The sequence below is a fragment of the Falco rusticolus genome, chromosome 14 (genome assembly GCF_015220075.1).
Source record: "Falco rusticolus isolate bFalRus1 chromosome 14, bFalRus1.pri, whole genome shotgun sequence".
In the NCBI taxonomy this organism is placed as follows: Eukaryota; Metazoa; Chordata; class Aves; order Falconiformes; family Falconidae; genus Falco; species Falco rusticolus.
Window position 1 is genome coordinate 3,386,811 of NC_051200.1, and position 233,941 is coordinate 3,620,751.

General features: G+C 40.7%; 5 protein-coding genes and 1 non-coding gene across 11 annotated transcripts; 3 read left to right on the top strand and 3 right to left on the bottom strand.

Moving 5' to 3' along the window:
* Positions 1-74,036: 74,036 nt before the first annotated feature.
* FGF16 (fibroblast growth factor 16) lies at positions 74,037-85,530 on the top strand. The gene is made up of 3 exons (XM_037408295.1): positions 74,037-74,378; positions 80,871-80,974; positions 85,105-85,530. The coding sequence occupies exons 1-3, from the start codon at positions 74,102-74,104 to the stop codon at positions 85,348-85,350; spliced, it is 627 nt and encodes a 208-aa protein (XP_037264192.1). The 5' UTR covers positions 74,037-74,101; the 3' UTR covers positions 85,351-85,530.
* A 6,748-nt stretch (positions 85,531-92,278) lies between these two features.
* On the bottom strand, positions 92,279-178,739 carry ATRX (ATRX chromatin remodeler). 5 transcript variants are annotated; one of them, XM_037408336.1, is made up of 35 exons: positions 178,565-178,739; positions 167,269-167,381; positions 164,257-164,312; positions 162,338-162,387; positions 160,683-160,807; positions 159,212-159,331; positions 155,404-155,513; positions 153,240-153,307; positions 149,408-152,316; positions 146,145-146,223; positions 139,408-139,538; positions 138,719-138,898; positions 136,946-137,039; positions 136,242-136,350; positions 135,478-135,657; positions 134,951-135,092; positions 133,668-133,777; positions 128,921-129,067; positions 128,537-128,714; positions 123,114-123,251; positions 121,997-122,172; positions 119,974-120,091; positions 116,155-116,285; positions 115,772-115,860; positions 115,339-115,511; positions 112,868-113,021; positions 112,472-112,575; positions 110,302-110,410; positions 109,007-109,184; positions 107,423-107,617; positions 98,997-99,146; positions 97,718-97,843; positions 96,690-96,785; positions 96,038-96,166; positions 92,279-95,219 (listed from the first exon to the last, which is right to left on the bottom strand). In XM_037408336.1, exons 1-35 carry the CDS (start codon positions 178,582-178,584, stop codon positions 94,941-94,943), a joined length of 7,266 nt encoding a protein of 2,421 aa, XP_037264233.1. In that variant the 5' UTR covers positions 178,585-178,739; the 3' UTR covers positions 92,279-94,940. The 5 variants fall into 5 exon arrangements, with proteins under 5 accessions (XP_037264233.1, XP_037264234.1, XP_037264236.1 ...); XM_037408337.1 differs by lacking the exon at positions 159,212-159,331; XM_037408339.1 differs by lacking the exons at positions 164,257-164,312; positions 178,565-178,739 and adding an exon at positions 166,681-166,683 and having other exon boundaries at positions 167,269-167,362.
* Positions 178,740-183,459: 4,720 nt separating this feature from the next.
* MAGT1 (magnesium transporter 1) lies at positions 183,460-195,501 on the bottom strand. The gene is made up of 10 exons (XM_037408279.1): positions 195,374-195,501; positions 194,106-194,275; positions 193,145-193,262; positions 191,700-191,840; positions 191,098-191,238; positions 190,671-190,760; positions 188,217-188,280; positions 186,126-186,200; positions 185,573-185,663; positions 183,460-184,882 (listed from the first exon to the last, which is right to left on the bottom strand). The coding sequence occupies exons 1-10, from the start codon at positions 195,470-195,472 to the stop codon at positions 184,867-184,869; spliced, it is 1,005 nt and encodes a 334-aa protein (XP_037264176.1). The 5' UTR covers positions 195,473-195,501; the 3' UTR covers positions 183,460-184,866.
* Positions 195,502-196,281: 780 nt separating this feature from the next.
* Positions 196,282-196,397, bottom strand: TRNAL-CAA. The gene is made up of 2 exons: positions 196,360-196,397; positions 196,282-196,327 (listed from the first exon to the last, which is right to left on the bottom strand). It is a non-coding gene; the product is annotated as a tRNA-Leu (tRNA).
* Positions 196,398-196,611: 214 nt separating this feature from the next.
* On the top strand, positions 196,612-199,022 carry LOC119157498 (cytochrome c oxidase subunit 7B, mitochondrial). The gene is made up of 3 exons (XM_037408496.1): positions 196,612-196,749; positions 198,164-198,288; positions 198,821-199,022. The coding sequence occupies exons 1-3, from the start codon at positions 196,713-196,715 to the stop codon at positions 198,893-198,895; spliced, it is 237 nt and encodes a 78-aa protein (XP_037264393.1). The 5' UTR covers positions 196,612-196,712; the 3' UTR covers positions 198,896-199,022.
* Positions 199,023-199,776: 754 nt separating this feature from the next.
* On the top strand, positions 199,777-230,629 carry ATP7A (ATPase copper transporting alpha). Of its 2 annotated transcripts, none has more exons than XM_037407980.1 (23): positions 199,777-199,881; positions 208,164-208,300; positions 211,313-211,802; positions 212,519-213,253; positions 214,644-214,850; positions 215,882-216,045; positions 216,586-216,747; positions 217,342-217,418; positions 217,590-217,815; positions 218,219-218,452; positions 218,700-218,791; positions 219,208-219,335; positions 219,508-219,662; positions 219,969-220,103; positions 221,037-221,231; positions 221,431-221,613; positions 222,540-222,753; positions 223,391-223,537; positions 223,979-224,121; positions 224,453-224,656; positions 225,233-225,350; positions 225,867-225,969; positions 226,777-230,629. In XM_037407980.1, the coding sequence occupies exons 2-23, from the start codon at positions 208,193-208,195 to the stop codon at positions 227,051-227,053; spliced, it is 4,497 nt and encodes a 1,498-aa protein (XP_037263877.1). In that variant the 5' UTR covers positions 199,777-199,881; positions 208,164-208,192; the 3' UTR covers positions 227,054-230,629. The 2 variants fall into 2 exon arrangements, with proteins under 2 accessions (XP_037263877.1, XP_037263878.1); XM_037407981.1 differs by having other exon boundaries at positions 211,607-211,802.
* Positions 230,630-233,941: the final 3,312 nt, after the last annotated feature.

Sequence of the window (233,941 nt, forward strand, 5' to 3'; positions counted from 1 at the left end):
ACAAAGGCAATTCATGTGTCATTGCCAAAACTCACACACAACTGTAAGGAGCTTATAGCTAGAGATCATTCTTAAGTTTCTAACTGTCAAAGTTATTTGAGCAGCAGAAAGGAAATTCAGTTGCTAAGCAATCGCAAACCCCCTTTAATCCAGAAAGACAGAACAAGCAGACCCGTGTTCTCTTTAACTAAAGGCTGAGCCATCCAGTGTGACCATCTGAGTGCCATGAAAGTGACAGGAGTCGAGGGATCAGAAGCAGAACCCAAATAGGGGTGTCCCCCCCTCAACAGTGACTTTGCTTATGGCATAATGGGCTTGCACAGGCAGCCATGGGGACATTACCTGGAGATTGCCACTTTGTTAGCAGCAATGGTGCATGAAGAGTGAGCTGCGTAGCCCTCAGGCCCTAGGGAAAAAAGTATCCTGGCAGCTAGGAAACAATTTTATTTCTTTTCACATTTGATGTGAGGTCACCAAGACAAAACACAAATAACTGTAGAAATTGGTATGTCTTTTGTTTCAAGTCCTCTGTAGAAAATCTAAACTGAAATCTTCATGATTTTTAAGTACTTGGCAATATTGCTTCTGTCTTTTTCTCCTTCACTGAGCAGAAATGAACATACCACTGTGTCAATTAAGGTCAGGCTTATCTGAACGCTCTCTGAACTACTAATTCTTCTCTCTCCCCAATGTGAAATCCAAACCTGTTGAAACTGGCCTCTCATTTCACAAAACAGGATGTGAAATGAAAGTAATGAGAAAACTCAAAAAAAGTTTGCTTTTGTAATGTTGTTAGCAGTCCAAATATCATGACAGATTTTTAATGTATCAAATAGTCATGGAATATTACAAGACAATAAAAATCAGGGACATAAAAATTAAGAAATTTATACTTGTGTCAAATGTTATACTTACATACAATTTATATATATACATGCATATACAAATCTAGTGTGTTTGTGTGTCTGTCAGGAACTAGTTATATCCACCCGTAGAATATCTAAGCTAAGTGTTTTCTTTGCTTAATAGCCTTTGTGTTCAAAAGCTGTAGGTCCTTAGAAGAAACTTCCACAAAAGGATAATATTTAACAAAAATATTCTTATCATAGAGGCCTCAACCTGTATCAGGGTCCTCCTATGCAAATAATTATTAGCTATGTGGTAGGCTTTTGAGCATTGCTTTTAGAATTTGATTGTAAAATTAATTTATGCTGAAACAGTTTGGTACGCCATATTTACCACTGCCATTAAAATGTGAAACAATCAACATATTCTACATACCTTATGTTTATATGAAAAGGCTAACAGAGTGTATATTTATAATTTTCTATGCCTGTATCCCTTTGTATATTCTTGTTTGTGTTGCTACTTAATCAACAAAACAAATGTTTATTAAGTCACCTTCAAAGAAGTACACGAGTATGCTCACAAATGCACTGCTCTGTATATCGCATGCATACAAACGTCTGCATGTATTTAGCATATATGTATGTGAAATATACAGTGCTGGTTTCAGACACACACATCACTCAAGTCACTTCATGCATACAGCTAAAAAAACTTAGAACAAACAGTTGCAGTACCAAGGCGCTGCCTGCTACCCAATAGCCCAGCCTTGATACATTTTGCAAATTTTCTGTGTGTTTCCAGGATGTTCCTATCAAAATTAATGAAAATAAACAAACATACATAGCCAACTGATCTTTAAAATGAGATAACCAATATTTTTAACTATTTAAATGTGCTACTCTGCACTTCAGACAACTCATCAGTAATCTTTTGCATACCATCACGGTAGTTTGTGATTCAACTGTGTAAATACTTTTAGTAATTTTTTCTGTTGTGGATTTCCAAGTTATGCAGACTGCTTACATCTCTACAATACTAGCTTGCCTTCAGAGGGACAGTCTGCCTGTCTCTTAAAGGGAATGCCTTTGCCTGTTGCTTATTCAAAATCAAACATCACAGACAAGCAAAGACACAATTGTTTTGGAGATAGAACATGAAGTGATGATTAATCTTTTCCCTGTGCATTCTTGTCAAAGGCTTACTTCACCTCTCACTTTATTCAGTTCTGAAAAAAACATCTGGACTACAGTTTAGGGGTTTTTTGCGGTTTTTGTATATGTTGCCTAATTTTTGTTAGTCATGAAGAAAAGCTGAAACCAATGATGATGTGACTATGCCAGGTGCCTGATATTACATCATGCTAGACATTGTCTTGCAAAACAGTCAGATACTTATTTTGGCTGAATATTTTTTTTCCAGGGTAGGACTGGATATTCTTACATGCACACACACATATTATTTTCTATTCTACTACACAGAGGGCCATGAAATGAGAGAGTATGTTTCTTAATGAACAAATAGACAAATGCATTCTCAAAAAAAATGTAAAATCATGTAAGGAACTCCCTAATTCTGTAACATAACATACATAATCCTTAGTCTATATAAAGTGCTCATTGACATAATCGGGTATCTCACATAATGACAGGCACAAGCATGGTTCAACAGAGAGGGATAAACAAGTAATACTATGTCCAAAAAAACCTAGCCCCTACAAAAAAGACTGACTTGAAGCTCTTAAGCACGCTAAGCCAATTGGCCAAAGATGAGAAGTGCTGCCTTTCACTTCAGAAAAAGCAACACTTTGCTTTGATATATGGACTTGTCCCACAGTTAAAATTTTATTCGTTACACAGATGTTGAGTTAAATCACTACAAATAAACAAGCCCATTTCCCTATCTGGGCATTCTTCTGCCAAATAAAAAATTGTTTTCTTTGTCTGAGGTGAAATGCCCTCCCAAAGCAACATTCCCAGATAACAATGTTTACTTGAATAAATTTACCATACAATTATGCTGTTCATATTCACAGTTTAGCTAAGACAAAGCGAGATCCAAGATCATTCTGTTGTTATTGGACTATGGTGTCGGACTGGCACTTGCAAAGGACACATCAGCTAACCAGGGCACCATATCTTGATTATCTCAGCAATCTCTCTCACAGTGTGATGGATCACCTCTGTCTTTCCCTTTTGGCTACACAGGGAACCTAGACAAACAGAAATCTAATTTTTGTCTGAAACTCAGGCTAAGTGCCTTATCTTTTTTCAAATGGGCTGCTGAGACTAGGAAAATCAGTCCTTCTCTGAAAAAAGGGTTAAAAAGGATCACCAGGAATTACAAAGTGCCAGGGTCCCTTTGTTTGCAAATAAAAGCTCTTGGCCCTTTTTTGTTTTTTGAGACCTGCAATATGCTTGTGTTGCACCATTTCGTTAAATTCTCAGCCAATGCTTCTGCTTCTAGGGCTATATAGAAACTGAGACACCCTCTTTGTTCTTTTGTTCTCCTTCATAACAAACAAACAACTAAGTGATTAAATTATGTCCAAGCCCACACATTTTTGTAAGCCAATTGTTTTTTAATATCAAACTGCCACAGTATGTACACTGCTTTTATAGCATTATTTTTATGTACTTTCTTGAAATTAAATGCCTCTCTGGTTCTAAATCATTAATTAAACTCTTAGCACTATTAAACACCTTTACTGAAGGCAGCTTTCAAAGGACTGTGCAGTGACAGTATAATGTTTCACTGTGAAATTTGGGACTGTGGAGCCATGACAGACACTGTTATATAGTAAGTTTGACCCTAAATGGCAATCCAGGACAGATAAAAATAAATCTTTCCTGTATCTTTCTTCACCTTTTTTCCCCCTTTTTCTTATTTTTCAGGTTTGTAATGTCCTACATCATATATATAACAGATATTCCACTTTCTCACAAATGTTACTGGATTTGAACTATACCACTACTAGAAGAGACACATTGATTTCAGGACTTTCCAAACACTGTGTAAAACGAGAAAATAGCCCAAACTCTGTGCACCTGATTCCTAAACAAAGAATAAATTAATAAAATAAAATGCATGTAGAAAAAAGTACTATTTTAAAAATTACACATTTACAGCAACAGTTTGTGATCAAAGGTTTCTAAGTTGCTATTGCATAAAAGCTTTACTCCACTGCTGAAGAACATTACAGCTCTTCTATTGTTCTCAAACACAGCACAGGTCAAAGTAGTAGCGTAACAAATCAATTAATGTTCTACCTGCCTCCTTCACTAATTAGAGACCCAGTCTCTCTCTCTCTCTCTGCTCTTGATATTTGAAACTTCTCAGAAGGTGAAGATTAAAGTAGCAGCTCTCCAACTTTTCCAGAGGGTTTCCTTTTTAAGCCTTACCTTCTCTGACAAGTATGGATTCAGTTGAGGTGAAAGAGCATTGGGAAATATTTCCATCTCTGCTGCTTTTTTTATTTTTATTTACCCCTATAAACACAATCTGTATAAACACCTCGCAATATCCTTATTATCTTTCCTCCAATTCCAGTTCTAAAAAGATACAGATAATCCAGAATATTAAACCTAATTATTCATGTTCCTCCACATTCCAGGAAATATGGCCACAGTACACATACAATAAATGTCCCATCAGCATCTTTGGTTTCATAATCATCTTTCACATAAAAAACAGAATTGCCTTTCTTTTTTTACATACAAGAAATTCTTCAGTACATGTGTCTGAATTCACACATGACCTTTTAGATATATGTTTTCTACTCTTCCTCCTGGTCATTCCAACTCTAACAGTTTGGACTATTACATCCTGTCGTTATTTAGCTTCCTAATACTTCCCCTACATGCAAATCTCACTCAGGAAACCAGGACAAATTAACCTTTACCATTGTGCTGGGGGCTGCATATCTGATCACAGGGACGGGAGCAGCTGTATGGTACACAGCCTTCTCCACCCTATGCAAGCCATGGCTGGACGCAGCCCAGGTAGCAGCTGCCTGTTTCAGTCCTGTGGACTGAGCTGCAACTTCTTTCTCCATGCTCCCTGCCCACTATGTAAGACAGCAGACCAAGCAGGATCTAAGATCTTGAAACCTGGACACATACCAAAACCAAATATGAGCTTCATATCTCACTCATAATCTGAATAAAACTCATAACAACCATTTCTATCTAACTTTCTCTAAGAGTAAGACCAAGAGTATGGTCTAGCAAAACTTTTAATGTTTCTCTTTCCTTTTACTGTCCCTTTGTTTCAGGCATGAGGATCATCCACAAGCAGTAGCCAAGCAATGAAATATCTCAGTGCCATCAACAAATTTTAGATGCAGTGCCCTGAGAATCATCAGTTTCTCCTCTGCCTGTGGAAATGCAACTGAGGAAGAAAGATAGCAAGCAGTAATGGTCAGGTCTGGACACCAAATATTAAAAATAATATCTATTTTGAGATATACCCACAGAATTGCCCGTCGCCATCTTCCCTTATGTTCTTGTGTCTATTTTATTGATTGGAAACGTGGACACTTGAGGAAAAAAATAAACTACACAAATAAATATGCTGGTCCTGAGCAAACTTTGCTACAAAAAGCCTTTTCATAGATTGTGCATAACACAGGCAAATCAACAATTTGCAAAAGTAGTTCAGATAAGTATAGAAAGATATAAGGGTTGTTGATTAATTGATACTTAAACAAAAATTAGAAGAAAAACAACAGCATTGACCCCCTTCTAAGAATGAATCGTTTCTAAAAAGATTCTGCTTTGGCCCAGAATGTAAAGAATGTACCTAAAATGGCTTCAGGCTTCATAAGAAATGAAGATGCTTTGGATATTAATCCAATGGCCAAATGAGAGGAAGCTCAGCTGCTCAGGGAACATTACAGAAGAGAAGGAAACAACTGTTATCCTTACAAGCCTGTGAACACTTCATATGTGCAGTTCTGTCTCTGTCTTTGCCTAGAGAAAGGAGTGTTTATGCACCTAATATAGTGGCTTCATTCCCTAGCCTGTGTCGATACAGGTTGCACACTGAAGCAAAAAGCATGCTTCAATATTACAGCAACATTTTAGGGACCAAAATGTGTAAGAAGAGAATATTGCAAGGCAGTCTTGTGTGACCCTCTATCTCCCCCCCGACCCCGCAACAGTTTTGCCCTCATACGTATACTCTGTTAACTATAGTGTTCCTTTTTCTAACAAAACAACAACATGGTTCCTCAAAATGTTCTACAATAAAAGAAGGTGTATGAAAACAAAATGTATTTGCTAAAATCTTAAGTTGCCACATGTCAGATGTCATCACATGGACCTGACCACTGCTTATCTCTTTCCAGGCTAGAATGTGAAAGGATGGGCACGCCCATTTCCCCTAAACACATCTTTCATGCCAAGAGAATCATCAGTACCAGCTGATCTCATAACCTTCATCAAAAGGTTACATGTCTTTTCTTAAAATCAAAACCCAGACTTTTTTTTTTTTTTTTTTTTAAATTTATGTTGCCAACATTAAAGCACAGGGATCTAATCCAATATAATTATCAACCGTGCAGGTTTTTTTTGTTTCCATCACACAACTTTTCCATATGTAATACAAAAAATTGTTCTTTGTTGATACAGCTTCTTGGACAAACACAGAATTTGCATATGTACACACAATCAAATGCAACACAGGACTGAACCCTGCACATGCATGTACGGCATACAAGTAGGGGCTTCTCTGCACATGACAACTGTTCTGGAGTGCAGAGAATGATTACACCCAAGTAAATGCCTGTATAACAATGCTGAGACAACAGATTAGGAGCGATTTTGCAGGAATTCTGGTTTTGGAAGGGTTAATCCAGAGCTTCACTATTCTTTGAACACAGCACTTATGAACCATATCCACAGAGGCTCTGTGCACTTGCAGCATTTACCGAAGCCAGTGGGAGTCATGGCTTCTTCCAGGAGTGAGCCATACACACATAAACTAAGTTAAAATATATTGTTTACATACTGCAAACCTAATAATTCACAGGATCCCTGGCATCATACCGCAGGATTTTCCTTCAGACACAGCCACTTCTCCAGAGCTAGTTTTTCATGTCTTGGTAGCTAGTTGACCCTAGAACCATTTTCAGACATAAGTCAGTGTTTTCTTAACCTGCCGGTGCCCTACTGTAAGCACGTTCATCATGCAGCTGCGCTCTTAGGCAAAGCCCCTTGGGAAGGAACCGCAATGACTGCAGTTTCACTAGTGGGATTTTTAGCCATGTTGGTGCAGTGCACCCTGCTGGGCTGCACACAGGCTCCTGCACGCCGTACCCACCGACCAGGGACCACAGACAGATGGCAGGATACGGTCCCCACCTGAAAAATGTACCCAGTACATCCCAGATAAGACCAGAGCTTGCCCTTTCACTATTCCACTCTGCTCAGAATTTTAATGTGTTTAACATGAAGCTAAGCAGACAAATGCAAGAATATAAAGAGCAAGCAGACCACAGCAGTGCTAGGATTATTTCTGACAAGTCTCAAATGAGTTATTTTTTCTTTTTTCTAAGTTCAAAGTTTTGTTTGTTTGGTTTTTTTTGCTATGGGTTTATTCATTCCTTCCTAATTTCAGACTATGATAGAAGTTGAAAATAGAAAAAGTATGTTACATAGATTTTAGGGGCGTTAACTCAATCTCAGCCTCAAATATCTTAACAGATACCAATTACAATATTAGTTGATTATTAGTTTAATTTTAACCAGACCCTTACTCATGGCAGCCTCTCACATAATAGTCCAAATTTATTTCTAATGTATCAGCTCCTGGCTAGAATAGTAGTTTTCAGAAACTAGTGGAGAGTTTATCTATTGAACCAGAGTTACGGAACAGTTAGCAAGGGCTTCTATTACTCAATATTTAAGGTGAATGATGTAATTCCATCAGAAGTCAATAAAAAATTGGTATCTAGAGAGAAATTCTGACATCATTCTCTAAAGAGCAAGTCTGTTTAGTTATCTTTTTCTGAGCAACTTTTGGACAGAAAGGTGACCTTTAATTCTAACTTTTCCTAAATCGTTCTTAGATGACACCTCTAACAGTACAAAATGTTTTAATAGAAAACAAGTAACTTGAGCAAGATGATTGTATAATTATAAAATATTCTGATTTTCCAAAAGCAGATGGAAAAAGCTTATGTTGAAAGACATTTTTCAGGAAAAGTTAGAAACATCTTTTCTATGGATTGTATGTTGAAGGAAACAGAAAATGATATAATGAGAAAGGACAGAATCCAACTATTCTAATATTTTATTTCTGTCAGAAGCCAATTTTAAGCATTCCAGTGAAAGGCAAAAAAACAATTCTGAACCATATAGAGACTCAATGGAAGAAGTTAAAAACCAGAGCAGTTGTTGGAAAATTGTATCTGCCCTTTTTTTCTGTTTGTTATCCAAAAATGCAAATTGCTTTTTACCAGACATCTTCCAGCTACATCTTAGCTTGAGAAAATTTAGCATCTATTCATGGTAGTGCTCAGAGAGAAAGCCATAAATGTCAGCACACAGCAGTCTGGATTTTACAGTCACGTCTCTCAACATCCTTCTATATAACGCATAGGACTAGGCAATTACAGAGCAATTTTTAAAAATCTTATAATTAAATAGAATTAGGATAGAAAAAACAGAGAAGCAAGGAAACATGAATAGAGGGTGCCAAATACTTATAATTGGTCCCATTTTCTTAAGTAACTGCAGTACGTAAACACCAAAAGTGTAAGAAAATATCAATTTACACTCACATATAAGATGCTTTAAAATTAAAAAGTATCTCTGCATTGTTAATGAGAAGTCAGAGCTACTATGTCTAGGAGCCTAATACGCAAAATTCGTATTTCCGCAGTCAGGAGCAGAATCCTTTCCATGTTATAGACAGCCCCACCCCAGTCCTCAAACTTAAACCAGCACAATTTTCTCAATTCCTAGGTCTAGCCAGTATCATTAAAGTGCAGTTTGTTTTTAAAGCCTGTTGTTAATGCGGGATGGGTCTATTTATTGAGAAGGGGAGCAAATGAGCCACTTACACTAAGCGGAGTTTGACCTGAGGTTTCATGCAGCATCCATCAAAGTCAGCACCATAGCTCCACTGACACCAGCAGCCCACGCCTGTGGTCCTGTGTCACGCATCCTTCTGGCAGGTAGCTGTGCTCCTGAGCCACATTCCCAGCCTGAAGTACATCCTCAAAGACCTGTACACGCTTCCACTAATTTCACAGTTCCCCTTGATGGGCTGGCAAGTAACACTACATAGACCCAAGCACTCATATCCTTCCACAAACACATTCCACTCCTGACCTCCAGTGCCTGCATGCCATTTCAATCACAGGTGGTCTTCCCACACATTGCAAGGCAGACCCACGGCATCCACTGCAATTTCAGTGCTGGGCCTCATTTAAAAGCAGCACTCTTTTTATTACTCAGATGAGTAAGAACTGAAGAATGAAACTACTGAACTCACATCCTTCAGTACCTTTCCAAAGGTCTTCATCCTACCCAGTCCCTTCACTGAATATTAACTGGCCTTTATTCTCTTTTGCTTTAGTGCATTTTAAATACCTAGCAGAGGGCTTGGAGGTATTCGTGTAAGCATCTGATGTAGCTTTGTATCTGAATAAGAAAGAGAAAGGAAACCAGGCCTATCAGAGGTGAAAGACTAGCATCAATCTCAGTGGACCACCAGCTACCTCTCTTTTTTTCTTTAGCTATTAAATAAGTGGTATTTCTATAATCTAGCATTAGCTTAAAATGCTTGGACATATTTTAATATGGCGTCTGGAGATCATTTCAAAGAGATTCAAAGTTTTCTGCCCTAGAGATTACCCATGTAGCTCAAAAGAAGGAAGCATATTCATTCTCCCATATATGATGGTGAGGTTTTTTTCTTGCAAGTCTGTTAAACATACATTTTCCATTCTGAGTGCTTTATTTTACCTCCAGAGCTGGACAGTCTTGGTTATCCACAACATCTTGCATCCGTTCGGGAATTGCTTGCACAAGATTCCTTTGATGACAGTTCTCATTAGCACACATTCATTTAAGCATACTTTTTTTTTTTTGCATCTGTGAAATTCCTTTCTTCAAGTGGTTATGAAAGATTATTCCTTTAATAGTCCCTTCCCCACAGGTAGATAAGTCTTATTCAGGGAAGCTGTCGCTCACCATGACCACTAGATCAAAGGGACTCCAGCAGAAAGACTATCTCTGAATCTGTGAAGTGTCACTTGTCCTCTAAGCCCTGGTTGGCTTTCACATCAAATGATGATACAATTCCATCCCACGTGTTTTAACATTACAGTGTGGCTGGAAGAATGGTATTTTCAGTAATGCTGCTTCAGGTCAGCTTACATACTAATCAGTTACTTCATAAAATAATGCAAAATTTATTTAATCAATGTATCTTCCTTCTTCTTCTGAGCACTAAAATACAAAGAAAACCTTGGTTAGTCACCACAGCTACGGTGAGATGATTTGCTGCATTCACCCAAAGTTCGCTCTATGGCCATCCAGCATATCTCAAAACAGAATTGGTTTCTGGACCCTCTGAAGATCAAGTGCTGACATGTAACTGAGGGCAGACCCTTCCTGGAAAGGCTGAGTTACAGGAGTTGTGGCAACCGAGGCATGGCCTTTGGGAGAAGGGCAGTTCTAGTTCCTAACTTCTGTGAGAAGGAACATCCCATAAAGGTGTTCACTTCAAACCTATGTGAATCTCATTGGATCATGAAAGTGGGAAAGCAAAGAGCTATCCTGAAATCTTTGTGCAACTTCACGAGGCATCTTCAATGGCTGGTGTCCTCACTCCATCCACATGAAAGCTTTCCTTTTTCTCCCAAGCTGAAGGAAGTGTGTGTCCAGAACATTATTTCAGACAGGATTAGATGGAAGGCTTGCATATAGTTCTGAGCTAATGCACTATCAAAGTGGATTACATCTTTCAAAGAGATCTTTTCTACCTATTACAGACTGCTTTTGCTCATTATATAGCACATTAATTTCAATAAGGCTGTCAGGTCTAATTATAGATCACCTTCTTCAGTGACTCCAAGTAGCCTCAGCATCTACTTTCAAACCCCAAATACATTCATGAGATGGATCAAATCTTGCTTTCTAACATCAGTCTCCTTTCTGAGGAAAAGCTCTTCAGCTACATAACTTATTAGCCTGAGTGGGACCCTACTACACCTTTCTGTAAAACGTGAAGGTACGTGAAGACATGGAGGTACTGAAGATACCAGATGACACTTCACATCTGCTTTTCTGATCTTATAATGTGAACACATCATAAGACAACAGTAATTTAAAATAAATGTTTATGCAAGGTTCATTGAGCACTGACCCGTGCAATGAGTGACCTGTTCTTTTGCGTAATAATGTTCCTTGGAAAAGAACACCAAGTTTCTAACAAACTTTGTCATTTTACCAATTTTAGTGAATTTTGACTGTAAAATTTATTACAAAAACATAGCAAGATGAATTTTTACTTTGAACCTGACAGATTTACAAGATTGAAGCAAAACAAATACTGGAAGGAAAACAAATACAGCAAAAATAATAAATGATGAGCCAGGATATGCCCTCTTGTTTGTCTGTTTCTCCACTTTTAAAATGTTCCATTCATTCCTCCATAGCCCTCTACAACAGGGAGAAAATGGAGGTTACAATCACTCAGCAGAATTGGAACTCAATGAGAACAAAAATGTTGCTCAGGAATATGCAGGGGACTTAGACACAGGTATGAAAAAAATTCAAATCTAATTTTCTGAACTTTTTGCAGATAAAAAAACCATGCAGAAAGGAAAGCTGGTTGAGCTGGGCCCTGCTTGCATAGGAAAAAATCCTGAAAAGGAAGCTCAGAAAGCAAGGTTGACAACAGTGACTAAAAGGTGTTTCTGTTCCCATGTGACAAGCAGGCTGAAAAAATCATGAGCATGTCCAAAATATCAATTTCTTAGCCCATGTAGAAGTCAAAATGATTAGCAGCTTCCAAGTTCTGAGAGAGGCAAAATGTTAAAATTTTAAATTTTAGACATTTTCACTAATGGCTTTACAGCTAATTTGCAAAATCAATAATCAATAAAATTAAAAATTTGAAAAATCCTCATCCTCAAATACAATAATAAGTAAAAAACAATTCTAGGTTAGCCCTCAAAATTTTGTATTTTTCCAGTGGAAAGTTTCCAAAGAGCAGAGGAATACACCAGACTTTGGTTCAATTGTAGACCCTTGCACAATTTTCAACTCAGTCCAGCAAACAGCTGTCCCACTAACTATCTTTAACAAAAGGAAAACTACTAAGAAGCAAGCTGAGAATAAGTTTAGAATAATATTGTTTAGCTCAAACAACCTTAGCAGTTACTCTTTCAAATCTTCAGTTTGGAAAATTTGGGGAATTCAAAAGAGCCAAGAGGTATTTTTTTAATCACAATGAAATTACTTTTTCTTCACCCTTTATATTAAAACTATATATTACGCTTCGATGATACTTTCATCCTGAAGGACTGCTAAGGTCTTCACAGATTTTCTAACTTTTGAATCTCCATCAGACATAGAAAAAGCTTTCTACCATTTTTACTGGGAGCAGAGCAGAACCTAGTCCCATCTACATTTACAGCAGCTAACACCTATTCATACACCTCTAGCAACCAGCTAAAACTAAAGGCATATTTTTAAAAAATATTTCTGTAACATAGCTGCACTTTAGTGAATGAGAGCTAAACCCACTGACATCCTTGGAGTTCTGCCTGAGCAAAAGACAACAGCTTTAGCCTTTTTCTGTATTATTTGTATTAATATGTAGTGAAAACCAGTGGCATCTAAAAGGTGGAAAAGGGACAAAAAGGTCTAGTAACTACTAGTTCGAAGACAAGGGTAAAGAATACACTGAATTCAATTTATAAACCCCTCCACTGTTAACAAATTTTGAATCCTTACCTGTACTAGAAGTGCACAACAGTTACAAAGCCAGAAAAAAGAGAGGACAAAAAAAAAAAAGCTTTAACAGTAGCAGTATTTACTACTCCCTTTCTGTTCCAAATTATCAGAGAGCTGAGTCCACTTATGAAATGCAAGACCCTGCCTCTGGAAAGAACAGTTTCTAAGACTGATGCCAGATGGATAACCCCAGACATTGTAGTCTTTTCTTGATCGCTAGACCCTGTCTCCCATTGACTTTAGACAGAGAAGATGATGCCTAGAAGGTCTTTAATAGTCCTTTAGCGTACAGCACGCCTAGGACCAGTGAGACATTGTTGCACACATTATAGTTATCCTGATTTTAGAAAAAGTCTATCAAGTAGTAGGCACCCAGAACAGACAATTCAATTGCCCAGCTTGCCTGTAGTTTTCTTTTTCTGTAGTTGAGATTGAGCTGGGAATTCAGCTGCAAGCATTTCAACATTGATGATTCACTGTTTGAAGGACCTCCAGGGAAGTCCTACAGTACCTCCAGACAAAGTTCTCACCTCTGGCTTTTCTTGGCTTGCAGGTTTATTAACCACTAGAGAGTTTAGAATTATAATGTATCCAAATACAACTTAAATTCCAGGCTCATACATGTGTTGATGGACCCTCGTGCTCCTAATTATAATTATATTCATATCAGCTGATTGAGATGCTAAATTACAGTCTTGATCCCACTCCAGTGCCTCTGCACAAAGCCACAGCTGATGTTGAACCTCAACTGGAAGAATGGGAGGGGGTACAGGAAGATCCAGCTGTTGTTCATTTGACTCAAGAAAGAAACCATTTACTTTCTGATGTGCAAAAATGATGACAATAAAATAATGTGAGCAAAATAACATTCCACACCCTGTCATTTACAAAAAAAATAGCTAATGTCTTCAAACCTAAGGCTGTAATGAAGGACAATGGCATATAATAATGGGAAATATTGCTTAAAAGTAAGCCTTTTTTCAGTTAATGCACATCTTTACACTTTGTTTCCTCCTTGATAAGTTTGGCCAAAACAAATCTTCCTAAAGTTAATTCCTCTCAGGAGAAACAGGGTCGATGCAGCATTACACATTCATGCTCTGGATTCCAATAAAAAAGTTGTTACCATAGCAAAAACTATTGTTGCAAAGACAACACACACAATGTAAGATTAAAGAAAAGAAACATTTCCAATGCTCAACAATAACACAGAATATTTTCTCCTAATTACACAAAAATGAGAGTATGCTACTGCTTTGATAGTCCCACTGTGATGAAACAGACTGGCTCCTCCAATTTCAAAATGCAAATTTCTAAATTATTGCTTTTTTTTCAAAGTCACATCAACTATTTTTAACATTATGTATATCGTGCTGCTGCCAAAGGCTAGTCAAGGATTGCAAAGAGATATCTTGTGCAAGGTACTGTACGTAAATTGCAAAAAAAGGCAGGTCATACCTTATAATCTAGGTTAATTTCAGGAAACAGAGAAATAAAGGGGGGGAAAGGGTGAGTTAGGGAAGTATGAATGGAAAGACAAAACAGCAGTAATCTGAATACAGATGCTCATATAGTTTGGCATGCCACTGCCTAGCCAGCACTGTTCAGTAAGCATTTTGATACAAGCTAGTTTTAATAAAAGTTTCAAATAATAATAAACTTTTAGCTTTGCACGCTTTCTTAGACACCTCACAACACGAGAGAAAGCATGGAAAGGACTGCAGAAGTAGACTATCATATGGGAAAAGCTTGCACTGCTGGTAAGTGAAGACAGCTGTAAATAATGATGCAGGACCATCTGAGACAACAAGATGAAAGTGGAGCAGAGATGAGCAAGACAGCAGAACGTGTGAAACAGGCTGAAGAGCCAAGAAAATGATCTAAGTAGCAGAGTCTGAATAGACTCTGCAAGGGCGAGGTTGCAGAAAGCAGGACCAGAGAGGACATTGTTTTAGTAAAATGCAAACTGAAAGGAGCCCAAAAAAGCCTTTGCATGTCAGTGTACATGTTTATGTAAGGGGCAGGTTCTCTGCATGCCAGGTTGGAAGAGGCAGAAGGATTTACCCACAGACAGCCTGTACAAGTGTAGAGAAGAGAAGGACAGGCTAAAAAAGAAACCAAGATACAGCCTTTGGTACTAGCAGAATGCTGTGTCTGTTCACAGTAGTAAAAGGAAAAGAGAATGCAAAAGAGAGTGCAAATGTAGTGACTAGGATTTGGGGGAGATGATCTAAAAAGAGAAATGAAAAAGTAACATGCAGAATAAGGGCATATGAGGGGAGTAGCAAAGAAGTTCACTGAAGAGGGCAGTGATGAGAAGGAAGAAAGGAGTATATGATGTAGGAGAGACACGGTGAAAGCTGCAGGTGAATGGCAAATGGACATCATAAATGAAGTTACACCCCACAAACTATTAAAATAATGTTTATTTTCTTAATTAACCACCATAAGACCTTTGACTTCACATTGTAAACGTTATTCTAATAGTTTGTAGAGGGAAGAGGAGTATTTATTGGCTTGACTAAATTTTTTAAAATGCTTACACTGGAACTCAAATGTCATCTGGTAGAATTCCACCACACCAGGTAGTCAACCTACCCAAGATACACAACATACTCTGCTTGACTTTGCCACTAGAAAGAGATGGAGAAACAAACCATGTCTTTGTGTTTCAGGTGGAGAGGTGTAGGTGTTAGGAAACACTTCTGTCCCTGTTTCTCTATGCTTTCTCCAGAACACCCTTTCCCATTTTTCACTACTATTTTTTTTCACTGTTTCTATACCCTTGTCTTCCCAGGTTCTGTTTCTTTCCTCTTACCTCTGTCCTATTGCCTTGCCATTCTTTCCCTCACTCACTACCCTTCACCTTTTGCAAAATGGTAAGGCAGACTCCTTCCCTTCTAATCCCCTCTAAGCAGATTTAAAAAAAAATAAATAAATTGGCCAAACTTTAAGTCCTCATTACAGACCATGGAAACACTAACATTCCTCAAAAAGACAGTTTCGTATTTATATGTACATCTGAGCATATATACATGCATACCTATACATACCCCTGTAAACATGGGTAAAACAATATCTTTTTTTTTCCCTAACCCCAGCTGGAGAAATGGCTGAGTATTTTAGAATAAACTTTCGAAAATATTTGCCCAAGGCAGACAGCACGGAAAATTTTGGCCCAAATGTTTTAAGTTTGGCAATGTTATAAGCAATAGAAAACAGGATCTTATAATAGAAACTGCTGGGCAGCCTTATGGCAGACATCACTATTTGTGCTGCTTCTAAGACTTCATTTTCTTTAATAGGAGCTGCATGGCAGGGCTGTAATACCCTGGGGCTTCCTGTCTTTAATTTCCTTTGAATATAATCTTGGTCTTAAGCCTTCCTTCCTAAATAACCTCTGTCTTTAATTATTTTTTTAAGCAAATTACAACTTAACAAGCACACATTCTCATAAGACAGAGCCTCTAATTATCAAAATGACAGTGCTTCTTAGAATCTGAATTTAACAGTAATTCAGTAACCAATTTGATAGGTCAGTAAATAATTACACACCATCACTGCCAAAAAAATAATTAAATAGGATATTAAAATAAGTCATTGTGTATACTTATACCTTGCATTACTCAGTCACCTGGATGATTCTTGCAGATGAGTATTCATAAAGCAAGCAGCACAGAGATATATATGTGCAGTCCAGGTGTTTCCACAATTAATGAATATTAGGAAGCTGTATTACGTTATTTTGGGATAAACTCTGAAGGTGTTTCTCAGTCCTTATTAAGGCAAGATTGTCACAAGTACATGTAAGAGACATCAGGATGTGGCTCCCCACCCTTGGATACATTAGATGAAAGTATTCTGCTAGACGTAATTTTATATTAATTATCTTGCTGGGAATAACTTTTAGATACTTAGAAAGGATAGTCGCATTTTGTAGGATTGGCTCCGCAGATGCTCTAGGCTCACAGTACTAATATGTTACTTCATCTTCTGATGTGACATAAAATAATCATTGTTAATGAAGCCAGGGTCTTTTAAATCTAAGCCAAGTTCGCTGCAGAATCCTTAACCTCAAAATTTTCTAGGGGTATACTTTTTAAGCTAGAATATAGCATTTTGAATGCCTGTCAGTTGCTTTGGGGCTCTACTGTAGCATTAGTGCTTAGAAATTACAGCAAAATTTCTTTATGCTGCTTAAAGAAATGTGCCCCGCTCTGACCCTAAATCACCATCATTATTAATACATGCATTTCAAACAATTATTACAGAAATCAGCCAATCATACCTGAGGCGATGAGACTGAAACAGTGAACCAAATAAAAGTGTGTACTATCTAAACTATTGGGTATTTAAGAAAGAAACTCACTCTGGTTAGTTCTGAGATCACTTATTCTCCATGATCTAAACACACACAACCTGCCCTCATTTCTCTCCTTGCTACTGCACACATTCAAATACATATTAGATTTAGTCTAAGATGAAAGATCCATTTTAGTGGCATGTGCCCTTTGCAGAGGTTGTCAAGAAGGTTTTAATTTGTTATTCGGGATGGATGGGGTGGATGCAAACTGTCTCATGAAACCTGCCTAACACACTTCTTAGTGGCTAGCAGCCTTCAGGAGTTATCAACTTCAGACCAATGTGACCAATTGAACTAGAACTGAAAACATCTTCATTCATATACCAAATTTGCCCAAGTTCAACCTACAACTCTCTACAATGTATTTTTAAAGGTATTCTTCATGTGATATTAGGGGCTTCTGTATGTTAAAAATAACATAGCTTTCCTTTAGTGGCAAAGAAAATTATACAGCAGTATCCTTAGAAAAACAATTGCCAATTGTTTCAAGTGAAACAATTTCAGAGTGAAAATTAGTCTAAAAATCTTAAATTTTTCTTTCAATTGATCAGCAAAATTATACAACAGTTCTTCCTCTTTTTTTATTTATACAAAAATCCTCAGTTTTAATATGAATGAAAATTCCTGAAATACTTAAGTCACCTTATTCAAGGTAAAGACCTGACTCAAGGAAAACTGATCCATCTTGAAAGCAAACTAGAAAATAAGGGCTACACACATCTTTATGTGTGTTATGCTAGTCTAAGTAAAAAGATGACTAACATCACCCTAGATTCAACTTTCCACAGCAATTAGCTAAAGTATCTCAATTTATCTTTCTCCGACAGTTTATGATTTTAAGGAAATTTGAGATGTTTGGGTTGTTGGGCTTTTTTCCTTTTAATGGACATTTTAGCACCATCTGCTGGTGTTAAAACTTGCTCTGGAAACTAAACACCAGCTACCTCCTTCATTTTAACTTCCTTAAGGCCTGCTTCTGGCTCTTATTAGGAAAGGTTAATTGCTTGCTTTTCTACTACAGATCCCAGGATTGGATAAGTAATTTATCTGAATGAATCATGCATCCAGATGGAATATACCTTCTGGAAGCCATATATCAGTAGCAATATACTATTAAAGAAATACCACATCTACAACTACATCCAAGAGTGGATACAATTTTTTTTTATAGTGTAAAAACAACAGAAAAGCCCCCTCATTCCTTAAGGGGTAATAGAGATTTTTTTCCTCATTTATTCTGAGTTAATAGTGGTATTTAGACCAAAGAATTATGCTGTGATATTGGAGATTTAATGTCTGGTGCACATAGTCAAAAACTGACCTCTGACTGTATGCAGTTATATAATTCTATGACTTATCCCATCTAATTCATCCAGTTGCTTTTTTATTTTCTTAGATCGGTCCTGGCTTAGCAGCAGTTCTTTCCTCTTTCAGAACCTCTTGGGGCATAGATAGTCTGAAAGCACTTTAGAAAATGGTGATGCTAGGTCTTGGCTGCCATCCTACAGCACCCGTCCTGAATACATGAGACATCTCCCACCTTCAGTACAAGTTTGATCTCTGCCTTGGTAAGCAGTGCTCACAGAGTTCCCTTTTACGTCAGGCTCTAAGAATTCCTCTTAACACTCACCAAATCATCGGGTTTGACTGACAACATCACAGAGCACTGAGAAACCTGCCATGGACTTCACGGACTCCCCAGGGGGAAGGGTTAGTATCAATCCATATGAATTCAGGTAGGTCTAAGCTAGTAAACATACCAGGGGAATTTCAAGTTGTTCTGCTGTGGCTGTTCCTCATATCAATGAGTCCTATGACAGAAAAAATGGGAAATGACCTGGGGATCATTTTTTTCAGTTTTCCCTTTCAATAGTTAGCATTAATCTTTGTGCCTCATTCTTCAGTCTTAGTTCCATCTTGATGATCTCCCAGCCACTATCATCACAGCCCTCTCTGCACACCTTTCATGTACCACTTACTCTAAGAAATACACTCCCTCCTCTCCCAGGTCCCTTCTACAGTCATTAGTGTCTCTTCTCAGTTGACCCTTCTTTGTGTTAGAAACTCCTCCATGTAGAATACCTATGGCTTAAAGCTGAAATTCAGTTGTCTAAACCTTAACATAGAGAAACAACCTCTCTAAAAACGTACATTCCAGACTCTTGTAAAAAGCTGATGTAGAAGCAGAAGACAGGATGAAATGTCAGTTTAACAGCATAGCGTGTCAAGTTGTTACAGGCTAGTAACAGGGCTGGGAAATTAATTCCTTGTACTGCAGCAAGGTTACATGCATCTCTTCTACTACAGGCATAAGCAGGCTCCAGCACAACAGTTCCCTGCCATAGTCAACTTAGGCAGCAGTTGCCCCAAGGAAGCTAAACAGCCATGAGACAATTAATTATCTTTTGCTTTCCTTCCAGCCACAGAGATAAGGTTAAGCAAAGCCCAAACCCTGCTTGTCCATAAATTCTCTGTCCTAGTGAGCGGTGGCTGAAGACTTTTCAGATAGATGTTCTCGGGTAAGTTTTCAAAGTTGTGCTCAAAAGGGTCAAGTCAAAAAATAAATCCTGTTATTTGTTAGAAAGATTTGTGTGTACACCTCCCACATTCACTGCTTTGAAATGGACCCCTTAATGTCTGGAGGGGATACAAAGCCTATGGGTCTTCTAAGGTTTCAGAAGGAGGAAGAAAGGCCATGACCTTTAATAAAGAATATTCTGCAGAAATAGGACTACCTGCCTTTGCATAATGTCTTACAAAATAAGCTTGACGAAAGGTGCAATGCAGTAATCTAAAACAATTCCTTAAGAACTGTAAAGAATCAAGGTGGATCTTGAACACATTATACGGAAAAACTACGATCAAGAAGTTTAAGCCAAAGATGGTGCCACTCACAGTACCCAGCCTCTTTGAATTGCAAAATAAAGAAGCATATTTAGTATAATTAGCCCAATTATGTCTGCCAACACTGGTGAGCGTCGATTCAAACTCATTTCTGAATTGCTTCTTTCCACATGAATATCATTCATATCTAATTTCCATCAATATCAGTCAGATTCAGAAAGAGGTTTATCAAGAAGAAATGAGTTGGGTGGAGAGTGGTGAGAAAACTCTTTGCTATTTCAGCAAAACAGAAACCGTGGAAGCAAATTAATTTGGGCAAGTTTCCCATCAAAACAAAGCCAAAACCTTTTGAAACTATCCAAATGTCCTTTCCAAAATATTTTGAACAAATGAGTTCCTTTGAATTGCAATCTACTTCTGCTTTTCAAATTTAAATGAATGTAATTCAAATAAAAGGTCAAAGTTGAAATGAAAACTTTCTAAATCTAATAAAATCAATTACCCTGATCTGATAGATAGCATTAGTGACATAAAGCCGCCCGGCACCTTGGGAACTCATTTTGCACTGACAGCCAGCCAGCAGGGATCTCCTGAGCTCCAACACACTTTCTTCCAGTGGCTGCAGGTACATGGGAAGCAAGAGTGCAATACACTGTTGGAGACATCACGTAAAGTCATACAGAAAGTTAAGTGAGACTGCTAATAACTGCATGAAAAGACTGCCAAGTGCATTCAGAAAACTGAAGTGGCTTTCAGTAAGAGCAGCATCTGAATTACATGCAGCAAATTTATCCAAAGAAAAATGTGTTCTCATTGTATTTGCCTACAAACAGACATTTACATTAGAAAATACACATAATTCAGCACAAATATTTAATATCTGAATGTAGTTTCTATGTAACCATTAAGAAAGCAGGTAACTGAAATACATATGGAATTCCCAGTTACTCATCTAGAGTTCTGATTCTACATTTCTGATGTCTTGAGACAGAGAATGGGATATTGCTAACAATGCATGGTAAAAGATATTATACATTATTCTGGTTGTTTCATTAAACTTCTTGACTAGTCAATTATGGAAAGCATTTTACATTTTAGTAGCAGCAACATTTTAATTATGTGAAAAGAACACATGTTAGATGAAACTAAAACAAAGATTTATTTTACGTGTGTTTCTCATTTCTCATCTCATCCCATAGGGAGAAGTAAGAAAATTCAGAATAAGAAACGTGCACTGAAAATCCCCAAACATCCCTCACCCTGATCCTCTATCTCAGAGAAAGGAACAAGACTCACTATTTGGGTTGTCAGCAGTTCCACGTCCTTTTAATGTTTGCTTTCGGGTGTGGTCACTGTGTGAAAAAGAAATGCTATAATTGGACATCTGAAGGGTTCTTTCACATTTTGGAAAAGAAGAAAGAAATATTGTCCATGCATAAGATATTTTAATGAAAAACTTCTGGCTTAATTGCATATTTTTTTTTTACCCCAAGAAGCGTAAACTTGCAAGGTGTTAGGATTTTCACAGGACACACAAAAGCACTTTAAATTGTGGTAAAGACTATTTCTGAGCCTGACAGATGCTCCTCCATCCATAGTTTCTCCTGCCCTGTCGTCTGGGGCTTTGTGCTACCTCGGCCCCTTATCTCTGCATTAGGCTACACAACGTACTTACAATAAATAGCGCTCAGTTTAGGTGGCTGAAGCATGAAGTTTTCAATCAGTCTTGCCAAGGATAGTTTCATTGGGTTGAATAGGGATAGTGTTGGATTAATTGACTAACACAAATACATCATTTTGGGGTTATTCACTTTCCACTCTTGATTATTATACATCAGCAAGTAATTACCCATCTTTTCCTCTAACCTAACTTGGGCACTCATCTTCCATCAGTATGTTTGCAGCTCCTGGAAAAACACAGGCTCCTGCTCAACTTTGATATGATAAACTATATGTTTCCTCTTGGAACTAATCCAGCTTCCACTGGAGGCAACACAAAAAAAGAGTATTAATAAATTATAAGGGCCTTTAACAAAGTATTGCCCTGGAACTTTTATTAGTTCAATTCCTAACCGATACTATTTGTTAGATAACTTCTGTTCCTCCAACCTGACACAGCAAAACTAAGAGTTCACTAAGTCTTTAGTTACACAGACAGACAGACATTTTGACTGAGATGAAGTCCAAATGTCCCGTTCACAGCTGGAGGTCTGTGTTCTTTACATGGAAACCCTGAGTTTGGTCCACAGTAGTTACCATGGCAGTCATATTCAAAGGTTACTGTGCATGGATAGAAGATGTTACATGAGAGCAATACATTGTCATTCTGGTTCATAACTTGCAGGCAAAGTGAGCTGGTATATGTTAACAGGTAATATTAGCATTTCAGATCAGTAAAACTGTATATACTATAACAAAATTGAATAGTAACAAACCCCTACTTCCAAATACGCCTTAATGTAAAAGTATTTCTTAAGCTGCATTTAAATCAAAATGTAGTTGCAAAACTGAAAACTCGATTTCAGACTCTTTAAGTTCATGGAGAATTTACATATGGCACTTCTCCTTCCAAAAAGTACCCTTTCACTGTGATCAGAAGAGAAAAAGCAAGGCAAAGCTCAAGTATTAGGTATACGCATAAGTTAAAAAAAAGGAGCTACCAGTACATTGCAGTGAAGCCATGCTTAAGGTGACAATGAATTCAGCAGCAACAAAATACTACTTTCATAAGGGGTTTTATGAACACAATATAACCTGATAGCAGAAAAAGAGCCCCCACCCCACATCCCCACCCCCGGTCATCATTCACGTGAAAAAAATTTAAATCTTGAGCAGAAATCCCTTCAAACCATCATGAAAAAGTCTATGCATAGTATTGGTATAGTGCAACAAAATTAAAAAAGATGTCATGTAGCCATGTCAGCCACATCTGTGACCCATATGGTGCATGTAACAAGAGCATATGTCTATACCTAAAGAGAACATTATATGCTGTATAAGGCCAGGGCAAATGTAAAAGTGAAGTAGAACACCTTCACATTACAAACACAGTTTGTTATTTGTGTCACATCAAAGAAAGAGTCTCCAAGAATTATTGGCCTCTGAAGTCACTTAATTATGATTAAGTGAACTAAGAACTAATGTAAATGGTATTTTATACCCCAGTGAATTAAAGTATGAGATCTAGTCAAGGTGAATAAGATTTACAGCCAAAACTCATGCAACCTTACAGTAATTCCATGACACTTTTACTACTAGCCTGGACATTTCAGTTCTTGAAATAATTAAAAGTACACAAGCAGATTTTATTCTTTGGACGCTTATAATAAACCACGGACAGAAAAGAGAATAGGTTGCTTCTCAAGTGATTTATGCAATTCTCCTTTTATTATAAAAGAGACAAAGACAATGCAGGGCAAATACAACCTTCAGAGTTTACTAAAAAAAAGAAAGAGAAAAAGAAAAGTAAGCATAGTAGGATGCCCACAAGTCTCTTTCATTTAGACTAAATCTGACCCAGATTAAAGTCTCAAAATTCATCTTTGGCTAATCCCAAATACCTGTCTGCAAAAGAACACATTTGTTAAGTTAAGACCCTATGCATAATACAAGCAAGTAAAGTCAGCCAACTCATTTTAAAGATACTAAGGGTCTTCTCACAAATTTTTACCTCTAAGGAAAACTATTCCCAGGTATTTGCCTTCAAGTAGAATTAAGAGTGTCCAAGAAGAAATGCATAACATCTCAATGAATAGTTATATTTCACAGCTTTTCCAGCTGGAAGTAAACTCATTTTCCAGTGACAACTGTTAATCCACTCTCTTCTAGAGTCTCTGTTTGAAAGGCTCCAGGTAAAGAACAGAAACTTGGCTGACAGAAGAAAGTACCAGATGGCTGCTGGGATGGGAAAAAAATTGAAGAGAAGAAAACAGTGAAATGTGAGTTGTAGAAATAAGGATTGAATCACAATCAAAATGTAAGTAGAGAACCAGAGCCATCAGATTTTAGCAGAAGCCATGTTAGCAACATAGCATCTACCCAAGCGGTAAACTTGACAGCCTCAAGAGGCCCTTAAAAATGCAATGCAGCATTAACAAATTGCATAAATTATATCTATAAAGAGTGCTCTTTGAACAGTCTCTTTTGGCTGATGTGGATTTGCACAAACCTTTCTGCTCGTACCTAAGATGTGTAAACCTGAATATTGAGCCCACACCAGTATGTGTGTCTCTCACATAAACCATGCACTTACTCAGGGTTTTTTTGTTGTTGTTTGTTTTTGGGTTTTTTTAAATTTTAAAATTCCCAGTAATCTGTTCGGGAATCAAAGGGATGAGAATTCATATGCTAAAAAAGTACTAATATAAATGTTCATGCTGTGGTAGTAGACATTGTCTTTAGTAGAGAATGGTGTGGAAGAAAAAGAACTCTGGGACTAAAATTTAACTCTAAAGATAAAATATGTAACTCACTTAGGAATACAAATGAGAGAGTCTGGGTTACAGTATACATATCCTTGAACTGTTGGTCACTTTATTCTAGCTCTAGACACTAAAGCTAGTAACACCCTTTTTAAAAAAAAATCTGTCTCATTTTAGTTTGCCTTCAGAAATACTGTCCTAAAGAAAGCTACTAGTACTGTGTTAACATTCATGAGTATCCAGATTTGTATCATATTTTGCATATTTGTAGTGCACCCCCCAGTGGGGGAAAGCATGGTGATTGTGTGATTAGATCCACTTAAAGAATAGGGCCATCACTGGCAGCTGTGCTGGGTGACAGTAGCTCAGGCATCCATTTTATATCCAACCTGAAAAATTATGTTCCGGTGGGATTTTTTTCAACAGCTAATGCTGTTTATGAAATAACAAATGCTGCATGTTCTGTAGCAAAATCATTAACAAAATGGTTGCTCTTAGCTAGCTCAGACACCCAGTCATCATACCCATTCTTAGGCACACCCTTTTGCCACCTCTTCCTAGACACAGCACTGTAAAACAGCCTTCCAGAACATCCCCAATTTCCCTCGTCTTTCTTCATTTGCCTTTCCTTCCATTAGATGATCTTCAGCCCCACTGGTATGAGAGACTTCATTAAAAAATTCCAGTTGAACTGAACTAGCTGATTCTTACTGCCAATGAAATTGCTGTTGCTAAGAAGTCTGTGTAAAAGACTAGCACCTGGAGACACTAGATTGCTCAAGGGATTGGTAACAGGCTATGGAATATTTAATCTCTAGGGTATTGGCTTAAATCCAGAGTCAGGACCAAACTTGAAGCATCAGTCTCTTAGGCAGGCTGCCACACGACACCTTTAAAAATTATACTCCTTCACTCAGGAGACCCCTTACCAATCTTCTGTTGAGAAACTTTCTCCTCCCTCCAGTCTGAACCTTACAGCTGAGACCACTACAGGTTGGAAGGCTATAATTTAGAAATGTGCAAAATGTTATGCCAACACAAAATAAAAGTTTTAGTGCAACTGTATGAGCAACCCTATGAACTAAATCTAGTGGTCTTTCAGAGGACTGACATGTAGACTCATGGTTTTGCTGTCGATACATGCTATATCACAAGAGACAAATGACAGAACTTCTCTAAGACCAGAGCATAGAGACCACATGCAGCTATGACAACAGTCTTCTATTGCCTCCACACTGAATCTTTATGGACTAAAAATCCAACTAAAATTTCTTAACGATAATGAATAAACATATAACAAAGAAAATAATTTTAAATGGAAATTAAAAGGTAGTAAGGGTAGAAACCATCACAACTAAAAAACACTTCAAGCCAAACAATACAATGAAGTTTAGTCTGTTTTAAACAAAAGACATTCCCCAGCACCTTTTCCCATACACGGCAGCAGCAGCTGTCTGCTCCTTCTCTGTGATGGTGTTGGAAAGAAAATTCCTATGCCACTCCCTTCCCTCCTTCTGTGTTATCATTGTCCACAGCAGATATATTCACACCCTTCATTAAGCTTGATCCTCTTACTCTTTGAGCAAAGACAAAATTATTTCCATTTGATGTTTTGTATCACTGTTCATCTCAATGAAAATACAGTAACTCCCTCTATTAGTGACTCCCAACTTAGCAGGTCTGCGACTGTACAGTATCAGTGAAAGCGCAGCTGGGGAAATAAAACCCATGTAAATAGCTGAAAAGATAGGTAAAAGTCTGGGCAGTGATCCAAAAACACTAAACTACAGACTCCCAACATCTGGTTCAGGGTGGATTCCAAGAAAGACAGAAAGACAGAAAAAGAAAGACAGAAAGAAAGGATTGATTTCTCTGTATATTTTTTACAGAAGATTTTAATTTTTTTTTAAATTCATAAAAAATTCTACTTTATTATTGTGGTTTAATTTCTTCACCCTACTGCATCCTGTTGCTTTACTATTTTAGCCATATTAAGCAGAAGGAAGCAGTGCTTTGGACAGGAATTATAAGCAGCCCTCAGTTTCATACTTCCATATTTTATTGTGATAGAAGCAAATTACAGATAAAAAAGACTGAACTTTATTATCTGTCCTCTCTCTCTTTTTAGCTAGGACTAGGCTTATGACACATGCATGAGAGTCTTACACTGATTTCATCATTTTTCAGACAAATGGTTGCAATAGTGCTAACCCTGCAGTTACTCAGCTTGTCTAAGCACTACGGACTCCAGAGCAAAGCCCACACTGTTAAGCACCTACATGAGGCACCCAGGACTCCACCACTTTCACCACCGCTGTGTGAAGAGTAATTTTCTGCTTTGAACAGTTTTATGAGCTGAGAACTTCTGCTGAGTTCAGAGACAACGTAATTCTCAAAAGCTCATACATGGCTTAAGATCACAAAAGCCCCCTGGTTTTCAGGGTTTTCCCTTTCAGTGTTGTCCACCCTTAACACACCTGAGCTCTTTTCAAACTCCTGCCTCACCATGTTAAATGAACATATCATCTATTCTGCACATGACTGCCTTCTCTGGCCACACAGAATGCCCCAGGCTATCAACATGTAATGTCTACCACCGATACATTCAGATCACCTTGCTCTACACAGAGCTAAAGATGCTGTTCTTACAGACGGCTTGCCTCTCTGGGAAAGTCTTGCTGCCATGAAGACTGTCTCCCAAGCAGGGAGCACTCTGCCTTGTCTGGGTGTTTAATCAACAGTGGGTTTTGCTCTGCGTTAAGTGACAGGTAGCAGACACGCTGCTGGGCCTCCACACTGCTCACACACCAGCTCTGTCCCCACTGTTTAACAGGACTCCTCCTCTGGGGTGCCAAGCTGCCTGGCACCTGCGTGCCTGCATTGCAGGTAGGCCTCTCTGTCCCTCCAACTGCTGCCAGTGGCATTCAAACCTCAAAAACTCTTGATGTGTGAACTCACAATAATCATTAAACGTACAAATGAGATCATGAGAAACTCTGAAAAGTCTCCAAACAATCTCAAATTTGCCTGCTTTGTGCTTCAACGCCGCCTCACTCAGCTGAGCCATGCGTGCTTGTGTGCTTTGCAAGTGTTATACACATACAAACACAGAAAGAGAAAAAAAAAATTCACATAGGGTAATTGTGTGATTCTCCTGCTGAGATTAATCCCCCCTCCATCTAAGCAAGGTATGCATGTTCTTACTTTCTCCTGTCTCAAAACAGAAAGGAGGGTCAGGACAGTGTTCAGGACTTGACACCAAGCAAGTGCACAGGCAGGCTGGACACACCTGTCTTGCCTCTGCCAGTGCTGTGCCCTAGCCCAGGGCACCAAAGAATTTATTTCCATCAGAAGACCTTTAATGCAACAAGGTGGCTTCCAGTAGTGTATGCTGCCAGTAAAATGGCAATAGGCCACCACTCACGTCTCTTAATCCATGAGGAGCTTTCCACTTACGAAAGAAGCCAAAGACATTAATGAAATGGGAGTCCCATTAGGGCATTGACAGGTAATATAAGGAGATGAATTGTCCCTCAGAAACAAAGTCCCTGAGAAATAAGGAAGCTACTGTTCTTGAAGATCTGTGCAAATCATTCTTTAAGACTGGAGCCTCAGGGTAGCAATTACATATGCATATTATTCAAACCTGAATTCTTTTCTTGAAACTCTCTTTAAATTATGCCAGTTTACAAGACTATCTTTTCTACCTGTTCATAGCTTGCTACCACAGAAAGATCAGCTTTCTCCCCCAGCCTGCTGCCCTCCTGCCTGTGCCATCTCACTTCTCCCTTTGCATCGGTCCTGGCTTTGAACTGACCCTCAAGGGAGCACATTCGGCTCTCTAGACCACCAGAAAACAACTGACTTTCACTCTGGAAATACTTGACTGATGTTCCACTGCCCCAGGCAGAAGAAAGAGAATAAAGCAACTTGCTACACAGTTGACAAAGCATGAATGCTTTGAAAAATGACTGATAGGCTCTCCACCCCATACCTTTGTGCTACCCACATCAGTCTGAATGCATGTGTTCGTACCTGGGCACCTAGATCACACACCGAACTAAAGGAACAGTCACAAATGAGAGAGGTAATTTCAAATCAAACGGAATTTCCTTCTGAGTTACACTAACACCACTTTATATTGAAAGCGACAGGCAAGTTAAATGAAATGCCCTGATACAATCCAGTACCTTTCACCCAATCTCCTGCAGTTATTAGTTTCTTCTGCAATTAAGTAATCTAGCAGAAAGCTAACCCCAAAAGACAGGACAGGACAGAAAGTTTTCACCTCAATTTCTTTCAAATGAATTTGGAACTGTTGGGTTGGGTTGAAGATTGCAGGTACTAGCTGATATGCAGGTTGTGGGTTAAAAATGGGGGGAAGGAGGAGAGGGGAAATGTGTAAATACAACCACCATGACTCACCTTATCAGGCAGAATTAATTAAAGCACTTCACAAATAATTACATTAGGTAAAATTCTAGCATTACACAGAATGATTTTTTGCAGGCCATAAGCCACTTGAAAAGATGAATCATGACAGTCAAAAAGCACATCTATCCTTCCTTTACAAGGTTCTTACTTTACAGGCAGATTTATACACAAACAGGCCAAAAAGCTAGCCGAGACAGTACGGCTTCATCCTGTACAATGAAGGCAACACACCAAGTCAGTGAAGCTTAAAGGAAGTCACTTTTTTCTGTATCTCAGCCCTCTGGCTTTTCACCACCTGGACACCAGTTCTAAAACAATGACCTCATCATTTATCATTTTACCTTTCAGTGCTTTACTTAATACATGACCTGCTCAGTAAAATATTTGCAGACTTGGTACTCTGGTACTTTATCCCATTACAAAGGCACGCATAACATTTCACATCTCTTTCATGCAGGTGGTCCTCTGTTCTAACTCAAGGCCAAACAGAATATAAAGTTAGGCCAGTTCAGCAGTATAGGTGAAGGCATCTGAATTGAGAGGAGGGAGTACAGTAACTGCAGATGCCAATTGGGGCTATACATTTCAAAGATAGTGCTAATTTATTTATTTATTTGGCTTACAGTGACCAAATCCATCTGTCCAGTACAGATGATCAACCACATGACATCTAAGAATCACTACGAATATACATTTTTTTATTAAAATTGTTCACATATGTACCGAGGAGCCACAGAAAGGTGTATTAAAAATCGTCCCGTTCTTTCAGGCAATTTCACTCCATTAAATATTATGAGTACACGTGTCTGAGAGAAGGAGAAGAAGAGAAGAAAAAAAAAAATAGCATGCATCAGATACTTTTATGTGCCCAGTTTATTTTTATAATGTTTAACAGTGCAAAACATAATACCTTTTTAGTTCATTTCTCCATTTTTCCCCCCATTCCAATAAAATATTTCCTGTGTTAGATGATTTTTTTTTCTCTCTCAATAGTTCTACAGTGGATGATCTAGTTGCAGACACAGTGATTTAGATTTACAACCAGCAAATAGAATGTATCAATAGAAGTATCTAGACAGAGGAGTTACAGTACCCACAGGCAGGAGGCATTTCTTTTCAGCTTTCTTACAGAACGCATCTGCACAACTGGTTTTGATTTCTATTTATATTCCTCACTAAGGAGACAGATGTGAAATTTGGTGCTTATGGCATGCAGTGCTGATAGGTACTGGGAATGATGCCACCTCCAAAGATGACACTGTAAACTATGGGGACACATACAGGTCTCTCCCAAGGGAAGTTTGCCCTTTCAAAAAAGAAGCACAGCAAAGAAGAGTTGGGAAGATCTCTGCAGTCTAGCTTTCTGTAACAATTCCATTTGGGTACAGAGCTTGACTGTCACAAGAGCAAAAGGGCAGATCCAAAGACACACAGGTGACAGAATCTAAGAGTGAAAAGTACTTTACAGAGCCCTTTATTATGAAAGGTTGCTAAGGAAATTGCTGGGTATACAGTGACTGACTTACTATTCTTTCTCTCTTTTTCAAAGACTCAGTTATTGTGCTCTCAAATTAAGATTTGGCTTCAGCTTTTAGAAAGACATGAATAATAATAAAACCATATTGCCGCACATATGACTTATGATTAAGCAGATCTCTGGGTTATATACAGAGGAAATGTCTGAAAAGGCACTGGCTGACACTTATCAAAGAATTTGGAAATGGAAATTACAGCAAAAGAAAGTAAATTAGCCAAGAATTTTAAAAGAAACAGGATATAATGATCAAATAGATGACATCAAATTAAAACCCCAGACCAGGAACCAATGCAAAAAAACGCAGGAAGATATACTTTCAAGCTGGTGGCATCATATTTATGTATGTCCTATGTCATTCAGACATATTCTGGTGGTTTCAGTGAAGATACAAAGCATACAATTTTGAGCTCCCATGGTTTTGTGCCTTGTATATTGCCAGCATCCCCGGGCTTTGCAGATTACTGAAGTCAGTCCCCATTCATAATTCTGTTGCTAAAATTCTACTTAAAGTCAATATTGGAAGGTAGTGCTTTCCAGTAGTATAATTATTGTGAAGAAAGAGCACAGCATTTTTCAAGACATGAGTTAATGAGTCATACAGTTTGTGTTTCCCAAATAAATTAATAACAACAACTAACAATTCATTCCTAAAGTTCCTGCATGCCCACAATTCCAACTGACTGCAGCGGGAGCCAGAAATGCTCTGCAGCTTTGAAAATGAAAACCATCCTATGTGTTCCAGCAGAAGTTTCTACAGATTAATCTGATGATGGTTAAAGGTGACACTTAAAATCTTTGAAACCAAATCTTACAATTAAAAATCCTAACCCCATAAAACACAATAAATTTATTATAGAACACAGTCTTTTGACACTACTACTCCTTTTACCTGTGCAACCTGCCATTGAGTAGCAGATTCTGTATTTACTGTTACTGGCAGTGACAACATTGTCATTACAATTATTTATTACCAATTATTCCCAACAGATTATTGAGAACATCGGTAGAGCAATCCAAATAGAAAAATGTTCACTTTGATGAAAAACACCAACGCCTGACATGAAAAGCTGGAACCTGAACTCATGTCCTGAATGAATCTACTTTAATGACACTATTTTAAATGTGTGTAGGTACACTTTGTACCTAAAGCACACCTTTATGCAAGGACCTCAAAGGTTTGGTATTTGAGGGTTTGGTTGATTGGGGGTTTGGGGATTTTTTATAAGTTGGGTGTTAACATTCCTTCCGTATGGAAAGAGAAGAGATGGCTCAGGGTGGTACACAGGTTTGCCCAGCACAAGTCATTTCAACGAAAACAGCAGCAGCAGCCACACCCTGTGCTGGGCTCCAGCCTGCAACCTTCCATCATCCATATTGCTGAATGGACTGCTACGCCATTCTTCTGTGTGAACAGCTTTTAAGATTTCAATTCGGGAAAGTACAGTAACATACAAAGTCACTTTGGCTTCTGCAGCTGCCTTAACTCTGGCCCGAAAATAAATGTTCCAAGACTGGGACTCTTAGTGTTTAGCTATTAGAAACAAGAGAAATGGAATCAGAAAGGAAGATTGACTTGTGTATAGTAAGCCTGGATGGTGGGTGAGGATGGTGGTGCTGTTTAAGTGAGGGCAGCCAGCAGTTCACCTATGTGGGGAGAGGAAGGCAGCGCAGTGAGGGTTATATAAGCAAAGTCACTTGTGGAATGTGCAGAATGTACACAGAGGGTGTGCCCGGGGCGAGGGCAGCAGGGAGCTGGGGGAAGAGCCTCCCAGACCTGTGTAACGGGTTGCCTGACAAAAGGTGTTTCCAAAATGTAGCCCATGTTCTTTGCCCTTGCTGCTGTTTCTGCCCTTGGACTCAAAGTCACTAAAGCCATCAGATACTAGCATGGACAGTACAGTGCATTATTTAATGCTATTAAGATAATCATAAAATAGTCAACGTTTCTGCAGTGCCTTCATCATCCTTCCTGAAACAGGCAAGACTTCTGTAGTTGTTGGCATCAAAGTGCAGGCAAGATACATACAATCAAAGGTAAAGAAAAAACTTCATACCATTTCCAGAGCAGTCTGGGTTTTTTGCTCTTATTGCTTTGGATTTTCTTCCATGACTAATTAACACACACATCCCAAAACCTACCCAAACCCCCAAGCAAATAAAGAGAAAAAAGGGAATATTTTGATTTTCAATGAGTCTGCTCTAACCACTGTAATGCTCCTTTTGTTTTCCTTTTCCGGTGCCACTTGAAACAGTCAAATCCAACTGGCAAAAGTATTGAAAGTAAGTCCACTTTAAATTTACAGAGGTTTGTAAAGCAAGTGCTCTTGAAATCATGGACTAAAACCTCATCCAGCTGAGAGGTCGATTTATCTAACTAATGCACAACTCCAAGTATCTGTGGAAATTTGTGTTGAATAGTTTTGCTAAATACTTGACCACTGGCTTTGTGGACCCACTGTGGGCACACAGAAGTGTGCATGAGTATCCTCTGACTTCAGTACAAAATCAGTTAGGGGCAGAATTCCACTCCTTCCCACTCAGCTACAGGACTGCATCCTGTAAGTGTTTTGTGACTGCCAACAAGAAAACTAAGTTAAACTATCTACAGTGGTACTTGCACTAGCTCTACTGATCAGAACTAATTATAAGAAAAGTTCACACATTGAATGTCAAAGATGAATCCCCAGAGGAAATATAACACATGAAACACATGTTCCAGACACACTGATCAAAACAAATCTGAAAAAAATAAGGTCAAGGAACCTGGAATATTTCTCACAGAGATTCTGCAAGCTAAGTAGCAAAATGGCATTAAATAAATCAGGTGGTTTCAGATTACTCACTATACAACTACAAACTACAGAAGAATATGGCTTTTCAGGAGTACCCTGCCTACAGCAGGACAAACTTGTCTGCAGAAATACACAAAGAAGAGCAGAAACTATCAGATACCCTTTAACTGTTGGCCATGACTTACTTTCTGTTCCATAAACACCAATCAATCTGTTCTTCAGGAGCCGAATTCTGAATGGACTCACTGAGCAGTTCTGTACTGGGAAATTGTGAAGACAACCATTAGCAGGCAGTGAGAACACCGCATACACATCACCTCATTGTACTTAGGCTCCCAGCAGCAAACTGACACAGACCCACAGGCATCTCTGAAGCCCTATCACACCGGCTCTGGGCAGATCTCAATACAAGATTGGGGCAGTAAGATAAATTTAATTTAGAATCAGATGTAGTTCACAGCATTTAGTTAATTTTGCAGGTCTGGAGCGTTACATAGGAACACCATTTCCAGAGATAGCATCATTTCTTTCAAAAAGGATTGTTGACTGCACATTCTGTTAGAAAAGGGATCCCTGCTCCTTCTGGAAATTTCATATTCTCAAGTGTCATTTTTCATAGGAATGGCCTCATTTTTGAGTTCATAGAAAGCGGAAAAAGCAATAAAACCTTTAGATGTGAGGCGATTTTTCATCTTGCTAGAAACACTTCAGCAAAATTCTAATTCACCATCATCCCAGGAAAGGCTGTCTATAATACACTGAAAGACAGCTTGGGCTTTCAGCCAGCAAAGCACTTCAGCATGAATTCAGCCTTGTGCTCAGGCACTGTACCACTGATTTCAGTGAGATGACTTAAAAATCATTGCAATTAAGAAGTCTAAATGGCTTGCTAGTTTAGAGCCTTGGTGTGAACTTCCTATATGGAGTATCATAGCACACAGCTATATCATTTTGAGTTTATAATGCCCTACCACATGACCCAACCTGAGTAAGGCCCTGCAGATGAGCTCCAGGTGAAATTTGATGGGAATGGACAATACTTGCAAAAGGCCTTCAGCAGAGGCCTTTGTATTCAAGAGTCTCTTATCCCAGCACAGGTGAGAGTCTATTTTATACATCCCAGGAGAAAAATAACTTAGTCAGAGAGCTCTCAAAGATAAAGAGTACAGACAGGAAAGCTATTGTGCATAAATCCAGGTGGAATCATAAGTCTTTCTCAAAATGCTGAAAGAATAAATCCTCCTCCCACAAACTACATAAAAAGATGTGGTTCCCATACACAACTGAGTGGCAAAGCAACTTCCCACATAGTCACATCTGCCTCCTTTTTCCTCTGGTCCATCACTTAAATTCTGTCATGACAGTAAATGCAAAAGGGGGAAGGGGCTGTATATGCACACCGTCAGGGGAAAGAAAAAAGGAGGGAAGAGGGTCTGTACCTTAGATGTTTGCATATGAATTTGGCTTCAGCCTTCATCGCGTTTACATGCCTTTGAACACTTTCTGTTTCTTTCTGCATTCTTCGCTGCTCCATTTTATTTATTTTCACCTTCTGCTTCTCAGATCTTCTGCCAGACTGCTTATTTAATTCTACTTGTTGCACTGAAAACACCATTGTTGTCATCCAAATTAATCCCTGAACATAATAAAAACCTCAAAATAACTCAGACGACCAGTTTTCCATCCTTTGGTCTCACTTGAAGTATAGTATAAAAGCCAATACTTGGGAGCTCTGATAGTTTACACAGGAACAGTCCTAGGTAAATAGTATTTTAGTAGGCAGGGAAGTCTTTTCCTTCCCTACCTATCTTCTCCTTTCATCAGTTAAGACTGCTCAGTGTTCCCCCCACCATCTCCAGCCCAGTTAGCCCCTCTTCCAAGGTAATCCATTGCAAGACTTAATGTTTTTCAAATAGACTCAGCACTTTTCAAATACTGAGGTGGCCTTCTGTGACAGGTTAGCTAAGAAGCAAGATAAACTAAGGTCACCTTTACTTTTAGGGATGAAAGAAGAGAATCGTCTCCTAAGAGTCTGTGGTGAAGCATTAAAGCATGATGGCTGCAGATGTCCTATTAAGTCTCCTGTGTTCCTCTCCAAACTGCACAGGGGACAAAAAATAGGAAAAAAAAAAAAAAAGACAAGACAGAAATATGATAGGACCAATATTTTCCCCAAATCTGTATTGTCATTATCTGCCCTTATCCTCAACTTTTTTACCGTGAAGTCTTCCCAGAGATGAGAAGGGGTCTGAAAAGACTAAATATTCTTTTGCTGCAGATCAAATATCTATCCTTTTAACAGTCAATCAGGAGGTAAGGGAGCTAAAGTGAATGAACACAACAGTCCACACTACTAGCCCAGTCAAGTATTCATTTCATGCATCAGGGGAACAAAAAGGCAATGTTGTTCTGTTTGAGGAGCTGGACAAACTTTCTCAGTCTAAAGCTTCTGGTGCCAAGTGTGCATGGGGGTACTCTGCAGCATAATGAAGAATAAGAGCACAGGCAGATGAAGACATTTATCATATGACACAACATGATCAAAGAATAGGATCTGGTCAGCTGGTCAAATTTATAATTTTTAAATGCTATTTTTGTGTATTGTTTTACAGAGGAGAAGAAAGTGGCAGATGCTAAAAGAAGGAATCGCTAGAGTAAGGACTGACTTTCTCTAGTCTCTGAGTCTGCTAAAGCACTCAGAAAGCAATACAGACTACTTAGTTTTCTTACAAACAACAATAACAAAAATTCTGAAACTGCAAATAATCTTTTCTTGCTTGCATTGTTCAGTCTGTCAGTATTGTATTCTTTCGAGGGTAGCTCACTGATTACCCTTCAGTCTTTTTCATTACCTTGATTTGAACTAGATGGTAAATAAATATCATAAGGTGAATTTAAACAGCATATCAGTGAGAAAAATGCTTACTTGAAATATAAAGAAAACACTCAAACCAGGACTAAAATAATTTTTAAAGCTGTTCTAGTTTTTAAAGGACTAGTTTAGATGATTTCTTACAGTCTCAAGGACTCCTGTTTATTTTTTTCACATAGAATTGACAATTATTCCTACCATTTATGTCATCCAGTAGCACTTCTAAACCAGAAAGCCAGACTGGAACTTCAGCAGCTTGTCTGAGTATTAACCAGCCTCAGCTCCTCCACTCTGACAAAGCTTTGGCTGAGAGATAAAAAAGAAACACATACCTACTTGTTAAATGCTATTCATGACAACTCTTCCTTCCCCTTGCTACTACGCACTAATCACAAATTAGAAAGTATTTTCATATTGTCAACACAGAGAGCTTATGCAAAGCCAGATGAGAGAAATAAATCAGAAAAGTAACAAAATCTTTGAATTTATGCTTATGTTGCTTTAGCAAATAATTAATTGACTGGATTATACACAGGCTGCTTTCTAGTCTGTAGATACATTGGATGCTGTTGTAGCAAACAGTGTCGTTTTAAAAGTAAGTCCTTAAAAATAAAAGTTGTAATTAAGACCAAAACATTTTAAGCACTCACTTTTTACATTCAGGATCTCACTTGATTTTGCTGATTTGGGGAACCCAAATTGTAGTTTTCTGCTTCACTTTATGTTCATACCAGGTTTGCTCTGTAGCTGTAACACTAAACACAGTAGGACCGAGTTTAATAAAAATGTGCAGTTTCCAGTGGTCTGGTGGATCTATTTTCCGACTCACAGATATTTCCACTCATATCAGACTCTGTAAAAAGCAAAACAAAAAGCAAAGTCTAACCCACATTTTAGTCCTAAGATATCTTCCAGTAGTCTTTTAATCCTGAAAGATAAAACCACAATAAGATCACCACATTCATAAAGAGCAAAAAGCCTTCCTAAAATAAAGCCTTAAAAGAGGGGGGGGGGGGGAGGCGTCCTGAGAATTTTATCATGCACTGAAACAGTCAATTGCATCAGATCTGAGACACGAGCAAAAGCTGTTTCAACATTGACACTGCCAGCCTCAGCAGACAAAATTATCCTGTCATTTGAGAAAGTATTTACCACCTTGTAGCTGCTCTTTCCCATGCCAGTGTTTCTGTCCCCTCAGAACCACTTAGGAGGGATGCTCTTCCTTATTTTAACTTACCTGCCATCAATAAGGGGTAACCGACAGGGAAGAAGAAAGTAATGTACATAACTGCCTCTCCATATCTCTGAAATCCTTTGAACTAGAAGCACCTCAAAGCTTTCACTGAAAGGCAGGTTTTTGCACTTGGACTGGGGCCGATATCACTGAACCATAATATTTACATTCTTTCTCTTTTACATTGCTTTTCCCTAGCACTTCCATGAGACACTTAAAAATAGAAGGTGAGACACTATAACTAGGCAGAAGGCTATTTAGTGGCATAGTGCTCCCTGTGGATTGTCCATGCCTATTCCTTTTTGATGAGTGGGGGAAATACCTACTAGGTCAATTGGTGCACCTCTTCCTACTCCTGCCAGTGCGAGATTACTACACTGCACCTCTCCACACTGGCTCATGCCCAAGAGACTACAGTATCACTTGCATAGGTTATGTAATGAAGGCTGCCGAGAGCTTTATGTAGCTCACTGACTTAGAAAATTAAATTGGCTGTTCTCATGAAGGATCTGTTTGAGGTGCTTCCTCAGTTTATCAGACTCTCATGTCACTTCGTCTGCTGTCCATGACTGTTCTGGGAGGTTATCTGGCATTGCAGTACTTCAACAAAATTTTAGGAATTTGTTCTTTCCTAATTCACGTTGCCATAATTTTTCAAATTTAGTTGTCTTTTTGATGTCACTTTCTTAAGGTCTCCTCATAGTAACTAATCTCCCAAATACCTAAGTCTCATACAGAAATACTAAAAAGTTTTGTTCTATCTAAGGCTCTCCATACGAGAAAATTTCCTGCATATGTGATCTGCTCCGTATGGGGAATCTCCAGACTCTAACTAGTGTGGAAAGAGCGAGACATGCCAGCCTTCTTGCTGCCTTTTCAACTTTCTTCATAAGATGCTAATACTATGAAACAAATTATCTCTGTGCATTGTCAGAGTAAGGTCATATCTTAATACTCGTGTGAAGAATTACTCTTATTTGGTGCACAATGTATATATATGCCCATGGGTGTTTACTGTGCCAGTGCTGTATCACATGCATGCATTTCAGTTAGGGCAAAGTAATTCACACTCTGCACAGTTAACACACAAATCCATAATATAATTAGAACAAGAATGAAAAATATTAGTCTCCAGATGAAGGATAATACACAGAAGAAATGGTTCTTGAAATTACTAGTATCAATCATCATTTCGTCAGAAACCTGTGTTTACACAGCTTAGAAAGCAGCAATATTGAAATGTATCTCATGTTTTTCATTCCAAATGCATTTCTTTTCTATAATGTTTAAATCTGTTTAACTGTATTTCAGCTGTAAAAAGGTACAAGTGACTTAATGATTCAACTAATTTTACTAACTTGATTTTGAAAATCAAAATATTGGCCTAGTTTTTCACATTTTTAAAAATTATAGTAAAAGTTATTCTTCTAATAAGTTTTCCATTCAGCTACCAGTGAAGTTCATATTCTTTTTTGTTTGTTCATATTCTTTTTCTTACAGAAACCAACAAAGCCATCTCTACTTATACTTCAGAAGACCATTTGCATGTTTTTTGTAACATACAAACCAAACGGAACAGATATTGGAACAGAAAAAAGGATAATAAAATCTGTCATGAAAACAAAACTTCCACTTATTATTAATTACAGTTTACTGTCTGAAATATTTTACTTTAAAAAATGGTTTACCACCATGAAAAAATTCTATTCTAAGTAACATATTATACATAAGTATATGTTCACAACTGAGAGACATAAATTACAGTTTCTTACCTGAAAGAAGACTATGTAGTGTGCTAGAGTGATTAATTACGACAAGTAGGCTGTTTCCATTAAAGTTTCACTATAAATATATAAATGTATACATGCACGCACATACATATATATTTATTATTGCTGGTTGGTGATCATGGTTCTGGGTCAGTGAGACAAACACTGTTGCAGTTCACCCTCCCATCATGTTTACAATGGCTGCAGTTTTCCACTGCTTCCCATGCACATTTACTCCACAAAAGCAGACCATGCCTATACCCAGAAGCTTTTCCAAATGGTTTTGAGAGTATGGTATAAACAAGATTGAAATCAAATAGTACCACTGCAAAATATCTCAGGTACTCAGTGGACGTAGTACACTGACAGCTAAAACATTGCACGTATAGCTGTTGATTGTGCCCATGGGACCACTACAATTTCTGCAGAACCATATGAACCAGACCAGTGAGGGTTGCATAGTTTAAAATGCTGAAGACCCCATGCCATTTAAGCACCCTCTCACATTAACAAAATTAACAGGTCCCGCATTGGTGTTACACGTGGCTTACACCTTGAGCACTTAAGTCACTCTGCAACGATACCCTGCATCTGCAATACATTGCTAACAAATTCACACTATTAGCTATCAGTCTTTCTTACAAGGAAATCAGGTATCCTTGGTTTCATTTCCACTTTTATTTCTTATGGTCTTCCCATTTCTCCTTCCTTAAGTTTGCTTCTTTCTCTCCTTAATTTGTGACTGAGTTTTTGCTGCTCCTTATGCTTGATCCATCTTTCATTCTACCTGCCAAATACCCTCTCAATTCAGATTCCTCCTCAAAACCATTAATTTCTCCACCTTTACCCTTTCCTTTAAATGTAACCAATGGCTTGTCTCTTTTAGGCTGCAGATCTTTTCACTAGGGCCTACACTTTCAGTGTTTATTTGTACAATATCTGATTAATTTGTAAGCCTTTGAAAATTCTTACTAATATTTCAGTAGGGTTTTTTTCCCCTCACACATAGGAAGTGATACAGTGTTTGTCTTTTCTGAAGCCAGAGAGATAAAGTGGTCATCCATAACTAGATGTACAAAGCACAATGGAAAAATTAGGTGGTTTCAGCCAGAAAAACTAACAATCGAGAACCTTTTGGCAGGTCTGAATTTTAACTTAAAGCTGCAAAATACATCATTTGAGACAGTTTCAAGTCTTGACCAAATCTTTACTGGAAATTACAGTAGCAAAACAAAGCAGAGTCTCCTGAGACACCCTCACATCTCAGCTAACATTGTTAATCACCTGGCAGCTTACAAGCATTTATTTCACATAAGAGGGAATGTTCCAGATGATTCTGGAATTTGATGGAAAAGACTGTTGAATTCAATAATATTAAAAACTCTGGCAGTCAGTGTCAAACTTGCTGGGCCCAAAATACAATTTCTCTTAAAATGTTATTTCCTTCTCTTAGAGTTTAAATGATGTAAGGCTCCAACTTACACTTGTTCTTTGCAAGACCAACTGGCTAGAAATTTTAAAGACAAAACCCAAACAATTCACTGTGGGGCCCCACCATAAACAAAGTCATATATGAATGCTATTTTTATTACAAAAGCTGTAAAGGTTTCCTGGAAGCTCATCTGTGAAGTTGCTGAGTACTACATACCTAACCAAGGTTTCCGTGATACTGCCTCCAATTCCATGGACTTTCTAGGAGACAGGAAGATTTTTAATATCCTTCTCCTGTTCCAGTGGAAGCACTCAGGTTGAAGGAAAGTATCACTAGCCAGAGTCTTACAAATTTATGATTCTGATTAAGCATTATTTTTTTTCTTCTGGAGATGGCAGTAGCATCCATGTACAGATCACCTAATTGCCTTTCTGACTTTTCATTTGAGTGCTTGGAGAGAACAATTTTTTACTTAATAAGTGGAAGATGGAAGTAGAAGCCTTTAGTAAGTGGAAGATGTGACAGAGAGACATTTTTTGTACTATGCGACAAACTAGTTTCATTCTCTCTCCTTATCTTACATCCTCAGCATGAAGTGTTCCTTCATTTCTTCTCCAGTTTGTTTTGCAACTGCAACTGCTGTCAGTCAAGCTTTCACATATAGGTCACCAGCCCTGAAAAACAGTGGGGGCACACAATAATACAATTCTCATGAAGCTGACCTTTTCAAATAAGGTAATTTTATTTCTCCAGACCAACCTTGTATCAAAAATAACCCATGAAATAAATATAGGTGAGGAAATAAGGAGCCCAAACAGTTATATGGGCAAGCTGCAACAATGCTGTTAATCTGCTCACCTGCCTGTCCTGCCTCCTCCCACCCCAGCCCCACATCAACTCAAGATCTTTCAGATGTCTTTAGTGTTTAGTTAAACAAAGAAGGTCTTTTCCTCTGTTCCAAGTTTTATCTTTCAGTTACTTGCCTGAATAGTTATAAGTGGACAGTTTTTAGCATATAGCCTTTTTTCTCCTTTCTAGCGTTATGCAGACCACCCAACATTTCAGATCCTTCATCCTCCCTTCTCCTCCTACAGCTTGTTGCATCTTGGGTTGAAATTTCTCAGAGGATCAACACCACCACATGTTCAACTCGTAATAGATTCAGCATGTAGCTCAGATCCTGACTGGTCCTTGGATGCTATCAAAAAAAGTAGCACCATATATTTTTGGTTTTAAAATAAGCTTCTGATTCATGCTCCCCTGTTACTGGCAAGACCACAAGTGTGACAGAAATAAACTGTGTGACCTCCATATCAGCAGGGGATCTGTTTTAGGTTGTGCTCACAGAGCAGAAATGGGAGAAGGGGGAGCCGTAACAAGCAGCATCAGACTTCAGTCTTCCTCCCCAGCCCCAGCCTTAGTGTATACGTTAGCCTATTGCAGGGCTATGCTGCCATCCTTCAGGGATTCCTTGCTTAAATTTCTGTTTATATCACAGTGTCATCTCTCAACGCATTTCCAAATTCTACAAACCAAACAGCATTAGTCTATTATTTCTTACAATCTAAAGATGAGTGTCAGAGAGCAAGCTACTGTCAAGCAGGCGAGCTCTAAATGTCTTTCTAAAGAGATTACTTTGTTGAATAAAAAGCATTTCAGAGCCAAGGAATGATCGTGTTTATTTTCTTGTCTCCTTGATGAAATAGAACTAATTTTTTTTTACGTTCAAAGAGATTTTGCTCAGAGCGCTCAGTTTTTAGAACTGCAACTCTGAGCATTCCCATTAGGTTCTCCTTGCAGTTTAAGCTTTTGCCAGCAAAAGACAGACAAACCTGCTGGGTGTGGTCTAATGCACGTCCAGGAGGTCTCTCAAACCATATGTTTCTCATGGTTCTAATCTAGGATTAAATCAATCTAAAAGAACAAAAGCTGTGTGAAAGGAGAAAAGACCTTTATCTAGAAATGAAAGAAAATGCAACCAAGTGTCATTTTCTGAGATTTTTTAAAAGATGCTGCACCTACCAGCAGGTGCTAAACATGGCAAAGTCTTACTCAGTGATCAGTCCCTTCTCTCCAGTCTACAGATCAATAGGTTCTGATCCTCATCCACAAACCACAAGACTGGTGAGCAGCTTTTCTACCAGAAAACATAAAAGGATTTGCCTTTAACAAAAAAAAAAAAAGACCCTCCCACAAAAACATCTCTTGTCCTTCACAACCCTTTAGAAATCCACTTGTTAGTTTTTCCAGTTGTGAAATGTTGAGAATTACAGGGCACTAAGCATGTTTAAATTGTGTGTTTGTATGACATGACACACTCACTTGTACAGAGGTGCAGGTTAACTTAAACAGAGAGGTACAGAATTTGTAATGATGGTATCACAACATTTTAGTGGAATACAATAATATGCAACCACTGTACCTCAGGTATTTGAGATTAAACAGATTCAAACCAGTAAATATGTTTTTCAGAGTAACCATGTTTATAACATAAAAAATTACATAATTGATTGTTCCATACTGACACCAAATTACAGTGTCCCAATTTTGGGACCCCACATAAAATATCCTATGCCAGCAGCTCATAACAAGGCAGTAAATCCACAGCTGAGCCACCTAGCTGTAGTCCTCACCTGGACGTGGTCCCTCTGCACCAGTGTCCCATCCCTCTGCCAACACAACCTCCTCTGGCCCAGCCAGCTCTCTTCCATTACACCACACACCCTTGGCTGGCTCTGCATTGGGTCTACACCGCTCTGCTGTCCCTGTCAGGTACAGCAGTGTTTTGTGGCCCTTCCTCTTGGCTGTAGTGGACACCGGACACTGCTGTTCCATGTGCACCAGAACAAAAGGACAATGCCTGACCATTGCAGAGAGGCACCATTGAACACCTAGGGAGAAAAGCAGGTCCGCCAGTTTCCCTGTGCTGTTGGCCTCTCCCTCCCTTCAGCATCCCCTGAGAAGCCAGGCTCAGTCTAACTGGGGAGGTGGATGAAAAGGATCACTAGCTTATTTTGCTACATCACAGCACATTCCTAGGACCCCAGCCCTTAGGGGCTTTACTGAACTTGCTGTGTATTACACTCGTTTGGCTGTCTCATTAAACACTACATTTGGCAAATCTGACGTGCCTTAGGCGACGTCTACACTGTAAAGCTTTGCCAAAGTTTTGCACACCCAAGGTCAGCTCAGGGCATGGAAAACACGCATCCTGTAGCTGACACTGTTACAGTGGTGGGACTCCAGGGACTGACAGCATCTGCGCTAGCAACAGAGTCCATGTCATTGTACCTTCTGCTGTTTAGGAAGGTGATGTCCCTAAACCAGCATAAAACCTCCTGAAAGGATATACTGTGCCTCCACGAGGTAGTCTGTCTTGTAGCCACTGCAGAATAAATAGCTTTTGCTGGGTACACAAGACATACTAATTGCAAGTTCTACTTGTACGTTCCCATCTGGCTTTTCTTTGTTCACTTTCTTTTCCTTATACACCATATAGTTCCCTAGCCTTTACTTTGGAAAAGATTCACAGTTGCCTCAGGATGTAACAGAAATTCTCTGTGAATTTTTCATGTTGTGTTTACAAAATACACAGGTTAAAACATGCTTTTAGAGCTCAGTTTCTTGCAGATATCAATTATATGAAGGCTCTTTTTGTTAAAAATATTATCAACATTTCACTGGGGGAGACATGTTCAATACCAAGAATGCAAACTGATGGGAGCCGAGGGAGTTGGTGATATGCAAAGAGGGCAACACCAGGTCTTTCGGATTGTCATTGACACATCATGACAAACATTCCCAAACACGTTCTGTGCAAAATAAACTGTGCCCTTTCTCCTTAAAATAAACATCCTTGATATACTTACTGAAACCAGGAATGTGCCATTACTAATGATAATGTAGTGCAGGAGACAGCTTTTCTTAAGGTTACCCAAAATATTTTTGCTGCTTCATCAGATGTATTGTTAGAGCTCACCAAACCCAGAGCTGTGGTGCACCTGTTTTCTCTCAGACACATCTTATTTTTCTTCCTTGGAAGTCCCAGCTGGCGTCCAGGTTTTCTTAAAACGCTACCAGAGCTAATTGCTAAATTGCTACCAGAGCAATGCCCCAGAAGATGGGGAATTGCTTTCTGTGGTGAAAGGTAATCAAATAGGTGGACTCAGTTAACTAGAATGGCCAACAAGATGGAAAGAGCTGGTGCTAACATCAGCATGGGAGGGAAGAGGGAATACAGCAGCTGTAGCCAGGCAACCACAGTTTTGGGGTCTTTGACTTGGGGATGCTGGAAGCAGGAAAATTTTAGGGAGGCTCAGGGGAGAAAGGTGTTGCTTGGGGCTGGTAAAAAGCTGGCAAACAGGTGGTTCTGTTGGGAGTCACTCAGCTATGAAATCACAAACTTAGGGAAAATATTTACTGAATCCCAGATTTGCTCCACCTGAAAGCATGAAGGCAGTCTGTTTTCTTCATTTGTTTTTTATTTCTTTTGCTTGTTTGGATGCTCTATGATACTATTCCAATATTAGTTTTGAGAGATTTCTCATTTAAGTAGATACTGAATTCAGCCTAATGGAATGGCTTCTCAGCCTGTGACTGGACTCTCAAGCACTGCTTCACTAACAGAAAGGTCAGTCTCACACTAGTAGCTGCAATAAACCCAGCAGCAGAAATAGCAAATGGCAAAAGCTAAGAACAGGCAATGGTTTTGAACTTGCAACCAGTTTGGGAAGGGAAACAGTATTCAACTCACTCAGCAAACTCACAACTTGGTAACAGCTTTGTTGAAACATTTACAGAGAAATTATTGACAACACCATGCACCTTTTTAAAAACAACAACAACAACAACAACAAAGAATACCACCACTAAAACCCTGTTCTATGGGGCCTGTAATACTAAAATAGTAATGATAATTTAAAAATTTAAGTAAATCTGTGCAGTTCTATGCAAACACAACAGAAAAGACTGCTTCCCTGTGATAATCATCTCAAGAGGCTATATCAACATTTTCACACTCTGGCTTCAGGAACCACACCAGGATATCAAACAAATATTATCCCATATGTGCAGCAAACTTCTTTCTTCTTGCAACAAGCAAACAAGAATTATTTTCTTAACAAACATACAACAGACAAAAGTGCTACTAAGCAAGATCATAAGACTAAGTAAAAAAAATAGTGGTACTGATGAAACCAAAAGTTTGGGGTGATGTAAATGAACACTTTCTTCTTTCCAGTCACAAGTGGCTGGAATTTACACATGTTGATTACTTATGGCTGGTGTTGCACAGGGGCAGCTTTGCAAGGTGCTATGTGCCTGTGTGAATGGCATGCAGATCACCTCAATGGAAACTGAGATGAGCACTTCATGCTGCTGGGGGGACACAGAAAAATACCCAGAAGTAATAGAGAGGAACAAATAGATGATGCAACCAGACTTCTATAAGCTCAAAATGCCCAGTCAAGGTTAGATACGACTTCTCTTCAGGGATTTGATCTGAAGAAGAAAACAGCTCTGCATGAGAAAACTCCCAGACTGATAAATACCAAGACTTGGTATTTCTCAGCAAATGAACTACTTGAGGGATTTCAAGGAGTATCACTATAAAGCCTGTACTGCAGGGTACGCTCCCTGCATGCAAATTTGCAAACATGTTAAAATGTAGTGTGTATTGTAAGGGAAAAAACTTGATGAAAGCCTCAGTCCCACCACACCGAACATAGACTGTTACCTCTAAGAACATGAGCACAAAGTCATGTTAAACTTTGCATTCATCACATTCCCATTGGTTTTACACATGAAAGGGAGGTTGGGACATTGCTCTAGCAGGCAAGGAAAACAGCATTAGAGATGGGTTTAAGTTATTTGAGTGTGAGTTCTTTTCTTAAAAGTCTTCAATCCTAAGACAGTCAGTTGCTGCTGAAGTAAACCACACTGAAACCAGCACAGAGCATTAGTTGCATTTCTCTAAGCAGCTCAGCATCTCTAGATTTATATTTGCCAGTTTTCCTTCACTTATTCCTCCCTTGTGCTAGGGAATGGAGTCCTCAACAAGCAGGATTAGTCTCTTGTAAGAGCAGTAACATTACCAAGAGTAATAAACAAGCAGTAACTATTTTAAACTTAAGATTTAAAATGAGATTCAGTCAGTTAAATGCTCATTCCCTGCTTTCATTTTCAGGAAAAGAAAAAAAAAAAATCTTCAGGGGAATTAAGGGGGAGGGGGCAATTCTTCCCTAGAGGTTCAAATATATCTCCCAGGCAGCACAAAAAAAAATGTTGGTATTCTGTACCACCCAGTGCCTGCCCACTTCTATGCTTGATTACCCCGATAAATCAGAAAACCTGTTTGTTACAGGCTCTCCTTCCATTACAGCTGTTGCTCTGGTTAACATCTTCTGAATCATCCAATTCATCAGGATCACATACATGGGGTTTTAATCCTTTGATTTTTTAAGTTACTTTGTTCTGAATTTTTCGCTTCATCCCTTTACTGACAGAGGAACTGGATAAAGATAAATAAGTCAGAGTAGCATTGTTTTTCTCCCCTGCTTTTTATTTTGCAAGGGGAATAGGGAGGAGGGGGAACAGGGTAGCTCTCTATTTCACAGTTCTTTAGCGGTATCACTCAGTGTTGACAGTGCAGCCTGAAATCTGAAGAGTCTGAAAACCAGTGGTGAACTTCTGAAGTACAGTTAGTCCTATTGTGTTTTCCCAGCCGTTAAAATGCTATCTTTGAAAAATGTATATTACATAGACAAATAGCTTGGTGGTTATTCCAAGCCCTCCATCACTGCAATGCCTTTCAGTACTAATTTCTGTAAAAGGAACAAAATCAGGAATTGTGTTACAACTGAAGTGTAATTGCTACATAAATTATATGGAGTGTCAAAGCTGGAAAGGAAAATGGGGAACATACTAGGTCCAATGGTTGCTAATGGGCTATTGAATCATTCACCTGCCCAAATCAAAATCAGACATGAGTACACACGTTGGAAGGACGCAAGAGAACATACTCTGTAACACTGTTTCAACATGATTTTAGGGTTAATGCACACAAACACACCACACACCTCATATTCATACAAAGATAGGAGAAAAGAGGAATGATGACTAAACCTCAGATTGTTCCATGATTCTACTATTGATACGACACCCTTTGTTTTGAAAATCAGACTGCCTATTTCTTTGTAAAAATGAACTCAACATAGGAATCCAAGATTCCTAAGACTGTGTTGTTCCAAGTCTTAGCTACCTTCAGGACACAGGATTTCAAAACCAAATATAGACTATTTATAAGAGCAAAAATCACTTTTGACAGAGAAGGAACATCTCTAATATTTTACATACCTCATACTGCATAAGATTAGCACCAGTGTTTATAAATTCTTTAAGAAGAAAGTATCACAGCCTTCCTTTTCTGTCCTCCTCACCTGCTTCTTTCCATCTATTTCTTCCCCCTTTCAATAATGGCAAAACCTTATGTCATTACAAGAAAGTATTTTATTGACCAGCATAATGGATTCAAGATCTGAATCCAAGGTTACCAAATGAAAAAGTACCTGTCTAGCCGTAATATGTCAGAAGGAACAGTCTTTAATTACCAAGTTCCTGTAACTGTGATCAAGGATTTTGCTTCTGTTTAATTTCCCAAGAGCCATTAGGAATATATGGATCCAAAAAGATAAGTCAATGGCATCAACAAAAGTACAATTTCTGGCCTCTTATATTTGAGGTAGAGAAAGACAAAGAAAACATGAATAAAAGAAAAAGCCTTCCTTGAAAAATCTGTCTGGTATTTGCTACAGAAAGATTTAAATAGCTGCTTTTGATTGAATTTATCTGATTTGTTAAGCACTTATAGAAAATATTTTGTACTAAAGTCTTTGGGTTCTTGCACTGATTGGACACAGTTGCACAGTATAAATCACATTTATACTGGAAACCCATAAAATAATAAACTAAACTTGAACACAGAGAATTTTGTGAAGATCTTTAGAATCAAAGCAAGCAGTTTTCCCACAGAGTATCTCCTACAGGCAGAGGCTCAACAAGCAATACGTCTGGGTTATAATAATAAACTGTAGGCTCAGTCCTGCAAGAAGTTGAAGTTGGCAGAGCTGCTCAAGAAAGACATTCAAGACTTTTCAGGAATGCACCTGTATTCCACAAATGACAGAGAACAATCTCCTTGAACAAATCAAATCAGTCAGCTTCTGAGTTAAAAAAAACGTGTCATTAGGAAAATATGTGAAAGAGTTATGAATAAAAGCAGCAACATACACCATTTCCCCCATAATACTTTCATTTAATCTTGTAGTCTTTCAACAAAGGACTGACAAATACTGACAATATATTGCAAATGCACGTCCTTCTGTCTGATGACGCTGTTATTCACATAGCATTCTATCAATGTGTATAATGGATAAACTCAGGCACAAAACAGTTGATGTAAATGTTTTCAAATACAGCTTCGGGTTAGTAGCCTACATTCCAGCCGTGCTAAGGACCCAGAGCTTTCACTAAATTAAATAGATTGACAGTACAGATAGCTGCATTAAAATTATTAGAAATATGTAAGTAAAAAGTAACATTTCCACTTTCAAACTCCAAATGGCTGACTGAAAAGGGAATATTAGTATCAAGAGAAGAGAGAGTACCCTCCCTTTACCAGAAAATGCCACCTGCTTTTTACTGCAGAAAAATTCCCTCAGACAGAAAAGAAAAGTTCAGAAGTAGTAGTACGCTGCGACATCCACCTCCAGCTGGGGAAGACAAACATAGGCCAGGGCCAAATAGCATACTGTAAGAATAAAAAGACAGGACCCACATCAAGGGAGACAAAAATGTGGCACATAGAAAGGTAACATAAATAGTCCAGCAGGAACATTTATCAGACTGTGATGAAGCTTGGGCTTACAAACAGAAGTGGCATTGCTCAGAAAACAGGTTGGAAAAGATGACACTGTTTTTTAGAATCACTTGTTGAAAAGAAAGAACCAAACAAAAGCCAAATAGCAACACACCCCTGAATAGCCAACTTCAAAAATAGAGACTGGACTTGGTAAAGGTCACTATTATTCTTTATAAAACAGGAAAGACTTTTTACTTTTAAGTCTATAATTAGACTTCAATGGAAAGTTACATTGTAAGCTCAAGAAAATTGCCAAACTTTCAATATGATTTGAAGAATAGTACAATCTTTATTCATCTGGTCTGGACACGTGTTACATTTTAACAAGTACTTTGCATTGGAAAAGTTCTCAGTCACAGCAAATTTTTAGTACCATTGGAACCAGATACTTCAAAATTTGTAGAGAAACAGATCATTGTAAAAGAGACATCAAAAGTTTTACCTTGAAGCTCTCTCCAAGGCATCTAAGTATAGCAAGGATAAGAATAATAAAGGTCTACTGCCTACCTCCATGCCCGCCACCCTGTGGGACTGCTTATTTTGCAGTCCTCCATGAACATCATTGGCTCATGGAGGCCTCGGTGAACGATGGGTCCTCGTCACATCATCACCGTAACTTTGTACAGCTGGCAGTCTTTCTTCCAGGGAAGTCAGAACACACTTAGCTCAGATATTGAATTTCCTTTCACCTCTCCAGGGTATGGTCTTTCCAACTCAGGGTTAAGCTTGTTTGCAATTCATGGGGAAATGGATTGCTGCTATTGCTGTTGTCTGCACTGTGCATGGCTTATGAACAAAGAACTCTGGTTTCTAAGGCTCTTGCAACTCTTTAAACAGTCACTCCCTAAACGAAAATTTCCTGAAATCTGACCCTCAGATCTGAACCTCTTGAAAACTAGAGGATGAACAGTCTGGATTTAAATCCTCAAAACCAAGTATCATGCTTCTTTGTTTTTAATTTATCCAGACCTCGATTCAGAAGAAACCCAGATCTGATTCTAGCATGGCCAGACCAGAGTCTTGTCTTAACAATCTCATCACAAGCTGGCACAACTGTCTGTGAAGGAGAAAGTTACTCCTGCAAGATTTCTGTTGTCATCTACTCAGATCTTGCAAGACTGAAGGCAAGATTTCAGCAGTCAATAATCTCAGACTTAGCCAGATCAGCCTAAACATGCAGACCCAAGCTAAACACCACCTCTTCAGGAACTCTGCAGTCCCACAGCACAGGGAGCTGGACACTCCTGCAATCAACAAAGCCATAAGCACTTCATTAAAAATCGCAGTGTCTTCCCCCTTGCTTGAACACAGTCGTAATAATGTTAACATATACTTTAATACTATATACTATTACAGACATTTCATAAACACCTAACACTGTTCAAAAGACCTTTATTAAAGTTTAAATATAGCTGCCATTCTCTGCTACTTTCCAACAGGCAAAAAGACTCTCTCCAGAGGCACTTTTGATTTTCCAGACAGTCGGGGTCTACAGTGGTCTACAGTGGTCAGACAAGAGTCTGAACTTTGGCAGCTCTGCAGCAGTCCCTTCAGTCATCATAAAACAGCTTTGATGGGATCAAAAGGAAGTTGTATCAGATGGGACTCATGGGAAGTTACATCAGACCTTTATTTGCCCAAAGAAGGTCAGCAAGTCAGAGTGTTCAGAAACAGCATGCAAAACATGGCACACATTGCAGGGTGTGGATAAAGAGGAAGGATCTTTCATAAGAAAGAAAAATAATTGACATGGCATATTTCATCGGACTACAGTTTTTCCCTATTTCCTGGAGAAACCAAAGCACAGAGAGAGAGAACAATTTGCACACATTCACGCATAGCGAGTGTATCAGAACACATATCTCTTGGTTTGCAGGACACATCCTCTCTCTTTTGCCTAACACGCTGTTTCTCCATTGCCTGGAAATGAATGCACTGGAGAGACTACACTTCAAAAACTCCTGCTTTATGTACTACCATGTTTATGTTTGTTACCCTGTTGCTTGAAAACTGAAGCATTTCTAACTGCTTGTCATTTTATTCATGATTCTGTTTGGTTCCAACTAGATGTGAATGTATTTATACCCTGGAGTTTATTCATTGGTCAGAGATACACAGGAGATTGCAGTGCGAAAGCAGCAGGCCTCCTGGCTGACTTCCCTAGAAAGAGGAGGATCCTCCCTTCTGGCACACCCAACACCTGTTGAGGGACACTGACCTCATAGGGTAGGGGGTGCCGGCTCAGCTCCTCCTGACACTCCGGAAGGAGATGGCCTTGTTACAGATTTGAACACACTAGCAAGTCCAACATCTATTTCAAATTCTTTGCAGAAACCCAGTGCTAAAGAGTGCAAGGTCCTGCACCTGGGTCAGGGCAACGCCCAGTATTAATACAGGCTGGGGGATTAAGGGATTGAGAGCAGCCCTGCGGAAAAGGACTTGGGGCACCAGTGGATGAAAAGCCAGCAATAGGCACTTGCAGCCCAGAAGGCCAACTGTATCCTGGGCTGCATCACAAGCAGCGTAGACAGGAGGTTGAGGGAGCCAATTCTCCCCCGCTGCTCCGCTCTGGTGAGACCCTTTGCAGTGCTGCACCCAGCTCTGGGGTCCTCAGCACAGGAAAGACACGGACCTGTTGGAGCAGGTCCAGAGGAGGCCAGAAAAATTATTAGAGGGCTGGAACACCTCTCCTCTGAGGAAAGGCTGAGAGAGTTGGGGTTGTTCAGCCTGGAAAAGGCTCCAGGGAGACCTTATAGTTGCCTTTCACTACTTAAAGGGGGCCTTTAAGAAAGATGGGGACAAACTTTTTAACAGGGTCTGTTGCCATAGGACAAGGGGTAATGGTTTTAAACTAAAAGAGGGTAGATTTGGCAAGATCTAAGGAAGACATTTCTTAAGCTGAGAGCAGTGAAGCACTGGAGCTTGTTGCCCAGAGAGGGGGTAGATGTCCCATCCTTGGAAACATTCAAGACCAGGTTGGACGGGGCTCTGAGCAACCTGGTCTAGTTGAAGATGTCCCTGCTCATTGCAGGGGGGGTGGACTAGCTGGCCTTTTAAGGTCCCTTCCCACCCAAACCATTCTATGAAGAAAAAAAAAAAAAAAAGGAAAAAAGTCTGAACAATAGATGACAGTCTGCAGGGAACAGCATTAACTGTGTTTGATAATGGAAGTGAGAGTGAATTACCATTTATTGTTTGTGGCAAGGTATCATCTTTGTCAGTTTTTCTGCTTGCAAGATGAGATTTCTATACGCTGTCAACACACACCAGGGTTCTACTCTGCTTAAATACCTGATCAAGACTAATTGGCAACAATGAAAGAGCTAAGCATGTTTTGACAGTACAGCAGAAGCCATCCATTAGTCCTTTCTGACAGCAGTATGAAGCCCAAACTGCACACAACTGCCAGGAGTGAATTCTGGGGGCAAATACTCCCACAAGCCGTGAGAGAAGAGTGGGACCCATGAATCGCACTGGTCCTTTCAGCCTCAGATCAACACCCTCTGGTTGCTCTGGAGAAAGCAAGCTCAGCATCCCTGTTCTTTCAATTCTTTCACCTCCCCTCTGAGAATGCCAGTAAATGGGCTTATTGCAGTACTGCCTATAAATACGAACAACAACAAAATCACTCAAGAAACCCCTTCTATTTGTCTCCCAGAAAGTGTGTGTTCACCACCTCTTTTCATGTCAGTTACTTTAACACAGTAAGGTGTTTTCTTCATCCAAAAGGCTGGATGGAGGTTCACTAGGATGAAGATTCTTGCTGTTACTTAATAACCTCTCCACAGTTTAAAGGTCTTCCTTTGCTATCTCAATATCTTTAAAATCCTCTACAACATATATAATATTGAATTCTCATACCACTAGGAAAGCGTAGCTCGGGTTTAGAGAGACCTATTTAAAATGAGAGATGAATGCACCCGAAATTCTATTCTGCTGTTGAAAGGTACACTGACCTTGAGGCTTGAAATAATGTCCCGAATTAGCTTGTCAGCAGCCCAGAGATCCAATCTCAGTTTTCATGGAACTGTTCCCAGAGCAGGTAGATAATGCCCAATCTTCAAAGTAACTATGTCTCAAGTTTATCAAACAAGCAGAAAAAAAATGACACACCAAAGGGCCTATTCACTAAAGAGTGGCTTACATGAATCGGCCAAGCATGTGAAGATCTATTTTTCTTCCTTGGGTGACAGAAATCTTGCACTACAAAGGGCAAGAATACAACTTGCAAGTAGATTACATGGGTTCAGCATAGACAGAATGAATTATTTCAGCCCAATCACAAATCTCCTTTGAACATCAGAGTTTAGGATTTGATTCAAGTATTAAGTTCAGATTTGATCAGCAGAGACCAAGAAGAGAAAAACTAGAAAAAAAAAAAGAAAAAAGCTAATGAAAAATGTACACAGTCTCAGCAGCTCAAGAAAAGCAAATTCCCTTAAGCCAGTGTGACACATGCTGGACATTTCTAATCCATGAATGAAAAACTAGATGCTTCAGGATTTATTTAAACAAAATTCAAACTCCCTTGAAGAAACAAAAAACTACAGCATAGGCTTGACCTACATGAAACAGGCATAAAGCCCTGTACTTTGGGGAGTCTGTAAAAACAACACAACCCCCCCTAAAAGTTCTCCAGTGCAAAGAAGACTTTGTCTACACTTCAGCTGAAGCCTGGATGTATTTGGAGCACAGAATGAATAACAGCCATCATCTTGAGTAGGGGTGGCTAAACCATCCTTAGCACAACATTAGTATCTGTACTCCTGAACCAAGCTATGAGGACAAACCCTGACTTCTTGCAAAAATTTTCTTTTCACAGAGGAACAGATCTTCCAAATCTGTGCATGATTTTATGCAGATTGCTGATGTTTTGTCCATACACCAGATTCTGTTATTGCTAACTCTTTAGCAAAAGGTTCTGTACTTAAGTTCCAAGAAAGTTGAGTTTATGCCTCAGTCCTCATAGCTTTTGCTACATACATTTTATTCTCTGATATCACTGCAGATCACCACACAGGCTCGATACACCAGACACAGTTTTCATTTAACTTCTTCTAAAGTCTTTGTGATGAATATGTAATCCTCACATAATTTTGTTCATCTCAAAGCATCAGTCAAGATAGTTTTCAGCCCTTGGTCCCACTCCTACACTTAGCAGTCTGCCAGTCTTGGAGGGTCCTACCTCTTCTCTTCCTCTTCTTAGCCGTTCAGCATTTTCAGGGTCTCGGAGAAGATCAGCTTCTTGTCCTGTGGGTGAGGCAGCAGCAGCAGCTCTTTGCAAGCAGATGGAAATTCTGCAAAGCAATCCCCCTTCAGTTCGCAAAGGATGCAAGACCAAACTCACAACACAAGCACACAGGGCCAAAAAAAGGCCAGACCCTCCCCACCTTCCCAAGACCATAAAGAAAATGTTAGATAAATGCTTATGGCCTTGGCAACTTTTTTTTTTTTCTTTGAGACAGGCCCTGTACTTTTGACAGTGTCTGATCAAAATCCTTTTGCACTTTTAGGTTTACGGAACAGGGGAGATTATGAGGGGGTTACACTTTCTCTCTGCCAGGGATGACGGAGGGCATCTGTACTGAGAGGTAAAGCTTTGATGTTAAGCAACACACAAGCATTGCCATAGCCTCTGAGCCTGACACTAAGCTGACCAAAGTAATCCACTGAAATCAATTAAATGACATCAGTGTAAAATCAGAACAAGTGAAAAAATAAAGTCCAGAGGTTCTTCAGCCTTACTGAAGAGATGCGACAGTAGTGGAGAGGCATTTTTGGTTTAATGTCTTCTTTGCACATCTAACTCATTTTGGTGGCAAGTAGCTAGGAACAAACAAACAGTAAAAGAAAGCAAGGCACAATGGGAACATGTCATAACATTTTGGTTAACAAAGGTAAGGGGAAAGGTACTTAAAGTATCTGGTGTTCAAAGCCAGAGACTGAAGCCTTTAAACCTTCCTGGGCAATGCAGACAGAAATTTCAGTGCTGAGAGATGCACTTACAGGAAGCACATTCTTGCCTTTCATTCTTTCCTGAATTTTCCAAAACCCAATTGTTTCAAAATCAGAATTAAAAAGCCTTTATACACATACACATACACATACACACACACTTGACATTGTAAAGGGACTAAAAGTTCGGTTAGGCTGACAACAACCTGGAACAGTTCCATTAATCTCAAGTGGTGGAACAGTTGGCCAATCGCTGACCTCCCATTTCAGGGCTAAAATCTTGCTGGTGAGTGTACCTCTGTCCAGTCTCAAATATGGCTCCATTTCAGTCCTGAACCTTAAAACATTAATCTAGTTCAATCCAGATCTAGATACTGCATCCCTCAACGCATCTTGCTTTATAAACAGAAAGTAGTTTTTTCTAAGAATACCCATCCTTAAATAGAATTTACCACATGCAAAGTAATGAAGCACTGTGATAGACATCAGGTCAATGATGCTTGCCCTGGTATGTTGGCAGTTTGAAAACCAAGACAGAGAAGACAGACAAGAAAGGCAAGACGGAGAAGCTGACGGTTTTTTAACTCACCACATCTTACTGATTCTGCCAAAGATGTGAATTTAAAGAAGGTTTCTGAACAACAGAAGTGATGGTTTAGGAAAGTACAGTGAGAAAGGGGACTAGCATTCAGGTAGAGATGGGAGGACAACAGCCTATAATACAGAAGCTAGGCGAGAGGAGAATGTGGAAAATATCTGACAGGAGACAGCACAGGAAGAAAATCAAGAGCTTAATGAATGCTAACCACTTATTCAAAATACAGTTTAGTCCCCAGTCTCTCAATGACTTTTTTCCCCTAAATCTTAACAGAATTTCAATTCTAAAAGAAATAACACAATGAAATACATATGTTTTCATCAAAACTGAAACATCAAAGATCACAATTCAACGAAGGTACAGTAGAAAGAAAACCAATAACCTTGCAGTTACATTAACACTGGGTTATTTAGGGGAAAAAAAAACCCCAAACCTTTCATTTATAATTCAAAAACTCAGAAAACCGATTTGCTTGTAGACTTGGGTCATGCTATTTCCTGCTGTTCCCATATGGCATAATTAGAAATACTGTTACTGCAAGAAACAGAAAAAACACACAACACAATTCACACTAGCAAATACCAATGCAAAAAGGCAGAAAACCAGATTGGATCAAAACTGCAGCCTGAATGCATTTGTTTCTATGCATAATAATGATCAGTATTATGGCAACACCTTGTGTTGAGGACGTAAAAACAAAATCCTCTCCGAAGAAATGACTCATTGCCTTCACTCTCAACTATCTGTGAGATTCCTTGGAAATAATTTGAGATCCTCGATGCACAACTCTGTGAGGAAGCAGCTCTGCAAAGTCTGACAGCTTTTTGGGATGAAACAATCTCACACCTGTCACTGCACCTCCTGATAGCCACTGGAGCTTTGCAGCAGAAAAATCGCCTCTCAGATTCAGGTTAGGCTCTCAGTATTTCTAAGCATCTTCACATAGAATGACATAGACAGAAATTTCAGAACATTAAAAGACAAGTCAAAAGAACCACGGTTCTGAGCCAACACCTATTGCACTGCATTGGAAAGCTCTGCATTAACTTTCTTTTCTTCATGGTTCACCTTTTTGCACCCTTTTCCAGAATTATCTAGAAATACAGAGATACAGGACTAAGCGCTACCTTGTTTCATCACTCGCTCTTTTTTAACATTTTACGTAACTTTGGTTATATTAACCAGAGCTTTCTTCTTAAGCACATCTTACAAGAAAGAGTAGTTCAGAAAAGATTATAGCACCATCTTTTAGCTCAATTAACTGCCTATAAAACAGAAAGCCCATGACTCATTCCTTTTAAACAGAAGTTTTGCCCTTTACTGTCTTCGCAGTTCAGTCTTCAGATTAATTCAGATCTGCCACCAAGTCTTCAGGTAAGGAATCAGAGAGAAATACACAAATGCAGTAGAACCTGACCTCTGCTACACTGAGGCAGAGTCCCTTTCTGCCTAAGTAATTCTTCTGGGCTTTTGAAAAGATAGACAAAATGCTGCAAAATCCACAACAACAGTCATTCAGAGTAGTGTCTATGTTCCAGTCGCAGTTCCTGGGATATACCCCTAGAGATAAAACAGTTTTTCTTAGGCTTGGCAGGTCTATCAACATTTTATCCAACCCAAGGTTTAAACCATGGCTCCAATCATGCCCAAATGGCCTCCATCACTTGACATCTACTTCATTTAGCACATGGCCCCTACTAGTCCACTGGAGAAGTCAAAGTGAAAACTGTGTTTAAAAGAGAAAAAAAGAAAGTGTTTGGCTCTCAATTTGGGCATAAATTATAATGTCCAGGAGCCAAACAGATTACACTACATATGCACAGCATGAATAGCTGAAAGGCTTTCTAGCCTTAAAGTTTCCAGACAAGGTAGGCAGTTCAAAGGCATGTGCAGTAGCTATCAGACCTGCCCTATGCCCAGCCTGGATGCAAGTCCCAGCTTTGGCAGAAACCTGAAAGGAGATGGTGCTGGGCAGGGAGGGGGGAGACAGCACATGTGAGAGTTTTCCTTTGTAAAGGGCGCGTTTATTTTTTTTTAAATAAACAGCAGAAAACGCAGAAGGTGCACAAACTATATTTGAGAGCAGGATTACGCCTGCAAACATCACAGGAGGAAGGAGAGGACATCAAGTAGGAAAGTGAATTGGGGAAAGAAAGCGGAATTTAGGAAAAAAAAGGAGGGGATCAATGGGTAGACAGTGGAACCTGAGGAAAGAAGTAGCAACAGAAGAACTGGCAAACACTGACCAATGAGTATTAGGGGCTTTGCATACCCTCTTTCCATATGAATTGAGGGGTGTGTCTTTCTCCAAATGAGGCAGCTTCTGAAGAGAACGTGGCTGGAATCAGTGCATGAGAAAACCATAGCCCTAGTAGATTTTTGTAACTTTTCCCATCCTTACTTCTGGGCCAGGGCATTGGTCTAGTCTTTGTATATAAGGTCAGGAAAACAAGTAAATACATAACACATGTCAGTCATCCATGTGGTTTAGCAGAGAAATATTTTTCTGTTTTTCTTTATTTTAGGAAGCATTTTAGATGCTGATATAACACAAAAAACAAGTTAATAGACCTGAATTTGCCTCAGAAAGATCAGATTTGTCAGCTGAGTACTCAGCTGAAACTTACTTTCCAGTCAGCAAGACTGACAGTTCCAGCACCCAGAGGACCCTTTACTGTCTTGAGTAAATAAACAGTCTATAGCTTAATTTCAAGGTAGAAAGTTGAGTTAATTCCTTTCAAAATACCATCTTCAATGTGGAAACATACTTAAAGGGACACAAACTCAAAGCAAAATGGATTCCCCAAAACTACCGAAAAATAAGTTACACCTAATATTCATTTGCTCAAGAAAGATGCCATCTGGCTTCTAGACTTCAGAACACACATACAGTGTACCATGTGCCCCACAAACAACATTCCCATGTCCCTCTGACTATAGTAGCCAGAGCATCTACTGCTCAAAACTGTCTTACACACTTAGTCTTTTCAAGCATATCATTCCTTGAAGGTGGATAAAAATTCACATTTTAGCCTACATTGACTTTAGTGACTTTTCATCAGACAAGCAACTATTTTCCCAGGTTTGATATAAATTCTAACTAACCTGAAGTTAAGGGTGTTCAAGTTTTTCTTACTTTTAAAATTCTCAAAGGAAAAAAAGAAAAAAAAAAGTCAAAGAGAAAACATCACAGGCAGTCATGCTTTTATCCATTCCTGATTTTTTTTTTTACTTGAATACATAGGCCAAATTCTGCAAAACATCTTTATAGCCATCTCTTCAAATTACAGAACCCTATGTCAGCTGCAGCAACTGAAAATGAAACTGAGAATAGAGTTGTTTTAAGGCCAGCCAAGTTGATATTTCATGTAATCTTTCACAGTGATGAGATCATATTCTACTACCAAGCTAATACTATAATCAAGATAAGTCCCTGTTTTAGGAGGGCCATGACTGACACATTCCTTCCTTCTGCCTTAAAGGCACAATCCTGCTTCTACAGCAATCAAGTGGCCAATGTTTTTTCTATAATTTCTCCAGATTTTAGAAAAATAAATACTTACTTTGTCATTACATATAAAATAGAAGAACGAGCTCATTTAATTAATAAAATATCCTTGAAATCCCAGGTCATATTTTAACTTGTATAAATTTAGCTGATATCCACAATGGCCCACACTCTGCTTAACTGTGCACACTGCTGCCTCAATATACAGAGAAGGCTTTTTAAGTGCAGGCGGCCTTACTGCCTTCCAGATGAGGCTCTTCTCAGGCAACCTCCAAAGAACTTGCACTGCAAACCTTTGCACCTTATTTGTGAGTGCTCTAGCCAGGTTCACCTAAGTGTATTTAGTCGTCAATCTGCAAAAAGGCAAATGTGTTTGTAATTAATGAGTTCTTAGTTTACTGTATATAAATCAGAAAAAGGGAAAGATACCGTTAAACAAAGACAGCTATCAAAGGAATTATTTTGCTTCCAATTAGGTTCATAAGGAAAAAGGCTTTTCAATGACTGGTTTCTGTTGGATCTAACTTGATGCTCTCATTTGTTTTGCAGGGGTCCAGAGATTAGCCCTTCATTAGAGCAAAGAAGCGAAATGGCTAATTTAAAACTCATTCCAACACTCCACAGATTTTTGTCCTCCTTTTAACTGAGAAGATTTGCTGGGAGGTCATTTATCTTCTCTGACAGATGCTGCTGCTGTTTAGCTTCTGATCATTTTGTAAGTGCACACACACTCAAAACCGGAAGATTTCCAGGAATTTTTTTATATATAGAAATAAGAAAAAACCAGCAGTTTCATAACAGTGTTGATTTTTCTAAAACATTATCCTGACACAATAATTAACTAGCCATATTCTGATTGTTACAAACCCTTCATTCATTTTACTTTCTTTCTTATCTATCTTATATTCCAGATATAACACTTACAACTAAGCAATCACTCAGATCAAACAGACATGATCAGTATTTGACAACATAGACAGACTTCCAAAAAGCTCTTCAAAAGCACTCTGGAAACTTATACAGGTAGACTTGACACACAACAAACTTGCCTTTCAAAAAGTGTTAAATAAAAGCATTGCTAAAAGTACTCTTTTTAAGGACAAGTACAAAACAGTAACTCTCACCCTTTGTGGCCTTTAATATAATCTTTTCTTACTTGAGAGAGCATTTTTTGTGCAAACTGTGTTTTGAAGGCTTCAGTAAGGAAGAAAGCCACTACTTCCACAATCATATACAATAGAAGAGAAAAGCTACCCTGCCCTATTTAAATTCGACTAGAAGAATTACTTCCACCCTCCCAGACTTGTGCCATCTCATTGCAGTTTCTAATTCACTTCCTGGCTCAAATGGCTAAAGCCTAGGTAGGTGCTTTGGTAAACCACTCCTTCATTAACTCTGCACAGGCAATTATAAGATATTTCTTCAGGATGTAAAGTTCTTGGGCATCATTCTAGGTAAACCATGCTGTTATTCATCGCATTAACGAACACAGCCAGTGTTATTCACTTATCTCTCACTACACAATACGGCCCTTAATAGCATACAATCACACATTACCTCTCTTCTCTGAACTATGATACTGAGAGGATCTCCCTTACCCGAAGGAAAGCTGAGCAGAAACATGCTGATGTTGTTTTGCAGCCCTGTGCTATTTGATTAAATCCCCATTTGTTGTGTTCTTTTGCCACCCCTTTTCTCAAGGCTGTATCTATCACACAGCTGTTCCACATTGAGTTGGGGAATTCATTTGGAGACTCAGGAAAGCAATAGCTTGGCAATTCCAGCACTGCAAAGGCAAGGCTGAAATGCCTTTATGCAGCACCTGCTGAGGGGACCTTTTACTGCTTTCATAATATGGAACAGGAGTTTGGCCCCAAGGGGAGGATCTCACTATACACATGCAAAACCCCAGGTTCTGCCTCATTATAGTTATTGGCCTACCAATTAACTTGCTTCCTGTGAGAGCTGGGAGGAAGGTGTTTTGTTCATTGAGATATTCAGGCTCTACAGTTTGTGCAGTTCTCTACTTTAAGGACTGTGTATGTCCCTAATTGGCATTTGTCACTAGCCATTCAAAACACTTTTCCTAGGCCAGATGCTACATAAAGCATCGTACCCCACTTTTTTACAGATGGGTAAACTGAGGCATAGAACAGGATATCTTGCCGTGGTAATGCAGCATGTCCACAACCCAGCCTAGTTCTCAAGGCACTGTGTTCAATCTGCCTCCACACAGCTTCTCTGATTGCCCAGCTATCAGATAACTATTTGTACATGGTTTTAATAAGAAATGCCAGAAATACTAATTCCTGGAAGTGTTCTGTGTTTGAGAATGTATCTGGGATGCCTAGTCCTCTGTAAGTTTAATCTAGGTCATTTAAAATGTCTTTCTAGTACATCACTCAGTCATCCATTGGCAATGCCATCTGCAACAATAAGATATTCTATTTGTAATGACTGTAAGAGTGGAAAAAAACATTAATGTAAAAAAGGCCTGAAATAAAAGTTCTCTTCTAAATAAGTTGTGTAATGCTTGCAGACTATTTAATACAAGCAGCACGTATGATGTAGCACATACCTACCAAGTGTTAAACTGTGCTACTGTAGTAAAACTGTCAGCCTTGATTATTTAAAAGGTGTCTACCTGCAGGCTTCGTTTTCATTCACTGTTGTTATTAGTACATCCCACATGTCTGATCAGACTGGCCAATGCTCCGCTCCGTTCATATTACACTTGGCCCCTGCTCCTGATTTATCAACCACAGAGACAAAAGTTTGGCTTGCCCTTTCTGAACAACCAAGATTTATTCTTGATGGCATCCCTCTGCAGTCAAATAAAATTCATGTATGCATTTCTCAACAAATCCATGCTAATGCCAGAAACATACATCAGTGTTGCAGCCAAGACAATGACTACTTGTGATAAAAGATGGGTATCATGCAAGCATTGCAGTTGATTGTAACACATAATAGAGTTGACGCTGCCTGAGCCATAGTTTCCAAGCTCACTTGTTCCTTCCTGACCACCACTTTTCAAGTTTTTTCAGCTCTGTCTGCAGGCCCCATCTCATTCTCCACATCTGTAACTCCCATCTGAACTCAAGTCTAGCCTATATTCAATCCACGCATCACAGAAAACAGGAACACTATCTAGTCAATCTCTACACCAGAGTTAAAACAATTTACACTGCCTCCACACCATGACAGAAAGAAAGTTTATGCAATCTTTGTGTTTCTATTAAACATTAACATGCATGAATCAATATGGGCTAGATTCTAAGCTCATTGTCCCTGGTGGACATGGGGAGTAAAATACTTTTCTTTAATGGAATTACTCCAAAATCTGTCCTTTCAGAAGTGCCACAATAATTCTAAAGTTTAAAAGGAGCTTTGCTTGATTCAGCAGCTTTTAGCAAGAACTTCGTCAAACCAAAACATGCTTTAAAATAAATATGGTCTGGATCATCTTTGAAGTGAAACTATAGCTGAGATTTGTATTTCTTACCAGATTAATTAGACTAGCCAAAATTTTTAATACTATTTTGCATGCCTCAGAGAGACAGAAAGATAAAGATATAATTTTCTGTGAATGGGCCATTACTAACTGTGAAATTGCTTGCTGTTATCTACAGCAAAGCTCTTTGTGGTCTAGCTGTATTTGTTCTGCATAATGAACAGAATGCCCGTGGTTTCCATCTACATACAGCTCTGCACTCAGGGCACTTTACAGATACGGCTGACTACCTTTACTAGTTAAAAATGGAGTTACCAGAGGCAAAGAAAATTTAGCGGTCAAAACCCAAGTCTGTGGCAGAGTCAAGAATAGAACTTAGAGCTTCTAAGCTATTCCCAAAGGCCTGTTTTAACCACTACACAGCACTGTGCTAGCAGGGTGCAACCACAGGTCGAGTTCTGCGCCAAAGGGAGAAGCTGTCTCTAGTGGTGTCAGCTCCACTGTAGCTGTGTGCGTGCATGCGCTGTAGAGCATGTGTACTTGCACATTTCTTTCCCATCCCCCAAATCTTTACAGAGCTTTTATGTGTCACAAGAGAATAAATGCCTGAGACATTATCTGCCCATTCCAAGAGTTCAGAGAATGTGTATGACATCATGGGCATGACTCCCCCACTAATCACATTATATGCTGTTTAACTTAACACTGCTAAGCTTTGTCTGATAACATTGTAAATACCATTTTATTGTAAATTAGATTATACAAACCTCCTCGGAGTTTAGGTCAGTTCTTGTGTGAGGTCCTTGTTCCCCCTCCTCTCTAGGACCCTAAACTGAATCTTTTTGGTGCCTAAGCCAGGGCATTTCTACAGAAGGAAGCACAAGAAGAAAAGAAAGCTAAGCCATTATCTGTTTCTAAGTCAGCACTGCAGATTGCCGTAAGTGGACAGAAGACTCCACACATCTGTTCTTTTTCTCTTTCTTCCCTTGGAATAAAATCAATAGGTTTTGTTTTGCTCTTGAAGCTGGCTGGATTTCATTACAATCTTCCTGTGAGGTAGCATATACTCGAGACCTATCATTTCCTTCTATCAAGCCTAAACTGAGTTATTCCAGTTGGTAGCCACTGTGTGCTTATCCTGGCCTTAAGGTTTCCAATTTGTTTACCAAGAAAGCTGCAGAAGTATTACTTTATTTTAATTTTTGCATTTGATTCTGGTTTCATTAACAAAAGAGCCAGACTGATTACACTAAACCATAGCCCCAGCACCAGCAAGATTTTCAAAGCAATTGACACACTGATGCTTCCCACTTTTGAGAAGGTTATTTTAATTTTCACATTTTGACATATTTAGGGCTGAGGGAGATAGCCGAGAAGTTTCTAATTGTTTAGAAAACCTCAGCAACAGGATTTCCCAACTTTTTTAGACTACTGCATGAGAAGATGCTCCTCATCTATGTTCCCTAATTTTATCAAGGCCATAAATATCCCATGCTATTAAAGCAGAGGTTTGAGAATCCAGACTTCTGAGGTCTTGCCTCAGCTATGCTCCGCTCTACATTCCTGCCCTCACTACAGTCAACACCGGCTCCTTGTGTCAACCTGAATTTTGCTTCCCATCCCTAGGCAAAACTCTGAGGCTGGTGATGCTTCAGACAGAGTTATACCACCCAGGACCAGAACTACCAGCTCTGAACACCAAAACAAGGCTTTGATTTTTGAAGCTGGACCCACTTCTCAGCAAGGATGCAGACCAAGCCCTCATGCCTTCCCCACCTCCCATACTTAAGACAGATAAATACTATCACAACTAACTGAGAAAGAAAACGTAAGTGAGGCTCATCCTTCCTCAGCATGAAGAACCACATGATGCACTTGTCTTTCACTTACAGGATCCCTGGATAAAACAGGCTTTGCAGCCAGCTCAGAGCCTACACATCCTTAGGGTAACTGTCTTATAAGACATGGTATTAAGGAATGCTAGCAGCCCACAAGGGGAATGCAACACAATCCAGGTGACTACTCAGACCAAAGAACAGCAAATACAAGTGCTAGTAAGGCAGTAGTTAACTGCACTGAAGACAGATTCTCATGGCCTTGAGCAAACCACCTGCATTTTGCATTCCTGCCATGTTCCCATCTGGAGAAAGGCAACAGCAATGCTATACAAACACAGCAAAAGATGCTGTAAAATAAACATTTTGAGTTCTCACATGAAACTCAATCTAGCCAAATTGTGATTACTATATACTGCATTTGTATAAGGTTAATGCTATAGAAACTGGGTTCTGTTCATTCCTGATTTCTCAAGACAGATTTTAATGAAAGTCATATTACGAAACTTAAGTAGCTGTCCTGAAAAGAAACCTCTTATACTAAAACCAATGCACATTCCAGTGGGTGTCAGTCAGATGGAAGCAAGACTGTGCTCTCTTGAATATGTCCTCCCTATCCTTTGCCTGCTTGCAGAACTCATCAAAAATATGCCTTTATGGTGGTTTTCGTAACCAGGTAGTTCCTCTCTCCACAGAGATACAGTGATGAAGCAACATGATTTGTAGGGCTGTTGGTTGCTCGGGTTGCTTGATGGTGGAAATCTCATACAATTAACATTCATCAAGTCAAGTATGCAAAGTACCTGGCTGCATTTTTGACAACAGGAGGATAATGCTGTATTTTAATTAACTAATTCATTAGAGAAAAGAACAAACCTAGTAAGGTATAGAGGGATTTATATACAGAAAAGCGTAATTACAGGATAATTAGCAAATGGGGTTACCATTTTAGACATTTTTTACATGTTTCTTGATAAGCATACTATACAAATAACCTGGTACTAGGTAAATGAACTTGAGTAATGTTACTCATGTGAACCATTAGCAGTTAAGCTGAAAAGCTTCAGTTGTCAAAAATGCCAAAACTGTAGCCTTTTAGCATAATCAGGAAAAGGACGAGGTATTTATTTTATTTTTCCCTTTTCTGTTCTTTATTTTAGGGTCTGTCTTGTTTGGATGGATCCATCTAATCACTCACTTCTAGAATGAGCTCAGACTTCCTAACTCCACCTCACACACTGATATATTTCAGTTTTAGTTTTCCAGTGAGAGAATCAGTGCCATTGTCCTCAAAGAGAGACACAGAGAAGTTCAGCTACAGGGCCAAAAATCCCAGAGCAACTTAACCATAGAACTGCCCCAGTGTGTAAATCTGTGCTTCAGTTTGAACAGTTCACAGTACCAAGAGTTGACTGAGGTATTTAAAAAACGCTCCCAGGTGATAAGATGATAGCAAGAAAGCTCAATGAGTCTTTCTATCTATGTTTAATACAGAAACCTACAGCCTTTTGCAAGGAGAATTAATTTAAGGCAGCAGCACAGATGAAAATAATGAAATGATATGAGGATTAAATGACAATCCCCACAGGTACCACATGGGAAATTGCCAGACTATTAACTATGGTAAGAAATCTAGCTCATAAATGAGCCTTACTGCAAGAAGAATAAAAGAGAGAATAAATGACATAACTAGTGAAAAGATCATGACCAAGAGAAATAGGTATTCAATGTCAGTGATGTGGGGAGCTCCCCAATGGACTCTGAATCAGGTCTGTGATGTGACTACTGCTTTTTCATATTCCACAAATGATCTGGAAATGCTGTAGGCAGATGGCTGATGATACAAAGCCATTCCCAAAAATGAAAACTAAAATTTATTCAGTGAGTGGGTGTTAGAATAGTAAATTTAACTCAAAGTTCATACATGAAAAATAATGTATGAGGAAAACGACATTCTTGCTGTGCTTTACATCAGCTATTACCAGTCATTAAAGAAATCCCGGAGAAGTGGATAGTTCTCTGAAAAGATCAGTACAGTGTCAGCAGTTGGGAAAAACCATCCTGTTACAAATTTTTAGGAGAAGAATGAGAACAAAGCAGAAAATGGCATTATTCCTTTATATAAATCCATAGGATGCCCACCTCTTCAGTACCAAGCACAGTTCCAGTGGTTGTGGAAATACAAAGCTACAGAAAGGGCAAGAATAACAGTGTACCAAAGCTGCACAAGAGATGTTAGAAAGCCTTAGCACTGGGAAAACTTGAGCAAGCCAGAGCCTTTCAAGCTGGAAAACAAGGAGAATAACAATTTAAGTTCTAAACAAGCTGTTACAGCACGGAAAAGGTAAACAGCAATGATTATTTTAAAGTAGTCTTAACAGAAAAAATAGGGCACAAACTCAAACTGGCAGGCAGCAAGCGGGTTCAAAAGCAAACAAAAGGAAGTTCATTTTCACACAATACCTAATGATGTTGTGGAACTCATTGCCACGGGATGTTATGGCAGCCAAAAATACAAGTGGGTTTCGAAAAAACGATTAGACAATTTTATGGAAAAAGGTCCATCAAGGAATATCAAAAACAATGATACAGCTGCAGCCTCCAGCTCAGGAAGGTCTCTAAACCAGAAACCACTGGAAGCTGGGAGGGTTTACCAAAGGAAGTATCACTCTATACTCGTCCTGTTTTCCATACACAAGTTATTAGCCATTATCAAGAGGCAGGATATGGGGCTAGACAGAACTTTGCTGTGACTTTTTTTTATATTTGACCAATACTAACTGATGCAGATATAAAGACATACCCCTCCATGGTCACGGATAATTCTATGAAAGGCTGCTGTAGTTAAATGGCACACACTTAGAAGAGTAACATAATAAATATCAGCATTTTTTGAGTTGGACTAGAACAGCTTTTGTGTTTCCTTAGGTATGTTCTGAGTCTATGCTCTCCAGAGAGGAGTTAGGATGTTATCCTCCTTTGTATTACCTAACTACAGCAAAAGAGACAAATCCAGTATCTAATTATCTAGACAAATCTAAATTTCAGCTGTAAGCTACACAGTGACTTACATCCTGGTGACTGAGAGCTTCTCAACTTAAGAAACTCCAGAGAACTACTGAAGTAACTGCCTATCAAGTTTGCTGAATATGGCCATGCTGCACAGGTGCTTTAAAACACAGATTAAGACTTCCAGTGATGGTCTAGGACAGAATCTGCAGTCATGGTAAGCCTTCAACAGCGGAGTGTGAGTCCTTTGAGATCTTGTTCCTTACAGACTCCAGCATCCTGAACATGCTTCGACACTTGAATGGCCTCCTTATCTCCTCCATCAGTGAAAACAGAGAAGGAAGTGACTCCCTGTTACTTCAACACCCCACCACCTCTTAGCAGCTATGAGCCTATGCATCACATGACAAGCCTCAAGCCTGCTATAACAGATTACTTACCACCCTTTTATTAACTGTTTCTCAAACCATGGAAGTGAAGGCGGTGGGGGTGGGATGAGGAAAGATGATGACAATGAAGGGATTTTACCAGGATACCCTTATTCTAATTTCTATCATGCCCCTTGGTTCAACAGCTGGGAAGGAAATACTGCTGTCTTGGCACAAAATTACAGCATAAACTACAACACAAAAGGTACGTGCAAGATATAAACACTGTGGAGAGAAAAACCGTGCATCAGTCAGTAGCCACATGGCAAGTTGCATTGGTGTGTAATATACTGAGGGGTAGAATTACACAGGTACGTATTCTCTGGTACGCTTGGCCAAATACTAATACCAAGGCCTAATGACTCAGTGTTCCTGTACTTCTAGGCCAAATCCAAAGAAAAAAGGTTACAAACGGAGACAACTGTCTTATGCACCACTTTACCCCACTGAAGAAGCATTTCCCATTCCTTATTAAGCATTTAGTACTTGGTAATGTAATAGTATGAATAATTTGAGTCAGGACTCAAACCTGTGCTTAGCCATGCCAAGGAAAGAAAGGTGTAATTTTTCACGGACAAGAAGTACCTGCAATTTTCAAATGGGATAGAACCCAGGCAAAGCTGAATACGTGAGGGTCAACAAAGCTCTGATGTTCGTTTGCACATGCTTGTCCATTACTTGTTCCCCTAAGGACTACAGATCTTAGTTACAGCAGTTCTCTCCAGATGGGGGTTTCTTGTGAGTCAGAGGAGAGCCAGAACAATTCTGCTTCCTACTCGTTAATCCATACTGGGATTACTAAAAGCAGCAGATCCACATTTGACACCAAAATAAACAATAACTGGAAAAGGTGGGTACTTCCTCCTTTGAAAATTACATAATCTATTTAGGCACCTGATCCCAAGACCCAGGTAGGCAAATTCAGAGCTTTATCCTTAGTCCCTCACCTTCATTCTGCCACCAATTCTAAACTTGCCACAAAAATATATACATACTGCTATACATTGACTGAAATGCTGTTGCCTCATTCATGTTGCCTTCCATCAGAAATCCTTCCACAAGACAGAGCAGTGAGATTCCTCAGGTCAAGGACTCTGGTTTGTTACGCACTTCTTAACACAGTACCCAGCACAAACTGGGTCTGGGCCTGGAAGTGGTACTACAAAAGATAATAATAATACTAGCTTAAGTAAAAACAATCAAAGATAAAAACCAATAAACCATCCTCTGCTCCCCTTAAGAAAATTTGTTTATTCACCCCCTCACAAAGGAGGTTGTCCTATTTGTCTGCCAGGAAACCTCAGACATTCCTTGCATGTGCGGCACAGATGGTCGCCACACAACAAAAGGCAGAAGGGCTCCCCACACATGCACAGTGGACGTGTCTGGTTTCTGGATATACAGAAACTTGGTCAGAGCTACTGCTCCAGCAGGGCTGCTATGCATCCAAATCCCAAACAAATATAGAAAGCCATCAATATCCTTTGAACAGCATCTCTTAGTGGAAAAAGAGACTGTTTGGGAAAATGGAGATGCACAGTGACTTCAGTTGTGAATCTTAATTCATTAGTGTACATAAATTGTTTTGAGATCCCAAGCTGGGAAGTGCTAAGGAAGCAAAACTATTATTTGTTAAAGCTCAAGGCTCTGTTGTTTCTTTATCCTCAGATATTCTTCACATCTGATTTTTCATTCATGGCCATTGCTACTTCAAATTTTTTTCAGCTGTCTTAATCTTTTCTTTACCAAATGGAATTGCCCCAGGCAAAGGATATGCAGTATCTAGATTTGCTCAGTGCACTTATTTATCTTACTCTTTTCTAATTAATTTAGTGCTTTGACCCCAGTCCTGCTCTTCCTTTGATTTTATATTCAGATATCAAATGTGGCTGCTCTCCATGAATAGTAATTATCTTGCAAATAAATGCCATTAATATTTTCACTACCTTGCTAAATGTACATTTCTACAGTGTATGGGAAGGGGTCTGCAAGGTCCATTTTATCGAACTGGGTATAAATATTGCTGCTAATTCTTCTGTAAATGGAAAGGCAGAGCAGTTTGGCAGTAACCATTTCAGTTCCCAAGGTAGACAATACAAGCTTAATCAAAGAATAAACCTGGGGAAGCTGCATGAACTGAAACAAAGCAGAGCAGAAAATCAGTTCTGCAACGCATTATGTTCTGTGACACAAATTGTATGCAAGTTTCTGTCCTCCTTTAAGAAATTACTGAGTGCAGAACTGTATTCTATGTAACACATGAAAAAAAATGACTGTTTCTTCTTTTGAAGGAGTTATTCTAGCTTTCAGTATTTAAAATACACGCCTTTTTTTCTTGAAACAATACAGGATACAAATCTCTCTGCTTTTTCCTCAGCTTAGTGAAAACATAAATAAACCAGGAAATTAAAGATTAAAAAAAAAAAAAAAAGAGAGAGAGAGAGAAGAGAAAGCTAACTTTTCCGCATCCTGTTGTGCGTAAATAGAACATATTGTACCAGCCTGTACAACTTCTCAATAAAATGTATCGCGGGCACTTCAAAAGCTGACCATAATCATGAGAGTTAAGTGAGGAATGTCAGCTTGGATGGGGGATTTTGCTGCTTTTGATATACATTAGTTAAGCATGCAGGTTTGTGTTTTTTACTTTATCTTGGATTTTACTGTAATGTAATTGAACTCTATCTTGGATTTTACTGTAATGTAATTGAACTCTGTTACCTTTTTCAGTATCCTGTAGTGTTCCTCTAAGTGCTTGTGTGGATTTGGGTTTAAGGATATTGTAACAGTCAGCAGCAGAAGCCAGCAGCAGAAGCCTCTGTAGAGTTTGGGTAGTCCTTCGATGCGGAAACTGGTTTTTTCCTCTCTCTTCTTAATACCCCCAGGATCAACCTTCAGACATGTTCAGAAATAAGGTGACTGCTATGAATCCAGAGGCAAAACTCACACTTACTTCAGCAAAACCAGGCTTCACAGAAGAAAAGTGTATTTGGTTGTAGTGGGATCATTCACATTATATGAATTTCATGCATTAAAATCACAGCATTTACAGGATTATGTCCTTAACAGTAATTCTGGGTTTGGGGCATCCCATTGTTGTATCTCCACCCCATCTCCATCTTGGACCTCTGCCATTTTCACCAAGGCAGTTTATTTCCCTCAGTTACCTCATCACACCTGAGCCTTCATATAGATACTACAGAAGTAAAATATCTGCATAATCTCTGCAGTGGGATGCTTGAACTCCTCAGACAGTGGTATCTCCATGAAACCATACATGATAAACAAATGGTCAACAAACACACTTCTGTAGATTTTACTACCTCCAGAGCAGACTGTATTTCTATAAAAAACCCAGGTTTAGGCTTCATGTGTCAAGTTCTGCATCAAATACACCCCTTTTACAGCCACAGCTCTGACAGGAAAAAACACACCCACCCCCATTTAAAAACCAGATTCTTCACCCACTGCAGAGACACATGTAGGTGTTCCATGTCATAACATCACCATTTCCTTCGTATCTTCACAACAGCACTTCCCCGGGGCCTGCAGGGAAAGGAGGCTGCATGCCATGGTCTTTTTAACCCTCCCTCTGGGGTGGATGTGGGGAGAAGCACTTGCTGTGGGGCAAGACCTCCTGATGGCACAGACCCACTGTGGGGGAGAGACTCTGTGATGGGAGAGGCCTGCTGAGGGGATGCCCACCATGGGGTAGTCTTGCTGAGGGAAGAGACCTGCTGGTGGGGAGAGATCTGTCGAGGGGGAGGCTCTCTGAGGGGAGAGACCCACTGAGGGGATACCCACCATGGGGTAGACCTGCTGAGGGAAGAGGCTCTGAGGGGATACCCACCATGGCGTAGACTTGCTGAGGGGAGATCTGCTGAAGGAAGAGACCTGCTGTGGGGGACAGACTCTCTGAGGGGATGCCCACCATGAGGTAGTCTTGCTGAGGGAAGAGACCTGCTGTGGGGGACAGACTCTCTGAGGGGATGCCCACCATGAGGTAGTCTTGCTGAGGGAAGAGACCTGCTGTGGGGGACAGACTCTCTGAGGGGATGCCCACCATGAGGTAGTCTTGCTGAGGGAAGAGACCTGCTGGTGGGGAGAGACCTGCTGAGGGGATATCCACTATGGGGTAGACTTGCTGAGGGAAGAGACCGGCTGACGGGGAGAGATCTGCTGAGGAGGAGAGACTGTCTGAGGGGATAGCCACCATGGGGTAGACTTGCTGAGGGAAGAGACCCACTGAGTGGATACAGACCATGGGGTAGACCTGCTGAGGGGAGATCTGCTGAGAGAAGACTTGCTGAGGGGTAGACTCTGAGGGGAGAGACCTGCTGAGCAGGAGAGACTCCTTGAGGGAATGCCCGCCATGGGGTAGATTTGCTGAGGGGAGACCTGCTGAGGACATACCCACTATGAGGGGAGAGACCCTGCAGAGATGAGACCTACTATGGCGATACACCTTGCAGGAAACCTGCTGAGGGGGGCACGACCCATACCTCAGCTGCGGAGGCTGATGCCCCCGGAGGAGCCGCTCCGGCCAGAGGGCGTCTCCAGCAGCAGATCGGGCTGGTTGCTTGGGGTCAATTTTGGCGAATTGTCTGCGGTTGTCTCTAGCCCCCGGAGCGGCACGGAGAAGGACGTGGGCGACACCACACTTCAGGGACACGAAAGCCCAGTCGGACCGCGCAGTCCCCGGCGGCCAGCTCAGCCCCCCGCCGGCGGCAGAAGCGGCGGCCCCCCCAGCACCCCAGGCCGGCGGGGCAGGCGCGGCGGCAGTGGCGCGAGCAGCAGCGCCGCCTAGCGGGCAGGGCGGCCGCCGAGGGGGCGGTCGGGGCACCGGGGGCGGCGGCGCGGGCCCTTCCCTCCCTCCCGGGCCCGCCGGTGTCTGTGTCTGCGCCCCCCCCGCCCGTCTCCCCGGGCCCGGCTCCGTCTGGCTGCAGCGCGACCGGCAGCTGCCGTTACAGATACGGTGTCGGCGGGCCGGGAAGAACGCGGAAACACCTGTTTCCAACATGGGGAAGGTGGGGAGGGAGCCTGCGGCGGGGCCGGGCAGCGCAGCTCGCCCTCCCCTCACCTCCCGCCGCCTGTAAACCCGGCCGTAAAGCCCGCGGGATCGCTTTTCAAAAAGATCGCTTTCAGTTTTTACACATTAATCTGAAAAACGCGTCTCGAGCCCTCTCCTCACGTGTTATTTTTTCCACCGTGGCCCGGTTGGGGGGGGGGGGGGGGGGCCCTGACAAGACCCGCCGGCCCTGGCCGAGCCGGGCCGACCCGCCGCCTCCGGGCCGGCTGTGCGGGACGCGGCTGCGGGGGGACCGCCGCGGAGGGCCGGGAGGGGGCCGGAGGCTGCCGGCGGAGCCGGGGCGGGAGCGGCAAGGGCCGGCCGCGCTGCGCCGCATCCCCGGCTGCGTGCGGGGGCTCCATGATTTCATCGGCGGCTTCGCGGGGCCCTGCCAAGAGCTGTTATGCCTCACTGCGATGTGTAGCTTTTTCCTGCCATTTTTTTTTTTTTATAATAAAAGAGGGAGTGAAGCTGCCTTTTTTTTTTTTCCTTTCAAAAAAAAATAATAAAAAGAGCCAAATGGATCAGAGAAGAAGGGGGGGGGGGGGGGAAAGAAAAGCAATAGCCAAAGGGGATGCCAGTGAGGTGTGGCTTACATTTAAATATCCAATATGTCAATGTAAGGGGAGTGTGTACGTATATAAAGTGCAGTTTGCATCCGAGCGCGGGACACATCCAGCTATGGGAGGCGCGGGCAGCGCGGGGCCGCGCCGGGGCCGGCAGCGCGGGGCCGGGCGGCCGCAGCCCGCGCTCTGAGGGGCCGCTCCGCGCCGCGCCGCGCCCCCCGCACGCCCGCCGGCGGCCCCCGGCCCCATGGCCGAGGTGGGCGGCTTCCTGGGCGCGCTGGACCCCGACCTGCACGGCTTCCCCCCCGCGCTGGGCGCCGGGCTGCCCCTCGCCGATTCCCCCGGCTTCCTCAACGAGCGCCTGGGGCAGATCGAGGGGCGGCTGCAGCGGGGCTCCCCCACCGACTTCGCTCACCTCAAGGGCATCCTGCGGCGGCGGCAGCTCTACTGCCGCACCGGCTTCCACCTGGAGATCTTCCCCAACGGCACGGTGCAGGGCACCCGGCAGGACCACAGCCGCTTCGGTAAGGGGGCGGCGGGGGGGCCGGCAGCAGGTGCCCCGCGTACAGAACTAATTACCCCGCTAATATAAATCATCCCGGGACGGATATAATTAGACTCCTAAACAAATGTGCTCACTCCGTAGCAATGCGGGAGTTTTTATTTCCAATTTCCTACTCTCCCGGCGCTCAGCCCTTTGCAGGTGCACAAAAACGTGCCTTAGCAAGACGGGGGAAAAAAAAAATTAGAAAAAAGGGGGGGACACATGGCAGCTCTTGCTGTGCCTCTGAAGTTAGCGGTGAGGGAAGCAAAAGAGAGAGCAGCTGGAAAAAGAAATTCCCAGCTTTTTGGTTTTTTGGTTGGTTTGCTGTTTTTTTTTCTCCCCTCCTTTTCTTTTAGCCTTCACAGATATGTGTGAGCTGATTTCTTTTACTTGCCTGAATTTCATTAGAAGAGTGTCTTCCCCAAAGCGGGCAGGGATCGGTTGGCTGGATGGGTGTCAGCAGCTCGGGTTGGGGAGGCTGTTGGAAAGGAAAGGGGAAGCTGAAGGGAAACCTCCGAAAGAAAGGAGAAGAACAATAGGCAGAGCGCCGTGGATTTTACCTTGATGCCCGGTATACAGCTGGAAGACTGCAACGCCTGTATCAGAGTCACACAAGAGCAGGGATCTCTAATGAGACTATATGTAATCTTCAAAAAATGCATCCCAAGCCACAGGCGAAGAAGTACAGTAAGTTTGAGCACAGCTAAGAAAAATTCCCGCTACTTCAGCATCTAGTGCAGGTGTCTGTGTAAGCTATCAACAAGTCCCATGCCAGTGATCTCAGCTATGTTGTCAACAGGTTGCAAGAAGTGCTCGCAAGACTTTTTTTACAGTTTTCAAATGATTTAACTCCTCAGTGACAGGAATTTTTTTTTTTTTTTCCTTTACTTGTTTGCAGCCAGTCCTTTCTGATACGTAAGGAACGCCACCACTGCTGCTGGCGTTGGTAGTGTAAGGCAGGTTTTTAGAACAATTGGAGAAGCTTATCTCAGTGCAGCGCTTTCCATAAACACCAGGTGTGTGCATAGCATGTCCCTGCCTAAATCAACAAGAAAGTCATAACCCACAGGTCAGAGCCAGGTACTAATAGGCTTGTGGGGTACACGTTCGTTAATTACCTCCCGAAAGACACGCATCTCTTAACCTTTCATGCTGCAATATGTGATGGGTTTCCACATTAAAAGAAACTGAAAGCAAACCCCTTGCATCTGTTTGGTTTTAGTTCAATCTGCCACGTAGTATTTCTATCGGTTCTTTTTACTTATCTTTATGCAAGTAAACAGCCAGTTTCAAATGGCAGCATTTGTCTTATTTCCATTTTTATAAAGATTGAGTAAAATAAGTGTATTTCCACAAACTTTGGAAAAAGGCGTTAAAGGGGCTACAATTTTTCATGAATTTTGCACGCTTAAGCTTAAGTCGCACAGTGCATTCAATAAATCCAAGCATTGGCATTCCCTAAGTGTTTTAGCAGTCAGCATCCAGCTACGTAAACTAGACCAGACTTCAGATATAAAATATTACAGTTTTCTGCTTCAGGGTTTTCCCAGAGGCAGTGTAAAATAAATAGTTATTTGTTGTAATTGCAAGACAAAGCCCCAAAGGATTAGACTGGAATCCTTGTGTTCAGATAAAGTTGGACTAAACCTGGCTTCAGCAGAGACTCAAAGCAATAACATATTGGCACACAGTATTCACCATCTGCATTCAGTAGCCATGAATATTTAAATTCCAGTGTTACTGGTATGGTTCGTATTAGGATGTCATGTATCAATGCATTCCTAAATTTTGCATGCAGCAGTCAGGAAGAAGTAACTTATTACAGAAATAGGCAGCCTGAGCGATTCTGGGGGACTACAAAACTGTGGCGAGGGATACAGAGCTCAGCAAGAGTTTCAGGCTAGCGGTTTAAAGCTGCCTTAAATCTAGTGGCATCTGGGGAAATACTTAGAAATCCAGTATGGTGGTTTGGGGGATCAAGCCCACATGGCTGGAAGGTGCTCCCTGATACCATGAGCAGGTAATTAATGTGCTCCATGGATGGCTGCGACACCGCAGCAGGGTCACGCATCCAGCTGCAGATGGGATGTAGGGTAGAACCAGACTTTGCATCTGTATTTCTTAATACTAGAAGGGGTTCAGGGAAAGATGGACAGTATCTGCACCCTCCCATGCACAGCCATCCCAAAGGCTACCAGATGTGCAAGACATCCAAGTCCTCATGAGAGGATGATAAAGAGCCAAAGAGCCCACTGATGCAGAACACAGTACCAAGGTCCAAACGGCAAGGGTTAAAGGGAGGGATTCTTTTGTACCACAGCATTCAGTGGATGTGACCATAGGACACAGGGGACATAACAGCAGCATCTACCCATACTGCCTGTGCAATCACAGTTAACTATTCCCTCTCATCTGTTGAGGACTGGAGCGTTCCTAAATCCCACCTGTCTTCTGGAATGCGTTATTTTATACTTGTAAAAATACAGATTCATGTAAGAACAATGGGGCACAGCTTGTTTTTTCTGGAAGGAGGCTTAGTGCAAAATTTGGTGAAGCCCTCTGGGATCGTTGGAAGAAAGCTCATTCTCACAACAGAGAAGTGCCCAAATTCACTCTCTGAAACCGCAGCTCTGCCTAAGTTATCCCAGAAAGAATATCTAAGTGTTTTGAAGACTGTATCTGTTCTCACTGCATCCGCTGAGAACCTTCCCATACAAAGAAATAAAGGATGGTCAAAGTCTGGGGGGGGGGTTGGACTGACAATAGTGCCCCTGTGAGAATCCTTCTCAGAATGAAACCCAGACGAATCCACCACGAGAATATCTGCCAGGAGGAACTGCTCCTTTTCTGCCTCGTGTCTGTTTTACAGCAGCATTGAACAAGAGTAGCACCCCTGGTGTCACTTAACTGCAGTAGAGGAGAGAAAAAGGCCTTGAGTTTGTACTGCAGACTAATAAAGGCAGCGAATGCAGCTCTTCTCAGGTACGAATCTGCTAATGGATCTGTAACACAGTCTGCTAAGAAGCTGGTGAAACCTCAGAAAAAGTTTTGCTGTGGGTTTTGACTGTAGTGCACCTGTTGCTGAACAGTTGTTGAGGTTTTTAGCCGAAGCTTTAGATTTGTAGCCATTAATACAACATCTGATGTTTCTGTGCCCTGCTCCTGAATGTAGTCATGTAAGAAGAGACAGGTGCAAGGAGCTGAATTGTTCTTTGAGGGATGGTTTATAGTAAGGCGAGAGCGTGCGGGTCCAGCCACGGCAAAGCTGGGGAGATTATTCAGTGCTTTGGTGGTAAATGAATCCAGGCAGAGTCTTAATCAAACCTCTCCAAATATTATCGAGAAAGGCTCAAGGAGCAAAGAGAATGAAAAGTCAAAGCGAGAAAAAAAAAAAAAGGCAAGTCTGGGGTGGGGGGGGTGGGGGGGAGAAAAAGGAAAGAAAAGAAAAGAGAAAAGAAAAGAAGCATGTTCTACCACAAAAACACACCGCTACAATTGGAAAGAAAATTCTTGAGCTGGCCCCAGTGGCCACTCCCTGTGCTGCTGGAGATCACATGTACGAAGCTGCAATTTTGTCTAGCAATTGGAGTGAGTTAAGGACAGGATGGATATCCGCCCACATTTTTTCAGCCTTCACTCTGTCTCCTGACTTTTGTGGGTTTAAGTTACGTTCTTAATGCTGTTTCAACATAGTTGTCTTCCGTGCACAGCTCTAAGTGCCACTCAAGGATCAGAAAAGGGGAACATTGCAAGGGACACTGTCAGAAGGGACTGTTGTAGGCACACCTTGAAGAAATGTAATTTGCAAAACCAGCAAGCATTTCCCCAATCTGCACCAGCTGAGGGGTGTCTCACCCAGCCACTCAGAGAGGGAAGAGGCTAATGCTGTTCCTGGGTTGCTCCAGGTTTGGAGACCTGGGTTCACGTGCCACGTACAGAGCGTGCTTGTGGGCATACTCAAGAAAAGCTCTTGGTTTCCCTGCCTCAGATATCCCTTGGTTTTGAAGTGGGACGAGCAGTGGTTTTCTGCTTCCCAGGGGTGACAAAAGACAAATTTTTTAAAAAATCTCCGTTGCTGCGGACTGTGTTTGTACCTACAGGAAGGTCTCCTACTGTACCTACTGTTCTCCAGCTGTCAGATATTTTTTGCTTGAACATCCACTTGTCTCCAGTCTGGGAAAGATGACTCCGTTTCTGGGTATCCCTGTACTCTTTTCCCCCCTATTACTGTTTACACTCTCTCTAGTTGTTGACACTCTTCCTTCACTCTCTCCTTTTCAAACATTGGCTGTCATCGTTTCTGTCCCGCAGATGCGGAAACGGAAGCACACAGCAGTTCAGTAACTCCCTCCACATGTCAGAACCGGTGGGTAGCAGAGGCAGAAGACCACCCCTCATCCTGCACCTCTTCCCTCCCTCTTCGTTCTTCTTTTCATATAGGAAACCACGATAACTACCAGGGAGCGAGCAGAGCCAGGGTCCTGGTTTGCCTGCCTGGCTTGGGAAGGCTGCCTTCCCTGCTTGCTCCTGGCATTTCAGAAGGCAGTATGTGTCCCCAGGCCGGGGAGTGTAGCTGGGCATATTTCAGCCTGGAAAATGTCTGCACTGGTCCATAAAGCATGTTTTCTGTCATTTGCTTCCCTGTTTGTTTTGAGGAATTGCTGCTGCCAAACCCATATTTCATCTCCCTCCACCCCAGCACCTGCTCGCTGCAGGGAGGGCTGGATTCGATGCACAAGCCCCAGAGTAGGCAGGGAAAAAGGGGACAGAAAGTCTGATATAAGGCAGGAAGACTAATTCTTGCACCCAGTGTAGCTGCCTGCATCTGGGTGATGAGTCTGCGTTGAGCGAAGGGGGGCAGAGGTGTCCATCGCCGTCTGGTCTGTCCTATATTTAGGTGGTGATGCAGTTATCGTCTGAGATCACACCCGTGCCTGGCCAAGAAGACGATACATGCCCCAAGCTGAGGGGTGATGGGGAGCTGCGACTGCCGCTGAAGTCAGCTGGCTCAGGTGGCCGCTCGTCACGCGGGGATTTTAGACTCGAGGCATACTTTTAAGAGGAGCTCTGGGAGGTAACTTGATCAGAGCGGCAATTGCTCAGGACTGGACGTTTGGGGAGCTATATTAAGAGACCTGGAGCCACACTAAAGGTTAGAGCAACTTGGTCTGCCTGTCAATGGAGACATCTTGCCCAGTCACTAGATGGGATGGTGAAAACCATCCTTCCTCTGCTGCTACCTCCCAGTTAATTAATTCAGCACCGGACACAGGCAAAGACTGCCCATGACCTCTAGCTAGGGAGCGTGTGATATCTACAGTTTAACACGGTCCCACTAACGCCTTCAGGAGGTTTTCCTGTGAAGTTTGAAGGTCTCCATCACTTGCAACGTTGGCTTTGTTCAGACCAGTTAAAAATGCACCTACTTGGGGGCTGTTTGTTTTTAAGCGTTTCACCGAGGGTTCTCCTGTTACAAGTCTTTCCTCCACCAGAACAGCTGCCATCCCCCTTTACCGGCAGCGGAGTTGCGGCAGGCAGCACAGCAGACCCCGCTCATTTCTTTGCCAGAGGAAATGAGGCTGCCCCTCATTACTTAAAGCATCTGACACCATCGTTGTAGGCTGAAGCCCACGGGTACAATGGTTGCTCTCGCAGGGCTGGAGATGGCTAGGGCAGGTACTGCTGGGCCGGGAAGGGGCTGGCACGAGGCTGGGGCAGGCAGCAGGACACAAGGGGCAGGAGGGGGTTTCTGGCAGTAAGGAAGGAGCTCCTTCTGGAGGAAACACCAGCGGCTCCCTGGTTCCGAAGGCTGCAGAGGAGGATGCATTTCTACCTCCATGTATTTGAAGGTGGATTTTATCCCTGCAGCTTATGGGGGTGGCAAGTACCCCACTGGAGTGCCAGGGTGAAGATGGCCCTCACAGACGTCTCTTCTAGAGCTTTTTACTTATTTTTGAATAATATATTACTCAATAATGTATTTTTCAATAATATATTATTGAACTGATCACTTTAAAACATGTGGGACTATCACCTCAAACCAGAAGCCCCACGGTGACAAAAATCATTCTCCTTTTGGTGAAGAGTAAAACCCAGCATGGTAGCAGCGTTCTGAAATTTCTAGTGGGCTAGGCACAAGTTTCTACATCTGTCTTCTTGGTAATAACTAGGGAAAAAAAAAAAACAAAACAAAACCAAAATGAAAAGAAGAAAACCTAACAAACCTTTTCTCATTAGCAAAGGTAATTCCTCTTGGGCATGTCAAATTTGCAGTGCAGGGGAGAAGCCTAGAGTGAACCTGGAAGATTGCACGCATGTGGGTCTACAGATTCAAGAACTGTGTCATTACAAACTAGGAAAACGGGGTCTGTAGGAAGCTCTGCAAAGGTTGGGAAAGGCTGTTAGGCATTTGACACGGGAGCCTGGTGTTGATTTTATTCTCTGTATAATTTGGACTTCTTTTCTCTTTCAGGGATTTTGGAGTTTATTAGCCTGGCAGTGGGGCTGGTGAGCATCCGTGGGGTGGACTCAGGACTCTACCTCGGCATGAATGAGAGAGGCGAGCTGTATGGGTCGGTAAGTTGAAGGTTTTGTGCTGGTTACAACACCGTGTAACATACACAGCCGTACAGGCTGCGGGGCCTCATCGGTGCCACAAGCTGTGTCTGTCACAGGCCTCGGAAGCCCCTGGGTTCCACGTGCCCCCAGCCTACCCGTGATGCCACTGTTGTTCTAACACCAACGGTATATTTGAAATAGGGTTGTGGAGGGAAGATTCGCTCATGTGGCAAGATCCCACGGTGGTGCCCAGCCCCTGGGGCAGTGCCTGGGGAGCTGCAGGGGCTCAGCGAGGTTTTACCTTTCAGAAACCGTGAGGCTGCGTGGGAGAATTTAGCATAAACCTGGGGGCTGCTTGTATGTTTTCACTGCCTGAGTAATACACATCAGTTGTACTCTCTGCGTGGTCAGGATCTGCACCTACCTGCAGATGTTATATTTCTATTACAGCTCTTTAACTAACAGAAGCTGAAGTTGTGGTCTGAGTGTTATTTTATTATAACATTCTCTACAACTCCTTTTAGGAGTTTAGGGGAGCTGCTCATAATTTTCTAGAAGTGCCCTTTTCGGACTAAACTTTTCCATCTTTTGCCAAAAACAAATGTAAACTCCTTGTGAGTTTTTCACTCCACACAAACTCTTGAAAACCCATAAACTCTTCCTGACATCACCCATAGCAGATTCTGCCTTACCCTGTGCAGGTTGCACTGCCGCAGCCAAGGAGCAGCTCAGGTCCACCTCGCTGCTTTTCTGCCCAGCATTACTGAACCTGAGCACCCTGTAAACCACTTTGAACATGGGCAGGTGCTCTGATGAGCCAGACCCAAAATGAGAGCGTACATCAGGGTTTTGCTGGATGAAACACCCGCACGCATAGCGACCGCTTCTGCAAAGCTCAGCTGGGACTGCGGGGAAGGGGTGCTCTGAGGAGCCTTGGCATCACTGGAAAAGTCTCCATCAACCCGAACAGAGCTGAGCTCTCCTCTGCGTCTCTCTTATTTTATTAAGTGTTAAGACTTGCAGTCAAAATGTCAGGTCTTAACAACTCGGCAGAGGTGCTTTCCACAGGTTAATTTAACCCAATCCCTAATTATTTAACTCAGCTCCTTACAAAACAGTTATTTCTAGTTAGCTAGAAGAATCACTTCTATTTGGAAAAATTAATTGCATTTTAGATAGCCATGTTTAAGTTTCCTTTTCTGTAGCTGCTGCATGTCACTGGTGCTTTTTCTTCAGATGCCCTGTTGCCTTTAATTCAACCCATCACGTGTGGGTTTTGTTGTGGTTTTTTTAATGCCTCTTTCTAGATCACAGCACTACCCTACGTGAGGATCCTCATTTTTAAGGATGGATCACAGTAAATTTAAAATGCAATAAAATAAAGCAGTTTTAAACCAAAGTGGAAGGCACATACTCCCTCTAACCAAATCAGATCAATCTCATTGTGTAGAGGTTTAAACTTGTGTACTCTGCATATCCAGAAGCCTTCAGAAAACCTTTGCTTAGCAAACAGTAAAAGTAAACCACGAGTTTCCATCTTTTTTTCCTCCCATTCCCATCTGAGACTGCCACAGACCCTTTCACTATTTAAGATGCAGTTACTCATGTTTATATGAGATAATCAAACAGCAGCATGCAGCGAGATCTGCTCTTTTTCCACTTCATTTCTGTAATAACATCTACTATGGAGACAGCAGTTAAATTACAAATGTGCAAGGTATATAAAAAGTAAAATCACCAGGATTCCATAAAACACAAAAAACCTTAAAGCACACTTCAGAAGGCAGGGCTGGAGCCTCCGCGTGTGCAGCAGCATCTCCTCTGTCAAACCGTGGTGCTGCTCAGCAGCTCCTGGAGTGACAGCTTTTCCTTGTGCCTGCTGGAAAGGAGGACAGAAGCCTGCACATTCCCTTCTGTGCTTTCGAACCCTGCAGCTCTGATTATGAATCAACAGTTTCATGATGGGTTAATTAAATTCTAGGGCCTGTGTTCCCGTTACGATGCAGCAACAAAAATAGGCTAACATTTTGCAACACTTCATCTGGAAACAGAATTGGCCTGAAGACATAATCTAGAGAGTTTCCTCTCTGTCATTGTGTCTTGTTCACCAGACGATACGCTGATGGGACACTGTCAGACTGCTGATCCAAACTGTGCAGAAGTCACGAGCCAGGTCCCCAAATAACCCCGGAGGTTTAAAATCTGATGATTTTAAAATGATGGCTTTTCAAAATTGAAAGCCACTACAGTATTCTTAATTAAAGGTCCATAAAACAGTGCCTAACAACAGCATTAGCATTACAATGGTATTTTAGGAGATTACAGTGCAGCGGTATTTTTAAATTTTCGGCAAGTTTATTATTTCCCTCTGTACCAGTTTTGCCTGGACTGTGTGTTATATCTGCGTATAGCCCGAGCCAGCCATCCCCATGGCGACACGTGGAGTCCCCTCAGGACAGACAGCTTTTCTGCCTGCCCCTGTTAACCTTGTGCCAACGGTTCTGTGAAGTTTTCCACTGATTTCAGTAAACGCAACTAATACTTAGGGCAGCAAAAGTCGCAGGCAGCACCTTGCACGCTGCCTATACGGCATCAGGCTCAGTGGAGACATCCCGGGGCTTGGAAAGAAATCAAGCGCACCTTGCAGTCACCCCAAACTCACCAAAGGTTTTCCACAGACACTGGACCTCCAAACAGCGCAGTGAAGAGCGGGTAAACTGGGGCAAAGCAGCAGCGCACGAGTTCAGCCAGTCAGCAGTTTCTAACGTATTCAGAGCGGATGGCATCCTAGGGGAGGGGAAAGAAAACGGAGTCTGTGTTTATTGATGGATCTGGGAAGACAAACCCCCGGTTCCCTAGGCCTCAGATGGCAAGGGCTGTGGCGTAGGCTCACAACACACCTCAGGGTTGATTTAATTAGCAGCAAAATATTCAAAACAGGTTCTGAGCACAGGTGAGCTCCTGGGTCATATTACAAAACATCTACTGCAGGCGATAACATTTACTTCCCACTCTGTGTGCCGCAGATAAGACGCATTCCCTACCTGAGTAGTTTACAGTGTAGGTACGGTGTTTGTAATAGTATAGCATCCTACGTTTGCAGACTGCCTTTCACCTGAAAGCACTCCCACGTCCCCCTGGGATGGGGCGGGATGGTGGGTCCCTCTGTGACACAGCACGGCGGCTCTGGCAAAGCCACCCATGTCCCCGTGGGGTGGGGGGACAACCCCGCTCCTCGCTGTGGCTGGGCACGTCCCTGCAGCTGGCACGGGGCAGGTGGGAGGACAGGGAAGGGGCGATGGACGTGAACTGAAAAGCCATCATCAGGCGCTGGCTGTAAGGGCTGGAGGGAAAGGCTGGTTGTGGCCAGGTGACACCGGTGCCATCCATCTCCCCGGCCCGGCGCAGGATGCACTGGCCGTGGGCTGGCGCACACTCGCCACATCACCTATCGCCGCTGTAAATCTTCCCCGGGGTTAGACATCCCCATCCAGACCTCCCCGGGTCTTGTTATGGCCTCACATCACAGCTCTCTGGCGCTTCAGAAGATGAAAGGCCTGAGGAATGCTTTCATTCCCATTGCAGTGTGTACTGTTGCGCACCTTCAACTTTCAAAGCGGCGCTTGCTCCTGTTCAAACCCTTCAGATGCGCTGCCCGCTTCTCCCGGGGTGGCCTTTTACCCAGGGGAGCGTTTTTGGGGTGTGTGCGGTGCCGGGGGACACGGCCGTGGTGGGCAGCCCCTGCAGAGGACCGGCCCTGCCAGGCAGCACGGCCACCCCAGCAAGCTCAAAACTGGCTCCCTGGTCACAGAGACCTGGCTCTCAGGTTTGGAGTTCTGCTACGGCCCTGTTTTGTTTTTTTATGGAGCACCTTTGCAAAATGCACACCCACCTGCCCCTCCTCCTTTTGTCTCCCTCCTCCTCCAGCTGCAGAGGTCTTTGGGTCCTGGCTTGTTTGGCTTGTGCCCATTTCCAGCTCTCACCCAGGGGAAACATCGCCGGCAGCGCAGTCCTCAGGGGAGCCAGGAGAAAGTAGCTGGGAAAACGATAGGAAAATACATTGAAGGAAAGATGAAAAGATTATTATTATTATTTTCATTTTTGACACAAATGTCTTTTCCTTCCCCTCCCACGCCTGCCCCATGCAGAAGAAGCTCACGCGGGAGTGCGTTTTCCGAGAACAGTTTGAAGAGAACTGGTACAACACATACGCCTCGACCCTCTACAAGCATCCCGACTCGGAGAGGCATTACTACGTGGCTCTCAACAAGGACGGCTCCCCCCGCGAAGGGTACAGGACTAAGAGACATCAGAAATTCACTCATTTTTTACCCCGGCCTGTGGACCCTGCCAAAATACCTGCGATGTACAGAGACCTCTTCCACTACAGGTGATGTTTCCTGCAGCTGTCCCATCAGTGTACATACTTGGGCTCCCAAGCTTTTTCCCAGAGCACTATATTAATAGTCATTCCATCATTCCTGTAAGCGTAGATGACATAGGAAAGCACTTACATTGAATTCAGACACTGCTGTTCCTCCTTGTTTCAAGCGTATATCGAACCTGGGTTATTTATGGGGTGGGGGTAGGGGAAGGGAGGGAACCTTACATATAATCTTTCGTTTTCAATCACTTTCCTTACCTGGTTGCTACAAGAGAGGCTGAATGTTCGATGTTATGGTTGCTTAAGGAACAAGCAGGCGAGCAAACCTGATCACCGGGGAGGGGGGGGAGGGGAGGGGGAAATTAATCTAAAAATGAAGAGAAGGAAAGAAAACAAAAGACCACAGAACCGCTGCAGATGCTGCCGCTGAGCTCGGGATGGTTACTGGCTAAGAAAAAGCCTTTGGAATGGTACCCTGCTTCAGCAGCCTGGGAGTTTGCTACATGGATGATGCTACGTGGACTGGTCCTGATGCGTGGGGTTTTTCCTGCTGTTGGGGTGGGAATGGGACGAGGAACATTATTCAGATGTAAGCATGGATACTGTGCATAAGGACAAAACTATTTATAAAATGTATATGATATTTATTTTATATATTTATTTATTTCAAAATAATTTTATTTTTAATGAGAGATGCTATGACCGGATTTTCATCAGGAAGAATAAGGTCCTACTGAAACAGGAAAAAAAATGAGTTTTAAGAGCTTATCGGCAATAAAATTGTCTTTATATTGTAGATTTCTTGCTAGCCCTTTTTTTTGGCACTCTTAACAATTAACCCAGTATTTCCCCATCAGTATAAATATTAAGACCTCTAAAAAGTCTTTGTATGGTAAAGCTGAATTGCCTAAGCCTCAAACTCTTGTACAAGGTTGGCAACAAATTATACCTGGCACGGACCTTGGAAGCGTGACCCTACTGAGATGACCGGTTGGGTGTCCAATGAACCGTCATTTCCAGGAAGTGCAAATCCAGCTTCTCCTTTAGTCTGGTGTGGACAAAATAGGTCCTGGGGCCACACCAGCACCCAGCACGGCTCGGCTTTTGTAGCCATCAGATGGGTTCGCCCTGTGTGAGCGTCACCATCGCTGCGAAGGGAGGAACCGGGCAGGCAGCGCCGGCGTCCTCGGGCTCTCCCTCGCCTCTGTGGCCCTACCAGCCTGGGAAGCACCGGTGCAGCTCTTGTTGGGAGCTGGGTCGTTGGGAGCTGAGATGCTTCGGCACGTGATGCAGCCACTGTGGATTAACTGTGTGGTCAAAAATCAAGCGGAGAAACATTTGGAGCATCTGCTGAGTGTTTGGATGGCCCTGTTGTTCCTGCAATGAAACTGCCACACCTCACACAAGACTTACCTGAAGCATGATGGAAAATCAGTGAAGAAAAAGTGGAGCAAAAGCAATTTTAAACCCACCTCATTTTCAAGCAATTACTGTGGATGAAAATCATCCCTGTGGGCAGTGCTTGGATGTTCATGGCTGCGTGGCATTGTCCTCTGCAGAAGCTGCCTGGTCACACAGTCCCATCCCCTTTCCTCTGCAGGGTAGCTCCTGCCTCTTGCTGGGCCCAGCCAAACCCACCAGCGTTTCGGCAGCCCCGAGCCAGCCCCGCATGTCCACTTGCTGCCAGCGCTGTGCCGGGGAGCTGGGGCTGCTTGTGCTGGAGGTTTTGCTCTGCAGCTCACCCCAACACGGCTGCGGTGACGCTTGTGCTGCACATCTGCCCTCACTGCCTGCCCGGGGTGTCAGAACTGCAGGGGAAGCTTCCAGGAATGATCCCAGGTTATTTTTTGTCCCCTGTGATCAGCAGAGGGTTTTTCGCACATGATGGGAGCAGGAGCATGTAGTTGCTAGAGGCACTTTGCAGCACAGGAGAGGTTGGTGTGAAACATGGTTCTCCAGAGCATGCAAAAATACATACAGATACAGATGTAGTGGCTTTGAGTTGGGGTTTTCTGTATCACAACGGCATTTTTCACAGTGTTGTTCTCAGCCGCCTCCTTGCAAAGCAGTGGAGGTAAAATCTCAGCTTCTCCAGCTTCAGTCCGTGAATTCCCAGGATGATTTCACTGACCTGGGGATGATCCTCACCAACTTCTTCACGAGCTGTGCTGCTAACAGAGCAGCAGCCCTGGTGCCCAGCTCTGCTCCTGGCTATCTCTTGCCCTGTCTGCCACCTTCCACGTCCCTGCCGCAAGCCTTCGGTGCCCCAGCCGCTCCGTGCCGGGCGCAGTGGGTCCAGCAGCCACCAGCTGACAGGCTGCGGATCGCAACGGGGAGATTACAGGAGCTTTACCTTGAGCGATCCAGACATGATGGAATTTAATCCTGTGTTTGAAATAAAAACTTTATTTACCTTCTTCCTCTGAGTCACTGCTGAAACATCTCATCCTCAGCCACCATGTCGGGAGCACGATCACTCATGAAGTGTCCTAAAGAGTCCTTTTGACCTTCCCCCGTGCGAAGGGAAATCCCTCAGACCTCGAGCTTCACTCTGCCCCCAGGATGATCCTGCCTCCCTCTAGCCAGGGCTTTCCGTTGCACTTGAAGATAAATCCAGTGGTTAACATCTTGCTCCTCTTCTTCAAAATGAAGGTCAAAACCCGATCTCAGCAATGCCGAGTACATTTTTCACCAACTCAGAAGGGAGCTGATTTGGCCCGTGGGGGCAACACAATGGTCTCATTTATCCGCTACCCGAATTGAAGAGCTGCCCCAGCAGAGCCTTCTGCTGCAGAGGGATGCACAGGTGTGAGGGATGATGTAAAACACCTTCCCAGGATCTGAGTTCAAAAACCCGATACTTGCAAACAGCAAGATTCACAAAGAATTTACTGGAAACCCCTTGGTGAAGGTTGGTGTTATCTACGATGTGGGATGTTCTTTAAAGGGGGAATTCAGCATTGCTGAGTCTCACCCCAATGGTTGCTTTCAGCAGAAATTTACTGGGTTTGCTTCTCGTTCAACAAAATCCTTAAAAATACAAGGAATCTTACTGACCTGGGAGCTTAATAGCAGCAGAATTAACAGCCGCAGACTTTGGCTGCGTTTTGAGTGGCACAGGGAGCAGTCGGTGCCGCACAGCGGGTGTCCTCAGGTGGACACAGCCACCTCTCCGTCCCGTCCCTGCAGCAGAGCAGCCGGTCACCTCGTCTAGTCGCTGCCCCACCAGCTGCCACTCTGCTGGGCAAAAGTCACCTGAGGACACCAGCCACCCCTTGGGCCGGAGGCTCTGGCAGGATTGGGCAGGTGGACCCCGCAGCGGCGTACGGGGCTGGGTGCATCCGTGGCAGCGGCCCTGGGGGCTGCCCTGCTCTGGCTGGGAAAGTTTTAGAAGAAAACATGTTGGCGGTGCATCAACCTGAGAGACTCTCTCCTACATCAGCAAAAGGAAACGTCGATGTATGTTTGGGATCTCAGCTCATGGAGTTGCCATGTGCTTCAGTTACCATGGCCTGCTGAAAAAAGGAAAGGCAATGGCAGCTGGTGCAGGGGTGGCCACGGTCCCACAGAAACCCTGCTGTGCCCTTCACCCCCAGCGTTGTTTTACACACAAAAAGCCGTGGGTCTGAGAACACCACAGCAAACGGGACAAAAGGCATTGCTTTCAACCCCTCTCCTTCCATCCAAGAGGGGTGGGCACGCCGAAAGGGAAACCTTACCCCAGGAACAGCTGTGCAAAGCAGGAGGAAGTAGGTCGGTGGCAAAGGGTTGGGTAATTTCTCGAGTCTCACTGTGGAGGGGTGCGGAAACGGAGGGAGACCCCCTGCGTGAGGCCAACATGGTGCGAAGCAGAGCACAGCGCCAACCCAGGAAAAGCCCAGCTCCCCAGCTTTGGCACGTGGTCCGACACATGGGGATGGTCGCAGATGGGACCAAGGAGACAAGCCTACAAGTGGCAATGCACAGGTGGCCTCAAGGACATCCCTGCAGAGACCCCACTGCCTGCGGGGAGCCCTCCTGAGCGGGACGTGTGGCTCAGGGCTCCTTTCTCCATGGGGGGGAAGGAGCAGAGGCCTCAGAGACTTCCCTTCCCTGGAGAACATGATGGACAGCCCAGAACTATGGAGGGAATCCAGAAACTCGGCACTGAAAGGCAGAGAAGGTGCCTGTCTGGTGAGGTGCTGCCCCGCCTGGCAGTAGGTCCATCGCAGAGAGAGACATCGCAGCTGCCGGACAGTGGCTGAGACATTCCCGAAAGGGCACCCCAGGGGGGAGCATCCCCGAAGAAGGGCTGAAAGGCTTGCTGACGGTGAGACAAAGGCACCCGCGCCCAGTGGGACAGCGCTGGTGTTAGATGACGCTGGGTGCCTCATCTAAAGGGCGATGTCCTCTCCCACAACCCCACGTTGGAGTCACCTCATACTCGGGGGTTTGGCTGAACCACCGACTGTCCTGGCGCGGGGAGCAGGCTGCAGGGCAGGGTCCGGCTTCAGCTCAATCCCGAAAGCTTTGCAGTGCCTGAGGTGCTGTGAGGAAATACAGTGAGGTTACTGGGCGCTCCCTCTAAGCCACAGGATATACAACACACCGAGGGTGTTACTGGGGTTACCTGGTATCTCGGTGTCATTATTAACGAGCAGCTGCGAGTCAATTATTTCTCTGCTCTTCGGAGGACGAAGCAGCGCCAAGGCCTTGCGCTTGGATGGCAGACAACATAGCGAGCACCTGCGCTGAAAGTAATCCATGAGCAAGTGGGCAACACAGGTGCGATGCGCTGCCTCCCCTGGTGCTGTGGGCACCCCGGGCAGCTGGCGGAGGTGGAGGCACAGGACAGAGCTCAGCCCCCGGGACGGAGCAGGGACGCAGCCAGCAGCACTGCGGGGAAGGTGCTTTCTGGGGCTGATGCTGTACAAACACAGCTCCTGATGCTGCTTTTCAGGTAAAGACAGAACAGGCTGCAGGAGGGGAGAAGCAACACGCACCGCCCGCAGCCCCTGAGCCACCCGCTGCCAGCAGCCAAGTCGGCAGCATGACATGGAATCGCAAAAGATGATAAACCAAGAGGACCAAGTCATGCAATAGGGATCATAAGACTTCCCCCCCCCCCCCCCCGCCCAAAGCCATGTAACTGCTTTGGAGATGTTAAATTCTCCTACTGGAAATTACCAAGGATGGAATCTCACACCTGTGCTGGCCAAGTCTGAGAAAGGCATCTGCAAAGCCAACTCCACCAAGGCGGCTCAGGCTCTTCCTTCACCGCACCAGCAAGTGTTCAGCACTGGGATGCCCGTGCTGAGCTGGGCTGGTCACCGCGCGAGACGCAGCGTCCCCTGCGCTGCTGCTAACGGGCGTCAGCAAGAATGCGGGGAAATGAGAGAAATGGTTTGTGCAACTGAATTACAAATGTAGCTGTGTCACGGGATGCCGCTTTGGGTATCGCCCCAGCTATTGGTGATGCGTTCCACGCCGCCGATAGTTCTTGCACACACCAGTCGTTAAACATGAAGCCAAGGTGGCGTTGGAGACCAGACAGCGCAAGTGGCCGCGCACAGCCCCAAGGGGTGACCCCAGCCCCCCGCCCCCCCAGGGCAGCCTCTCCGTGCCAGGCCTCAGCCCCTCCCCAACACCCTCCTGCCGTCACCACCTCCCCGCCGGGCAGAGCAGCTGCCGGCGCTGGGGCCGGGTGAGAAATGGCAGGAGCAGGAGCAGGCGCAACTCCAGGCCCTTGGCGCAGCGCGCCCGGTCCGCGGCCACCAGGGCAATGGCTGCAGGCGGCTCCCGGCCCTGCAGCACCTCGGAGGCCGCAGCTCGCCCGGCCTCTTGCCGCAGCGTGGCTCTCCGAGGGCGTGCTCGGTGGTGTCCCGTGGGTGCTCAGCGCTAGGGGTGTCCGGGGCAGGTTCCACAGCACAGGGGTGCACTGGGATTGCTCCAGCACCTGAGCGGGTCTGGGAAGGGAAGTTATGTGGCCGATGCTGCAACACTGGCATTTTTCCAAACATCTCCAGCTGGGAATACTTGGGATATTCGTCTGCCCATAAATACTGAAAATTTATCGAACTCTCAAACGCTTTTTGCTTGAACTGATGGATTTACTCTTATTTACCCTGCTCAGAGGGGTTCTGCTTTAAGGCAGCCCCCCCCGGGTAAGCTCTCAGCACCCCCACACCAGAAGGTCGCTGCTCAGCACCAGAGCAGCCCCCAGCCGGTGCCACGCGGGGCACAGCCCGGGGCGCTCCCTGCTGCAACAGGCACAGCCAGCACGAGCCTCCGCCACCAGCCTCCCCTGCCCTCTGCCCAAGGTTTTAATCAAGTCAAAAGTCACACGGGTATTTAAAACCACGTCGCCCACGCTGCCCCTTGCAGCACAATGTGACAGTTCTCACACCAGACACAATTCCCACAAACCGGCCGGGGCAGCCGCCCGGCTGCAGCACTGGCCAGGAGCCCCCAGGAAAGCTCCAAGTCCAGGGAACGAGCATAGGGGGCAGACTGAAAACACAATTGTCTTTTTTTTTTTGGCGTAGGAAAGGAGGTTTTGCCCATCAGGTGGGATCTACTAACTAAGAAAGGGAGAAGAATAACTACGAGGCTGAACTATGCAAGTAGGTTATTCTAATTTGACCAAGTAGAACTCCACCTCACTCTAAACAACTTCTCACTGCCGGGCAGCAACTCACTCTCCATTTTAAACAATGTCTGAGTGCCGGGTGACAACTCGCCCTCCGTTTTTAGCAGGCAGGCTGGCTGCAGGAGCTACTACTCACTCACAGAACTCAAAAACCTGGACTGCAACTGTTTTCGCTAAATGGAATTAACGGCTACGTCCAGTAACGGGTAAAGAGCGCTTCAACTCACAGCGCAGCGCTCGAAAGACACGTTCTCAGCCCGTGTCCTGCGCGGTTAATGCTCTTTTGTCAATGTAGCACAAGGCACGTTGATGTATTTTGGTCACTTTATTAAATGAGATATTAAATAGTTTAAGTTTCAACTACTAAACAGCACTTTGAATGGTGAAAACACAGATAGTATATCGTCATACTTGAATGCTTCTTCTCTTTAAAAACACATTTCCAGTCCTAATATATATTACAAAACAGCCTTATAGGAAGAGGGAACACCTTTTCTATAGTACTTAAGATATTTAATACAGAACTGAAAAGCCATCTAATAGAAACAAAGGCAAGTCTTCACAGCTGTATGATTTCAGCAGCCAAAGCTGGTTGATGGACTGAAACATTACTATACAACTGGGACAAAACATATACAATATCACAATACTAAGCAAAAACGCTTTACATCAAAAGGAATAAACAGGTTACAAAATGTGGAGAATTTAGCAGGCAAAACTGTATTACAAGCAACATTTTTATTCGTCATCTTAAGCCATTTTATCTAGTTAAAACATCTAAAACAAATATAAAAATGAGCCTTTTATTATCTTACTGATTTATGTTCTGTCTTTAAATATTTGTTAAAGCTTGATGTTATACTCAAAGCACATTGTTATGCAGCTAAAATGTCAAGTGAGAAACATGTATGCAAAGTGGTCCAAGTTTTATTTCAATGCTTATCTCTGATTTCTTCTTCTGTGTTAGTCTTCTGTTATCCGTAGTTTGTCCAGAATGAAAAAAAATGTGCCTTTAAATGTTGCCTAAAACTTCCACATTTAAGTCTTTGAGTTACTGTAAAACTCCACTGAACATTCCCAGGTTTGGTAGAAAGTATTTTTCTTATTCATGACACGTAGGAATATTGGTGAGAGTTGCCCAGAGTACATTTGCCTTCAAAAGTTTGTCTCAAAGTCTCACATTTTGTTTCTTCTAGTGTGAATACCTCTCTCTTTGCTCCCCCCGGCCCCAAATTAAATTTAATTGCAGAGCTGGCAAAGCACTAGAACATACTGAGGTTCTTTTGTGGTATCTTGTAATAAAAGAGTCCAAGACAGCAACGTGTTAGCTGGTTTTGCAACAGATCAAACAAACTCTGTTCAGATCACAAACCAAGTTTCAGTCACAAAATGAAATGTCGCGCAAGATTTGCATGTTCATATGCAAAAACCACTTGTCCATTCAGGGCAAGAACTCAAACTCCTGCAAGAAACCTTCCAGAAACCAGAACAATTTTAGTTCGTGTCAGCAAGTCAGAAGAGTCCAGCAGTATCTGGAGCAAAAGCTTCCATCCGATCATTTCTCCAGAGCTCTCCGTAGTCCATACACCATTGCCTCTGATGTTCCTGTCGCTTACTTTTACCCCCAGGTTATAAACTTTTTTCAGGGGGAAGAATCAACCAAACTATATTCAAAGAAAGGCCCTATTTGTATTTAATTAGATCTTTACAAGCACAAAAAGTGTGGATGAAGAGTGCTAATGATATATAATAAACCAGAAATTCACCTCCAGTCTAGATTGAATAAAACCCCAAAACAGAACCAAAAAAAAAGAAAAAAAATAATGAAGCTCTTCATGTACTAAATTAAGTTTTCACACAAATGAAAGGGAACAGGGAGGAGTGCATAACCAAAACTCTTACCGAACAGAGGGAAAGTTATTTCACTGTTCTGGCAGCTCTGGAAGTTGCCACAGCACTTTCTTTGTATCGATTTTAAATGGGCAATGGTTCTGCCATTTTAAAGTTGTTCATATAACAGGGTTTGACCCTGGCCACCATCCCTATTTTAACCCCCAAAATACCAGGAATTTAGTTTTCTTGGCCCGTCTCCCATTGCCGGCAATGGGAAAAGACAGTAGCACCAGCATTAAGGAGTTAAAAGAAATGTGCTTTGTATTGGACTCCGCACAGAGTAAATCAGCGTGAAGGAAAAACGTCGCCAACTCTAAGATCACCATTTGTTATTCCATCACATAAAACTGAAAATAAAAAATGGCAGAAGACTAGGGAAAATCAATCACCTTCCCCAAGTCGCTATTTAAGGCTGTATACAGTTTCTATGTAACTGCACGACTCGAAAATTTCAGAGCAGTAGTATTTAAGAATATTGCACTCAATTCTGTTTCAAAGAGCATTTTCAGTTCCTGTTTCATTCAGCGTAGGTGATATAGTATGAGTCCAGACCTCAGTCAAAAGGAAACTAGACTACTCCTGTTATAATATTCACACTAATATAAAGAAATGGGTAAGCAGAAAACTATTCCATAATTTGAGGAATCAACTCTAATCAAGAACTCAGCTGTTTACAAGTGACATATGGTATACTGAAGCATACAGACCTGCAGTCCTTCCTAAGCTTCTCAAATCTGTTGACAGCTTCGCAGCTACTAAAAGCAAGCATAGGAGTTTAGACAGGAAACCTGTGGAGATGCTACTGTTACGGGAGGACTTGTTTTCACTGAAAACAACTTGTTATCTCCTGTACTCAACATATGTAAGAAGATTCTAGGCAACATCACTGACAACAGGGAAAACATTATGTCCTATTTAAACAAAGCTGAAACACTAATATGGAACATGGCATTTAAGGGGACCAACCAAACTTTTTTTTTTTTTTTTTTTTACAGTTGAGTTCTGTTAAGCCATTGATTCCTAAAAAAATAAAAGTTCTTTCTCTGATTTTAACAATCCTTTAGGCTTTTAGTGCAAAATCACATTGATTTCCCTTGGGAAGGCCCTGGACTTTTGCCTCTCATTGGGGGTGGTGCTCGTTGTAACGGTGGTGGCTGCATACCACCAGACACAGACTGATACATTCCTCTCATATCTACCTGTTGGTAGTTGGAAGGATTCATGATTAAATTTGGTGGCTTTGGCATCATGAGATGACTCATTGCTGCTTGCTGGTAAGACATCTGCTGCTGTTGTTGCTGATTGTACTGCTGCTGTAGTCTTCTGTTCATAAGTATCCTCTGAACACAACTGATTAACTGTGAAGGGAAAGTAAAGCTGTTGTAAGAGCGTGACCCGTGTATCAAGTTCAGAGTTAAAATCAATTTGTTAGGGATAGCATGGCTGAAGGAAAAGAGCACCATTGTTATCACCATCACTAATGTGCTGGTATTCACAAGCTGATTACTGTAGAAACCATTTAGTAACACCATTTAGGGCTAAGTTCTCTTAATGACTTGCCTACTGTATCGCATGCAGCGTTTACATAAGTTGCTACAGCAATACTACGAATGATTCCCAGGTATAAGTTACAACGCTATGTATCAGGTACCATTTACCTTCCCTTGGAAAGCCCTGCATGAGGACTGTCATTAAATGTTTGTTTGCCTTAGAGAAGGCTCTTCCCATTGACATCATCTGGGCAACTTTTGGATTTTGCGAAGTAATTCTAAGCTAAAAACCCATTACCGACGCTTTCTAAGATGAGTGCTCCCTAAGTTCCTTCCTGAGCTCTGGGAATCAGGTTTCTCTCGAAGGCCTCACGACCTTCAAGCAAACTGCTTCTACAGAAAAATCCGGTATTCTTCTTTTTTTAAATGAACTTCTGAAGGAGTCTCCTTCGATGAGGCTGAGCAACGCAACCCAACACGCTGCAGAGGTCACCACCTCCGGATGTGACACCACGTACACCACTGCGCAGTGCCAGCAACCCCCAACCCACTGCAGCACACGTTCTGTCAGCACCACCCCTGTACCCACACACATACTCCAGCTCCTGAACACACACAGGCACGTCCATACTCAGCATCCCAGTTCAAACATGGACAGTTGATCAAATAAACAGTAGCTATTTTACCATCTGTTGCTTGGTAAGGACGTCGTTATAGATGGCTTCTCGGCGCTTGACATCAAGCTCCTGGCTCGCCTGTCTGCTCAGTGCCAGGGCCTGCACTTGGCTCTCTGTGAGCGTCGCATTTTCTTTCCACTGAAAAGAAAAAACAAAACCAAAACCTTCCTGGCACTAGTCATTTTAACAAAAGCGTAATGGTAACAGAGGTGCACCTAGAGTTAAACACAGCCCAGTTTCTCAAAATGCAAAATTATACTTCACCAGAATCGGAACTATGAGTTACTAGTTCTTCTAACTGCTCGTTAAGGTGATATACCTCTAGATTATTGGGAGCAAGTGAGAAATGTGGCAGACCACGACAGACAGGTAAGGATAAGATACAGGAAATACGTTCTCATCTCTGTATAATTATTGTTATTTGTAGAAAAACTGGCATTTTCTAATTACAGATCTAAACTGCCAGTCCTCCAAGGTCCATAATATCTAGACACCATTAAGGGTAACTACAAGTGGCAGGAATAAACGTCAAACTGGAAATTATATTAGTTAATAAAGCAGTTAATTAGCTGAATGACCATACGTAACAGTAATTTCTTTGCCTGATACGTTTAACATTTTCCCATCTCCTGATCTAAACCTAGTCACCCATTTCACTCACTATGGTTGAAATAATGTCTTCAAGGGGCTGAATTCTTGCTGCATTTACACTATTGGTTGCTTCCACAACTTTCTCTCTTCCTTGATTAATGAGGTCCTGAGAAAACACCAAAAAAGTAATTGTAAAGAACAGATACAAAGAACACGTTTCTTTGCCAACCTTCTGTAAGTTTTCTTCATCTTTGCCTTGCGTACCTAGACCTTAATTACTCTTCTCTCTCTATTTGCACAAGTCAATGAGCCTAAGCTTTCACGCAACTGGATTTCAGCATACATTGACTGAACAGCAGGTATAAATCTGCCAATCTGTACAACGGACAGTATTTAAAACCCCTATTTTTGTAGCCAAAGGTTTTCAGATCATCACAGGAGTGCTACATTCCTACCTAGGCAAATTTTCTGCGATACTGACTTTGATGATGTCACGGTTTCAATTCATTCTGTGTGCTCAAAATATTATCTATTAGGCTACATTATCTATTTTAGCCTAGCACTAGCATTTATTGTGCATTATTCCTCAGGCACACTCAGCACAGGGCCCCCTGGCCTGCACACTTTACTGGAGGTGTTACATTCTTTAGCGCAGACTCCTCACCAGACACCGGCAGGTACCGTAAGACAACTGTGCGTCAGCTCCTGCAGTTTACAGCTGGCATCTCGTGAGGAAGAAACGCCCTCAGCAACTTCAGCCGAGGTGGCAAACCAGGACCCGAGGTAACTGAGGAACACAGCACGCGTTCCTCTCTCCCATTCCTTCTTGGACAGGAGGCAGAAAGCTAGGTATGGTAATTAATTTCTGCAAAGAATGCGCTTCACCCTCCAGGATCCCGAGCTACTACACAGGAATGGGTTTATATGCGTACAAGGCAGATGTCAATATAGCTACACACACCAAAAAATACCCTATTAGAAACAGGATACAATTACATATCAAGATATTTAAGAACAACACTACCCATTATTTGTGACGTAAAAAACCACACGCTTACGGCACACAGACATGTTACAATACCTGCGACTCCTACTCACCTCCAGCTGTTGGTTACTCATTGCTGACAGAGCACCCACATTGAAAGGAATATATGGTGTTTGAGAGTTGAAATTTGTGGGAAGCATATTGGTCCCAGCTGGCATGTTGAAACGCATAGTCAAGCCCTTAAAAACACAAAATGCGCTTGTATTTTAGTAACTCTGATAATTCATGGTCTTCTATAATAGCCCATGAAATACCACAGGCAGACAACCAGCCCTTGGAGGAGGCTACAAGCCCCATACGCTGTGCGAACCCCTCTCAGTGAAACAAAGGCCCTTTCCAGACCTCAATTCAGAAGGACATTCTAATCACAGAGGAACAAAAATTCTAGTCTTGAGTAATACAGGAATTTAGCTTAAAATTGTTGCACATACTAAGAAAAATGAATGACCAAGACTTACTAGTGTATCTTAGGTTGTTTAAGATGCATTTTTTTTTTAGCATTTCAAGCCCACTACTGAACATTGAGTCTGACCTGACTGTAATCAGATTTTGGAGAGGTGAAATGCGTAGTTTATTAGCAGGAATATAAAGCTCATCTCCCATACAGATTTCTCACAGGACAATTTTCAGGGTGTAGTGTACTCTATCTTCCAGTTTCTTTTCCCAATACTCCATACTTCGCTTGTCATTTGTTCACTCAAGATGGTCAGTGGCCATTTATACGTTCACTTTTTGTGCTTTCAGCTTACTGATCAGATCTTCGTCCTCCCCGGAATTTTCTGCTATTAGTCTCCAGTTACAAGTTATCATACTCCTTTTACAATAAAAATATTCCAAACCTGTACCCAATTTACAATTTTCTTCATTCCACCACCTGCTTAAATATCAAATAAACAAGACACAGGGAATAAGGGGGGGCGGGGGGGAAGCAAGCTCTCAGGTCCTTTCCAGCAGATGTTTATATGGGGGATCATGGCAAAAGATTCTGAAATCCAATGTATACCTTTAATGGAGCTAGAGATTTCCCTCCAATGGTAAAAGAGAAGTATTACAGAGGACACCAGTTGAGTTTTAATATGTAATAGAAAAAAATGTGTGTGTAAAGGGGAAAATAATTTTTAAATGGAAGTAAAAAAGAAAAGACACACAAAAGACCAGCACTGAAAGAGCGAACAAGACATGGTATCTCCATTTGTCCTATGTCAAAATTTACATATCAATTTCTTGGCCAATAAGAAAACCGATTTCCCCAAAACAAACTTAAAAAGGTGAGTGGCACCTAAATCTGGAAAGGTTTTTTTCGTATGTGTAAACCTGATCAGCTAGCTTTACCTTCTTTTCTGCTTCATACTCTGCCCATGCTGCCTTCCTTTCCTCTTCAGTGAGCTCCTCTTCCTCCTTATGGTCCAAGAGTGAATCATGTTCATGATACCCAACTATATACTCTTTATGGATTTGCAGCAATTCTGCCAGAATTGTATCCTGTTCAAATGAAGAGACAGTAAAATGAGAAGTCACTCTAGAGCTCTACTGTATTTCTTCCTTGTGCATGCCTAACTTACTGCTTTGACCCAATTTCACAAATCGCAGCTCAGAGCTCCTCACAGCAAAAGAAAATTAAAAAAAATAATGTAAAAGCACAATTTTCCTCAGAGGGAGGGTAATGGATTAACAATCTGTTACAGAGATGACAGTCCAATCACTTAATGAACCACAGGAATGCACTCAGATTCCACAATAATAAATGCAGTTTAAGAACCCAAAAAGAATGGAATGTGCTCAATGAGTTTTCCTTTGCTCAGGCTGGATACCTGAGAGGACCTATCAATAATCTGCACTTATAATACACAAAGAGCACCTCTACTGGATATAAACCACTAAGCAGTACTTTAGTCCATCAACTGTCCATCAGCATTCAACAGGAGAGGCTGCTTTCTTCAAACTGCTAAGATACAACGTCAAGATAAACAGTCCTGCACCCACCTGGAGTCCAGAAGGTGAAATCACTGCTACAAACCACACTGCATCAGCAGGCTGCAATTCAGACCTCTATATTCCACAATACCCCTAATACTTAATTGCTTTTGAAGGTGAACCAAAGTATTTACAATGTGCTTTATAACGGCAAATGATTGCGAAGGTTCTGTTCACGGGCACGCTAACATTTTATATACATAGATCTGTATTTTTTTTACATATATACACACATACATAAAAGAAAGCTCCAATGTAGCTCAGCGTTCAGTCCAAGATTTCTAATACAAAAAATTATACAGAAATCCTATTAGTGTTTTTTGAAATGCAGATTTACCAGCACATTGAACATTTACTAGATAAAGGAAAACCAAACTAGCTGCTAAGCAAAACATGAAGTTGCTACTGCCCTTTGTCTGGACTACAGATGCCACATCATGATAAATCATTATCTCCATTCAAAAGTGAAATAAAAAGAGAAAAATCAATGTGAAAAGCTGGCATTTCAAGGCAGGTAGCGATGGTTTTGCAGTCCTCATTCTTACTGAGTCAACACTCCAGCCTCCACGTTTTGCAAAGATGACGCCTCTGTGTTAACATAAAGGTGATGCTGCAAAGGATGAAGGAAAACATGCTCTGTAAGACTATTAAGAACTGCTCGTGCTGTGTGGCAGGAGTCCCCTTTAGGGGTAACTATTGAACGTGGGGTTTTATGAATGCACTGGCATCAGTAATGAGCTTGCCAGATTAAGAAAGCTCCAATATACCTCAGCATTCAACCTAACATTCATAATACATTATCCCACTGAACTTTTGGACCACTCCTGAAATGACTGACTGCGAATACACTGAATATACATTTTGCAGCAGGATTATGTAAGTACCTGCAGACCCATTCCACACCATGCCCTGACCCTGCCAGGCACTTGTACAGGCAGGGGTGACACTGTCCTACTCTGATGTTTTACGATCCAGACAGAACAATAACTGGCAAGAACGGCTCGGATCCACGAACAGATTTTTGCAACACCACTGGCAACCCTGTGGAAGTCCTGATGGGTGGTTTTGTCACAACAGCTGCAGAAAGTTGTTTGTTCCTCTGTGTGTTTAGAACTCAACTATGTTAACCAATTATATAAACTAGTCTTTGATTCATCCTTTGGCTATCTGGTCTCTCTAAATTCGAATCGAGGCTTTCTTCCCCAGCTCCTCAACCAAATCCTCAATGCACTATCTGCATGGCTAATGGGCACAAGGAAGAAATAATGGCAGTTTTGGGGCGATGGGCGAGAAAGCTGAGAGAGAAGAGGGATGCAGTAACAGGTATGACACAAACATCTAGAGGAAGTGGGTGAAGAAGAGGATACTACAGAAGTAAGCTAATGCAATTAAAGTGCTCTCAGCATACCGTAGCTGTATATCAGTGTGTGGAGGGTTCCGGGACATGCATATGCATCAATTTCCATGGTAACACTATTATTGAAAAACAATACTGGAATATAATCCACACTCACTCTGCCAGCAGAGTCTTCAAAATGTGGCTTAAATTACATCCAACTGTGTATTTGCTTTCCTTGTCTAAACTTCATTTTGTGTTAACTTTAATGATGGAGCTTGAAAACTGGGATATGGAAGGCACTGCCATTTAGTTTAATTTTACAATTAAAAGAATATTCATCTTACACAAAAAAAAATTATCAGAATAAGTATTCCTTTTCGTTGATTAGCTTGTTGATAGAAAAATGATTATCTATTGGTTTATAAGCTTTAAGGTAAGTCCTGGTGATGAATGAAGAAAATTAAGACACTGAAAAAAGGTTTTGAATTTTAAAAAAGGTTTGTCTTTTTAAAATCCTGATGGAAATTAAATGCTATGGAGAGATAAATGTATTGGAAAGGAAACCTTCCATGAAGGAATGTAAGCTACATTGTAAGTTACAAACAAGTTTTCCTCAACCAATTGAACATTTAAAACCAAGGTTAAAAATAAAAATAAATTTAAATAAGCAGCAAATTCTTCCAATTTTGAGATCAACAGCCTTCCCAAATTCACAAAATTGACCCCTAGTACGGAACTACAGTAAAACACATGCCCTGGCTATGTCCTGAGGTAGTATAAAATAATTATATACCGTATCCAACTGAATCTGAACTATTATTTTAATCTGCTTTTCCAATCTGCATGACATGACCTCAACTGAGCCAAGTTTTTATTTCACATAGAGAATGTGACTGTGACTCTAAGCCAGTGAACACGCCGATCTGGGGGAGAGTAAGCCAGGAACAGAGGGTGCGACAGTGCCAGCTCCGAGGGACGCGCAGAGCCCCCCCGTTCTGCCTTTGCCCAGCTCCCACCGCACACGTACCGCTCCGACAGGCGTACGCACTGGCCAAGGCGAGCACCGCGCTTACCGCTTAACTTACTAGCGGTACTTGTGGCTAATAAACGTTTTCTCTTTACCTACGTATCGGCCAAGTCTACCCAGTACACAACCCTCCGGGAGCCGACCGTTCAGAGTCTGGGAGAGCCTGTTTTAAAAAAAAAGAAAAATCCCAAAACAACAGCCCAGTCATAAACCACAATGATTTCAAAAAAGGACTCCAGGTCCGCTGTTCAATTCACAGCAAAGTAAAACGTAAAACCCAAAATACAATCACAATACATCACGCAGAGTTTTCTCACTTTACACCAGCTCTTCTTTTGAATTGCTACTCCTCTATGGAAATAGTAACAAAACCTGCTTACGCCTTTACTCTGTGTTAGATAATGAGTCATCACATTTGCATATAGCTCGTGGACTATATACAGTAATTATTTCTATACTTAAATACAGCAAATTTGACTGATTACTCAGCCTTAAGACATCTGTCACACCTTTTTTTTGGACCAAATTCCTGAAGTAGTCCTTTTCGACTCGACAAGGGTAGCGGATGAATGAAATCAAGCAGTGGAAGTTAAAACTAGTAATTCATGTGAACAACATTCATAATACAAATATTCTGTTAAACCCGAGTATTTACAATGTTCAAGACACAGAAGCCCTTTCAGAGGGGTAAGGGCAGACGGCACTACGAAGGGACGGCTGTCTGCGACGGGCATTTTCCCCCCGAGAACCACAGGCACTGGCTCCTCAGCACTTCTCGGCAGCCTGAAGGTCTCGTTCTAAACTGCTGCTAAAATTAAAACTTGACACGCAACTTTGATAAGCTTCCAGGAAAACTACGTACGGCACATTTGCTGTGTGACTTCTTATATAAAATAGCAACATTCAACATCTTCCCAAGGAAACTGGTCTTTGATTGAAACTTGGATTATTGCAGAAACAAAATTCTCAAGGCTATCTTTTAAAAAGCAAGTGGCACTTGTTTCTTCACTCACAGAATGGCTTTACTTCTCACTTTTAAAACAATATAGAATGAATTCTCCTAACCCATTAAAAGCAAAAGAATTTAAAACCTTTTTTTTCTTAGATCAAAGAAGTTGTAGCTCTTAGTTTTAATACACTTTCCAAAGAACGCTCAACTCTGAAACTATCCTACTCAACACAGGCGACTCCTGGCTCCGTACCCACTAATGCCTTGAACCTTCAAAGTCCGGCAGCTCTCAGCCTTAGCAGACATCCAGCAGGAAACCTATTATCCGTCCAGGTTCTTCCACATTCATGCTCAGATAGATGGTTGGAGAAAAGACGGAAAATATTTCACCTAATTCCTATTCAGAATTCCCTCTCGAACAGACGCTTGGAAGGGGTCAATTCGACCACGCGTATTTTCCAACGTCTTTCTACCCACGATCCCAGGCACCCGGTACCTGCAGAGCCTCGCTGTGTCTCCAGGTGACACGAAGTCTATTTACCTGTTTCTACTGTGCATTTCACAGCCAGGCTAAGGATTACAGAGGTAATCCCTCACCGTCCCATCCACACAACAAGGAAATGACACGGCGGTAACACCGTCCAACAGACTATGCTTTGAAGATGCAGAAGAGGCCTGAAGACACAGAGAGACAATTATACACAAAACCTGTAAAAGGCAGAACTAAAGCCTTCCGCTAGCCTCAACGCCTATTTGGCTTTGCCGGTGATTCTGAAGAGCCAGCTCAGCCTTCACAGCTCGGTGACGGAAGAGTAACACGATGACGTGTTGGGGGCCCTTGTGTCCCGCTGAGGGCTGCAGAGGTCGGGCAGGGGGTACCAGACCTTCCACCAACAAACCAGCCCAGCATCATTCAACGTGATCTTCAAGGACATTTTCATCTCCAAATGCCGCATAATTAATCGGCGTTACATTAAATAGTTTTCATAAGCATATCAGTAGTCTTTTTAACCAATGTTTTAGGAAAAATGCTGCGTTGTTAAATTCATTCAACTGTTAAGTAGTTTTAGAATTATAAAGCTAAATCACGCATCACTGCTCCAATCACACAGAAACAAGGAATATTAACTTTCTGAATGAATAACCTTGCACAATTTAGAGCATAACAACCACTATGGGATTTCCTACAGCTGATACTCGCGTGTGATTGCTTATGTAGGATTTTAGAGAACTGGCCAGATCAAAAAAAAGACAAAATAGGAAATAAAAGTTAAAACTCACAGTACTACAAATAAGGCATGAGCCACAATTCAATTAAATGGATGACAGGAATCTAGGAAGGAGTCACTGCAACTACCGGAACAGCTCAGTTAGGTGCAAAGCAAGAACCTTGTAGTGGATAAAATGAAAAGGAAATGTCCCAACCAGCTGAGCTTCCCAGGGAAGATAAATGGAGCCAAAAATCATTTTTGAGAAGCGGGATCACCAAAGTAGTGAGCATAAGTACCAAATGAAAAAGAGTTCTCCTGTACAAATTCCTTTGTGACAGTTCGCTCGCTGCCTCAGCGCCAAGCGCCGTTCGCCCAGACACGGTGGGTCGATGCCGAACGAGCAGAGACGCCCCCCTACGCGTAACTACTCGCTTGGTGCTCTTCCTTGGCTGAACCACCTTGGCTCGTTCACGGGAACTGGTCACTCAGGCACACTGGATGGCCCCACAGGACAGATGCACTCCTGCCCAAAGCCCAGATCGCAAGCACTACTTTACACGATGACAACTAGTCATTTTTATTAACATTTCTAGAAATACTACCCCACCCCCCCAACACGCTGAGGAAGTTTTCACCACAACCACACCAATGGCCCATGAAACCAGCAGCCACCCCACGTGGCCAGCCCAGGGCGAGCACTGGGAGCCATGGACCGCCGCCACACGGACTGCCGCTCCCCAACCCAGCGCTGCGAGCTGAGGGAACGCCGCAGCCAGCATGATTCCTCCCGGTACCGAGATTAATTTGGGGGACAGAGAAAGGGAAAAAGTGGTCGGAGGTTAGTGGCTACCATCCCATGTTCTGCGAGGCTATCCGGAACGCAAAGCCCTCCTTTCAGCAAATAAATCCAGGGATGGCTAAAATAAGATAAATCTACCTCACGATTTACAGTCTTTTTAACAAACAAATAATAATAATAAAAAAAAAAAAGGATTACAAAGTTGCACACAGTATGTACCAAGAGGCACATCTTCAAAAGGACAAAATTCCATTCAGTATCGCTTCCTAAAACCATGAGAAAAACCAGAGCACTGCAGTACACAGATTTGCTCTAGTTACAGCCAGGGACTTGGTTAAAAGCTTGTATTCAGAAAATAAATACAATTTATTATATTATAGTGATCTACAGATAGTCTAGAATGGAAAACATACCGCTTTTCCTTGGAAATTACTAGATTTACAAACTGGGAAACCTGACAGTGATGGTTGGAAGGGAATTAATATGGAGCTATTTAAAACTCCATGATAAAGTAAGTTTCGAGTTTGAACTTCCTCTTTTGCATGATACTTTATTCATTAACAGATTTATTATTGTAAAAGAAAACAAAGTAACTTTCAAAATGTAATTGTTGCATTGGATTGATCAACGCTTTGAGTAAACATACTGAATTGTTTCACAGGGTTTTGACCTATTTTAATTTTCTTAAAAATAAGCAGCAGCAAATGGTGATGCATTAGCTATGAGTTTGTGGAAGCATACACATATATATATACGCTATATAATGACTAAGAACATAAAAAGATAAAATCAATACTATTAATTACAACCTAAAGGAAAATGTTTTAGGAGGTAAAAAAAAAAATACGCCAAAATGTACAACACAGTAAAAAAGTAAATAAAATTTTCAGTTATCTACAATTTACTGCTTACAGTGAGAAACACTGTAATAAAATGAGCTTAGATACAGTCATTAAAGTTTGGTTCAAGGGTTTTAAAATGCATGTGTAACAGCAACTAACACTTACAGGGCTAACACTTCTTAAATCCCCCTGGCAGCTGCACCGACACTGTAGGTGGTCTAATAGACTGTTTCAGAGACTGGCTTAACTATTAAGAATGCCAGTGCGATGCCTGACCACAATTTATTATATTATAGTGGTCTACAGATAGTCTAGAATGGAAAACATACCATTTTTCCTTGGAAATTACTAGATTTACAAACTGGGAAACCTCCCTGCCCACACCCAGACACTGTACAATGACCTAAACACAGCAGTAACTCAAAAATTTAACTCGTTACCTACCTGTGAGTCATACATTTACCTGTTACGGTTTACTAGCTATTCACCTGGTAAGACGCAAAGATAATTGCACAACAGCTTAATGACAAATTAGTCTTTAGCAGACCACGTACACAAAGAATATAAAATACCTTACAAAACCTTAGCCCAATCTTAAATACAAACTGACTTGGAAAAAAAGAAATAACTGAACCAGTTTTCTTTCCCCTGAAGGCTCCTCCTGTCTGACCGTAAATGTTACGGGTTTTATTTTTAAATTCCGTTAGTAAATTTTCAGGTCCCTACTATTACTACGTAGAGCAGTGACAAAGAACCACTACTACACACAACACATCCCCTACAAATACACTTAGGCAGGCTTCAGTGAAAAAAAAAACATTGAGGTCTTAAATGTTCATTTAGCACCAAGTTGGGAAAAGGTCTGACATGGCTACTCCGTACTGGCTCAGAGTACAGAGTATCAGCATTTTCACTAAGTTGTGTAAATGCTTGTCAACAAAAATGTCTCTACTAGTACTGGCAACACTAAAAATAGATAATAAAATCTTAGCTTGTCCGATTTTCCTCACCTGAATGGTAAATTAGTACAACTTTTCCACTATTTCTACTGTTTCTCCATTAATGGTCCCTGCAAGAATTCTTATACAAGGAACTAAAACCCAAAAAGGCTTGGCAGTGGAGAGCATGGATGAATTTGGCTCTTACGAAGGCTCACCTAGGTAGATAAAAACCAGACCCTGAAGTACAGCGTCACCTCACAGATTTGTTATCACAAATCGAGGTAATGCTAAGGTTATCACCAGCAGCTGCTCAGCTGCTGATCTGAATCTTGGCTTCCACAGTTTCCTGCAGTAAAACTTCTATTCACTCAAATTGTGTGAAAAAGTATTTCTGTTTATTCAGATCTAAAACTTCTGTCTTTTAACTTAAGATCTTTTTCTTATTCTGTCGACTACATTAAAGGGAAAGCTGTTATCAGCTCATTACACAATCCGTTATTTTAATGACGTATTTTATTGTTGTTACCTGCTATTCACCTCCATCTGAAGTGAGAAAATACTGCTCTAAAGTGAAAACACAGCACTCTTCTCCTTCCAAGATCACATACCCTATGTTCTTAAACAGATGTACGTTATTTTTATAGCATGTAATTCCTAGTGATGTGCATCAACTTACTTTTGGCAACATTGGTGTATCTCTCTTCTTTTTCTTTTCTGAATTAGGATCATCCAGCAAATCTGGCTCGAAAGTGTACAGCTCTGTAAGTTCATTCATAGTAAAATGACGTTCAACTTGCTGTTGGTCGACAACCCGGAAAGACAAGGACTGCTTCGTTACCTGACGATCATAGATCTTATCTTCCATCGTTCCCTAGGAAACAAGACACTCACTGTCATACACATACTGGACCATCTTGTTATACAAGGAAATAAATTAATACATGTAAAAGAGCTAGAATAACAACGTAACAGTGCTCTATTTCCCTTGTTTCTTTGACCCCCCATCTACAAAGTCACCTGAAAACACTTTGTTTCCTAAGAAAAAAAACAAACCCAAGCCTCCTGGAAGCAAACACAAAGTAGTATGAATTGTGTGTGTGGCAGATGTCATCTAGCTATTGACTAGAGTAAGAAATGTATTATTTCAGTAGGGTTTCGAAGAGATCAGTTTCTACTTCAATTCCCCAAAGTGAGATTATGACCAAAAAAAAATGGCAATTTCCACAGCAGGTACTTTATTTTGCTGCTTTGAGCAGCCTGGAAAAAGGAAAACAGATACCCTATCACTGGGGTGGAGAGGAGAGGGAAAGGGAAGCAGTGAAGGCTAATTCATCGCAGCTGTGTAAGAAAAAATTAGACCCTTGATGAAAAAAGGAAAATTACTTAAAAAAAAAAAGATGATGACTATGAGAAGTATGAGAACAGCACAGCCTGTTCTGAACATCGTAATTTAAAAAGGATATCAACAGTTCAAAAGTGCACATAGAAAACGACAAAAATAGACCAAACCCTGCAGAAAAAAACCATGTCTGACAGTACCATGTTACAAAAAGTCATCTATTTAAGTTGGCAAGTAAATAGTGACTTGATCAAGAGTTAATCAGTTACTGGGAAAAGGTCTTCAGAATACTCTGTAACACCTGAAAGGACTAGATGAAGTAAGATACTTCCTAACAGAAATAATGGAATAAAGCATAATCAGTGACCATCAGAATTATTACACATCTTTAATATCTGTAGGTTGTGATACAAGTTTTCAAATCATGACTAGATGCCTTTTGATAAAAAATTCTCCAGCTGCCTGTATTTTCATTCCAGTTGGACTGTCAGGGGCCCACAGAGCAGGGGTCTGTAGAAGACAGCCACACCAAGCAAGCCTACTGCATAACAACCACCATGCTTATGCAGTCTACTCAATTACAAATTTTTAGTGGTGTGCAAATTAAAAAAAGCTGAGAACATTGTTCAGAGTCTGGATACATGAATCATTGCTAGAGTTCCAGAATTCACGTTACACAAAGTGCCAAACAAGGTAGGCTTAACAGCAAATTTCAGTTGTTATTTATTTTAACAATCCTTCCTTCAAGAGCTTTTTCAGTGGCCCAACACTGCTATCAGATGAGGGCTGGAAGATGACGGGATCAGTGTGGACCACAACAGACTCCACCACAAGGCCAAGCAGTTACAGTCCAAACAGCTGCAGTCCACAAATTTGATTGCAGGACCAGAGCATTCACAAAAATAACAGACAGAAACCTACCTGAGCCAAAAACCTGTACACAAACACAGGTTTGTTTTGCCCAAAGCGGTAAACCCTGAAAATACTCTGGATGTCATACGATGGGTTCCAAGAAGCATCAAAGATGATTACTCTATTAGCAGCCACGAGATTAATTCCAAGGGAACCTGCTTTAGTGGATATAATAAACAAGCGGCCTCTGGAACAGAGAAAAGTTGCAAAATTTTAGTATTTTGGAAAACAATTATTGTTCCCATGTTGCTGTGTTACTATGGAGTTGTTCTACACTGAAATAACTCAAAAACGTCATTAAAATATTGTATTAAGCATAAAACAGATGCAGGTTTCACAAGGACAACACTTGTAGCAAAACACACACTCCCAGAAATACAGATCAGGGCCTTCTGCAAACCAACTGTTAACAAAAACTGGCGGGTAAGAAAAAAATTTTGGGTTTGCATTTTCAAACTCTAATAAAATTAGTTATATCAAATTAAACCATAATTTTAAACAGGCATATTCCATGCTATTGAAACTGTTTCCTGGTTAGCAAGCTTCCAGGATAACTCCAGAATGACACTGTCTCTTTGATGTATCTGCTTACTTTTTTGAATACCATCTCACTCAGGTTCAACTTAAAATGAGCTCTTCACAGATACTCTTCAATAGTTTATTCTGTCAGGTATTAACACCAAATTAGTTTACTTTGTTCCATTTAATTATTTTTTTTCCTGTACATTACAAATGACTGCAACTATGTATTTTATTTTTTGAACAAATCTAGGAAGGTGAAGCTCCTTAACTTCATCAAACTTGTACAGGTTTGTATCTACCTACCTAGCCAAATCAGTCCAAATCAAGCCTTGGAAGTCCCATCCCATATGAACACTGGATGGCTGGGAGACAATTCTGGATAGCTGGGAGGGCTCTGAGCTTCTGCCTGGACAAGTGACTGCTGTCTCCTGGCCAGACCCCACAGGGCTCTGACATTCCTAGGTCCTTAAATCTTTTTAAGTAATTGTAATAAAAAGACTCTTTTCCGATCCAAATTGCTTTCAAGCTAAACAAGAGTGAAAACTGCAAGCAAGCACTGAACAAGTATGGATCAGTGCAAATGGAAGTAATCTCAGGAAACCAGAAACTGATTGTTGTAGCACATTTTCTGTGCAAGTTCTGCACCTGACAATACTGTGGTATTTATTTGCCTAGCCTTAAGAGGTCATTAAGCTAATACAAGTCACAAAAAAACAACAAACAGGGAACAACAGAAAGAGAAGGGGGAAAATTAGGCATATATATATTAGAACAGATCTCACCTCACATTAGTTTCATCATTAAATTCTTCAGCCCATTTCTTTCTTGACTGAGCTGTGGTTGAACCATCTAAGCGATAGTAATCAATGTTTCTGAACCACTTTCCTTCACCTGGAAATGTAAGTGTCAAATTATTAAAATGCTGATTGCGTAAGCAACCAGACTGGTAATACTGGATATACACAACTCTCTAAAGAGCAAAAGAACTAATACAGAACATAAAATCTACTATTCTCTAACATCTGAAAACACAGGAGAAGACTATAGGCTATTCAAGATAGAGAATGGTTTTGGAGGATACAGGTGCTTGCCACAGGCATGCCTTGAAAATGACGTAGTGAAGCTTGCAGAACAAAATATGAAGTATGTAACATGACAGAAAACAGCAGCAATTGCATTTGTGACAACAATGATCATCCACAAGCCTGCAATAGCTCCTACAAACTCTAAACAGATTTTGTCCAAAATGATTAAAAAAAAGAGTAAGTGTTGTCAATATAATTTTACCTTGCAAAAAGTATCCAGCACCTAATCCCTATCCACTTCTTCTTAAGATTTTACTATTTTTTACATAAAGACATTAAACAAAACTCTGCAAAGCAGTTTAATACAGATGGGAATTAAAGATACAAATCTGTAACTAAATTACATTCCAAGGTTAAATTGAAATTGGAAAAGACCTGAGCTTTTCTGGGGTTGTTCCTCTTATTTTTCACTATTTCTTGTTGTACATACACACTTTAGACATATGCCCTAACTCGGAGCCAAAGTTAATTTTAAAAAGTAACTACATCTAATCGTTAGGCATCACAGTACTTAACTGTATCTTTCTAATTGACGTAGTTTCATGTTACACAATTGGTGTACATCAGTCTCTCCCATATGAATTGCATTCATAAGTAAATGCTCAAAAAGAGATTTCAGAAGTCATGGTCTAATAATTTTGGAACTGAAATTCAGAAAAATTGCTTTGTATTACCCTTGAGTTATGGCTACTTCTTGCCAGATTTGGGGGAGGGGGGGGGAATAATTACAGCTGATAGAAGATAATTCTTCTCTCGCCAATTCACAAGCAACCTTTCATTTTCTTTGGCCATCAAAGTGTATGTACACAAAATGAGCCCCACTGTCCCATCAATTACAAAGAAAACAGCATTTTTAGGAGACGGCATTGCTTAGTACAATCAATTATGAGAAACAGATTGTTATGTCAGGAAGGTCTCTATATGGTGAATCTTGCTATGCTATATAATCTCATCGCTTACCAAAAGAACTAGCGTAAATAAAAAACAAACACCACCCCTTAAAACATCATCTCAGACTGAAGACACAAACTCCGTAAAACACAGACAGCTCGTAACACCTGAAGATGACAAATGTTCAGAAGCTAAGGAAGCAACAGCCAGAAACAATAAATCTGTGAGAGAGATACTGGAGATCTTCATCTAACTACGGTGTTGGCACCACTAAGCCACATTTCTCTTACGCAACTGGTCAACATATTTACACTGAGAAATAAAAGTTTGAAAGGAATGGCAGATTCAGAAGTAATCCTTCAATCAACACATACTGGGAATTGAAACTTCACATAAAGATGAACCGCATCACCAGGAGCTCCAGGAGGATCTCACAGAGTAAAAAGAAGAAACGTCCTACGCAAAGGACATGTCTGGCTAGCGAGAAACTCCTCGCCATTTCAGCATCGCTAGGATAATAATTAATTCACTACTTTGCTCCCTTATGAAATCCATAAAATAATCTGCTGCAGCGCGTATGAGCCCAGATTCACATTCTGCATGTTCTACACACTGTTTTAAAGTAGTCTAATTTTCTTTCATTATCTTTCTCCCAGCGGGAAGGGGATCAGAATTTGCCATGCATCAGCATTTAACATTGCTTTTCTACAGAGTTTAACAAAATGCCTTCTCTCCTTTCAGATGATGAACACTTAATCTGCTTAGGCTATATTAAGCACAGATGATACAGAATGAAATCAGAAGCAAGAGTCCGAGACCACCTGCAGAGGAGACCAATAATCCTGCCAACTTCAGGAAAGTACAGAGCACACAACACTTCTAACGCAAACAACTATTTCAAATCCGTTCACTTTGGACTGGATAGAGACTTGTAAAAAGAGTTAGCAGCTTTGTAACTGTTCAAGCTGACACTCACCTTTATAAATAGGAGGCTTCTCTTTGTCAGTTTTCTCCCTGTTGGCCAGCTCCAGAAAATCTTCTATCAAATCCAGAGATATTAGGGACTGGCTAAACACTAGGCTGAAAACAGAAATGGGAACACAAAATTCACCTCTGTGGTTATTTTAATCACTCCATTGCTTTATTTTACTTCCCTCCTCATTCTGGTAGTACCTTTGAAACAGCCCTTCTAGGCCAGAGGAAGACTCTTGTGGAGTGAATGCATGTATGGGAAAACTCACTGATAAAAATCAAAGTAGCATGGACATTTGCTGATAAGAACTGAGCTACAGCATTATGAAGACTGAATGAAGAACACTGTCAGACTAACATATTTATACGGTCATTAACAATACTTCTAGAACCAACTTACACTTTGTCTCCAAGCTCCTCTGCCATTCGAAGAATTTCAAAGAGAAGCACCATTTTCCCAGAATGTTCTAACACTTCAGCATCTGCATCAGTGACAAAATCTTTGTACCAATCTGGTGCTGGGCTACCAGGATTGGAAGAGGATGCAGCTTGGCCTATAAAAAAGAAAGTAAAAAAAAATGTTTAAAACAAAGGCAGTGGTCTCCATTTAAACGCTCTGAAATGTCTGAACTACAGAATTCTTTCCTCATTATTAGGCTTAACTGGTATGAAAAGAGTTAAATAGACAAAGAACAAATAGTGTTTGTTCTATTAGCAGTTACCAATAGCAGAAGTTATCAGTAAGTCACAAATCCCCTTTCTGTGCTGCAGGATATTTGGACAAATAGTTCCACCATCTCCATCGCTACCCCGAGAGTATTTATTGACAGGTCTGTTTCCAAGTATGCGTCTTTGAAAACTCACGCATAAATGTTACAGCCACTGAAAAGAAGCTTTCCATAAAGAGAATTACTGTGGATCTCAAACATCTGAAATTGTTGGAAAAAGAGAGTGGTCTTTTGGGTTACCTAGTTTATCTAGCAAGGTAAACTCTCTGGAAGAAAGTTTCCAATTACTATTGTACAGGTGTTTAAGACGAAACTTGTAAACCATCTCCTCTTACTTCTGTTAGGCTCAGATTTAGGATTTTTTTCCCCTAAGCTAATTTAGAAGACAACATTAGCATATAGGAAAAACACCCCACTCCCCTCCAGCTTCTACATTAATTCGCAACAGAGGGATAAAACAAATTCTACCATCACATTCTGCCTTCTAAAAAGTTCTTTAAGGAAGTTTCTTGTCTGCATATCTGCTAACACATTATTACACTAATAAAACCGGTAAAATACATACATGGGAAGAATCCTATTTTTAACATGTTACTATCTTACGAATTATTTTGATAATTTTATTTAACCCCTTAAAAATACAGAAGTACTAGAACAAATATCAAAATTCAGTTATGTATTAAAATAACCATGCATCTAGCAAAACAAGTCTGTTGGGGTCTGTGTCACCCACTCAAGTGTCAGATGCAGACCATGCTCATCTTTAATGATGCTCCCATTGTGTTTATTCTGAATTCACCCAGAAGAAAGCATGGATTAAGCATTATAATCAGAACCAGAAAGGCTGCCAAGAACCATGAATTATTTTGATTAATATCACTTAATTTCTTTTATGATATTGCCATGACCTTCAACTTAACCTCCTTTGCATTACAGTGATAAAAAGTAATGAATTTACAATTTTTCTTTTTTCACATAAAAACTTTGATCTACCCAAATATTTACTTACATAGTAGCAGAATTCTATCTTATGAACAATTCAAAACATCTATGTTTCAGACTATGCACCACAGATCAATCCTGACACGCCAGTAATTTTCATGTGCAGGATGGGATCTCCACAGAACTCATATCTGAGCCTTCATACAAGCTTTTAAAGAATGTATTTTTCAATACAAAGAAGGTAACCAAGTAAGAGACCTGGATGTGCTGTGGGAAAACCCTACACACAGCACTTAGCTATTTTCACCTTCACCCCTAAACTTCGCAGAAGGGCCTCCGACAGCTGCAGTCAGAGTCTGCCCACAAACCTCAGCTGGTGCAGCATCAAATGTTTGTTTAGAAATTCTGTACCTACATTAAATTAAACAAGGCTGCATGAAAGAGGTAAACATTTAAGCAACCCAGACAGAAACCCATCCTGCCTATAATGCAAGTAATTACCTTAATACATTTAATCTGTATGTGTATTTAACACACACACTCACACTCTTCCCCTTACCTGTTTACAATGTTTTGTCATTGGGATGGGGACCAAAAAAAATAATTCTCACCTTAACAGTTCCCCAAAAAATCATTTATTTAGGGAAAGTGATCAGACAGAATAAATGATGTAATCAGAAAACCAGCTCTATGATACTAGAGACAAGACAAAAGCTAGATTATTAAAGGAAAATCCAAAATTGAAATGCACAGATGTAAGTAGTCTGAGTAACAATCTTAAAAAAGGTCTCATATTCCTGCTACATTATATGCTTCCTCAACACCCATTTCAAATTCCAGGTGCAAGAATGAATGACATATATATTTCTTGATTTTTCCATTACTCTTTCACCAATACACTTAAAAACAGCAGGTGAAAAGCAGCATAGTTCCTCTATTAACTTTGTATTGTTCTGTACTTGCAAATTAAAAAAGTAGTTCACTGTGCAGCTTTCCTGCCACAAGCACCCGGAGCTCCAAATTGACGCCCCTTTTTTTCCCCAGGGTATTATTAGAAGTAGTGGGAGCTGTAAGCATAGAAGCAGTTCATGGAATTAAGGAATCTGCCATTTTGCAACAAAGCAGAATTCCTGACAGCCCTCTCAAATCACCTTCTGCCAAAGGAATTGCTTTATTTTATGTACTTGTGTATTATACTCACCTTCTTCTGATTTTGTAACAGATGAAGGGTTGTTTACAAGTTCTTCTGCGTTTCCTTCTCCACCTCCGCGAGATCTTGAATTCCAGACTTTAATTACTTCAACATCATTATCGCTGCCACTTCCGCTGGAGCTACACTCTTTCTTCACTTTTTTCCCCTTGGATTTTTTTTTCCTAGAAAGGTAACATTGTACACCCCATTATTTTTTAGAAATTCTACTGCTAGAGGATGTAAAAATTCTAAAAAATATGTAAAAATAGGAAGCATTTTTATGAAGGATATAAAAATATAAAAACGGTAAATATTCTACTGCTAGAGGACATATTTAACAGATACACAAAAATAAAAAAATAACGTTCACTTCTATAGAAATGGCTCAAGTTCTATGAGGGAAATGAATCCAACAATCAACAACAAATAAAAGCGCAATTACTTTGTATGATCATCAGAACTTAAGTTCATTGAAGTTTCATCAGAATCTGAAGCGATGAACTCATCCAGACTGTCTTCATCAAAATAGCCCTCAAAAGAGAAAAAACAGAAATTTTATTAAGTATTCTCATCCAGAAGCTTTTATTAAACCTTTAGCCATCTGCTCATTCTTCATTTAAACAATGGTAAGTCCTACAAAGGGTTGACCTTGCAAAATGTTTTAAGAATGACAACATACCCAGGAACAAAAATATGACAAAAACAGCAGCAAAATTACCCCACAGCAACAAAGATTTCCATTAATTTGACGAAACTTTACCTAGCATTTGGCATAGCTTCTTTGGAAAGTTCTCAATAGAGATTGTTTTGATATATCTAATTTACCTTATTTTCTTTGCTAATATAGTCCAGCTGCAAGCACCAAGGGTGAGTCCAGATTCTGCTCAACATCTGGAAATCCTGGAATAGTTTAGCTCCAGCTTTGCCTCTTCCACCTTCATTGCCACCACCTACACCTGACAATAAAGTTCAGGTTTTAGAATGAAACCTTGAAGTAGGTTTGCCACATACTGTTCCCCCTTTGAACAATCCGTTAGTACAGTACTGAGTGTTCTTTCCAGATGCACATCATATTGTAACATCTCTTGTAAAAGAGGTCAAATTACCGAGTCACAGGCATTTTTTTCCTAGTTAAAGTTGTCAAAATTAGATTTTCCCCTTTTTCTTGATAATGAAAAACACGATTACATTTTTACATAAAAGCACATTTCTCCCTGGCATAGGAATGAATCCAAATTCTCTTAAAAGGACAGTCATGTCTATTTAGGTTTTGTAAAAGCAGCCCTAGGTGGAAAACACAAAATACAATTCGCATTTAGGTCTCAATGAATTCAGCTTACTATTTTGAGCTGCCTTTATTTAATGACTTATAATGCTGCAGTATTCTGTTACAATAAACAATCTAAAAAAAGCCCAGGCTATTTTTTCATTGTCCAAGCACAAATTACTGCAAAGTAGTGCAACATTCAGAGAGTTAAATTTCTTTTTGTACTCTCAATTTCTCACTAAGCAGCACACTAACTTTAGGTTCTCGCAACACATTGTTTTCGTATTGATCATATGCATCATTTAAGGCATGTATACCTGCAAGAAAATAGTATTTACTGCGCCACAATTATGAAATGTCTACATCAAAACAGGCACAAAGCTTATCTAGTGCATTTCCTCAATGCACAAGACAATCCCAGCAAATGTCTACAAAGTGTAAGTATTTTAACAAATACTTAATCATACAACAGCTTCGAGTATCTTCCCATTGTGCTCCCATATGACTGGAAAATGGAATTGTAATGACAGAAATTCTTAGCTTCCACTTCCCCAAACCTAAGCTAAAAATCAGAGAAATTGGCTATTAACAAGTTTCAACTTAAAAAATCTCATAGATTTTTTTAATTTTCTGTATTACATTAGTGAAACAAAACATGTACCATTTTCATTAATTGAAGAAAAACCCTGGTAAAATTGCATCTAAAATGTGTACTTTAGTTTATGCCTGTTACAGTGCACAAAAAAATGTAATTTAAAAATTCAGAGAGAAGCAGCAATTCCCCTTCTATATTTATCTTCAGTAGCAAGACTCCCTTTTTTATTTAATGAAAATCAGAAAGCACGTAGTCTTCTTTTGAGATACAAAGGTCTTTCGCTCTAAAGACTTGAGCCATGCTTAGCTTAGAAAGCTTTTTCTCCTCTGAAAAGAGGCTGCCTGTCTTTCTCGCTTCCCCTCATCCTTCTCACACTGTCTCTGGCACTGACCCAAACTGGCAGGACACTAACCAAGACGAAGCCAGAGAATGTAGATGACGCTTCCCGCTAGGTTCAGAGAGTTTAAGCAGCCCACGAAGGGCCGGTAAGTTGTGCACCAGTGCGAGTCCTTTTGACAAAGGCAAACTTGGCTAAACTCAGGTCTGTTGAGCCCTTGAAATCTAGGCAGATTAAATAAACTCCCTGTTAGGCAGTGCATTTTCTTACAGTTAGTTACACATACAATGCTAATAAATTAATGGCTCCGACAACGTAGCAAATTTGAAGCTCACTGTAACAGGCTTTTTGCCAGAGCAAACCTTTTCCTTCACTTTAACAATGAACTAGGGGCACCCTCCTCTTATCTGCTGCCTGCTGTATGAAAAAAAGGTAGCACTGAAAGCCATTGTATGTAAAGACTTCCATAAAGAGTAAACCAGTGGTAAACATACAGCGCTAGCTCTTACGCCAATCAATGATCTGTGAAAGATTTACACTGCCATCTAAAAGCATGGCACACCAACAAAGCCAGCATCGGGAGAGAGAGAAATTACAAAACCAGCCCCACTCTGCATTGGAAATTGGCCAAAAATAACCTACCAACCTACCCTAAGCATTGTGATTAAAAAGTTCCTATGAAGAGCTTCCTATAAAGATTTAACCTAAATCATTTAGATGCATGCCTGTAAAGTAAATAGCTAACGCTTATCACTTTTAAGCTACTAGCTTTTGGAAGGCATTCAGCATGATGAAGAAATAAATAGAACACAAATAACCTGCTTTTCAGAACACTGATATAAAGTAAGATATAGATAAAAGATAAAAAGACCAGACTGCAGTACAGAACTGATTAGGAATCAGCGCTACACAAAGATTTGGGCTTGTTTACATACTGTTTTGAAGTACTATTAATGTAAGAAGGGTGTGTGCGTTTGTTTCAGTCGCTTTATATTTTTTTTAAATAAAACAGCAAGTTTCTACTCCTTTAGGATAAAAGGGCAAAGAGGGAAGCTGGCATTTAGGCATCCAGTTACTACTGAAGGTATCAGTAGAACTGAAATTACTTCACTGCTCCTTCAGAACTCCTTACTTCTGTAACTTAACCGAGGAAAGGGAACAGACAACAGAACTGTGGAAATGAAGTCTTGCTAGCAGTTATCTAGGAGATCACAAACTGCACTATCCAGAATCTGAAGTCACTAAGACAACACAGTGAATTTAATATTGCTATAAATGATAGGTTAATTTGAGATACAATCTTTCTTGTAATTAAAACTTGGGAGAGTAACCAGAATAGAAAAATATAGATTAAAAAAATATATATAATAACAATCCATCAGCAACAGACAGGCATTTTAAGACAGGTGGCTTAGCAAGTGCAAAAAAACCCCCACAAACCGGCACAGACTACGTAGTACATTTTGTAATCACTGCAAAAAGCAATTACACACTTCAAGATTTAGACAAAAACCTATCAGCAGTGCCTTAAACATTCTTGACTATGGAATTCAACCCCTGATCATTAGGTCAATTATTACAGATGGTATTTCAAAAAACAAAACCAAACAGAATTACTCTAGAACCCAAGAACTTCTGCTGAGCCATTTGGCTGTATGAAGCACAGTGGTACAGAAAACCTAGCTAAGAGTTCCTTGAGATTAACATTCTAATGGTCTAAATGGTACATATGTGTGTATCATTTAGAGGTGTTGATATTCCAGCACTTTGATACACTAAAATTACAAGTTACCGTAACAGCACACCAGCCCACAGTAACATATTCTGGGCTTGTGGTTTTTCCTTATACACCTTTTCAATTAAACAAATTTATATCTTGTTGGGAAGATGTAAATCCCCAAGACAGAAGAGTCAAAACCCCACTGAAAGCTAATGAAGCACGGCCATTATGAAAACCAGACTTTTGGGTTTAGAGAACAAAAGGAGAGAGTTCCACAAACGAGCCGATATTTGCAAATCACAGCTTCGGTTAGCATAATGACAAAAGGCTATTACAAGGCGGCAGCAATGCTTTCACCAGTACATCTCAATTTTGCATTCTCTCCCTCCAGTCTTACAGTCGTTATCTTGTTTCTTGGAAGAGGAAGACAGTAGATCAATTAGATTTTATGTTTAGAAAAGGAAGAAAAGAGAGATGAACCAAAACCTGAAGCTGTGTATAGTCAAGAGATGCAAATATTATTTCTCAAATAAGTATTTTTATGTGCAACCAAATGTTTTGCTATAATTCAAATTTCAGAGCTAAGGAAAATCTTACAGGAAGCAGAAAAATACATCTGTAGAGCAAATAATACATACAAAAAACCCCAGCCTACTGACTGTGGCAAGAAGCCCCTTATTAGATGACCATCAATCTTGTTACCCGAGAGAACTGCAGGCACATACCTGTCAAATGATCCAAGTAGTACTGGTAGAGTTTGCACTGAATAGGTGTCATTCGAACTTCTAGAACATACTCGTATTTTGGTGGGAGGAACTTTGTTAAAGCTGTGTAATCCTTCCTCTGTAATTTTACAAACAGTACTTCAGTCACATAAACATGAAAACAACTACTGAGAGCTTAAGAACTTCTGGCATCTTAAAGGAGGAAGCACCACGCATAAATTACAAAGATTCAGATACTTTCCAACCACAAAGGGGGAAAAAATAGCCCACTAAATACAATCCAACTACAGGCACTGTCTGCAGAAGCTGATGTACCTAGTAAATGCGGTTGTCTGGCCAAAACTCTATGACCTGTTAACCCCATGTCCCAGTTCCAAGTCCTTGCAAAGTCAACTGCAACTTCAGTAGCTGCTCTGGTAAATACTTCTGCGGTTTTTTAAAAAATATTAAACCATTTTTTTGTGAAAGTGTGGGTAAGTCAAGCAACTGCTATCAGTGTTTGTATCGCACACGAACTCACTCAGGTTAACTTTTCTGGTTTAGAGTACAGAGTACATGGTTTCTGAACACTTGCTTGGGGCAATGCAAAATTCTGTTTTCATTTTTTTGACTCTGAATGCTAGTCTGCTTTTCTCCACCTACTCCTTCGTTCAAACGCTGAACGGTTTATTGACTCTGACCGAGAGACCTTTGCACGTTTAGGAGTTAAGTGACCTTCATCAGAGCTAACCTGCCTGTGCTATGCTGCACAAACTCCTTAGCTGCGGGATAACCTCAGCCAGTCGCTGCAACAGAGGAGCCTGCAGGCAGCTCCCACTTGATACCGACGATTACACCACCTGCATGGCCTTGCTGTTATCTAGAAGTGCAAGAAGCTCTCATGAGAACATCCTTTAGGAACAGAGTTGTTTTCTTCTAAAGAAACTATGTAGTAGCTCGAATGAGCAAAAGAAAGAGCTGCTCCCTACGGACAGGATCTGATCTGCACAGAGTGCTGTGAGAAATTCCATCTGGGCTTTGTCAGGGTGGCCAGCACCTGAAGGCACGTAAGATGTACTTGCAATTTACATTCCTCTTCTCGTTCTGTCTTTTGGTTTGCATTCTTGTACTGCTGTATAGATGCACAGAATTAAGTATGCTATCCTCTCACTACAGGTCCTTTTCCAGCTTCATACACCGCCATAAACCTCTTTATTTCGCTGCTTGTGGGACTATCCCACTATGACCATTTCGGACATCTCGAGCCCACTTGGACTATTTAATCAACTACCAACAACTGCGCAGCCAGGAGGTGGCACTCAGTGCCTACAGTGTCACACCTTCCATCAGGCTGCCTGTGCCTGGGTTTATAAAGCAGAAGAGCAGTAGCATCATGCTGATAGTACACAAGTGCAATACCACAGCAGGTTAACTGGAGAGCAAGGAATCCAGCTCTCATTCCAGAAAGCTAGGGAGTTTTCATTTGGTTTTACATCCAAGGTCTTTAAGGTAACAAGTGCTTCACCCTTCTGAATTAATCTTGCTTCTCTCCTCTTCCCCATTGTTCTGATTCTCACAAATCAGAAAAAACAGGAATTCAGAAAGAACCAAGTGACAAACTACAGATCATCAACAACTTTCTGGGTGGCTTTTAAGGCAACTGAGGTTTTAAATGTGTATTCTTTGAACGTGTATATGGAATTAAAAGAGTATTTCAAAGCAGCTGCTGTCCTACTCTACCATGTAGTTTTCTAGTCTCCTAGCAGGAAAACAGCTGGATTCTCTAATACACACATATGTCCTGCTTAGCATACACTGACATTTGGGTAAAAGCTATGAAACTTTTCTGAGTTTTTCTAGTCACAACAAATAACATAAAGGTCTAGAAATTAGTGGAAATATTTAAGCAATAGCTGCATTCGATGGAGCTTTCAAACAGCAAGATAACAGGCCTTTGAATGCTTTTATCAGAATGAGGTGAAACAACTCCTCCCCCCGCCCCGCAGCTAATCCAAGTCATTAGTTATAGTAAAGCCGCTCTTACCTGAACACATCCAGCTAACATCTCATAGAGAATATGTGCACGCTTCTTCATTACTCTGACATCTACCAGAGTAGAGTCTGCACACTGACCGTTCTGAATTGGATTTATAAATCTATTTCGGAATTCCTTGATTGAACCGAGCAAATTCTCCTTAATAAAGTTAACCATGCAGTGATCTAAGACAAAAAGATCAGACTTGAGTAGTTCAAAATGGAAAGTACAGTACTGGGATTAATTCTAACAGAAAATAAATGCATCTTATTTAAGAACTTTCTGCTGAGAAAAAAAAACCCAAACCACCTCAAAATCTTCCAGAAAGGGCATCTTAAATTGACACATACTTCAGGCACAGAGGTAACTTCTAAATTTAATGTCTGATTTTAAACTACCTCATCATGTTTATTACACAAAGGTTGAAAGCTGCTGTACACCAAAGCAATATTACAAAAGAATTGTATTTCCAAGTATGACTTTAAATAGATTGAAAAGCATATTAATCAACAGGAAAAAAACCTATTACAGCATATTCACAAACTGGAGCTACTGTTAGAAGCTAGTTTAGAATCAAATTCCCAAGACAGTAACATAAATCACTGTTTAGTGAGTTCACTAAGAACACTGCTCTACAATGCTTTAAAAAAATTTAAATTGATGCTGCTGTAAGACCCGGTCCACCCATTTCCCCTCTGAACATTCCCTCCCTTCCCCTTTTGACATGCTGAGACTCATCTCATCCTTTGATTAGCCAGATCAAGGAACTAAACTGCCAGAAAGCTATTCACTCCTGCATTGCTGGTTTTCTGATACTCCTCATACAGGCTCCCTGAGGAATCAGATATATGTACGGCCACATCAAAGGAAAGATGGAGGAGAGGCCACCTTCCCAACAGCTTCATTTTAATTTGGCTTAAACCATCATGGAGCCACATCTTGACACAATGACTTAAAATGCAAAATACAAAACCAGATCGTTAGGGTTTTTTTAGACAGAGAAATGTAACAAACAGCTTCACTGTATCAAATTATTTTCTTCTAATCAAGCTAAATCCATCTATATATTGCTGAAAGGCAAAAGTATATTTAAGGAAATAAACACTTAAACCAGACAAGTACTCACATTCTATAAGATTATTTTGCAGTGGTGTTCCTGTAAGGATTATTCTTCTCCTAGATCGAATAGAATTCATTGCCTTAGAAACAGCAGATGCTTCGTTTTTTAGTATGTGCCCTTCATCACAAACAACAAAGTCAGGGCCTAGAAAGAAATAACATTAGATCTCTTCCATCTTTTACAACCACAAAGAATCTGGCAGCCTAAAGAATGAAAATTTGTTCTGTTAGTTTTATGAAGTGGGGTTTTTTAACTTTTGTGTGTGTGTTTTGTGGTGGGGTTTTTTTAGCTCAGTTAAGGTTCTCATTCAACATTTGCACAAGCATTCACAGTAGCCATTCTGGTAAACTACAGGCTGCTGCTTGTAAAGTCTTCATGGGAAGGATTATTTTTATATATATATATATATATATTTTCATATTCTTATAAAAATTATCTATCCATGCAGCTAGTGTGTGCATGTCTCCATTTCCATTCACCCTGTAAAAAACTCATAAAACTGTGCCTTAAATCCAGCTCAGGCTGCCATCTACTGGTGTTCGCTCAATTCTAAAGAAAACCAAAAATCAGATAACCAGTAATTTTTCATTAAGGCAAGAAGTCAGTATCAATAGGGGTAAACAGTGCAATCAGTCTTACCTAAGATAAGACACAAACAAATCTGATCTGAATTACAGACAAGTGAATACCAGCTTGCAGCTGAAAAGTCACCATAGAAATCTCCTCAGCTTCCTTCCGGAAGATAAACCCAAAGATTACAGACTGTTATTTTAGGTGAGTTGCACAAGGAATGTCAAAAACACAGCGCAATACATTTCCACAAAAGCAAACTCTTCTGTATTTTTAAGTGTTACAATTTGGGGTTTAAGATAAATAATAGCAAACTCGGCAGAACAGACTTACACATCCTAATGCTTTTCAGATTTAGGGCAATTTCTGGTACCTTTTTCCTTGAAAGGAGAAGTGTAAGATATTCTAGGATCCAACTAGTAACTCTGAATGAATGCTTTACCAGATCTAAACTCTATCTCAATTCTAGTACTATAAACCATGAACGAAGTCAGCTGAAGTCAAGTTTATGTACCTTTGAAAAACACTATACAAAGCCACCAGCTGGGTTCATCCATTCAGCTCTAAAAAGGCTGATACTTGAGGTGTCAAAGGAATATTTATCAGCATGGACAATCTCACCTTTTATAACTTAGAACAGTTTTCCTCAGACTAACTTTAAACTGCCTTGTAAAGAAGAAAGTTCACTCTAGGACAATGATCAACAGAGTATCAATTACACCTCTGACCACTTGCATGACCTAATGCCAGTGCTGGTCATCTTCATCGTGCCATGCTAAGTGTCAAAGTGATATGAATCTTATATGCTAACAGAAAAGGAATCAAGAATTCTCCCAAGCAGAAAACCAATGTCTTTAACCAAGTCTAGAAGACAATTATTCAAGTCCACATATGAATTCTAAACACACTTAGACTTATCCAAGCCTATGTATTTCTGAGTTTTCACACCTGCCAAAGAAACATTTCCCCACAGTATGTCACAGTTTTTGTACCTTCCCTAGTTTTGACAGCATGCAGAACACTGAGTGGCTATACACAAAGCCTTCCTTTAATTTTAGGTAAACACCTCTTAATAGTGACAGAGCCTTCTCTACTCCTTGTCCTAGTATCTCCTGAAGAGCAAGGATCTCACAAGTTCACCCAGCGCGCAGTACTACTGAGATGGTTTAGAGCAGTTTTCTAGAACTGCAGCACTGGCAAGGATTTGCAACATCTCCCCACCAGATGTGACAGTTTGCACATTAATACATCATTCTCAGAAATAGATTTGGTCTAGTACATTATGTTTACAACTGGAATCAAAGTACATTAGAGAAGGACAATGAAGTCTTAATAATAGACAGCAATCGAAATTGTGCAGATACCCCAGAAATCAGTTTCAGTAAAGACTGTGATTCATTAACATGAACTGGTTAGTTAAAAAAAAACAAACCAAAAATCCACCTGAAAAGCTGTTGTTTAGAGTAAGCGAATGATAGTAAAATATGAATAAACTACCTTTGTAAAATTATTCATGGTTTGTTTGGCAGGCATGTAGCATTGGTATCTTGAACTAACATCTTGGCTACAATTCAGTGGCAGGGATTTTCATAAATTTTTGTGTTTTTTCCTTGTTCTTAAAAAACATAAATGCAATTCATTATGGACAGAACATTTATCATATTCGAAAGGAATGTAAAGCTTAAAGGGACCTCAAGGGATCATTTAGTCTACTTCACCTGAGATCAGAGTTATGAGAAAGGGACCTATCCTCCTGGACAGAAATAGGAAACTCCATGACCTCTCTCTCTTGCTAAAACACAGTGCAATACCTAATTTAAAAGATCTCTGCTGCAAATCAGAGTAAGTTCTGCCCTTTCCTTTCTCCAACTGATGTAAAAACCAACTGATAACAGTCCTTTCAGTAACCAGCCCTTACATGGTGGAAAATGTCAGCTTAGTTGTCTGACTTCTAGGCTGAAAAACTTCAGTCTTTCAATCTGTCCTCAAAGATCACAGTCTTCATCTTCTTATCCTTCTTACTGTACTTACACTTGTTAATATATTGATATACATTAAAAATACTCAGTGATAGATAGATAGATATACACACGGTTCTCCTCCTCCTCTGAAGTCTACAAGAACTTGTCTGCTTTGTACAACTGCCAATTAAAGAGTAGTTTCCAAGTTAAACAGTAATGGAATTTTTATTAGTAGCAGCAAGCAAAAAAAAATATAGTTATTAAAATGCTGCGAGCAAAGCACAACAGCTATCAATAAACCCAACAGCATTTCATCAGCTGCACAAGGCATTATGGGAAACCATTTGTTGCTCTGCATGCATATATAATCCTGCTATTATTTCACATAGCAGAGCTAGTTAATTAATGAAATCACTCCTCCACCCATAAACTTTGGCTAAACCTTCCCTCTCTGGTCCCCTCTTCCGTAGAGTATACAGTGCAATACAAGCTTCTACTATAGAATACATCTACCCTAGCAGTATTCATTTTAACCAGACACATATCATTAAATTATCGCTCAAATACCGAATTTGCAACTTTTTAAATTAAAAATGCTCCCAGAGGAACCGGGTTTCCTATTTACAGTCACAGCAGTAAGCCAGCCTACAGCTTCATAACTCTTACTGTCAGCCTGTTATACTGTCAGTGCTGTGATTCACTAAGATAGCAAGAAACAAACGATGGTCGCTGCAAAATACTTCTCATCAATTTAGCAAATCCAAATGTCTCCAAAAACTAATGGGTAACAACAGATGAACATGTCTGTCTTTTTGTAATTAGTTAAAATAAGGAAAGATGGGAAGCAACACGAAAATAATTACAGAGTTATCTCAAGGTTAGTTTTCCTAATGGTCTGATACCATCCTACCAACCAACTAGTCCAAGAAGAGAGTAGAAGAGAGTAACAGGTTCACAGGGAATTATCCAATTCAACGTTCAATGTGCTGCAGTTTCTGAACCTGATTAAATCTACAAAAGTCAATAACCTAATGACAAACACTGCTCTATCCTGAGTCCTAAGCTGTCTGAAGAGGTCTGGAAGTATAGCAGAACCACACCTCTAAGGAGGATGTAAAAACCAAGAGGTTGACAAGAGATGGGACAGGGAAGGTTACACACATCACTGTCTCCTCCATAAAATCACGTGCTCAACAGGCCACCTCACTCCACAGCCCAGTATTTCTGAAGTTACATAAAAAACAATCCACAAAGAAAGGGACAATACTACTAAAAAGACATGTGGTAACAACCCCTATGTTTAGCTTCCCTTACACTTTTCACAAGGAATAATCACCATAAAAATCCATCACTGTAAAAGCGTATAACATTTTATTTCATCGTTGCACCAGAACATGACCTGCTGAATACAAAGCTACTCCCCTGTCACTGCTACTTCAAGACAGCAGTTCACACCTTTTCTTCTCTAGTTTTAACTTACTCAGCAATTTTCTCAACAACTGCAACATCCTGAGCAAACCAGGTACAAAATAAGACGGACAGCAGTGTTCTCCCCACCCCGCTCTTTAATTTTTTTTTATTATTTTTAGTAACTGCCACATTAATAGAAGGAGTCAGAAAACCCACTGGCAAGAAGCGTGTTTTCTTAATTGCTTAAATAATGTATGCAGGTTCAACATGATCACAAAAATAGTTTATCAGCTACTGTACTGACTACTGTACAGCTACTGACTCCACAGCAATTATACGATTTAGTCAAACTGGCAGAAAAATTAATGTTTTAGCTGCTCAGACAGGCTTTCTGCAGAGCTGGAGATGCCAATTCCAACTGGACAATGCCAACAACCACAAAGTTATTTTTCCCATTAGAAGAATCCCTTTTGTCTAACAGAACAAAATCCACAGCCCTATTATTTGAGACTTCACAAAATCAAGCTCACCAAGTACAATTACAAACCAGACCAATGCTGCATTTCAATCAGATTAAAAAAAGAAGAAAAAACCAAAGAAAAGCGTATCAGCCACACACTTGTCAAGAAACCTGAAGCCCAGCCAAGTAAATAAAACCCAAGAAAACCTATCTCCAGAATCAAAGAAGCCATTTACCCTACCTACTGTATCAGCATTCCTAATTTAAAGAGAAATACCAAGTTACAGCAAAGGTGCCTTCTAAAAACAGTTTTTGAGGTTTACTGCACGCTGTAAAAACATAACTTGTTTTCAGAGATCAATTGCCAATTCAGAATTTGTAGGAAAATTTTGCTATTTTGGTGAAACTTGCTAATCCTAGTATTTTTAGTTCTTTTTAGTGACCACCTGACAGACTGGTTTTATCAGCTTGGAATATTTTCAAGTGCTTTCTTTTCACGTTCACTCAGTTCAGCTGCCCTTAAACCAGACATCCGTTTCTTTAAGACTGAAAAATTAATCAAGTGTTTTATCTGCAATCGATTCAATTAGCACTTAATTAACACTTGTTCATTCACACTTCTAAAGTACATTCTCAACTGTTTTCCATGCGTAGTTGCTTCCTCAACAATACATTTCTATCAAGGATAAAGCAGCTTGTGGCTGCAACAAATCAGCAGATTAAAATAATGTTAGGTTCCAGAGTCACTTCAAATCACCTCGCAAAGAAAGCAATGCTAGCTGTCATTTCTGTCTTTGATCTAATAGAAAAGACTGTTACAGAAGTCTGTTTACAAAAGCAGATGGGGTAGTTTCTGAAGAACCATTCCTGTATCTCAACAAAAGCCAACAAAGAAAATGTGATAAATCTTACCAACGTTATTGTTTAAAATCATTTGCCCAACAGATTTCCATTTGCAAGATTACTCAGCTCATATACATAAACTAGGAAGTACAATATATATAATGCATACCTTAATTTTCACTTACCTGGATCAACTAAAGCTTTATTAAATATTTCTTTAAGTTTTCGGCTCTTCACGTTCCTGCCTTGTGCAAGGTTACGATACATCTCATAGCCTATTATCATCACACCTCCTTCATCTTGCCAACGCTGGAGCATATAGCCTCTCTCTTGAGGGCGTTTCACAGTTGCTAGTTCACAAACCTTTCAAAGGGGGAAAAATATGCTTGAACTTCTCTTAAAATACTGAAGTACTGGGGTAACTTTCAAATGCCTAAGGCTTATTAATGCAAGTAGATTTTTCACAGACTTAAAGTACATTCCTTAGCCTGTATTTTGAGTGGTGGAGCTTCCTAATTATGTAAACCGTTCAGTTATTTTGTTTTCAAATACTTGTTTAAGTCTTATACCTCCAGTTTTTTGTCATCTTCTAAATCTTCTTGCCATTTTTCAAACTCATTCAACCAGTTCAAGGCAGTGTTTAGTGGGCACACTACCAGAGCTGTCCGAAAATCCAGCTTGTCACACAGCAAGACCGTGTGAAGAAAGCTTACTACCTGTGAGAGAAAAAACAGACAAAATGCCAAATAAAACACTGAGTATTAAACGCTAGCAAAGAAACAGACAAGTATATATTCACAGATAGAACTTACCAACAACAGTCTTGTTTCAACATTTTCTTTGTTAAATAACTTGCTGCTTAAAATTTAATACACATGCATTTTGAAGTCATACACTTACTACTCTGCATTATATGGCTGCGTACATCCTTCACATACCAAGATGCATGCAGTTTTGAGTTGTATCAGATTGCTGAACGATTGTGTAAATAAGGAACCCTCCCTATACATTTCACCAATCATTTTCATAAACTAGAAATTTCTACTAGGTCATTTTAAAGTTTTCTCCCAATACCTGTCCCACACATTAAATAACTTCACCTCTTTGGACCATAAATATATCAGGTTTCTTGAAAGTGAACTTCAGCCTTAAATCAACGTTTCCCACATTTTTTCAACATATTGGTAAACTTCCTCCAAAGAGCTCCGAAGCAGGTTATTGAATCACTTTCCAAGTATTCACCCTGCAGCCAGACTGGCTCTATGATGCAAATGATAACACCTCCTTCAGGCCTGGGAAAAAAACTTGAAATATTCCGATGCCCTCAGTATTTCTGCTGGGCTGCCTGGTTTTGAGCAGCAGCAAATAAAGGCAGGGCTAGAGGTAACCTGTAAACACCTGGGAGCAGAAGGATCAGTGGTCCCATGGCAGCTCCAGCTCTCACACCAGACTTCTATTGGTGAAGACTGCACTCATCCACATACTGTACAACATCCAGAAAGCTCTTTCCGGAGCAAATCTTGGTATCTGGCAACTCTGATTTAATACACTGATCAAAGTAATTTCAAACTGTGTGATTATTCTCAGAAAATGGAAAAACATGCTTGGGCCACAGACTGCTTTTAGATGTTGCGATACGAAAGGAATTACTAGTGGTTATGCGATCAAGACAAAAGCATCTCATGTTCAGATGCAAAAACTACCCCTGAAGAGTAACCACGGAAGTCCTATGTCCTGGACAGCCAGCAACTCCCTAATTGCCTTATTTCCCCGATCCTTCACTGACATTCTTCTCTGCAGTTTGCAAAGTCTGCTAAAACCTATTGCTGATTTAGCTCTTTTAAGAGCTAAACAACAAACGGCATTAGAGAGTACAGTAGGACTGGCAAATGACCACAAGGGAAAAACCAACTACCTAAGCTACAAACACTGGCCATAAAAATACCTGACACATATTTGTAACTGTGGCTCTGAGACTATCAAGGCGTTACAGGCAAATCCAATGTCATGAACACATCTGGATCACATACAAAAATACCATCTGCTGTAAAATATTTCATCAAACTGAAGTATACAAAGTGTAAGCGTACAAAGTCCCCTAGACTGCATTGCTACACTAAAGCACAACAGCTCTGCCAAACACTGCAAACCTCCAGTAAAAGGTGTAATTAACCTGAAGAACCATAAGCACGTACAAATACACTCTTCAAAGGTGATTTTCCAAGTATGTATGAAAGCTCTCCTCTACAGTATTGCAGATTTTCAAAATACTGTGCCTGTCACCCCAACTTCCATAAACAAAGCAAAGCTATATATACTGCAGCTGGAGTTCTTAAACACTGCCCACGTGCTGTGCACCACAAACAGCCAAGGCTGCAGCTTGTTTTACCTAAACAGTACATACAGTGCATGACCACAGTGCCTCTGATCATTGAGAACATTGTGTTACTCAAAAAAAACCCCACAACCAACAAAACCCCACCAAAATCAGAAAGCCACAAACCCCAAGCTTCTCTTGAGCCTGTTCTTTGCAGACGAATCTAGGGGATCTAAAGAACCTGAAGACGTTACACCAGCCTAAGCACTCCAGAACTATATCCTGCAATTTGCAGGTCAAGAAAGATGATCCTCAGGATCAGAAAGTCCAAAATAAAATTTATCTAAATTAAGTCAGAGGAGAACAGGATTAGGTCTTTGTCACGTAACTTCACTTTTTGAAAAACCCTGGGTAGCAATGGTTTACAGGGAAGATGCAAGAATACTGAAGCCATCTGACCCAGCAGGGCACACCTAAAGCTAGCAGAGTAGCATTCACCTCCTGCTAGAGTCCCTCTGAAGATTTTCTCTTGAAGCACATTTCAAATCTCCAAAAATATTAATGAAAGCCTTCAAGACAAGTCAAATCTGCTATCTTACAGCATCCAGGTGCACAACCTATGCCAAACACCAACTAAGACGGCAGATGTGAGCACTACTGAGAGTAAAAACTACTGAGACAGCCCATTCCAAACGTAAGTGTCAATACTCACAGCTTGTCAGCAGGATCTTACAGCATTTTGTTTGTGAAGTGCCTGACAAGGTCATAAAGCTACCTGTTGCCACCTGCAGAGCGTGAATTCAGCTATGGCACAACAATCTTAAGACATCTTTCATACAGTTTGGAATTCCCGTACACTGATATACTGACCTCTCTACGCATGGACATATCTTGAGCCCTCGGGTCAGGCAATAGGGCTCCCCAGTCCCATGGGGAAGCTTCTACCACAACTGACCAAGATGGAAGAGGATGGTGAAATGGCATTTCCTCACAGATGTTTTGAGGATCCCATCCTCACTGTAGGAAGAAAATAACCTCTTTGAGAACCACCATCACCACGCTAAAGAGACTGCCCTCCAGGAAGTAAGTGCATCCACATTTGGAGCATGGGAAGAAAGATTCAGAAGGAAGTGCTGAGCAAGTGCTGGCTGCTAACGCGATCTAGGCTGGCCGGTCACATGCTGGGAGCACCAGGCAGAGCTCCTGTTGAGTGAACCTGATGGCCAAGAACCGCTCCTGGCATAGGAAGGCCCTGACTGACCCCAAGTTGAAATTGGGTCTGATCAATTCCCATGCCTGCAGAAGCGGCAAGTTAGATTTCTCATGATTTTGCTCAAGTCAGAGATCAGAAAGGTTCACAGTAATTCATTTCACTGGCCAGCTGTCCTGAGATAAAGGTATGGGAGTATCTCCCTCCTCCAGAAATGAGGAAACGCAGCATCAGAGGCCAATGACAGGGAGAGCCAAGCAGCCCTGCTTTTCTGAGGTCCTTTTCAAGCATAGATAAGGTCATTACCCTTCTTTCTTCTTCAGAGTTCTCTTTTTTCTCTTCCCCAGAATCAGAAGGAAAGGTTCTTCTGTCAAATGTCTTCTGCTAAAGGAGTACTTGGGAACAGACTGGGCAGCAGAGCAGCAGGACAGGGAACTCACCCCAGCTCCTTGCTCACAGTATTTGTGGTGATGCTACGTCTGGCCAAATGCAAAACCTGAATTTATGATGATAGGTGCTTGGAAACAAGCAAATGCGAAAGGGATTCAACATTCCTGACTACCCTGAATGGTACTAGCATGAATACTGAGATGCAGGGAATTTAAGAAAATTGGTTTAGATCTTTTACCTCTTTTGAAGGTCAAGGGCATAAGCTTCTCCTGAGGCCTGCAATGATTATATGAGGCCCAAGAAAAAGAGCTTTTGAGAAGAACTTTTACAGCAACTGCTTGACTGATCAGTTTCAGAAGCAACATTTTAAGATGGGGACTGACCTTCATCTAAAGACTAACAGAAATGGTAACTTTTTCACTACGCAACTTTCAATATGGCAGAAAAGCCACCTGTATCAGACCGAGAAATATGGAAAATTTTTTTAAGAAATGCTACAATATCCTGGTTTAAAGATTTTTGCAAAGCAGTCTTCAGCAGTGCAAAGGAGAAGGAACATGCGCTGAAGTGACAATGAAGGCTCGAACCTGAAGATCTCAGGAAGCAAAGAACAGTAAAGCCAAAGAAAAGAAATAAAGAAGTGAAAAATGGGTTGAAAGTATGCCCTGTAGTTAACTGCCAAGGCAATGAAGGTTTCTGGTCTTAACTGCTTGTGATGCACAAAGACTCAAAAATATGAAAGTACATATGGACAATTACTGAAATAGAAAACAAATGCCCCCTGTCCCTCAACCTGGAAAAGTCTAAATTGTAACAAAACATTTTACATTAAAACGCAAACCATCTGACTTTAGACACTGGAAGTCTGGCACAACCAAAGCCAACCAAACAAAAAAGTCCCAGACCCTAAATAAACCTCTGCTTTATCAATGCAACAAATTAACTGAAAAACCACTGAGTAAAATAAGGAACAACGAAGGAATAAGGAAGACAGTAAAACCCACAATCTGCTTCAGATTATTAAACTGTCTTACAAACATAGCTTCCTGAAGCCTGTATCCTACTAGCTCTTATTAGCTTGTTCGGAGTTGCAAGGGAGCTACACATCACTTACAACTAAATATAATCTTTTCACATGTATAACAATGATTACCTAATCTAATTTTAGATATTTTAAAAGCAGAGAAAGCACAGGTGTGTATCACAACTTTCACAGCTGTATACTATAAAACACAACTTCTTTCTCAAGACCTTGTTACAAAATGTTTATCTCCAGAAACCCTCATCGAGTCACTGCCTAGGAAACAGTAAGCTTCACTATGTTCTGAAAGTCATTAACTTTTGCTGGACCAACTTTTGAGAGTAAACTACAGATCAGAAAAAAAGACTTGTTTCTTACCTGTAACGTTTTCCCCAGACCCATACAGTGAGCAAGAATGCATCCAGAACCAGGAGATGTCTTTGTTTTTTTTACAGATTCACAACAGCAATCCCACATGAACTGAACACCTGAAGAAAATATTGAAAACTTTCTTATTAAATGTTCATTTTAGTAAAGTTCACAAGAGATAGGTGTGATCCCTGTAACATCATAGTAACTCTTAGAAAAGCAGTGCTCAGGGTAATTATTGATGCATTTCTGTCCAATGGGTTGTACAGGGGACCATCTTTTGTCTTGAACGTAATTATATTCACAGTTTTCACTGAAGATGTGGCATCTGGGTCAGAAAATATTACTGTGCAGACTGCAGATGATTGTGATCTTGGGGATAGGGAGAAAAGAGGAGACAGAACAAAAAGTGGCAAGGACCTCATGAAAAGACTAAAATGATTCTCAGTAAATCAGCAACATTATCTGATACAAACTCGAAAAAATTCTGCCAAGACAAATCAGATGTAAGTTCTATGCTTAAAGAGGAAAAAAGTCAAGTTAAGAACTGTGACAGCTGAAAAAGGAAAGGAAATGTATGCTACATTAATAAAATGCATTAACAGCATGAGGGTCTGCTGGGTGGTTTTTTTTGTTCTTTACAGTATTTACTGGGGAGTTGTGTTCTACTATGCTATACTCAGCACAGATGATGCTTCAACTTCACTGCTGTGCCTGGTTCAGGGCACCTCCCTTTAAGAGTTGAAGCAAGTCCCGAAGTTCCTTACTGAAATGGCTGTAGATTATGAACTTTGAGGAAATTTTAAAACAACAGAATGAGCTGTGAAGAAAATTACAATTGGTTATTCCCCTTTTTTCCTTCTCCACTAGAAACAGAATACAGAAAGAAGCTGGCTTGATGAGCAGTCATGTCAGGTATCAGGAAAAAAAAATTCTGTTAAGAAAGCCAGGAAAATACTGAGAGATTTTTAAAACTTCACTGAAAACTGCAAAAAGTGAATATACTAATTCCTCAATAGAACAGGTAAATATAAATTGATTCTGCCCTCAGTGTAGAGAACTGGGTGATTCTGAGGACCCTTCCAACTTTACATTTCTAAGGTTCTTTGCTTGTAAAACAACAGGTATGGCTGATCTCGTTTACTTTTGTTCAGACGTTCCAAACATAAAGCATTAAACCTGACATCCTGGCATTTGCCTGCCAAGGAGATTTTCTTAGGATTCTAATTCAGGTTGCATAAGGTGCTGCGTAAGTGGAGGGGGGAAAAAAAAATTAAATTCTCTTTCCTTACCATCTACTTGGTGTGGTTTCAGTCTGGTAACTATACTCCTGTGAACCTGCACCAATGGTTCTTTGGTTTCTTCATCTTCATCTAAAACCAGCTTAGTTGTAATAGGACATTTCAGAGGTGAAGCATCTTCTACCTCTATCACCTAGAAGTAGAAACAGGGCATCATAGGAATACTGCACATTTGAATAATACCAAGCATTTTACAGACACCAGCTTTAGTAAAATTGGAAGTCACCATTTATGGAGTAAAGAGAAACCTTAAATTGTTCACTATGCATCACAACTTACTTTGGGAGAGCGCTTTTCCCCAGTAAAGCAGCAGGCAACTGACACATACTTCTAAAGACCTCTGCAGTCTTGAACAAAACTTACCAACATTAATCTGCAGGAAACTACAGATAAAACTTGTGGCTTACAAGGTTACAGAGATTTAATTACTTACCAAATTAAACTAAGGGTAAATATGTAGTCTTAAACATCATCATCAGTTCAATTTCCTAGCATTTCACAAAGAAAACAGAACATACCTCTCTCAATTTCTCTCTTTCCCGTTCTCTTTCCGCTATACGTTTTCTTCTTTCTTCTTCCTCTTTCAGTGCATTTTGTGTTTCTGTTCTAAGCTTATCATCTTTAATAATTTTTCTTATTTTCTTCCTGCCTTTTCCAGGAGATTTTGAATCATCATTGTCCTCACCCTCAGAATTACTCTATTTCAAATTAAATAAATAAAGCATTAGGAAGAAAATTATGGCACAGACCATCAAATGCTTCATTTTTAGACAAGCTCCCAACAACTTTTATATATGCAGGTGGCGTTTAGCTTAATAAGAAAAGATACTTTTTCAAAACAAGTTAGCCAGCCTGATGAACTATAATGTATTCTGAGGTATTAAAGATAAGCCCAGCTGTGCAAAGACAGCACTAAAGGTACTGTTATAATTTTATAGTAGCTAATGACTATTAATAAAGAACTATTTTTCTGTTCTAGTAGTGCTAGATCAGATCAGCTATCACCTAGTCCACACAGGAAAAGAAGCCCTAATACTAGGAAAGCCTTAATCTACTATTTGTGTCATCTTCTACAACAGGAAATGGTTTTAGTTAAACATGGCCATTTTTCTCCATAACAGTGCTGTTTTATGAATTGTAGCATTGACTTAACATTGAGAAAAGTTTTAATTTTTTACTGTACTTTATACAGAGTTGTTTGAGATACCCAAATCCCTAAGCAGGTGGCAGAAGAGATAGGAACTCCTTTTCCTATTTATTAGTTCAAAACACAGTATAGTACCTTATTGTTGTTTTCACTTGAAGAATCCTCTTGAACCTTTATACGCCTTCGTTTCTTTTTCTGTTTGTAACTGCGCTGGTTTTCTTCCGCCTCAGCTTTCTTGGCAGATCTATGGAAAAACGCAGGCAGTATTACTGATTAACAATAATCATTCATTGCCTCACTGACAAACAGTAACAAAAGTACATGAATTACATTGCTAATTACCACAATATACTCAGAACATACTCTTTTTGTGCAACCAGGAGTTTACTTCTGAATTTCTTCCTCTCCCTCAACTCAGGGGACTCACACAGCAACAGTCTATTTCAGACAACCCTGAAGAATCTCAGAATTGTTTATTCTTTTTCTACTGCAATCCATCATTCCTCAATTGACATTTGACACATTTGGCATAAAAATGCTCATTTTTTGTTAAATCTGTTTTTCATACTGGCTCATCAAAATGCTGTATACCACATATTGTGCTACAAATTAAAAATTCTCATATTTGCTGCCAAGTTAATTAGCAGATACCAAATTATTGACAAGTATCATCAAAGGTTTTAAGGACCTATCCAAAGTCTTTAACTTTGAGATGGTGAAAGTTAAAGACTTTGGGTAAGTCCTTAAAACCTTCGTCAGTAATTTGCTATCTGCTAATTAACTTAACATTTTTAATAAAATGAAACCCAGGATTAAGCATAGTTAAGTTTTACTTATACCTTGTTCGTGGACGTTGGTCGTCTTCAGACTCGCTGACTTCTTCACTAACCGCAGATTCATGAAACTCGGAGTCATTTGAATCATCGCTGCTCACTTTACAAACAGAAGTATAATTTCATGTTGAATATTACTGCAAAGTTAGCAACGTTACGTATCTTCTAATTATACAAGCTGTTTAAGAACAACAAGCACGGCAGAAGTTTGTTTCAGACACTGTAAGACCCATTAAACCCACTGACAAGAAGCAACAAGTATATAAGGGGTATGGCATAGAAAAGCTTAACATGTAAGCACTAGCTGAGCCGTGACAGATGGCATGTTATGCCAACAAGACTTGAGGTCTTTATGCATTAATACATCTTAGTTTACAAGGAAATGACAGAAAACATTACATGAGAAAGTGTCACATTTCAAAGACAGCAGGCAAGGAGGAGAGAACAAAATGGGAAGAGTGCTGAACAAACAAAAGATGATTTTTTGTTAAACAGAAACTTTTGTTTCGAATGTTTTAGACGTAATTTTATAATCATACTTCACAAATCATGCAAACGAGCCTTATTTACTAACTATATATGCAATTATATTACTGTATTTATGGCTTGAAGTTTCTTCAGGTAATGCAAGTTTAAAACTGACTCAAAAGACAATTAAAAATACACCTGAACTAGCAGGTAATACTTCTATAACTACTTTTAGGAGCTATCACTGGCATTTATAGGCAATTAAGACCAGCATGCCATTTAGCACCTTTAGAATTTCAGTTTGACCTTCAACACAGTGGAAAGCGTAACTATTTTATGAGTAACAAGGTTTAGGAATTGTTTTACATACATGGGGGAACATAATATTGGTAAAATAGGGCTAAAAACTAACAAGCTGGAATAAAGTATGTTGTTCTATCTAAGACTAGTCCAAAGACTTACACTGAGGAATTCTGAGAATTACTCTGGCTGCATTTTATTTGCACATTGACACTTAATTTACAATTACTGTTCTTGAAAGACATGTTGTTGGTAGAGTTATAATTCCGTAAGGGAGGAAAAGCATGAATATACATTCAGACAAAAATGAAGAGTTTTCATGAAGGAAAACTATACACAAAACACATTGCATCTTTTAGTCTATGGAAAGTCTATGGAGTCTGCAAAAGATGGCTAGCATTAGTGCAACACAGAGCAGGAATGTACTGTGCACCCCTACTTCCACTGGTCACAAAATACTATCAACACCTACACTGACCAGCATGGCAGTAAGCATTTATCTTCACTATCGCTCTACTCCTCTGTTCAAAAGGACTTGTTCCAGCACGCAACAATGAAAATGACAAATCAAAGTCAGGCACCGTTTCACAGTGCCATCTGGTGTTCAGCTAAAGCTTGCAACAGTTTGAACTCGGACGGAGACATGTCTGATGCACAAGGGCGTACTAACAGTCCAAACTAAGGAGAGACATTACATAAGGTTGATCTTCACAAATTACGACATGCTGGCCTTGCCACTGTTATTTAAAATTAATATTCTAAGACTAAACACGATTAACCCAATTCAGAGGATACACTAAGTGGAGAGCGCTGCATTTGTATTCAACAGCCTCAATAAAATTATTTATCAATTATTCACAGACAAGTGAATTCTAGATTTAATACATTAAAGTTTATACAGAGATTTTAAAACTACAGAGTTTTCAGATCTCCATTCTGATAGGCTTTCAACTTATGTTATAGAAACAAGTACATGTGAAAAAACCAAAACAAAACAGCTGGACTATGTACCTTTCCTTCTATTTCTGCGTTTCCCTTCTTTTTTGTCTTTTGGTTTCACCTTTTTTTCTTCACCAGACTCTCCATCACTCACTGTTAGCTTGTGCCTCAGCAGTCTGTGTCTGTATCTAGGCTTCTTTGATTCTTCTTCCTCTGAATCCGATTCAGAATTATCTTTCTTCTCATTCTCTTCTGTCAGAGATAAGTCAGTACATGCACACTGGTCATTTTTTTCTTACTTAAATTTGCCAAGAATTAAAATCTGTATTAATTTAGGCTAAATTCTGTGCTTTTCCAGGAAATAAGGGGGCAACAACACACCAATGTTTCCTCAAATTTTAGGTATTTTATGCTGCCCGAACACTTGAAATGTCTGTTCCAATAACGGTGTATGTTAGACAAATCTTTCCCATGCATTTGCAAGTCTTACTGTTCTGTACAGATTATTCCTCACAAATCACTAGGACTTTTGAACTGGTTACAAAAATCAGACTATTAACAAAAAAATACACTTAGAAGAGCAAAAAAGATAACAATCCTCATGACCATGTACACTGGACTATTTGGCAACTACCTATCAACATCGATGACATTTTTTTGTTGAAAACTGAAGAAACTTTATGATCATTTTCCCCAGCAACCTTTGAAATTATGACAGGTGCTACAGCACCATTTTTTCCCAGATGCTTTTTGGTGCTCACCATCATCTCCTGCGTTTTCGTTTTGCTTTCCAGTTTTCTTTTTTCTTTCATCCGATTCATCATCTGAAGATGCATCCTCATCAGAGGAAAGATTGGCTTTAATTTCTTCTAAAAGCATTTTCTTGGCAATTCTTTGAAGTAAAACAGAAAAAATTATTTATTCCATTGTTCAAGTAAATCTATGAATGATCAGTGTAATCCTATACCATTCAGAACTTAAAAAAAAAAGGGGGGGGTGGTTTGAACAAAAAAAAGACATGATGAAAAGTCATTGTGGCAACACAGGATCTATCCGCAAAAATCTCATGTTAAAATATAATGTGTTAACTTGCTTTCAGAAAGCAAATCTGCATAATGCTTCTTAAAAAAGAATTTAAATGCTTTAAGCAAGACTGGAGATAGCTATAAAATGTACAAACTTTCATTTTATTCATGGTTTGTTTGGATGAACTCTCATCAGTTCTGGGACAGCACCTATATGTATGCTATCACTAACAAGAACATGAAGATGCTGCAGACCAAACCCTAACACTCAAATTATTCTCCCAAAAATGGTTATCATGCTTACTTGATTTAACTCAATGTGATTAATTTCCTGAGGCACTGAATCTACTTGACCAGTGTATATGTAAACTAATGGTTTTAAAAACAGCATATCGCTGAACGCACGTTTTAAACCAGGAGAAAAGGATTACTGCAATATGCATTAACGTACAGGTTCAAAAAAAAAGAAAATTTATTACCCTACCTCTAAATAGCTTGCTTTCAACTGTGTTTACCACTCTAATTGCTTGGGCCCACCCTACTGCAAAATAGATGCTGCAGTAATTGAAGCAATTCATGTCGTCTCAAGATGAACTGATACGAAGTGCCTCAGGAAAAAAACCCACACTGAATCCCTCCTAACTACAAGCACTCGCCTTACAGCAACGACAGCAAAAAAAAAAAAGGTATGTGTACATACACATACACACAAAAACATTTTATCAAATATTATGGGACCTAAATTTCAAGGAAAAACTACAATCTTATTTCCTGTTCCACCAACTGTTTGCTCAGCTTCTTAGTTTCATTTCAGCCCAAGAATGTTTTCAGATAACGTACAAGTTACTATGGAAAAATGATTTCTTTACATGCTCTTGCAACATAAAAATCTTATATGAATCTATCCAAGGCAAAATATAAAATGATATGTGAAAAGCACAGGAAATAGTGGACTTATCTGAGAATTCGTACTTCCAAGGGAAAAAAAAATCCTGAAACCATGAAACCAGGCCTTCCTCAAGCAAGTATCAGAAATATTATAGTTTCATTCCACAGTCGTCAATTTTAATTTTTGGGGTTTTTTGTATGGGTCAAATCTGGTCTGTCTTGCCTTTGAGGAGAATTAATGTATACTGTATATACATGGTTCAGAATGGGAAAGTTTTCATACCAGTCAAAACAATAGTTCAAAACCCGTGAAACTGAACCACAACCTAGGCCTCACTGGGAAACGGCAAAGGAACAGGGATTTCTTAAGTACAGCTTCTTAGGCATTAGATAATTGTTACTTACACACAGCACTACAAAATAGGTTTCAAGGAATCTGTAATTCATTTTCAGCATTCAACGTCACTAAAACAAAGGAACTTTTCAAAGGGAATTTTCCCAAGGTATCTTTCCTAACACTTCACACAGGATTTCCTGTTTTTTTTGGTGGCAGTATATTTTCCAAAAAGATTCCAATGCTAATGTATATTCAGTTGTTACTAGAAGATGGAAGTAAAATGGTTTAATAAACAATTCAGATTGCCCAGCGTCACAGTTTACATCAGCACCCAAAACACCCCCACACACGCTTTTGAGAAATGGCTTGCAAAGAAAAAAACGATTAAGTTTAAAATGCAGTACTCTTGGTAAACTTTAATTCTATATACATCAACAGATCACAGTGTGAACCCAATGAAAACTTTACTAAAGTCCATAAAGTAACATCTTCATCCAAATGTTTTTTGCATTAGGTCCTTCCAGGACTTGGAAAAGGGACTTAGGGAGGGGGTTGGTTTGTTTTTTTGTGGGATTCTGTTTTCCTGGTGTGTTTTGTTGGTTTTTTTTTAAAACCCACCAAATCATGTATAACAGCAACAGGAATATATAGCTTCTCATGTAAGAAATTAAGCCTATATTTCTTCCATCTCTTAACGGTCAGAACTCTTTCTTCAAAACAAAACTGCTTGGCACAGGTTGGCTCCTCTTTAAAAGCTTTTAATGTAAATTATTAACCCTGAATTCTGCTCCAGGAAATGCAGACAGCAGCGGTTTAGCTACTTTTCTTGTTTAAAAAAATAACAATCACCACCAAAGTTTTGCTTTGGAAGAGGGGAAGGAAAAAAAAAAAAAAAAGGCAGAAACACTAATAAAAAACTGCAAAATTTCAATATTCAATCCTGAAAGTATTGCCTAGTAATACTGCCTTTGACTTACTTTAGACTGTCCTCAACTGCATTAGCAAAGCGAACACAACTTGCATGCGGGTAACAATACTTACCTTTCATACAGGTCACCTTTAAAAATTTATTTACATATTTTTAAACAAAGGTTGGCTTTGGTTCTTAACAAATGATGACATACATTTTCACTTGTTCTTTTATGAAAAAAAACTTTTTTTTTTTTTTTTGTTGGGGGGGGGGGGGGGAGCAAACGTATCATTCACCTAAAAATACCATGCACAAAATCTACTATCCATAAACAGAAGATGCTGTTATTTTCCTACTAATCATCATCATAACCACCAACCAGACTGGGTAAACTTGCAGGTGATAATTAATTCTTAACAGTAATATTAAGAAGTTATTACTTTTATACTCCAATAGAAAATCAGAGATATCTTTTTAGCTAGGATAAAGACTCAACTGCTTTGAATCAAACAGATGGAACTGTTTAGTGAAAAAAGGTACATTCTCTTCAATGCGTAATACTGGCATGATTTTAGGCTAAAAATGTCAAATATTGTTGAGATGTTCAGAATTTGAAAGATTCCTATTTTTAATGTAACTACATATTTGATAGGAATTGAAAGTGTAAGCAATATCAGAAGCAGATTAAGACTTGTAAATGCATCTGACATGACTAATATAACAAATGGCATATATGAATTAGAATAAATTAAGTCCTGGACTCTTCAAACTGGTTTTAAATTAAATTATATGTGGCTCAGGATAATATATCACATTTCTATTTTAAGATATAAACCTACTTAGAGTGACCAGGTTTCTAAGCTAAGAAACTACATATGCTAGCTTTAATATTTTGATATTCACATTAACATCAAACTGCAAGTACCACGGAAAAACAAGCTATGATTGTGTGAAAACTCCCTAGCGCATATTCTTCCAGAGAAACCAATAAATATCAAAAGATACCGTAATATTTACTTGGATCAAGGTCAGAAAAGACATTCTTGGACAACAAGATGTAACAGTTGAACACTATAAACAAATTTAATTAAGAAGCATCAAGAGCTGTATGACTTCCAGCACAGGCCTTCAGGTAGTAAAAAAAACCCCATAAAATCTCTGCATTTCATTCATTTCTGCCACTGATCTGCTGTAACCCCGAGCATGTCATACTGTCCCTCTCCTCCTGATCTAAACTATCGTGAGATTTGTATAAAGGCCATTTTCCCAACATGTGCCTTACAGAATGGGACTGTAATCTTAACCAGAGCAAAAAAAACCCCAACTCTAGAATAAAGTAACAGTATATATGCATGATTTTACATAAATCAGGATTTAAACCTATTTTACCTTTGTAAGAATGACACCAACAATATACATTTTAAAAAAATGAATTGGTTACTATGTATTTTTGACTTATGCTAAAGAAAACATTTTTAAGAAAAGACAGGCAAAAGTGGAAGTTGCCCAGGGGCTGCTTAATCACAGTATAGGACTACTTTGAATTATCCTTCAGACACTGCAGCAAAAATGCAACAGTAGGTGCAACCTCTCACGATGTGGAGTTAAATTCACATAGTAATTTGCACCATTCTTTTTTGTGAATTTTAAGAGTGCCAATACAATGCACTCATTTATAGATTGACAAAAATCTTGGTGAGATAACGCCACTGTGAAAATAATTTTTCTTCTTAGAAAGCCAGTTTCAAATATTAGTTAATTATCATGATGTATTACCACCAATTATGTCATATCAACTTACACTTAGTGTTCATAAATACCTACTAACTCTATGTAGAAATAAGGTTGCCCAAAACAAGGCTTTGGGCCAGGGAGGATGTTTTTATGCGGCTAATAAAAGCCACCTTCTTTCAGCTGAAGCACTAGTGAATTAAATGGGCCTTTGGTATATTACTAAAAAATTCAGAACCATTTAAAATATATTTTTAGAGATTAATAATTGGATGAAATGTCGTACACATTTAAAAAAAAAAGTGAGACCTGCCAAACACCTTGTTCTAAAATACTGTACTGCCTTTGTTGAAACAGTCCGATTTTCAAGCTGTCAAGAGTTGTATTAAATTAAATGCTTGGACAAGAAAAACGTTTTACAAAAATTTATTGCAACCATCAAATACTTGAAAGGCATTCTGCATTGAATACACTATTAACTTGTTAATAAACAAAACTACTGCAAATATATTAAACAGTACCATTTAAAAGATCAGAAGGACCAATAATAAATAGTTACACAGCATAAGATGAAAGCATACAACACTGTATGTCATATTAAGACCCACTTGGATATCGCATTTTGGTAAAGATGATTCCAAGACTATTAATATTCATGTCATGCACATCCAAAGGTATGCAAATAACAAGAGCATCTAAACTAGAGACTTGCAAACATGAGTTCCCATACTACAAATACCTCGTAGGTACTACATACCCTCTTTGGCCTGGAAGAAAATAGGCAACTTAATCTGAATAGTAGGTAAACTATTTAAACACTTTGTGTTGAGTAAACAGAAGAACAACCTTTCAACTTCTTGAAAGTTGTTCCATCTTTTTACATTTTGTGTATCTGATTTTGGTGCCAAGTACAATTCACGATGGATGTAAAATTAGACTGCAGTTACCAGTTAACAAGTCTGAAGGTTGACAAAACTGTTTATTGACAAAATGCCTCCCCAACTCATTAGTATATATTCAAAATATTCCCTAAATAAAAACTTCAACAAAGATTCAGTTCAAAAACAAAGTACAGAAACTGATTTTTAAACCCCAAATTCATATTACCGATTTGCTATCAGTTGGGTTAACTCATTTCCCATGTATACCTCTTAAACTAATAATTAAGATCTGTCAGTAACATTTGTAAGGTAAACACTGAATTTTGACAAAAGTATATTGGCTTAGTTATCAACCAGAAACACTTACGAAACAAAAAAGAAAAGAAAAAAAAAAAACGGGCTGAAATTCAAGAGTAATTTTTAAAAATCTTGTATTAGCATGTTCTACTTACAACCCTGTGCTGTCAAGTCCCCAAAAGAGCATCTTTCTTTAAAAGCTGAATTATTTGATTAAATTTGAAGACTGAAAACAAGCAAAAACTACATCAGCAGCAGTATTTTTGATGCTAAACTGAGGTCTGTAAAGGCTATTAAAACAGTGTTTCTAGGAATTTACTTCAGCCACAGATCAAAGCATACAACTCTGTGAAACAAAGACACCATATTCTAAACTAGTAAGGCTCAGAAGAAGAAAAGAAGGAAGACTCCAATAGCAACTGTGCAAAGCTATGAAGCTGGTCCCACACATGATATTATTCAGCAAAAAAAATCAGTTTCTGAAATACTGTGTAAAAATTTGTTGAATAACTCTTCAGTCTAACTAAAATAACTTCCAAAAAAGAAACTGTGGCTTGTAATTGAGCAATACTTCAAGTTATGCGCCCACTCATTAGGAAACAAAGCTTTTACATTTTCTAGCCAGGCTATTTTTTGTAACTACAATGGTACTGGTGAAATATGACACGTCTTAACTAACTATACCTTACATAGATTAATTTTTATTGAACTTGAAACTGAAGCAATAAATATAAGCCACAATTCTGAAAAGATCTATGCAAAGACTTAAAACGTATTAGTCTCTTCAATACCAGTTGAGCCTATGCACAGTGCTCGTAGAATCATAGCCTTAACTATCACATTACTTACTTCAGGTGTTCTTTAGTGGATTAAAATTCAGTTTAATTAACAGCTGAAAATATCTAATACTGTTTTCTCCACATTTGTGTTTTCTCTTTATTGCGAAAAGGTGTTTCAATTAAAAAGCAAATTTTTAAAAATGTAAAATTTAAAAAGTAGCAGTAATAACCAAGTTCAATCTGAAAATATTTTAGTGCTGCACATTGCACAGATGCAAATTTTTACTTTCTATTCATGGAAGTAGCTTCAGTTCACATTTATCAGAAGTAGGCTACCTGCCTGAATGAAATACTTGTCACAAACCTCACAATTTCAGTGGGAACATAAAATGGACAGCGCTGCAGTGCTTTTATAACATACCCTATGCAAGGTGTGTTAGCTAACACTTCTAAAAACTTTCTTTGCATTTCTGGATTTTGGCCTCTGTTTTCTGGCCCCTTGTTCAAACTTGCGGGAAGCCCGTGAGCGAGTCTTTACAGGGCAGGCAGTCGTGGTTTTTACAACCTGCTTGCTCTTCCGTTGCGCCGGTTTGCGCCCACACCTAGGGTGTGTTATAATCTTTTTTAAGTCCTTACGGATGGTATCATACCTATTCTCAGGATCGTCATCATCATCATCTTCCTCCTCCTCCACTGGAACAGCCCTTGATTTAGTCTCTCCCTCATCTCCTGGGGGAGGAAGGGGAAACAAAAAACCAGAAAACATCAACACTTAATAGGTGTAAAACCAACAACAGACAACACAGCATGTGAACTATTGTCTCCATCAAGAATGCCCATCTAAAAATACCTTGGGCATACCATCACTTCTCCATCAGGAAACAAAAAAGCCAGTTATCTATCTTGACATGTGCAAGTAAATATTTTTACTAATAAAAGCATCTAGTTTTTTAAGCAGCACTTTTATCCATGTTATGCTTGCTACTACACGCACCTTGCGATTCTTTCCTTATTACATACTGTGAAATTGTGGGGTTTTTAGACCAAAACTGTATACAGAGACTGAATACTCCTACCTAGGATTCAGAAATTGAGCTTCCCAAGGCAATTATTAGCTCCATTTCAGAAGCTCTGCTACTGACTTTGTGTAAATTGAAAAGGGGGTCCAAACAAATATATTACAGTCACTTATGAAACTTAGGAGCTACCCTGCTGCCATTAAGTACTCAAGAATAATAATCCTTGCCTATTTTTGCTTTCAGAGTATCAGACATAATACATGTACATGTGTTGTGTATGTGTGAAGACTTAAGCTTTGAAAACTACATGCGCTACCCTTACTGCAAGTTATCAAAACCCAGCTGCACTACATGGATACCGTCTCATACGGAAAGCACATCAAAACCAACAGCATGGGACACATAATAGCGGAGGAAGAGCACAGTATGACACCAGCCTTCAAGCTCCTCTGCACTCTCCTGGCTGAACCGAAAGGAATTCAGATTTCTACTACATTCCCAGGCCTTTCCCCTTTCTCTCGTTCTTCTGACTCGCGTGTAAGTAATTTTACTCCTAGTTAGTAAAATAAGGCTTAGGAAAAGAGACCTCAACATTTTAATGAAACTAGATTCCCTTATTCTTAATTGCTACTGCTTATTTTCTAGCTAGGTGGGCTGGACTAAGACGAGGCTCGCTCCAAGCTGTTTTAACATACACCTGTCCTGGAATTGCCACTACCACGATGTCTGACAGGACTGTGTAAAGGTCATCGCAGAAAGTCCCTCACTCTTGGGCTTAAGAAAATAGAAGTAATTTGTTGGTTAAACCAGATTCTAAGTCTCATTCAACGATCAACCTACAGAGCTTGTTCAGACACAGAAAAGACTAATTTATTCACCTATTAAGCCAAAAGCAAACTGAAGAGAAAGGGTAAGTTTGCCTCCTCTTAAAAAAATACAACAAAGGCAGATTTGAGTATTTCCAAGGACAGGGACTCCAAAATTTCACAGGGCAACCAGTTTCAGGCTTTGACCATACTCAACATCAAGGATTTTTTCCTAGTATCAACAGTTTTCCTTGCGAAAAATTGTACCATGTCCTCTCATCATGCATCTAGCTCAGTCTTCTCTGTAACTACCCATTAAAGTGATTACAAGACAGCAATTAAGACTCCCCATTTTTAGCATCTTCCTCTCCAGGCTAAACCAACCCACCTCTCTCTCAGTCTGACTCTACTATCAATCATCCCACATCACCATCTCATTTTTCCAATCTGTACACTATAATCACTCTTCCATCCAATAGTTATCTAATCTTTCCACTTGTGACTTGCAAATAAAATAATCGCTCCCACTGCCTCAGACACCTTCTGATATATTACAACCAAATTCTTCCTCCTGGGTAATTTCAATACCAAGTCTATGAGCGTACACCGTACATGAGTAAAAATTTTTTCTTTTTAAGTATTTTTTTTTGATGGTCCAGTGATGCTGAGAACTGTTGCATATGGGTTACCTTCACGAAGTAACATCAGTTGTCTATCCATGGGGAGTATTTTAACAACCACGGCAGCTACCACATGCAAGATGCTAGTTCATGACTATGCAAACCATTTGTTATTTGCAATCTGCCCCAGCAGTGGCACTACTGAGAAAAGTAGTTTTGGCAGCCATCAGTGAAAAGCCTCCCAATATTACATGCAGAAAGAGGCTACTATCTAAACTTACTTCATCAGAGGACCTCGAGAAACAAACATTACAGTGCTGTAACATATGCAGAATAAGAAACTTACTTTCCAACTGTTATTCTACAATGATGCAAAGCACCATTAATCAAACCTTGATTTCTTACAGGGCTCCAAGTCCACAGTAGGATATAGCACCTGTTTTTATTGTTGTTTTCTTGGTTTTGAGAAACTACAAATAACAATCATCTCATTTTGCATTTACTGTCTGCCTCCAAGGGCTTTTTGGGAAAGCCAAACTGCAACTGTGCCTCTTCCCTTAGTTTCATAAACATATTGGTGTTCATTTTTCATTTAGTTGCAGCTTCACAAACTACTGTATCTGAGCAAACAGTTACAGTAAAGTCATGTACAGGAAGTTCTATGAAACATTAGAAACAAATAAATTAGGAAACAATTCACCTGTCAGAGTAATTAAAACAGCAGTTAAGGCTTCATTTTTTCTAGCTGAAAATTCATTTAATAAAACCATGTGTAACATCCACATAATGTGAAAACCACCCCTCCTTTTTAAGTTCTTTAAAATCAAGTGTTCCAACTCTGAATTTCTGGATTTCTTTCTAATTTCCTAAACATCTAAGACACTGATGAAATAGCTATCTTGGCAAGAGAAAGAATTCTTACTATTAAACTTGCTATGAAAATAATAAGCAATGACAGATTTCTGTTAACTGATACCAGCTGTTCCAAGGCTACATGGATCTCACGAGGCATGACGATCATCTACTTGATTTTTAAGAACTATGCTAGAGTGCCGTGTCTTCCAAGTGATCTCTAGTGCATAACCAGGAGCTGACAACGGAATTCACTAGATACCTACTGCTTAAGGCCATCTTCTGCTCTATCGCACCCGAGCAGCCAAAGAGAGAAACAGACTTTGGAAAGCTGCACTGCAAGGAAATACCTGCAGCAATCACAGACTAGAGCTTCTCGAGCCTCTCCACCTACAGTGACATCCTTTCATCCACAAGTGACAACCTGCACAAACTGAAATGGCTGCTTCCAAATCAGTATCTTAACTTCCAAAACTTAACCGGCTGCAAAGGTTTAAATGCATAATTACCTACATACTAATATTTTCACTTCTAGGTTATTCAATGTCACCCGAATCTTACAAGCTTGCTCCATTAGTGTATTATTAATACAGGTAGATGAACATCTGTTGCACACCTGATGACTGACAAAATCCTGTAGCAGCAGATAGTATTAAGGTTTCAGTCACTGGCACAATTTTCTGCTCGTCACTGCTTCCATCACCTGATGAATTCTGTTCAGCATCTTCTTCCTTATCAGATGAGGAAGAAGAAGTAACCACCACCTTTGCTGACACTTTCTTTTTTGAGTTAGTCTTCTTACTTTCTTTCATTGATCCTCTTTTAATCTTTTTCTTACTGCCTTCGTAAGACTCATCATCAGAAGAGGACTCATTCTGTTCTTTCTTGGAAATTTTCTTTTTGTGACTTTTTTTTTTCTTTTCTTTAGTTTCGGGTTTTTTTTTACTCCGTACAGCATCTTCAGAAGAACTCTCCTCTTTTAGGGGAGATTTCTCAGCATCAGAGGATAAATCAAGCTGTACTCTTTTAGGTACCCTCTCTCTCAAATTATGCCTTTTCTTTTCTTTGAACACTGGTTCATTTTTAGTTCTGTCATTTTCAGAAGAATTGCAACTTCCTTTCTCTGGAGATGACTTTTCAACATCAGAATAGGAATCATCTTGCTCTTTCTTGCAACTTTTCTTTTTCAGTTCTTCAGATTTCTTCACTTTGCTTTCTAAGCCTTTTTTATTCTTGAATCTGTCTTTTGAAGAATCAAAATTTTGCTCTTTCTTTGCAGATTTCTCAGTACTCTCTGAGGAAGAATCTTCCTGTGACTTTCTCTTTTTCAAATCCTTGCTCTTCTTAAGTTCAGTTAGCTTTACACTTTTAGGACTACTCTCCTCTTTCTCCAGTGAAGATTTCTCAACATCAGAAGACTCATCAGGGTTTCCCTTTACAGCTTTTTCTTTTAAGTCTTTGTTTAGCTTTTCCTTAGCAGCTGACGCCTTACCAGTTTTTTTATCTTTAGGAGAATGATTAATCTCCTTGTCTCGGGAAGACTTTTCAGCATCATCATCTTCAGAAGATTTCTCTTTCTGTTTCTTCAAATTTACCTTTCTCTTACTACTTACTTTTTTCCTCTGCTCTTCTTCAGAGGAATCATAACTATCTTCTTTTCGAGAGTATTTTTTCTTAGCTTTTTTTGCAGACTCAATTTTACTCAAAATTTTTATTTCTTTTTCCAACTCAGAATCATAGTTCGAAGAATCTGAATAGTTTTGTCGTTTCTTTTTAGCAGCAGTGGAATTTTTAGCCAATTTGCCTCTTTTAGCATCTAAATCCGAACCCGAACTGGAACTTTTTCGTTTTCGTTTTCCATTTTCATCCTTCACTGGTTGATCCTTTGAAGACTTCTGATCCTTTGCTGGTGCTTCACTATTGCTATCAATTTCTGAAGAATTGTGACTCATCATAGCTACTTCTTTAAGAACAGCTGGCATCTCATCAGAATCTGAGCTATTATCTAATACATACGGCTTTTTTGATTTAGAAAGTTCATTAGGACTAGGACCATCAACAGTATTGTCCGAAGAATTTTTGTCATTTTTCCTCCTTGGTTGTTTTGATGATTTTCTTTTATGCTTTTCGTTACATGTGTCATTGCTATCTTCCTCTGAATTTGATGTTAAAGGACTGATGTCTGTTTGGCGCCTCAGAGGTGTAGTCTTCACACGTGGTGATCTTCTGAGATCAGATTCCTCTACCAGTGAGACAGTTTCATTCTCTGTGGAAGGTTCACTGCCAGCATTATGATTCTGTTTTACAGAATCACAGTTTTCTGCTTTAGGTATGACATCAACATCCTTATTCCTCTTTTCTAGACTGCTGTCTTGATCTTCAGCTTTAACTGAAGACTCTGACAGGGAAACAGGAGTCAATTTTACAACCAATTCTTTTGTTCCTTTAGCTGATGATTTTAACTTAGTACCACCTTCAGTATCTTTCACAGGAGCATTTGATTTCATACTTGAATTTAGAGTCATGTCATGATCTGTTCCTGTATTTCCGTTGTCTTGCTCATCTGATGTAACCTGAACCTCCATAGCAGATTCCAGGGTCTCAAAAATATCTTCAGGAACAGATGAGGGAATGGACACTATATCCATGTCTAAAGCCTCTGTGCTATTAGGTTCATACTGAGGTTCTTCACTTCTGCCAGACCTTTTATCTTCACCAGAGGTACGCTTGTTAACTGTTTGTTCCACTGTTGGAACACTTTGATCCATGGGCTCACTGCCAGGTTGTCCTGATACAACTTTTTTCTGTGTCTTCACAGTGTCATCCTCTTTTAATGCCACGTGTTTTCCTTCATCTTTTTTCACCTCATTTTTTTCTGATATAGCATCAGTTTTTTTCTCTGTGGTATTTTTATCTTTGATTTTAACATTGAAAGCTTGAATCTCCAGGTTCAGACCTTCTTCTAGTGCCAGATGAGCTTTTTTCATGTCACTCAACACAGATTTAAAAGCTTTTAGCTGACAAAATTGCACAGTTGGGCTTATTTCCATATTTTCTGCAGCATTTTTCAGAAAGTTTACAAAACGAGAATTCAGATTTGTTGTAGTTTCAATCAGCTTTTTTGTCTTCTTCAGCAAGTCCTTTGGCACCATTAGTGCTTTATAAGAATATGTTATTGAACCTGAATATGAATCATCTAGGTTTTTTTCTTCACCATTACAATTTGAACTACTTCTCTTTGGAGAAAACTTGACTGTATTGTCATATATTTTACTTTTTTCACTTTCAACTCTGATCTTTTTTTTGTTTTGTTGCAGTAACTGTTCTAAATTTTCAAAGACACTGTCGCATGCAGTGACCAAGTCCAACAAAGGCTCTGGATGGCAAATATAGCAGTGCCACTGGTTATTTTCATCCAATATAGTCGATAGCTCCTTTCGACCCAGGTTGCGCAAAATGCACTTTTTACAGAAGGCGTTATGGCAAAAGTCACAGCAAATCAAATTTCCACCTTCAGCACACCACCTGAAATGAGAAAGAAAAAATATGAGTGTTACCTCCGTATCAACAAAGTGACAAATTTGACAAGTTCACTTATTTTTCACTATTTGATGAGGAATCTGCATGTAAAAAATTCAGCCCACCAATGGATATCCATTAAGTGAAAACATTATTAAAAGCATGACTGAAAAGTACTCAGTTGAGAATTGGAAATTAAGAAAGGTAAGGTATTAGATTAACAATTCACAACGCTGAAATGGTAAGTAGTATCCAAACAGTTTCAGCACCAGTTTTAAGTAAGAGAAAAAACTGTTTTTTCCATACTTCTCAGTATTTGAAGGGAGGGGTGGGGGGGGGAAGTAATTTATTCCACAGCGAAACAAATTAGCTTCAAAACTTTTGAGCCTTAACTGGTATACTACTACTGCAGGCACATAATAAAAAAAAAAATCCCACATGTTTTTTGATCTACGTCTAAACTGCACAGTCTTTGATGAAGACCTGAGAAGTAGCTAACAAGTAAGCTTGTAGGCACCACAGACCACACAATTTTGACTAGATTACACATTCAGGTATTTGCCATAAAGACATAGTACTTCAGTATTCCAAATGCAGAAGATGCCTCTGGGAAACCAAGTTTCTGTGGCTCAACGTTTAAAATGCCAGATTTTATTCCCCGCTTTAAAGTATTTGTAAGGTGGCATGCTATTTAGTTAAAAAATGTCTTACAAGTGTTTGCTTTAGATTTCTTTATAAAAAGTTTTCCTGTTGATTACTATATTAATAAATAGTATTCAAAAAAAACCCTGGAGTTGAGCATTTCTTGGTGCGAAACAATTGTACTGGTCTTTATCTGTCAGTTATTTCATTATTGCAAGAAAAAAAAACCAACAACCCAAAACAAAGCATAACTGCTGTGGGTGTTACTTTGGTTTTTGTACACTTACCTACACTGTTCATCCATTCCATCTGAATCACAGCTGATGTCATCGCTCATGTAATACTTGTAGCAAGTCTGTAAAGAAAGAAATAAGACAAGGAATTTTTTATTAAATCTCAACTGGAATTTAGCAATTCATATGATTTCAGCATGTATTAGAAGCAAGCCATTAAGAGCATCAGAAGATCTTCAGCATTCTAACTCTTATAAATCTGTTTTAATCTAAAAAACATCTTCCATAGATAAAACAGGTCGTAAACAATGAATTCTTATTTAGATGGCTCAAGGTTTATTTGAAAATTAAATAGGCTTTTGTTTGATGGCTGCATATTTGCATATTTTAGAACATCATCTGAATGTTTCTCTTCAAAACTATGTTTTTTTCCATCTGTTTCCTAGGTAAATCAATAGCACATCTTCCCTGACACAATTAACCCTACATAAATAACAATTTTCAGCTGTATGCTTCTTATGTTAGCAATCGATCCCATAAGGCATTTAATAAAAAGGTCTTCACTATTAATCCTGATGTTAACATCCAAGGCTCTAATTTCCAGGTGCAAACTAAGCATTTTCATTGAAAAATCGTTAAGAAAAAAAAATACAACTCAGCTAGTAGTAATAGTGGCTTCTGTTGCTCAATTCTTTAAACCAAATTTTGAAGGTGAGAGATTTTTTCCAGTTGCTGGTAAAGGTTCTCCCAGACTTGCAACGCTGCTTTGAATAGGGATCAAGACAAGCTATTGGCTAAATTCTATCCTTTTACCCAGTAAATTCAGAATCAAGAAGAGGCTTCAGCACCTGAATTTAAAATTATGATGCCCCTTTATCTGGAACAGTTATACACCTATTCAACTAACTAAACAACAACAAACAACAAAAACCCCAGTAAAAGCTGATGTTTAGACACTCGACAGAACATTCATAGTCAAAGGAAAACAGCTTCTCAAGTCTGGGACTGTTTACCTAAGCAGGAAAAAAATAAGGGAAGAACTAGGCACAGAAAGTAATGGCAGACATGGAGTATGCAGATCAGGGACTTCCATTCCTCTGTCTTACATAACATAAAATCATGTTCAATTAAGCAAAGATACAGAAAATTTATGGGGAAACAACACATCATATAATCATCTAGCCAGAGCTCACAGTCAAGAGCTGCTAATGAACCAGAAAACTTCAATGCATCCCAAGAACATGTGCAGCTACATGTTAAAGATTTTCAAATCTAGGAACAAGGGTTAGGACTCCAGTGAAGGCTGCAAAGAGTCATCTTGTAAGCTGATTTTTCTAAAGCATATTTTATAAAAGAAACAAGCCAAAATGAATAGAAGAAATGAGCTAGAACATTAGACTAGATGGGCATACCTGAGATAGTATGTCAGCTTAATATGTAACATTAATTGGGAATTAGAAGACAAGCAGAAGGGGAAAAGTGGAATGCTAAATGTGAATAGTAACAGAGATCCATCTCTCTCTCTCTCTTTAGAGATACTTCTGTAAATACAGAATCTCTACAAATGTGGAGATATGCCAGAGAAATCTTTATATCTCTTTGAAAATTAAAAGAAGTCCCCACAACAGGACATAGGGATGTTTCCTTCCCCCCACCTCTTCCCATTGTGGGCAACTCGTGGCCTAACTGAATCCAACATGAAACCACGTAGCTGAAGACCCAGGTGCTGGTTTTGGGTTATGGAGCAGGCCATCATTACAGAGGCTGCCATAAATTAAAACGATCCAGGAACTGTATACAAGTAAAAATGAAATGGCCTTGAAGCTCCTTTTCTGCTTTTTATTCTGATGTTGTTTTACCTACAATGCTTTACCAGAAGATTCAGAATTGCATCTGCTGTTGTAATACATTATGAGTAAGCAGAAACTTCAGACACATCACTTAACATAAAAAATTCACTAAAATTACAGCTTTAAAACTGTAAAAATTAATTACAGAGAAACCACAATGAGTTTAACTGGGGTAAAAGAAAATAGGAACACAAATCTGTAAGTTGTATTTGCCTTTTTGTTTTCTGCTTTTAGTTTCATTAATTGCAACAGTTAATGACTGGAAAGTTTATTGGCTAATCAACAAGAACTACACCCACACAAATCAATTAATGTGACATTTCAAACAAAAACAAACAGTACAAACTGTAGAACTGCTTACCACGTACCTTACAAATAAGAACTTTCAGTGTAGGATGTCTATAGATTGAATCCTTTTGAAAATGGTTCACCTGTTGCCCACAAGCTGTACAGCTTACAATTCCATGTAGTCCTTCCTCTATAGAGAGGATTATAAACCACACATTAATTGAATCTGTATATACCTATTTCATTCTCTTACAATATTTTGGCCTGCTAGGTTTTTCATATGCCTTTATTTCTTTACCACTCAGCATCACAGAAATCTTTCTGTAACCACTTGCCATTTGAAGACTGACAGAATTTTCCTATGATTTCTGTACTCCACTTGGGGCCAAGATACCACTTTTTTCCTTTGAGAGACTTAATTTGGATTAACTGGCCAGCTCATGAGAACGTGTCTTAAATAAAAATTGTTTAAAAAAAATTTTAAAAACCCAATCATCAAAACTCTTTCAAAGCAGCTCTGATATTGTGTATAACCTTCCTCATTTAATCTTTGTTCATAAAATATAATTTAATTCATGTTTGTATTATGGTATTTCTTTCACATACAGTTTTAGTTTCTCGAAATGATAGGAAACTGTTACAGAAGATGCATGAAATCCCTATAATACTGCCTGAAAAAAAAATCTTATCTCACTTTTCATTCCCTTTTTGATGGTGGTTTTTGGGTTTTCTTTTGGTTTTTAAACAACAATTTTGCTGTAATACATATATTCTCACCATCTTGCCAACTGCCCCCACAGTTAAGTGTGCCACTCCACTGCTGTCTACATTCAGTCAAGAAAGCCCATCTTTAATGTCAATCCCCCAATTCACTTTGGAAGCTGGTGAACTTGGGGTTAGGAGGCTCACTATATCGCAGGCTGTTAAGCTGACTAATACTGTAAGACTGTTTTGTTTTCAATGGCAGTGATGCTTTCAAGAAAAAGCAAAATCATTTGTGAAAGCTTACACTCTCAGTTCATATACTTTCAAAAACTTAAACTTGGGATCAAGCAGATCAAGGTTTGATATGGGATCACTTAACAGTGACTTGTCCTTTGCTGTCATGTTGAATTAGTAGTATAGGGAAATTAACTCAAATGGTTAACTTAATAGTTACAGTCAGAGTACAGACTAATATACTTTTTTTAAAAAAAAAAAAATCACTACCACAGAATTAGAATCAAGCACCAACCACCACAATGTTAAGGAACTGAATGAACGTTCTCAATACACAATACAAGCTACTAGCAATCTGCTACTGAAGGACGACCTCAAATAGCTCACAGGCTGGTAAAACCGACTAATCCAGCCTTTACCATTCAGTGAAAATAGCAGGTCTGCAATTCCAGATACAAAATTTGTTATTCTCAGTTTCAACGCATGCATGATTGTGGGCAAAGCACCTCTTATGACCTCAAAACCAGCCCTAACACCTGTTTCAAACACTGCTGGTAAACCTTGAATAAACACACCCGTCCTATCGTACTACTTGGAAAAGAATAGCACATTCTATTACACCGAGCTGCACAGAAGCCTACCCAGGCTTTGTCAAACATCACAGTCCTTAAATGGATGCAAGAATCACAGGGGCTGACAGCCAGCTGAGGGAGAACAAGCTATTCACTGTCAAGTCCCAAGCCACTTCCCCCTTCTCTACAACTTTAAGGGGAAGCACTGCTGCCTCCTTCCCAAAATCTGCAAGTTGGCACCAGGAAAAAAAGAGGATAGTTTAGGAGGCAAACCTTTGTAAACTGTGTTACTACTACAAATGACGATGATCCAAAGAAATGAAACTACTATTAATTCATTAATACTGAGAAAGTACTTAAAAAACATTCCTAACTATGAGTTTATTAGCAAAAATACGACCATAACCATTCTGCAGTCAGAAAATTTGAGAAATAAGGACTGACACAATGCCTCTTACAGTCTTGGATAACAGTATCTAGAAACAGCTAAAAAGGCAGAGTTCTATTACTACCACTATTTCTAACAGAAACAGGACACACAATTCCGAACAAAAATGTGAAGATGCACGCTGCAAAGAACAAGACAGACTGGCATTTTTTGTTTTATTGTTATTATTTATTTACTTGCAGCGTGCACAGAATTCAGGATCTCACATAGCTGGGAGTACACGCTTACCTGCTTAAATCGGTAATGCTTAACATTGTACCTGCACAGGCTAGGCACCTCATTCTAGTAGCAAGGGAAAGGTCAGTGCCATCTCATGTAACAAGACTTGCTGCATCCAAGTGTAGCATAAACAGATCTGCACTACCTCTTCTGCGCATGCCACAAAATACAACTGCTTTGACACATTCCTAATGCAGCTGCTCACGGCAGACTGCAGTGATGTTCCTCACCTGGCTCTTTCCTGCTCTGGAAGTGAGGACAACACAGGAGCAGGCAGTACCTATTCCGTTTCCCCAAAAGTTGACAGGAGCTTAGCACATGTACTGGATAGCTCTAAAATCATGTCAAAGATTATCAGTAGTGACACAAACAAAGCTGACCTTGCCCTGGATAAAGGTATGCCTTAAACAAACTCTTGATGTTCCTTCCAAAACTGCTATCTTACATCAGACACCAGTACATGTGTAAGCAGCCCAGACACACAAAGGCAGGCCTGCAAATTCTCGAGGGATGAAAGAAAAACAGCTGGAAGGGCAGGTCACATGAATTATCCTGGTGACGCAGACACAGGCCACAAAGCTCAAGCAGAGGAGTCCTATCTTTTTAACACTGCACCCCTAGAGATTTCTGTTCAACCTCTTGTAAAACTGTTATAAACACAAACGGAAAAAGCATTCCTATATGCTGAACAAGACATCCTGCATTAATAGAATGGAACTGACTTTCAAAGATTAGTAATTTAGAGAAAACATTGACGCTGAAAATGTGATTGAAATCATGCATGAGCCCATATGTATGCACAAGCACATTTCCACAGAGTCACATTTTACTTCTCTTCAGCTACAGATAGAGAAATAGCACTTATTAAATTATAGTAAGACTTTAAAAGAGAGCAAGTATCTCAAATCATAACAATGGGAAAAATTAACAGCGTGTAGAAGAGCTGTATGAAAATCCTGGGTACTGCTGTAGGTGTATGAACTAAGCTATTGCTAGTAGTATTAACAAAAATACCTGCCTTGTTACTGGCTAGTTTATACATAACCCTCCCTCTCCTTTAATTTTTGAGGGGAAAAAAACCCCAGAGAAATTAATTTCTGTTATCACTATAATCTACCTAACTTCTCCTCAGTTTTAGCAGCAGCTATAGAAAACCAGCTAGCAGAGCAGCTTTTCAAAGATAATCCTTAGAAGGGCCCACTGGTAGGGAATTTCCCACAATTTAAAAACAAAACAAAAAAGTCTTTGGATTGTTAAGAGGTTTCTTGTTAGCTCACTGGTTGATAATATGCCTATACACGTTCCTGCTTAAAGATGGTTGCTTTCTTGGTGAGTCAGTGAATGTTCCCATATCAATAGTGTTCCAACATTATTCCTTAAAGAAGGAATGCCTGTAACACCTGATTGCAACCAAGAAACTGTTTTGAACACAAAGCGAGAGGGTCCATATGGAGTACCTAATGATGCATCTTATAACTACTGAAAATAAGAAGTTTAATGAGAACTAATCTTAGCTTTCACTGCTGCATTGCAGGGGCAGCAATGGAGGCTAATTTCAGCCAGCTAGAATCTTTAGTGAACAAAAAGCCAGAAGAGTGGAGGTATTTTTAGGATAATTTATTAGAAAAATGAACGACTTTTAGATGTACCAAATGTGGTCATAAGCAACAATTTAAACACGTTTTAATAAATGTTTTAAATTGTATTTACCTCCACGCTTTTTGGGAGCTTCAGGTTTCATTTTAACGGTATTTCTGCTTCTAAATTCAGGCCCTTTAAAATCATCTTTGTCTTCATTCAGCACTGGCTCAGGCTGTACAACCACTGTACCTAGAATAATTTTATTTAGAAATTGGAAACCATTACACATCCAAATGAAGTGTAAAAGTCCTGTTTAAGTAAAAGCCAACATAGTACCTTAAAAAAAGTGCAGTCTGTTGACTAAAACTCCACAAACTTTTGAATGCACAGATGTTCACAGAAAAAAAAAAGACACACATACACAAAAAAGCCACCACACATTTCAAACTACATCTGTTTTGCAGTTGTAGGACAAAAGCCAAAAACTCAATGGGCTATTAGGAGAAAACTCTGCTCTCTCTGCTCTGATGCGGTATGTGCAGAACAGGACTGTCATACTGCTGGGTGTGTGTAGTACAGGAATTTGCAGTGCAATGCTACAAATAAAAGACTTGGGTTAGATCACTGAAATCTATCAAAAGCTATAAAAAAAGGGAGAATAACTCCCCCTTTCTCTCTCTTTCCCCCCTTCTACCCAGTTTCCCTCATCTAATGAAAAAGCGATAGAATAAAATCTGTTTTGCCTTCAACAGGATTCAGAAATTTACTTTTTTATTTGAACAGAGTACTAATCAAAATTATGTGAATGAAAAAACATCTTTCCTACTGAAGAGCTCAGTTTTAATACTTTTGCTATGAGGACACTGGAAACAACCTAACATTCTGAAAGAATTATTGAAGTGACTGCTGTAAACACTTATTCTAATGCAGTGAACAGTAGCGGTCCCTCCAATTTTTCCTGTAACTTTCATAGGTAAAAGATGGAAGAGATTAATTGAACTCACACTACAGTTAAGAAGAGCAGGGTGTAGGCTTATAGTATTCACTGTTTTAAAAGATGTTATCCAAAAGTACCTATAATTTCATGGGAGAAATAGTACCTAGCTGCGATGTACATATATTCCCTCCAAAATGTGCTTAAAAATAGATCCAATAATGACATTACTCGCCAGATTTAGTTTTGCTTTTGTTGATCTAATTGTTAATAACCTCAAAGACAGAACAGTAAAATAAGTAAGACTTGCAAAAGACAGAGTTTGAGACTTCTACAAAAGAACAGAAATAAATTATTTCCTGTTTCATGTTGGGTTTTATACACGTCAGTAGGCATCTGAAATTAAAGTCACCAGCACATCCTGGTGTACCCACAGATTAAATTATGCTGGGTTCAAAATGAAAGGTGCTTGGTTTCCTCTTCTAAATGCGGGGGGGGGGGGGGGGGGAAGCACTAGCATGTATGTCTAGATATAAAAGCCAACAGGACCTAAGACAGGCATTTTACTAATACATGTGCATTCCAATTAATTATTTATGCTGCATCATAATCTTGGCTAATTTGCTCAATTCAGAAAGACATGAAACAAAGACAGACATGAACTACCTTTAGGCAAACTTTGCATATCAACATCGTTTTCTGAGTTTTCATTTGAAATATCTTCATTTACAGTTTCATCTACGATTTGTTCATCATCTGATCCGACATATTTTGTTACAACTGTAGGTTTCCTGCATAGAAAAAAAACATACCATGACACATATTACATACTGCAATACAGCTAAGCCTGGTGCTTTGCAAGCAAAAAACACTGTACTGACTGGGGAAACCGATGTTCTTTTTAAATTCATTTAAGAGTTTTATGAGGTGGGATGCTCTGAGTTATTACAACAAACACATCTAAGCTAGTTTTCTTATTAGGAACGGGCTCCCTTCCTATGTTAAATAAAAAGATACACTAATCAAGTATTCTTGTTTCATAGGCTCACTGTATTATTTTTTTTGTAAAATCAAGGTTTGATGCATTTTTAAGAAGGTATGCAGGAAAGTCACACTTCTAGGAATAAAGCCTAAATGAAACACAAGTGAATGTCTGCTCAGAAATTTTATACATTTTTCCAAGTTTAACAGGCAGCGCAAAGAGAACACACAGATATTAGCAAATGACAAAAAGCAGCTTGGCAGAAAAGATGCTTGCAATGAAATAAAGGAAATTCAGAAAGAAATGAAAAAGCTGGCTGTTGAATAAAAGGACCAGTTGCCAGAATTTCACACAAATGTAATTTGGAATTGAATCCATTAAAATAAGTAAGCTTACTATGTCAGGACAGGGAGATAAAAAAAGAAAAAAGAAGAATCTTGAGCATAATTTTCAGTAGTCTGAAGGTATTATGTGAACTGGCACAGTATGATAAATGTATGAATGAAAATACCTTTAGTGATACGGGAGAAATTAAAGCCAAATATAAACCCACACTTGCCAATATAGAATCAAGACAAATAGAAAAGGGACAATTTCATTCCAGTGGCCATGATAAAATAAATTCAGATAAAAAGGAGAGTGAAGAGAGATACACACCTTTAAAGAGCAGTAGTAAGGCAGCTGTTGAAAGTCTGCATTTAGAAAAGCTCACCTATCTACACAGTATAATAGGATTTAAAAAAAACATCACAAAGCACATAACTTCAATGAGCATCAGCTGAGAGCAAAAGATAAGGAGTTTTACTAGATTAAGTCTGCCATTACTTAGGTCACAAATAATTTGTCTCCTGTAGGTTCAAACTGGTCGGTAAACAGTTAACTCCATACTTTCATCAATCAAAGAACAAAAAAGGATTAGGGAGAGATACAGCAAATGGCAGTTTCTGCACAGGACAACTTAATAGCACATTCTGATTCTACAGTTTCCCAGCGGTGAAAGTACACAAAGTCTTTTTTCTGTATGACCCAATTTACATTTTTGGAAGAATTATTCATGGAGAAATAGCAAGAGTGAAGGAACAACTGTGTCTCCAGGACAAAGGTGTTTATACAGCATAATCTTGTTGGTTTTGTTAATAAAAGTCAAGCTTTATGCTGTTAACCTTTGAACTGAAAGATGGTTTGAATTTAAGTTCACTATAACGCATTTGTTTTACCATCACTCTGCGAACTTGACGGATTTATTGTGGTGTATACTGTAACAGTATACACAGGTGCACAGTGCATGGACTTTTCTGTAGTTTTACATGCCAAAAAATAGTTTGTTTTCCAAACCAACCTTTTTGAACGTGATGATCCTGTGGATTTCATTCTTTCTGAAGTACTACTCTAAAAACAAGAAAAAATTAAGAAGTCAGCACATTTGCAACCAAGTGACGTGTCAACAAAAAGTTTCTTACATTAACTAGAACACATCTCAGAAGTGACCAGCACTCTTTCAAAAAAAAAAAGAAAAAAAGCATTAATAAAAAGTAGCACACAACATCAACAGTCATGCCAGTTCACTTAAACTACATCTATGGAGTTTCAGATCAGTAGTAAGACTGCAAGAAATCATCATTCTTTTAAAAACAGGTGTCACCAAACTAAGTCACTAATGCTCGCCAACCTCCCTATGCACAAAGCAACTGAGAGCACACTGTTACAGGTTGAGATGTTCAGAGAGAAACACTGCATGCGTCTCAAGCACTGACTCTTCATGAAATTAAGGCAATTCTCTCCTTGCAATTCTCAACAAGCATGACCTGCTGAAAGTTCTCTCAGCTTTCTGGAGAAGGGCCTCAGAATGGCTCATGATTACTGGTTAGCCCTAATCACTAACAGTTCTGGGGCCTCCTGCTCTGGGTATCTTCACTGCAATGTTAAGTTAAACGATTATGATTGTGTTCCTGCCCACGGCAGGGGGCTGGAACTACAGGATTTTAAGGTCCCTTCAAACACTACCCATATAACGATTAGCACGTGGAAGAATGGCCTAACTCATGAACACCCACCTGTCTCACTACTTTTGTGCACTTTCACTTTTTTTTTTTTTTACAATTCACTGGGACTCTTCACAGCACTTAGTACTGCAGTAACTTATGCAGGTCTATGAATGTTTTTCACACTATGTGAAGAAACCATCATATTTTCTGACAGATACAGAGGGCTCCTGAAGGCTGGCATCAGGGAGCTATCACTAGTATACACCAAAGAAGTGCCAGCAGAATGCAGACACTTGTTATCTGGCTCATATGCCAGAAAGGGCTAACTGTCTTTACAGGAAAACTGATTTTTCAGAGGTTTGTGCATGCATATTGTTACTAGGTTTGGACATTATAAAATACCTGAATTTACTGCAATAAAGACAAACAGGCAGGACAGTGACACTTGTGCTTTTTCTACATATTAACATATTGTCAACCAGAACGTTTCCAACACAAGAGTACACGTTAGTAAGACATACTACGTGAAAAATGTCATTTAACCTCTGTACCACATCACATAGAAGAAATCTGCTCATGTTTAATAAAAGTCCTGTACCTCCATCTTTTTTCTTTTTTTAAAAAAGAAAGCATGTTTGCCTAAAAGGACAACTAAGTACCTAATGTTATCTGAGTAAGAGGGTGTAAGTGTAAATATGAAGTAGAGATCAATTATTTTAAACCAAAAATAAGGGCCTGTTTACACGTAAGCCAAAGAACAGAACAAGGATAAAAGAATATTAACCAATTTTTTTTAAAAAAGTAAAACTCACTTTGCAATATACTCAAACTGAATCAACTAACACCACTGTGCATTACTTAACAAAAATGCAATTGTATACCTCAGGTAAGTAAATAAACCCTAACTCTCTTAACTGTGTTAAGAGACTTTTTTCCCCAGGAATTACTGTGCATCAGAAAGACAATTAAGTTGTCCAAGTAAATGAATATATTTCAGTAATTTAAAAATAAAGAAGGGGAGGGGGACAATGGACACAGAATTGCTTGCATATGCCTAAATCAAAGCGAGTAGAATTCAAAATTTAAAATTTAAAATTTATTTTTAAATATTTTACAAATGTTTCTATTCAGCAAATATGATGACATTTACTGCATGGCTGTGACAATATTCTTGAAGTATTTACTGTAAAAGCAACAAAGTGAACTCAGCATTTCCTACACTAGCCATTCTGCCCTAATAATGCAACAAGTTCAAAATAATTTTTATTCCTACCTCTTCTCTATTGTTCTCCATTGAAGCTGGACTACTTTTAGGTTCTCTGCTTTTACCTACAGAGAGAAATTAAAAGAATCCACTGAATTGCAAGAAATTAATTTCAAGTTCTTCACACTGTACATCATAGCATTGTTTATGTTTCACCAGTGTGAATATAGGTGACTGCATGACTTTCAGACTAACTGTTGCACAACAAAACACAGTCCACTGTATGGCCTAAATCTTAACAGAAATCATTTAGAAATTACTTTAAGTCACTGATAGGCTGCCTTTCCACTGGTGAAAAAATACTGGAAAAATCAAAGTGCAACTCCATAGGCAGAAACAATATAGTTAGTGCATTTTTTAAATCTCTAAAAAGTTCTTCATTTTCTCTTACACACCTTGACATTAAAAACACAGTAATACATCTGAGACCACGGAATCACAGACAAAAATCCCATTTCATTTAGGGTATGACAGAGAATTCCCACTTCTCAATCTTGGGAACTGTAGCATGTAAAACCTAAAGATATGCAACCTATTAATACCTGTTCCATCCACCATTCCAGGTAACGGAAGGAAAGTTTCGAGTTCAATGATTCAATGACATGTGTATGAAGTTGCTCAAAAGGCTTTGTAATAGCAGTATTTTAATAGATGCACTACTGAGAAACAGCAAGCAAAGTGGTAGTATAATTACAGGATACAGATCATGACCATTTGTGATTTTAACATAAAACTGCTAGCATTGCAACTTACTTATCCTTAAACTTCAGTTTTGGGAGAAAACAATCAAATTTCTTTTACACTGAAAAAATTAAATTACTTTGATTAGAAAATTTATTTTGGGTATTTGACCTAGGCTGAATTGTCTGGGTAAATTTCAGCCTTTCTGCATGTGAAGCTAACATAGAAGGAGGGAATAAAAAAAGGAAACAAATTTTTTTGCTCTTTTTAAGTACCTAAAATTTCTTCTCTGGAATATTACAGGTATTCCCGTTTTGACTAAAGAACCTGGTATTTGGAAGAAGGGTGATATTTCTTCTGGAAACTAGATGCTGCCCACCTTTTACCCAAGTGATAAATCCATGGAAAATACCAGTTTACACTTGTTCAGCAGAGATTTCTTTCATTTGGGCAGCCACAATCTGCAAATGCTGTATTCAGACTGCATCTGTGCTACCCCCAAAGTAACTGCTGAACATGCTCCATCATTAGTTTCTACATGTGACCGGGTGGTACATGAGCCATCCCCACAGCATGACCAAGCACGATGCACCCCCTCACAGCTTCTTGTGCTGACCCAGCTGCCCATCCTCCATCCACCTCAGGGCTACAAGAACACAGGACTTCCCCTGTGACTGCTGCTCTCGGGCAGGGGCTGGTCACTTCAACCAAGAGCAGGAAGTCAGTCTCTCCTAAGCTCTCAAGTGATTCTCCTGCTGGTACCCATGCGATGTAGAGGAGGTAGACATCCCATTTGAATGCACAAGATAAAGAAATATTATTAAGGCTGTAAAATCCAGTTCTCAAAGATTAAGAAGAGCAAGAATTAAAGTTAGTGGAGCAATTTCACTTTACTTATCATTCCTAGCACATAGGCATTAGGGTACAGTTCAGCTCCATAGCAGTGCACAAGACAGAAGTGCTCAATGAGCAACTGCTTCATATTTTAATTGACCTGTGTGTGACACGAACATGTTCTAACTCTCCTGAGCCACAATTCACCATCTTCATCACCACATCCCTCCTCACAACAGTCTACCTAGTAGTTCACATATCTTCCAAATGCTGAAACTACACAGGGTCCATTACTACATAAGGCTGATTTGGTCCAAACCATGTCTATCACTTCCACACTGAACAAGCATTCTGTGGACTGGGGGGGGGGGGTGGAAAGAGCTGCTAAAGACACTATCATTACACACAGGAAGTTGGGAGGGGAAGTAAATTTGCAGTTAGTTCTGGCATTTCCTAATACTTAAATGTTTAATTCTTAACTTTTCAACTTTAATTAATGTTCTATAAGAAATAAAATCTGAGATGTCACAATCAACACTGAAACAAGCCTGCTACTAATGAGTAAGTGTACCCCTATTTCAAAGTGAATCTGTAGTTTAAGTCAAGGAGTCAAATTCTACTTTGTAACTACAGAGGATAAATGGAAAAATTTCTTTTTCTCAGTATGCTCCTCAGTAAAATTTCACTTTGAGATGCATCTACATCACAGTTTAGTTTATTATTCTGCTGAAGTATCATATGAATAATTTCTTCCTATGTTAACAGTTCGGTTTGATGCTGACATAAGGAGATGAGCACCACGTGGCAGCACTGTTGCAAGACAAAACATTAAAAGAGAGTAATTGCACATCAGAAAACTACGTAAGTTTATTACTTAGGACAACGTGAGTTCGAAAAATACACTAACACAGCCAACACACTCTCAATTTAACCTAACAGGTTAATTTAACAGATTTAACCTACTTAAATTTGAAAACAAATTTTATTTATTTATACTGTTATGAAATAATTCAGCTTTTTATGACTGCAATCAAAACAAAGGGTTTAACATTTGACCTAATGTACGACTAGTGTTTTCCAGAACGATTTTGTTTTCAAACTTTTCCAGACTACACATAGAAACTGTTTTCAAATAATTATGACAGCACCCTCTCCAGAACATCTGTAACTACAAGAACTGCAAAAGCTTTACTTCAGCAGGAAAAAACAGTAACACCGAACAATAAAGCCATAGCACAGCAAATACATGCATGTTCTCCGCGTCATGTTTCATAGAAAGTAAATGACCAGTAAGATTAGTTTTCCACATTTAGAAAAGATTCAGAACTGAAAGAAAAATTGTATCAAAAGCCTACTGTATATTTATTAAGATATCACCACTTAAATCACATTAGAACTTTGCATAATTGCCCTAGTGAAGTCCAACATAGTGAAATCCCGCCACAAAGTTACTTGACTTTAGAACCATATACACACTGAAAATAAAAACATAAAATGTCTTTTCACCTATAGTTTTGGGTTTGGATAATGCTGGAGGAGAGTTGGCGTCCTCAGATTCTTCTGATGACTGAGCCAAGAAGTCATGAAGTTTCTGCACCAACGTATTCAACTTGCTTTCACTGTTAAAATACAAGTAAAACTTGAAGTTAGCTGTATTATCTCACTCTAATTAGCAAGCCTGAAAGAAATTATGCTTAATTAATATACACCTACAAAAGAAACCCAGTTATTGCTTAAACATTTATTTCTGCAAGAGAATATTAAAGTAAATAAAAACGATATAATTTTGTTAAACTCCAAGTAAAATAACAGGTGCAGCCTTATTGACAATAAAGCACTAAGGACTCTGTTAACAGTAATAATAAAACTATTTTTTTAATATATTTTAAACAGTAGAGACTGTTTAAAATTATTTACAAAATTCAAGAAAGTCTGTGTGGTAATGCTGCTATGAGCTGAAGATAGCAAAAAATTCACTTAAGATTCTACCTTGTCAGAAGCTGAAGAGGTAAAAATAATAGAATCTTCATTTTATTACCAAAATTGTGAACTTTGGGGATATAACACACTAGAAGTAACAGCAGAATTTCACCTACAACCTTAGAAACAAACATGTCCATCGAGTATGACAGATCTACATTCTTAAACAAAGCTTATATTCAATCAGCCATGTACATACACAGTATATGCTGTATATAGTCCAAAGAACAACCATGTAGGATCAGATCATTTCTTGATCTGTTTGCACAAGAGTTCATAATTAATTTATAAAAAACAATACCCTGAGAATTTTCACTAGGCCATTTTAGATATCAGAAATTGTTAGTCTCGTATATACTCATTACAGTAAAAAGGCAACACCTTTATCCTGTGTTTTTGTTAAAAAACTATACCACTTCATAATCTACATGTTACTCCCTCTTTTTATGCTGTTTATTTCAGATTTTCTCCTCCTGAAACTTTCACAGTTTCCCAGGACAAGTGCCTTTTCCTGACTGCAAGCACACGGACTGAGGCCAAGGGCAGTCACAGCACAGACCCCCTGTACCACAAGTCACCACTCCGCCGTTTGTCACTGTTTCCCTCCCAGACAATATCAGTCCTCCAAAATCTGCCAGCTGGTATGTCTGAGTCATCCTACGTTACCTGCTACCAGATATAGGTTTTCAAACTGCTGAACTAAGGTACCCCCTTCATAAGTTAACCCAGTTAAAGCACACAGGCTTCCATCTCCCCCTTTTTTATCTCCTGTTGCTTTCAAAGTATCTTCTGATAGCAAGAATAAATAAGGTTTTCTGTCCCTGTTTTACAGGTTCTAGGAATTTTTTGAGTATTTATCAGAAGCTCAATCCACTCACCATTACCTCCTCTACTATTTCTCTGAACACATCAATTTATTAACTTCTGACTTTCAATTTGTGATGGCTAAGAAAAATAAAAAAATAATCACCTTTTTTATAAGAAGGACATGCAGATGAGCACTCTTTTGAGCCCCAAGTGAAAGGGTATGATCACATTAATGCAAATGACTATTTAAATTAGTGAAAATAACCACACATAAACCAGCATAAAACACCCGTTGAAAAAAAATTATCTGTAATTCCTTTAAACCTTCTGAAGTACTCAAAACAAAACAGCACTTTGTAATGGAAAGATTTTCTGCATGAGTAAAGGACACTTTTCTTTTGAGACTACATACATACAATCAATCACTCGAGCAACTTTGAAAGAGAGTGTAACAAAGCCTGTTCTACTCTCAAGTGTATCTTACAATTTTTCTCTCAATCTGTTTAGAAGTCTTTCCCTCTAATTACTGGACTCACGCTGTTACACAACTGCCAGTCCCTAAACCTGGACTTCCCTTCCTATCATGGATGGAGGGCATACTTGGAAAACATCACAGAAAATGGTAACGGTACACTTCAGTTTTAACAGATAGCATGCTCTACTTTAGAAAGGAGATTTAATGACAATTTATTCACTTTAAGTTAAAAAAATCAAGAGTTATTCAGAATTATTTCATAGCAAAAGTACATAAAGAAATTTTATATCCATTCCAGATGGTCTGAAGAACCACTGCACATTTATAGAAAGGCCACAAAAAAGTACATTTTTGGTAGTGAAAACAAAAACAAAAACACCCACACGTGGAATTCTGCTCATTTGGTTTATAAATAACTTGTTTTGGTAACAGCACTTTAGAAAAGAAAATGAGAACTATAGATGAATTATAATATTGTTCTCAATACAAAACAAATTCAGAATATTATCATGTGTCTTTGTGAGTAACAGTTGGAACACTATCTACTACCATTTATTAACTCTTATCCTAACTACCCTAAAATTATCATTTTCAGAGCAAAACGTTCATGCTGACAACAAAAAAACCCCCAACAAACTGATACTAAAAAATCTTCGCAACTTGCTTTTCCTCTTGCTTATTCAGCATTCTGTACCATAAGCCTGTACTAAGGAATACTGGGTCAAATATCAGTAAAGGTGTTACACTTACTAGACTCTACCACAGAGAAGTTTTAATTTAGGGCAATGCTTTTCCTGTTTTTGTACAAAAGCAATTTTATGTCATGCATTTATAGTTGAGAAAATATTATATTTTTTTAAAGCTTCTACTCCGAAAACCTCATTCTTTGCGATATATTCATAGATTCAACCACTATTAAATTGATCACAACCTATAAAATACGTATTTTTTAGAAAAACAGGGGCCTAAAAATTTAGAACCATCTCAGAAGCACTAAGTGAAGCAAGCAGTCACCCTCTACCACATAGCAACAGTCCCTACAGGTGTTTTCAGGCTTGCATGTTCCAAGCAAACAGCTTCACCATCAGTCTAGAGCTATTTCAACCCTGTTTAGCCTAATTAAAACAGGATGAAAGGAAAGGTGTCCTACTATAGAATCCTAGACTCGTTTAGCCATGAACCTGATTTGTGACCTTGGGAAAGATCTTACAAAAATACCGTTTCTTAACTAAATTCCGAGCAAGTGCTGTGATCTTAAACAGTAAATGCCTGGCCCTTACTTGGATGAAAAAAAAAAAAAATCAACACCACTACAAATTAGGCAAGCCAGGTATTAGGCCAAATAATTCTACAAATCAGTACAATTATCAGAAGAAAAATAAGGGACAGGTGATGTCCTAACCTAGACACACTATACTTAATTCAATATGGCTGTTCACTGCTGCCCCCTTGAGCATGCTTACCTGTACGGGGTTGTGTGCCAAGATTTTGGGGGAACGGGGGGGGGGGGGGTGTGCGTACAGGGGGGGCTTGTGAGAAGCTGCCAGAAGCTTCCCCCATGTCCGACAGAGCCCACGCTGGCCGGCTCTGCGATGGCCCCGCCGCTGGCCGAGGCCGAGCCCGAGCCCATCAGCGACGGTGGGAGCCTCTGGGGGAACATCTTAAAGAAGGGGGGAACCCCCTGTGCAACAGCGGCGGAGACGAGCGAGGCCATGCGAGAGCAGCAGCGCTGCAGCACCCGGGGCGGGGCAGGGCAGGGGGGCTCCAGGCACGGAGCAGAGACCCCCCAACCCATGGGGAAGCCCATGAGGGGGAAGTCCAAGCTGTCCCCCTCAACCCGTGGAGCCCACAGGGAAGCAGATCCCCCCCTGCAGCCCAGGGAGGGACCCACGCTGGGGGATGCGACCCGCGGGCAGCCCGTGCTGGAGCAGGCTGTTCCTGAAGGATTACAGCCCGTGGGAGGGACCCACGCTGGAGCAGTTTGTGAAGGTCTGCCGTGGGAGGGACCCACGCTGGAGCAGGGGAAGAGTGTGAGGAGGAAGGAGCAGCAGAGACAGTGTGATGGACAGCCCCCATTCCCTGTCGGTGCAGGGGGGAGGAGGGAGAGAAATCGGGAGTGAAGCGGAGCCTGGGAACAAGGGAGGGGTGGGGGAAGGTGTTTTAATATACGGTCTTACTTCTCACTACCCTACTCTGACTTGGTTGGTAATAAATTACATTCATTTCCCCAAGTTGAGCCTGTTTTGCCCCTGACAGTAACTGTGATGATCCCCCTCCCCTTACAACCCAGGAGCCTTCCGTTGGATTTTCTCTCCCCTGCCCAGCTGAGGCGGGTGGTGATGGAGCAGCTGTGGCGAGTGCCGGGTATTCAGCCAGGGTCAACCCACCACATTACTTCATCACCTGTGTTAGCTAATGAACACGCTTCTGCAAAGTGAATCAAACCACCTTGGACAAATAACATTTTAAGGAACAGTTTTCATTTGGATCCAATTTGCCACATATTCACGTGATCATTCTCTCCGATGGCAGGTGAGGTGCTGCAGATTCATAGCCAGAGCAAGGAAAGAGCAGGACTGCCCACTTCAGCAGCAATCCCAGGTCACACTGGATTATACCATGCAACTGCACTGGAAAAGCTTTACTGGGCTCAGTTTCTACCTACTTTCTTCAAACACTTTAAAAATGCAAGTGGGAAATGTCCCAGTTATTGTCAACATCTGGAAGAACAGTTTTAAAATTATTTAAACATTTATTTAAAACACATTATTCCACAGGATCCTACCAATTTTTAGTCTAGTTAAGTGTCCCCCATCTGAATGGGATGGAGCTCGAAAGCACTCCTATTGCAATGACAAACACGATTTTGCAGAATTTTTCTTATCTCAAGTAGTCACCTTCCTTAACTTCAATACTTGTCTAAATTTTTTCTGTTTAAACTTTTAAAATAGTTCAAGGGCACAAGTTTTTTAAATTCATCTTTATTGTTTCACATTAAGTCCCAATCATTTTTCACTTTTGAAGCTGAAATTAAATACTGCAGCACAAGTATTAAGCAGACAAAATTAAACAATCCTTAGGGAAAAAAAACCTGAAAACAAGTAAAACCAGATGTGCTTTTAAACTGGTCTGTAGACTACCATCCTCTGCTTCAGACTGTATCCCCATGCAAATGACAGAAATCCAACAACCCACAGCAAAAATCGGAGTATTTTAATTAAGACAGTGGGAAGACATGCTACCTATAAACAAGCCAGTATTCTGCACCTGTAAATCTTCATAGAAGTTTTCCTGATGAGAAGGAAAAGTGTTAGACTTAACTCACAAGATTTCAGTTACCAGGGCAGAGCCTACATAGTTGTTTCACAAACCATGTCAATATTGTGGCTGAACACACATGAAATAGCTTAAGACTGCTGGAAAGACTGAAAGATGATAAACCCTACTAGATAAGTTGTTTGTTTTCTTATCCCTAATCAAAAAAAGGAGTGAACACACCTGCAACAGTCCAAGAAGCCTACTTCTCTCAGAAAAAAATACATAACCAGAAAATAAAATCAGCCTATGACTGTATCAGTTGAACAAGTAAAAGAATAGGGTTTCATCAAGGTGGGGAAACAGAGCACTTCCCCCCCAGTGGTTGGTTTTTAACTCAACAATGGTTTTCCAAGGGCAAAGCAACATGATATTGCATAGCCTAGATCAGATTAGTATTTTGTATTTTATTTATACCGATACACTGATTACACCAAAACAAGTAAGGCTTTACAATCAGGATTCACACAATCTGCTCAAGTTGGCATGAACCAGCTCTACCGCCAAAGGACGCAAACCCTCATGCCCCAACACACACAGCTGATGCCACCCACACTCTCAGTTCTCTACCTTCTCCTCCAGTTCAGTATAAGTATTTGTTTTGACCTATGCACACAAGCTAATCCATGTTCAAAGTCACCATTTCTTCTACTGAATCTAGACAATTACCCTAAACCAGCCAGCTCACTGCTCATTGGTACGAATGTTCCTGCAAGCAGAGGTGATGACAGTCTGAGCTGGGAAGCAAGGGACTGTAACTTCAGTGGCAGCAATATGCTACGTGACCCTGAACCATCACGTGGCAGCAGAGCTAAGAATCGGTCAGGTAAATGACACCAAGAATCACAGAATCATTCCAGTTGGAAGGGACCTCTGGAGATCACCAAGTCCAAGCCCCCAGCACAAGCAGAGACAGCTACAGGAGGTGGCCCAGAAATACATTCAGTAAGGTTCCAAGTACCTCCACAGGTGGCAGCTCCATGATATCTCAGGATGACTTTTCCTGTGTTTGACCATTCTCATAGTAAAAAAGTCCTCTTGTGATTAGATGGAACGGTACCATGTTAAAACTTACTAGATCAGATACAGTCAGCAAATACCACAATACCAAAGCTCTGACTGAAAAGAGGTGCAGGCATCTAGCACTTCATCAGATCCGGAGAGTCTATCCTTAAGACTTCATTAACACAAATTCACTCTTACTTTGTTTAGAACTGACTTTAAATCCACAGGGGCTTAATCAAGTGATACCTAGCACAGTTGAAGACGCTCACCGGCGTAGACGAAGTAACTTTGGAGCTTAAGTACAGCATAACAGGTTCAGGCAACTAAACAGAATTATTTTCCTCCAGACACACAAAGGGAATGAGAAAGCAATGGTTCAAAGTCACTAAGAGACCCCTTATTCTGTTCAAGGAAGATTATACAATTTCTTTTTGTTGAGACAGTATCCAAACAACCATACTAAGATTTGGCTGAGACTTACCATGTTTCACTAGAAAAATTCTTTGGTTTTTTAACCTGTTTCTTTAATTAATGGGAGCTTAAAAGAAAGCAAACAAAAAAAAAATCCCGCTAAAACAAACAATTTCGTTGTTAGGTTGGCTTGAATGCCACACAGAAGTCTCTAACTTCAATAGCTAAATAATCTGCAGCTGAAAAAGACTGACCAAAGTCGGCTGAAAAATCTAAATACAGTATTTTCACCTTTATAAGACAAGAATTATGGTAAACTGAATACCTTACTATATTAAGTCCAGAATAATAAAAGCTCAAGCTAGCATATATAACATAGAAAACAGAAAATGGTATTAAAAAAGCTTAAAAACACTTTGTTTAAAGGGAAAAAAAGGGCTCCACATCCAACAGCATCACACCCTTCTAATGCTGAAACTGCTTTTTCTTTTACTTCATCTCCCTTCGTTTCCAGGAGTTTATCACAGATTCTCAACAAAGCATCATTCATTATGAACCCTGCCCTCAGAATTAAAGCATGTCCCTCTAAGTCTCCCAGATACTCCCAATCAGGTTTGCTACAGGTTTTAAAGGCTGTAGCCCATCTGAAGCATAGCTTTTTATTTTGTAAGATAAAAGCCACCTCAGTTTGCCCAACTGTCAGTCCTGAATTTAATGGCTCATTTTTTTGGTTTGCTGTACAGGATAGATGTATTTGCCCAACAAGACTTCTACAGTTGCACTTCTTAAGACCCACAGTTGGACCCAAGATGGAAATTTCTACAACCATGCAGCTTTCAGACTTGCAAATGAACTGCCTAAATAGCACTGAAGTGGACACTGGTCAACACTCTGTGTGATTAAGTCCTTGATTTTTTTTCAAGGTTTCACTCTTTTTCTAAACAAACAAGAAAAAAAAAAAAAGAGAGAGAGAAAAAAAACAACATCCATCCATCCTCCATCTTGAATGACAACTGCCTGGCTAGATGTTAGAATAAATTATGAAAGCTTTACACTCTTCCTTTAATAAATCAGGGCACTTCACCTAACATCTTTTCAAGTCAATACAAAACCTTCCATATTTGCCACTGAATTTCTACAATTTCTTCTTTCTCCTCATGATTCGCCACTAGAACAACCTGCCACTGTCCTGTCCATGTAATGATTCATGTTTCCAAATCACCTGCAGGCACAAGCTGAGCTCTAGGGATACAAAATGTGATTTCATGAGGTTCAGCAGTATACTAGGCCATTCCCATTTATAAAAGCCACATCTAGTGATCCAGTCTAAAAATGTACTCTGCCGTAGACTGCAGGCATTTGGTTTTATGGTGAACACAGCACATTTCAGTATTATTTTTTATATTTTCTTTTGGTGAGGTATATTCACCTATAAAGCACTAACTTGTCCTCTCTTCAAGCAGAGGGTGCAAGCGCTCATCTAGAACAGAACTGGGAGTTTTAAGTTTCCACAATGTTAAGGCCATCCCACTGCAGAATTTGTATTATACACCCCTTTATCACACCAAATTATTCCATAGAAAATGAAGATACCTTCAGTTAAGCCCTACAGAGATCCTCACACAAAGTTTACAAAACCCTAACAGAGACAGTATTGTACTGAAACATAAATAATGAAGTCACTGCATTAAGTCCCTCTCGGAGAACTGCACTGAAGCAGCACAAACACTTCGGCTCTGGGGCACATCTGGCACAAAAGACAACAGCCAACCTAAAGCTTTGCTCTTCTTTGGGGAAGAGTCAAAAAATCTACTTATGTTCGCTCCAAATGACCATATGAAAGACAGCTAACTTACACTGTACCATCAGAGGATATGGAAGATTGCTATTGACTTAGTTCCAATTAGATTACTGTGGCATTAAATAACATGCCTCAAACAACCCTATATTATCACTCAGAACCAAGAAATTCAAGTGAATCAAAAATGCAGAAAATTTAATAAAAATGTTAAGACCAAGCTACCAAAATATCATCCTGAAAGTTTTAAAAAGTCTGAATAAAAAGATAAGTTTATTTTGCCAGTGTAAAATAAATCTAGTTTCACCAACTACCAGATGGTTCAAGTGAGTAAGACTCAAAACCTGGCTTTTTTTCTATTGTTATGCTTATTTTGTACAACATACAAACTGATTGGTAGGAACAGGTTAGGCCACTATGACAAAGATTCCTCCACTTAACAAACAAACACAAAAAAAAACCCAAACTCTTTTTTAAGTTTAAGATAAATCTTTATAAACATTTACAGAGGCAGATTTTTTTTTTAGTTTCTTAGTAAGTTACTCCAGTTTTTGTCCTGTATTTCATCATTCCAAACTTCTCATCCTACACATGGGAGATTCCTAGGTTCTTCATATTAAGTAAAAGTATTCCTTATGACAAGTTTAAAACTTCATAACCAGCAGACTAGTATTGATTGTTTTCCTTTTAAGCACTGTAAGTCTATGTTACAGAAATGCTGGGAAAAGATTTTCCATCAAAATTCTATTGTTTACGTGTTTTCCAAAGAATTTGAACAACAATCTCCTAACTTTATGTCTGTACACATCTTACACCAGCAAAACTGCAGAGAGCAGATGAAATGAGCGTGCAGGGTGACTGTGCAGGGTGACAGAAATGCAGGCAGCTGACGGGCCAACAGGACTTGTGGGAAACGGGGGGGAAGAGAGAGCAGGCGCACACAAACATGTGCGTGCATTTTTTGTTTTCCCCTCTCATTCTCTCCAACTCCAATTTTAAGTAGAACGTGAACTGACAGAAAGTAAGAAAAAGCGCATGCAATGTGTTCATCAGCTTGTAACTCTGAAACCATGGTACCCTACAATGTCATGCCTAGCTCCTGGCATGAACTGTTCCTGTAAACTACAACCAAATTGCTCAAGATGAGCTCTATATAGGATGAGAGTTATAAAAAACACGCAGACTGAATGAGAACTGAGTTTCTGAACAGAAGAAATGTTTGGAGCACTGGGAAAGAAAATAATATTATGCCCATCTACTTAAAAGTAGTTTGTCACAGGGCCTGCTTATTCTGTGGGGCAGATCCAACCCAAAGACTGCATACAATCTCAAATCTATTCTGTGCATACTTTTTGATCTTCAAGGGTAGAAGTAATTTGAAATAATCCAATTTACCTCTCTGGCTGCAGGTAATCTGAAAAACTGCATGGAAAAATAGATGAGCTTCTGTATCCTTCTCTACTGAAGCACCAAAGTAAAGCAGCCCCTTAGTAGCAACACTAGTTGTTGCACTAATGACAACATAAGAATACAGAAAGGGTTAAGTACAAAACCGTCATAAGGTAGACCAGGAAGAAGTTGTTTTTAAAAAAAAAAAAAGACAAAGAACAATATGAGAAAACAGGGAACAAAATAAAAGAGCCATAGTAAAATAAAAAGCAAAGTGGTGCAAATGGAAGAACGTTTTTCAGAATCTGCAATGCAAATTACGAATAAATAGTAGTAGCCACATCTTTTTGTTATACAAAAATCAGGCTATCCTCGAACCAACACAAAAGTGGTTTAATCTGTAAGTACTGCAAGAACCTAAAGTGGAGAAAGTGGGAGTCGGAAAGAGAAAGGGGATCTTTCCCCTTTCTTACAAATCCTCATCTTACAAAATAAGGGAGGAAACACACGCACAAGAAACTGCTGTTGAGAAGCTGAGTGCCAAATAATGTGTATTTGCAATACTCAACTTACGAGCCAGCTTATGATCAACATCAAAAACGATGATGAGCTCTTACTGGTTTTGTTAGCTGGAAGTAGAGTACATACTCATGACTTCCTCATAAGTGTTAAGGCTTTAAAATCAAGCAGTACACAAGAGGAGGAAAACTACCATCCCTTGAACTTCTGGCTGAAACTGAACAGCACTTACGACCTACTCAAAATTAAGTCTAAAACTAGGTGGTGAAGACGCACAAACGCGACCCCAGAACAAACTTTATCCGAGGCTCAGTGCTTAAGCCACCGCGATGCCTCCCTTCCTTAACACTTTTGGATTGTGGAGCTATGTGCGACATCCGTGAGGGTCAAGCGACAGGGCGCCGCAGGCAGCTGGAGTATTTGTGGGTGGACTGTGTTGACGAGACCACTTGAGCTATCGATGAACTGAAAGCACACAAAGCCAACTATTTATCGGTCGCGTAACACGACGGCTGTCTGAACACCGACTTTGCTAGGGGTTTTTGTCAGCTTGCTTACTTCACGCAGCAAAACAGGAGCCGTCCGTAACAATTACCACGGCAGGAGCCCGCTCTTCAAGGGTAGCGGGCGGTGTTTGTAAACCAGCATGAAAACAGATCCTTCGCGGGGGGATCAGCGGGATCGGAAGATCTTTACTACAGCGCAAACACGTGGGGCGGGGGCGGACAAACGGAGGACACATCCCCGCGGCGCCCAGCGGCGGGAGCACGGCGGCCGATGGCGGCGGCCAACGGCGGCCCCGCCCCTCCAGGCCTTCCCGCCGAGCCGCGCCGGGACGGAGCAGCCCTGCCTAACTCAGCCCTACCGGCGGGCCCCGGCCCACCGAGCCCGGACAAGAGGGACGGGCGTGCCGCCGCGGGCCGAGCGCCGGGCCGCACCGAGCCCAGCCCGGGCGGTCGCCGCCTCCTGCCGCTGCCCGCCGCCTCGGGCCCGTCCCCGCCCCACCCCCGCCGGCGGGCCGCGCGGTGCAGCCGCGGAGGCCGCCCGCCAGCAGCGGCCGCCGCTCCCCCCGGCGCCTGGCAGGGGCGGACTCCGGGCCGTACCTCACAGGCTCTGCGGTCATGTCTCCGCCGCCGCTGCTCAGAGCAGCCGGCCAGGCCGGAACCGGGCTCAGGCGCTGAAGAGGGACAAAGCCGCTATGGCCACCATCGCAAGCCCCGCCGCCATCTTATCGGATCGAGGCAGAGGGAGACCTGCCTCCTGCCGCCTTCCTCCTTCGCCGACTCCCATTGGCTCCTTGCCGCCCCCAGCTATTTTCCAATTGGGCGGCTCCGACGGGGCCGGTTGCTAGGGTCGTTTACGTCACCGTCCCAACCTTCCGCGCTCCGATTGGCCGGAGCGACGGTTACATCACCGGCAGGGGCCTGGCGTCACGCACCGGCTCCCGTGACATCATTTCAAAACAAAGTGTATTGACGGCTCCGCCCGGCAGGGGGCTCCAGCCCACGGGCGCCCCCGCGGCCGCGGCAGCCCGGCCCCAGTCGCCCGCCCCACCTGAGAGCACCAGCGGCGGCACCTCCACACAGGCCAGGGCCGTGCTGCAGGGCCGGTGGGCCCGCTCTGCCACCGGGCCGGGGGCGCACACCAGCCTTAGAAACCTTTTCCCAAGCTTTTCCCGAATAAAAAGAGCGAGCGAGGTACAAGTGACACAATCACTTGGAGAATTACCGGCCTCGAATTAGTCGAAGAGTGCCCAGGCCGCACTGCCAGCTCCAGCTTCGCTTCAGCCCAGCAGGCCACGCTGCCAGCTCCAGCTTTGCTTTGGCCCAGCTTCGCCAAAACTTGAACCGAAAATCCTTCAGGTGAGGAAGGCCATGGCCAAGGTTTCTGTCAGTATGCCAAGGTGACTTTCCCCGCTTGCACCAGCAGCGCTGATGTCCCCGTCAGAGGTGTGAGAAGTGGAGGGGAGCAGGTCACTGCTGGGAGGAATGGCGTGAGACATGCTTGTGAGGGGCTGGCGGGGACCCTTCTCTTCCATCACCTGCCCAGAACGTGGCACCTGGTCCAGAGCCGGCACCACCTGGCACAGGTACCACTCACCCTATAGCAACCCGTTTAGAAAATTAATATATTATTTTTCTGCAGAAACAAAGTACCACCGCCTCGCCTGGCTTCATAAAAAAATGTGCAAAACATGAGGGAAAAAAAATTGTGAAGCCCTTGTCACCATAACTATAACTACTCCTTAATATATATTTCATTCTAAAAGGCAACAATAATAGAATGAACAGCACTTTGGCACTTCAGCATGTACAAGCTTACACATCCCAGGGAAATTCTACAAAATGGTCTAAACAATTTGCTTCAGAATTTAACATTTTACCAAAGAACTGCATCCTGCATTTGCTGAATTTTAGTAATACCAAACAGCAGATTCAGTAACACCATCAGTATAATCAATTGTCAATACCACATTTTTGAAAGACCAAAGTGTTACCTGCCTTCTAGCTAAGTTTTAGAAGGAAAAAAGTAAATTCATGTAACCGTGACTGCTACAAATTGCATTAAAAAAATGTAAAAAGCCTTTTTTTTTTTTTTTTGCCAGTGGACAGATGAATTAAACCAGAAGCATTACCTATTCTTAGCCCTGCATTAGTATTCCAATAATGTGATTAAATTAAGAAGACAAAACCTTTCTTTTCTTCTTCTAAAGGATTTAAGTCTGCTTTATGGACTAATATCCTACTGATTCAGAATAACCAATAGAAATATTTATTACTATTATTCTGCAATATATTTTCTTATACTATTTTGTTAGGAGATGGAAGGTATTTGAAAGCAGTTTAAGAAAAACAAATTTAAATTGCCCCCAATTCACAACTTATTGCACATGAAAAAGAAATCTTATTGTGAGAAGAGGTCAAGATAGAGTAAGAATGGCGATGTTTCCATGTCCAGTTACACCAGGACACAACAGCTGACACTAGTATGAGGTTGTCAAAAAACAGATTGTAGAAGTATAGTGAAACCTGCCTATGGACAGGTAACACATGCAGCTGCAGAGAAACGTCTTGCACATCTAGAAACATCTTGCACACCTAACATACCCACAGTTAAGTTTCCCCAGCACACAGGACCCCTTCCCCCCAGCTCTCTACTAACTGACTGCTGGCTGCTCCAACGTACCTGGAAGAATGAGGATTCAGAGCTTAGTTTGCAGGACAAACCAAGGGCCACTGTAGGGTCTCATCATACTGATTATTGTTTTTAATATAATGATAGTAATTAGTTTTCTTAAGTAGATATTAGCCTACTTTTAAGAAAAATGGCTGAAAGACATGTATAGTTATCAATCGAGAGTATTTTAATAACTTTATGTGCTCCTGACCTAGAAATACAAACTACATATACATCTCTTTCAGATTATTATCTGTGATAAAAGTAGCACAATTAATCCAGAACAATAAAACACTATGCTTAAATTCATTTTATAGGAATGAGCTTTTAAATGGAATAGATTCTGTGCAATGAAACTCATTCTCTATTCATCAGACAAAAAGCATGATAAAAACTGAAAACAGATGACTGCCTACTCAAGAGCTTGGGTTTATTCTTTGTTTTGCTGTTATTCTACTCCCCTTAATGAAGTTCCAAGTGATGGTGTGGCACCAGTTGAGTAGTGGCTTGTATTTGATAATTAAACCTTTTCAGCATGAGAAAGCAGAAAACATCAAGGTCCAAAAGCGAAACAAAGTGCCAGTACTTTTCCAAATCCTTTGTGAGAACTGATTTCTCTCAGCAGATGGAAAGCACTTTCAAATTAAAAAAAAAAATTATCTGATTTCAGTATAAGCTATTTGCTGTTATAGACTGGCTAATTTTTAAAAGAGACTATCAGAAACCATTGCTAACAAACCATGAAGGAACTCTACAGACCATTTTTCTCCCAACAAACTTCAGCTACAAGATACCACAACCTAGCATAATTTGATGTCACGTGCAGCATATCCCAACAAGCATAAATGCGTCAGGCCTCTGATTTTCTTCGGATGTTTCAAAAGTTTAGGAAGTTAAGCAACTGACCTTCTTCAGTACTTCTAAAACTTCTGCTTTGATTTGTCATGAATATAGACTAAGAATAAAAAAAAAAAAAATCAGTTATGCTTACTTTTAAACTTCTTTAACAAGGCACAGAATAGGTCTTGATGTACATTTAAGTTAGATGTCAAATAGTTGTGGCCATTTAGAAGCATCTGTGTTTTTATCCTAAAGCCTCTAGGCAGCCATCATCTCATCATATTCCCCAGTATCCCACTGCCTGCCAAAAGGTTTAATGTCTTCTTACCCTCACATCAGAATGCATATTTATCATGTGATTGCATATGTCCACTCAGCCACAATGACATCACCTGCCATGGGATTAATTAAGATTATTTGCACAAGCACCAAGCCATACACAGCAGATGCAGAGCTGAGCCTGTTTTCCACCTAGTTGGAGGGTTAAGCAGTTCTGCCCCTGAAGAGCACATACTTAGGAAGAATCTCTGTTAAAAGCTTAACTGCAGAGAAAACTGCTAGGCACCACCATTAAGAGGCATGTTCTGTGCTGAACACTGGAATGGTTTGAAGACAGAAGCTTCCAGTAAATTGTAGACAACACAAACCATTACCTACATTAATCCAATTAAGATTTACTATCTTGCTTTGGCCTTAGCTCATCGAGCTCCTTAAATTACTACTAGCTATTATTCAAAAATATTTTAGAAACATACCACAGCCCCTTCTCAAAAGCAGAAAAAGCAGCAATCTTTGAGGCCAGCCACGTTAAAAAAAATACCCCACACAGTCCATTTTCAGCTAAAGAACATACCATTTCTTCCTTCTATTACAATAAGCGTTCTCTAAAGGTGAGCTTTTATAGTACTTCTGAGCTGTTTAATGACTCACTTGCTAAAGGAGATGGCCTCATCAAACTCCCAGTTTTTGCATACTGGTTCTTGAATGCATTACCTCATCCCACCTTTGTTCTATTGGTCCAGAACTGTACTATACTAACTAGTTAGCAAGATGCATGTGCCAATGGTCCCAAAAAAATCACTCTGGTACCAATTACAGCTGGCCATTACCTCTCAACTGATGCACAAGATAAGTCTTTCTAGAATTGCACCCTCTCTAAATCCGCTGCAGGTCCTTGCAAGCACTCAATCTTCTCTTGCTCCACTATCACGCCTGTTCCCTCCTCCATGCACTTCAGTTTCAGCCTAGAGAGCACAAAAAATGCTTACTTTTTTCCTACAGTTTTTGCATTTCATATGTCAGCATGGAAAAAGAGGAAAATCCAAAGCTCTCAGTATTTCTACCACTGTAAGCAGAAAGCCAACACATCTCCACTATCCATCAGCAGGATGTGCAACTATTAGGCAATATATGATTATATGCTTTTTAGAGGGACAGAATAAAATATGCACCATGTCACAGAAATTGGAAACTAGACTGAGAATTTAAGAAAAAACCTGTTACTTTTAGAATGAAACTGTAAGCAACTTTCACCTGCATGGCTAGTGACTGAAGTACAATCTAGAAGTTTATTGGAAGCATTGTACCAACAGGACAGGAAAATAGGCAACAGATACAACAATCCAGAGTTGTTCCAGGCTATCTGTAGTGCTAACTAGACTCCACCTCCAGAAACACTGTTAGTTAATCTGTCTAGGAACCCAGGAAGTCAAGATTTTCACCTCAGGACAGCTGTCAAAGACAGGTAAAAACCATGCAATTTTTATGCTACTAGTTGGCTACATGAGAAGACATCTCATATTGTACATTTTGGGCTGTAATTTCCCTACATAAACACGTATGTGCTGCTAATCCAGTCTACTCAGCCATACTGAGATTATTCACTATATACAGACATTTTTATTAACACATTGAAGCAAGAGTGGAAGAAAAGAGGTTTGTTCTGTTTTATGTTCAAGTTCAAAAGACACAGGAGCAGGGATTAAACTAAAAAATTTTATTGAAACTTGTCCAAAATTCAGTCAGGCACACAATTTATCCATTCCACTAAGGCTTGTCATTTTGTATAGCATAGAAAAAAAAATGCATTTCAACAAGTTGAAACACCAAACAACTAAATTAGTGAAGTTAAGGCACTTGAGATGTGTGTTAATTTAGCAAAATTGCATAAAAATAACATTCTACTTTGAATGATATAGTCCTTTCTGAGATTCAATCTAAAGCATCCAAATTCTGTAACCTCTTGAGACAGGGGAGATGAAGAAGCAAGAGGCAAAAGTCTCATCATATTTTCCTCTGACTAGTAACCTCCAAGGCCACCACAGCCTATGGAAGGAAGATTAGTGAATCAGGCTGCACAGATTTCCTATAGTACAGATGCTGAAATATACAACAGTTTGGGGTGAGGCACAATGTCTTCCACTCAGGAATCCTTAAGGCAAAGTATCTTTGTGAGATGAGAGAACAAAACAAGAGAGCAAAAAGCACATGCATTCAATTGTAAGGCTAACAAATCTCTGTTGGGGTAACAATATCTATCCTGGAATTAGATCTCTGCCCACTCCCATATCCTCCCCAAGGCTAAAAACTTGGGAGAAAATAAATGGAGAACACAGAAACTTACATAGTGACCAAAAATCTGGTATTTTTGAGAGTGTGAATGTTGGACAGTATAAGAACAATTTTTTCCAGCTCCAAGCCAACATTCACAATTTAAATGCAGCAGTTTCAGCATTTAGCAAAGGAAAGTTTTTAAATGAATAACTGAATTAATAACCCAGTTCCACTTGTTGAAAATTCTCCCTTCATCTGTGAAACAACCCCTTGCATCATACAGCAGTTCAGTATTCAAAAATGAGATACAGCTCTAGGATATGCACATTCCACACCACAATCTTAAGTATTCTCCAAGGGTTGCACACAGACTGAAGGAAAACATTTCTAGGTATATGAAGATGTTTTCTCAAACTTAAAAAGGCATGAGAGAAAAGCTATCGTCACCTGCTATTTATCACTTTATTTTCTGTTTGTGCATATTTGAGGGGGAAAAAACCCACATGGTAAACAGATTATCCAATTGAACGTAAAGTACTGTTTCTAGTTAGCCTACAGAAATATAGTTCTAAGCATTAAGTTCTGAATTTCACTAGAAGGAGAGTTGTTTAAGAAGATGTAAAGCTTATGAAAGAGAGATTGCATCTTAATACTCTTGTGTCCTTCAGAGCAAATTGCTTGTTATATTTAAGGCACTACATGTCTTCTTTGGTTCAGTGTTTAACTATCTCATTCAGTGTAAAGAGGTAGCATGAACCATACGTATTCAGCTCTTCCATTCCATTACACACAATTTCAGTTGCCACCTTTCTGAAGGTACAGATTCTGGAATCCTTTAACTCATTAGGAAACTGCAGGAACAAAATAACATATATTATTAATTTTATAAGAAACAAAAGGTGTGCAACATTCCACTTAGCTTTCATATATGCCAAGAAAATCAGAATGAGAAACTGGGCCTGATGCAACTATGATGCAAGCAGCTGTGGGGAAGACACTTAAAATAAGTCTTCTAGTAATGCAAAAGCCAAGATAACCACATCTTAGCTACAAGAAGTTTAGCAGTAGTACATAAGACCATTGCATAGAACGGAATAAAAGCTGACTGGTTATTGAACAGGGACTAAGCTCAGCTCTCTTCTGGTCTTGAGAAAAGTCTTATGAAATAAGTTTTATTATTTAGATATTTTTAAATAAGAAATGACTTCTCACAGAAAGGAGATAATATTTGCCTATTTCCCACCAAATCAGATTTCAGAAAATAGGCCCTTTGCCTATTTTTCTGTTGTGGTTTATATTATTACCACACAGGGAAATACAAGTCAGCAGGAACAGATACATTTGTAAGCACACAGTCCACATAAAACCCCAGACTTCTAGTATCACTCTCAATCTTTAAGCCCTCAGTTCCATCTACCCACTTCCTTCAGAAAAGCCTGTGGTGTTCTAGCTCTATTGCAATGCACAGGAAAATGACAACTATAACAGCACACACACACACACAAAAAAAAAAAAGAACCCAAAACCCAGAAAACACATACCTGTATGGATAGCCATGGTATTTAGACCTGAAGACAGACAGCAACCAGCTGAAGAACAACACCACCAAGCCAATACCAGCAATACACATAACTGCAAGAGATGCAGAGTAAGATTCCAGTAATGTGGCAGCTGTCCACAAAAACACTGCAGTGACTGGGGTTTTCAAAAGCATTCTGTAACGCTTAGAGATTTGCTCAGAGGAGACCTCTGTTAAAGTCACTGAGAAGAACTAAATTAAGACCATTAAAAAAAAAAATCCTCCTGTAATTAATTTTTATACCACTGCTTCAAGAGCAAGTCTGTCCCTCCTCCTCTCCCTTAGTAGCAAAATGCTGCAAAGCACCTTTATATTTCCCCACCTCCCAAAAGGGCTTTGAGTTTATCTTGCCGTTTGCTAAGCAACTCCAAGTTCTCCCAAAAAAAACGATTCACTTCTGCTTAGAATTGGGAAGTGTACAAAAACCCACAGGCAAAAGCCTTTCTATTAAAGAGCATATAAAAAATCTTTACTGAATATGCCTTCTCTTAAGAGAGAAAAGTATTAGTACTTACTTTTTCTTTTCCCCACATCCATGTGAGAAGTAGCAGCTTCGTGGAGAAGTACCATTCCTAAAGTAACACCACCATCTATGAACGCTGTTTAAGGCTAAATCAACAAAATACAATAGACTCAACGCAATATACTCCTTCCTAATCTTGTAAATTCAGCTCCATACCTGGGGCATTAAAACTCACTGGAAAAATTAAAGGCTTCCCAGGCAAACCAGCAACTACAGGTGGGAAAAACAGCAACTGAAAGGCATTCATAATGTCAACTTTCAAAAGAAAATAAATACAAAGTTTAAAAATATAAACTGGAAGATACGGTAGGCCTTCACACAAAATTAAAAACATGCATTTATTATCTCAGCTTGTAATGAAACAGCATTTCTTACCAGAGAGCTCAGTCCACTCCTACTACTGTTCTACTCCACTGGAAAATCCCAAAAGGAATTAAACTTCTGCATTTTGCTCCACTAACAGAATGAATAAAATGCATGAAATATTTAATCTAACAAAGTATCCTTCAAGTAGCAGTATTTCAGTCTTTTCTAGTTCTTCAATTAAGAAAAAAATAAATTACCGTTTGTAAAATTAAGGAAGCACAGACAACTCAGCCTGACATCTGCAAAGAATGAATCCTAGCAAAGCAAAATAGTGGATCCAGTGGAACAAAAGACAAGAGTTCCCTCAGATTTCATTCCATTTCACTATAGATGTTCAGTCCCAATCCTCCTCTTGAAATGAGACATACTTATTGTTGACTGTAATGGGACTGTTAGGAAATCTTTCCATTTCAGATGCAGTCTGCCTTCAGCACAAGAGGAAACTGACTTCAGCCTACAGGAACCTTGCCAGCTTCTACCATTTTAAATGTCTCCAGCAACTGGTAGATTGGGTCCATAACATGGATAGCAATAATACAAACATCAACAAAAAGTTTCTAGGTTGAATTTGACTGAGTGTGTCAGAAGTACAGTAATAATTAGAAAAAAGATCAGCAGTTCCCCTCCAAATGGATGGTTTAAGTTAAAAAAAAATTTGATAATGAATACACAGCAAGAGAGTAAAGTTCTTTTAGCACTAGCATATTTAAACATCAATTGCTTACTTTCTATTATTTTACTACAAAAACTCCAGTGTGTTGCTTGCTGAAATTAGAATTTTGAGCAGATAAAACAAGAGAAAAGGGAGAAATTGGCAGAAGTCATTCTGTTAAAGAACACTGCTGCTGCCAACGACTTGTTAATCACTGTCAAGCACTGAAGAGGATGGGTACTTTGAATGAAGTTTTGAAATTATGTCCCTGTAGTAAGTCTGCTATTCTGTATATTTGTGTAGTATAAAATGTAAGCAATTTGAGACTGTGAAGCTGAAAGAAAAAAGGTATTATAAATAAAATATATAAATCCTGAATATAAAGGACAAAAGTATGCACAGGCTAACACAGATAACGGAACAAGGAAGAAATGCTCGAGTGAGATACGACTAAAGTTACAGATGATGGATCAAAAACATACAATGCGAGAACAAAAGGAAAGAACAGGAATTTTGTTCTTATGACTCTAAAGAAACATTTTTATACAAATGAGAATGGTAAAAACTCTTAACCTGCAAGTTTCTGCTTGCCTTTCTTGATGGCATAATACTGGCATGGAAAAATCATGAATTGTTAGCATGAACAAGTGGTGAGAATAAAAGTAAAGAAGGTAAGCAAAGAAATAAAAGAAGAAAGATCAGTAACAGAGGAAGGAATTCAACACCAAAGCACGAACTAAGTGAGACCGGAAAAGATGGAGACACGCACAGAGGAACAGAGGCTATCCTGAAGAACCTTGTTATTCCACAAAGATCCACACCTTCAACACTATCCAATTCAGTCATTATGCAAGGAAGGCAGCAGTGAGAAAGCAGTAAGTATTTTTCTATTCAACTTAGAGATCACCGGCATAGGAAAAGCGTAAGTTGTCATTACAGAAAGGTTCTACAAGCTTCTGCATCAGTATTAGGTGACAGTTAGAAACCTTGAGAAAGTACCCCAATAGAAAAGGCAGCCAACAGAAAACTCATCACCAACCACATGCTTCTCAGCAGGAAGGATACTAAACAGAAGAACAATGTGTGTTTCTGCCACAAACTGGGCCTGACTGCTCCCATGGATATAGTTCTGTAAGAGACAAAGAGTAATTGATTTTAATACTGGAGTCAACTTTGGCATGATTAACAGCAGCTATGGAGCTTGAAATGAAGTTTTTGCACTGCCTCTTTCAGGAGACCAAACAAAGTTGGAGCATGAACAATTTCATCAGTTGATCACCAATTTTGGGGGGGAGGTGTCAGCATCAAAAATCCTTCTATTAACATGCACAATCAGCCCAATGTACCGTTCAGATTATAGCAAGTGCTGCTACACCCTTCATGGTCCAGATCCCCTGTTCAGCAATAATTACCTGAATTACCATAATTACGCTCTCCTGCGCCCACTGTGATCCAAGTCTGATCCACACCCTGACTTTCTTAGGTTACATACACTGCTCCTCAGCTTGGAACTCTTCAATCTACATGTGAACCCTACTCACTTGGCTCCAGAACCAAGCCTCTGATATCTTTTTCATGGCACACCAGGAAAAGAAACATCACTACCAATACCACTGAAGCTTTATTTGCCAGTCTCAAAAAGGCTTAGGAATGATGTAAAGAGGAAACAAAAGGAAGCATTTTCAAGAAAGCATTTAAAATATGAGAACTTTGACTCAGTAAGTCAACTCAGTTTTATTTACATTAGTAGTTTACTAACCAACTAGGTTAACAGAAAATTTGAGATTTGTGAAGGAATACCATTTTTTAATCCCTTATGGGAAGCTCTACATCACTATGGTTGTGATGTTATATCTAAGTAGAAAGATAAAGTTTGATAAGCAGATCCAGAGGGCCTGACCCACCTAACCAGGCATGAGAAGACATTTCACCAAGTTAATTCCCTTCTGAATAAAGTATGTGAGAAAAGCCAATATGTGACATGTAAGCACCTGAAGAGATGCAATGCTGTCAATACATTCTGACTACTTTTACATTCTCATTCTGTATTATGTACAGAGCACTGTATTCCAAGTGATGTTAAAACTTTTTTCCTCCCTCAGAAATGAGATTTCCTAAGTCAAAGATCACTAGACATTAATCTACCTCAAAAACCTCAGAAAGATGTTTTTTATATGTAAGTCATTAGATGGGTGTATAAGATTAAAAAAAAAAGAGCAGGTTAAACATGAAAATGCCAGGCTCAGAAACAAGACTGTTTAGCATGTAATACTCAACATAAACACCTTTATTTTGCTGTTAGTAATTCAGAACTATCATGTCTCTTTACCAATAGAGGATAACAAGACAGGAAAGCAAACATCACAGGTAAATAAATGCTGAAAAGAAAACATGAAAACAAACAGGAATAGTTAAAAGATGCATAGGGAGTCACAGAAATGGAAGAGATCAGGTAATTTAAAATAACCTACCCTCAGAATCTAAGCAAAAGAGCATTGTCATGCTTCCTCCAAAATGTATCCCTTTTTTTACATTTTGGAGAGATGGAAGGAATGCTTACCTTCGGTTCTGAACCAATGCGGAGCCCCCCCCAACCAAAAAACTTCGCAAATAGCTTTGGTTACTCTGTATGCTATCCTCTTTACCTTAGGGCATTATTTTAGTACCTTCTTAGCTTTCTGTGATTACCAGAATAATCGAAGTTTCCACACACAAAAAGACCTTGAACTCTCTAGGTATTAACACAACAAAAATAAACTCCAGGGTAACTCTCTGGAACTAGTCTGTCCCCTTTCCAGCTGAGTACCATCCATATGACTGCTGCCTAATGCTTTATCGCATGGAGCCGTTTCCAACAAGAAACTGAAGGTGCTGCTAGGTAGTAAATGTATCTTAGTATTTCTCATCTGATTAAGAACTGCATTTTCTATTCTATCTTTTAAAAGCTTAGTACTGAGCACAGAAAGCAATACACTTAGGAAACCCTTAAGCATCTGTCCTTAGTCTTAGAAGATCACAGAACTAACACCACCATTCTTATGGAATTAATGAATTATCGAACAGAAGATGGTAGGAATGACCTTCCTGTTCTAGGTAACGGGTGAAATCGCCCCACAGCAATTACAGAACAGAGCACTTTGGTTTAAGAGCAGTATTTTGTGATGGTTTTAGCACTAAAGCAGGAGTTTGCTAACAGAGTTTCTTCCTTGTATTTCAGCCAAGAAAAGGATAAAGCTAATTGGAAGAAAATTTAAATTTGACTGGAGCTCTCACATTCCTTCTGTTTCACACAAAACCAAACCCCTCTTTCACAACCATATTTTAAGAGAAGACAGATCCTCTCTGAACTAATCAACAGCTCTCTACTTCGCCTTGCTCACTGCAGGAGAGGTTAGCCTCACTGACAGACAAAGAAAGAAGCCAAGAACAGAATCTGCTCTCTGATTTGCTTCTTTTAATATCAGCCTTATTTTGCAGAAATAAAACAAATGTAGAAAATAAAACTAAGAAAAGACTTACCACTTGTCCTGTATGGGGATTCTTATGAGCATAGGGTGGACCTCTAATGTGGTTCCACATCTGGCCTGATGTCATTGCTAACACAAAACACTGAAAAGGAAAGAAGAAACACTATTTAATAAGGACTTTCTTCCTATTATTTTTTACCCAATTTCTTTTTAATTTTGTACCCAGAAGCACTGGTTTAGAACACAATCTTAGGCTAGGCATTGTCCTACCTTTTATTTGTATAAAAGGCATCTAATCAAGTGTTACCTGAGTTGAAAAGACCAAGATTAAGTAATATTATCAGACTACCAAAATGTAAACCTAAATGCACCTCATTTGCCTCTACCAGGCTTATGCATCTTTAAGTACAAAAGCTTTTAAAGACTTGATTTGCTACAAAACCTACAACAACAGGCAGACAAGAGTTATAACAACTCACCAAAGCAGCAAATGCCCAGCCAGTTTTGTTATACAGAAAATCCAGATTGCTTCCACGCAAATATACAAGGCCTCCGATGACAGCCAGCAGCAGTCCTAGCATCAACGGTCCAGCATAGTTTGGTGGCCTTATCACACGAATCTGAACACAGGATATTTAAAATTATTTTCCCTCAGTGGGATTACACATTGTATCTGCACTGCTGCTAACAACATCCACAATATATTAGAGTGGGTTAATAGATTTTCTACATAATAGATCTGACTTGGAAAGTAATGCTTCTTCCCCTGCTACTGTAACTTCAGTTTTATACACCTTTACCCTACCTATTAATTTTCTCTTCCATAGGAAGAGAAAGAAGGAAATTAGTTTTACCATCTTATCAAATACAGAATTACACAAAATATTACAACACTGAATGGACATAAAACTTGATATATGCCCAAACATGTGCCCAAACTAGATTTTGTAGATGAGAACTATTTAGACTATGTGAGAGCAGATCATTAGCCACAGATCACAACTGACACATTTCACAGCTGGAATACTGCAGTAAGGGAGTGCTACAGAGGTGGTGGTGGGGAAAGTCTGTATATACTTACATTGACATCAGTTCTGTCAGCCACCCAACGAGCAAGCTGTTCAGCTGCAAAGCCACGCACCTGAAGTTCGTATGTGTCACCCCGTTTAGGCTTGCCTTTAGCAGGAAAGTTAATGAAGGTTGGAGCAGAATTCATGTTTAGCTGTATGCAGAAAATTCATAGAAGATGACAGCAGCATGAAAGTCTGTTTAGTAACACAATTCTAGACCATTTGCATCTTGCAACATCATCATTAAATCAATAAGAAAAACTGTTTAATACATAGATTTCATTGTCAGTAACTTAAAAAAAGTAAAAACAGAACACAGTAGCTTGCATTACTGTGTTTCATAAAAGTAATCAAGGTAGTCCTGCAGTTTCCCTTTTGCATTCCAGTTTTCTCCTTTTAGTACTGAGGAATAATTTTTTTTAGCTCTGTCACTAGCAGAGCTGGATGTCTTATTAAAAAAAATTTAAGCAGGCTTTTTTATTTTTAACACAATTGTGCATGCTTTCTGAAGTGACTGACATTTCTTTGTTAGCACTCAGATCTATAGCTACTGATTCAAAAGATTCAGACCAGGTAAGAGGACATTATAATAAGTAAATAAAAGGAAAAGATAGAACTGCATTTTGTAAACTACTAACACTGCTTTTCCCGTAGCATTTCAGGTTTTTTTTTTAATGTTTCTTCTTTAACTACTACTTTTGGGAGAGAAATCTGGGAAATCGAAATATATACAATAATCTATGAAGACCATAGCTTCATGAATGAATTTTTCATGCAACACTATGGGAAAATTGATCAAGAGTAAAAGACATTCCTCTCCACTCCTCCAGTCCAAAAGCTTCCATTTAATAAAATATCATTGCCTAAATTGTGTAGCTTTTAAATAGAGACAAGTATCTCTTAAAAAAAAAGTTAAGATTTGCAAAACTATAATGAACTATTAATGTGATCTGCAATTGCAAGCATACATGGAAAGAACTCATACATCTAAAAAAAAAAAATGGTTACATAAAGTTAACCAAAGACCAAAACATCCAGGTACTCAACAAGAAGTTAGCCCATACTGAAAGCCTAATCTAGCACACTCTAGTAATCTAAAAGTTGTAATAGCTGTTCCTAATGACATCGGTGCTTTCTATCTTGCCTCTTTGTGTATCATAGAAAAATTCAATTAAGAATTACACCGTGTTACTACAGGAGACAATCTCAGAAAAAAGTGTCAGAGAAGCCAGTTCACTCCTTGTACCTATTGCAGATTTGTTAGTTCTGTTAATATTACTGCCAACATGCTACTGTCCTCTGCTCTTGTCATTTCTTCTGAACAGCAGCTTTTAGCTTCTCAATTATTTCTTTAATCATTGTTACACTAAATTTTGTATACATCTTTACCTTCTTGCCCTCAGTCTCCAAAACCCAAGTTAAAAATAACGTTAAAAGAGAAAAAGAGAGACCTTACCATCTGAAATACATCTGAGCCTTCATCGAAATCTACCATAGCAAAAAAAATCTTATTGGTAAATGCACTGGAATATCGCCAGGAGTTTGCCAGAATCTGGTATTCCTCATCAGCTTGCCTGTAAAACACACAAAGTGAAACACTGTATCACATGTTTGTCCAGAGCAGAAGTTACAAAACAGCTGAGGGAGCTGTAGTCACCCCACCCCATTACTGATGCCTCCCACACAACCTGACATTAACTTTCTAGTTAAGTCCAGACAATCTTCTAACAATCAAGTGAAGCACTTGACACCACTGTTGTTTTTTTTTTTAAATGCAAGGGCAAGTTTTGTTGAGTCCATGAACACAAGCAGTGGTAATTTCTAATTGAAATGTGAAATGGAACCCAGCTGCTCATGATTTGCTAGACAACAAGATACCAAATCGAGTCCAGGTGTGCCCTCATTTCCATGTCAGAGGATGGGAAACCATTTAATTTCAAGTAACCAGGTATAAAAATAATCTTTACAGACCTCTGCCACCTCCAGATTAATACATGAAAGCCATAATATGGTTAAGGATCCAACATATTATAGTTGTAAATAAGCAAGTGCCAAACATATTAATTAACTTTTAGATTGCATGGCCAGCAGTAATTCTACAAACATTTCTCCAGCAGCTCATACCAGGAAAGTTGAGTTTTCACCCCATCTTTCTCCAGAAGCCTATCAGTGTGAACGCTGTTTCTGCAAAGCACTGATTATCTTAGGAGCGAGATAAATAATTAAGGACTATGTTATATTCTCACATACATATTACACATATTCCACACATTTAATTTCAAGTAAAATCCTGCTATAATGTGCCCAAATATAATCTTCCCACATAGGCAAAAAGCTTTATCCCAGTCTTAAATGTAATTTCCTACAAAGCACGTGATGACTTTCAAGTTCTAATTTAGGACTAAATTAAGCCGTACTTGCACACAACACACTGTCTGTGAGGCTGAAGAGCAGTGAACATCACAATCACCGAGTAATTTCTGGGCGGTGCCTTTACAAGGCGTCGAAATTTATCTCCATTCATTCGAATAACGGATCTTTTACTCGCCCACTCCATTAGCTGGTTCACTTTTTCTGACAACACCATCTGAAAATAAAGCCAGAAAAACACTTGGATTTTTGGTGGGTTTTTTCCTAGTCTCACAGTACACTCTTGAAGGTTTCTAGATGTGACATAACATCTGCACCGTATTTCATAAGAACACTGCTCATGTTACGTGATACTTCATTAAGATTCTTGAAGGCATTTGCAGGTCCATTTGATAGGTTAATATTATTCTTTTACTTGAGCCGCTCAGTAATACACACACTTTGAGCTTAAGCACTTTGCCTTTAAGCACTTGGCTTTACACACGCTGGTGAAGACCCAAGACCATTCAGCTCACTAGTACTTTCTCACATTGCTAACTGCACAGATTTCTTTCAGGTGCACACCTCAAATCATGCCACAGCATTTGGTCAGTACCAAACATCACTCTGTTTCCGATTTCAAAACTCGGTGGCAGCGGAATCAGCACTAGTGATGGAAGCACCATGCGGGTGAGCTCCACCACCAATGGTCAGCATGGCCAGACAAACCTTGACGCAGCGTGTACCTGGCGAACAGGTGAGTGCTCGGCACTAAGCTCTTTTTAAAGCCAAGCCAACCAATTCTGCAACGTTATACAAAGAAGCGCTAGATAAGCGACAATCCCCCCCAGATGTTAATTTATCACAAACTACTTCTTACTAACACCTTCCTTCAGATGAGTACTTTAAGGTAAATAATGAACTAACTCTTCCGTGACTCCTACCTGCCTGAAGCCGTACAGAGCCCTCGGAGCCGGCTGTGTGGGACTACGTGACACCACCGAGGCCGGGCAGGCACCCACCCACCCCTCGCACTGCCGGGCCACCACGCTCCCGCAGCGCTTTCTACAACAATACGGGAAGAAGCTGCATTTAAACGCACTCAAAGGTACAAGGAAAAGGAGACCTGTAGGATTCTAAAGAGGCAGCCGCTCCGCTGGGCCCGCGGCCGCGGGCTGCCCCTCAGGGCCGCGGGGGCCTCAGGGCCGCGGGGGCCTCAAGCTGAGACCCGCGGGTGTCCCAAGCTGGGGCCCGCCCAGCCCCGCTCGGCGCTACACAGCCCCGCTCAGCACTGCACGACCCCGGCACGACACGGCAGAGCCCGGCGGCACCTCACCTCCTTCCGCTTCTGCCCCGCGGCGCCCGGCCCGCTCCAGGCCAGCAGCAGCAGCAGCGCCAGCACCGGCACCGCCGCCATGGCCGCCCCGCGCCCCATTGGCCGGCCCCGCCCGACCGGCAGCGCGGTCCCGCCCACTCGCTTCCTATTGGCGGAAGCGCCGGCCCGCCACTCGCTGACGGCTTTCTATTCGCTGAAGCTCTGTCCAGCACGGGCTGCCGCTAGCCCATAGGAGCGCGGCAAGCTGGAGCCGTGCGATTCGTGAAACGTGGAGGGAAGGCGGGCCGTGCCGCGCGGCGGCGGCCGGGTCCCCTGGAGATGGGGGCGCCGCAGTTTGGGGGGTGCCCCCTTCTCTGCCCTGCTGCAGCAGCCCCTTACCTTCAGGGTACGCCCGGGCTTTCCTCAGCACCTGCGGCTCTTTAAACGCTGCAAACTGCTGCGCAGCCGCAGTGTGCTTGGGCCGCCCGGGGTCCCGGGGGGCTGGCACAGCGGCGAGGGGCCCGGCCTTCACCTCGGTAAGCGCCAAGAAACCAGAAAAGGAATCTAGAATAAAACACCAAGGAGCTTAATTGGTAGCTCCCCAAAGTCATACGCTGGTTTATTTTTAAACACGCATGTATATTGCTGTCTTGTGAGTTAAGGAGATTATTAAAACCGCAAACGCCCTCGGGAAATCCTCTGCCGGTGTGCGATGAGTGAGGGACCCTCAAGTGTAATCCCACGCAAAGATGTGGGTTCACTCACGCTTCGTTTTGTATTCCTCTGTTCGAGGACGCGTACACTATGGAAATTATTTCCGGCTCCGCGAGCCTCGCTGCAACTTCTACTTGCACTAAAATCTGTGGCTTTAGATGTTCGGCGCATTTATTAATTAAATTCACACGGAAAAGGAAAAAATAAAAAAGTGGTGTCAGAAGTGGGATTCGAACCCACGCCTCCATACGGAGACCAGAATACCCAACCCGCCACGGGAAGGCGCGGAACGCCTTGAGTCTGGCGCCTTAGACCACTCGGCCATCCTGACACTGTGCTTGCAATCGCCGCCGGGAGCCTCTTACTGCTGTGCCCGGGCCGCGCCGCTTTCGCCAGCCCTCCGTGGGGAGTGTAAATTGGCGGGGAGCGCCTGCCTCTTACTCTACCCCTGCCGCAGCGCTCCCCCGGCTCTGGCCCAGCCGTACCGAGACGGCCCCTTTCCCCCGCCACGGCGGCTCCGCTACCCGCAGGGCTCCGCTCGGTGGCGCAGCGCGGCGGCGACTTCCGGCGCCACCATTTTGTTTTTCACCGCTCGCCAAGGGTACCCGCGTCCTGCCGGGCCCGCCGAACCGAGCCGTTTGTCGGCATGTTCCCTGTGGCGAGGGCTGCTCTCAGCCTCACCGGTAAGCACGGGGGAGTTTGTGGGGAGTAGACGGTTTCCTCAGGGGTCTCCCGGCGGTTTCCTGCCTTCCCTGTGAGCACTGTCCCTGAACGGTCCCTGGGCTCGCTTCGTTCCCGGTGGAGGGTCGTGAGGGCGGCCGAGGGGCTGCGGGCGGCTCTCGCCGTCCTTCGTCTGCTGCTTTTGTTGTTGTTATTGTGCTTTGTTTTTCTCTGCCTCGTGTATTTCCTAGCAGCTTTTACCTGAGCTGACCTTGGGTTCCCTTCCTCGGTGCTTTTCCTCTTTGATAACTAAAGGTTCATCCAGGGCTTGTCACCTGAGGTGGCAGGGGTACTCGGTGACAGCCCTTAAGCTCAGGGCAGAGTGACCCCCTCGCTGACAGACCCCCTGGTGCCAGACCGGGCCTCTCACATCTGCTCCTGGTTCGTGAGGTGCTTAGCCCGAGGTACACACACCTAAAATAAACGTTTGGTAGATGTTCAAGCTTCTTTTTTTCTGTTTATCGACCCCTTATGCAGCCTCACAGAGCATGCTAGGGATGTAGTAGCATTATGGGTCTTGCCGTCATCTTCTCTAGTGTTTGGGTAAACGTGAACCATTGACCTGAAACTAAAAGATTGTATTTTATAATGTCTGTCTTTACACGCACATCGCTGTAAATTGCTGTTAATCAAAGCATCATCAAATGTTTTGTATGCAACTACTAAACAGCCTCGGTGTTCTGAAGCTGGTGGTTTGATTCTTCACTCTTGTCTTCTCCTTAATAAGTCTACCTTTTATATTGTATGTCATACGTTCTGTCACTAGCAGATATCCTCCTGTATTTCTTTCTCTTATTATTTACCTCATGCGAAGGCCCACAGTTATTTCCATTTCCTTCTCCAGCTCCCTCCCCTCCCTTCAAAAATCTTGAAGGAATGAGAAAGGTGTTTTACCCATACCCACTGTCTTCAACCCCTTAATTTGATGGTGAGCTTCATCCTGAAATGCTTATATTAGTTATGTGTACTGACAATAAAGGTATTTACATACGGAAATATGAAACTTTTAAGTACCAAATGAAATATTTTATTGGAGAAATAGTAGGACTCAAAAGTGTACTTGAATTTCCACACAGAGGGCCCAAAGAAAACATATTAATGACAAAAGGTAACTTGGAGGATTCTCTTACGGAGATTAGACTTCAGGAATAAATTTCTGGAGAGAAACTGGGAGAGCTGAAACAAAATGCAAGGCTTTCCATGTATCCTGTGTTTTGGAATCATTCCAAAGCTCTTTAAGTCCAAAAGATTAAATTTTTTTCAGCTTTTCTTGAAGTCTTTTACTCTTGCCTCTCTGTTGGTAGGAGATGGGGATTGTGGTTTGCATGTATATTTTGGTTGATTTCTGTACTTCTAATTCTCTTTAACATTCATTAGCTCGTGGCTTTCAGCGTACTGCCGTAAGACAAGCTCATCGCAAACATGAGCCTGACTTCCATGATAAATACGGAAACCTGGTACTCCTTGGTGGAACCGCAGTTTTTACAGCTGTCTGGGGATATGTAAGTCATTCTTTTTTTCACCACTCCATTGTGACTGTAGCTGTAAACGTGCAAACCATTACATTTCGGAAGAGCTTACTTGTTTGAAATAACTTACGTGATCAGAATTTAGGAGCTTTTTATGTAAGCAAACAGTAATGCAATAGAGATGAAGGGTGTGTTAGTTCATATACTGATTTATTACACATGTTTCTGGGTCAGTCTATTGCTCATTTTTAAAACCTAGTAGAAACACAAGTCTTTTACTGGGGATTTCTAAGCTATACACGTGGAGCTTTTAGCAGAAAAATTTCTAGGCAATAACAGTATCATGATGGGATTTTACATTACAGATTCTTTGTTCTAAAGCTAGATATTTTGAAATAGAAAATGGAAGTATTTAAGTATGAAATACAAATATTTCCACTTGCTTTATTAGAAGATGAACGAGATGTCATGTTCTAATACAAGAAATCTAAACATTAGAAATTGCTCTCTATCAGAAGGTGTCTTTGATTTCGGAGTTAATAATCCTGATTTTATCCTCCTACAGGTGTTAACACAAGCTGGAATTCAATGGGGCTTGTCACCTGTTGGCAGAATCACTCCAAAAGAATGGAGAGAGTAACAGCCTTTGCTTATAATGAACTGGTCTAAACTTTCACTGAAGAAATGATCATATAATGGCATTTGTTTCCTGATTACCACTTGTACGCGGTGGCATTCCTGCTCTAATAAACATACCTAGAAACCTGCCTGGCTCTTCTAGGTTTCATTTACATTCTGTGTCTGCTGAAGTATAAGAAGTACTGTAAAAATTCAATATAATTAAATCATGTTTTAGGTAGCCACAGTTGTTCCTGTCAAGGTCACTAATGGATAATGGACAAATCCAAAACGTGGTGGAGTTATCCAGCCAGCCAGATGCGTGTGCTTAAATGAACCTCCCGTGATCTTTGTAGTGGCAATGCATATCCCTTTACCTCTGACTTCTGTTGCACATCTAATGACAACGTTGAGATCCTGGTTTTTTCCACAGATGTATTTTTATGTCATGAATCGCTCTACAAATGTTGCTTCTCTCAGAGGCTTTTGAGAGTTGCAAAGAACTTGCTGTAGTTTTTGCATCAGAGAGAACTCCGCACAGTGTCCCAGTACTGCTGTTCACTGACACCAGAACACGACCTCTCTGATTAATTCCTGTGTAATTAAAATGTGTTAGGAAGGAGGTGGGTGTGTGTGGGCTCTGTAAACCTCCGAGGCCGTGTGAACCCCTGGAAACAAACACCTGCCCTCTGGGGCACCAGTGGGGTGTGCGATGGCCGCCTTTTGCCCCACCCCCGGTGACTAATCGCCACTCCGCTCCCGCCGGGTGCTGTTCCCGGGACGAACACGGCGGCGCGCCCGGCAGGCACGGCCGGGGACCGGGGCCCAGGGGCGGGCAGGGCTGCGCGCCCCGCCCCCTCACGGGCCCTGCCGCCGCGTCACGTGAGCGGCGGGGCGGGGCCGGGCGCGGTCACGTGGCGGGCGGGGCGGGGCCGCCCGGCGGGGCGGCTGCATGGGGCAAAGTGCCAGGCGCGACCCCGCGCCGGGAGAGCCCGCCCGGAGCCTCCGGTGAGTGCGGGCGCGGCCCGGCTTCGGCCCCGCGCCGGGGGGGTCCTTCCGTCCCGACCGCGGGGTAGACGGAGCTGCTACATGGCCCTTCGGGGCCGCCCCTGCCTGGGCCGGTGCCACGGCGTCCCCTGGGCCGGCGGGGCGGACCGCCTCTGGCGGGGGCGGGCGGCCGCGCTACGTGTCCTCTCGGCGCGGCGGGCGGGAGCGGAGGCGCCGCGCGGGAGCGGGCAGGGCCGTCGCCGGCGAGGGTCCGAGCCCAGAACGGCAGCTGCGCCCGGGCCCCCGCTCTGGCCGGCACCCCCGCTGCGGGTGTCTGGCGCTTCGGGGCGGGCGGGAAGGCGGCGGGGGCCCCCGGCGCTGGGGCAGCGCCTCCCGGGCGGCTGGGCCCTCGGCGCTCCGGAGCCCGTCGGCCTGAGGAGGGTTCCGTGGAGGGGTTCGCTGCGCTGCCGCCTCGCCCCGGGCCGGCTGCCCCCGCGCTGGGCGGGCCGGGGACTGTGCGGCGAGGCTCACCGCGGGCACCCCCCCGGGAGCTCCCTGTGCCCGGCGGTGGCTGGGTGTGCGCCCACCCGTGGGGCCGAGGGACCCTCCGCCGGTGGCGACCCCCGGCGGCAGGCTTTTAAGGCGCCTGGAGGGCAGGGACGCGGTGCCGCTCCCCGCGGGCCTGTCTGCCCCATCCTAGAGGCTTCACCGGCACCTCCGGGAGGGCTGGCTGAGCCTCTGGCCGCACGCCCCGCACAAGTGCGTTTTTCCAGTGTTTTCCTTTAAAAACACCGTGTAAATATTCTGGGAAAGGGGCAAGTAGGTCCCTGATGCTTTGGGGTGAAGCCTCAGGAACATGAGCGAGAGCAGACTCGACTGTGGCCTCTCTGTATCCACGTTTTGGAAATGGCACGTAATTATTGTTAAAGGTCCTTAAAATCTTTGTTGTGCAGCCACTAAAGATGGCATTTCTGTACTTAAACACTTGTTGAATTGTGTGTGGGGATGTAAATAGGCCAAGAAATAGTTTAATCTGTTCGGTAGTGTGGAAGCTAGTCATGTGTATTACGATGCACTGTGTGGGCACAAACATAATTTGATTAGAAATTAATAATTATAGCGTCTTTTGTTGTAGAGAAAAGACCTGAAGCTTTCTTCCTTCCCAGGTGGCGAGCCGGGAAAGTAGAAGCTGGCATTATATTATATGTCACTTACTATTTTATTCTTCTTTTCATTTGTATAATGCATTCCATGTTGTCCTGCCTTGTATTTTAAGGCTGAGCTCAAGAATGAGGAGCCCCAGTTGGCCTTAGGATGCACACATAACAAGGGTTTAAAAATTATATTCTGTTCCTAATATTTGCTGTGATTCTTGCAGGGGAATGTTCATGTTCTCCAGAAATCTGACTTAAAAAGTTAGTGGAAGGGCATGAAGAAATAAAGGGATTCATGAAGAATTTGTCTCAAGTGTTACAAAACTCTTGTTAGAAGTGAAGTAGAATGTATTTAATGTGTGGTCTTTTTTTTGTCCTCCATTTTGTACAGAAGTAAGTCCCTCAGAGCAATTTCCATAGTCTGCTGACCAAGCAAGGCTTGTTATGAGCAACATGAATTACAACCTATTCAGAGTATCACATGGCTGGCTGTCAGATATTTATTATGCATATACAATTTCTCCCTCAATGATTAAGCCTCATATAGCTAGTCATACTTGCAAATGTTTGCCAGTTAACCTAATAAAACCTTGTTCTTGCTTATTGCACCAGATCGCCTGTAACCCATTCTCCAGCACCTCTGTAAGCCCAAGGATGAGATGATGCAGCTTTTTCCTTTTGTGCTGTCCTTTACTTTTGGTCACAGGTCTTTGCAGGCTTTTAGGGACAGGTACATTTTTTCCATTTAATGTAATCAGTAAATTTATCTTTCTTCTGCCATAAATAAAGTAAGCTATAAAGTAGGAATCAGCCATTTAGAAATTTAATAATGTCCAGAGGCTGTAGTTAAATCTGACAGACTCTTTTTCTGGTGTTCGTGTGATTTTTGCCTAGCTTGGGTCTCTTTTAGGTTCAGCAGCTATAAATTCAAGATAATTATACATGGAAAACTTCGGTGGAAAGTGGTACATTTAGCCTGAAACATTGTGTGCTTCTGGGTTATGTATCTTTACTGATCCTAGAGCAGGCATGAAGCATGTTTGTGGTGCACAGAGCTTTGTTGCACTGTGATGCCAGGGTTAGCTCAGATACTGGAAGCACTGAAGTGTTTTTTGTGGGGTAGAATGAGAGTCTGGGTCTTTACCAGTGTTGTAACTTCCTCTTCACATTGCCTATATTTTCTTTTTTGGTTGGGGGGGGTGTGTGTGTGTGTGTGTGGATAGTGTGAGGTTGGGAATGACTTAACTTTGAGTTCATTAAACCTTATCTTGCTTCAGATATTTTACTTGGAGACTGTTCTTTAGCACATCAAAAAAAGAGTTTAGAGAGATGTATCTGAATTTCTCAGTCACCTTGTGCTTGATCACTGTTTAATTTTCCTTTCCATAGGAAGAATTTGCTGTTGGAAGTAGAAATGACTTTCTTTTCCTGTTGCATCATGCACTTCATGGAAACACTAGTTGCCTTTCTTCAAGAAAATGAAATGCTTGAATTTAAACTTGCACACAGGCAACCCAAGTGTTGAGCCTAAAATTGTACCTGAGAGAAAAAAACCCCAAACATATGAAGACTTATGTCTCTTCCCAGCCATGGTTTCAGTCTTAATTATCTCTTGCATTCCTCCTGTTCTGTCTCTGGGTGTTGCTCCTCCACATGAAGGCTAGTGTTTGGTTCTGCACTGTTGCAGAGCCAGATTATTTCTAGGGCTCTGCTGCTTCATTGATGGTGTTAATGTCCAAACACGGAAGTACTGCTGCTCTGTGTACTGCAAAAGAGGTGAAAGTAATGAAAGAGAATGGAAAATGGGAGTTTCTACAGGTGTTAAGCAGTAAATACTACAGCAGAGAATACAAAAGGTTTTACAAAGTTTGTTCAAAGACAAAGCTCTTTGTAAGATGAACCCACTTTATTTGATACTCCAAAACAGCAGTAGCTGAATTGAAGCCCTTTGGTTTCTTGTATTCTAAATACATAGCTGTTAGTTTAAATGGGACGGCTCCCATTTGTTTGCATTATCAAATCCAAAACTCTTCACTAATTGATGGTTAAGGTGTTTTATAGGTGGGGCAATGCATTGGTTAAGAATAAAGCCATTATTCTTCTCTGAAACAATGTATGATCCATAACTTAGCATATCACTTAAAAGAGTACACCGGTGATAACGTTGAATTACAAATTATTCATTAGCAGTCATTTGCCTTGCAGTCGGTGGTAATAATTGAGCTCTTCAGTGTCAGCTTATAAAACGTATGTTGCCGCCTAGAAAGCCTTTTAGATGTTGCAGAAGTTCTACATTTGTTGATTGTTTCAGCTGCATCCTGCCAGAAAATAACTGTCCCTTGTACAGTGAGGTTCTCTTTTGAGCTAATGCGTGTATATATACACACAAGTGCATATATATATGCTTTGCTTTTTTATTTCTATTTTGTTCACAAAAAAAAGTGGGAGAAAAGACAAACAGATATGTGGTGGTGGATGGCAAGAATGAGGAAACAGGGTGTTCCAAGTTCAAGCCATGGCTGTAGTATGCATGGATTACTATACAGCCTCATGCAGATCTTTTGACTTCTGCATCCATTTTCATGTGAACTTAGTAAAATATTAACACATACAAGGGGAACTAGGATTAAATTGTCAGTATTTGTACATCTACTCATAATTTATTGGTGTAACATATTTTTCAGGCTGCTTAGTCATGAGTTTTTCTTAATTTAACGTTGTCAGAAGGAGGAAATGATGACAAAAGTATTTCTTCTGCTTTTCAGCCAAAGTATTTCTACCAGGAAGTACTCGTAAGGAAGGTAGAGCGTTAGAAATTAAATAGAATATAACAAGGTAGAATACTGTCTCAGATGTGAGCATGTATTAGCTTTTAAATTCAACTTTTTGTCCTGGGCATCTTGTAAGGGGAGGAAAATGCGTGTGTGCGTGGTTAACAGTCCCAGAGTATGAACTGTATCCTTTCTGCTGAGAACGAGAACTCCTTAAAGCATCAGGAGCACTGGAAATCCAGACAGCTGGGTCTGCAGAGCTCTACAGCCGTACAGAAAACTGAGATTGTGAATGTGCCATTTCTTGATTCAGTGTCGATGATACCGTGCAACTGATGTGAAGAGGCAGTATTGCTTACAGATGGCTCACCTTCTACCTGTAGATACGGACACATCTCATTTTTTTAGAGAACAGCCTGTTTTTAAAAATGGCGTGAAAACTGTTAACTACTTGCAACAAAGCAAAGAAAAATCCTTGCTTGTTGTCCTCCCCACCAACAGAGAGCTGTTTATATCCTATAGATCCAGTAGCATTTCTTAATTAAAAGTCAGAGAACAAAAAGCAGAGACAGTTTGATCCAACGTATTAATTCTGTGATGGAAATTCTGGGTTTGGTCTTAATACTTTGGGGCCTTGAAGGGTAGGAAGAAAATAATTCCTTTACTGTAATGCCTTTATGATTTTTGCATGTTTTAATTACAGTCTCTTCCAGGAAAGAATTTATTCTACTGTGTTTATACAATTCCTAACAGCATGGGGTCTTAGGAGACCAGTCTTTAAAAATAGCCACCAACCCAACAAAGAAAAAACTTCTTGGTGCAGTGGAACGGTTGAAGCTTGATTGCTTTTGATTTATTATTTAAATCCAAACACAAATATAAAACATACAGAAACAAAAATAGCAGGTGATGTATTTTATTTTAAAGGAAAGATTGTGTCTGTATGAAGCATACACTTGAAATGTAAACGGGACATTCTATTGATATAGTAGGATTCTGGCATCATTTGTAAGTGCTCCTGAACTACTGCAATCAGAGTATTTTCTTGTACTTCTGTAAATATCATCCATCATATCTGAAGTCACTTTACAAGCTGTGTTTAGCTAATTAGTCCAGTTAGGCAGAATAACTCTAATAATTCCTGTTTCTCTTTCCACATGCTACTTTTTCAGTAGGAAAACATGAGGCTGTGTAAAAAAATTGTGGTGGTGATTGTATGTGAAATGAACAGCAGAAGAGCAAGGAAACATGCTGAGAAAATGGAGGAAACACTTTGTCCATTTCAAATGACAGTCATAGTAGATGTTAAAAAAAGTATAATGTCATTTTTGCATATATAAGAAATTAATTTTGTAATGCATTGGCGAGCATTCAGTAGCAGTGCTGATGGCTGCTGTAATGACCTCAGTAGTACCAGTTCACCGTATTACGTGCATGGCTGCTGTTAGCTTGACATACTACTTAAAGAAAAGACTTAAACGCTGTATCCTAGTTTCTTGTAACAGTGGATATTATTGTGCTGTAGTTTGAGTCTCAAACCAAAGACCAAGCAAGATAGCCGGGAACTCGGCGGGCTTTCTCAGACCTGCGTACAGCTGTGCCCCAAGCCTCATCCAAGGCAACACCTTACTAACCTTTGATTATTTTAGATAGACCTCACCGTAAAAGTATTACCTTTAATTTATTGGGTTTTTTTCAAAATATGGTAGCAGTACAGTTGTCAAGACAGTTCAAGTTGATCATGCACCTGAAATGCTTTTAAATTCACTTCTAGCCAAACCTTACTAGAGGACAGATCGTCTATGACAGACTGTTGTGTCCCATTTTCTTTGGTTCTGTGTGTCTGGTTGTGCTCACAAAAAACACTATAAGTCAAGTACTTTTTGAAACTTTATTCATACTTCAGCCTTGTGGGAATATTCATTGCTTCCTGACTGTGGAGTTAGAATCCTGTCTTTGTTCTGTATGGACTGAGCGTTCCTTACAGGAGAACAGAGGTAATCCATAAGGATCACATTCAATATGATGACATGAAAGCATGTGTTTTCTTGGGTAGCTTTATAGGGGTTTTGAAAATATCTTGTACCTCTGAGTGTGCCAGATAAGCCTGTGAGAGAACTTACCATACAAAGTTTGCTTAAAATAAACTCTTCTGCTGCCCCGTAATTCTCTTGCGTGTCGGGTGACAGTTCTGTATTTCTGTGATGTGTGAATGTTTACATATAAATATTTGCATGTGTGTTTCTCATGACTTGGATCTCTTAAGAATAAGCAAAAAGTGAGATCTGAGATAACTCTTCAGGTAGAGTTGCCTTATTTCTGCTCTTAGCAGGGATGAGTTGCCGTTAGTGTTTTCTGCTGCCTATAGCATAACGTGGTGCCGCCTGCAGCAATAGGAACTTACTGTCACTGTTCTGTCTTCTGAGGTGGCAGCACCCCCTTAGTCCAGCCGGTGCCAGTGGTAATGCCATGTTCTTGGCCAGCCTCAGTAATAATTAAAGCTCTCGTGGCCTGAGGGCCCCGCTTTGTGGGAGCCCCTTCCTCTGTCTCCTGGCATGGAGACCACATCGTGCCGCAGTGTCCTGCTGCAGCGTCCTGCGTGTGCCCACACCTGCATCCAGACACAGGACGAAGCTTTTGATTCTGATTCCACAGCCACCAGCAGCCTCCAGTTGTGCTTGCAGCCCTTGTGCTTCCCAACTTCATCCATAAGGGGGGTGGAAGGATGAGATGTTAGCACTTTATGGTGTGTTCAGAGTAAATACTTGATGCCTTTCAGGAAAGTCGGATGTTGCAGGTTGTTCAAGGTTCTGATCAGATTTAAATCCCCATGGGATGCTGCTCAGACTCTCCACGTGTCAGTGAAAAAGGTTCCTAAGTTGTTGCATGCATGTGTTCAGAGTCCTTATGGCTATGAGATTTCCTTCGTGCATGGTGAACATTCCTGTCTCTAGCCGTGCTTACCGTTAACGTGCGCTAATTCTTATATTTACTGTGTAATTCTTGAACAAAACTCTTGCTGCCTGTCAGAATATGAAGGTTCGTGCCACAGTTTAGATGAATTAGCTGATCGTTTGAGGAACTTAGGAGATGCATTAGGAAAAGAAATATTTAAAATCAACTTCTTGGACTATTTTTCATGTTGTGTATGTAGTTCAACTTTTTCTTTCTTTTTCTGACCTATAAACTATAGTTACATTCTGCCAGAGGTTAGTGGCTGACAGAAATTTGCAGTGTGTTCCTGGCTCTTCAGATAAAATGCAGCTGAAGAGAAATACGTGTGTGATCCACTGGAAACTTTACTAATTCAGAGGTTTATGGTGTCTTCTCATTGATTAAGCTTCAGCATTTAGCTTTGTGCATCGGTGAAGTAAACCTGTCTGTATGATGAAACATCCTTGTATTCTTACATGTCTGAAAGTGAAACCAGAGGCTTTCAGACCTTCTGTAATGGAACAGTTCTGAAATGTCACCAAATTAATTTTATTAAACTTTGTTAACGTAATTTAGTTTTCCAAGATAAGTCCCCAGGGTAAAAAAACCCAACAAGTTAAGCATGTGCTTAACTTCAGCTGTTCAATTGATCATCAAGATTAGCTGTTGCTTCCACTGCAGCTGAACATTAAGCATTTATCTCTGATCATTTTCCCCAGTCACTAATCTCTCTGTCATTGGAAAAACTAATGTGCATTTTCAAAAGGTTAAAAAAAAAAATCTGAAAATCACTTTTGCCCTCTTTTTCCCCTCTGTTACTTAACAGTTTATATATTGGAAATGGGTAGTCCTTTGCATTAGCCATTATTTCTACAAATTAGTTTCATCTAGGTTCACTCATGTTTTTCTGGTGGGTTTTTTTGAGCAAAACTAATAGTGTTCATCTTCAGAGGAGCAGAAATTAGAATTTTCTGAATGAGATTGGGAAAAGGCTTGATTTCCTTCATAGGATGAATTTCAGTATAGCTCATTGTTGCCAGCATAGGATAATATGAGATATAAATGTGGAAAAACGTGATTGTCACCTGTGCCCCTGTGGCTTGCAGGCTGTCCTCTCATTGTAGCATCCCAGAGCTGGAGTGTGTCTCGTTCTCACTGCTCCCTGTAGCTTCGTCTCACACACCAGTGAATCGCAACTTTGTGCATGCAATTAAATGATCCCTCTTGTAACACAAATGGAATAATAAGTGTTCAAACACTTTCCCTTTTGAAGATTCATAGGAATAAATACCTAAAGTTCTCCTTCCTGTTAAACTTTGCTCAGATTTTGACATCTACTACAGTTACGTGTGGCTAAGTACATAATCTGTTAAATCCCAGTTTTAGTTTAAATCTTTGTGAAAAGATTGAAGAACAAGTGTCTTTATTGCTTTTTGGCCAACAGCAATGAGAAGACTTGAGTAGAATTTCACAATGGAGGCAAAATCCATAGTCATCGGCGTGGAGGGCATGACGTGCAATTCCTGCGTTCAAACCATTGAACAGCATGTCGGGAAGATGAATGGTATCCATAATGTTAAAGTAAGTAACACGATTTCTTACAAAGCTTTGCTCTTCTATGAGAAACCGTGATAAAGTATGCACCAAGGGGGGAAAATACGTGGCGAGAGTATATTCTGTACGTTTCGTGGGAAGCTGATGTTAGAAGTGCTTTAGGGTATTTCTGGTATAAGAGAAAAACAAGTGCTTCACTGCAGTGGGAGCTAAGTCTTTCTCTGTTACTCTTAAGTAATTACCTGCTTTACTTCACAATACTGAATTTATTATAATGAGAAAAAAGAAGAAAAAAAAGGGTGAGAACAGGAAATTTTTAAATAAGAGAGCGCAAGCACCCTAGAACTTAACACTGGTGAAAAAAGCAAGCTGTCCTTGTCCCTTCCACCGACTAAACGTCAGGATTTGCTCACAGGCCTTTTCTTTCAAACTGACAGTGCACAGGGGTCGCTTGCAGGGGTTCAACAGTATTTGTGGGCTTGAGGGGTTCAGTTAATCATGTGGTAGTTGACCCACCATGAAAAATAGAGCTGTTTTGTTGTGGTTCGTGAAGTAAGAGTAGCAGGTAACCCAGGGGACAAAGCAAAGTCTGGCTAGCGCTTCCAAGCGTGGGAAATTTCCTTTCTTTTGTACGGGTTATGGGGAAGTGGGAGAAAGAGCAACAGAACTCGTGTTGAACGGTTAACAGAGCTACTTGTTTGCCCTTAACCCAAACTTCCTTGACTTGACTTCATTGTAAGTAGTTTGGTTGTTTTTTTCTTAGCTCAGAGGAGATACCAATAGGTTTTTGTTAGTGTTTTTTCTTTTGTGGGCAGAATACTGGACTGTAGGCTATGCCAGGGTGAGCTGGTTATTCCTACACAATACATTTTTACAGTAGTTTTGATAATGGAAACAGTTTAAAGGCTGGGAGATTCCTCTTAGTTTTATGGCTTAATTTGTACTGGAAAGAACAGTCCTACCAACAGCAGCGACACAAAATTGTGAAGTTTACTTAGTATCTCTGGTCTGAAATCATACTGTAACGTTCCGTCGTGGTTGATTTTACTCTAAAGAAAATAATACCTTCCTGGTTTCATCAAAACATAATTACTATTTTAGTGGCTATGTCTTGGATGAACACTGGCCTTCCAGAGTAGGGTACACTGTCTTAATGTGGGGGGCCATGTGGTTGTTACCCTAGGTGATTTTGAGGGGCGCACTGCGGGGCACCATTCTGTACGGAGGCAAGCGCTGCACTGCTTAGTGCAGTTTCCTTTTGCCTGAAGTGGGTGTACGTGTACACACGTGGAAATCTGGGTGAACAGCACCGATATTTACAAGGTGCATCATTTTTCATCTTCCTCCAACTGGAATGGAGCTTTAACGTGATGCAAGGCTATCCACGCCCTCGCCCCAGAACCCTGGCTCACCGGACAGACCGCTTCAGAAACAGGGATGCCGCCGTTAACATCTGTGGCGTGATACGGTCAGATAGCTCACTAGGTATCTGCAGGTGTGACGTCAAACGAAGGCTAAAAGCAGCCTGTGAAATAATATCCCAAAATAACCTGACTTAAGAACCCTGCCTTTCTGGCTTGTTCTAGCAAAAGATTTAATCTCGTCAGCCTTGCATTTTTATTTTTTCAGCTAATTTCTGAGAATATACAGATGACTTGTGCCAGGAGAAGGAGTAGAGATTCATACTTTAATTTGATTGAAGACAGTGTGCATCCCATAGCATATTTTACGTAAGGAACGAAGCAGGTTTTTAAAAGGACAGTATTAAGAGTTTGTATTTAGTTTTTAAGGTAAATATTCCAAAGCTGAATACCACTTCTAAAACTACTCTTGGCAAGAACCTAGTCTGCATAGAACAGGACTATAAGAAGCTTTGAGGTCTTATTTAGTAGTTATCGTCATTACAGCATCAGAACTTCAGTTTAGCCAGATCATTTGTTTCAGAAAACCTCTGAGAATGGTGACAGAGGGTTTTGTTCAGAATTCCGAATTAGGTCGGTAAGGGAGATGCATGCTAGGTGAGTGATACAGACACATAGAGCTGCATTTAGGTTATTTTGCCTCCAACTGCAATGAAACCAATAAATGTCCATGTTCCTAATTATGCCAAAGCCCATAATCGGAATAAAAATGAAGAAAGGTTGTTCTTAACATGATTTAAATGTTCTAATTTAATCATGACTGTGGTCTTCAGGTTGTAACTTTGCCCAGAGCAAAGATAGAATTGAGTGATAACGTGCTGGGCCTCTGGCAGGCATCCTGGCTTCCCTTTTGGAAACTGCAATAATTGTGTTTGATATATCATCAGTTGGGAGCAAATTAAATTGAGGGTATTTGTAGCATTTGAGGTGAAAGGCTAGTACCAAATCAGGACATCTCTGAATCACCAAAATGGAAAAAAAGAGGAAAACCAGTGGCTTTAATGTTTCTCATATGTCAAATTTTGAAAGTGAATTTGTTCCATGAAGTCTGATGAGCTTTATTGCTCGTAGCAAGTTAACAGCCTGTGCCTAAGATGCCTAGAAATACTGGACTCCTTTCACTGCTACTTAAATCTGTGGGTTTTTTCAGAGTGTTTTCTTCCATCCTTGTAGCCTAAGGGTAATTACTGCTAACTGCAGAATTGTACATGTGATTAGCAGTGTTTCCGTGGGCTGTTTTGCTTTCAGGGTTGAATTGTGTTAGTCATAATTTAAGAGAGTTTGGGTCTGGAAGTTTCATTAACTGCGTTGACGCTGTCTGGACATCATAAGTAAAAGTGGCCAGACTTGCAAAGGGTCCTGAAACTTGGGGGTTCGGTGGGGAAATCTGCTTTTTCTAGCCATGTGGTACAGATGAGCACAAGATACTTTATGGTGGCTGTTGCTGTGGCTTTATTCTTCAAGGTGAGTAGTGATAGACAAAATTATACTGGACAGGTATTACTAATATATGCAAGTAAAAGCTGTTTCTAGTTTCATGCAGGGTATTAATTCTCATCTCATCTCTTAGTATTGCATTTTGCTAAATTGTTTTGGTTGTGTTTTTTTCCCTTGCAAGGTATCTCTAGAGGATAAGAATGCAGTCATCATTTATGACTCAAAATTGCAGACTCCAGCAACGCTGCAGGAAGCAATATATGACATGGGATTTGATGCTACATTAGCTGATTCAAACCCACAACCTGTTTTACCTGACACTATTTTTCTTACAATTCCTACTCAGTCAGCTCTAACGTCTAAACAGATTTGTAGTACGCTACGAAAGAACAAAGGTATCGTGGATGTTAAAATGTCCTCCGATCAAAAAATCGCAGTGGTGACTTTCATTTCTTCCATTGTCAATGGCAAGCAGATTAGCCAAATGGTCCCAGGAGTAGAGTTGAGTCTCTCTGCACCAGAGGTAACGCCTGGAACTTGTGAAGATTCCAGCTGGTCTCATGCGAGCAATGTTGTGCTGCGCCTGAAAGTAGACGGGATGACCTGTCATTCCTGCACCAGCACCATTGAGGGGAAAATCGGCAAATTGCAAGGAATTCAGCGGATTAAAGGTAAAACCGTAGTGTATTTTTGTGTAAATTGAAGCTGACCGTGCTGTTCTTTGATGGCATTGTGAAGGTTTCTTGGGTTTAGATTTGACAGCTTAGTGTGACAGTTACTCTTTGCAGTACCAGGTATTTGGTTACGTGTTTAATTTGGCCCAAATTGTGGTGAGGCTGTTGCTGTTATGCATGACAGTGTTCAGTGATTGCTATGTAATATTTTGGTAGGGAGCCTGGAGTAGTCATGCTCCATAATTTTACTAGATGTCTTGTTTGTTTGTTTTGTAATTATTATTAGTTTATATTTTCTGTTCAATTTGAAATTAATGTTAGCTTATATGTGATTGTATCTAAAAGGCAAGACAAAATTATCTGTATAATAAAAATAGCTTTGGCATAAATGTATTGCCACAGACCCCTGATAAAAGGATACATTTAGTAAGAAATGGTGATGCCATTTGTGAAAGTCCTGGGGAAGGCAAAAAATTGGGGAAAAGAGGAGTTGAAAATTGTCGTAGTGCTGGACAAAAAATGGTGGAAGAGCTAAATTGTTTGATATTTACCAAACCAACTAAATCTCCTTGGCATTGCAGTTACATTTCTGACCATTTAAAGTGTTCTTGGAAAGCTTTGACAAGACCTGTTGCTCTTAGCGACATAATAAGCAGCGTGCTTATTATGCTTAGGGCAGTAATGCACACGTATTTTTATTGATTAATTTTCAGTGTCCTTGGACAATCAGGAAGCTGTTGTTGTCTACCAGCCTCATCTAATCACAGCAGAAGAAATAAAACATCAAATTGAAGCGGCAGGTTTCACAGCAGCTTTCAAAAAGCAGCCTAGACCCCTCAAGCTCAGTGCTGTCGACCTGGAGAGGTTGAGGAATGCTCAGACCAAAGGCTCCGAGTCAGCACTGAAACACAACTCGAATGTGAATGAGACAAAGACAGTTGCCTTCAGAGTTGATGGGATGCACTGCAGTTCGTGTGTCCTCAATATTCAGAGCGCCATATCAGCACTTCCATCAGTAACAAGTGTAGTTGTCTCATTAGAGAAGAAATCTGCAACTATAAACTATAACCCAAACTTAATTAGCGTTGAAGTCCTGAGAAGAGCCATAGAGGCAGTATCTCCAGAGACATTTAAAGTCAGCCTTCCCGATGAATATGAAAATGTAACTCTTTTCCCTACCCTGGTGTCTCCGCTGAAGTCTCCTCATCCAGCTTTGAAGGATGCTGGCCAGCCACTTACTCAAGTTGTTGTGATAAACATTGAGGGAATGACTTGCAACTCCTGTGTGCAGTCTGTTGAGGGAGTGATAGCCCAAAAGGCAGGTGTGAGGTCTGTTCACGTCTCTCTCACAAATCGTAATGGGACTATAGAATATGACCCTCTGCAAACAAGCCCAGAAGACTTGCTATCCTCAATAGAGGATATGGGATTTGATGCGTCTTTATCAGGTAATGACATATTAAGCTTCTAAATTTAACAGGATTGTACGGTTCTGTTTAGGATTTGGTACCACCTGAGATGAAATGTAGCAGTTGACATATACTTGCCAAGAGAGCTTTATATCTTCGCTGTCAATGAAATAATTAAATATACATGCGGTTCCTTTAATACATCAGATGAATTAAAAATAATTGAAATATGTCAGGTAAATACTGATGTTTGAATGGTGCTCCACTTTGCTACTGTGTAGTAGTCATGGCATGAATATGGAGCCAGAGCTTTGCTAGCAGTGAAGAATGCTGCAGGATGCTGTGCTGAAGTTTCTTCCGTAGCAAATTATCACAGACGTGGCTCCTGCGAAGCACCTAGTGAAGGGATATTTAGCCAGGTTCAGGCATGACTGAGGAGTGACAAGAATCTGAAGAGTGTGGATATAACTGAGGAAGTTAAAACAATGCTGTCGTGACATAACCCTGGTAGGTGGCTGAAGGCCACCCAGCCACTTGCTGTCCCCCCCCATGGTGCGATGGGGAAGAGAAAGGTAAAAGAGTGAGAACTTGTGGATTGATACAAAGGTGCTTTAATAGGTAAAGAAAAAGTTGCATGTGCAAGCAAAACAAGCAATTAATTCATTACTTCACATCGGCAGACAGATGTCGAGGAAAGCAGGGTTTCATCATGCATAACAGTCACTTGGGAAGACAAATGCTGTCACTCCAAACATATCCCCCCTTTCCTCCTGCCTCCCTCAGCCTCTGTTGTGAGCATGACATCGTATGATGCGGAATATCCCTTGGGGCAGTTAGTGTCAGCTGTCCCGGCAACTCCATTTCTTGATTCAGTAAGATTAAATTTTGAAAAATACAGTACATGAGCTATTATTTGGCAACATAATAGAAGTGGTCAGGTGCTCCCTTCTAATTCCTTTCGTACTGTTCCTGCATAAACATCTCCTGAATTGCTGTAAGGAGCAGTTGTCTGTAGCTTGAGAGCGCTTCTCTAAGGTCAAAACCCTGCTGACTTTGCTTACGAAACGGGCACGCACTTACAAATTCAGCTTTGTGCCCCAGGGAAAGTCAGTAAAAGTGTGTGTAAAACCCAGGTTGCAATGCAGAGGTTTAGCTTACAACCTATGGAAGAGGGCAAAGGGTGTACAATAGAGAAAAGATAATGCAGAAAGGCAAAAGGAAAAATAGTATCAAAACAGTCAGTGAGTTGATCAGTGGCCCAACCCTTTGTCTTGGTCTCTGTTGCTGACTCTTAGTTGACAGACGGATGGATGAGCCTGGTTGACAAGGCTTATACAATTACTGGGTTTTGGTCTACATTTCCAGCAGCGTGTATCTGTGGCACTGCAGTGGCCGTTCACAGTGTCGTGACTTGCCATCTCCTTTTCAGCGAAGGCAGAGCTGCCTGTGGCCGTGGGGCAGCCCTGGCCCGAAGCGCAGCTGGAGTCTCATGGGACCGAGCTCCCCCCCGCAGTGTCACCAGCCCACCTTGCTGGGCAAGAGACAAAGACTATATCAAAGTGCTACGTCCAAGTCACAGGAATGACGTGTGCCTCGTGTGTAGCCAACATAGAGAGAAATTTGAGAAGAGAAGACGGTAAGCTGGATGTCAGTGTTATCTCTTAAATTTGTGTTTCTTTTAAATAATCCATCTAGCTTTTGTGCAGCATTTTTAATGAGTGGGCTGTCAAGGGAAGTACCGTTGCTGGTGCGTTTCATGGGTGGGATCATAGTCTACTCACTGTTTGCTCATAGGATGCAAACAGTGTTGTTCTTGCTGGTTTGTGGATGTGTGGCCAGAGGCTGCCTTTGCAAAAGCAGGAGCTGGAGTGCTCCAGAGAGAATTTAAGGATCAAATTCAGATCCTTTAGAAACTAAAAATAATCTTTTTCTATGGGAGGGATGTGCCCAGGCCTGCAACTTAAACGCAGAAGCATATGTGCCTGCGTTGGGAAGGGAGCTGTTAGAGAGGGACAGCGTTTATATGGATTAAAGACACGTAAGTTAACCTTAGCTCGGCGAGTCAGGACAGCTATCTCTACCTTCTGTCAGCGTGATGGTTATATTTGCAGGAACAAATAGCTGCATGACCATGATGTAATAAAGAGTCATTAATGTAGACTGTTTAATTACTGTAATGAAAGTGGATGTGTTCCAGGTTAACCTGGAATTTAATTTTTTTCATCCTAGAAAATGGGTTAACAGAAATCCTTTTCACTTAACGTACAGTAGGATTGCACGTTGGTAGATCTGCCCTTTCTCATGGGTGGTGTTGTCCCTTGAAGAAAAGGCTTTTGGAAATGGTTAACGCAGATCAAAAAAATAGGCAAAACTGTATTTCAGAAGAACTTTTTTAGAGTAAAAACAGGTCATATAGCATAGTTTGACCATCTGTAATGAGACTGTTAAAAGCATGCAACGCATGGAGTAATACTTTCATCTGTCACATCTACACTTAGGTGCTGTTGTTGCAATGTTGTTTGTATCTTCCAAAAATGATGACTTTTTATATGCACCTACAATACGGTAGCTTTCTCAATTTCAATAAATTGCTATTGTGCCATCAGGTTACCATAAACGCAGTGTTCCACTCAAACGTGATCTGCCATTCACATTTTTGTTTTCTAGGAATACATTCAATACTTGTTGCCCTAATGGCAGGAAAGGCAGAAGTAAGGTATAATCCTGCTGTCATACATCCTTCAGCTATTGCAGAGCTCATACGGGAACTGGGATTTGGAGCTACCGTGATGGAAAACTGTGGGGAAGGAGATGGAATTCTGGAACTTGTTGTAAGCTAGTAATTAAAACCAGCCACCCCTGTCTTTATTACTTTTATCTATTGAATGTGTTTGTGTAAGCATCCACTTCCTAAAAGTGTTCATCACATAATAGAGCTCAATTTACAAAAAACAAAGTTTAAGACTACACCAAGTATGTATCACAAACTGTATCATGCCGTACAAACTGTGCTGGCTCACTACTACACTTAAGTTGGAGGAATATTCCTGTGAGTTTTTTGTTTACTTTGCCAATTGCAGGAATTTCCTTTTTTTTTTTTTTTTTTTGTTTGTAGGTGAATCTAGCACAATGCACCCCAGCTCTGAGCCCGACGAGCCAGCAGAGGTTTAGCAGAGCTTAATAACCTCGTCTCTCTGCTATGCTTCCTCTGTAGTGCTGTCATCCTTAACTAGAGAGCTCCATCTCACTGCTTTAAACCCCAGAAATACGCAATAAGCAATTCAGGATAGTCATAAATGCTTTTTCTTTTCCTACTTTTTAAGGTGCATAACCTGTGGTTTTGGTAACAGGAGTGAGCCTTTGTTTTACAGGTGAGAGGAATGACTTGCGCTTCTTGTGTACACAAAATAGAATCCACCCTCATGAAGACTAACGGTGTTTTATACTGCTCAGTAGCTCTTGCAACCAACAAAGCACATGTTAAGTACGATCCTGAGGTTATAGGTCCTCGAGATGTTATACAAGTAATAAAGGTAAGTGTCATGAAGGCACCGAGTCTTGTAAAATGTCCAGTGTCCTTTGAAGAGTTACATACCCCAGAAACAGAAGGCAAGACTATTAAAGGGAAATATCTGTGTCTCTTCCTCCCTCTGCTATCTCTTAACGCAGGTTTCTGCAGATACTATGTTCTCAAAAGCAATGCTCTATCCTGACTTGGTCTAAGGTTTTAAGTAGAAATACTAGGAGAGCCAGGCTGTGGTAGAGTTGAAGATACCAGCTATGTGTTTGTCGAAAAATGAAGCACATCCATGGGTGCTGTAGCAGGAGAGAGGTGAAATAAGTTTCTTGGCTTTCTCCCTCGATTTCTCCACTTCCATGCTTCAGGAGTAACCACCTTGGAAAGCCACATCTTAGAATAGCATTTTAATGTTCTAGACAGATTGGTTTCTACGTCAAATTGCTTTTCTCTCTTTGCACTGAAAAATAGTGATAGTCAAATCAGAAATGTTAATTAAGTAAATCATATGTAAGGCTGGCACCATCAGTCGTCTGGCAATAACTTTATATGAGACCAAAGTGTCCTTAAAAATTGGCTGTTCTCTTTATTGTTATGCTTTTTTCTTTAGGATTTGGGTTTCACTACTTCGTTAGTCAAAAAAGATAGATCTGCTAGTCATCTAGATCACAAACAGGAGATAAGGCAGTAAGTATTCCTGAACGTATTTAGATTTTATAAACATCTCAATTCTTCTGCTTCCATCAACAGTAAAGTTAGGATTAATTTTTTTGTGACTGTGCAGACTTATTAGCACTAGACTGCAAAACAGTTGTGTGTTTTTTCTTTTTTTTTTTTTTTTTTTTTTCCAAATCTGAGGTGGAAAAGGTCGTTTGTTGTGAGTCTCGTTTTCTGCATTCCTGTCATGGGGCTGATGATTTACATGATGGTTATGGACAGTCAGCTTTCAGATGCTCGTGCACATCACAACATGAGCAGCGAGGAAATGGAGGCCCTTCACTCCTCGATGGTCCTGGAACACCAGCTCCTGCCAGGACTCTCTGTTATGAATTTTCTATCGTTTTTACTCTGTGTCCCTGTACAGGTAAGTGGGAAGATGACAACTCCTGGTTTGTTGGGCTTAAACACTCAAAATGGGAGGTGATGAAGAAATTAAATTTGAAAAGCGACTCTAATTCTGCTGATCGAAAATGTGTTTGAGGGCGCTGTGGACCGTGCTGAGTGGGCGTAGGGGTGCTGGGCAGCATCGGAGGCAGCCTGCCTGGCTGGCGAGCACGGGGAGGAGCTGGTGGACCTGTGTGGGGCCGGGAACACCGGAGAGTACTGCGGTAGCGATCCCAGCCCTTGACTAGAGCTGGGATTTTGTTGGGGAAGAGGTGGGGAAGGCAGAGAAGGCAAATAAAACCGGCGTCTCCCTCTCTGACAGTAACACCGCTGTGGCGTGTTACAGACACGTGTATAAAACGCGACGGACGCTCTCGTTGCAGATATTTGGAGGCTGGCACTTCTACATACAGGCGTACAGAGCTCTGAAGCACAGAACTGCGAATATGGATGTGCTCATTGTTTTGGCAACCTCCATTGCGTTCGTCTACTCATTTGTTATCCTTCTAGTTGCAATGGCTGAGAAAGCAAAAGTAAACCCCGTAACGTTCTTCGACACACCTCCTATGCTGTTCGTGTTCATCTCCCTGGGCCGGTGGCTGGAGCATGTTGCGAAGGTAAGGCAAATAGGTGCCGTTTCGGAATGTTGTGTATCTTTCAAACAAAAGCTTTGTTAGGTTCTTTTAACCTTTGTTGCAAAATAATGTTCAGTAACCAAACTATTAAAATGTGAAATTACTTAATATAATCTGTTTGCAGAAAGTGTTTTCTTAATAGGGTAAATTGCAACATACGCAGTTGTCATTTACCCAGCCATTTTTTTTCAATAGCATAGTCAGAAAAATATAAAAATTATTATTCTAGGGTAAAACATCAGAAGCGCTGGCAAGACTAATTTCATTACAAGCTACTGAAGCTACTATTGTTACCTTGGGCCCTGATAACGTTCTTTTAAGGTATCTTGCTTTGTCGTTTTTCTCTGTTTTTTCCTTTTTTGTTGTTAATACGCATAATTAACAGACAAATGTTACCATTCTATAGAAATATGAAGCAAATAACTGCAGATTTGCTGGCAGATTTGCCAGATATAAATGTTAAAATGCAGAAAATTAACGCTGCTGTGATTTGTATTACTGGAATATTGCTAACTTTTGCTGAACTAAGAAAATTAGTTGATTTGCTCAACTGGAAAGTAAATAAAATGATGATAAAGTAATCGTAGTGCTCATTATAAAGGGCTTTCTTCTGACCATTTCTGTATACATTAATGATGTCAACCAGTGGGATGATGTTTTGTGTGTAGTGACAGCTGCTTTTGCCTGGGAAACTTCAGTTGTAACAGCCTCTTATTAACAACACTACTTTGTTCTAGTGAAGAGCAAGTCGATGTGGAGCTGGTTCAACGAGGTGACATTGTCAGAGTGATCCCAGGAGGCAAATTCCCAGTGGACGGTCGTGTTATTGAAGGACACTCTATGGTAGATGAATCTCTTATCACAGGTGAGCACTTGCTTTTTGCTACTGTAAAAATGTTTTTCTTTTCCTTTAAACAAATCTGAAGAAGAGGAGTTAACTGATGTTCTCCTCAGTCTTCTAACTGCATGTTAGGAGTTGGTAGCTGCTATAATGTTGCCGAAATATACCTTAGTATCTGTCCTTGACCTTTCCTTAGGTGAAGCAATGCCTGTGACTAAAAAACCTGGCAATACAGTTATTGCAGGTTCGATTAATCAGAATGGATCACTGCTGATTTCGGCAACCCATGTCGGAGCTGATACAACTCTTTCCCAGATTGTTAAACTTGTGGAGGAGGCCCAGACCTCAAAGGTAGAGTATTATCAAATTAAGCATTTGGGTTTCATCTTATCATTTAGGCATCAGCACATCAAATCGTTTAAAGAGTGGTTAAGATTATTTAGGCTTGCATTGCAGTTGCATAATGAAGTATCTTGGTGAATAAGGACTTTGATATGGTCTGCTGTTCCAAGTCTCGTCGTCTTATTAAGCAAATACATAATTATAAAGTGTGGTATGCCAAATGTGCTGCAAACAGAAGCTATGATTATGTCTCTGTCTGAAGGCGTGCAAGACAGTAAGCATGATGTTGCCTGAGCTGATGTTTTTCCTTCCTAGGCTCCTATCCAGCAATTTGCAGACAAACTTAGTGGCTGCTTCGTTCCTTTTATTGTGGCTGTCTCTGTGGCTACCCTTTTTGTCTGGATTGTAATTGGATTTGTGGATTTTGAAATAGTAGAAAAATACTTTCTGGTAAGTAAGTCTCCTTAAACACCTTCTGAAATAGGTAAAAAAGAGTTAGCCTACAAGTCTGTTAGACTGCGATCATTGCCTTTACCTGAATTATCCTTGCAGGCAGTTGCTGACTGTAGATATTATATTATTGTTCTTGTTATATTTTTCATATTGCTTTTTTTAACACTTTTATATTTATACTTACCACTCCTAGGTTTATACTTAAAGAGAATCTGCAGCAATTCATCAACTCCTAAAAATTAGTACTTAAAACGAAAAAGTTAATTAAAAGCAGTGGATACTAAATGTCAAAATTGCCCGCTTTCTGTTCCTCCTTTGTGGGGAAGAGAAGTCCCTTGTGTCACAAGCTCCACTTCTGCATCTAGTTTTGTTAGCATAGCTCGGTGTAAATTCATCTTTGAAATCAGTGGAATTAATCTTCATTGCAGATGCAAGCAGAGGATCAGGATCCTAACTTGTACCTTAGGGTTGCTTTAGGTCACAGGTTTCCTAGTTAATGACAGTTTCTGTAGAATTTATTAGCTTCCAGGAAGGCAATCTTCAAATCCTTTGTTGCTGTATTTGTCGTTGATAGAGTATCTTTTATTACATTGTGGCGTAATATTGTTGATAGAGTATCTTTTATTGCTTGACAGCATACAGAAGTTACCATAGCACGGGGTACCTTACTTGGGAAAATGTCCTGTAAATAAGACAGATTGTGGGTATAGGCAGTATAGAACAGAACTTAGTTAACTAGTCATTATCTTTGTCATTAATCTTACCTTTACCATGATTTGCCTGTGCTTTACTACTTAGTATTAAGTATTTTAGCTTATATACTTGCCGATTATTTTTTTTTTTTTTTTAACATCAAAGGCAACATGTAGTTGAATATGTTGTTTCTACTGTTTGATTTCTTCTGTAACTGAAATAAACTTCTGTCACTAGGGTTACAATAAGAGCATTTCTGCAGCTGAAGTGGTAATCCGCTTTGCTTTCCAAGCCTCTATCACAGTGCTGTGCATTGCGTGCCCCTGTTCTCTGGGATTAGCCACCCCGACAGCGGTGATGGTCGGCACTGGAGTGGGAGCCCAGAACGGCATCCTGATCAAAGGAGGCGAGCCGCTGGAGATGGCACACAAGGTAGGAAACGCAGGAGGTTGCTACCAGGGTGGTGCTGGTGGCGTTTTACCGCTGGCTGCCCTAGTAGGTAATTACGTGTGCTTCGGTGTGTGTCGGTAAGTGACGGATCGTTAGTGAATTGGGTTGAACTGGGTGGTTTTCTGAGGCAGCTACACCTTAAAGCTTTTTTACTGAATGAAGTCTTCCTGGTTTGTTGCAGGTAAAGGTGGTCGTATTTGACAAAACGGGTACTATTACTCATGGGACTCCCGAAGTGATGCAGGTGAAGTTTCTAGTGGAGAGTAACCAACTACCACACAATAAAATGCTGGCGATAGTGGGGACCGCAGAGAGTAATAGCGAGCATCCTCTTGGAGTAGCAATAACAAAATACTGCAAAAAGGTAAGATAGTTGTACGGGAAAAGTGTAGCTTGTGTTATGGAGGAACCTCTCCTGCAGTACTTAATATGTATGAATAGTCTTGTGTTATTTAAAAAGTAATTGGTGTATCCAGTCGGGAAAGCTGAAAGTTGAGGAGCCACATAAATCGCTTAATCCTGTATTAGGTGTGCTGGATACTCCAGCTTAAGTTTTCATGGTTGATGTTTCTCTGTTCCTGGTAGAGTTAGTGTGGCTGCACTTTATTTCGTGAGGTTTGTAAATGCATCTCGTGGTCTAACCTCAGCCAGCAGCTAATAGCGAAGCACCGTGCAGCTGCCAACTCGCTCCCTGCCCCCAGCCCACACAGCGGGATGGGGAGGAGGAGCGGGGAAAAGGTAAAACTCATGGGTTGACATAAGAATTTAATAACTGATGTGAAATAAAGTAAAAACTAATAACGGTTGTAATGGAAAGGAGGGAGAAGAGGAGAGGAATAAAATCCAAAGGGAAAAAACCCAAGTGATGCATGATACAATTGCTCACCGCCCGCTGACCGGTGCCCAGCCAGTCCCCGAGCAGCGATCGGCCGGCCCTGGCCAGCTCCCCCTGGTTTATACACTCAACGTAATGTTCTATGGTATGGAGTATCCTATGGCTAGTTCAGGCCAGCTGTCCTGGCCGTGTCCCCTTCCCAATTTCTTGTGCCCCTCCAGCCTTCTGGCTGGCAGGGTCTGAGAAGCTGAAAAGCCCTTGACTTGGTATAAAATTACCTAACAACAACTAAACCCATCCGTGTGCTATCGACATTTACTCTCATACCAAATCCAAAACACAGCGCTGCACTGGCTATCAAGAAGAAAATTAACTGTGTCCCAGCTGAAACCAGGACAATGTGGCATGCTTTTATATATTTTAAATTTTTCTCTGCTTGCATCCTTTTTCTTTAGGAGCTGGACTCGGAAACCCTTGGGACATGTACAGATTTTCAGGTAGTTCCAGGCTGCGGCATTAGTTGTAAAGTCACCAATATTGAAGGACTACTCTACAGGAAAAATAAGATGGTTGAAGAAAACAATATGAAAAATGTGACACTTGTGAAAATTGAGGAAAGTATGGACAGATTGGTACAGCCTGCTTCCATTATTGATGCTGAACTACCAAGTAAGCTAACTCTGATTTATAGAATGAAAGGGATAATTTTTGCTTTTGTGTCTTTAGGATCCATAAGAATGAGGTCACTTCTTTCTGCCCTGGAGAATCATCAAGGCAGATGTGAAGTCATTGGTTTATGTCGTGCTCGCACATCAGTCAGGTCACTTTGATTAAATACAGTTTGAAGTTACATGTTGAATATGGGGCTGGAAAATCATACAGGAATTGTCTTGCAGCTCTGTTTTTACTTTGCTTCATCCCAAGTTACCATTTGCTAGCCAAAATTATGTGTGTGTGCACACTTCTCCAATCAAGAACAGCTCGTTGTTAGATCGTTCAACTCGATGGGGCTGTGAGATACCTATTGGAAGCACTGAGGGAGGGACTGGGTTCTTCACTGTCTTTGTGACCTGTGATTCTTGGTCCACTGACCTGGTTAACTACCCCCGACTGAAGAAGCTGTGGTGGCTGTCTAGTTAGGGACACATGGAAATGTTGGTAGGGCAGAAGGTATTGAGAACTACTTTCTGCTTGGGTTATCTGTAAATGGTATTCCAGCGCGTACTGGGAGAACCTGGATAGGATTAGCTGGAGGGAAACTTCCCAGTTATTCGTATTACAGTAGGATTGTGTTTTCTTCCTTCAGCTGCTGTGACCTCTCAGAAATACTCTGTTCTCATTGGGAACCGGGAATGGATGAACAGAAACGGCCTCCTTGTTAAAAATGAGGTTGACAAAGCCATGACAGAACACGAGCAGAGAGGTCGCACAGCGGTTCTGGCAGCTGTTGATGGTAAGTTCAGTGCTGTGCTGTTTTTTTTTATTCAGGGGTCGATTTGTCACTATTTAAATAGAAAGTAATAAGTAACAATGTCATAGCCGTTACACCTGATGAAGAGAGATCATTAGCTCATTTTGTAACACTTCCATATGAGAAAGACCTCTTCCTGCCTGCCTTAGCGGACTCGAGAGTTGAACAATAAAGCAAAGACTTCAAAGAGAGCAAAGGGGAAGAAAGAAGAGAAAAGAATAATTTTATTTGTTATTGGACAGTCCATGCTCTGTGTTTCCTCAGACACTGCTGCCCTGATAGCTGTTCTCATTCTGTGTTTTACTGGCGATGCTACCGCTTCTGGAATTGGTCTTACTGGGGAAAAACAGTCAAGTTTTTTTTTTTTTCTTAAAGCAATAAAGATCTTTATTACAAACTCATTCTTTCCTTCTGTTCTTTTAGGGGTGCTTTGCGGCTTGATAGCTATTGCTGATACTGTGAAACCAGAAGCTGAGCTGGCAGTCTATACTTTGAAGAGTATGGGATTAGAAGTTGTCCTGATGACTGGTGACAACAGCAAAACAGCGAGATCTATCGCCTCTCAGGTGAGCTGTTCTCCTGCGCGTTTGAAGCTTGCTACCAGCCGCTTCCAGGAAGTATGTTTTGTCATGTTGATGCTGCTTGTGGCTGGCTTAAAGCCAGTCTGTTGTGAAAAATGGTAATTTAAATTCAGAATAAAGGGGGAACAAAAGGAGCCTTTTTGAATGGAAGCAGCAGCTTCAACTTGGAATTCAGAGCTCTGTTCACACTGTGATGGGTTTGGTCCTTAGGTCGAGCGATAGGTCTCGGCCTTCCTAGTCACATCATTAAAAGCAGAAGCTTTGCTAGCTAGTAGAAAAGCTGTGAGACAGCTTTGTACTTTCTCTCTCTCTTTAGGTTGGCATCACCAAAGTGTTCGCAGAGGTTCTTCCCTCCCACAAAGTAGCCAAAGTGAAACAGCTACAAGATGAAGGAAAGCGGGTGGCCATGGTTGGAGACGGTATCAACGACTCCCCAGCTCTTGCTATGGCAAATGTGGGAATAGCTATCGGCACGGGTACTGATGTAGCCATTGAGGCAGCTGATGTGGTTCTAATTAGGGTAAGAAATTAAGAGTGCTTCATTAAAATGAGATGGTGAGAGGGGTCGGAAGGCCCAGGATGTCTTGAATGATTCAGACCGCTGCTGAGGTGTACAACCTTCATAAGCCCGGAGAACTGGGGCAGAGAAGAGATTGTCGTCATCATGTTTCAGTGTAGTGATGATTATCCTATGAAGGAAACTCCCCCATTTTCTGGGTACTGTATATTGTGGAGGTAATTAAAGTTTGGGAGTGGGAAAAGGAGAAAGCAACCTGACCTTTGGCAAACAAATTATACTTCGGTACCTCCAAGCTTACAGTCGCTTCTTCCTACACGTCAACACCACCTTGACAGGAATTGTGGTCAGTGCCTAGAGCTGTGCACGTCATTTGGATTGCGATGACGTCTGGAATAAATGGAATTGGTGCTGATTGATTGGGCTGTGCAGACAGACTAGAGCAGCCTGCAGAATGCTTACTGTGTGCAGCCTGTAATGTCCAGGGTGTGGTGTTAGCTTTAAAATAGGAGTATGATGATGCTACGTATATGCGCTTTTTTTTTCTCTGAGCTCACCAATAAACATTTTAACTTGCAGGATGACTTGATGGATGTGGTAGCAAGCATAGATTTATCGAGGAAAACTGTGAAAAGGATCCGGATCAACTTTGTCTTCGCTCTAATTTATAATCTCATTGGTGTTCCAATAGCTGCTGGTATGTGAACAGTTCCCTGCAGTAATAAGGTCGTGCTTAGCGAGTAGAAGATGGCAGTGATTTACTGTTGTGTGGAAGAGTATCCATTTTCTGCATTTCTGACTGTCAGTAAGCGCACCGTGCTATGCCTGGGGGTGTTGCAGCAGTATATGTGCCCTGTCCTCCTCCTGCGTTATGGCTATTACAGATATGCTCAGCACATCAAAATAACTTTAAGATAAAAGGCTTATTGAATGAGCCCGATCCTGTGAACAGGCAGTTTACTGCAAGGCAGGCAAGACATACCTGCCTCTGAATGTCGGGCTGCGTAAGTGACGCGTCCAGCTGTATCCACCTGGAGGCTCTGGCTGAGGTACAACACAAATAGTCGTGTATTAAATATTTGTCACTTAACACTGAACTAAAATTCTATTTATTGACATTGAAATACAGCTACGATTAGACAGTCCATGTGGAATTGTGTGTGTTAATGTATGAAATGCTGTGCGCCTGCTGTGACCTACCGCTGTTTTCCAGGTGCCTTCATGCCCCTCGGTTTGGTTTTGCAGCCCTGGATGGGCTCTGCAGCAATGGCTGCCTCCTCCGTGTCTGTTGTGCTTTCTTCTCTGCTGCTAAAGATGTGAGTACGAACCATTTTGTAATGGGGATTTGAAGCTCGGGTCTTTCTCTCTGGTGGCAAAAATCCAAGTGTGGGACTCCGACAAATTCTGAAGACCATCAGGCAGGGCTGTGTTCAGCAGCACTCGGTTTTCCTCTTGCTTGAGGAGTCGGTTGGTCCGACGCACTCCAGACAGTAGTGTTTATAGTGTCACTTCTAAAGTGAAATGTACAAATCAGAAGTGTGTTCAGAATGGGAAATTCCTTAGTGGCCTGTGTGTGTTTGTGTGCGATCTTGTGGGGACACGCTGGCTTCTGGGACCGTGCAGCTGTACACGGCGCGCTGGCACTGAGGATTGTTGCAGCCGGTGAGCCAAGCTGCCGCGTTTGTCACTGCGTTACTGTCCCTTACTCCATGGTGTTAGGGGTAGCGTAGCCTTGTGGTGGGAATTGTAGCCTTTGTTACCACACGAGGTTTTGGAAGGAGAGTGGAAGAGCTGGTAGGTGACGGCTACAGTGTTCTGCTCTCAGTAGATACGTTTTGCCAGTGTTTTGCACATGCTCAGCCCCACCGGAGCAGTTAAATACTGAGCGATGCACGTCAGCTTTACCGGTTCCTCAGAGCCCTGGCCAAAAAGCACTGGGTTAGCTTATGGTTGTATAGTAGCCTTGCAAAATCTGAAACTTCATCACTGTATAATTATCATCAAATGATGAATGTCTCTGGCTTGTGCACGATCATAGCATGTAGGCTAGTTCCTTCCCGTATTTCAGTGTACCTTACTCCAACCTGAGATGTATTGTTATCTTTGGTTTTTTCCTTTTTTAGGTACCAGAAACCAAGTTCTGAGAAACTCGAGGTCCGGGCCCGTGGCCAAATGAGGCACAAGAGCCCGTCGGAAATCAGTGTCCGCATTGGAATTGATGAGATGGGGACGGGCTCTCCTAAACTGAGCTTAATGGATCGGATCATCAATTACAGTAGAGCCTCTATAAATTCTCTCTTCTCAGACAAGCGCTCGGTGAACAGCGTTGTTCTTAACGAACCAGACAAGCATTCACTCTTGGTGGGAGATTTTGGAGAGGATGATGACACGGCATTATGAAAGACTCGCCCCTCCCCTCCCACTCTTGCTAAGCAAAAAAAAAACCAACCAAAACAGCTGTCTAGAAGTCTGTGTATGCACTGAGCATTTCTGGAGGTCTTTTCAGGTGTACTACTTTTAGTGTGGAAAGCTGGTTTTCCAGTGACTTTCCAGGGTCTTTGTTGGTTTTTTTTTAACTAGACTTACCAAAAAAAATGGTGCGGGGGCTGTTATTGCTCACATGCAGGCCTGTGTTACCATTCCATGAAGCTTGCAGTATAGCTTTTTTTTTGGCCAGATGTCAGAATACAGTTAAGGAAACTAAGGAACCAGAAACTTTTTTCCCAGCCTTATCACAGACTGCTTTGTGCATTGCCAGGTTTAGTACTGCGTTAAAAAATTACAAATTACTGCATCTGCAAAATACTGGAAAAATACTGGAGGTTCTGCATTTGCAGATAGATGTGCCTTACTTCAGAACTTCCAGGACCCCTCGTTTCCATAGCCCGCCTTCTACCAGTAATGGTTCCTCTCAAACGCCTTTTCTTTTTAAAACACCTGGTTCCAGCTTTTCACACTCCTAGCTTCAAAGCATCTCGCTGTTTGTGATCTGGATTCCTGCGGGGCAGAGGTAACTGAGAGGTTTGGGGTTTGCTTTCCAGCGTCGTACCCACTTTTAACTCTGTGCATCCGAGCCCCGCTACACTCCCAAGGTCGCCTGCTGGAAGGTGGAATAGGTTGGGAGGTTTGCTTGTTCCCAGCCTCACCTAAGCCAAAAACTCCTGCAACGTCCGAATGCAATGTGAATGGGTATTAGTGGGAACTTTTCGCTTTTAAGAAGGCAACAACGTAGGTAGTGCTCACTAATGGTCTACCAGCACTCCTTAAATGAAGCAGGGTAGTTTGGACCAGTGCCACGCAGACTGCCTTTAAAATCTTTGCAGTTCAGTCTTTGCAGATATCTAACACCATCAAAGGGTTCATGATGTGTGAGATACTGCACTGACATCAGTTGCTTGTGAAGGTAAGTGTCTGTAAACCAGGAATGGTCCAGAATCCACTCCATAGATTGATCCAGACCTCCTTTGCTTGGGATGTTCAGATCCAGGCTTTGTGAATTAAGACAGTCTTCATTTGTTACTGAAATGAAGTATCAAAATGCAAATTTTAATTGTTAATATTAAAAATATTCTCAGTGAGAAAAAGGTGGTCATCACCCTGTAACTTGCTACCTGTTTCTTACTTAACAAATCTTGTTCTTTGAATTCTCTGCTGAGATGGCTGTAGGAAGCGATTGCTGGGGTGAATAATATTGAATTACATGATGAGATACAGTCCGTGGTGTAAACGTGTAATTCCAGGTTGTGCTTGTAGAGAAGTACTCACTTCAGAGTGCAATAAAGAGATCTCTGTAATGTTCTAGTCTTTAACTTGAAGTCTGATGTCAGCGCATGGATTATGTGTGTAAAAAAAGTTGTAAGTAAATAGCTTTTGCATTTTATCTGAGAACTACCAGGAAAATACCAGTGTACGGAAACCGAAGAGCTGTGCTATGGAACATGCTGTTAGTAAATCAGTACACTTCTTACACTGCTGTGAGGAGAACAACATAACTTGTTGCTGCCGCTAGTTTAAGAAACAAAGTATTTCTGTTGCAGGATTTAGGTTCTTAATATCTCTACGTGAATATAGATATTTTTTAAAATTAGATTATAGCTATATGTATGTATTGTAGTGTTAAGAAATCCTGAGATATGTTACTGTAAAGCCATTCCATAAGATGTTTTTCTGTTTTCAGCAACAAAGCTGTTTTTACAAGGCAGATATTACCTAAAAACTGTTTGTATTGTGATGAGGTTTTAGTGCTTTGCAACAATGCAAACTGTTCCCAAAGATCTCCATTTCCCTGTTTATCCACGCTCATTCTCAGTGTTGTTCTTGGCAAGATTCTGCAAATGAAAGGGGAATATTCTCCGTATTTTCATCGGGATTGTGCTCGTGGGCGGTCTTAAGTTGTGAAGACACAAGGCGGATCCTAGCGTGTTTTCAGACGGGAGTTTTACCGCTGCAGGTGCTGGCGTGGCACGTCAATGATGGGCATCATGCTCTTACCACAGGAAACAGAGGAGTAACTTAGGATTAAATTCCTGGCTGGTAAATAATGTGTCATGAAGACTTTGTTAAATTATTTCCGAATATGTTTTCAGAGCGCTTTGACCTTTTGTCATCCAAACTGTACATAGGTTGACTGTTTACAGTGGAGTGTTGGCTTTATCACTAGCTTTTTTCCAGTAGACATGTTTTTCTAGGCTCTTCCATTTTCTGTGAAACCCAGTTATTTGATCCAGTTAGATCAAAATAAGGCTACTTTGCAAAACCAGGACCCTTAAGAGGCACAGAGATGATTATTGGGGAATAAGGAACAGTAAAATGCTGGCTGAGAGGGAACGGGCTGGCAGCTTGTAAGTACAGCCAGAGGATCAAGCTGTAGGAGGAGGACGTACCTACGGATCAGGATCAGCGTTAGCCCAAGAGCAGGCGGGTGTGAGGTGGCTGTGATAAATCTGGGCACGGACTGAGATGGAGCTTTTCAACTCGAGCAGCTGTTGGGTTCTGGAACAGTTTCTGTTAGAGCAAGCATGGGTGGAAAGCAGATCGCTGTTGTGTTTCTGAGGAGTATGAAGTGATGCCAGAACAGCAGCGGTCCAGGCTTACTGACCCAGGAAGCCCCTTTTAATCCAGTTTTCCTCTGTAGGAAAAACTGTCTGAGATTTGTCTTTTGAACTTGAATTTAGTACATGGTATGTTTGAGTACTGTGTAGCTCATCAAGAAATTCAGAGTCCAGATCTTTGAAAACAGGTTGCCTGTCCAACACCCCCCCCCCCAAGGGTGTGATACTGACTTACAGAATGTTCATCTTGTGATTAAAATACTATAAAAGGTGCTTTATGTTGAAGAACCAAAAATCTTCCAGTTTGAATGTACAATGCAAGTGAAATAAAGTGGGAGCTAAATTTCCCAAATGTGAATGTTTTGATATGTAAATATGTTACTCATGTTGGAAACAGTTTGGATTCAGAAACCCAAAATATCACTTGGAAACACAGAGTTACAAATGCAATTGTATTACTAGTTTGTCTATTGTATTGTTTTCTGTAACTATTATTTATAAAACCTGTGCTCTATTTAAAAAACAAAGTACATATGCTCTGCTCAAGGCTTTAAAAATTGCTCTTTGAATCTTACCAATAAACTTTTAAAAGAGTAGATACTCAAAATTTTATACAAAAAAAAAATGTGAAGGTGACAAAACACAATAGAAGCAAGCATCTTTATTTATTAAAAAGTATGTTTATTTTTTTTTGCTTACAACTTCCAATGAAATGTTTCAAACAAAATCTTTTTTATTGAGTTCTGGTATGAGGAATGGAGAAATGAATGCTGGTGTGGAATGTTGATTTAGTGCTGTTACATTTCCTCACACCTAGAAACCTGTAGCCTCATACTTCCTTTTCTTTTAAGACTGTGCCTCCATCATCATAATGGCAATTGTAAGCTATATAATAAAAATGTAATGTCCAAATACTGTTTTAAATAATGTTCTTTGGTCTCCTTTAAATGTTTCTTTCGCTGACTTACCAGGTTCTACTGCCAGCTGTGCAGGATGTGCCCCTGTCCCTTGGGCACGCTCTCAGTTCAGAGGGCAGGCACGGCACCACGCACGGCACCGGCACTGCGGGGACGCGGGACATCCCGGCCTGAGGATGAAGTGTGCTCTGCAGGGGGGAGGGCCCCGGGAGCAGCTTTGTACGGCACTCGTCCTTCCCCTGCCCCATGTAAGAGTGCGCTGGGTGAACGGGGAGAGGCGAAGCCACTGTTGTTTTTTCTTGTTCAGCAAAAGGCTGAGGATCAGGGTTTCTTAGTGTGTTTCCAGCGCTGCTACACTGCATGACCTCGAGCGGGACATTCAGCCCCACCTGGAGCTGTAGGGCTGTTGGCAAGTGGTGGGGGTGAGAGGTGGGAATTGCGGAGTAGCCATCGTGTGAAGAGCACTCCTTTGTTACGGATCCGTGGAGTAGCTGAGGCTGGAGAAGACTGCTGGAGGTCGCGTAGTTGAAACCTGCCGGAGCTGGTCACCCAGGCCTGAGATGTTTAATATCTCCACAACCTCTTTGGGCAGTCTTTTTCCAGTCGTCAATCACCCTCACAGTAAAAAAGTGTTATCTTGGGATGAAATGTCCTCCGTTCCCATTTGTGCCCGTTGCCTCTTGTTCTTTCACCGGGCGCTGCTGGGAAGGGGCTGGCTAAGCGCAGAGGTGCAGGCAGTCACTCCTTGTCCTGGAGGAAAGTGCCAAGTATGAAGCGGTGGGGAAAGTTCCATGTGAGTGCTCCTATGTTCTTCTTATGGGGATGGCCAGGCTCCCATCTCCAAAATAATCATTTGGGTCAAAATCTAGCACAGATCTCCTGCCAAAGCCTAGGTCCTATCCTGAATGGTGCTGGAAGCAATGAGGAAGAGCAGCAGCAGCTGCTCCCCTTCTTGGCCTGGTTAGAAGAGGTCCTGGCAGCCTGGCTGGAGCCCGGGTTGTGGTCTCTGATGGCCAGTGCATCTCCAGAGGGCCTTTCTGCCTTCATTTGGTCAGGATAGAAAAAAGTGCAAAGCCTGTCCTCCTTTAAGCTGTTTTTCTCATTTTCATTTTCAAAAAACAACCCCGCTCTGTGCAAAATGCTCTGTGCAAAACACTCCCTGTGCTTGCCAGGCTGCCCCTCCACCATGCCTTATGCCGGTTCGCGGGCAGATCGGCCAGGCTGGCCTCTGGAATTCTGCGGTGCCGTTTTTATTGTATGGCCAGAAGAGAAGAGTGCCTTTTTGATCTTTCTGGATTGCTTGGGCTGGGATCCCACAGAGATCTGCTTTCTCCTGGGACCTCAGCTCACCTCTGCCCAGTGCTGGGTTGGTCTCGCTGGGAGGTGAGGGGGAGCTTGGAGTGCGATGCTGCAGGGTGAGGACCTCCCCTTGCGTGTCCTCCTCCAGCGCCCGGGATGAGTCCCTGCTGGGCTGGAGCTGGGTGGGAAGATCCTGCTGTCAGCGGGGAAGAGCCCCCGAGACCGCGCTGTGGGGGTGTGCGAACGGTGAGGTGGATCCCTGAGCTCGCTGTAAATAAGCGCAGCATGGCAGATCCCGGCCGCTGTACGGACACGCTTAGTGGCCACTGATTCTAGGCAGAATGAGTCTGTCTTCACTAGCTCTGCTGTTGTACAGAAGGTTTAAGTCTGCATCCAAGGCTTTCCAAGATGAAGAATTTTCCTTTCAATTAAGACACAGCCCTGTAATTTCATCATCTTGGACTGACTCTCCTAGTGTGCCCAAACAGGTGTGGAAACTGTAGCACTTGTGGCTTTGAAAACACAGGCTTGTGGCACAGAAATAGTAACCAAAATATTTAGGTTTGTTTAATTTAGGCCTTCAGTTATTTTGGGTTAAGAGAGCGTGTGAACCTTCTTGTTTCAAATTAAACAGTCTTTTTTTGGCTATGACTGAATTAAAAGCAAAAAAATTGCTAGAACGCTTTTTTTGTGTATATATCCAGCTACGGTTTTGCAGCAGATTTTAGTGAAGTGGATCAGAAGCACCTTGGTGTGCAGCCTCAGGCTTCTGTCGCTGCACAGGACGGATGCAGTGCCTGCTGCGTAACTTGGGCAGGGAGGTCTGCCTGAAGCTGTAGTGAGTCCCCAGGGCACAGAACACGGCTCTGCTCAGCGCAAGATCAAACATCTGTTTTCTAACACCTTTCGGTTTTCAGCAGTTTTACAGTCACGAGGCTAAAATGGAACAAAATGGACTCTATCAATGAAAGTGGATCTTGAGATCTGGAAATATCTTTATCTTTTTGAATCTGATAGAGAACAGCTTGTTTTCATGAGTCAGTCCAGACTGGCCGAGCTAGCCTGCAGTGTCAGGGTAAGGTATCACGCATCAGCAAACCTGGCCTTTATACCTGCTGCCCAGAACACAGCCGTATCTCCAGATTATCTGGTGTCACCAATGGGGTTACTGATCTTCCACAACTGAAAGCCTTTCGTCTAACACACTAGAGCATTTCCCTTACAAGCTGTACTTCCCAGATTCCAGCATCTTGGCAAGAGAAATACATGCATCAAGTTAGTTACCCTGATGTGCAGCTGCGCAACGTCTCTGAACAGAAAATCCACCAGTTTAACACATCTGGATCTTAAGGGTATCTCAGAAGGTTCCACAGTTTCAGGGAGGATCACTGATTAATCTGGAGGACCCTGATCTGGATTCATTGAAACATCTTATTTATAACAACGTGTATTTTAAAAAAATCAATCAAACAAATCCCAAAACTCAGATGCTTGTTAAGGTGCCAGGAATCCCCAAATCCTGTGTCAAGGGTTCTTGGGAACAAGGTGCGGTACAAAAATCTCTGCATTCATCTGGCCAACAGATATCATCTGTGATTCAGGTAATGGACAAGTTTAATAGATGAAATTTCTAATTCTGTAAGACTCTCCTGGAATTTGAAAATGTCAGATTTCAGGGAAGGCGAGGCAAGTCAGTGATGTTTCCAAAGTGAAAATAGAGTTGCCACAGTAAATTCTCTTGCAAGCCGCTGATTTCAGTTTTACGGTAGCTCACACAGGTGTTCACCACAGCACCTCATATCCCGTGGTGGTGGCAAGCACTTGTGAGAGAGTGAGCAGAGCTTTCACATTCACTCGTACTGTTCTGGTAGTAAGAAATAAAAAATTAAGTTAAACTATCTGGATTAAATATGGGTTCGTTTTACCCTGTATGAAATCAGTGGAGCAAGCATCAGTTTCTGGAGCTCTGATGGAAAATGATATAGTAGATAATAGTAGGGTTAATGTTATTCTAAAACGTA

What these genes read in the sequence shown, in the direction of transcription:
- MAGT1 (XM_037408279.1), bottom strand. Translation starts at nt 195,472, where the DNA reads ATGGGGCGCGGGGCGGCCATGGCGGCGGTGCCGGTGCTGGCGCTGCTG. An exon ending in GCTCAGATGTATTTCAGATG is followed by an intron (nt 191,841 to 193,144) that starts GTAAGGTCTCTC and finishes TTCTGCATACAG; the next exon opens with CTAAACATGAATTCTGCTCC. An exon ending in GCTGGGCATTTGCTGCTTTG is followed by an intron (nt 190,761 to 191,097) that starts GTGAGTTGTTAT and finishes TTTCCTTTTCAG; the next exon opens with TGTTTTGTGTTAGCAATGAC.
- LOC119157498 (XM_037408496.1), top strand. Translation starts at nt 196,713, where the DNA reads ATGTTCCCTGTGGCGAGGGCTGCTCTCAGCCTCACCG. An exon ending in GGCTGCTCTCAGCCTCACCG is followed by an intron (nt 196,750 to 198,163) that starts GTAAGCACGGGG and finishes AACATTCATTAG; the next exon opens with CTCGTGGCTTTCAGCGTACT. An exon ending in TTACAGCTGTCTGGGGATAT is followed by an intron (nt 198,289 to 198,820) that starts GTAAGTCATTCT and finishes ATCCTCCTACAG; the next exon opens with GTGTTAACACAAGCTGGAAT.
- FGF16 (XM_037408295.1), top strand. Translation starts at nt 74,102, where the DNA reads ATGGCCGAGGTGGGCGGCTTCCTGGGCGCGCTGGACCCCGACCTGCAC. An exon ending in GCAGGACCACAGCCGCTTCG is followed by an intron (nt 74,379 to 80,870) that starts GTAAGGGGGCGG and finishes TTTCTCTTTCAG; the next exon opens with GGATTTTGGAGTTTATTAGC. An exon ending in GAGGCGAGCTGTATGGGTCG is followed by an intron (nt 80,975 to 85,104) that starts GTAAGTTGAAGG and finishes TGCCCCATGCAG; the next exon opens with AAGAAGCTCACGCGGGAGTG.
- ATP7A (XM_037407980.1), top strand. Translation starts at nt 208,193, where the DNA reads ATGGAGGCAAAATCCATAGTCATCGGCGTGGAGGGCATGACGTGCAAT. An exon ending in ATTTGATGCGTCTTTATCAG is followed by an intron (nt 213,254 to 214,643) that starts GTAATGACATAT and finishes TCTCCTTTTCAG; the next exon opens with CGAAGGCAGAGCTGCCTGTG. An exon ending in ATGGAATTCTGGAACTTGTT is followed by an intron (nt 216,046 to 216,585) that starts GTAAGCTAGTAA and finishes TTTGTTTTACAG; the next exon opens with GTGAGAGGAATGACTTGCGC.
- ATRX (XM_037408336.1), bottom strand. Translation starts at nt 178,584, where the DNA reads ATGACCGCAGAGCCTGTGAG. An exon ending in TGAAAGTTCTTATTTGTAAG is followed by an intron (nt 153,308 to 155,403) that starts GTACGTGGTAAG and finishes CTTTCTTTACAG; the next exon opens with ACTTGCTACAAGTATTACAT. An exon ending in GACCAACGTCCACGAACAAG is followed by an intron (nt 136,351 to 136,945) that starts GTATAAGTAAAA and finishes GTTTTTCCATAG; the next exon opens with ATCTGCCAAGAAAGCTGAGG.